Source organism: Ornithorhynchus anatinus, chromosome X1, assembly GCF_004115215.2.
Source record: "Ornithorhynchus anatinus isolate Pmale09 chromosome X1, mOrnAna1.pri.v4, whole genome shotgun sequence".
Classification (NCBI taxonomy): Eukaryota; Metazoa; Chordata; class Mammalia; order Monotremata; family Ornithorhynchidae; genus Ornithorhynchus; species Ornithorhynchus anatinus.
The window spans coordinates 112565109-112827298 of record NC_041749.1 but is presented as its reverse complement, the minus strand read 5'-3'; the positions used below and the strand labels follow the sequence as shown (position 1 = coordinate 112827298).

General features: G+C 44.8%; 2 protein-coding genes and 1 non-coding gene across 8 annotated transcripts in view; 1 reads left to right on the top strand and 2 right to left on the bottom strand.

Annotated features, from left to right (window-relative positions):
• Window positions 1–44472: 44472 nt before the first annotated feature.
• On the bottom strand, window positions 44473–221433 carry INSR (insulin receptor). 6 transcript variants are annotated; one of them, XM_029050237.2, is made up of 22 exons: window positions 220013–221433; window positions 195078–195629; window positions 107072–107393; window positions 102967–103112; window positions 102492–102636; window positions 96681–96895; window positions 94679–94805; window positions 89753–90003; window positions 89044–89211; window positions 83074–83275; window positions 80183–80218; window positions 78344–78618; window positions 77893–78035; window positions 69924–70113; window positions 64168–64270; window positions 63848–63915; window positions 59108–59337; window positions 58081–58191; window positions 57829–57988; window positions 55077–55206; window positions 54759–54893; window positions 44473–48529 (listed from the first exon to the last, which is right to left on the bottom strand). In XM_029050237.2, the coding sequence occupies exons 1-22, from the start codon at window positions 220101–220103 to the stop codon at window positions 48175–48177; spliced, it is 4155 nt and encodes a 1384-aa protein (XP_028906070.1). In that variant the 5' UTR covers window positions 220104–221433; the 3' UTR covers window positions 44473–48174. The 6 variants fall into 6 exon arrangements, with proteins under 6 accessions (XP_028906070.1, XP_028906071.1, XP_028906072.1 ...); XM_029050238.2 differs by having other exon boundaries at window positions 64168–64267; window positions 220013–221432; XM_029050239.2 differs by having other exon boundaries at window positions 69924–70083; window positions 220013–221075.
• On the top strand, window positions 158055–158192 carry LOC114807266. The gene has a single exon (XR_003755317.1). It is a non-coding gene; the product is annotated as a small nucleolar RNA SNORA7 (small nucleolar RNA).
• A 40711-nt stretch (window positions 221434–262144) lies between the features above and the next one.
• USE1 (unconventional SNARE in the ER 1) overlaps window positions 262145–262190 on the bottom strand; it is a 12274-nt gene continuing 12228 nt past the window's right edge. Inside the window, exon 8 of the mRNA XM_029051468.2 lies at window positions 262145–262190. This exon is cut by the window's right edge and continues 1153 nt beyond it. The gene's annotated coding sequence lies outside the window, so the exon portion shown is untranslated.

The following is a 262190-nucleotide window of genomic DNA, read 5'->3' as shown; positions in this document are numbered from 1 at the left end:
CACTTTCTCTGTCCACAATGAGCTTACATTCTAGAGGGGGAGACAAACTTTAATACAAGTAAATAAAGTATGACTATGTACGTAAGTGCTGTAGAGCTGGTGGAGGGTTCAGGGGTGAATTAAGGGAGCAAGTCAGGGCAACACAGAAGGGAGTGTGAAAAGAGGAAATGATGGCTTAGTCAGAGAGGCCTCTTAGAGGAGATGTGCCTTCAATAAGGCTTCGAACTCTGAGAGAGTAATTGTTGGATATGAAAAGGGAAGGCATTCCAGGCCAGAGGCAGGATGTGGGCGAGAGATCGGTGACGAGATAGATGATATCGAGGTACAGTGACTGAGTTGGCATTAGAGGAGTGAAGTGTGCATTCTGCGTTGTAGTAGGAGAGTAGCGAGGTGAGGTAGGATCGGGAAAGGTGTTTGAGTACTTTAAAGCCGATGGTAAGGAGTTTCTGTTTGATGCGGCAGTGGATGGGCAACCAGTGGAGGGTCTTGAGGAGTGGGGAAACATGGACTGAATGCTTTTGTAGAAAAATGATTGGGGCAGCAAAGTATGGGCTGGAGTGGGCGGAGACAGGAGGCAGGGAGATCAGCAGGGAGGGTGATACAGTAATCAAGGTGGGATAGGATAAGTGCTTGGATTAGCATGGTGCCAGTTTGGCTGGAAAGGAAAGGATGGTTTTTAGCAATGTTGTGAAGGTTGAACTGACAGGATTTAGTGATGGATTGAATATGTGGGTTGAATGAAAGAGAGGAGACAAGGATAATGCCGAGGTTATGAGCATGTGAGACAGGAAGGATGGTGGTGCTGTCTACAGTGATGGGAAAGTCAGGGGGAGGACAGGGCTTGGGTGGGAATATAAGGGGTTCTGTTTTGGACATATTAAGTTAGTATCCAAGTAGAGATGTCATGAAGGCAGGAGGAAATGAGAGATTGCAGAGAAGGAGAGAGAGAGATCAAGGCTGGATATGTAGGTTGGGGAATCATCCACTTAGAGCTGGTAATTGAAGCCATGGGAGTGAATGGGTTCTCCAAAGGAGTGGGTGTAGATGGAGAATAGAAGGGGGCCCAGAACTGAACCTTGAGGGACCCCCACAGTTAGGGGGTGGGAGGCAGAGGAGAAGCCCACAAAAGAGACTGAGAATGAGCAGCCAGACAGCTAGGAGGAGAACCAGGAGAAGACAGTGTCAGTGAAGCCGGTGTTGAATAGTGTTTCCAGGAGAAGGGTGTGGTCCACAGTGTCGAAAGCAGCTGAGATGTCGAGGAGGATTAGGATGGAGTAGAGGCTGATGGATTTGGCAAGAAGGAGATCATTTGTAACCTTTGAGAGGGTTGTTTCAGTGGAATGAAGGGGATGGAAGCCAGATTGGAGGCCATCAAGGAGAGAATCGGAGGAGAGGAACTATCACGATTGAAAGCGCCACCATCCCCCCGTCTCACAAGCCTACAACTTTCGTATTTTCCTTGACTCTTCTCTTTCCTTCAACCAGCATATTCAGTCAGGCACCAAATCCTGCTGGTTCTATATCCATTTTTTTATGGTATTTGTTAAGCCCTTAATTATGTAACAGGCACTGTACTAACCGCGGTAGATACAAGCTAATCAGGATGGACTCAGTCCCTGTCCCACATGGGGCTCACAGTCTTAATCTCCATTTTACCGATGAGGTAACTGAAGCACTGAGAAGTGAAGTGACTTTCCCAAGGTCACACATCAGACATGTGGAGGAGCCAGCATTAGAATCCAGGTCTTTCTGACTCCCACGTCCATGCTCTATCCACTAGAGTATGCTGCTTCTCTAATATCTCCCTAACGTCTCCAGAATCCACACTTTTCTCTCCATCCAAAACACCGCCACTCTGCTCCAAGCACTTGTCCTATCCTGTCTCAACTACTGGCATCAGCCTCCTCGCTCACTACCATGCCTCTAACATTTCCCCTCTCCAGTCCATTCTTCACTCTTGCTTGGATCATTTTTCTAAACAAAATCATTCTGCACATGTCTCTCCACTCCTCAGAAACTTCCAATGGCTGCCCATTCATCTCCGATTCAAACAAAAATTCCTTACCATTGGTTTTAAGCCTCCCTCCCCACTTTCTATCCTCAGTCATTTCCCATGGCAACCCAGCCCACACATTTAACTCTTCTTCTTCTTCTTAATTATAAATAGTCAGTATTAATATTTAGTATTTATTAATATTAATATCATTTCACTCTTACTATTATTGTTATCTTGTATCTATCCTAGCACTTAGAACAGTGCCTGACACATAGTAAGTGCTTAACAAATACCATTATAATAATAATAATAATAGTAACGGTATTTGTTGAGCCCTTACTATGTGACAGGCACTGTTCTAAGTGCTAGGATAGATACAAAATAATCGGGTTTGGACACAGTCCATTTCCAACATGAGGCTAATGGCCTTAATCCTCAATTTACAGATGAGGAAACTGAGGCCCAGAGAAATGAACTGATTTGCCCAAGGTCACACAGCCAAGTGGCAGAGTCGGGATTACAACCCATGACCTTCTGACTCCCAGGCCCATGCTCTATCCACTAGGCTAATCTGCTTCTCTAACAACATCAACTTTTACAACACCAACCTACTTCTGTGCCTCAAACTCATCTCTCACCATCAACTCATTGCTCATGACTCTCCTCCTGCTCAGCCCTGATAAAATAACATTTTCTCCAGGAAGCCTTCTCTGACTAATCTATTATCTCCCCATCCTACTTCCCTCCTTACTGGGTCACCCATGAACTTAAGTCCATACTCCCTAAGCCCTTAGGATCTCACCTCACCTCCTACCTGCATAAAATTTATACATATCTTTATACTCGGTTGCTTCCTCTTCCTGCTATTTTAATGTCATTCTCTTTGCTAGATGGTAAACTTGGGATCAGGTATCATGTTTACTCATCTACTGTGCTCTCCGAAGCACTTAGCTCAGTGTTCTGCACCCAGAAAGTGTTCAGTAAGTATAATTGATTGGTTGAGCAATTAACTGCTAAAAGTTCCTTAGCTACCTTGAACGGGGGTCTTCCCGTGGGATTGGCTGTGTGAAACAACTAGTGGGAAGTGTTCTCCAGGATTTCACTGAATGTTCACACGTTTTCACGGAGGCCCTAACACAGGGAAGTAGACTTCAACTAGGTTGTCTATGAGGAAGTGCTTTCTGAGAGTAAGACTAGAAGAACAGCATGAACCTCCTGCTAAGAGACAGACAGCGATCTAAGTGGATTGGTGAGCCGCCCTTAGCTCAGAGGCAGACAGATTAGATCCATAATAATAATTGTGCTATTTGTTAAGCGCTTACTATGTGCCAGGCACTGTACTAAGCACTGGGGTGGATACAAGGAAATTGGGCTGGACCCAATCCATGTCCCGCATGGGGGTTACTGTAAGCCCATCAAAGGGCAGGGACTGTCTCTATCTGTTGCCAATTTATACATTCCAAGCGCTTAGTACAGTGCTCTGCACATAGTAAGCGCTCAATAAATACTATTGAATGAATGAAGGGGGTTTGCAGTCTTAATCCCCATTTTACAGATGAGGTAACTGAGGCACAGAGAAGCGCCTCTAGACTGTAAGCTCATTGTGAGTAGGGAATGGGTCTGTTTACTGTTGTATTGTGCTCTCCCAAGCACTTAGTACAGTGCTCTGCACATGGTAAGTGCTCAATAAATGTGAATGAATGAATGAATGAATGAATAAAGTGAAGCGACTTGCCCAAGGTCACCCAGCAGACAAGTGGCAGAGCCTGGTTTAGAATGCATAACCTTCTGATTCCCAAGCCCATGCTTTATTCACTATACCATGATGCTTCCCTGTTATTTCCAAGTGTAGTACATGACCACACTGTCCAAGGAAAGGACTGACTTTCTCCATCTCTGGCTCTCCAAACCCTCGAAGGGCCTCATTCTAATCCCGGCTCCGCCACTTGCCAGCTCTGTGACCTTGGGCAAGTCATTTCACTTCTCTGGGCTTCAATTTCCTCAGCTGTAAAATGGGGATTAAGACTGTGAGCCCCATGTGGGACAGGGACTGAGTCCAACCTGATTTGCTTGTGTCTACCCCAGAGCTTAGTACAGTGCCTGGCACATAGCTTAACAGATACTACCACCACCACCACCACCACCACCAATTCTGAACATACTGACTCCCCGCTCTATGTGGGTTGTGGGGGCGGGAAGGAGGGCTGAGGGCCCGCTTCAATAATAATGTTGGCATTTGTTAAGTGCTTACTATGTGCAGAGCACTGTTCTAAGCGCTGGGGAAGATACAGAGTAATCAGGTTGTACCACATGAGGCTCACAGTTAATCCCCATTTTCCAGATGAGGGAACTGAGGCACAGAGAAGTAAAGTGACTTGCCCACAGTCATACAACTGACAAGTGGCAGATGTGGGATTCGAACCCATGACCTCTGACTCCCAAGCTCGGGCTCTTTCCACTGTGCTGATACCATTTTTAGGATTCTTAAAAAGGTGCCCCAATGGAATGGGTGTGAGTCAGTGGGATAGGGAAAGAGGGGACAACCCCCCTCCACTCCCAGAGGTGACTCTCTGGTATTTTAGCCCTCTCCACGAGTTCCTCAGGCTGAACTTTGCTGGCCTTAAGATTTAAGAGCCCGTGAAGGAGGAGAGGGCGGACTCAGGTTCCTAGAAATAACTAAAATCTATGGCCAAGAACAAATTGGGAAGCCAAAATTCTCCACGCTTCCCCCTGAGGTTCACCACTGGACCACAGGGTCCAGGGAGCCATCCTGCTTTTTAAAGATTTCAGGAGAATCAATCAATCGATTGGATTGAGTGCTCGTTATGTGCCGAGCACTGTACTAAGCATTTGGGAGTGTTCGATAGAATAATATAACAGACTCGGTAGACGTGTTCCCTGCCCATGGGGAGCTTAGATGCTGTCTTCTCTCCTTGGTATCCATCAGTTGGAGGAGAGACAAGGGGAAAGTCAGTGCTACTGACCCCACAGAGAGGGTTTATAAAATGTCTAATTGATACATGGGTGAAGCACAGCAAAAATGGGATAGCCCATGGATTAAGGAGGAGGGCGGTTGGATGTTAGGGAGGGGAAGGTCTACAGTTAAGGATCGGCACAGCCCTGTGCACTGGCTAAGCGTGTTTCTCCGTTTGGCCTGTCAGGAAACCAGTGAAGACAGTTGTTAATAATCTTTTACCAAAGAGGAAACTGAAATAGAGAAGTGGGGTTTTGACCGCTGTCACAGGACAAGGCAGGGGCGGAGGTTGGGGGAACACCCGCCGCCAACTAATTACAAACCTGGGGTTTAGCCTACTGAGTCAGTCACTGCCATCTGGAGATGCCTGAGAGGCCTGGCCACCGGGAAACCCCATTATTTCGAGAAGATTCGCCTCACTTGGGTCCAGCTGGTGGATGCTGGATGGAGGTCTCACCCTCTCTGCCCCAGAGAAACAGCCAGGCTCCATTTCAGGGCCATATCTGATTTCTCCTGGTGCCTCTACTGTAGATTCAAGCTCAATTTCACTTGTGCAAATCAGTATGTCTCTGTCACTTCTTACCAGAGCCAGAATCGGGATGGGATAATAATAATAATAACTGTGGTGGCTTAGTGGAAAGAGCACGGGCTTGGGAGTCAGAGGACATGGGTTCTAATCCTGCCTCTGCCACTTGTCTGCTGTGTGACCTTGGGCAAGCCACTTAACTTCTCTGTGCCTCAGTTACCTCACCTAGAAAATGGGGATTAAAACTGTAAGCCCCACGTGGGATAACCTGATTACCCTGTATCTACCTCAGTGCTTAGAACAGTGCTTGGCACATAGTAAGCTCTTAATAAATACCATAATAATAACAATAATAATAACAATAAAAAATAATAATTTTCTCCTGCATCCTTCTGATTTGCTCTCTCTAGGCACCCCTCCCTCGGCCCCACAGTACTTCTGTACATATCTGGAATTTATTCATTTATATTGTTTGTCTTTCCCACTAGGTTGTAAGCTTACTGTGGGAAGGGAATGTGTCATTATTGTGTTATATTGTACTCTCCCAAACACCTAGTACAGTGCTCTGCACACAGTAAGTGCTCGATAAATAGGATTGATTGGTATTTGTTGAGCTCTTTAAAAAAAAAATCTATTAAGCTCTTACTATGTGTTAAGCACTGTACTAAGCCCTGGGTAAATACAGGATAATCAGGACCCACATGGAGCTCCCATTCGGAGTAGGAGGGAGAACGGATACTAAATCCCCATTTTGAAGCTGAGGAAACTGAGGCACAGAGAAGCAAAGTGACTTGCCCAAGACCATGCAGCAGGTTCGTGGTGGAGCCGGGATTTTAACCCAAGTCCTCTGACTCCCAGGCCCATGCTCATTCCCCTAGGCCACACTGCTTTCCAATCGGATTCCAATTATTGAGATTTCAGGGAATGGTGGATCTGGCAAACTCCTCACAGCAGCAGCCTCCTTGTCTGGCTCTGGCCCAATTAGGTCTCCCAGTTTTCTACAGGTGCCAGACATTAGGCAGAGATGGGGAGCCCTCCAGGAATGGTAGTCATAGTAATTATTAAGCTCCCATTCTAGGCAAAGAACTGTACTAAACGGTAGGAGAAAGTACATGCAACTTGGCTCCCCAGGGACTCCCCAGGGGCTCCCAATCTAAGTGTTACAGTGGAGGTTGGCAACAGACATGTAAGGAAAGAAGGAAGCAAACAACATAAAAGACAAGAATAACTCGGGCTCCTGGCAGCTCAGAACCAACGGTCACAGAAGTTACAGCCGCAGCCACGGCCGCAGACTTTCCCAACGTCCTAAAGGTTGAGAGGGGCTCCTGCTGCCGCCATCGGTGTGCTTTCCGGGCTGGAGCAAGGACTGTTAGGAAGCCTGATGCTATGGGGTCTTTTGGAATTCCTTGCTCTACGGGAGTCCCAGTAGGTTGGGTGGAAGGCAGGGGGCAGGGACAGCTTCCCACTTCTGTACAGCCTGATGTAGGAGGGCTGTTTCTGAGTCAGAATGGATGACTTCTGGCAAAGGGAAGGAACTCGATAAGCAGGTGGGGGCTAGGGGCATTTTGAATCTAAAAACCCAAGGATTTCTTTAAACCCATGCTTTGAGTCTTCTGGATTGCACTCCTAGAACTCTGAAACAAATCAAGTCAATTTCTGAAAAGTGGAACTCCCCCTTAGGTTGGGGGATGGGGTCCTGGAAAGCCCAAGCAACTCTGAAGATGATGAGAAGGGAGTTTCCACTCCTCTTCTCCATCAGAAGGTCAGTGCGCCTTTATTCACACATTATAATAGTAATAATAATAATGATAATAATTTGGGTATTTACTTTCATGGTGGTATTTGTTAGGTTCTTAGTGTGCACCTAGATACAAGCTAATCAGGAAGACACAGTCCGTCCACATGGGGCTCCTAGTCTAAGAGGGAGGGAGAACAGGTATTGAATCTTCAAATTACAGATGAGGAAACTGAGGACAGAAAAGTTAGGTGGCTTACCCAAGGCCACACAGCAGTCAAGTGGTGAAGCTGGAATTTGAACTCAGAACCTCTGACTCCCGGGCCCGGGCTCTTTCCACTAGATCACAATGCTTCTTTCCCTCCTTCACAGATGTCTTCTCTTGGTGCTAGGGCCTCCTTGGCTCAAGAGGTCAGCCTTGCTGGAGATTAAACCACTTAAGAGCATTAAATCCTACCACTATCACTTTCATCCACACCAGTAGGTGCCTTGGCCTTACTGATTTTTCTGAGCTAAGAACTTCATACCCTTTGACCATCTTGGCTCTGATTTATTCTCCCAACCATCTCCAGGGAGGGCGGGAGGGTCACCACCCCCTCCATGTTGCAACTGGACAATCTGTGGTACCTGAACTATTTCACAAGCAGCAAAGAGAGTTCCAGGAAACCAGGAGCAGAGCCAGAAGAACCCATGAATCTGTCCTCAGCCCTAATCCCCAAAAGCAAAGAGACCTAGTGACAGTGATGGCCTAGCGGAAGGAGCATGGGCCTGAGAGTCAGAAGGACTGGGTTCTAATTTTGGCTCTGCCACCTGTCTGCTGTGTGACCTTGTGCAAGTCACTTCACCTTTCTGTGCCTCAGTTTCCTCATCTGTAAAATGAAGATTAAATCCCACTCCTTCCTACCTAGACAGTGAGCCCCATGCAGGACAGGGACCGTGTCCAAACTGATAACCTTGTATCTACCCCAGGGCTTAGAACTTGGTGCTTGGCACCTAGTAAATCTTAACAAATACCATAACTGTTATTTACGATTTCACTATTAAGGAGACCACAGCTTTCCACCAGGCTGTAATTCAGTCACCGCCCTGGGATCCTGAAATCTAACCCAGACTCTGCCCACATGTCCCCAGAGGATGGGCCTGGGAGTGAGAAGGACCTGGGTTCTAATCCCATCTCCACCACTCATCTGCTGTGTGACCGCTGGTAAGTCACTTCACTTCTCGGTGCCTCAGTTACCTCATCTGTAAAATGGGGATTAAGACTGTGTGCTCCATGAGGGACCATGTCCAACCTGATTAGTTTGTATCTACCCAAGTGCTCAGCACAGTGCCTGGCACAAAGTAAGCGTTTAACGAATACCACAATTATCATTATCATTATTGTTATTATTAAGACTACTATCGAGAGAAGCTTTTAAGCTCCCAGGAATTCTGCACAAGCCCGGTTACAAAGGAAGGAAGTTCTGAGAGTGATTTAGTACACAGCAGCAGTGAGGAACAGAGTGTCGGAAGCTCCACACTCCTTTGTGAGCTTGCTGCCTTTGTAGCAGTGTCCCTGGTCTTGGACGTTTTAGCTGGGGCCACAAACACTTCAATGTCCAGCCAGCTCTAGAGAATGAGTATTTTAATTCAACTTTGGCTGGGGCCCTGGAACATAAGAAAGAAAGGGACAGATTTCAGAAGTTCTTATAATGTACCAATTGAATTGAGCATCTTAGTCAGGGCTTATTAACCTGACGATGCTGTCCCTAAAGAAAACAGGAACATCAGTCCATGCTCAGGAACAACAGGATTTTTCATTCTTGCACTTGGATCTGGTCCCTTTCAGCACTTGATAGTCACCCCATCCTCAGCCCTACAGCACTTACATCCATATCCATAATTGATTTTAATGTCTGTTTCTCCCTTTAGACTGGAAGCTCCTTGTAGGCAGGGAACGTATCTACCAACTCTGTTGTACTCTCCAAAGTACTTAGTACAGTGCTCTGCACACAGTAAGCGCTCAATAAATTCCACTGGATCGACTGATGATTGTTCTCCCAGACACCCCTCTTCGTGGTTAAGAATGTATCATCTAGCATTCCTAACTTTGCCTCCAGTAGCTCACTTTGGGCTGCTCATCCATGAATTTATCTAAGTCCCTCTTGATTCTACTGATAGCTTTGGCTGGCGGTACAACTTCCTGTGGTAATGAATTCCATATGTTTACCACCCACTGTGTGAAGAAGTGTTTCCTTTTGTTTGTTTTCATTTTTCCATCCTTAAGCTTCACCCTGGGGTGAGAATAGTGCACAACAATTCCATGTTCTCCCTGTCTACACCCTTCACGATTTTGCCTACCTCAGTTATGTCCCTTCTCAGGCTGTATCTTTTCAGAAGCTTCTTTATCCTCTGATCATCTGGGTTGTCTTTCCCCTTCTCTAGACTGGAAACTCCTTGTGGGCAGGGAATGTGTCTACCAATTCTGTTGACTTGTCCTCTCCCAAGAGCTTAGTATAGTGTTCTACCCACAGTAAACGCTCAACACATACTGTCGATTGATTGATTCCCCACACTTTCTCTGGCTCTGTTTTGTCCTTCCTGAGATGCCGCAGAAAATATTTTGGCTGCCATTATGACTCACCCTAAAGGAACTTGGAGGGTGGACCCCAGAAAAACTGAGAAACACTTAAAAAAAGCAAAACAGTGATCTTACTATAAGAATTTCAGCTCTTTTTGTCTTTTAATTGAAGTTCAGGTCAAGAGTTCTGGAGTCTGAAGGCAGTGGCCTCCACTGTATCTTCAGGGATGTGAGTCATGAATCTGAGGTACCTGAACCTCATAAAGACATATTAGCAAAGAATCCTGGGTGGTTTCTGACCTCTCTGCTCTACTGAGACCACTCTCTCCACAGTCACCTTCTTGCCAAATCTAACGGATTCAACTCCATCCTGAACATTCATTCATTGAATCATATTTATTGAGCGCTTACTTTGTGCAGAGCACTATACTAAGCACTTGGGAGAGTAATCCTCCTAGACTTTTCTCCTGACTTTGAAACTGTGGACCACTCCTCCTGGAAACCATGGCTAACTGTGGTTTAACTGACACAGTCCTTTCCAAAATGTCTCTCGCCTTCTGGCCAACACTTCCCAGACTTTTCTGCTGGCCATTCCTCTGCTTCTGCCCCCCTTGCCCCCAACTGTGGTTGTCCCTCAAGAATCCGTTCCCTATCCTCTGACTTCACACTAACTCCCGTGTGGCTTTTTTTAATGGTATTTGTTAAGTACTTACTATGTGCCAGACACTGTTGGAAGTGCTGGGATAGATACAAGCTAATCAGGTTGGACACAGCCAATTTCACCATACGGGGCTCACAGTCTTAATCCCCATTTTCCAGATGAGGTAGCTGAAGCCCATAGAAGTGAAGTGACTTGCCCAAGGTCACGCAGCAGACCAGCGGCGGAGCTGGGATTAGAACCCAGTTCCTTCTGATTCCCAGGTCCGTGCTCTATCCACTAGGCCACAATGCTTCTCATGGGGTGTTCATCCACTCCCATAGCTTCAACTACCACCTGTAGGCCAATGACTACCAAGTCAACCTCTCTCCTTGTCTGCAATCTCACATTTCCTCCTGCCTCCAAAACATCACTCTATATGGATGTCCCTCCGGCACCTCAAGTTTAATAGGACCCAAACCGAACTCCTCATCTTCCCTCCCAAGTCTCTTCTCCACCTAACTTTCTCATCATGATTGACAACACCACCATCCTTCCCATCTCTCAAGCCCACAACCTTGGATTATCCTTGAGTCTTCCCCATCACTCAACTACCATAATTATTCTGTTGCCAAATTCAATTAGTTCTTCCTTCTTCAATAGTATTTATTGAGCTCTTACTATGTGCAGAGCACTGTACTAAGCGCTTGGAATGAACAAGTCGGCAACAGATAGAGACAGTCCCTGCTGTTTGACGGGCTTACAGTCTAATCGGGGGAGACGGACAGACGAGAACAATGGCAATCAATAGAGTCAAGGGGAAGAACATCTCGTAAAAACAATGGCAACTAAATAGAATCGAGGCGATGTACATTTCATTAACAAAATAAATAGGGTAATGGAAATATATACAGTTGAGCGGACGAGTACAGTTCTGAGGGGATGGGAAGGGAGAGGGGGAGGAGCAGAGGGAAAAGGGGAAAAGAGGGTTTAGCTGCGGAGAGGTGAAGGGGGGGTGGTAGAGGGAGTAGAGGGAGAAGAGGAGCTCAGTCTGGGAAGGCCTCTTGGAGGAGGTGATTTTTAAGTAGGGTTTTGAAGAGGGGAAGAGAATCAGTTTAGCGGAGGTGAGGAGGGAGGGCGTTCCAGGACCGCGGGAGGACGTGGCCCAGGGGTCGACGGCGGGTTAGGCGAGACCGAGGGACGGTGAGGAGGTGGGCGGCAGAGGAGCGGAGAAAGGGGTAGGCGGTAGAAAGAAAGAAGGGAGGAGAGGTAGGAAGGGGCAAGGTGATGGAGAGCCTTGAAGCCTAGAGTGAGGAGTTTTTGTTTGGAGTGGAGGTTGATAGGCAACCACTGGAGTTGTTTAAGAAGGGGAGTGACATGCCCAGATCGTTTCTGCAGGAAGATGAGCCGGGCAGTGGAGTGAAGAATAGACCGGAGCGGGGCGAGAGAGGAGGAAGGGAGGTCAGAGAGAAGGCTGACACGGTAGTCTAGCCGGGTTATAACGAGAGCCTGTAGCAGTAAGGTAGCCGTTTGGGTGGAGAGGAAAGGGCGGATCTTGGTGATATTGCTTCTTCTCCTTCCCAAAATGGCTACTGCACGGATCCGGGGGCTTGGCTTGTTATACCCGGGCTGGACAACCGTATTGGCGGAAGCTTGTTGTGGGCAGGGAATTAATCTATTGACTCTTTAACTCTGTTCTATTGTGCTCTCTTAAGTGCTTAGTACTGTGCTCTGCACACAGTAAAGAGATAAATAATACCACTGCTGATGATGATCTCCCTGTCTCCATTCTCTCTCCTCTCCACCCACCCTAAAAATCCCTGCCCCTGCTTTCTCCCCTGCACTCGCCGTGAAAAGTTGGCACTTATGGTTCATTCATTCATTCATTCATTCATTCGTATTTATTGAGTACTTACTGTGTGCAGAGCACTGTACTAAGAGCTTGGAAAGTAAAATTTGGCCCAGGCCCGTGCTCTTTCCACTAGGGCACGCTGCTTCAGCCTTTTAGTTGACTTCCCTGCCTGCTGTCTCTCCCCACTTCAGTCCACACGTCACTCTGCTGCCTGAATCACTGTTCTAATCCCATACGGAGCCAATAGGCCACCCTCTATAGGGCCTGGGGAAGGAGGAAACAATCAGTGTGTCTATGTGCATGTGTAGGGGAGGATAAAAGTTTCTAGACTATAAGCTCATTATGGGCAGGAAACGTGGCTGCCAATTCTGTTGTATTCTCCCAAGCGCTTAGTACAGTGCTTACACATAGTAAGCACTCAGCACTTGCACTTGAATTTGCACCCCTCCTTCAGCCCCTTGGCATTGATGTGCATATCCATAATTTAATTATTTCTGTCGGTGTCTGTCCCTCTAGACTGTGAGCTCATCATGAGCAAGGAACATGTCCACCAACTTTGTTGGCTTGGGAGTCAGAGGATGTGGGTTCTAATCCTGCCTCTGCCACTTGTCTGCTGTGTGACCTTGGGCAAGCCACTTAACTTCTCTGTGCCTGTTACCTCATCTGTAAATGCTGTATGCCCCACGTGGGACAACTCGATTACCTTGTATCTACCCCAGTGCTTAGAACAATGCTTGGCACATAGTTCGGGCTTAACAAGTACCATAATTGTTATTATAATTATTATTATCATATTGTCCTCTCCCAAGAGCTCAGTTCAGTGCTCTGCACACAGGAAGTGCTCAAAAAATGACTGATTGATCAATTGAATAAATACCATTGATTGATTCATAAAAGCAGGGAACTGGGGCTGTAGCTGCTGTGGGAACAACTCCTTCTGCCACTTCTGCTCCCCTAAATTGTCAGTATTTCCCCTGCCTCCACCTTGTCTTGAGGTGGGAGACAATTGCTGGCTCCTGGAGGGACGAGGTGTCCACTGTGGAACTCTCCTGCTGAAGGAAGTACATCTGGTAACATTCAGAAACGCCTACTTCATTTGGTCCCCTCCATAATTCAAATTCAGAGATTTCAACTGAAGGAAGAACTTTCTGATAGAAAAGAACCTTGATGTTCTGGATAGATTTGTTCTCTGATGGAATGCAGCTGGAGGTCATTCTTGTTGTAATTTAGTGTGACTCCAGAGAAGGCCGTGTTTGTGAGAGAAGAGTTATTGGTGGATAGTTTCGAAAGTCTCTGGGCTCCCATTTTTCATGAACAATATGGTCTTTGTTCTTTCCCAAGTAATCAGAAGGTCCTTATTTGCAAAGTATATTTTGTACTCTCATGCCAGAGACCTAGAGGTGTGCTGCTTCCACCTTTATGTTATTTCTATGTGAGCATTTTCCACGTTTCTTTTGGCCAAAGTTTCCCTTGGCGGAATGTGACTGACTGTGATTTCAGATAAGAAGAGAATCTTGAACTTATTGCATCTGATTGGACTCTATTTATCATCCTCTCTCCTTTGTCTTCTTTTAGAGGTCCAGGAGATTCCATTTGTCTTACCTTCCTTTGGGGGTTATTGATCTTTTTATTATTTAATTTGATTACTTGTATTTGTTGAGCATTTATTGTGCCAAGCACCATACTAGATGCTTAGAAATATAAAAAAAAAACAAATCCCAAAACACCAACCAAACAACATATACACTGAGGAAGTGAAAGATGTGTGGTCCCCACCCATAAAGACCTCACAATCTAGTGGGGAAGACGATTACATGCAAATCCAACTTTCAAATACCAAAAGGAATCCAAACACTTTCCTCTGCCATCCCCAATCCAGAAATAGCAAAGTCCCTAGGATTCTAAATGGAACTATACCCACTCCCCATTCCTGCAGGAGCCCAGAGCTAGTGTACCATGGCCCAAGGCCACAAGGCCCTGTGAACAGCCCAGTCCAATGGGCGGTTCCCTTCAAAATCCTTCCTCACTCAATCAATCATATTTATTGAGTGCTTACTGTGTGCAAGGCACGGTACTAAGTGCTTGGGAGAGCGCAACACAATATAACAGGCACATTTCCTGGCCACAAAGTGTTTACAGTCCAGAGTGGGAGGCAGAGATTAATATAAATAAATAACTCACAGATATGTACATAAATGCTGTGGGGCTGGGGGTAGGGGTGGTGAGTAAAGGGAGCAATTTCGGGTGATGCAGAAGGGACTGGGAAAAGAGGAAAGGAGGGCTTAGTCAGGGAAGACCTCTTGGGGGAGATTTGCCTTCAATAAGGCTCCAAAGGAGTGGAGAGTGATAACTGTCAGATATGAAGAGGGAGGGTGCTCCAGGCCAGAAGCAGGATATGGGCTAGAGGTTGGTGGTGAGGTAGACTATATTGAGGTACTTTGAACAGGCTGGCATTAGAGGAGTGAAGTGTGCGAGCTGGGTTGTAGTAGGAGAGTAGCAAGGTGAGGTAGGAGGGGGCAAAGTGAGTGCTTCAAAGTTGATGGTGAGGAGTTTCTGTTTGATGCAGAGGTGGACGGGAAACCACTGGAGGTTCTTGAATGGGGAAACATGAACTGCACGTTTTTGAAGAAAAATGACCCAGGCAGCAGAGTGAAGTATGTAAAAATCCTTCTTACTGTATTGATGATGGAGGTGACAATGGGTGCTCAGCTGCAAAACATGTTCTGGGAAGCCCAACCAAGCTGGGAGAGGGTCAAACTGGGGCCCAGGGGAGAAGAAGATGTCCCTGACACTATGATACGTGGTTTAAGTGTCAGTTCTACCTAATAACAATAATAACAACTATGGTACCTGTAAAGCACTTACTATGTGCCAAGCACTATTCTAAGCTCTGGGGTAGGTACAAGTTAATCAGGTTGGACACAGTTCCTGTCCCACATGGGGCTCACACTCTTAATCCCCATTTTAACGATGAGGTAACTGACGCCCAGAGAAGTGAAGTGACTTGCCCAAGATCACACAGCAATGTGTCTGATGGGGAATTAGAAACCAGATCCTTCTGATGCCCAGGCCCATGCTCTATCCACAAAGCCATGCTGCTTCTTTACATGGCTAAAATCCATCCTTTCCCCACCATCCAAACTTTTCCTCCTATCTCTCCCCACTCCAGTCTATTCTTCATTCCACTGCCCGGGTCATCTTCCTAAAGAAATGCTCTGGGCATGTCACTCCCCTCCTCAAAAACCTATCAACTTTTGCATGAAACAAAAACTCCTTACTTCTGGCTTCAGAGCTCTCCATCACCTTGCCCCCTCCTACCTCACCTCCCTTCTCTCATTCTACAGCCCACCCCGTACACTCCGCTCCTCTGCCGCTCAGCTCGTCACGGTCCCCCCTTCATGCTTATCTCGCCGTCAACCCCTCCCCCACGTCCTCCCGCTGTCCTGGAATGCCCTCCCTCCTCACATTTGCCAAACTAACTCTCTTCCCCTCTTCAAAGCCCTACTGAGAGCTCACCTCCAGGAGGCCTTCCCAGACTGAGCTCCCCCTTTCCCTCTGCTCCCCCTCCCCACCCTACCCTCTGCTCCTCCCCCTTTCCCTCCCCTCAGCACTGTGCTTATTTGTATATGTTATTTATTACTCTATTTCTTTTGTTAATAAAGTGTATATCTCCTTGATTCTATTTATCTTGATGATGTTGTCTTGTTTTTGTTTTGTTCTGTTTTGCTTTGCTGTCTGTCTCCCCCGTTTAGACTGTGAGCCCGTCACTGGGCAGGGATTGTCTCTCTCTGTTGCCGAACTGTACATTCCAAGCTCTTAGTACAGTGCTCTGCACATAGTAAGTGCTCAATAAATACTATTGAATGAATGAATGAATGAATGAATACCATGTTGATCCAAGCACTTATAATACTTAGTAGTAGTAACTGTGATATTTGTTAAGTACTTACTATGTGTCAAGCATCATACCCCTCCTCGATTGCCACATCAGCCTCCTCGCTGACCTCCCCGCCTCCTGTGTCTCCCCACTCCAGGCCATACTTCGCTTTGCTGCCCGGATCATTTTTCTACAAAAACATACAGTCTATGCCTCCCCATTTCTCAAGAATCTCCAGTGGTTGCCCACCCAACTCTGCATCAAACAGAAACTCCTTATTATTGGTTTTAAAGCACGCAATCACTTTACCTCCTCCTCTTTTACCTCACTGATTTCCTTCTACAACTCAGCATTCATTCATTCAATAGTATTTATTGAGCGCTTACTATGTGTGGAGCACTGTACTAAGCTCTTGGAATGTACAATTCGGCAACAGATAGAGACAACCTCTGCCCAATAACTGGCTCACAGCCTAAAAGGGGGAGACAGACAGCAAAGCAAAACAGGACAAAACAAAAGAAGATAACATCATCAAGATAAATAGAATCATGGAGATATACACCTCATTAACAAAATAAAGGGTAATAAATAATATATACAAAGGAGCACAGTGCTGAGGGGAGGGGAAGGGGGAAGAGCAGAGGGGGGGGGGGCCGGGGGGAAAGGGGAGGGGAGGAGGAGCAGAGGGAAAGGGGGGGCTCAGTCTGGGAAGGCCTCCTGGAGGAGGTGAGCTCTCAGTAGGGCTTTGAAGAGGGGAAGAGGGTTAGTTTGGCGGATGTGAGGAGGGAGGGCATTCCGGGACAGTGGGAGGATGTGGGCCAGGGTCGACGGCAGGACAGGCGCGAACGGGGGACAGTGAGGAGGTGAGCGGCAGAGGAGCGAAGTGTACGGGGTGGGCTGTAGAAGGAGAGAAGGGAGGTGAGGTAGGAGGGGACAAGGTGATGGAGAGCTCTGAAGCCAGGAATGAGGAGTTTTTGTTTCGTACGAAGGTTGATAGGCAACCACTGGAGGTTTTTGTGGAGGGGAGTGACATGCTCAGAGCGTTTCTGTAGGAAGATGATCCGGGCAGTGGAATGAAGAATAGACTGGAGTGGGGAGAGACAGGAGGAAGGGAGTTCTGAGAGGAGGCTGACACAATAATCCAGTCGGGATATTATGAGAGCTTGTACCAGCACGGTAGCAGTTTGGATGGAGAGGAAAGGGCGGATCTTGGAGATATTGTGAAGGTGAGACTGGCAGGTGTTGATGACGGATTGGATGTGTGGGGTGAATGAGAGAGCAGAGTCAAGGATGATACCAAGGTTGCAGGCCTGTGAGACAGGAAGGATGGTCATGCCGTCCACAGTGACAGGGAAGTCAGGGAGAGGACAGGGTTTGGGAGGGAAGATAAGGAGCTAAGTTTTAGAAATGTTGAGTTTTAGGTGGTGGGCAGACATCCAGGTGGAGACGTCCTGGAGGCAGGAGGAGATATGAGCCTGGAGGGAGGGGGAGAAAACAGGAGAGGACATGTAGATTTGGGTGTCATCTGCGTAGAGATGACAGTTGAAGCCGTGGGAGTGAATGAGTTCACCAAGGGAGTGAATATAGATGGAGAAGCAGCGTGGCTCAGTGGAAAGAGCATGGGCTTGGGAGTCAGAGGTCATGGGTTCGAATCCCGGCTCGGCCACTTGTCAGCTGTGTGACTTTGGGCAAGTCACTTCACTTCTCGGTGCCTCAGTTCCCTCATCTGTAAAATGGGGATTAAGACTGTGAGCCCCATGTGGGACAACCGCATTCCCCTGTGTCTACCCGAGCGCTTAGAACAGTGCTAGGCACATAGTAAGCGCTTAACAAATACCAACATTATAGAACAGAAGAGGGCCAAGAAGTGACCCTCCTTTGCTCTTACATCAACCTACTCACTATACCTCCATCTCATCTATCTCAACAATGACCCCTTGCCCATGTCCTGCCTCTGGTCTGAGACTCTCTCCCCCTTCACATCTGACAGATGATCACTCTCCCCACCTTCAAAGCCTTATTAAAATCACATCTCCTCCAAGAAGCCTTCCCCAACCAAGCCTCCATTTCCCCTACTTCCTCTCCCTTGCACTTGGATTTGCACCCTATATTCATCCTACCCTCAGCCCCACAGCCGTGTAGAGTGTAAGCTCGTTGTGGGCAGGGAACATGTCTACCAACTCTGTTATACTGTACCCTTCCAAGTGCTTAGTACAGTACCCTGAACACAGTAGCACTCAATGAATATGACTGCTTGATTGACTGATTGTGAAGGTGACTAAATTTATTTTAATATCTGTCTCCCCCTCTAGACTGTAAGCTCCTTGTAGGAAGGGAACTTGTCTACCAACTCTGCTATATTGTACTCTCCCAAGTGCTTAGTACAATGCTCTGGACACAGTAAGTGCTCAAGAAATACAATTAATTGACTGATTAAATGGAGGAAGCTCCTCAGCCGCAGGGCTCCAAGGCAGTGTGCCTAGTGGATGGAGCACAGGCCTGGGAGTCAGAAGAACCTGGGTTCTAATCCCTGTTCTGCCACTGGCCTGCTGTGTGACCTTGGGCAAGTCATTTAACCAGGATGGTATAGTGGATAGAGCACAGACCTTGGAGTCAGAAGGTCATGAATTCTAATCCCAGCTCTGCCGCTTGTCTTCTGTGTGACCTTGTGCAAGTCACTTAACTTCTCTGTGCCTCAGTAACCTCATATGTAAAATGGGGATTGAAAATGTGAGCCCCACATGGGATAGGGACTGTGTCCAACTTGATTTACTTGTATCCACTTCAGTGTATAATACAGTGTCTGGCACATCGTAAGCACTTAAGAAATACCATCATTATTATCCTCTGTGCCTCAGTTCCCTTATCTGTAAAATGGGAATTATGTGGGACAGAGACTGTGTCCAAACCAATTGTCTTGCATTTACCCCAGTGTTTAAAACAGTGCTTGGCACATAGTAAGCACTTAACAAATACCATTCTTCTTCTTATTATTATTAATAAGACCAGAAACCTGAAAGTGCGTCTACCAAAAGCAGTCAACGAACACCGTGGATAGGTGCCAGAAATCATTCGTTACCCAAAGAGCAGTCACCTATTCTCCTTGGAATTTCTCTGAGCTGATGCTTCTGGGGCAAAGTTCCTAGGAAACAGATTTCACTTCACAAAAAAGGTGAAAAAGTCAAAGATCTCTTCTCCTATCCCAGTTGGCCATCACCTGTTAATTATTAATTATGATGGTATTTATTATGTCCTTATTAGATGTCCAAGCACTGTGTTAAGGGCTGGGGTAGAAATAAGATAATCACATTGGACACTAACTCTGTCCCACATGAGGCTCACAATCTAAGAGGTAGTGAGAGCAGGTATAGATCCCTAATTTACAAAGAAACTGAGGCACAGAGAGGTTAAGTGACTTGGCCCAGGTCAGACAGCAGGTCAATGGCAGAGCTAGGGGTAGAATTAATCAATCAGTCAATCAGTGGTATTTATTGAGTGCTTACTTGGTGCAGAGCACTGTACTCAGTGTTTGGGAGAGAGAGAAGCAGCAAGGCTTACTGGAACAATAATAATAATAATAATAATGTTGGTATTTGTCAAGCGCTTACTATGTGCAGAGCACTGTTCTAAGCGCTGGGGTAGACACAGGGGAATCAGGTTGTCCCACGTGGGGCTCACAGTCTTAATCCCCATTTTACAGTTGAGGGAACTGAGGCACAGAGAAGTTAAGTGACTTGCCCACAGTCACACAGCTGACAAGTGGCAGAGCTGGGATTTGAACTCATGACCTCTGACTCCAAAGCCCATGCTCTTTCCGCTGAACCACGAGCAAGGGCTTGGGAGTCAGAGGTCATGGGTTCTAATCCCGGCTCTGCTACTTGTCTGCTGTGACATTGGGCAAGCCACTTAACTTCTCTGAGCCTCAGTTACCTCATCTGTGAAATGGGGATTAAGACGGTGAGGCCCACGTGGGACAACCTGATTACCTTGTAACTTCCCCAGTGCTTAGAACAGTGCTTGGCACATAGTGTTTAACAAATACCATAATTATTATTATCATTACTGTTATTCAATACAGTTTGTAGACATGATCACCGCCCTTATCCCTGCTTATCTTATTAAAACACCTCCCCCTTCCCTTCTTCCCTCCCCAAACACTATCTTCAACCATTCACTCTCCAATGGCTTCTGCCCCACTGCTTTTAAACATGCCCACATATTACCTAGCCCCCCCGCAAAAAAACCTCCCTTGACCCCAAGGCACCCTCCTATTATCAACCCATCTCCCTCCTATACTCCTCCCCAAATTCCGAGAGAGAGAGAGGTCTACATCCACTGCCTTCACTTTCTCTCCTCCAGTTCTCTCCTTGTCCCCCTCCAATCTGGCTTCTGCCCCTTTTCACTCCACAGCAACCACCCTCTTTAAGGTCACCAGCGAACTCCTTTTTGCCAAATCCAATGGCTTCTACTCCATCCTAATCGTCTTGGACTTCTCAGCTGTCTTTGACACTGTAGACCATCTCCTTCTCCTGAAAACGTGATCTAACATGATCTAACCCTGCCCATAGGGAGCTTAGTTTAGTGGGGGAGACAGAAATTAAAATAAATTATGGATGTAGATATAAGTGTTATGGGGCTGAGGGAGGGGTGAATAAAGGGTACAAATCCAAGTGCAAGGGCAATGGAGAAGGGAGTGGGAGAAGAGGAAATGAGAGCTTAGTGGGGAAAGTATCTACCAACTCTACTGTATCGTACTCTCCTAATTGCTTAGTACAGTGCTCTGTACAAAGTAAACTCAATAAATGTCATTGATTGATTGATGACAAAATTTCCATACACTTTTTAGTAGGAGGAAGCAGTCCACAGTATCAAAGATGTCCGAGAGGACAAAGAATATTAGCATAGAATAGAGCCCATGAGTTTTGGCACAGAGGAGGTCACTGATGCCTTTAGGGAGTGTGGTTGTAGCGGCATGAAGGGCAGTAGGCCGAAGCACCATTTGTACCAGATCAGAACAGCAGATGCCGTGTTTGAAGTCAAAACTCATCTTTGCCGAGGAAGATCGAATTCGAAAAACTTCGAGGTCAGTGTGGATGTCCCAGTATAACAAAGAAGTGTTTGCTGAGGAATTACATGCCCTCCGCTGGGGGAATAGAAGGGGATTATGGTGTATTCCTTTTGCACACAGCCCCAGCGGCAAATCAGAGCTGAACAAGAATAGCCCCACAAAGGAAATGAAGAGTTGAGGAGGAAATGTGGAGAATGATGGCCCAAAGGGTGCGTGGAAAAGCCAAAGGAAAACACAGCGAGTATTGCGGGGGGCTTGGCAAGGCCATTTGGAAGGTGGTGAAAAAGAACCAAAAGAACTTGAGTGGAGCAGCTAAAATGAAACAGAGCTTGATGAACCTCTTCTAACACTCAGAATTGATTTTTCTAAATGTCATTTGTTAAGCACTTACTATGTGCCAAGCATTGTACCGCCAAGCACTGAGGTAGATACAAGCTAATCAGGTTGGGTACAGTCCGAGTCCCACATGGGGCCTCACAGTCTTCATCCCCATTTTACAGGTGAGGGAACTGAGGCACAGAGAAGTGAAGTGACTTCTCCAAGGTCACACAGCAGACATGTGATGGAGCTGGGATTCAAATCCAGGTCCCCTGACTCCCAGGCCCGTGCTCTTTCCACAAGGCCACGCTGCTCCGGTTTCAGATCTAGCCCCTGTTTTTTGGTGGATGTTGGGAGAAAGAGTTCTCTGTTCCTATCTCTTTCCTCCTATCACAAAGGCCTTATTAAGGACTACCTCACAACTCGCCACTTGGAGCTCTTCAGGCATTATGTTATTAAACCCATGATTTTTATGGCCCCAAGAGCATTTGAAATGACAGACACTATAAGAGACTGGAATTTCTGAAAAGATAGGAAATGTATATAAGGTGTATACAGTGGCTCTATCATACCACACAGTTAGCTGGTTGGCCATTCATTCATTCATTCATTCATTCATTCATTCATTCATTCATTCATTCGTATTTATTGAGCACTTACTCTGTACAGAGCACTGTACTAAGCGCTTGGAAAGTACAATTCGGCAACAGATAGAGACAATCCCTACCCAACAATGGGTTCAGAGCCTAGAAGGGGGAGACAGACAACAAAACAAAACAAAGCAACAAGACAGGCATCAATAGTATCAATATGCAGATCCTCCGGAGTCTGACATGAGGGCCAAATCTTTTGCGAAGATGCAATCAATATTTTCACATACACTAGGTGGCATCGTTACAGCACGGAGAGCATGCTGCTCTTAGGGGACCGCCCCCCCTTCCCTCCCCCTACCCCGCCCCCTTCCAAGAGCTCTGTCTAAAGCAACAAAACGTGGAGATGGAATCTGGGTGAAGAAAGCTTTGTTACAATAGGACCACACCACTCTGACAAGAAACAACATTGACCTGAAAACTCCTTGTTAAAGTTGAATTGGGAAACATTCTGCCTCCTGAAATAGAAACTGCCACCAGAGACGCCCAGGTGCCTATCCTTGATCAGGGGACAGGGTTCATCATAACAGCGTCTTCTAGGAAATAAAAAAGGGACATTACAAAACAGCTTGCTGCCATATTGCGTGAGAACATGCTGTTAGCATTTGCAAACACTGCAAACCGGAATTGCTTTATTTTTGTCTTGCTGATCTGAGACACTGTGCACATTTCAGACATTAACCCTGCCCACACATATTTTAGCAGTAGTCTTCACTAGGGTTTTCCTCTCAGTCCCATCTCCCTTATCGCAGGGCCATAAGTGAGCTTTTTGCGTGTGATTCCGTAGGTGTGTAATCGATCGAGCAAATCAATTAATCCGCCAACCCTCCCTCTCCTGGGTAGATAATTATCAGGTAATTTTCAGTTAAAATTTGATGGTGGTTGCCCTTCAGTATTCTACTTTTTTATTTTTCTCTTCCTTGTTCCTTCTGACCCAACGCTATCATTGATTCAGATCCCCTGTCCCAAAAGGGAGCGGCAGAGAGAGAGAGAGAAGGTTGAGAGGGGAATTAGCAAGAGCCGCCCGAAAACTTTGCTGGGCCAATACATAGACCCCAGCTTCAGAGATACTGTACAACCCGCGACCCGTTCCCCCTCCAGCGTCCTCGCGCCCCTCCCCACCCGCGTCTCTCTTTTCTCTCTCTCTCTCTGTCTCCCCCCCTTCCTCACTCCCTTTCCCTCTCTCTCTTCCTCGGTCTCTCCTTCCCGCTGTCTCCCCTTTCCGCTCTCCCTCCATGTGACTCCCTCCCTCTCTCCCTCCCTGTCTCCCTCTCTGCCCACAGCAGTAACTAAAAAGCAGGGCAGAAACAGAAGCCCACGCTCATTCCCCGATTCCTGCAACTTCCGAGCTCACTTGATTCTGTATTCTGTTTCTACCAAGCTGGGCACCTCCTGGTCCCTGAGTCAGTCTTGGCCTATATGCCTTTTTCTTGAGAGTCTGTAAGCAGGGCTAGACCAAGAGTGAGATGCATTTTTGAAGTCTCCATGTGTAACTCTTACCTGCGTATTTTTTCCCGGTGTTTACTACAGAGCTCTGCACACAGTGTTTAATAAATGCTACTACTATGACCGGTACTATTACTGCTACTACTACAATCTCCCTGGAAGTTTCATTTCTTTTTGGACTCATTAGCCCTCTAGACTGGGAGGGAAGGGAACAGCCTGAATGGAACTCTCCTACTCCAAAGGCAGCTATGGGGAACACGGAACGTGGCCCTTTGATCTCCTGGGCTCCTCGATGTCCCCTGTGCACCTCGCTGAGGCTCAAGGTGCAACGAAAGTTTGGGAAGACAGGAGAGAAGGAAGAGGGAGAGGGTAAAGGATGGTGAGTTAAGTGACCAGAGAGAAGCAAGGTGGTTTTATGCTTCCCTAGCAATCTCCCTACAGCAGGGGCCTGGGAGTCAGAAGGTCATGGGTTCTAAACCGGGCTTCACCACTTGTCTGCTGTGTGACCTTGGACAAGTTACTTCACTTCTCCGTGCCTCAGTTACCTCATCTGTAAAATGGGGATTGAGACTGTGAGCCCAACGTGGGACAGGGACTGTGTTCACCCTGATTTGCTCGTATCCTCCCCGGTGCTTAGAACAGTGCCTGCCACATAGTAAGCACTTAAAAAATACCATCATTATTATAATTATTGTGCAACTAAGTGACAGGACAGATGGAATTTGAGGGATGGTATGAATCATTCAGTTCAGATGGCATGTCCCCAGAGTCCTTAATATTAGGAACACCCCACACCTTAAAGCAGCAAGGGAATGAAGGTCAGAAGTCAGAGAGTGTCTGCTGTGGCTAGGCCGTCAGTGCTGAAGATTTCCAACCGATGAACAACCTAGGGCATCTTGCGTGGTGGTCAGGCTTGGCAGGAACCCTGAAAATAGCTGGCTAACGTCAGCGGTGAAGACCGCAGCAGTGACTACCAAAGCAGCTGCCCTGGCAACCGCATGCTGCTCTATGACGCTCCAGGACAGGATTGGTGCCATGGTGTGGTCACTTTGGCTGCAAATGGAAAATTCTTGTATGCCCTTCACAACATGCTCCGCCGGTACCCGCCTGCCACTAATCATAATTTGGGGATTTTTCTTGAGTGCTTACTATGTGCCAAGCCCTGCACTAAGCTCTGGGATAGACATGAGATGATCGGGTAGGACCCAATCCCCGTCCCAAAGGGGGTTCCCAGTAGAAGAGGGAGGGAGAACAGGGATTTTACCTCCATTTTACTGATGAGGAAATTGAAGCACAGAGAAGTGAAGTGGCTCACCCAATGTCACACTTAACTCACCTACTTGACTACTAACTCATTGCACCTACGGCCCCAGGGGCAACATGACTAGGGTTGAGGAAATCGCTGGAATTAATTCCACTTTGCAGTTTCTCCATCCTGAAGTCTTGGTGCCCAGAATGAGGCTCATCCATCATTTCCAAGGGGAGATACTATCGTCATCATTATCATCATTATCATCATCGATAGGGAATGAAGAGCTAGGATAAACTCACTGTGGGCAAGGAATGTGTCTACCATAACTGTTGTATTGGACTCTCTCAAGTGCTTAGTACCCTGCTCTGCACACAGTAAGCACTAAATAAATACCACTGATTGATTAATACACCGATCCAAGAAAGGACCAGAAGGGAAGAGGTAGAGAATCATCTTTATTCCAAAGAATTGGCCCACCAGGTAGGGATGGATCTGTCAGTCATGTTTCCTCTTTCCACTAGCAGCATGACCTAGTGGAAAGAGCAAGGTCTGGGAGTCAGAGGACCTGATTTCTAAACCTGGCTCTGCTGCTTGTTTGCTGTGTGACCTTGGGTAAGTCACTTAACTTCTCTGTGCCTCTGTTAAATAGGGATTAGCTACGTTTTTATGGTATTTCAAGCGATCAATCATATTTATCGAATGCTTAGTGTGTGCAGAGCACTGTACTAAGTGCTTGGGAGAATACAATATAACATAGTCAGTGGACACATTCTCTGCCCACAAAGAGTTTACAGTCTAGAGGGGGCAACAGACATTAATATAAATAAATATATTATGGATATGTAGGTAAGTGCTGTGTGATATATGTTAAGCGCTTACTATGTGTCAGGCACTGTCTAAGCACAAGATAATCAGGATGGACACAGTCCCTGTCCCACATGGGGCTTACAGTCAATCCCCATTTTACAGATGAGCTCTTAATCCTCACTTTACAGATGAGGTAACAGGCACAGAGAAGTGAAGTGACTTGTCCCAAATCACACAGCAGACAAGAGGCAGCACCGGCATTAGAACCCAGGTCCTTCTGACCCCCAGCCCAATGCTCTATCCACTAGACAACGCTGCTTCTCTACGTGTTCCCTGCTTCTCTACATGTTCCCAGACTGTGTCCAACCTGATTATCTTGTACCTACCCCAAGCACTTAGAATGGTTTGACCCATAGGTAGCGCTTTAATAAATACCATAAAAAATATAACCCCAAGGAAATTGACCAACTCTCTCCCTGTGCCCTGCACAGATCTCAAGCTACCAAGGGATAACCTTAATAAACACTACATGATCCAGCCCCTCCTAACACAGCCCTGGAGTTGGCTGTGTGGGGCTGAAGGAAACAAGGGTAGAACAGAGCCAGTGCCCAGGTTGGTGTCTTAGTATACAGCAGGCTCCCACTGGGTTGATTTGGAGAAGTAGCTTAGCCTACTGGATAGAGCCCCAGTCCTGGGAGTCAGAAGGACCTGGCTTCTACTCCCGGCTCCTCCACATGTCTGCTGGGTAACCTTGAGCAAGTCACTTCCCTTCTCTGAGCCTCGATTCCTTCATCTGGAAAATGGGGATTAAGACTGTGAGTCCCATGTGTGACAGGGCCTGTGTCCAAACTGATTACCTTGTATCTACCCCAGCGCTTAGTACAGTGCCTGGAACATAGTAAGTGCTTAGCAAATACCACAGTTATTATTATTATTATGCTAAAGACCGTACCAATGCACCTCCTGACTTCCTGAAGCAGGTGCCTCATGGGGTGCCCATTTGAGTCCAAACCTGTTTTAGGAAGAGGATACTACTGAATTGTGCTCAGCGTGCCATCTGGCCTGCCAAAAGGACAAGCACCACATAGCCTTAGGAAGGTAGACGAGGTGAAACAGGCTTCCTGTAGCTCGGCCCGAAGAGTATGTACACAAAAGAGAACAGATGCAGCAAGGTTTTCCAGCTGTATACTTGCCTCCCATATGGTCGGCATCTTAAAAAGTGAGGTGAGGAGTGGGGGAGTGATAGAGTCGGGGGTGGGGGAGGGGGGTCAGAGGGCAGACCCGGGGAGAGAGGCTCGTCAACGTGATGGCCATGGCCCCCAATAGCCCATCTGTCTTTTCGACTTCTTGAGTCAGGGCTTTTCCTCGGGCAAGGGCCCACTAGGCAAAGGCACACACAGCTCTGGCCCTTCCTCTGTGGAAACAATAAGCCTCCCCGCCTGGGGTGTGAGGAAAGGGAGTGGAGAGGAAAGACGCCTCCCTGACCCGAAGTGACCAAAAAGGAAAGATTCAGTCAGACGGCCACACACTGGCTTACGTTCATCCTCTTCCTTCACCCCACGGCTAGGAGCCAGTGGCCCGGTCCCCCCGGGCTTCTGCCGCCCGGCTTCTCGGACGGCGCTGGGCCGAACCTGACTCAAGTTCTCACGATTGGGAGTGGAGAAGGAAGGGCGGACGGGACGACGCCCTCCCGGTTCGGAGAGGGTGAGGCCCCAGCCCGGCACCGTGACAATGGATCTGCCGGAAAAGAGGACTTGCTTAATCTTGGGCCTCCCGACTGACGGAGGGAGGATTTCCACTGGGCGGCAGCAGCGGCTTGGGTTAGTTAGAAAGGTCAGGGGAGACATCTGATCACCGTGCATCTTGCTGGGGAGAACCCGAGCGATAAGGCCGGTGACATTTATTGTTTTAGCCCTGTTCTGATATGTGAGGCTGAAACACACGAGGTGCAGGAGAGGTGCAGGGGCACTCAAATACAAGACGGGAGGACTGTGAGCTCGTTGTGGGCAGGGGACGTGACTACCGACTCCATTATATTGTACTCTCCCAAATGCTTAGTGTAGTGCTCTGCACATGGTAAGCGCTCAATAAATACCATTGATTGATTGATCGACTAGTTAAGGATGTAAGCCCGTTGTGGGCAGGGATCGTCTTTCTTTATTGCTGAATTGTACTTTCCAAGCGCTTAGTACAGTGCTCTATACACAATAAGCGCTCAATAAATACGATTGAATGAATGAACGAATGAAGGATGAATGTGAGAGAGAAAGGGCTGGAGAGTGTAGTGAATCCCAGGTGAAATGAGTTGCCACTCCGTGGCTGGCGTTAGAAAAGCCATCGTGATACTGGGATACAAACAGAAACAATGCATGAAGAAATGGAGAAGCAGCAAGGCCTAATGGAAAGAGCCCGGGCCTGGGAGTCAGTACTACTACTATTACAACTGATGATAATAATAATAATAATAGTACTTGTTAAGCACTTAAGTGCCAAGTAAACCCTCATTTCCTCTTCTCCAACTTCCTTCTGTGTCACCCTTGCAATTTGCACCCTTTATTCACTCCTCCTTCAGCCCCACAGCACTGATGTCTGTCTGTCTAATGTCATCGACTCGTTTCTGACCCATAGCGACTCCATGGACACGTCTCTCCCAGAATGCCCCACCTCCATCTGCAATCGTTCTGGTAGTGTACCAATAGAGTTTTCTTGGTAAAAATACAGAAGTGGTTTACCATTGCCTTCTTCCATGCGGTAAACTTGAGTCCCCGCCCTCGAATCTCTCCCATGCCGCTGCTGCCCTGCAGAGGTGAGTTTTGACTTGTAGCACTCCCACTCGCTAGCCGCTGGCCAAGCTAGGAATGACTCTGCTTGACTCTCCCTCCCAAAGCCGAGACAGGTAGAGTACTGGAAACTCTCCAGGTGCCATCCTGAGAGGGCAGCACTGATGTACGTATCTGTATTGATTCATTTACATTAATGTCTGTCTCTTCTTCTAGACTGTAAGCTCCTTGCGGGAAGGGAACGTATCTTCCGGTGTACTGTACTCTCCCAAGTGCTTAGTACGGTGCTTTGAACACGGTAAGTGCTCAATGAATATCACTGATTGATTGTCAACCATTGTACTAAGTGCTGCTATAAATACAAGATCATCAGTGGTAGCGCTGCCTCTCTGGGTTCTATCAGTTCAATTAAGAAGCAGGGAAGCACTATGGCTGGTGGAAAGCGCATGGGCCTTGGAGTCAGAAAAACTGGGTTTTAATCCCTGTTCTTCCACTTCTCTGCTGTGTGAACTTTGGGCAAATCACTTAACTTCTCTGTGCCTCACTCAGTTCCCTGATCTGCAAAATGGTGATTCAATGTCTATTCTCCCTCCTAGTTATACTGTGAACCCTATGTGGGACCTGATTATCGTGTATCTGCCCAATGCTTAGTGCAGTACTTAGCGCACAGTAAGTGCTTAAACAAATACCACAATTAGGCTCGGGGTTCTAATCCTGGCTCTGCCACTTGCCCGCTGTGTGAACCTTAGGTAAGTCACTTCACTTTTCTGAGCCTCAGTTTCTTCATCTGTAAAACAGAGTTTTCCCTCTCACTTGAACGTGAGCCCCATGTGGGACAATCAGTCGATCAATCATATTTATTGAGCACTTACTATAATAATAATAATTATGGTATTTGTTAAGCACTTACTATGTGCCAAGCACTATTCTAAGCACTGGGGTAGTTACAAGGTACTATGTGGAGAGCACTGTACTAAACTATTGGGAGAGTACAATAGAACAATATAACAGACATTCCCTGCCCACACTGAGCTTACACTCTAGGGGTGGGGAGACAGACATTAATGAAAATGAATAAATTATGGATATGTACTTAAGTGCTGAGGGAGTGATGAATAAAGGGAGCAAGTCAGAGCAATGCAGAAGGGAGTGGGAAAAGAGGAAGTAAGGGCTTAGTCAGGGAAGGCCTCTTGGAGGAGATGTGCCTTCAATAAGGCTTCGAAGGTGGGGAGAGTAATTGCCTGTCATATATGGAGAGGGTGTTCCAGGACAGAGGCAGGACGTGGGCAAGAGGTCAGCAGCGAGCTAGATGAGATCAAGGTACAGTTAGTAGCCTGGAATTAGAGGAGCAAAGTGTATGGGCTGGTTTGTAGTAGGAAAGTAGCAAGGGGGCAAGGGGATTTAGTGCTCTAAAGTGGATGGTAGGGAGTTTCTGTTTGATGCGGAGGTAGATGGGCAACCACTGGAGTGGGGAAACATGGTCTAAATGTTTTTGTAGAAAAACGATGCGGGCAGCAGAGTAAAGTACAGCCTGGAGTGGGGAGAGACAGGAGGCAGGGTGATCAGCAAGGAGGCTGATACACTAATCAAGATGGGGTAGGATAACAGTCCTTGGCACATAGTAAGCGCTTAACAAATACCATTATTATTATTAAGTGCTTGGATTGACTTGGTAGCAGTTTGGATGGAGAACAAAGAGTGGATTTTAGTGATATTGTGAAGGATGAACCAGCAGGATTTAGTGATAGATTGAATATGTGTGTTAAATGAGAGAGAGGAGTCAAGAATAACTCCAAGGTTATGGGCTGTGAGACAGGAAGGATGGCGGTGCCTTCAGTGCCTGTACAGTGCCTACAGTGATGGGAAAGTCAGGGGGAGGACAGGGTTTGGGTGGGAAGATGAGGAATTGTGTTTTGGACATGTTAGGTTTGAGGTGATGGCAGGACATCCAAGTAGAGCTGTCTTGAAGGCGGGAGAAAATGTGAGATTGCAGAGAGGCAGAGAGATAAAGGCTGGAGACGTAGATTTGGGAATCATTCACATAGAGGTGATAGTTGAAGCCATGGAAGCGAGTGAGTTCTCCAAAGGAGTGGGTGTAGATGGAGAATAGAAGGGGACCCAGAACTGAACCTTGAGGGACATCCGCAGTTAGGGGGTGGGAGGCAGAGGAGGAGCCTTTCCTCCCTTTGACCTTCCCAAACCTAAGTCCTCATTTCCTCTTTTCCCACTCCCTTCCAACTCGACCTGACTTGCTTCCTTTTTTCACCACCCCCGCCCCTCCAGATCCACATCTCTTATATATGTATCTGCAATTCATTTATTTATATTAATGTCTGTCTCCCCCTTAGATTATAAGGTCGTTGTGGACAGGGAACATGTCTGTTAGATTGTTTGTACTCTCCAGTGCAAGCACTTAATACAGTGCTCTGCGAGTAGTAAGCGCTCAATAAATATGATTGATTGATTTATAGAAAGATGGGCTTGAGGTGGATGAGATCAGGCTGATATCTAAATTTCCACCGGTAGCACTCTGTGGCTGGTGCACAGGAGCCAAGGAAGCAGAATGTATGTGGAGGTGATCCAGGGCTGTCAGTTAGTGGTATGAGATAGGAATAGGGGAGCGAGTGAGTTGAGTTCAGTAGAGAGGGTGGTGTCAAGGGAAGGTAGTCTGTATATGGAGGCAAAATGGGGCATGATGACTTGAGAAAATTGGATGGGCTCAACAGATCAGAGGTCTCTATGGGGGAACACGACAGATCTTATATTTACATATGGTAAGTATTCAGTAAGTACCAAATTATCTGTTAAATGGGGATTCAGTACTGTTCTCCCTCCCTCTAAGGCTGAGAGCCCCCAAGGACTGTGTCTAACCAGATTATCTTGTATCTCTACCCCAGTGCTTAGAATTGTGCTTGGCATATAACAAGTGCTTAACAAATACCATCATCATTATTATTATCATATCAAGTCCTCCATTAGACTCCTCACTGCTCAGGTCTGTCCAGTTGGAGATCTCAGAACTTGGATAAGTGGAGGACTCAGGGAGGGTTTAAGAGAGAACAAGGATGTTCTGGAAGGGAAGGGAAACCAGACCGGTGGCGGATAAAGATAATGGGGCTATTTTGTTAAGAGAGTTAAAGGCTACAAAGGAGAGACTTTACAGCCTCCATTTCCGCATTCATTCATTCATTCATTCATTCATTCAATCATATTTATTGAACACTTACTGTGTGCAGAGCACTGTACTAAGCGCTTGGAATGTACAATTCAGCAACAGAGACAATCCCTGTCCAACAACAGGCTCACAGTCTAAAAGGGGGAGACAGCAAAACAAAACAAGTAGGCAATAATGTGTGTCGAGGGAGGAGTGGCAACTCAACTCGAGAAGCAGCGGGGCCTAGTGGAAAGAGCACGGGTTTAGGAGTCAGTGGACCTGAGTTCTAATCCCAGCTCCTCCACATGTCTGCTGTGTGACCTTGGGCAAGTCACCTAGCTTCTCTGTGCCTCGGTTACCTCATCTGTAAAATGGGGATTAAGGGTGTGAACCCTATATGGGACAGGGACTGTGGTCCAAGTGTCCAACCTGATTATTTTGTATCTACCCCAGAGCTTAATACAGTGTTTGGCATGTAGTGAGCATTTAACAAAGACCTTTAAAACAAAAACTTCCCAAACTCGGGAAGTAGAAATATAAAAAGAAAATGGGCCTGTTGCAATAGGAGGGATTACAGTTAGACATTGGGATAAATTATCCTCTTGGGGCAATTGAAGGGTCAGCCAACCTGGGCACAGAGGGTGGGCCTAGATGACTCTTTGAGGCCCCTGCCAGGCTTATGTTTTAATTTTGAAAGGAAAGCTGAGGGAAAGCAGCGTGGCCTAGTGGATAGACCATGGGCCTGGGAGTCAGAAGGTCCTGGATTCTTATCCCAGCTCCAGAACTTGATTGCTATGTGACCTTGGGCAAGTCACTTCACTTCTCTGGGCCTCAGTTACCTCATCTGTAAATGGGGATTAAGACCGTGAATCTTATGTGGGACAAGGACTATGTCCAACCCAATAGTCTTGTTTCTACTCCAGCACTTAGTACATTGCCTGGCACATAATAAGCACTTAATGAATATCATTTTAAAAAAGAAAAAACTAAATAGGTTTGCTTGAGAGGAGTGAAGCTGGTGGACTGAGTTGTAGTAAGATATCAGTGAGGTTACGTAGGGGGGTGAAAGCTGATTGAGTGCCTTAAAGCGGTTCAATCAATCAATTGTATTTATTGAGCTCTTACTGTGTACAGAGCACTGTACTAAGTGGTTGGGAGAGTACAATATAACAATAAACAAACACATTCCCTGCCCACAATGATCTTACACTCCAAAGGAGAAGAGAAAGACATTAACATATATATAAATTAATAAATTGCTGATATGGACATAAGTACTGTGGGGCTGTGAGGGGGGATGAATAAAGGGAGCAAGTCAGGGTGATGCAGAAGGGAGTGGGAAAAGAGGAAAGGGGGGCTTAGTCAGTGAAGGCTTCTGGGAGGAAATGTGCCTTCATTAAGGCTTTGAAGGAGGGGAGAGTCATCGTCTGTCGGATTTGAGGAGAGAGGGTGTTCCAAGCCAGAGGCAGGATGTGGGCGAGGAGTCGGTGGTGAGATAGGAGACTGAGGTACAGCGGTTAGCATTAGAGGTTAGCCTTAGAGGAGCAAAGTGCGCGGGCTGGGAAAGGTGGGCTTTGAGCTTGATGCACTCACAGAAACAGGAGATGGGTAGTGGGAGGTTGGATTCCTGTCCAAAACTTCCAATCCCTAGGATGGTTGGAGATCCAACAGTCCTAAAAGCAGTGGTGATTTGGGTATCAGGTCAGCACGAATAACCTTAAAGGTGCTGTGCTCTAGACTGGAAGCTTGTTAAGGGCAAGGAACATGTCTGTATTGTACAGTGCTCTGCCAAGTGCTCAGTACAGTACTCTGCTCCCAGTAAGCGCTCAATAAATACCACTGATGCTGATGCTCACAGCATCCAGAAATGGATGAGAATGTCATAGTAGGTGTATGATAAATAACTAAATAATAAAAGGCACTTTGGTAATAAAAGCACCGCCTCGAAACACAGTTGAGAAGTAGCAGGGCAAAATGGAAAGAGCACAGGGCTTAGAGTCAGAGGATAATGGGTTCTAATCCCGGCTTCACCACTTGTCTGCTGGGTGACCTTGGGCAAGTCACTTGACATCTCTGGGCCTCAGTTACTGATCTGTAAAATGGGGATTGAGACTGTAAGCTTTGCTTTTATCCACCGCTGCGCTTAGTACAGTGTCTGGCACACAGTAAGAGCCTGACAGATACCACAATTATTATTAGTAGTAGTATTTTCTCCACTGAAGTGTTGGAAAATAATGTCTCATTGAATGCCTGGTTGGTTTGGTTGTCGTTTTCGTGTAATTTATGGATTTGAGTAGGACGTTGTTAATGAAATGCTTCACGTTCCTGTTCAAAAAGGCTTCAGGTCAGCAAATCTGCAGGATGCAGCAGAAAACTCTTTCCTGGCTAATAGGAACAGACTGTTGTAATGAACAGTGAACAGACACTAGCATATGGTAAATCTGGGAGAAAGATCATCATTTAAGGCAAGCCTGGCTCAACCGATTTTGGACAAACGAACATAACTGAATTTGATGGTCTCAAAAAAAGGTTTCCCACTCACAACATGATGTGAGTGCAGGCAACCCCAGAAAACCTTAAAAAAAACAACCCAGGCCCTCCTCCTCTATTGGGGCAGAATTCGGTTCATTATTATTATTGTTATTCTTAAGCCAAATGCCTTGGGTCCATTTCTAGCTTTCCCGGCCAAATTCTGTCTGCTGCTTGTATTGAAATTACAGGCCAAATTCTGTCGAGCTGCTACTGTGTAGTTCCCAAGCCAAATTTTCCAGTTCCCTGTCCTGAGGCCAAACCTATCGTTTTTCTGGGAGTTAATGGCCAACTGAACCCTCTTGCCTGCCACGGGAAGACTTTTCCAGCTGATTGCTTTGGTGGTCTCAGCGATGCTCCTTTCTCTTCCTCATCCTCATCCTCTTGTGAATAAGCACTGGAACCTAATCTCCTGTGACAGGCTTCCATTTTACATCGCTCAGTGAAGCTGTCGATTTTGATGCTCAATCTACTCGGAACTTTTAGTAAAGTGTCGGGAAAGAGATTACGTAACCAGCCTTGAGCTCCTCTCCTGCCCCTACTCTACTCCTCATGAGACACTTGGGAAGAAAGGTGCCTTAGACATCTAAAAAATCAATATATTCAACAGTAGGCCCAGGAATAATGTAATACTGCATGGGTCTTGCTATGTGTTTGACCTACCGTTTTTATTGCTTTCCTAAAAGAATGTTGGCATTTGTAAAGCGCTCACTATGTGCCGAGCACTGTTCTAAGCGCTGGGGGAGATACAGGGTGATCAGGTTGCCCCAAGTGGGGCTCACAGTTTTAATCCCCATTTTACAGATGAGGGAACTGAGGCACAGAGAAGTTAAGTGACTTGCCCACAGTCACACAGCTGACAAGTGGCAGAGCCGGGATTCGAACCCATGACCTCTGACTCCAAAGCCCATGTTCTTTCCACTGAGCCACGCTGCTCTCCGCTTTCAACTCCACCCTCTCTACTCATCTCGACTCTCTCGGCCCCCTTTCCCTCCACCGCTCTCGCTCCACTAACCCACAGCCCTGGATCACCTCCTCCGTCCGCCTCCTACGCTCCTATGCTCGAGCTGCTGAGCGCTGCTGGCGAAAGTCCAAGCACCAAGCCGACCTCACACACTTCAAATTTATCCTTTCCTGCCTTAACTCTGCCCTCTCCTCTGCCAGGCAAAGCTTCTTCTCCTCCCTCATCGACACCCATGCCCGTCACCCCCGCCGATTGTTCCGGACCTTTAACTCTCTCCTTAGGCCCCCTGTTCCTCCCCCTCCCCCATCTCTCACCCCCCAATGATTTGGCCACCTATTTCCTCACGAAAATCAACACGATCAGGTCTGAGCTCCCCAAAGTCACCCCTCCGCCTCTCCCCTCACCCCCACCAACCCCCTCCCCTACTTTCCCATCCTTCCCTGCAGTATCCTCAGAGGAGATCTCCTCCCTCCTCGCAAGTGCCACCCCCTCCACCTGCGCCTCGGACCCCATTCCCTCTCACCTTCTTAAAACCATCGCCCCTGCCCTCCTACCTTCATTAGCTTCTATTTTTAACCACTCAATCTCCAAGGGCTCCTTCCCCTCTGCCTTCAAACATGCCCACGTCTCCCCCATCCTAAAAAAACCCGCTCTTGACCCCACTTCCCCCTCCAGTTATCGTCCTATCTCCCTACTACCCTTCCTTTCCAAAATCCTAGAACGAGTCGTCTACAATCGATGCCTAGAATTCCTTAACTCCCATTCTCTCCTAGACCCCCTCCAATCTGGCTTCCGTCCCCTCCACTCTACCGAGACTGCTCTCTCTAAGGTCACCCGTGACCTCCTTCTTGCCAAATCCAATGGCTCCTACTCCATTCTAATCCTCCTTGACCTCTCTGCTGCCTTTGACATTGTCGACCATCCCCTCCTCCTCCATACCTTATCTCACCTTGGCTTCACGGACTCTGTCCTCTCCTGGTTCTCCTCTTACCTCTCTGGCCGGTCATTCTCGGTCTCCTTCGCTGGAGCCTCCTCCCCCTCCCATCCTTTAACTGTTGGAGTTCCTCAAGGGTCAGTTCTTGGCCCTCTTCTGTTCTCCATTTACACTCACTCCCTCGGTGAACTCATTCGCTCTCTCGGCTTTGACTACCATCTCTACGCAGATGACACGCAGATCTACATCTCCGCCCCTGTCCTCTCCCCCTCCCTTCAGGCTCGCATCTCCTCCTGCCTCCGGGACGTCTCCACCTGGATGTCGGCCCGCCACCTAAAACTCAACATGAGCAAGACTGAGCTCCTCATCTTCCCTCCCAAACCCGGTCCTCTCCCAGACTTCTCTATCACCGTGGATGGCACGACCTTCCTTCCCGTCTCTCAGGCCCGCAATCTCGGTGTCATCCTTGACTTGTCCCTCTCGTTCACCCCACACATCCTATCCATTACCAAGACCTGCCGGTTTCACCTCTACAATATCGCCAAGATCCGCCCTTTCCTCTCCACCCAAACGGCTACCTTACTATTACGGGCTCTCGTTATATCCTGGCTAGACTACTGTGTCAGCCTTCTCTCTGACCTCCCTTCCTCCTCTCTCGCCCCACTCCAGTCTATTCTTCACTCTGCTGCCCGGCTCATCTTCCTGCAGAAACGATCTGGGCATGTCACTCCCCTTCTTAAACAACTCCAGTGGTTGCCTATCGACCTCCGCTCCAAACAAAAACTCCTCACTCTAGGCTTCAAGGCTCTCCATCACCTTGCCCCTTCCTACCTCTCCTCCCTTCTCTCTTTCTACCGCCCACCCCGCACGCTCCGCTCCTCTGCCGCCCACCTCCTCACCGTCCCTCGGTCTCGCCTATCCCACCGTCGACCCCTGGGTCACGTCCTCCCGCGTTCCTGGAACGCCCTCCCTCCTCACCTCCGCCAAACTGATTCTCTTTCCCTCTTCAAAACCCTACTTAAAAATCACCTCCTCCAAGAGGCGTTCCCAGACTGAGCTCCTCTTCCCCCTCTACTCCCTCTGCCATCCCCCCTTTACCTCTCCGCAGCTAAAGCCTCATTTTCCCCTTTTCCCTCTGCTCCTCCACCTCTCCCTTCCCATCCCCACAGCACTGTACTCGTCCGCTCAACTGTATATATTTTCGTTACCCTATTTATTTTGTTAATGAATTGTACATCGCCTTGATTCTATTTAGTTGCCATTGTTTTTACGAGATGTTCTACCCCTTGACGCTGTTTATTGCCATTGTTCTTGTCTGTCCGTCTCCCCCGATTAGACTGTAAGCCCGTCAAACGGCAGGGACTGTCTCTATCTGTTGCCGACTTGTTCATCCCAAGCGCTTAGTACAGTGCTCTGCACATAGTAAGCGCTCAATAAATACTATTGAATGAATGAATGAATAAAAGAAAATAAAAATCTAAGGGAGGCATTGAATTTGCCACTCTGCTTCAACATGTAGGATATGCCCTTCTAAGTATACAAAGTTGGAACCCACATGTGATATTAAATAATAATAATAATAATTATGGTATTTGTTAAGCGCTTACTATGTGCCAAGCACTGTTCTAAGCATTGGGGTAGACACAAGGTAATCAGGTTGTACCACGTGGGGCTCACAGACTTAATCCCCATTTTACAGATAAGGTAACTGAGGCAAAGAGAAGTTAAGTGACTTGCCCAAAGTCACCCAGCTGACAAGCGGTGGAATGGAGATTAGAACCCAAACCTCTGACTCCCAAGCCCGTGCTCTTTCCACCACCAAGGGAGCCACTTTGTGGACTACCACTGGACTTACCCCTAGGGGAAGTAGGTGAACAGGGGAGAAAAAAAAAAAGAAGCATAAGGACTGGTGCGGATTCCATGGAGTTCATGGACTTGCATTGTTTTGGGTCTCCACAGTTTTTTTGGCCTGGATTCCTAGCCTTGTTCATCCCAGGACTCCAAGAATCAATCAATCAACAGTATTTACCGAGTACTTACTATAAATGCTGGGAGAATACACTAGAATGAGTAGACATGATCCCTGAGCTCAGGGAATTTATAATCTAGTGGGGGAGACAGATACTAAAATAAACTACAGGAATGGGGAAGCAATAGAATACACAGATATATGATAACACAGGCTGGAAGGAGGAAGGCAGGAATGCCCAAGGGCTTGGATGATGTGGAAGTGTGGAAGAGGCAGTTGGTGGGAAGATGAGAGATTAATCAGGCAAGGCCTCTTGGAGTAGATGTGATATCAGAAGGGCTTTGAAGATGGGGGGAGTAGTGGTGGTCTGTTGGATGTGAGAGGGGATGGAGTTCCAAACAGAGGGGTGGACATAATAATAATTGTGGTATTTGTTGAGTGCTTACTGTGTGTCAAGCACTGTACTAAGCACTGGGGTGGATACAAGCAACAGGAACAAGGAGTCAGCGGTGGGAGAGTTGGAAATGAGGCACGGTGGAAACAAAAACTCCTCACCATTGGCTTTAAAGCACTCCATCACTGTGCCCACTTCTCTCCTTCTACAACCCAGCCCGCACACTTGTCTCTTCTAGTGTTAACCTTCTCACCATGCCTTGATCTCACCTGTCTCACTGCTGACCGCTGGCCTACGTCCTGCCACTGGCCTGGAACGCCCTCCCTCCTCAAATTCGACTGACAATTACTCTCCCCCTCACCTTCAAAGCCTTACTGAAGTCACAGCTCCTCAAAGAGGCCTTCCTAGACTAAACCCCACTTTTCCTCATCTCCCACTTCCTTCTGCGTCACCCTGACTTGCTCCCTTTGCTCTCCCTCCCTCTTCCTACCAGCCCCATGGCACTTAAGTACATACCTGGCATTTTATTTATTTGTATCGATGTTTGTCTCCCCCACTCTAGACTGTAAGCTCATTGTGGGCAGGGAATGTTACTGTTTGTTGTTGAATTGTACTTTCCCAAGTGCTTAGTACAGTGCTCTGAACACAGTAAGCACTCAATAAATATGATTGATTGAATGAATGAATCAGTATGTGATCTGAGGTGTGGTGGGAGAGGAGTGTGGATAAGAAGATGGAAGAGAGCTGATTGTGTGTATCTTAAAGCAAGCGATGAGGAGTTTCTGCTTGATGTGTAGATCGATGGGCAACCACTGGGGATTTTGAGAAGTTGGGAGAGGTGCACAGAACCATCTTCTAGAAAATGCTTCGGAAAGATGACTTGGGCAGCAGAGTGTTTGTTTGTTTTATGGAACTTGTTAAGCGCTTACTATGTGTCAAACAATGTTCTAGGCACTGGGGTAGGTACAAGTCAATTAGGTGGGACATGGTCCCATATAGAAGATCCAAGAACCTCCAAGGCTGAAAAGAACCCAAATTGAGTCGTTTTTATGGCATTTGTTAAGTGTTTACTATAGGTCAAACACTGTTGTAAGCACTGGGGTAGATTCAAGTGAATTAGGTTAGACACAATCCCTGTCTCACGTGGGGCTCACAGTCTAAGTAGGAGGGAGAACTGAGGCACAGAGAAGTCTTGCCCAAGGTCACACAGCAAGCATTTGACAGAACTGGGATTAGAACCCAGGTCCCCTGGCTCCCAGGCCCAGGCTCTTTCTACTAGGCCACACTGCTCTCTGTTAGTCCTGCCAAGCCCACTGGTCACTCCCAAGCTCCATCTAACAGCCCAGTCTCCTTATCACTCCACACCCAAAATGAAAGTTGGAATCTATGACCAGAAGTTAGGATCATTCTATAGGGCAGGGATAAACCAGTACGAGAGAAAGTGCTCCATAAAATTTCAAACCACTACGCAGGCCCGGTTTCGCGTTGTTAATGAATCAAAATTTCACCTGTATAATGTGGGCAGGGAACGTGTCTACCAACTCTGTGGTATTGTCCTCTCCCAAACACTTAGTACAGTGCTCTGCACACAGTAAGAGCTCAATAAATATGATTGAATGAATGAATGCTCTGCACACAGTAAGTGCTCAATACATCTGATCAGTCGATTCCATTAAAGAAGAAATGCTTCCAGAATACCAGACCTTTGCTGCACCGAGACCTCTCGTTATTAACGGTAAGCTACAGGATGATTTTTCCTACCCAGACAAAAATTTGCAATTCACATAGAAAAGGTAGGGAGACTAGGTGGCTCAAGGTACTACTCATCTTGGGAAACCACAGTAGAACAAAAATGAATGAGGTGAAGAAAGTAAGAGTAACTGGTAATTTTCAGTGACAAAACCCAAGGGATCAGCACTACTGTATTAATGATGAACCAGAGATTCTCACTTCCCTAACGACCCAACATTCATTCTTAAGAAGGGAAAACGTGCTAAGGGCTCAGATTTGGAGGCATCAGCTCAGGAGGTACAGTATTTGGGGTATTGTTTCTTCCTTCCAAAACATAATAGCAATAATAACAATAATGTGTTAAGCACTTACTATGTATCAAGCACTGTCCTAAGCTCTGGGGTAGATCCAAGCTAATCAGGTTGGACCCAGTCCCTGTCCCACATGGTGCTCACAGTCTTCATCCCCATTTTAGAGATGAGGGAACAGTGGCACAGAGAAGTGAAGTGACTTGTCCGAGATCATGTGGCAGACCAGTGGCAGAGCCGGGATTAGAAGCCAGGTCCTTCTGACTCCCAGGCCCCATGCTATATCCACTAGACCACGCCACTTCACACGCTGCCAACTTTGGCCACGAGAGAAGGACTGATCTCGGGCCACACAAATCAGCAGTCTCTCCCCAGGGCTTCACTTCCAACATATTCTTATTAGTGACAGGTCAGGCATGAAGCAAACACTTGCCATGAACACCACAGAAACAGCTCAGAGAGTTAAAATTCCCCCTGAAATGACTTATTCCCCTTACAGAAGGGAGGTTTTAATCCCCTCCTGGCAGAAGGGAGGTCTTAGGCCAATATTTATCCACTGGCTGTGTTTGCTGCAGGAATGCTTTGCACTAAGGACAGAACTGAGATCACCAATAATTTATGCCCAGAAGAAAACAGGCCTCAAACCACGATCCCATAATTGGCAGGTCAATGTTTTTTTTCCTTAACACCATTCGTTCCTGTGCTTGAAAGTATTACTTCTTTCAAAAGGCGAGTCAAACTCCTCTACTGCAGGAGAGAAGTGTTCAGGGCCGCAGAGAGGAGACAAAAGTGACCAAAGGTATTCTTGGATAATTTATTCAGAATTTTAATATAAACAGTTAACTGTTCAATATTTTACACACAGCAAGATTTTAATATTCAAAGTTCTGTACATGTCACTGCTTGGCTCTTGTATGAAAACATTGAAAAAATAATCAAGCTTTTTTGTTGTTGGTTTTCTGAGTTTTTTGTTGTTTTTTTTGTCAACTTTTTTTTTTTAAACCATGGCACATTTGATCCTTTACTTATTTACTTCAAACAAGAGGTATCTGCAAGACTAACAGCATTCTGGGACCACCTATGTGCACAGAGAAAGAAGGAGCAGCAATTTTGAACACGAAGAATAAAGACGAAACAAAACTTCACCTAACATGTAAATGAACATGCCTTCATTTCATAAAGATACAAGCAGAACCACATTTAATTTTGGCTGCAATTCATAAAGCTGACCTCCGTTTGTCGAATCTGCATACGATCCTCACACACACAAATTTTCACATGTGAAGAAAGGTACCCTCTTAGTTCACCCTAAATAATGCGAAGTTCCACATTTCCTATTGAGCAGGTTTTAAAAATGCCATTTAAAATTCCACATTTGTGAAGGTGCAGGGTTTCAACACAATCTATTCCAATTGATTGGCCATTTTTTAATCCTATGACATTTTACAGATATACATGACCCATCTGTATGAAAATGCACTGGGGAAATTCTGGAGAGAAACAGAAGAGAGCAATCTGGCCTCAGACCCTTTAAGGAGTAGACAGATGATCAGTAGTGTGTGAAAGAGTCAGTAGATGAACCCTGAGCTAGAATGAAATTTCGGACTGGTTAAAAACAGTGAGGAAGAGAAAAACGCTCTAGAAAAAGGTCAGGTGACACGACAAAGAAATCTCTCAGCTGTTTCAGTCAGCATGGATTTCCCAGCATCCATCTCCTTTTTTTTTCTGCTGACAGTATAGAAAAAAATAAAAATCTAAAAATGGAATTGTTAAAGAGCAAAAATGGGGGATCAGACATACTGGCAGGGAGAACACTCCAGTAAAAGTGTTCTGATGACTTTCTGTTTTAATTTTTCTTTTAAGTTCTGCACCGACTTTGGCCAAAACAAAATCCCAACACTTCAAGATGATTCCTAAATTTATTATTACAATAGATCAACACCCCCCTCCCCACTTGCCATCTCACAGCTTGCTTTGTGACGCAGTTAATATGTTAAACTGCAAACTCTAAATGCTTCCTTTTAAAGGAAGAAGCGGTACTTGAAAAAAGTAATTTAGGAAACAGATTTCAATTCAAGTGAAAATGTTTCAAAAGCGATTTTCATATTTAAACTTTCCTATAGAAAGGATTCTCTGTGGGCTTCTTCTGTGTGACAACATTACTAGCAATGCAAAGCAAAAGAGAACAGGTAAAGAGAAACAATGATGTTCTCATATTCTACATCCACATTCAGTATCCAAGCAGAGTTAACAGAGAGAGCCAAGCAGGTACGAAGATGGCCACTTTGAGCTTAAATATATAGAAATCATAACTAATCTTACCATCTCCAAAGATTTTACTTATTTCTGATGTTAGTATTTCTTAATCTCAATGCATCTGAGAGGTGTAACTCTGAAAACAAGGAGGTCTTTTGAGAAAACAGCTCCACCTAATCTCCAAATCTCCAGCAGATGATAAGTTTAGTCAGGCAGGCAGAAGGAGGCAACAGAGGGAGAGCCAAAAGTTTTTCTGCCATTTCTGCCTCTTTTAATTATTCTTCCTTAGGTGTGACCGAACCTCCTGAAACCGTTGCTGTTGAAATTCAACGTAAAGACCTCCTCGCTAAATGTTTTTCTGACCCCCAAGCATTCGGCTATGCCACAGATCAGCGATGGGGGCAGGGAGGGGAATGGCTGGAAAACCATAGTTCTCCAAGGCCCCTATTGCAATCTCAGGAGAATGCAAGGAAACCTGACAACTAACCTCTACTTCTCCAGGCAAGAAAGCTGGGCCGTCAGTCACGTTTTCAATGTTACATTTGCCTACCTCTCTGCTGCCCTGCCCGTTTTCCATTTTCCTCCATCACATTCTGTGTAAAATGATATGGAAAGTTGTCTTTTCAGTTTTCAAAAGTGATGAACACATCACATTCAACACACTAAAATTAGGCAAAGTATCCCATTAGTACAATATAGTCGTGGGAGGAAAAGAGTACTCCTTAACAATACAACAGCTTCTGTTTACATAGTGACAGAGCTGTTTTACTTATTAATCAATATTACAATTACCTCGATGTTGCAGCTTGGCCTACTTCTTTGCATACATCTAACCTACCTGCTGCTAGCACAGATCTCATTTGAGTTAGCTTTTCTAGTCCACATATTGATAGAATATATACAAGCAGCCACAACCAACACAACTTCACACCTAATGAACACGTATCATAGCAGATAATTATCTGACGTGTGATGTGTTGGAAGAGTAGTTAGTATCACCAGCTTGGCAAAAGACATTCAGTAAATGGTAACTGAATTCAGCATGCAAACACTTCTGAAAAAAAAAATCTGTCAGTTTGCACATTTTAAGTTTCATTTACGCACAAAGTATTTACAGAAAAACAGCAATGCCCCGAGACTTGCCGTTTCCCCTTTCTACATTTTGACGGCTGTTTCACGACCTTCTAATGAATGGTTACATCCAAATGCCTTCTGAAACAACTGCAGTGTTCTCAGCTTTGTGAGTGGAATTCAACAATACTAAGGATCAAATTAACTGTCGGATAATTTCTCACTAGAATTCGGCACGATTCAAAATGGAATTCATTGGTCTAATGTACACAGCTCTTACCGGTTGAAATCATGGCCATTTCGTAACGGTCTGAAACTAAAAAGGTTTCCGGCAAAGCCAAATTGGGTAGCTGTTGTTAATCCTCCTATAAAATTTGGAAGAAAAATTTTGACCCTGACTTGCCGTGAGGACCCAGGATTTCATCGCGTGACTTAGTGGAAAGAGCATGGGCTTGGGAGTCAGAGGTCATGGGTTCTAATCCCAACTCCGCCACTTGTCAGCTGTGTGACTGTGGGCAAGTTCACTTAACTTCTCTGGGCCACAGTTACCTCATCTGTAAAATTGGGATGAAGACTGTGAGCCCCATGTGGGATAACCTGATGACCTTGTATCTACCCCAGCACTTAGAACAGTGCTTGGCACATAATAAGCACTTAACAAATACCAACATTTATTTTTTATTCTTTATCGGTAACCTCGACGTGACCGATTTTTGTCAGACCCTTGAATGTTCTTTCCATCATGGCAGAAAATAAGTGCAAATGATGCATTTTTTTGCAGTTAGAGAATTCTGCGATTTTTTTTTTCTGTTACAGATCTGGTTAAAATTTTGAACAGGGCCTTGCTAGACAAATCCAATACAGGAAGGGTGTTGAAGCAAGTCTGTTGTGCACAGCACCTGGTGAAAACACTTGCTAAATTGACTGCTTGGTGATCCATGCAAGTAGAGAAATCTTTAGCGTAAAGATGGGCTGCCTAGCCCATAAATGATCAAATTTCCTTTTTCCATGAAATGTGTGTCATGTGCTGAACGTAGGAAGCAGGCCAACCGATATCGGTTTATCATCTGCCAAACCCCAACACGAGGGTCCAAACTCCAATTTTGGTTTCTGTAAAATAACATCTCTACACCCCAGATTTTTCCCCAAAGAGATTTTCATTAGAAACGAGGACAATGGAAAATCTAAACAAACAATTCCTGTGTGCCCAAGAGTGAATGCGAATATACAGCGAAAATGCCAATCCCACAACCCACAGTGGCCTGAATGGCTTGTAACTTGTGTACATTAGCATTCATAAACTCACCTCCCAATCACGTGCACTTTTACAGCTCGGCTCACGTCGACACACCCTAAATGTCCAAACCAAACTACCAACTCTGACTCATAAAAGTTGAGGGCTATTTCCTCCACAACATGTAACTAGCACTACCACGTTCTTCCGGGAGCACAGAATCAATTTGAAGGAACGACAACAAAAGGACACCCATAATACTTCAAATGGCTACAACCTACTGCATTTCGGTGGGGGAAACCGGGAATCCAGTTGTTAAGAGAAGTGTTCTGGCCTCAAAGTTACTCGTGTTTTGCATTTTGTGTTTGAATAATTGGGGGCGTTTCTTCGATTACAAGAGGATGAAGAGAACCAATCTGAATCTGTTTAACCCACTGTGTGCACGGAGCCAAAATGATCTTTGGTCGCAACTCCATTTGGCCGAATGACTGCGCCTCTCTTTTTGGCTCTGCTTTCCCCCACCGAGCTGGTAATTGGTCCCTAGCATTGGAATCAGCTGATATTGATTTCCCCTGACTCAGAATGGGTCCAGACCAGATTGCTCCAAGTCTAGAGATGTACTTACTGTATTCAATATAGATCCTTACAACACACTGAGGTAGACTGCCAGAACAGGAAAAAAAAAATGATCACATCACATTCTCCTGCTTCATTTTCCTTGATAAAAATGTACATGCTCTGTCTTTCCAGAAAGCAATTTTATAATGATGTCTAGTAAAATAAGTACATTTTTTTCCTAAGAAAAACTTTCTGAATTAGAAAAATGTGAGACTATTTCTTCTTTCCTGCTAATGTAGTGTAGAGCTGCTATGTATGTACAACTATGAAAAGCACAAAAAACTAGACCTATACTCATTTGAAATTTAAGTGCACACCCGTCCATATTTACAACACAAATTTGGTGAGAACAATCTTTCTTGCCCCCTGCTACTTTTCATCCAATTAGGCTTCCCAGGAGCATTTTCAGTGCACCTCAAATCCCTATTCTGCCAACAACAGGAACAACAGATTTTCCTTCACCTACATTCTGGGTAAGAACTGAAGAGACTGGAGGGGACACAATTCCTTCTCACTTCCATCCTCGGGAATCAAACGTTTGGAAAAGGAGAAGCAGAGCTCTGACATCTGGCCTAACGGACTCCAAGATTACGCACGTAGGGATAAACGATGGTAACAGGAATTCAAAAAACCAGCTGCAGAACTAACTGGTCTGCTACAGGTATAATTTTAGCTGCCAAATTCTCTGCTTCCTCCCCTCCCCCCCCTCCACCGCCCCACCAAGAAGAAGCTGTGGATTCGTTCGGATTTATCTTCTTTTGAAAAACAACCTACGATACAAGAGTTTGAGAATCTTAGTTATCTGCTGTTCTCTAATGGACAGGGCAAATCAACTCCTCCATGCTTCTCCTCCTGTCCCTGCCAGCCTCATCGTTCATCAGACACACGAACAACGTGAAAACTCCTAGGCCTAATACCCTGGAGAATTCTTTCTTGAAAGCAGCAACACCAGCAAATCAAGGCACACTCCACAGGCCACGGTTACTGTCCAAAGAACTAAAGCTTCTCGCTTCTAACTTACCACCTGAGTAATGGAACAGTGTTATCTCAGGTGGGACACAGGTATGACTTCTGAAAGATCAGATAATAGGGTGCAATCAGTTTTGTTAAGATTATTCATATTTCTCCTCAGCACTTCCCTATTTATACTCTTTAGGGAGTCTTGTTTTACACTCTTCTGGATTTAGCTGTTTTTCTTTGTGGAAAATGCACACATAGGATTTTTTTTTTTAAAAGAAAAAATCTAAATGGGTGCAGTGAAAGAGCAGTGGAGGTAGATGCTTTGACTTCTGTCCCTAGCCACTGCCCAACTTAAAAATCACCACCACTTTATCTCAGAGCTTTAGATAGAGCTCTGCTGACTATATTATATAAATCATGATGCTATATTTTTAAAGCCTTGTCAAGTACAAACTCAACATGTGCTTCATAACTCCTAAGAGAGTAATCAGCTAAAATTAGTTTATTCTCAAATCAATGGACCACATGAAGACCAAACAAATGAGCCAAAAATAAAAAAAAAGAATCAAAAAAGTCAATAACTTATAGGAGGTTAATGTTTAAAACTTAAAAAAATTTAAATATGTTACAACAAGCAAAATATATACTCAGTAATGCTGTAGGGACAGAAAGTTTAATATCTCAGTTGATTTTTTTTTCCTGTTTTGTTTGGTCTTGAAAGGATCCACAGTCTCAGTCTGAATGCTACTCTTTTGGTGCCCAGCATATACTTTTCACCATATGTCAATAAGTAAAAGACTGCACATGGCAGAGTTTGTATTACAAAAATAATCTGTTTAGGGCACAGTCACCCCAGTAAATCGGGAAAAAAAAAGATGAATACACATGTTCAAGAATAGCAAAGTTTCTGTGAGAACGATACAAAAGTTCTTTACAAACATGTATATTTTGTATATATACACTAGATGTATATATACTACATATACACCAGAGTGAACACACGCGCACACACACACACACACAAACACACACACATGAGGGTTTTCTACCCATTCAAAAGTACGAAAGCAGCAGCTATTGGTCAATCTGAGGAACTGGTTTAACTGATCTGTGTTAAAATTCTTCAGCCTTAATGAAAGAAACATTTGCGAAGATCATTTTGAAAAGTTTGGAATTCTGCTGGAAAAGCTTTTTTTTCTTTGAAAAGTTTTGTTCCGCAAACACTTTTTTACTGTAGCTCAGATACCAGTGAATTTCATTGTTTGCAAATACAGATGCTTTCTTTTTGACCCCCTAGCAAGGTCACTTCCTGTTTTGAAACCATGGTTACAGAAGGGACAGCAGCCATGGAAACCATTTCCATTTATGTTCACAGTTAAGTCCACTGACAACCAGTCAACTTGGCAAAAAAATAAAATAAAATAAAAAGTCATAAGATGAATAAAAATGAATAGAAAGTGTTTGAATTGTGTATTACACTGTGGCAGCAATAACAATAGTCCTGAGATTTCTGGAGAGCCTTTAGACGAGAAGGAAAAGCAAAAAAACTGAACACCTGTCCACCACAGGAAATGTTAGGAAGGGCTCGACCTAGGCAGGGACAGAATGCGACCATTTTTCTTGCCACCATTCATGTGGGTGTAAGGTATGTGTTCTTCGTAGTTTCCCTTTAGAGCCAGAGATGGCCCATTGTCCCGCCCCAGGACTTCGTCCCTCTGGGAGTATGAAGATGGGTCGAGCGGAATGCTCTCCATGTTTTCAAAGTCCATCTCGAATTCCTCAGTTTCTGGAGGCTTGTTTTCTTCGCTGTAAAAAAATGACACGCTCTGAAAGCTGGGATGCAGGTCCTCCTTCAGCATCTCAATGATCTCGATGAAGGTGGGGCGCATTTTGGGGTTATACTGCCAGCACATCTGCATCAGGTGGTTTCTGAAATGAGAGAGAGAGCCCCTTCTGTTAGGTTCAAAAATCTCAAAGTCATGAGCTTTTTCAAGAGGTGAAATGTGAATCCAAAGAACTCTGCCCTTCTCTGGCCGATCTTGACCCAAAAATTATTCGATCAGCGCTGGAAAACTTTGAAAATCATAGGGATCGGCCAATCACTCCCAGAACTCTTATTCCATACCTGATGGAATATGGAATACCTGGGTGATGCAAATGAGCTTATGCCTCCAGCAAATATAGGGAGAGCCTGGTTTCATGACATTCAAGGAACCAAATATTATGGTGCTCTAATTAATAATAATAATTATTATTGTGGTATTTGTAAAGTGCTTACTGTATGCCAGGCACTGTATTAAGCTCTGGGGTGGACACAAGCAAACCAGGTTGGATACAGGCCCTGTCCCACATTGGGCTCACAGTCTCAATCCCCATTTTCCAGATGAGGTCACTGAGGCACAGAGAAGTGAAGTGACTTGCCCAAGGTCACACAGACAAGAGGCAGAGCCTGGATTAGAACCCACAACCTTCTAATAATCTTGGTATTTGTTAAGTGCTTACTATGTGCAGAGCACTGTTCTAAGCGCTGGGGTAGATACAGGGTAATCAGGTTGTCCCACGTGGGGCTCACAGTCATAATCCCCATTTTACAGATGAGGTAACTGAGGCACAGGGAAGTTAAGTGACTTGCCCATAGTCACACAGCTGACAAGTGGCAGAGCCAGGATTCGAACCCATGACCTCCGACTCCCAAGCCCGGGCTCTTTCCACTGAGCCAGATCCATGCTCTATCCACTACGCCGTGTTGCTTCTCTAGGTGAAATGTTGTACAAAGAGGGATAGTATCTGATCATTGGCTTTCTATAGGTAATCCTGGGAACAGGCTCTGAGGGTGCTAAAACGGGGCTGAAGTCCTAAGAAGGTATGTTGTAACCAGGTGTGATGCCATGGTGGTCACTCAAGCTAGCCCCCCGTTGAGGGGAAGTTAGGGGAGGAGAGAGAAACCAGAAATTCAACCAATTAATCGCTCAATAGTATTCACTGAGTGCCTGCTCTGTGCGAAGCACTGAACAGACTGCTTAAGAGAGCACAATAGAGTGGGTACACACAATCCTTGCCCTCAGAGAGTTTACAGACTAGTAGGGGAGACAGACACTAAACTAAATTCCACGTAGGGAGAAGCAACAGGGTTTAAAGATCTGCATACAATTGCTTCCGAGGAAAGGAGTGGGATGAGTACCCGGGTGCTCAGGTCATGTGGAAGTGCTGAAGTGGCAGAAGAGGGGAAAATAGGATAGGGTTAGAAGAGGGAAGCAGTATGGATGGCCTAATGGATAGGGCACGGGCCTGGGAGTCAGAAGGTCACGGGTTCTAATTCCGACTCTGTCACTTGTCTGCTGTCTGACCGTGGGCGAGTCACTTCGCTTCTCTGTGCCTCAGTTACCTCATCTGTAAAATGGGGATTGAGACTGTGAGACCCTGCCCCGGGACAGGGACTGTGTTCAACCCAATTTGCTTCTATCCACCCCAGTGCTTAGAACAGTGCCTGGCCCATGGAAAGTGCTTAACAAACACCACAAATATAATTATTATTAGACTGTGAGCCCCATGTGGGGCAGGGACTGTGTCCAACCTAAGGAACCTGTATCTACTTCGGTGTTTAGTGTTTGATATATAGTGGCCTAGTGGATAGGGCACCGGCCTGGGAGTCAGAAAGACCTGGGTTCTAATCCTGGCTCCACCACTTGCTTGCCGAATGTCCCTGGGCAAGTCACAATTCATCTGTGTCTCAGTTCCCTCATCTGTAAAATGGGAATTAAGACAGTGAGCCCAAATTGGGACATGGACTATGTCCAAACTGATTAGCTTCTATCTACCACAGCACTCAGTACAGTACCTGGAACATAGTAAGCACTTAACCAATACCACAATTATCATCATTATTATTAATGGTATTTGTTAAGTGCTTACCATGTGCCAGGCGCCGGGTAGATACAAGATAATTGGGTTGGACACAGTCCCTGTCCCACAGGGGGCTCACAGTCACAATCTCCATTTTCCAGATGAGGTCACTGAGGCCCAGAGAAGTGAAGTGACTTGCTCAAGGTCGCAGAACAGACAAGTGGCAGAGTAGGGATTAGAACCCATGACCTGCTGACTCCCAGGCCCATACTCTAGCCACTACACCATGGAAGGGGCATCAAAGTCACTCTGATGGGCAGCATCGGGGATGGAGGGGAGGGATGGGGAGGAGGGTTTGTTACTAGGGATTTTCCACCCTAATGCCAGATGGATGTTGCCAGGCTATGGATTGTTTTGCTCTGACTGCCCCAAGGCCAGGAACCTGAGAGTCTCCATTCTTCACACTAAAGACTTATCTGCCATCCTTTGGGGAGAGATGTCTATACACAGGTCTGAACCCTTCTGAACTTCTGGATTCAGTTCACTCATTCATTCAATCACATTTCCTGAACACTTACTGTGTGCTGAGCACTGTGCTAAGCACTTGGGAGAGTACACTACAACAGTAAACAGACACATGCCCTGCCCACCACGAGCTTTCAACCTAGAGGATTCAGGATTTGAAGTCTGTGCCAAAAGGAGGTTAAGAAGCTTCCAAAGCAGATGCTCTACGCCTCCATCTCCTCTTACTGTCATGTTCACCAAGGCAAGAGATGGGCAGGATTGGATCTGCTTATCTCTTTCACAGCAACAGAAGTAAATTTTCCCCTTAATTCTCCAATGCCATTTTCCATGTTGGCAAACTCTATTTATGGCTCTGACCCAATGAATCCAAAGGGACACTAAACAGCAAATAATTCATTTTCTGTGTTAAAGAGCAGAAAAGGGGAGAGTTAGTTGAACTGACTCCCAAACTTTTCCAGGCCACGATCACTCCAAGGGCCCTCATTATTCCTCCACAAAAAAAGCCTACAACAGTTGCCCCACACATTGCTCTGGAAAGGAAGGGGTCAGATCAACAATCAATCAATGGTACTTATTGAGCACTTACTGTGTGCAGAGCACTGTACTAAGCATTTGGGAGACTATGATATAACAGAATGGATAGACATGATCCCTGCCTAAAAGGAGTTTACAATCTAGTGAGGGGAGGCAGACGTTATAATAAATTACAGCTAGCCTTTATTCACCCCACCCTCAGCCCCTTAGCACTTCCGTACAAATCTGTAATTTCTTTAATGTCTGTCTGTCTCGCTAGACTGTGAACTCCTTGTAGGCAGGGGATGTGTCTACCAACTCTGTTATACTCTTCCAGGAGCTTAGTATAATAATGTTGGTATTTGTTAAGCGCTTACTATGTGCAGAGCACTGTTCTAAGCGCTGGGGTAGATACAGGGTAATCAGGTTGTCCCACACGAAGCTCACAGTTAATCCCCATTTTACAGATGAGGTAACTGAGGCACAGAGAAGTTAAGTGACTTGCCCACAGTCACACAGTAAGTGCTCAATAAATATGACTGATTGATTGACTGAAATAGGGGAAGCAACAGAGTATAAGGATATGCCGTGGAGGTGAGGTGAGTATTAGAGTGCTTAAGGAGAATGGAGGCAAGTCCTTAAGTGACATAGAAAGGAAGGAGCATAGGGTGGAGAGATGAGGGGTTTGTCAGGGAAGGTTGCCTGGAGGAGGTATGATTGTAGGAGGGTTTTGAAGATGGGGAGAGTGGTGGTCTGTCAACCATGAAGCAGGGGGCAGTTCCAGGCAGCAGGAGGGGCATGAGCAAGGGGTCTCTGGTGAGATAGATGCGATCAAGGCACGGTTAAGAGGTTGGTGTTAGAGGAACAAAGTTTGTGGGCTGGATTATAATAGGAGAAGTATGAAGTTAGGGAGGAGGGGGAGAGCTGATTGTTTTAAAAACAATGGTGAGGTGTTTCTTCTTGATGTGGAGATGGATGGACCACCATAGGAGGTGTCTGGGGAGTAGAGATGTGCGCAGAACAGTGATTTCAAAAAATGATCCAAGCAGCTGAGTGAAGTCAGGACTGGAGAGGGGAGAGGCTGGAGGCAGGGAGGTCAGCAAGGAGGTTAATGCATCACTTGAGGTGGGCTATGACGAGTGCTTGAACCAGAGTGGTGGCAGTTTGGAGTGAGAGGAAGGGGAGGATTTTAGCAATGATGCAAAGGGTTGGAAGGGTAGATATAGGAATCATCCCCGTACAGATGGTAAACCCCCACAGGAAGGGAATGGGAGGCAGAGGAGGAGCAGGAGGCTGGAAGGAGCAGACATCTCTGAATTCCAATTCTCTGTCTCCCACAACACAGGTTTCAGACATACTGTTTTAAACTCTTTTGATACTAACATCTTTTCCAAGGAGAACATGCTGTAGCTCTTTCTACATTATCCAAATCAGCAATTGTATCCAATGGAGATGGGAGCTTGTGGGGACCACAATTAAAAAACGAAACCCAAAACACACAAACCAGCATAACAGTAGAGAATCGATTACATTTAGCATCAATTGCCAAATACATCCCGTTCTCCTAAGACATTGACACCCTCACAAAACCTCAGGGTAATTGTAACTTGTGGGGAGGTAAGTCGTTTCTTCCGACACCAGGTATCCCAGATCCAAAGTGGTCTGCGTTGTCAGATGATCGTTCCTTAATTTCCTCACAGAGCTCTAGCCAGAGCACGTAGTGAAAAAACATGTTCTGGCAGAACTCAGTGTTTATTTTACTTTGCCAGGGTAGAAATGGCCTAAAAAAACAAACTGAACCACAGGTACCAAATTTCAACTAATCATTCAATCAAGGGTATTTACTGAGCACTTACTGAATGCAGAGTCCTGGACTAAGTGCTTGGGAGAATACTATATAAGCGAATTAGTAGACATGATCCCTGCTCACAAAGAGTTTACACCCTGACCCCCTCCATCTTTACCACAGAGAATCAATTATTTGCTGTTTAATGGATCTTTTGGATTCCTTTTGTATCAGGGCCAATAATATAGAGTGAGTCGCCTCACCCAGTACCATTCAATCGCTCAATATTAAGACTATAATATTTTGTCTGAAATTAAATTTCATACATTTACAATTTATTTTGTTTTTATTACTCACCCTCCTTACAGAGATTCCTGCAAATAAATCAGTCTAAAAGGCACCAGGATACTCACCAAATAGTTGTGGTTTAGCAGATTCTCTCTTGATTTCCACGTTTTCACTTCTGTATGTACAAATCTTTATCAAATGCATGAACACACCCAAGACAGTTTATCAATCAGCATGGCCTAGTGGATAATGCACGGGCCTGGGAGTCAGAAGAACCTGGGTTCTAATCCTGACTCTGCTACTTGCCTGCTGTGTATACTTGGGCACTTCACTTCTCTGGGCCTAAATTACCTCATCTGGAAAATGGGAATTAAGACTGTGAGCCCTATATAGAACAGGGATTGTGTCCAATCCGATTATCTTGTATCTACCCCAGTGCTTAGTAAGTGCCTGGCACATGGTAAGTGCTTAACAAATACTACAATTATTATCATTATTCTTAACAATAATAATAATGGCATTTATTGAGTGCTTCCTGTGTGCACAGCACTGTACTAAGCACTTGGGAAAGGACGCTGTAACAGAGTTAGTAGACAAGTTTCCTGCCCACAATGAGCTTAAAGTCTGGAATCTAGAGCTTATTAGCCTACAGTCTAGTTTATCTGGTAGATTAACTAGATTGTCCTACTTCAAAATTTTCACCAGCCCTTACTAAGGTTACCGAGATCATACTAATGATGAGCAATGATGTACCAGAAGCCTGAAATAGCACAACACTAATGCTGCAGGTCATTTTCAGTTTAATTCAAATTCTTAATTGTCCAGTCCAGTTTTCTCCAATTCTAGTCAACAGACCGTTGGAAATTTGTATCACTGGCCAAATAACCTAAAAGAAGCCATTTTACTCACCATCATGCCTCTGCACTATGAGAAGACATTCACCAGAGTTAATCTGAATGTATATGGAAGATTCCTATTGTTTTTGTTTTCTATTAGGTTATTCTTAAATGACTCTGTTTTGCTCCCCCTCCTTTTTTAAGCTTCTCTTTCAAGAAGCTTCAAATTATCTGAATGCTTGCATTTTTGGTATTATTACTAGGAGAGATATTTGGGTTTCTGAAAGGGAGCGTGAGTGACTGCTTTAAAAAAAAGACACAGTTAGTGCTCAATAGAATGGTGATTAAGCACGGTAGAATTACTTACACTCTTTCAGGACAGTTATCAGGTTGATCCAGGTATCCTCCATCCATTACAAATTTCAGCACCTGCTCATTAGACAGACCCTGGTAAGGCTGCTCGGCCAAGCTGCTGATCTCCCAAAGGACCACGCCAAAAGACCTGCAAAAAGCCAGGGTGTAAACTGAGCCAAGTAGCAGCTTCTTTTAACACAGAAAATTTACCAGATGCCACGTTTCCCTCAAAGAACACGGTCATCCTTACAACCGTAAATCCACGGTTGAATCCATTCCTCCCTCTTTTATGGCACACTGCATTTCATTTAGAATGCAGCCTGAAACGTACCACACATCAGAATATGCTGTAAAGACTCCATCCTTTAAGGACTCAGGGGCCATCCATCTTACAGGGAGCAGACCCTTCCCTCCTTTTCGGTAATAATCAGTTTCGTAGATGTCTCTGGTCATTCCAAAATCTGACAGAAAGAGTTGGCAAAGCATCAGACAACAGCCCTTTGGGTCAAATTCATTCAATAGTATTTATTGAGCGCTTACTATGTGCAGAGCACTGTACTAAGCACTTGGGATGAACAAGTCGGCAACAGATAGAGACAGTCCCTGCTGTTTGACAGGCTTACAGTATAATCGGGGGAGATGGACAGACAAGAACAATGGCAATAAATAGAGTCAAAATGGCAATAAATAGAGTCAAACCAACCATGGAATCATCTGTCCTCAAATACTGGGGTTTGCTACAAATTGTGACACTCAATGTTCTTTCTAGCACAGGACTATCATCATTATCATCAGTGGAATTCACTGGGTGCTTTTTGTGTGCAGAGCACTGTGCAACATGCTTAGGAGAGTGCAATGGAGTAAACAGACATGATCTCTGCCTTCAAGGAGCTTACCATCTAGTGTGGGGCAGGGGAGACAGACATTAAAATAAATTACACGTAAGGGGAGCAACCAAGTATAAGGGTATGTACATGAGTTCTGTAGAGGCAGGGGGAGTGCCCAAGGGTTTAGCGGGTACTGACTCACATGCACAGTTTACATAGGTTTGTTTTTTCCTGATGGTACTGTTAAGCGCTGTGTGTCAAGTATTTTTTTAAGGGCTGGTGTAGATACAACTTAATCAGGTCGGACACAGTCCCCCATCCTGTTCGAGGCTCACAGTCTAAGAGACTGAGAGGTGGGAGGGAAAACTAGATGGGGATATGACAGATCAATCAGGGAAGGCTTTATGGAGGAGTTTCTCCTCCAAGAAGCCTTCCCTGACTAAGCCCTCCTCTCCTCTTCTCCCACTCCCTTCTATGTCGCCCTGACTCTTTCCTATCATTCATCCTCCCTCCCACCCCACAGCACATATGTATATATCTGTTATTTATTTATTTATGTATGTATGTATGTATGTATGTATGTATATTAATATCTGTCTCTCCCTCTAGACTGTGAGCTCATTGTGGGCAGGGAATGTGTCTGTTTGTTGCTATATGTATTCTCCCAAGCACTTAGTACAGTGCTTTGTTCACAGTAAGCGCTCAATAAATACGATTGATTGAATGAATGAATGAATGAGGTATGATTTTAGTGGGTTTTTGAAGTTGGGGAGAATGGTGGCCTGTCAGATGTGATGGGGAAGGGAGACATAGGCAGGAGGGAAGACATGAGCAAGGAGATGGCAGTGAAAGGAACAAAACAAGGCACTGAGGAATGGTGTTGCTTAGTGTATAGAGCACAGGCCTGGGAGTCAGAAGGACCTGGGTTCTAATCTTGGATCTGCCATTTGTCTGCTATGTGACCTGGGGCAAGTCACTTCACTTCTCTGGGCCTCAGTTACCGCATCTAAAATGGGGATTAAGACTGTGAGTCCCATGTGAGACAGGGACTGTATTCTCTCCAACTGTCTTGTTTCTACTCCGAAACTTAGTACAGTGCCTGGCACAGAGTAAGCACTTAACAAATATCATTTAAAACAGAAAAAAAAGTAAATAGATTAAGTGAAGTGAGTGAAGGAGTGAAGGAGTGAAGCAGGTGGGCTGAGTTGTAGTAAGGGATCAGTGAGCTTACTTAGGAGGGAGAGAGCTGATTGAGTGCCTTAAAGCAGATCAATCAATCATATTGATGGAGGACTTACCTTGTGCAGAACACTGTACTAAGCACTTGGGAGAGGATAATATAACAGACACATTCCCTGCCCACAATGAGCTTACAATCTAGAGGGGGAGACAGACATTAATATCAATAAATAAATCACAGATCTGTACATCAGTACTGTGGGGCTGGGAGGGGGAGGATGAAAGAGGCAGCAAGTCAGGGTGACGCAGAAAGGAGTGGAAGAAAAGGAAAAGAGGGTTTAGTCAAGTGAGGCCTCTTTGGAGGAGATGTGCCTTCAATAAGGCTTGGAAGGCAGGCGGAGAGTAGTTGTCTGTCGGATACAAAGAGGGAGGGCGTTCCAGGCCAGAAGCAGGACGTGGGTGAGAGGTCGACGGCGAGATAGAGGTACAGTGTGTAGGTCAGCATTAAAGGAGCCAAGTGTGTGGGCAGGGTTGTAGTAGGAGAGTAGCGAGGAGAGGTAATAATAATGTTGGTATTTGTCAAGCGCTTACTATGTGCCAAGCACTGTTCTAAGCGCTGGGGGAGATACAGGGTAATCAGGTTGTCCCACGTGAGGCTCACAGTCTTCATCCCCATTTTTCAGATGAGGGAACTGAGGCCCAGAGAAGTGAAGTGACTCGCCCACAGTCACACAGCTGCCAAGTGGCGGAGCCGGGATTCGAACCCATGACCTCTGACTCCCAAGCCCAGGCTCGGGGGCAAGGTGATTGTGTGCTTTAATGGTGAGGAGTTTCTGTTTGATGCAGAGGTGGGCGGGTGAGCATTGGAGGTTTCAGAGAAATGGGGAGACTAGGACCATGGCTCAAAAGCCAAGCGGCAGTTGCAATGGACACTGAGGTCTTTAATGCTACAAATGCTCAGAATTCAATTTGGTGAATGTGTATGTACGTGTGTGTGTGTGTTGGGCAGTGGGAAGAGACAGACAGAAAGTCCCCTCCCAAAATGGATGCATTAACACTACAGTAAAGATGACCTACCTCCAATCTTTACAGTAAAGTCTTCCGCAACCATACAATTTCGGGCTGCTAAATCTCGGTGAACAAATTTCTTTGCATTCAAGTAGGCCATGCCATCTGCAATCTCGGCGGCCATCTGAATCATCTCTGGGAGTGTTGGCGGGGGGCGGCCAGGGTTATTCTAAAATGCAAACGGCAAATGGGCTTTAGAGACACCTGGAAAGCCCCGACAGGGAAAACGTTCCCCCTCCCCTTTCCTTTTCAGCTACTTACTTCAGCATCTGGACGCAAAGAACGGAGGTAACTTTTAAGATCTCCATGGGCCATCAGCTCCATCACTACTAATGTGGGCTGTCCTTTGGAGACCACCCCTAAGAGGCGGACCTGCGGAATGAATAGCAATTTCCTTCTTTAGAGAGTTTACGCATAATAGGGAAGATCAGATGGAGAGGCATTTACAGTTTTCTGAGGCAGCTGATTGTATTTCTCTGGCTGCACTTTATTCGAATATCCTCCTCCCAAAGGAGAGAGGGGGCTGTGATACAGCGATGGAGGATTGTTTTATGGCTTTTGGGGGGAAGAAGCCAAGGAGTCCGCCCCTTGTGAGGCTGGAAAACCTCATTTCCCCCTCACCTGCCAATATTTTTCAGGTTGTTCTTATAGGGTATTCTCCCAAGCATTTAGTACAGTGCTTTGCACACAGTAAGTGCTTGATAAGTACGACTGAACGAATGGCACATTTGCTGGCCACTCTGCACTTTTGCGGAGGGCTTTCCCTGCACACATATTTTATGCACGTAGGTGGCTGGGGTTGTGCTCCACAGGGAGCAGTTAAACCTTCTCGGGCTAGCTGGCAGGTGGATCCAGCTGGAGCCTGGCTGCAGTCGGAGAATGGGAGAAGAGGGAAGAGGGCGGAAGGAAGCTCTTCTCCTCTCTGCAGTCCCAGAGGGCACATTTCCGTGTGAGAACCGAGGACCGCAAGACCGGGACTGGAAGACAGGTCGGATAACACAGCGAGCCCGCTGCCCCCACATCCTGTGGCTAAGGCGGGGTCTCTCCTTCCCCGGCCTTTCTAAACTTCAGGGAAGGCCACATCGCTGGAAGCGGTGATGTAGCAGGTCTCCATCCTGCAATGGCTAATTGCCGGGGAACCGGGAAGATCTGTAACCAGCATGTTCCTCTGCTTTTAAGTTTTTTTATTCCTTCTGCTTAAGGGAAAGATGCGTCCCCTCTCATTTCAAACACAAAGAGGAAACTTCTCCATGAGCTTAAACAATTTAGATACAGAAACATCACCTACCACATGATGGCAGCTAAAACCTTTCATGACAGAGGCTTCATTTAAAAACTCAATGCGCTCCCGGAGACTTGCAGATTCATTAACGGTTTTCACCGCTACGTGCGTCTCTAGCTCTCCTTTTATGATATCCTTCGCGTTTCCTTCATACACCATCCCAAAGGAGCCCTGGCCCAATTCCCGTAGGAGGCTGATTTTGTCTCGTGGTACCTCCCACTCATCTGGGACATAAACTGTAAAAACGAAAAAAAAAAATTTCTCAATTACTCTCAATTATTTTGAGCCTATTAGGTTTTTTTGGCAAGGTCAAAGCAAGCAATGATGACAAATTCCCAGACTCCCCTGACTCCCTTAGACTGTGAGCCCCATGTGGGACAGGGACTGTGTCCGATCTGATTATCTTGTATCTACCCCAGTGCTTAGTACAGTGCTTGGTACATAGTAAGCGCTTACCAAATACTGTTATTATGAAGAAAGGCACCCACTGCCATATAGACTGTAAGCCCGGTGTGGGCAGGGAGTCTCTCTCTTTATTACTGAATTGTACTTTCCAGGTGCTTAGTACAGTGCTCTGCACACAGTAAGCACTCAATAATTCAATTGAATGAATGAATGAATCGCAACACCCAAGCTTCACCCCCTGCTGGAACAGAGGATGGAGAAAGAGGAATAGAACCTTTGTAAATATTTAGAAAGTGGGAGACTTTGCTGTTTCTGGAGATAGAGAGAGAGAAGGAATGAGAGAGTGTGAAAAGAGCTAGTGGGGGCTTTGAGATGCTGCTTTAGCAGGTTATCTCTGATGTTTCATTGTTAGATGTATCTGGGTTTATCTACCCCCAAACACAAAGGTTCACACTTTCAACCCTGCACTTCCAGTAAACTAATTCCCTCACTCCCTATCTCTCACTGCTAACTTTCAGCCCTGAATGAGCCCCACAGTTGGCTTCCTCTGTTCCTACTCACATAGCTAAGTGATCTTGGCCCAAATCCCCACACCATGTCAACTTATGTCACTCTAATTTTACCATCTCATGATTATAATTCTGCCCTTGCATCTGTTCAACACTATTAATCCGCCCTCACTGGCTCCCTCTCCCATAGCTCCCTGTGACTATTTCAATCATTTAATTCTCTCCTGAAGCCTCCAAGAGCCCCTTCCTTCTCTGTCCCCAGATGGCCTTCCCCAAGGGTCCCCTTTACCTCGATGTTCTCCTGCCCCACAGTCACAATTCCCCTCCTTTCCAGCTGTCTCCCACCCCAAGACGAGGTCTCCCGCCTATTCTTAAAATCTACACCCTCTACTTGCAACTTGGATTCCATCCTCTCTCACCTCTGAAAAATACTTGCTCTATCCCTCCTCCCCCATCATACCACTACCTTCAACATCTCTCCTCGGGTTCCTTCCCTTCTGCCTTCAAACAACCCCAAGTCTCCCTGCTATGGAAAAAGACATCCCTTGACCCCACCCCACCCACATAATAATAATCATGATGGTATTTGTTAAGCGCTTACTATGTGTCAAGAACTGTCTTAAGCACTGGGGTCGACACAAGCTAATCAGGTTGAATATAGTCCCTGTCCCACATTGGGCTCACAGTCTTAATCCCCATTTTACAGATGAGGCAATTGAGGTCCAGTGATATTAAGTGACTTGCCCAAGGTCACGCAGCACGCAAGTGACGGAGCCAGGATTACAACTCAGGTCCTTCTGAATGCCAGACCTGTGCTCTATCCACTAGGCCATGCTGCTTCCCTACTCTTGTTCCTATCCAAACTCCTTGAACAGGCTGTATACACCCACTGCCTATATTTCCTCTCCTCCAGGTCTCTTTTAGAGCTCCAATAATTTGGACTTTATCCCCTTTACTGAACTAACACTATGCTCCCACCCTGTCAGAGAGCAGGATGGCCTAGTGGAAAGGGCATGGGTTCGGGAGTCAGAAGAACTGGGTTTCAATCCTCGCTCTGCCACTTGCCTGCTGTGTGACCTTGGGCAAGTCACTTCTCTGGGCCTCAGTTTCCTCATTTGTAAAGTAGGAATTAAATATCTGCTTTAGTCAATGGTATTTGTTAAATGCTTACTATATGCTGGGCACTGTACTAAGTGCTAAAGTAGATGCAAGCTAATCAGGTTGGCCCGTCCTTGTTCTCCCTCTTAGACTATGAGCCCCATGAGGGACAGGGCCTGGGTCCAACCTGATTAACTTGCATCTACCTTAGCATTTAGAGTATTAATAATTGTGGCATTTGTTCAGTGCTCACTATGTGCCAAGCACTGTACTAAGCACCGGGGTAGATACAAGATAAGGAGGACAAATGAAGTCTCTGTCCTACATGGGGTTCACACTCTAAGCAGTCAGGAGGAAGCTCTTAGGAAAGCGTTGAAACTGAGGAGAAATGGGGTTTGGTGAATTAGACAGGTAAGAGAGTGTCATATAGGGGGAAAGGTGTGAGCGATGTATCAGATATGGGAAAGTCATGCTTTAGGAACTGTTGGTTAGAACACTGGCTCGGGAGGAGTGAACACTGGGAACTGGGAGAAGAGGGAGAAAAGAACAGCTAGATAAGGGGAAGATGAGTGATGGAGAGCCTTGAAGCCTGTGGTTACAATTTTTTTTTTTTAATGCGAGAGGAAATAGGTAGTCATTGGTGGTTTCTGAGGATAGGAATGATGCATTTCAAATGGCACTTTAAGGTGACATGAGCAGCTGATTGTAGGATAGCCACAAGTGGGGAGAGGCTGGAAACAGGGAGACCTGTAAGGAGGCTGTTAAAATAATCCAGGCCCACCTTGCACCCTCCAAATACCACCTCGGCCCTTCCACACAAACGTTTAAGTTACTAGAGCACCCGTGGCACTTATGTCCATATCTGATATACTCTATTACTCCCCCTATTTGTAATTTAATTACATGCCAGACTGTAAGCTCCCCGAGGGTGGATCATGTCTTCCAACCCTATTAATAATTGTGTATTTCTTAAGCACTTAGTATAATAATAATACTAATGTTGATATTTGTTAAGCGCTTACTATATGCAGAGCACTGTTCTAAGTGCTGGGGTAGATACAGGGTTATCAGGTTGTCCCATGTGAGGCTCCCAGTTAATCCCCATTTTACAGATGAGGTAACTAAGGCACAGAGAAGTTAAGTGACTTGCCCACAGTCACACAGCTGACAAGTGGCAGAGCCGGGAGTCGAACACATGACCTCTGACTCCGAAGCCCAGGCTTTTTCCACTGAGCCACGCTGCTTCACGCTGCTTGGCATAGTATATGCCAAGCACTGTGCCAGGAGCTGGGGCAGTTACAAACTAATCAGGGTGGACACAGTCCCTGTTCCACATGGAGCTCACAGTCTAAGTAGGAGGGAGAAAGGTACTAATCTCCATTTTGCAAATGAGGAAACAGAGGTCCAGAGAAATTAAGTGACTTGCCCAAGGTCACACAGAAGACAAGCCGCAGAGTTGGAATTAGAACCCAGGGTCTCCAACTCCTGGGCCCATGCTCTTTCCACTAGGCCACGCTGCTTCTCTGTAGTGTTCTGCACACCACAGGCACTCAATTAATACTATAGATGCTGCTGCTGTTGTGGTGAGGGTGGTTGTAAAGGTGGAGAAGAAAGGGTGATTTGTGAAATATAACAGAGGAATAACTGGCAAAAGGCAAAATTTAAAGACTGATTTAATGTGAAAGATAAAAGACAGAGGAGCAGACAAAGCTGGCACCAGAGTTCTGTGCTTCAGGTCCACTAAGAATAGTAGTATTTTCAACAGGGTTGGGTCTCGGGACTGTAAACTCGTCTCTAGACTGTAAGCTCATCTCTAATCTGTAACCTTGTTGTGAGCAGGGGACACGTCTGCTTATTGGTATACTATACTCTCCCTAGCGCTTAGTACGGTGCTTTGCACAGAGTAAGTGCCCAATAAATACAACTGAATGGATGAATAAGTTAGGAAGCAGAGAAAGTATTGGAGGGAAGATGAGACGTTCAATTTTGGACTTGTTGGATTGAAGATGTCCGGGGCCACTAAGATGGATGGGGTTCAGGAGGCAACAGGAGATATGAGATTGTGGTAGTTGACACCACGCGAACGGCCAACACTCCCCCAAGAGAATGAGTGTAAAGCGAGAAGAGAACAGAAGCCAGAACAGAGCCTTATAACAAACAGGGTGCAGGGCGGACAGATAGCCAGCAAAGGAAACGGAGACAGAATGGTCAAAGAGGTCAGAAATGAAGCAAAACAAAGCCATGCAATTATAATCACCAGACCTAATCATAATCATGTGTGGCATTTCGGGTATTTACGCTTCTATCTAACTGCATGATCGTATCACTGTGCTTGTCAGTCTCTCCTGTGATATTGTAAGTTATTCTTCTTTTATAATCTTCCCTGATGCCTAGAGAAGCAGCGTGGCTCAGTAGAAAGAGCACGGGCTTGGGAGTCAGAGGTCATGGGTTCAAATCCCAACTCAGCCACTTGTCAGCTGTGTGACTTTGGGCAAGTCATTTAACTTCTCTGGGCCTCAGCTACCCCATCTGTAAAATGGGGATTAAGACTGTGATCCCCATGTGGGACAACCTTATCACCTTGTATCCTCCCCAGCGCTTAGAACAGTGCTTTGCACATAGTAAGCGCTTAATAAATGCCATCATTATCATCATTATTGTTATTAGAAATGCATACTGAACAAAGAAGGTTGCTGATCACTGTGAAGAAGATAGTATGAAACAGAAACTTTACCGTCACTAGCACTGAGGTATTCTGGATTGGACGAGGCATAAAGTGGCCCGGTTGGTCCTTCCGTTTGCCTGGAATAAGGAAAAAAGCAAACATGCGGCCTAAAAATTCCTCATGGAAATTTGGGAGTCACAAATGAAATTGTGTTACTAAGAGAAAACAGCCTGCCCCGATACCCTCAGTCTGCCCACCTCCCCAGCACTGCAAATTTCTTGGTAGATAAAGTTTGTGTAAATCATGCCAGTTGGTCGTTTAACTCTATTTTTTCATTTCCTTTTAAGCAAAACACATTATTATTCTAGTAGCACCTTTAAGCCACTCACCTCTTTTTCACAAACACGTAAATAGCTCCAATCATTCCAACAACGAAAATGGCAAAAATGACTGGGCCAATGATAATTTTTGCAATATTAGACGGAACATCTACTAAATCAGAACAGAAATGAATAGGTTACATCACCAAAAACATTTGCATTATGATAACCATCATCCACAACCCCATCAAAAACAACTGTCATCTGCCTGAAATGAGCCTGGAACCCGTACATATTTTTACTTCTGATCTCTAGACTGTTAGCTCGCTGTGGGCAGGGAATGTGTCTACCAACTCTGTTAGATTGTACTCTCCCAAGTGCTTAGTAGAGTGCTCTGCATACAGTAAGTGCTCAATAAATATCATTGATGGATCAATTGATTCGTGGATGCCTTTGAGTAACTTCTAAATCCATTACTCTTCACTTGTCAGTTTACCATTTCAGTGTGTTTGTGTGCACTGTTTGGACTGTTCTGGGTTCCAAAAGTAAACACTACTAATAATAATGGTACTTGTTCATTCATTCACTCAATCAATCATATTTATTGAATGCTTACTGTGTGCAGAGCACTGTACTAAGTGCTTGGGAGAGTGCACTACAACAATATACAGACACATTCCCTGCCCACAATGAGCTTACACTTTAGAGTGTGCCAAGCACTGTTCTAAGTGCTGGGCTAGATACAAGTTAATCAAGTTGGACACGCTCCTCATCCCATATGGGGCTCACACTCAATCCCCATTTTACAGATGAAGTAACTGAGGCCCAGAGAAGTAAAGTGACTTTCCCAGGGTCACACGGTTTTAGAAATATATGCAGGGTGTAAAATTGCTAAAATTCCCTCTTAAATTGCCATAACTACTTGCCAAAGATGTCTGTCAGCAAGTGCTAAGAACTACTCAAATCATTTGTGTTACTATCTGCTTACATCCTGGGGAGAAGGCTAATATTCTAACACTGACATTGATAAACGCTGAGGTAAAATGAGCAAAATTCTTTGGAAGAGGTTATGTTCAGTATGATACATCTCTAGGCATATTTAAATATGTAATTCTTATTCATTGAAAAATGGTGGGTTGTGTTAATCTCCCTTGGATCATATAGGAAGAGATCTTTTCTAACTGATTAGATGAGACTCGTGAAACAGTCATATGATTTTTGCCTTATTTTTCCTTCACTCCTTTTTCCTTCTTGATTTCCTCCTTTTCTTTCCAGTTATTCCCTAGTCTTCCACTCTGTTCCCTACCTCTTACCTTAGAAGCTCTCCCCTACTTTTTTTCTCACTGGAGTCTTGGTAACTTGGGTGGGTTTCTGGGGGCCTGTTTTAGGGGGCCTCCCATCTCCCATTCTTTCTCCAGAACTACCTTTCAGTATCACTGTGCATGTGATGGGCCGGTTTCATTGTGGCGATAGGTAAGTTTCCTTGTGCATAACCGTAGACAGTGAGCTTGTCGTGGGCAGAGAACGTGTCCACTGACTCTATTATATTTTTCTCTCCCAAGTGCTTAGTACAGTGTTCTACAGACAGTAACTGTTTATTCGATCGTATTTATTGAGCACTTACTGCATGCACAGCACTGTACAAAGTACTTGGAAAGTACAATTCAGCAACAGACAATCCCTACCCAACAACGGGCTCACAGTCTAGAACTGATCAATAAATACTATTGATTGATTCCTATGTGCATCCATGTGGGGACTTAGCTGTGTATGGATATTTCCCTGAACGGAATAATCTACTGATGTGTGTGGGGATTTCAGCTTCCCCAGGCATCTGTGTGTTTCCCTGAATTTTTTTTTAAATGGTAATTGTTAAGCACTTACTGTGTGCCAGGCACTGTACTAAGCGCTGGGGTAGATATAAACTAATCAGGTTGGACACAGTCCATGTCACACATGGGGCTCGCAGTCTTAATCCCCATTTTACAGATGAGGGAACTGAGCCCCAGAGAAGTAGGCCCTTCAAAGCCTTATTGAAGGTATATCTCTGCCTAGAGGCCTTCCCTCACTAAACCCTCCTTTCCCCTTTGTCCACTCCCTTTCTGCATCACCCTGACTTGCTCTCTTTATTCATCCCCCCTCGCAGCCCCACAGCACTTATGTCTATGGCTTAGTGGAAAGTGCACAGGCTTGGGAGTCAGTGGTCATGGTTTCTAACCCTGGCTCCACCACTTGTCAGCTGTGTGACTTTGGGCATGTCACTTCACTTCTCTGTGCCTCAGTTACTTCATCTGTAAAATGGGGGTGAAGATTGTGTGCCCCACGTGGGACAACCTAATTCCCTTGTATCTACCCCAGTGGTTAGAACAGTGCTTGGCACATAGTAAGCATTTAACAAATACCAACATTATTATTCTTCTTCTCTGTGCCTCAGTTACCTCATCTGTAAAATGGGGATTAAGACTGTGAGCCCTGCATGGGACAACCTGATAATCTTGTATCTATCCCAATGTTTAGACCAGTGCTTGGCACATAATAAGCACTTAACAAATACCATCACCATTATTATTAATAATAAATTTATTTATTCATATTAATGTCTGCCTCCCCCTCTAGACTGTAACCTCGTGTGGGCAGGGACTGTGTTAATTGTTGTACTGTACTCTCCCAAGCATTTAGTACAGTGCTTTGCACACAGTAAGTGCTCAATAAATATGAGTGAATGAATGAATGAAAGTGAAGTGACTTGCCCAAGGCCACACAGCATACAGGTGGTGGAGCCAGAATTAGAACCCAGGTCCTTCTGACTCCCAGGCCCGGGCTTTATCCCCTACACCACGCTGCTTGAATGGCTCACTTTGCTTGCTTTTACCTGAGTTTCTATTTGAGAGGCTGCTTCAGAGGAACAGTGCTCTGCATGCAGTCAGCGCTTAGTAAATCTGATTGATTGACTGATTGATCGATAGGCACAGTGCTCCTCCTGCCTTCCGTCAGAGTCCAACTCTTCCTGAGACCTACCCTGATTCTGGCTGGGTTTTTGGACATCTAGATCTGGGCGGGGCCAGTGGCCAGAGCAACTCCTGAAGTCCCCTTCTGCTGTGTTCCAACCAATCGATCAATGGTGTTGGTTGAGTGCTCGCTGTGTGCAGAGCACTCTATAATCCGACAGAGTTGGGAGGCATGTTCCCCCAAGAGGCTTACAGTCAAGACCCACTGTCTGTGGGTGGGGGCTGGCTCTCCTGCTTCCTTGGCTTGGTCACCTGAAAGCAGCCCAGGGGGACCCTGGCCCGTAATAATAATAATTGTGGTATTTGTTAAGCGCTTACTATGTGCCAGGCACTGTGCTAAGCACTGGGGTAGATACAAGGTCATCAGATTGGATATAGTCCCTGTCCCAGATGGGGCACCCAGTCCTAATCCCCACCTTCCAGGTGAGGTAACAGGCCTGGAGAAGTGAAGTGACTTGCCCGAGGTCACACAGCAGACAAGTGGCAGAGCCGGGATTAGAATTTAGGTCTTCTGACTCCCAGGCCTGTATTTTCTACACTAGGCCATGCTGCTTCTCAACTAGCACCCCAGTAAGGCCTATGCCTGGTTCGTGGAGGTAGGTTTGACTGCAGCAACAGCAATAATAGCAGCAATAGTACTTAATAATAATGATTATAATTATCGTAATCGTTAAGCGCTTACTATTTGCCAAGCGCTGTGCTAAGCACTGGAGTAGATACAAGTGAATCAGGTCAGACACCATCCCTGCCCCCCATAGGGCTCACGCTCTTAATCCCCATTTTCCTGATGAGGTAACTGAGGCCCAGAGAAGTAAAGTGCCTGGCCCAAGGTCACACAGTAGACAGATGGCAGAGCCGGGATTAGAACCCAGGCCTTCTGATTCCCAGGACTGTGCTCTGCCCACTAAGCCACACTGCTTCCGCTGTGACCAGCCTGTAGCCTCCGAGAGGACCCACTCCCTGGGCTCCGTGACTGGCAGTGGGGTGGGCGGGGGCTGCTAGCAATTCCCCTTCCCCAGCTCACCTGTTCCCGCCTGGCCACGGGCCTCCCTGCCCTGGGAAAGGAGCACATGAAGGAGAGCGGATGTGTGGCTTGCACATGCTCCATCCCTTGTCTGTCTTACAGTTCGAGCCACGTCCGTGTCGATGCGGGCACTTAAGCCTGCTGGCACACAACCCAGGAGCTGGCAACCCCATAGGACCTACCTAGATCTTTATGGATCTTTCCAAGCGCTTAGTACAGTGCTCTGCACACGGTAAGCACTCAATAAATACAATTGAATGAATGAATGTATTGGTACTTCGTATGAGATTCTTCCTCCAGTCATGTGTCTCTTTCCCTTCCTCTTTGTTAACCATATGAGGGTTAAAGCTAATTTAGGAATTTTAGGCTTTCGGCAGTAACAATTTGGGGGCGTCTCCCTAGTAAAGACAATCAATCAATCGTATTTATTGAGCGCTTCCCATGTGTCGGTCAGTCAATCGTATTTATTCAGCACTTACTGCGTGCAGAGCACTGTACTAAGTGCTTGGGAGAGTACAATAGAACAATACAACAGACACGTTTCCTGCCTGGGCACTGTACTAGGCGCTTGGGAGAGGAATAATAATCATGATATTAATTGTGATATTTGTTAACCACTTACTATGTGCCAGGCACTGTACTAAGCACCGGGGTGAATACGAGCAAATAGGGTTGGACAAAGTCCCTGTCCCATGTGGAGCTCACAGTCTCCATCCCCATTTTCTAGATGAGGTATCTGAGGCCCAGAGAAGTGAAGTGACTTGCCCAAGGTCACACAGCAGACAGAAGCAGCATGGCTTAGTGGAAAGAGCCCAGGCTTGGGAGTCAGAGGTCATGGGTTCTAATCTCGGCTCCGCCACTTGTCAGCTGTGTCACTTTGGGCAAATCACTTAACTTCTCTGTGTCTCAGTTACCTCATCTGTAAAATGGGGATTAAGACTGAGCCCCACGTGTAACAACCTGGTTACCTTGTATCTACCCCAGCACTTAGAACAGTGCTTGGCACAGAGTAAGTGCTTAACAAATACCAATGTTATTATTATTATTATTACTATTATCATTATTATTAAGTGGCAGAGCCAGGGTTAGACCCATGACCTTCTGACTCCAGGCCCGTGCTCTATGCACTAGGTGATATAGCGGAGTTGACATATGTGTTCCCTGCCCACATCAAGCTTCCAGTCTAGAGACATCCATGTGTCTGAATTTTAGAAGCCCTCTGAGCATTACAGCAATATCATTTGATCAATGCTATTGCAAGATGAGTTGAGGCCGGGCTTGGGAGTCGGAGCTCACGAGTTCGAATCCCGACTCTGCCACTTGTCAGCTGTGTGACTGTGGGCAAGTCACTTAACTTCTCTGGGCCTCAGTTACCTCATCTGTCAAATGGGGATGAAGACTGTGAACCCCACGAGGGACAACCTGATTACCCTGTATCTACCCAGCGCTTAGAACAGTGCTCTGCACCTAGTAAGCACTTAACAAATACCAACATGATTATTATTATTAAAGGCCCAAGACAATTATGTCAATGGTGGATCTGACTTTGCTTGAGGTTGTCACCGTCTCTCTGTGAAACCGTGCCTTCCGAACCTTTACTCAGCTTTTGCAGTTCTGCACTTTCCACCCGCCTCCTTTTGACTCAGTTTAATCAAATTACTCTCTGAGCGGTATACCACACTTCTGGTCTCTTCTTTTTGCCACCCTTTAGTTCGCGCTAACGGCATTTTTTTCCCTCCGTCCCCAACACCCAGTCATACGTCAAGTGTGAAACATTCTTCGACTAAACTTACAATAATCTGCAACATAGAAATAGGTGGGTTCGGTCCAAGAGCCATTTCCTGCCAATGAGGTGGCTCGAATTCGAACAGTATAATTTCCAGGATGCAGACCACGGAGTTTACATCCACGTTCATTGGCAAAATGTTTCCGGGAAACACAATGATGCAGTTCCTGCAAAAAGGAGAAAGGAAGCATGTTTTCCTTAAAAAAAAAAAAAAAAAAAAAAAGAAAAAGAAAAAGAAAAAAGAATGCATTTTATATTCAGGACAGTATCTGCAGCAGGGTGATTGTGTTTTCAGGGTTCCGCTTTCTATTGGGTGGGGGGGTGGGGGGGTGGCAGGAGGGAATCCCACAGCTGTGATGGAAGTGGCACCAGCAACGCAGCTGGAAGGATTTAGAGTTAGAGAAGGAAGTTGCTGCAGCTGCAACTGCCCTTAGCGGGGCTGTGCTGGACTAGGAGTCTCCATGCTAGAGTCCTGCCTCTCCCCACTCCAGTCCCCACTTCACTCTGCTGCCTGGATGATTATTCTACAAAAACGTTCAGGACATGTCACCCCACTCCTCAAAAAACTCCAGTGGTAGCCCATCCGCCTCCGCATCAAACAAAAACTCCTCACCATGGGCTCTAAATCACTCCATCACCTTGGCCCCTGCTACCTCACCTTAGTTGGCTCCTTCTACAACCCAACCCACACACTTCACTCCTCTAGTGCTAACCTTCTGTGTCCCGCTCTCGCCTGTCTTGCCGCCGACCCCTTGTCCTTGTCCTGCCTCTGGCCTGGAATGCCCTCCCTCCTCAAATCTGACAATTAGACTCCCCCACTTCAAAGCCTTATTGAGGGCACATCTCCTCCAAGAGGGCTCCCCTGACTAAGCCCAACCTCCCTTCCTCTTCTCCCACTCCCCTCTGCATCGCTCTGACTTGCTCCCTTTGTTACTCCCCCATCCCAGCCCCACAGAATTTATGTGCATATCTGTCATTTATATTAATGCCTGTCTCCCCCACACTAGACTGTAAGCTTGTTGTGGGCAGGGCCTGTGTCTGCTTATTATTTTACTGTACTCTCCCAAGTGCTTAGTACAGTGCTCTGCACACAGTAAGCACTAAATAAATACTATTGAATGAATGAATGAGAGTCTCTAGTGAGCCAGGATTACACAGTTCTGGCAGCTCATGCAAGTCTCCAGGCAGGGTGGCTGTTGGGACCATTGCTACTTCATTCATTCATTCATTCATTCATTCATTCATTCATTCATTCATTCATTCATTCATTGCGCGTACTGTGTGCAAATCACTGTACCTACTGCTTGGGAGAGCACAACGATAAACAGACATTTTTATCTTGCCCACAGCGAGATTCTGCCTAGATAACAAATGCCTGGGTGCACCGGCCTGTTCTGGGCTAATAATGATAATAATAATAATAATTGTGGTATTTGTTAAGTGCTTACGATGTGCCAGGCACTATACGAAGCAATAGGGTAGATACAACCAAATCGTGTTGGAGCAGTCCCTGTCCTCACAGTCTCAATCCCCATTTTACAGAGGAGGGAACTGAGGCACAGAGAAGTAAAATGACTTGCCCAAGGTCATACAGCAGAGATGTGGCAGAATTAGAACCCATGACCTTCTGACTCCCAGGCCCATGCTCTATCTACTTTGCCATGCAGGGCTGTGTGGCCTCTGCTACTTCAACTGGTGGCAACACAGACCAGGTTGATCAGTTTACCCTTGCTATGGAAGGAGTGGCAGGTTCAGCAGCCCTGGTGAAATTAATAATGATAATAATAATGATAATGATAATTGTGGTATTTGTTAAGCACTTACTGTGTGCCAGGCACTGTATTAAGCACTGGGGTGGTTACAAGCAAATCGGGTTGGACATTGTCCCTGTCCCACTTGGGGCTCACAATCTCATTCCCCATTTTACAGATGAGGTAAACTGAGGCCCAGTGAAGTGAAGTGACTTGCCCAGTGTCACACAGCAGACAGGTGGTAGAGCCGGGATTAGAAGTCACAACCTTCTGACTCCCAGGCTTGTGCTCTATCCACTACACCATGCCGCTTCTCATGGTGTGAGAGCTGGATTGCTGTTAGGCAGAAGCGATCACTTGGGCAGATAAGCTTTTGCCATTCATTCATTCATTCATTCAATTGTATTTACTGAGCACTTACTGTGTGCAGAGCACTGTACTAAGCGCTTGGGAGAGTACAATACAGAATAAACAGATACATTCCCTGCCCACAACGAGCTCCCAGTCTCTTCCTCTCCCTCCAGCCCACCCACTTTCCCTTCTCTTCCCTCTGCCCATCTCCCTTCCAGGGGTGCCAGCTCCCATATGGTGGAGGAAGAGCAGCGCTCCCAGGTGTTTGGCACCAAAAGGGGAGAAAACATTCACTTTTGAGGCAGTCCTTGGGGGTGGAAAGGAGTCGGAAGATCCAAGGTATCGGCTCCACTCGTTGCCCCATTCAGGCAGATGGCAGTTCCCCAGCTTGGATCCTTGCAGGGGTTTCTTGACCCTGCCAAGCTCTGGAGTCCAGTAAGATGAAGTTGGGTGCCCACCTCACCGCTGGCCTGCCCAGACCCCCATGGGGATGGTTTGGGATGAGGTGGATACCCAGGCCTGGTTGGTGATGGCAAATGTGGCAGCGATCGGGGAGGAGAAGATGGCATGGCAGCAGAAACCTCTTCCTTTCTTCTCCCTTGCTTCCCTTTCCTTCTCTTCTTTATGCTTCTCCTCTTTCTCCTCTCAGGCCCCCTTTCTTAACCCTCCAACCTTTAGTCTTTTCCTTCCTTTTCCCTCCCCTTTACCCCACCCAGCGACATCCCTTCCCCTCAACTCCCAGCCCTAAGATCACCTTCATGTGTAGAAGAAAAAGATGTGGTACCCTACCCCTTTCTCCTTTCCCCTCACTCTTCCTTCAGCCCTGGGAGGGTCCCATGATCAGGAATCTAGTCATCTCAATCAGTATGTAGAATATTTCTTTCTTTTCTTAAATTATTTATTCTAAATTCATAATAATGATGATAACTGTAGTATTTGTTGAGGGCTTACTATGTGCCAGGCACTGTACTAAGTGCTGGGGTGGATATAAGCAAATTGGGTTTGACAAAGTCCCTGTCCCACATGGGGGTCACAGTCTCAATCACCATTTTCCAGATGAGGTAACTGAGGCCCAGAGAACTGAAGTGACTTGCCCAAGGTCACAGAGCAGACAAGTGGTGGAGCTGTAATTAGAACCCAGGACCTCCTCACTCCCAGCCCCAGGCTCTATCCACTATGCCATGCTGTTACTTCCTTTATTTACTGCCTCTCAGTTTACTTTTTGACCCAGTAAGCAGGTGTTCCTACAGTCATATTTAAGAGTCAAAACTGAAACTGCTTATTGCTCCAAGAGGCTAGCTAGAAATTTATAAACATTGAGAAGGATCCTGGTCACTGTCTTTATTATCAATCTCCTTTGATGCCTTCTTGAAAACTTCTGTTTGAACAGGAATCTGGTAACCCAGAGAAGTAGCATAGCTTAATGGATAGATCACAGGCCTGTAAGTCAGAAGGACCTGGGATCTAATCAGGGATGTGCCACTTGTCTGCTGTGTGATTCTGGGCAAATCACTTAACTTCCCTGTGCTACAGTTCGCTCATCTGTAAAATGGGGGTTAAGACTGTGAGGCTCATGTGGACAGGGACTGTGTCCAAACAGATTAACTTGTATCTACCCCAGCACTTAGTAGAGTGCCTGGAACATAGTCAGTGCTTAACAAATACCATTTTTTTTTTCTTTAAAAAGAGGGAGAATTTTATTTTGATGGCAAAGCCCCACTCTGAAAATATGCAAGAATGCCAGTATTAACATACACATTCCAATAGCCACCCAAAGTTGTAACCAATGTAGGAGAAAATTGGAAAGAGTGTGTCACATGCAGAGAACTGGAGTGGAAATTCTAAAAGAGAATAAAAAAAATCTAAAAAAAATTCTAAAAACCCCCACATGGAACATGTGACTTTACAGCAAGAAAACAAATGAGAAAAACAACTTAGTCCAAAGGTTAGACTCTTTTAAGTAGAATTAGTCACCCAGTAGAAAGCTAAGAATAAGCACAGTATAGCAACTCAGGGTAGTTATTCTGTGACAAAAAGAAAATCACTATTTTAACTGGTATAATTTATCATGGATATTAAAATGGATGATAAATATAAATGGAATTTATAAATTCCAGTGACAGAAAAAAATAAAATCTGTATAACAATTGGTTTTCAATCAGACCAGACAGCTAGAAAATGTGGATATCTTGAGCCGGGAAGACAGTCAAGACTCAGATTTTAAATGTTAGTGGGAAAGGGCCATCTGGTAATGAAAAGTTTAATAAGATCATTTTCTAGATGGTGAAATGAGTGGCAGCGTGGCCTAGTGGATAGAGCATGGCCTTGACCAAGGATGTGATCACATCTACCAACTGTTCCTGTACTCTCCCAAGCACCCATTTTAGTGCTCAGCACCCAGTAAGTGCTCCATAAATAATAACAATAATAATTATGGTATTTGTTAAGCACTTACTATGTGCCAAGCACTGTTCTAAGTGCTGGGGTAGATACAAGGTTGACCTATGTGGGGCTCACAGTCTTGATCCCCATTTTCCAGATGAGGTAACTGAGGCACAGAGAAGTTAAATGACTTGCCCAAGGTCACACGGCCGACAAGTGGCAGAGGCGGCAGGATTAGAACCCATGCCCTTCTGCCTCCCAGGCCTGTGCTCTAGCCACTGTGCCATGCTGCACTGATTGATTGATTACTACTACCAATAGTACTCTCTGTGAAAAAGGGTTGGGCTTTTTCGTTAAATGATACAACCCTTATCTGAAATCTTCCCGATAGGTATTTGGAATCTGTTCATTTTACAGAGCAGTGGCTTCTATTTCAGAAGCAGTAACACTGAATCTGAAGCTCAAATAACTTGACTTTAACAAATTACTGAGTCAATTCATCATAAGGCTTCATTTGATCTCTACTGAGCTACAGACTGTTGGGCTCTAAACAAGCCACTACATGCTTCAGGAGTAGCCTAAAAGCAGCCAGTCGTCTGCCAAAGTGTAAAACGAACCAAAGGATAACAGGGGAAAAGAAAGAAAAAACTGAAACGTAGAAACTCAGTGGAACAGGTTTCTTGAAAAATCACCTCACTGAAAAATGACTTAAAATGGAGACCAAACACCTGTTTATTGGACTAAAAGGCACACTTTTTTCTTTTCGGGAGCAGAAACTGTTCTAATAACCTCCCCGTGTGTTATAGCCTGATACTGCGGCACCATCTCCAAGGCAACAGCCAAACTAATTAGACTGCTGCCATCGGAGAGAGGGAAGGGGGTTAAATAGGGAGTGGGCAGGAGAGAGAAAAAGGTGTAAATAGGTAGAATCAGTTGTGTATAGGGCTGGAGAGAAAAAGAGATAGGGATAAAAGGAGAGAGAGAGGAAACAAATGCACCACAACACATCCAAGCTTTGAAAAGAGTGGAAATACATCTGTTTCCTAATTTTTTCCTTTCAAAGGGCTGTATGCTTCTTATGACACTTTCATCATCATCTCTCTCACTGACCCTTCATATATATATTAAAAGTATATATATATATGTATATATATCATATATATTATATAATAATAATCATGTTGGTATTTGTTAAGCGCTTACTATGTGCAGAGCACTCTTCTAAGCGCTGGGGTCGATACAGGGTAATCAGGTTGTCCCACGTGAGGCTCACAGTTAATCCCCATTTTACAGATGAGGTAACTGAGGCACAGAGAAGTTAAGTGACTTGCCCACAGCCACACAGCTGACAAGTGGCAGAGCCAGGATTCGTACCCATGACCTCTGACTCCCAAGCCTGGGCTCTTTCCACTGAGCCAATCTTTCTTATATCTATATATACATAAAAATCAGAGCAGGGTTGCGATACTCCTGGGTCTCCACCACTGCGTAGATACATAGAGCAGCTCATGCCTAAGGGTGGATGAAGAATGGAAAGGAGTGCATACACAGTGGCTCCTTTCGCTCTGCCTCTTGCTGAGGAACCCTTTTTTATTGTATTTGTCAAGCACTTACTATGTACCAGGTACTATAATTCAATTCAATCCAATCGTATTTATTGAGCACCTACTGGGTGCAGAGCACTGTACTAAGCGCTTGGGAAAGTACAATAAAACAATAAACAGTATCATTCCCTGCCCACAATGAGTTTATACCCTAGAGGGGAGGACACAGACATTAATACAAATAAAGTTAAAGATAGGTACATAACTGCTCTGGGACTGGGCTGGGGGAAGAGCGAAGGGAGCAAGTCAGGGCGACGCAGAAGGGAGTGGGAGATGAGGAAAAGAGGAGCTTAATTTTGGAAGGCCTCTTGGAGATGTGCTTTCAATAAGGCGTTGAAGAGGGGGAGAGTCATTGTTTGTTGGATTTGAGGAGGGAGGGCTTTCCAGGCCAGAGGCAGCATGTAGGCTAGGGGTCGGCAGCGAGACAGCTGAGATCGCGGTGAGGAGTTTTTGTTTAATACGGAGATGGATGGGCAACCACTGGAGTTTCTTGACGGGGGGGGGGGCTGGGGGAGGTGTGACATGTCCTAAACGTTTTTGTAGAAAAATGATCCAGGCAGCAGAGTGAAGTATGGACTGGAGTGGGGAGAGACAGGAGGCTGGGCGGTCAGCAAGGAGGCTGATGCAGTAATCCAGGCACCGGGGTAACTACAAGGGTGGACAGAGTCCATGTCCTATATGGGACTCACATTCTTAATCCCCATTTCCAGACAAGGGAACTGAGGCCCAGAGAAGTGAAGTGACTTGCCCAAGGTCACACAGCAGACAAGTGGCGGAGCCGGGATTAGAACCCAGGTGCTCTCTCCACTAGGCCATGCTGCTTCTCCCTGTGGGGGAACAAATACTGGGGAGCCCAGCAAGATGAACAGACACGGGTAAGACAAGAAGCTCCAGTTATCAATCAATCAATAGTATTTATTGAAGGCCCGCCCATTAGATCAGAAAATCCTAGAGGCCAAGGGATCATGTCCACCAACTCCACCGTACTCTCTCCCAAGAGCTCAGTCCGGCGCTCCTAACACCATTGGCACTTACTAAATACCACCGATCAATTACTGCGTGCCAAACACTGTACGGAGAATTTAGGAGAGTATTGTAGACTAAATGGACACGATCCCTATTCTCCAGAAGTTTACAGTCTGGTTATTGCTGCCGAGGACAAAAACTGGAAGCAGAGTGGCAGCTCTGGGGTGGCGGGAGAAGGGTGTCCTGGGACCCGTCTTTAGTCTTCAGCAACGGCAGTCAAAATGGCAGCAATGGCAGATTGTTTCCTTATGGGCCACTGCCACCCCTGGGCCTCTTCTTGCTGAATTCTTGCAGAGGTGCCAGTGGAACCTCAGCACAAAGGGCAGAACAAATAGAACCCGCTGCCATAATCATCCTGGCCTCCACCCCCACCATGTCCTGCTTCCTGGTTTATCAGTTTGGCCGAGTAACTGTCCTTTTACCTCCATGCCTGCTTTGGATACCCCAGGCAATTCTGATTGCAGTTTGATAAATACAATAAACGTCTTCTAAGATTTGGCTCTCTCGTTAGGTGACAGTTGCAGTGTGTGTATAATTCCCATTGCCAAATCCAACAGGCAAAATGCTAAATAGCATAATCCAATAATCATAATCATAAATAATTATGGTATTTGGTAAGCGCTTACTATGTGTCAAGCACTGTTCTAAGTGGTGGGGTAGCTACAAGGTAATCGGGTTGGACCCAGTCCCTGTCCTACATGGGGCTCAGTCTTTATCCCCATTTTACAGATGAGCTAACTGAGGCCCAGAGAAGTTAAGTGACTTGCCCAAGGTCACACAGCAGACAAATGGCAGAGCCGGGATTAGAACCCATGTCCTCTGACTCACAAGCCACAAGGCCAGGCTGCTTCTCGGAACTCACCTCATTTTCTCCAAGACGCCAATAGTTCACTTCATAGAGAACAATCAATCCATTGGGCTCCTTTGGCTCCTGCCACTTCAAGTGGACAATGTTATTGTCAGACACTTCATGAGTAACTGGCCCAACAATGTCATCTGCCTTTGCTACAACACAAGAATGTTTCAGGTTATAATTTCAAACAAACAACAATAATGACGACGACAAAAAAAACCCAGCACACCACCACCAAGCAAGAAACTGTCAGATGTAGTCCTACTTCCAACTTGGTATTTCCAAAACAATGATAATCATCATACGATACAATGCAAAAGAAATATGTTCATGGAGAGTATCAATGTGACTGCTTCAAAATAACAGCAGAACTCTTCAGAGAAATGGGCTCTTTTTCTACATCTAATTTGGAAATGACAGAAATCATGGAAGGAAACAAAGCCCATGAAGGATAACTTGCCTTCAGGCATGGTTCTTGCACTGACATATGCAGCCACGCTGCATCTGGATTCTTGGGCATCATGATTGCAGGCGTGGAGTTCAATGCGATAGCCAGTAAAATGCCGCAGACCAGAGATAACCAAGGATTCCTTAGATTCAACTTTCTCAAAGGGTTTCTGTTCCTCTCTACTTTCAGGGGCAGGTGTAGATGAGGTGTTTGACAAAGTTGGAATTGTGGGTGTCACCACAGTGGCATTTGTCCGGCTGCCAAGATCCCTTCGTTTGCGATTTGGCCTGCGAAACAAAATTTGAAAGAGTAGCCAATGGATTAAATGGATGAAATTATGTTTTGGAAGTGAAAGGGTTAAAATGGAGATTGTTTAAGGAGTTGGTTTTTTGGTTTGTTTTTTTAAACTCATCATGACACACAAGCTGAAACAGGCTAGCATCCCTAAATCAGCAGTGGCTTTAGAATCGTAAATTGTCTCTTTATTATTTATCAGCCAATCTAAATATAATTTCCCCCGCCCTCCCCACCACCACCACCACCACATTTTCCTCAATCCATTGCTTCTGTGTGGATGAAAAGGAGTGGAATAAATCTGTACTCCTGTTTTCCTGCCCCAGTGTTAAAAATAAGGCTTCAACATAAATTGTTCTAGCTTTTGTCGCTTTATTTAAAACCTGTTGATGTTGTTTTTTCCAAAGTCACATGCTTCTTGTCATTTAATTCATGTTCTAATCTGTGGATGAAATTTATGAAACCGGGTTGATGGATAACTAGACTTTAATTCATTGTCGAGAAGCCTCTTGCTGTGAATTCTATCACCGTGATACTGTATTAGCCCATTCGTTCCATATCAGGAGAAGTTTCTTGGAACTCCTTTTCATGTCTTTTGGGAGGAAAAACAAAAATATTCCACCACTAATCATACCCAAGACACATATATTAGTACTGCTCAGAGGATTTCTAAATAGGCATGGTGAAGCGATGATTTTGCAAAATTATCAAAGGACACAGTGTCTTCCTAGCAACCCCCGGTGATAGTTTGGGGAAGAACCATTTATTGCCTATCCCCGGGCAGCTCTGAAAAACTGCTTGGTTCTCGGGAATTGGCTGCCACTGGCATATTTGCCCAATTCATATGTGTGAAGAGGTCGGAGATCGTACTTGGGGGAGGCTCACTGCCCTCCGATTATGTGATCTCGAGTTTGGAAATGGGCTTCAGCTAAATCGTAAGTCAGCAGTGGCCAGTCCCGAGGGGGGTTGGGGGGGAGAGGAAGAAAGAGGTGAGATCCTCCCTCCACTTTCCATATGCAATTTTCACCAGTGGTGATTGCAAATCTATCACTTGACCATGCTTGTGTAGAAACACCCTCAGTGATTGTTAACCAAACATTTTCTTTCAAATGACAATCCATTAGTTAGCAAGCTTGCTTCAACCTCTTGACGTTCTGAGCTAACTCCTCTACAACAACTATTGGCTATTCATTAACTTTTCTTAAGAGCAGCCAGATAATTGAGGAGATGCTAAAGAAAACCATACACTTTTGTTTGGCCGAAATTCAGCATTATCCCCTACATCTGTGGTTTCCATTTTAAAGGCATGTTTGAGAAATTTCCAATGGGCATTTTGCAGTGATCCTCACCTAAGAAGCTCGAGGTAGCCCCTCGGAAGGAGAATGCCATCACATGCAATTCCACATTTGAACAATGCAACAAGCCACGGAAGCAACTTTGAGACACTAAACCAAATTGAACTTCCCATCGCCACCCTTAGGCCACAAAGCGAAAGATTGGCTAACTCATAGTGCAGCACATGATTATCTGTTCACTGTATGTCAGGCCAGGTCATACCTACTGTCCACAGATCCATTCCCTGATGATGTTTTTCTGTGAAAACAAAACCAACCACTTTGAAGGCAGATTTAATTTCTTCTTTCAGATTAAATATTATGATTCTCCACACCATTTTGAGGTCAAAACCCATCCGGGCCTCTGAGGATTTCTGACAGCTTAACTAGATGATCAGCAAAACACTTCGGTTTTTCAGCTTTTGTTTTCTCTTCCCTTAATTACTAATTAACTACCAACCACACAAACCATTTTTAGGGTTGTTATTATCTCTGCTTTACACGTTGCTCTGAACTGTGCCCTCCCCAACAATGAGGCAGAGTTCAAAGATGGAACTCTAGGGCAAAACTAGAAGAAAAAAACCCACAGAAACCCTTCAATAGAGGACTCCACGACCACATGGATTCTAAAACTTGGTTAGGCTTCAAAATTTGACTCAGCGGTTTCTTCAAGTCAGAAAGGATTTTGTTTTTGACAAGTCAAACAGTAACCTCCATCTCTTGAGTACTCTATCTCTCAGTACTCCTTGGATCCAGGATTATGAGTGGAAAAGTACAAGACAGAAAAATGTGTACCGAGAAGTCCACAAATGTGTAACAAATGATGGCTAAGAAATAGTCTACTAAAAATGTTTTATATGGGTGATACTTAAAGGAATAGTGGTTCACTTTATCATAATAAATGTCCTTTTTTTTCCTCAAAGTCCTCTGAACTAGTTGATTCTCAGCATCAGTACTTACTTAGGTGGCAGACCTGCTGATTTCCAGGATCCAACCTCTCTCTGAATGGGGGAGTGTAAAGAGTAATAAGGGAATTGGTCTCTCACATTACCTTCAGAGGGGGAGGGAAAAAAACCCATCCATAGCATATCATGGAGCATCTCTCTCTCTCTCTCTAGTCCAATTTTACTTTGCTTATTTTCCTTCAGATTTGGGGATGAAACCCTATTATTACAAAACTGCCAAACCATGTGGTCAAGAAGAAACAAAACACCAACTTCAGCCTGCCACTTTGCTCAGCTAAGAGGAAAAGCCTGACAGTGAATTCAGAGGATCAAAGTGGAACTTTGGCCAAAAAATAGTAGCTACTGTAGCCTTGAGGATAGCTTAGTCAGTATGGCCACTGGATTTGTCTCTGTTTTCTTAATTCCCCTTCAAATTACCCATGCTTGCTGGTGAAGCCTTTTCTGGAGAACCCCCAAGATTCTTAGAGGTTAAGATAAAGAAAAGAGAAGATTCGCTGCAAGCAACCATTCAGAATAGTTAAGCAGCCATGCACATATACTTCAAGATAATATATTCTTTCCATGTACTTCTGTAATGGAGAATATAAAAGAGAATACAGTTTTCTGTACTGGAGTTGGAAGAAGAAAAGAAGAAAAAAAATAGAACAAGGCTAAAAAGGAAGAATAAATGGAAGGAGAAAGTGCTAGAGGAATTAAAAGAAAAAAAACTCAATCCCCCCAAAGACCAAAGAATTTTCCACTTTTCATTCATTCACTCATTCATTCAGTCATATTTATTGAGCGCTTACTGTGTGAGGAGCACTGTACTTAGCGCGTGGGAAAGTACAATACAATAAACCTTCCCGGCCCACTTATTACCTTCCTTTCCCTTTCAATGTATTTCAGACTTTCTCTTCCTCTAGCAATTCACGAGACACCCCGCCACCCCTACTTTGGGAAGATCTGGCTGCTTTGAGCTGGTAGGTTCTTTGTCATTGGTCAGGGATCGTCAAGAGTGTCAGCAGAAGAGAGACTACTTAGGATTAATGCCTCTCTGCTTCCACTTACAGAGAGGAAAGCTCTTGAGTAGCAGCTCAGCAAGTAAGAATGAGACAGATTGCTACAAAACAGCCTTCAATACCATCAACCGATTCAATACAACTTTACAACAGGTGAAAATCACTCACTAGGGCATCTCAGTAAAACAACAGCCAACTGATACTCTAACTGGAAACAGAGGCTTTCCACGAGCAAATGCAACCTCCAAAATTTCTTCCTCAGGTGGCTAACAAGGTGGAGTGCCAGTGATTTGTTTCTTCTTAATATTCCAGTACATACCCTAGACATTGGCCTGAGAAGCATCCTGGGCTGGATGTGCAATAGAATTAAAAATAAAATTAAAAAAAATAATAACTCAGACTGTCAGAATCGTTGGCCTAAATTGGGAGGATGTTACTGCTACATGAGAATGGACCACAGTTCTTCAAACAGAGTTGTTCAGAGAACTCTGAAGCAAGTATTACCACAGTGGCCTTCCATAAAAACACAAAAAAGACGTTTTGAGAAAAGACAGGAAGCTGTTTGGGGGCTGGGGGAGCGGAAATCTGCCCGTTGTTTTGTCAGACAACTGCAAAGAAATATTTTCTGGTTAAAAGTTTCATAAAGATTCAACACATTATAAAAGGTGAGAACTGCTTATTATAAAACCTAATTTTCACTGCAAACATTCTCTGAAGCTCCCATTTGTGGGGACACAGTTCTTATATTAAAAACCCCACATTATCCCACTTAGATTAAATGACAATGTGAAACTCTAGATTCGGTACACTTTGAGAAACCTCAAGGTTTTGATAATGCTTTGGATTTCCTAGTAAACTGCCAATGAGGTTATCCCAGAGTAGAATTTGGAGAACGAATAGAAATATACAATTTTTCAGTCTCTAGATTTAAATCTAAAATGTCACTAGTGAGGACATTTTTTCGTGATCCTGCTTGAACATTTGTTTCTCATTTCAGAATTCACAAGACTCTTTGAGTTTGTGCAGTGGTCCAGCTAGACCAAAGAACCTCTACCACTTGGACATTCAGGTTTTTAATTCCAGGTGACAATCCCCAACCCCAAAGAACTTCTACCCCTTGCTCCTAACTTTAGTTTAATTACAGTTTTTACCTGGGCACAAAAACCTCATTATGGAGATAATTTTCAAATGTTTTCCTAAATGAAGACTCTTCAGCTTCTTTTTGTATTTGGGAATCAGTTTTTGGGCAAGAACAACACTCTCCACCATGATCCTCATTGTCGCTTCGATTCTGTTTCTGAGAATCTTCAGATTCGAAAGGAGGAGACCAGGTCCTTGAAGGCAACTTTAATCCTAAAGAGGAAGAATTTCATACCACGACATAAGCACATACCTCTGATCTTCTAACAGAACAAAGCAAGAGAGCATATTAATTCAGAGAAATCCTTCTGGCACATGAAAAGGCAGTTCGAATTACAGGTGACAATTCATGGAAGATGGGACTGAGAACCGTTCTAAGCAATCTAACAGTAAAAACAACATTTGCTCTATTAACACAGCCAGGATGTCTGAGATCAGAAATGCTCGCACATGCCTTAGGGTTTCTGATCGAAACCAGGTCCATAGCTCTTCTATCAGAGTAACTGAGGGTCAATGAAAAAGGTGATCCAAAGGCGTTTCGGGGTGGGGGGGGTGCAGGCCTTCCTGCTTCTCTTCCCCTAATAATAATAATGACATTTATTAAGCATTTACTCTGTGCTAAGAGTTGGGGTAAACATAAGGTTGTTTTTGTTTTTCTTCAAATGGCATTTGGTAAGTGCTTATGATGTGTGAAGCACTGCCCTAAGCGTCGGTGTAGATACGAGCTAATCAGGTCAGACACAGTCCCTGTGTCTTATAGTGGGGCTTATAGTCTAAGTACTGAATCCCCATTTTATATTTGAGGAAACTGAGGCACATAGAAGTTAAGTGAATTGCCCAAGGTCACATAGCAGGCAAGGGGAAGAGGTGGGATTACTCGTTAGGGACAGGGAATGTGTCTGCTAATTCTGTTGAAATGTACTCTCCCAAGTGCTTACTACAGTGCTCTGCGCAGAGTAAGTGATCAATAAATGTGATTGATTGATTAGAACCCAAGGACCTCCGACTCCTAGCTCTATCCTCTTTCATCCAGGCCACGCTGTTTCTCTATCAGAGAAGGTTATCAGATTGGACACAGTCCCTGGCCCACAAGGGGCTCATAGTCTATTTTATCTCCATTTTTCAGATGAGGATACTAATCCTGGCTCTGCTGTGTAAACTTGGGCATGTCACTTCACTTCTCTGGGCCTCAGTTACCTCATCTGTAAAATGGGGATGGAGACTGTGAGCCCCGCATGGGTCATAGACTGTGTCCAACCTGATTTGCTTGTATCCACCCCAGTGCACAGTACAGTGCCTGGCACAAAGTAAGTGTTTAACAAATACCACAGTTAATAATAATGTTGGTATTTGTTAAGCGCTTACTATGTGCAGAGCACTGTTCTAAGAGCTGGGGTAGATCCAGGGTAATCAGGTTGTCCCACGTGAGGCTCAAAGTCTTCATCCCCATTTTACAGATGAGGTAACTGAGGCACAGAGAAGTTAAGTGACTTGCCCACAGTCACACAGCTGATAAGTGGCAGAGCTGGGATTTGAACACATGACCTCTGACTCCCAAGCTGGGGCTCTTTCCACTGAGCCACGCTGCTTCCTCTATTATTATTATTATTACCGGGGCCCAAAGAGGCTACGTGATTTGCCAGCAGTTACCCAGGCCAGTGGCAGAGCCGGGACTAGTTCCCAGGGCTCCCAATTCCTGGTTGTGTGTTTCCCACTTGGCTGGTCCTCTCCAATCATGCTCTGTGTTACTGGGATTCCATTCCTTCCTTCCCAACTGCCACTCTCCCCATCAACTAATAGGGCCCTTAAACTGGTAGATGCAGTGTCCCTTCATTAAAACCTCAAGAAGACTAAAATACAGCAAGAGATCGTTTGGACCACACATTGCACTCGGAAGAATAAGGGAAGCAGCATGGCCTAGTGGAAGAAGCACAGGACTGGGAGTCAGAAGACCTGGGTTCTAATCCTGCTCCACCACTTGTCTGCTGAAGGACCTTGGGCAAATCACTTCTCTTCTCTGGGCCTCAGTTACCTCATCTGTAAAATGGGGATTAAGACTGTGAGCCCCATTTGGGACATGGACAGTGTCTAACCTGATTAGCTTCTATCTACCCCCAGCACTTAGTGCATGCTAGGCATGTACTAAGTGCTTAACAAATACCATTAAAAAAAGAAAGGAGGTACTGCCATCGGGGAAGGGGGCTTAGAATGGGCTTTTGAAAAGAGTAACATCACCATCTCTTCAAACCAAGGGACTGTCCCCTCACCAACCTTTCTCAGAATTTTATCTGCCCTTACTTTAAATGACTGATCATTATTTGCCATTTTGCTGTATGCACAGGCAAAATTTAGGAATTTAGGGGATGTTGAGGTAAAAATTAGGTATGTTAGAAAATATATCGGTAATCATCAGAATAGATGTCAGAGAAGGTAACAATCAAGTTGTTCCTCCAAGTATCCTAATAGAATACTAGGTTGGTTGAATCATTGGTCTGAGCCAATAAAGACATTATGTTCTTCTGTAATGCCAACTAACAGCACCGTACAAGTTGTCCCAACTTTCCATAATTTTCCTACGAGTTTATCTATAATTGTAACTACATTAAAAATGAACACATGAGGACTATCACCAGAAAACTCAGTTACCCAGACACTTAATAATAATAATAATGTTGGTATTTGTTAAGCGCTTACTATGTGCCGAGCACTGTTCTAAGCGCTGGGGTAGACACAGGGGAATCAGGTTGTCCCACGTGGGGCTCACAGTCTTAATCCCCATTTTACAGATGAGGTAACTGAGGCCCAGAGAAGTTAAGTGACTTGCCCAAAGTCACACAGCTGACAAGTGGCTGATCCGGGATTCGAACCCATGATCTCTGACTCCAAAGCCCGGGCTCTTTCCACTGAGCCACGCTGCTGAAATGACTGTGCCTATAAAGGTGATGCAGACCCTACAAACTATGATTTTAACCACATCTGTGCATGGAAACCAATCTACTCTATGGATGTGTCTGCAAGTCTCCCCCTCTAGACTGTAAACTGGTTGTAGGCAGGGAAATGTCTACTAACTCTACTGTCCTACCCCAAGAGTTTAGTACAGTGCTCTGCACATAGTGAGTGCTCAGTAAGTATCACTGATTGATTAATTGATGGAAAGAGCATTCATGATGTGAGTGGGTGGGGGAAGCAGGGAGAAGGAATATAGCTGTGACAACCCTTGTCTGAAACACAGCCCAAACAATATGTGATACATGCTACATTGTAAATGAAAACACAAAGCATGCTGTAGTCCTTACTAACTGGTACAACACAGAACTTATATAAAATGATATACAATGCACCCTCTCTGCTTGAAGCTGTCTGGGTACCTTTTTGGTTTTTAACTTTTATGTTATTTTATCATTTAAAGGTGATACAAAAACAGAATGGCTTAGTGGAAAGAGCATGGTCCTGGGATCCAGATGACCTGGATTCTAATCCCAACTTCACCACTTACCTGCTGTGGGAGCTTGGGCAAGTAGCTTAACTTCTCTGGGCCTCAGTTCCCTCATCTGCAATATGGGAATGCAATATCTGTGCTTCCTCCTACTGTGAGTCCCATGTGGGACTGGATTATCTTGTATCTACCCTAGAGTTTAGTTCAGTGCTTGACACATAGTAAGTGTTTAACAAATCCTATCATTATTATTAGTAGTATTAGTAATAATAATAATTATAACAAATGCAATCATATTTTGCTCAAAATTAAAATACAACCCAACTGTGAAAATCCAGCCTTGCCTCAGGTCCATGAATGTAAAATAATTGAGTTTTTACTCTATTTATAGACAGACACTAGCATTTTTAAACTTTCAACAAATATTACTTATTCCCACTAGGGAATATTTTAATATTGTTCGTATTTGTTAAGCGCTTACTATGTGCCAAGCACTGTTCTAAGCGCTGGGGTAGATACAAGGTAATCAGGTTGTCCCACTTAGGGCTCCCAGTCTTCATCCCCATTTTACAGATGAGGGAACTGGGGCACAGAGAAGTTAAGTGACTTGCCCAAGGTCACACAGCTGACAAGTGGCAGAGCCGGGATTAGAACCCACGACCTCTGACTCCCAAGCCCGTGCTCTTTCCACTGAGCCACGCTGCTTCTCTAATAGCAGCTTGTATTTGTAAAAGAGCTTTATAATTATTCCGATTCATTACACTTGTCACCAACAAGTTACTCTATGTTTGTCAGAGCATTAAAAGTGTCCAATAACACACATGATCCTGAACTCCTATCTGGGCCAGTAATCCTAGACTTCCCACCACCTTCTGGAGACTAAAGGATATAAGCATGGATACTTCTGGTTTAACTTCAGATACGGGGCTTACAATTTGTGATTTCTTCAATGAATAATGAAAGGAATATGTATATATATATATATATATACAGATACACACCCACACCCACACACACACATATATACATAATACATGTATATACCCCCCCATATATATATATATATATACATATACATATATAAAAAATAATAATGATGGCATTTGTTAAGCACTTACTATGTGCAAAGCACTGTTCCAAGCGCTGGGGGGGGGGAATACAAGGTCATCAGGTTGTCCCATGTGGGGCTCACAGTTTTAATCCCCATTTTACAGATAAGGTAACTGAGGCAAGTGAAGTGACTTGCCCAAAGTCACATAGCAGACAAGCGACGGAGCCGGGATTAGAACCCATGACCTCTGACTCTCAAGCCCCGACTCTTTCCACTGAGCCATGCTGCTTCTATATATAGCTTCACCTTCACTGTTTTCCCAAGAATATATACTGAAAAACTGCTTCAGAAGTTAAAACCTAAGTATGATTGTAGTCTTATTCATTAATGTTATAGAAAGCAAAAATTCAATTGTGATCGACAGGTGGAGTTTGCTCTTCAGTTGTTTACTGCACATCACAGAAATATATAATGTCTGCATGCCATATATTTGTGTTCTGACTGGACTTTCTCAGCTTCACTTCATCTCTTCTAAGCCACGAAAAGCAAGGCAGGCAAAACCTATACCTTCAAAATGTTTTATACCTCCTTGTGGGTAGAGAGCATGCCTTTTATCAGTATTGAACTCTTCTAAGAACCAAATACAGTGCCCTGCACACAAATGGCCCTCAAAAAATACTACTGATTGATTTCAGCAAAAAAATTGAATTGTCCAGTAATAATTATGGATTGCTAAAATGTTGGGGGGTGGGGAGAAGGAAATGGCTAAACATGTAGGTACTACAAGCCAATGAACACGTTTTCTTGAAAAAAACAGGGGGAAACAATTCTCACTAAATAGAATAGAGGAGCCCAGAGTAGAGACTACATTACTGTTCTCAGAAAAAGAACGTCATCAGGAGTCAAAGTTTTTCGTGAGATGTAGACTAGCTCCGTGAGACCCAAGCAGAAATGAATAGTCTTTCAGACCCTCTTCCCCTCCCCGGCCTCTTCTTCCCCAGTGATCATGTGGAAAAGGTTCTGCCCAGGGCGAAATGGTTTCATTTTTTGAATAGCTACTTTTTATTCTGAGTCCCATCTGTGGGTAATGGACTCCATGGCTTTTCGTAAGTCTTTGTCAAATACTTAGAATATAAGATCATGGAGTGGAGATTTTGGGTCAAGGGGTGGACGTTTGGAGGAAGGCGATGTGTGTGTGTGTGTCGGGGGGGAATAGGAGGTCAAGAGGTCGATCAGTGGGGATGGAGGGGGGAGGAAGGGGTGCAATTAGATTCCTGGTAAGAGCTGCAGCCTCAACACTGCTACTTTCTATGCTTCCAGGTTCAAGTTGGCACGACAACAATACATGGTCTCACACCCTAATCCCAGACTCCCGAGGTCCCCTCAGGAAGGGCTACATGATCTTACGTATCCACACCCACAGCCCCCCAAAAAATCATCTTTAATTTGGGAATTTTCAAGCAGGACAGCCAAGGGGGTGATGAAAATACTCACCCTTCAGGCAATAATCAAGTTCATAGAGTTCGCTATCCTCAGCCTGTTGCTCCCAGAACACTAAGTAGTGTGTGATATTACCATTTGGCTCTGAAGGTGGTTTCCACTTTAAAATGATCTGGGATGAGGAATTGGAAACTGATATTGGATCTAAGGGAACGGAAGGAACTGCGGATGGAAAGAAAACATATTTCGGTCATTGTTTTTACCCTGGCATGTTTTTTCCGAACAAAGTACCGTAATGAATTTGGCACAAGAATTCCTACACAGTACTTGATAGGGCTACTTTAGCTTCCTGTAAATCAGAACAACTCTAGGCAAAATGGCATAAACCTTCAGCTTAATCCTTATACTAGTAAAGAAGAAACAGAAAGCTGTGCGATTAGCAGGTTCAGAATACTGAATGCAAAAGAAATTGGCAGAAATCTGGCAAGAATACCCATTTTTTCCTTTTCATTAAATTCAAATACATTTATCAACCTAACAAATGCACCTTCCTCACTGCCTTACAGATTTAATACACATCGGTTGTTCAACTTGATCTCACCGAGCTTTCTACCTGGAAATAACAGTAAGAATTTTCCCATCCTTGTTTGAAAACAAGCGGCATGACTGCAAAATACCTTCACAAGCAAGTCCTGACTTTAGGATGTGAAAACGATAATTTTCTGGCATACTGTTAGACTGTGAATTAATCAGAAACTCTTACCTGTAGCATTGGTCTGGACATAAATGATTTCACTCTTTGCTCCGTATGTTCTTCGCTCATCAGAAAAGGTGACTAAGGTTTTGACAAAGACAGCATACTGGGTCCAAGGTTTCAACCCCCTCATTAGCCAGCCTGGAGAGCTCTGGGATTTGGGATCATTTGACCGCTGGGGAGGTTCTACATCAACCACCGTCCAACTGTTTGAACCACAAGCATCTTGACCATCAAATTCAGTCACATTTTGATATGGACTTTTACAAAGGAAAAAAAAAGGTGAGGGGGAGATGGTTACGATTGTGTCAAATCGGGACTACACGCAACCCATCAGGTTCCTGGTAGAAGCCCAGGATTCGCCCCCCTCGCCCCCCGACCAAAGCTTCAGATGACTCCAGAGGGGTTTTGTCCTTTCTCCCCTAACCAGGTAACCCAGCTCTATGGGGATGTCCCAAGATTGCCTTAGCACCTGAAATATCCTCCCAAACAGTATTCCCTTCCTCCCTTCCAACTTCTTAAACACTTGACCCCTTAACTACTATAGTGTGATAAATTAATAGAGAAGAAAAACTATGGCCAGGGTTCTACTTACTAATAATCAAAATCATAATAATAATTGGGATATTAAGCACTTACTATGTGCCAAGCGTGCCTTTTTATTGGTTTATTGTACTCTCTCGAGCGCTTAGTTCAGTGCTCTGCACACAGTAGGCTCTCAATAAATACGACTAAATGAATGAATGAATGAAAGGTGCTCGGGTGGACACAAGTAAATCGGGTTGGACCCAGTTCCTGTCCCACATGGGGCTCACAGTCTTAATCCCCATTTTAGAGATGAGGTAACTGAGGCACTGAGAAGTTATGTGACTTGCCCAAGGTCACACAGCAGACAAGGGAAAGCAGCATGGCTCAGTGGAAAGAGCCGGGGCTTCGGAGTCAGAGGTCATAGGTTCGACTCCCAGCTCTGCCACTTGTCAGCTGTGTGACTGTGGGCAAGTCACTTATCTTCTCTACCTGATTACCCTGTATCTATCCCAGCGCTTAGAACAGTGCTCTGCACATAGAAAGCGCTTAACAAATACTAACATTATTATTATTATTATTATTACAAGGGCTTCTGACTCCCAGGCCCCTGCTCTGTCCACTAGGTCACGCTTGGAGCTCAGTGATAAGTTGCTGAAAGCTGATAAAATGGTGTGAGCATGGTAATGAAGAAAAAAAAAACAATTTCACTGAACCCACTGCCATTCAATTCGGTTTTGTGCGATAAGAATGGTACACATCCAATCTGAAGACAAATAAGTACCAGAGAGACAAAACTTCAGGGAATTAGGTATACGACATTTAGAATTTGGGGAACCTTGCAGTAGTTTGGACCACCGATGGCCCCCCTGAAGTGGGGAGGAACCGGAGGGCTAGTTACTCCCAGAAGTGATGTTCTTGAATTGTTCTTGTTTTAATTGTGTTTTTTATGGTTTTTGCTAAGTGCTTACTATGTGCCAGGCTCTGTACTAAGCGCTGGAATAAATACAAGTTAATCACGTGGACAGAGTCCATGCTGCACATGGGGCTCACCGTCTTAATCCCCATTTTTCATCTGAGGGAAATGAGGCCCGGTGAAGACATGTAACATGCCCAAGTTCACACAGCATGTGAGTGGCAGAGCCAGGATTAGAAACCAAGTCCTCTGACTCCGAGGCCCGTGCTCTTTCCACTTAGCAATTCTGCTTCTCTATTTACCCTCTTATTCTTGGGTAGGGACTGTGTCTACTAACTTGGTTATATTGTTTTAGTGTAATAATAATAATTGTGGTATTTGTTAAGCGCTTTCTATGTGCCAGGCACTGTAATAAGCCCGGGGGTGAATACTAGCAAATCAGGTTGGACACAGTCCCTGTCCCGCGTGGAGCTTGCAGTCTTAATACTCTCCCAAGCACTTAGTACAGTACTCTGCACACAGTAAGCACTCAATAAATACGAATGGTTGATCCCCTTCCTCCCTTCCTGCAGTTCAGAGGCTTCGGTGATGAAACCCAAGGGTAAATGGTAGACATTAGGGATGTTCAATGATGTATCCCTAACCACTAAGGTATATATCAAGGGAAAGATAACAGGGACACTGGTGTCCGCAAGAAGTAGCCCTATCCAGATGGCAAGAGCTTGTCTTGCTTAGTTCTCCGGGACTGGAGGCAAATAGAAGTGGTTTCTTTTTTCACGTGTTCTGAGTGCTGCTTTCCACTCCACCAGAAGAATAGCTTGGCTCTAGTGATCATTTCTGTGTGCGAGTGGAGATATATGAAGGCAGACTGTAAGCTCATCATGGGCGGGGAACCTGATCAACTCTGTTGCACTGTAATCTCTCAAGCGCTTAAAAAAGTGTGGTAAGCACTCAATAAATACCATTGATGATGATGATTGCCGATATATGTGAGAGCAAGGACATCCAAGTATTTTCAATAGAAGGCCACATTACCAGAAATCCCTATGTGTGTGGGCCACAGACTTTTTTTTATTCATAACAATAGTGAAGTATATAGCCTGTTAGCTATTCAAAAATTTTGTTCTTTGCAGTAACAAAATGCTTTAACAAGTTTCATCAACTTTATGAGTACAAAACTGGACAGTTTCAAGCCTGGTGCTAGTCATTGTTCAATTTAGATTACATCAATGAGAACGGAGGACGGGCCTGGGAGTCAGAAGGTCCTGGGTTCTATCCCGGCTCCATCACTTGTCTGCTGTGACCTTGGGCAAGTCACTTCACTTCCCTGTGCCTCGGTTTCCTCACCTGGAAAATGGGAATTAACACGGTGAGCCCCATGTGGGACATGGATGGTGACCAACCTGATTATCTTGTATCTAACCGAGGAACTCAGTACTGTGCTTGGCTCATAATAAGCGCTTGACAAATGCCACAATTATTATTATTATTAGTAGTATTGTTATTAAAAGAGCCATAGTATGTGCTTAACAAATACCATTTTAAAAAACCACAACCTGGTATTTAACAGACTGAACTGTTCTCGAGAATGTGTGGCTTCTAGACTGTGAGCCCATTGTGGGAAGGGATTGTCTCTATTTGCTGCTGAATTGTACTTCCCAAGCACTTAGTACAGTGCTCTGCACACACAGTAAGTGCTCAATAAATATGATTGAATGAATGAATGTAGTCACTTAGTCAGAGCCCATCGCAATTCTGAGTAGGCCCTGCCGGCCCCGTAGTTCAGGTGTGCTAGCTGATGAGGTTAAAAAAGAAATTGGCACTCTGCGGTTAAGTGGGCCACATCTGGTCTGAGGGCTACATCTTGGATGCTCAAATGCTAGGGGGATAGGTGTGTAATGGGGAGATCAGAATAAGGAGGCTGGAGTATGTGATGGGAGAGCATGTGGGTTTTTTTCATTTTTTAATATTTGTTAGGTGCCAGGCACTGTACTAAGTACTGGGGCAGACACAAGCTAATCAGGTTGGACATGGTCCATATCCCACATGGGGCTCACAGTCTTAACCCCAATTTTACAGATGAGGTAACCGAGGCCCAAAGTCACACAGCAGACAAGTGGCAGAGCTGGGATTAGAACCCAGGTCCCATTAGCTGGGGGCAGAGGGTGTGGAAGAGAGAGGAGTGAGACCTGGAGATCACAGTTTCTACAAAACATCGACAACCTCTAGCTTATGGTCTACAAGTTTGTTTAATGGTTTTTGGTTTGGTTGACTAATGGTTAAGTTCAGCACTCAGTAGTTAAGCTGACACTCTCCTGAACTCTAAGTAGTCTGCAATTCTATGTAGTCGTAAATTCAAGAGTCAAAACTGAAAATCTTACTAATGATATAAACCTGTGCCCATGGGAAAGAAGGATAATTATTACTGACATGAATTCTTTCTCTCCGATTATCTTACTGTGGAATTCCTCCGGATTTAGTCTGGTGGATAAACAGTCAGTCAGGTTATTGTTCTGGGGGCGGAGGGGGGGAGAAAGGGCAACATAACCTTAAAGTCCCATTCTATTTTAAATACAATTTTGAGACACCTTTAAAGAAGTGAGGCAAATAATTATTTGCAGTTATCTTTGAAAAGACTCGGAGGCTTATTGCATTTTGAGAAGCCTCTTACTTATGCCTTTTATTTAAAGCACAGAGGATCAATTTGGCATTTTGCCTAAGGGCAACAATTTGATTTAGAACCTCTGATGCAGCTTGAAGGATGCAAAATAAAATGAAATGCTTCTACAGATTCTCAACTCACTTTTGAGCATATTAGTACTCAATCACATCATATGACTTCAAAAAAAGGACTAATCCATCCAAAGTGGGTTGACTGACGACTAGTTTGAAAACAACTATAGCCTCAGACAGATTGGAGTCTGCTTAGATAAAAACTATGCTCTTTGGCTTCCGAAAAGAAGAGAGATTCGGTTCAAGGATGGCACGGAAACCTGAAATGGACGTGGATCGCTGGGCTCTTATGAGGGGACAGCAAGGGAGTGGGAAGAGAACGTGGAAAGTTCCACTGTCTAGCCACTGTCTGGGTTGATCCCCTGCTTTCCGTGCTACTGTTCTGGCACCTTGGACCCTCACAATACCCTCGTCCTACAAACAGAAGCCTGGAGAGGTGGACAAAGGGAACCTGCTGGCACCCACCTCCGGAGGCTGGCATGATTTGTCATGCCACTCTCTGGCATGCGCGCCGGGGATTACCGGTGCTTCACTGAGGCAACCTCTGAATCCCAACCCTTCGATTGACTTTCGTTTCTACGTTCATCTTGAAATGAGAATTTGAGCTGAAATTCTATTTAGCATCAGCAGGAAGGTTAAGGTAAGTGGAAAAAATCACAGTCACTATCCAATGTTGATCTGATGCCTGCTTCAGGAGGAGAGGGAACATTGCGATGCTATACAGTTGTGTCTTTCTCAACTTCATGGAGTTCACTACTTACGCTTCTTTGTAGAAAAGCATAAATCCCAAGAGGTCTCGAAAATCAGGTGGCCAGTAAGGTTCCCATTTTAGTAAGATCTTGTCGAAAGATGTTCTGATTTGGGAAAATCTGAGTAGCTCATTTTCACCTAGTACAAGCACAGAAATTTGAGTTCAAAACAGCTGCGTGTTTCTTACAGCTCATGAGACTATGTTCCACAAAAGAGATTTTAAATGAAGAAAAACGTATTTTGAATGAAGACCTTCTGTAGTATGTAGTGACCATTTGACCTCTCTTTTTACTAATAAAATCCAATGTATTTATGTTGCTTGGTGGAATTGGGCATTCATATGATTGTATGCTCTTGGGACGAGGTATTACAATTTCCAAAATAAAATAAGAATTTGTCCTTTTTTGTTGAAAGCACATGGTTAAAGCCTCAAAACAGTACATAAGCATTGCACTGTAAACTCATAAGCACTGAGTTTACTTCATATCTCAAAGTAGCCAGAGATTCATTCAATAGTATTTATTGGGCGCTTACTATTCATTCAATAGTATTTATTGAGCGCTTACTATGTGCAGAGCACTGTACTAAGCGCTTGGGATGAACAAGTCGGCAACAGATAGAGACAGTCCCTGCCGTTTGACGGGCTTACAGTCTAATCGATCAACTTATAAATTTTTATGACTCCTTAGGCTCAGAAAAAATCCTTAATGGGCGAACCCTCATTTGACTGCCGTTCTCTCCTTCTACCTCTCCCTACTACACACAGGTTAACAAAACTCAAGTATTGAAATCTTACATATTCAAGAAGTCCCTCTCCAGCCCCAAATTTCACTGTAGGGCCAACAAAAAGGGACTCAAGAAGAAGGGAGAGGCAGACTGTGTGCATTCTGTTATTACTGTTATTGTTACTATTTTTTAAGATCCCTGGTCTGATTTTTCTTTTTCTTTAAGACCCTGGCTAGTGCCTGTTTTCATGGTTGGTACAGTGAACAATAGCCAAGGTGAACCCTTGGCCCGATTTTCCTCCTTCATTCTCTTAACTTTCCAGTCAGTCAAGCATGAAATATCCCATTTGAACCAATTCTACATTCCAATTATTAATAAGTGATTATTGTGCTTCACGGTTATCCTAAATAAAGAACATTCGAGGGAGTCTAGAAAAGGAAATTCAGCTCAATGTTGCATCATTCATCATTTCCCTGCTAGGGTAATATACCCAGAGAATACCTTTGAGACCAACTCAGCCCGTCTGCTTTTGGGAGGCTGGGATGATGAAGGGACGGAAACCCAATCCAATGAGTTATTAGCAGATACTCTTGAACCACCCCCAGGATGTGTGTGTTTTCTCTCGCTTGTCTTTTTCTGTCTCTTGGTTTGGCCACCACCCAACCTCTCCCGCTCTCCGTTTTCCCCATCGCTGGAATTCTCCTTCCTCCACTCTCCCTTTCCCCGTTCCCCATCCCTTCGGCCCCCCCGCCACATTCCTGCTCCCCCAGCCTTCCCCACACCCCGAGCAGTTTCTGCCGTTTATCCCCATCTCCAGGCCAAGCACCACCCTTTCCCTCGTTTGTCTCCCGCCAAGTGCGAGCATTTTGGAGACAGCCATCCCATCACGCGCTGGACTCTTTATATGGATTTCTAGGTATCTTACTGCTTTGCTACTCAGGCTCTCCGATTTTATGAGCAACATGACACAGTCATTTTCACCGCCGGAAACAGAGGGCAACCCTATGAGGAATAACTGCTTCTGAACATAGCTGGGCGAGATCAAGCCCCAGGCTTGATCTCCTACACTTCCTTTATTCTATCTGAAGAGGCATGGGTCCAGGCTCATCCACCGCCATGCCTACTTCGCAGTTTGGTAATTCTGTGGGGAGGCGACACCACTGTGGCCAAATCCGGGTTAGAGGGGAGAGTGTATGGGGGGGAAGGAATGCCTCACTTCCTTTGCTTGCTTGAAAATTGCATATTTCTACTCATCGGCTCTTTAGTTTTGCATACAGCCTTACGTACAGGATGCTTGGTCACCATTCGTCTTCAAGGCTATGTCATTTCTTTCTTGACGCCCCTTGGTTCCGGAGATTTCTTCCATTTTGTGAATCTCTGATAAGCAGAGTTTGGGGTTATAATGGAAGAACAATTTTCCTTGGGCAATGGTGAGATTGTGTTTACTCCAGTCCCATAGCTGTCTCAGGTTCTGATTATCCAGGGCATAGAAAGAATAATTCCTAAAGGAATAAACACATGAAAAGGAGAGTGGCTCCTTGCAAAATACATTTGTGAACTACCTATACTGCTTTGAAGAACATTTTTGAGTTATCAGACCCATGAGCAATATTATCTGGCGATGTGCCGGGCACCATACGTAACAAATCTGGGCTCCGCAGGATGTGAAGAATTGGCTGTGCTGGCTGAGAGGGCTCCCAGGATGGCCTGGTGAGATTCCTCAAGTCAACTGTCTTGGTAATGGAAGGGAAAAGCAAGGAAGAGAGGAACAAAGAACACCAGCTTTCCAGCCCCAAATGTGCAACTGGTGATAGGGACCAGAGCTAGTGGCAGAAACAGGGGCTTTCCACAGCATGGCAAGGTGTGGTGGTGGACAACTGGGAATTTTTGTTTTAAGCAAACCTCATCTTGCCCTTCCTTAGACCCCAGTCAGATGAATGAAAGCCAAAAATGCACCCCTCTCTCAAAGGAACCTCTCCAGAGATGCGCTCAATCATCTGTAGCCAAAGAAAAATTGACATGTCCCATTCTTTTGTTGGATCGATCAATAGTATGTTTAGGGCACCTTTTGTATGAAGAGCACTGTATTAAGTGCTTGAGTGAGTACAGTCGTTGTTATGTTTGCTCCCTGAGCTCAAGGAGCTTAGGGGGAAGACAGATGCTAAAATCAATTCCAGTTGGGGAGGGGGGAAATACAGAGTACATCAGATTGGTGTGGGGCGGTGGGGCGTGCGAGCGAGGGGGGAAGGGGAGATGAGTACCCAAACGCTTAGGTGACAAGGAAGCGCTGAAGAAGCAGTGTTGGGGGGAAATGAGGCGGGTAAACAAGAGATGATTCAGGGAAGTCTTCCTGAAGGAGATGTGGTTTGAGAAGGGCTCTGAAGATGGGAAGAGCAGTGGTCTGTTGGATGTTAAAGGGGAGGGAGTTCCAAGCAATAGGCAAGGCATGAGGAATAATTATAATAATAACTAGGGTATTTGTTACGTAAGCACTTACTATGTGCCAAACACCGTACTAGGCACTGGAGTAGGTTCAGGACAAGCAGGTGGGGCAGAGTGCCTGTCGCACATGAGGCTCATAGTCTAAGAGGGAGGGTGAAGAGGTATTGAATTCCTATTTTACCGATGAGGAAATTGAGGCATGGAAAAGTTAAGTGACTTGCTCAAGGTTACACTGCAGACAAATGGTGGAGCCGGGATCAGAACCCAGGTCCCCTGATTCCACTGGGCCATGCTGCTTCTTCTTCATCAAGAGGTTGGTGGCAAAACAGTATAGAGCCAGACAGGGTGAGGAGGTTGGCTTGAGAGGCGTCAATGTGGGTGCTGCTGAGGTGAGGCACGAGGATAAGTAGGGGCAGAGAGGTGATTGAATGCCTTGAAGCCAGGAGTTCCTTCTTGATGTGGAGAATTAGCAACCACTGGAGGTTTTTGAGGAGTAGGGAGAGGTGGGCAGATGTGTTTTATAGAAAAATGATCAAGATGGTAAACTGAAGTATGAATAATAATAATGGTATTTGTTAAGCGCTTACTATGTGCAGAGCACTGTTCTATGCGCTGGAGTAGATACAGGGTAATCAGATTGTCCCACTTGGGGCTCACATTTTTTTAATCCCCATTTTTACAGAGGAGGTAACTGAGGCACAGAGAAGTTAAGTGACTTGCCCAAGGTCACACAGCAGACAAGTGCCGGAGCCGGGAATAGAACCCAAGACCTCTGACTCCCATGCCCATGCTCTTTTTCACTGAGGGGAGAGACTGTGGGCTTGCAGGTCAGCGAGGAAGCTGATACAGTAATCGAGTCTGGCTGTGACAGACGCTTGGACCAGCCGGGTGGCAGTTTGGATGGAGAGGAAGGAACGGGTTGTTTTGGAGATGCTGTGAAGGAGGAACTGACAGGATTTGATGACAGACTGAATATGGGGGGTTGAAAGAGAGAGAGGAGCCAAGGATAATGCCAAGATCGAAGGCTTGAAAGATGGGGAGAATGTTGGTGTTGTCGACAGTGAAAATCAAGTGGGGGACAGGATTTGGGAGGGAAGATGAGGAGTTCAGATTTGGACAGGTTGAGCTAGAGGTGCTGGCGAGGCATCCATGTAGAGATGTCCTGGAGGCAGGAGGAGATGTGAGAACTCAGAGTCGAGAAGCTGAGTGAGGCTACCGAGGCAGATTTGGGAGTGATCGTGTAATAGTGGTGGTTGAAGCTGGGAAAGTGGATAAGCTCCCCAAGGGAGAGGGTCTAGACTGAGAATAGAAGGGGATCCAGAACTGAGCCTTGAGGGACTCCCACAGCTAGAAGGCAAGGCAGAGGGAGGGTCAGTGGAAGAAACTGAGCAGGAATGGTTAAAGAGGTATGAAGAGAGCACAGGGTCAGGGGAAACCCTGTGAAACAGTATTTTCAGGAGAAGGGAGTGGTCCACAGTGTCAAAGGCTGCTGAGAGATTGAGGATTAGGGCAGAGTAGAATCCGTTAGATTTGATGAGGAGGAGGTGATGGTTGGTGACCTTGGAGGTGAGGGTTTCAGTGGAGTGGAGGGGGCAGGAGCCTTATTGTAGAGGGTCAAGGAGGGAGCTGGAAGAGAGGAAGTGGAGGCAGCAGGTGTAAACTTATTAAAGGAGTTTAGATGGGAATGGAAAGGAGGGAGATGGGGTGATAGCTGGAAGGTGCAGTAAGGTCAAAGGAGAGGGGGGTTTTGATAGGAGACAAATGGGCGTGTTTCAAAGCAGAGGGGAAGGAGCCATCAGAGAGCGAGTGGTTGAAGATGGCAGTCAGGGAGAGAAGAAGAGTGGGTGCAAGTGCTTGGAAAGATCATGGGCTTGGGAGTCAGGACCTGGGATCTAATCCCAGCTCCACCACTTACCTTCTGGGCAACTTTGGGCAGAAAACTTCACTTTTCTGGGCCTCAGTTCCCTCATCTGCAAAATGGAGATTCAAACTTGTTCTCCCTCTTACTTTGACTGTGAGTCCCAAGTGGGACCTGATTATCTCGTATCTACCTCTGCACTTAGTACAGTGCGTGACACATAGTAAGCACTTAATAAATACCACAATTATCAAAATTATTATGGGGTCAGAGGTACAAGTAGAGGGGGTAGATTCCAAAAGCGGCCATGAGATTTCCTCTTGAGAGGTAGCCAGGAAGGATTAGAGTGGGTGGGGGGTGGGGGAGGGTGGAGGACCTGGAGAGGCTAGGAGAAGATTTGGGGGAGTTTCCACCCGATTGGTTAGTTTTTGTCAAGTTTTGTACTTGACAAGGTAATGGGGGATGAGAGAGTGGGGAGGTGGAAGTGTTTGGGGTTTAAGGAGAGAGTTAAAGACCCCTAAAAGGATCCATTGGTGAAAGGGCTCAAGATGATAAATTTAGCTCTACCAGTTTTTGGAGGGGAGGTGGGTGATACTGAAAGTTTGAGGAGGGAGTTAAAAGTCTGGACTATTTGGTGTGGGAACCCAGATTTCTCTCCTCCTCTGCAGCCTCACATTTCCTCCTGCCTTCATGACATCTCTTTTTGGATGTCCCGCCGACACCTCAAACTTAACATGTCAAAAACAGAACTCCTCGCCTTCCCATCCAAACCCTGTCCTCTCCTTGACTTTCCCATCACTGTAAACAGCTCCACCACCCTCTCTGTCTCACAGCCCATAACCTTGGCATTATCCTTGACTCATCTCTCTCATTCAACCCACACATTTAAACCCACGTGTTTAATCTATCACTAAATCCTGTCCATTCTACCTTCACAACATCTCCAGAATCTGCCCTTCCCTCTCCGTACAAACTGCTACCATGTTGATCCAAGCACTCATTTCCTGCCTCGACTACGGCATCAGCCTCCTCGCATTCTGTCTCTCCTACGTCCAGTCCATACTTCACTTTGATGCTGAATCATTTTTCTGCAAGACCGTTCAGTCCATATCTCCCTGCCCCTCAAAAATCTCCAGTGGTTGCCCATCCACCTCCGCATAAAACAAACTCCTTACCATTGGTTTTAAGGCACTCAATCAGCTCTCTCCCTCCTATCTTACCTTGCCGATCCCACTACAACCCAGCTCGCACACTCCACTCCTCTAAAACCAACCTACTCTATCTCAATCTCATCTATTCCACTGCCAAACCCTTGCCCACTTTCTCCCTTGGGTCTGGCACTCCCTCCCTTTTCATATCCACCATTCTCCCTATCTTCAAAACCCTCAACATCACATAGCCTCCAAGAGGCCTTTCCAGACTAAGCCCTTCAGTTCCCCTGTCCACTCTCCCCACTGCATCAACTACGAACTTGGCTCTGTACCCCCTAAGCACTGTGATACTTAGCCCAACCCCACAATACTTACGTAAATATTCTTATACGCTACTACGTCCCTTATCTCTAATCTATTTTAAATGTCCATCTCCCCCTGTAGACAGTAAGCTCTTTGTGGGCAGTGTTTGTGTCTACCAACTCTGTTATATTGTTCTTCCCCCAACGCTTAGTATAGTGCTCTGCACCCAGTAAGCGCTCCATAAATACCACTGATTGATTGACTGATTGACTGGGTAGGGGGAGTCAAGAAGTGCTGGTGGGCAGAGAAGCAGCATGGCTTAGTCGCAAGAGCCCGAGCTTGGGAGTCAAGAAGTGTTGGTGGGCAGAGAAGCAGAATGGCTTAGTTGCAAGAGCCCAGGCTTGGGAGTCAGAGGTACTGGGTTCTAATCCCTCCTCTGCCATTTGTCTGCTGTATGACCTTGGGCAAGCCACTTAACTTCTCTGTGCCTCAGTGACCTCATCTGGAAAATGGGAATGAAGACTGTGAGCCCCACATGGGATAACCTGATTACCTTCTATCTACCCCAGTGCTTTAGGACAGTGCTTGGCACATAGTAAGCGCTTAACAAATACCATCATCCTCGAAGGAGGAAGAGAGGGTAGAGCTACAGCTGGCGAGGATGAATTTGAGAGGTCAGCCTGACGTCTGGATTTCCACTAACAGGGCTCCAAGGCACAAGTGCACCGAGGGAGGTAATGTACTGTGGAGTTGATCCAGGGCTGGCGGCGGATGGTGCGAGACTGACTGAGCGACAGGAGCGCGAGGGATTTGAGTTCCGTAGCAAGGGTGGAGAGGAGGCCGTGGATTTGTGCATCCAGAGAGGGAAGGTTGGATAGGGAGTCCAAATGGGGCACGCTGACCTGGGATAAATGGAGTGGATCGGGAGATCGGAGGTCTCTGTGGTGGTGAGAGGACACTTTTGCTGGGAGGAGGTGTGTGAAAGGAAAAGCAGTTAAGGTGGGTTAAGGTGGGTGTGGCCAGAGAGTGGGAGGTTGTGGGTTAGAGAGTGCTGAACTCTTCTTCAATCAATCAATCAATCGATCAATCAATCAATCATCATGGTTCAAAGATCATAGGGCATGTACAACTTCCTCTTTCTTGCTTCCATCATGGCCCCAGGGCTCTGAGATTTTGTCAGGCATCAAAGGGGCTCTTTATCGAAAAATTAAGATCCCACCTCATTCAAAAAAATACATAAGCTTCCAAGACTCGCATTGTTTTAAGTGCGCAATATTCATATCCTACCCAAAGACATACATCGAAAGGACCTTTTCCAACAGAGCATTTTGAAGACAGACTTACCCAGCTTCAAGGGTCTCCCCTTTAATCAGTTGCAGTTTACGGAAGAAAGACAGAGACACTAAGGCATAGGAACGACGGATTTTCAGGTAACCCGAAATTTCTTCAATTAAGCCAAGGTTGGCTTCTAGTTCTGCCGCTAAATTATCTGGGGAGAAGGAAAAAAATCCCTCTTTTAGAAATCATGCATAAACACTTATTTCTGCAATTAGTTATGTAAAGAAGTCCACATATATGCTACAAATAGTTTCCAAGCTATTATTTTCTTAACGAAAGGCTTCTTTCAGCCTTACTGAAAATGCAATCAACAGTCCCTGAAAGAGTGAAAAGTGAGCAATTTTTGCTGAAAGCCATCTACATTTGGTTTACAATGCAATTCATTTTAGGGCTCTAGTTATACATTTCGGTTTATTCATATGTGCCCCCCACCTTCTGCCGGCACCCCCGACCCCAAACCACAAAACAGCACAATGCTTACTGCCTCCACGTATGTTTATGATCAAGCTTCCGTTTATGACAGTACACCCTTGAAGCTCCTGTGCAGATGTTACCGAATCAATGGTCTTCTCACCATACATATTACAAACCTTTGGACAGGGCCCTGAACAAGGAGAGCAATTCAGGCTAAAAGACAAAAAGCACAAAGAGAAAAAAAAATGAGCAGATTCTAATAAGTGGCACAACATCATCTAATGCAGATTTTGGTCAAAATAGCAGCACAAAAAAGAGACAAGGTCATGAGATACTCCAAGGATTACATCTACATGTTATACTGGGCTGATCTCATTTTCTCCACAACGTGTTGTCTACCTATCCATGGATTTTAACAATACCGATCCTTATGTTATTTAGGTGCTTATGCACTTTGGTGTTGCATAACCAGGACCCCCACCCCACCCCCCATAAACAGCTACTGCTTTTAAGGGATGAGATAGACTTTTACAGGTAAGATCTAACAATACTCCTTCGCTTTTATTCCTTCATGTAGGCACAGAAACATTTATGGGGGAGTGAGTTGTTGCCAGGCTTCTGTTTTTATCAAAATAGATTTACTGGACTAGGAATGAGGATGAAGAAAAAAGCAGTTCTGTTTTGTAATCATTCTGTTTTTCGTAATACCAAGAACAGAAAATAGCAAAAACCCTTTCCTATAACAAAATGAAAATTGCATAAGTGAAACTGAAATATAATGGCTCTCTGGCAAAACAAAACTGTACAAAGTAAAACACAGCAATCATTTGTTACTAATAACAGCTCTCAATTCATGTTCCCATCCTCTCAAAACCAGCCTCCTTGAGCATTTTAGGCCATCACAGCTTAATATGTGCCTGGCTGGAATAAAGGCTGATAATTTATTTCTTAAGTCTTGGTTATGCTGAAACTCAAGCTTCTTCTATTAAAGGCTAATTAATGTATTTTAGATGAGCGTTTCACTGGGAGAAATAGCCTCCCCCTCACCCCCACCTGATTCCAGAGGGGTAATAGATAGAAATGAATTACAAAGGGAAGGAAGGTAGACTTAGACCACAAATTTTCAGATAATAAAGAGGCAGGAAATAGGGCTATATTTAAAAGGTTAAGCTGATTTATATTGACATGTTTTGGATAAACAGGCCTATTTGATAATAGTTTTTCAAACTGCAATAAAACAAGACATGCCGTACTGTGGCGGAAATGTTAACATTGCCTGATCAGACCCATATGAAATGAAATGAAGCAAGAATCTCCCTCCCTTCAAAAATGAGGGAAAAAAAAATCGCTGGAAGTCTCCCACTTCAGTCAGCAAAAAGGCGAGTGACAGTGTGACTACTGGAGGAAGATTTTATTACAGGACCAACGCAGCTCCAAGGGGGCTCTGTGTATGTTTTGGTTTTTTGAATGTAAAAAACAAAAATCCAGAAATGGATTTTTAAATTCTCTTGGGGCTATGGAACATTAAAATTGCTAATCAAGGAGTGAACAAAGCCGCTCATGCTCACAGAAAATCCGACTCATCCCAATATAGATTTTTACTGAGAAAACCTTGTCATTTCTCACAGCAAATGGCAGAACCATGTAAACTGTTTGAGTGCAATGGCCTTTAAATGGCCAAAAAGCACTGGGAATAATCATCTTATTTCCTTTCTCTGTCAAATTACGCATTTCAGACCAAATCTTGTCACACTATTAATTTTGTAGCTGGCAAAACTTGAATAACCTCAGCAATCATAGTCTACCTGTAATGACAGAAACATAGTATTACTGAAGAAGGTCTAGTCTAGGCACATTATATTCTACTGGTACAAAGTACTTTTCGTTTTCTACAGTGATGCTTTTCTAACAGATTTGTTTATAAGGCTGTGTGTAAATGCTTCATAAAAGCACTGAGAAGCAGTATGGACTGCTTAGCACAGACCTTATACTTAGCATAGACCAAAGACTTAGCACAGAAAAAGCACAGACCTGAGAGTCAGAGGACCTGGGTTCTAATTCTGGCTCAGCCACTTCCCTGCTGTGTGACCTTGGGCAAGTCTCTGTGCTTCCAACTATAACATGGGGAGTCAATTCCTGGTCTCCCTCCTACTTAGACTGTGAGCTCCATGTGGGGAGGGACTGTGTCTGACCTGATTTACCTTGTATCTACCCCAGTGCTTAGAACAGTGCTTGACACACACCATATTTTTTTAAAAAAAGGTATTGGTCACATGGTCTCTCTGTGTACTGTATCAGATAGAGGCCCTTAATTCTGCTAAATGGCAAAAAACCCAATCAAAACAAAAGAAGCAAATTCTTCTCTCTCCCCTCCACACCCTAGCCCATAAAGCTTTCCCTCCCTGTTGCTTTAGAGATTGTTCTGTGCATAAAGGCAGTGGAAAGAAATCAGGGCAAAGCAAACCCAAAAGAACCAAAAAATAATAATAATAGTAATCTCTCCAACTGCTTTTTTCAGGGAAAAAGCTGTGTGAAATAGTCACTAATATAACCCAGCAGGTATCTCAGTCTAGTTTAGGCTGGTCATCTCTACCTACCTTTGGAAAGCCCTTTCTTCGGCACCTTGAAATTTACTACCCAGGAGACTGCAATCACAACTGGAGCTACCTCTCGGGCAGCCACTTCCAACTGCCACCACAGCATCTATATGGATTCCCCCAACCTTGCCTGAAGAGAACACTCCAAGGACCAGGCAGGGGCTTCTGAATGGCTTTCCCCCTGCTATATTCAGAAATTCAGAAAGACTTGCCGATCCTTAGGACGAACCGTCAACCTACGTACGTATGCCTCTGACAACGGATGTAATCAACTGATCAAAGTACGTGCCTGAGTGGTTCTGTCAAGTTGCCGAAGACTCAACTTTAGGTTTCAGGGAGCTTGGCCAAGTCACTGTGGGATATGCTCAGGATAACTGGGGGGAGGGGTGTGTGTGTGTGTGTGTGTGTGTGTGTATGTGTGTGTGTGTGGAGGGGTAGGAGGGGGTCTCAGGATAACTCAGCTGACCTTTGGACAAACTGATAGTGCATACATATGGTTCTCCTGAGCTGATACAGGCCTGGGCAAAGCCAAATCTTCTTGAGTTTCCCTCAGCCACAATTGATTCATCCCTCAGCCATGAGGAGCCCAGAGCCGTGAATAGGAAAGGGTCAAATAGGTGAAGGTTGGAGGGCGTGGGGGAGAATGAGAGAGAGAACCGACAAGAGGAGAACATCAATAACAACAAAAAAAATGCTTAGCAGAAAGGGAAAAATAAACTCGGCCTCAACAGTCAATAGTTTCTACCTTGAGCTTCCTTCTTTCTGTGTACCTCATTCAAGGAAGAGCTCTGCTCACGTGTAGCTTATTCCACTGGGCTGATTAATCAATCGATTGCATTTATTGAGCACTATGTGCAGGGCACTGTACTAAGTGTTTGGGAGAGCACGATACAACAATGTAACGGACACATTCCTGGCTCATAGCGAGCTTACAGTCTACAAGGAGTGCGCTTCTACACTCTGAGAAGCAGCGTGGCTTAGTAGAAAGAGCACGGCTTGGGAGTTAGAGGTCATGGGTTCTAATTCTGGCTCCGCCACTTGTCAACTGTGTGACTTTGGGCAAGTCACTTAGCTTCTCTGTGCCTCAGTGCCTCATTTCACCTCACAACATCCCTGCGAGCTAGATGGAAGCAGGTAACAGTATACCCATTTTACAGACTGATATATCACCTCCCCTTTTTCTGCTTTCAATTCTCCAAGATCCCACAGCCAATCAGTGGCTGGTCCAAGACTAAAATGCAAGTCCCACCAGTATTATTTCACTGAATGACTGAATCTTCTGAAGAGAATATTATCTTTCTCCTTCAACTTCCATATTACAAGGTGTTGTGAGGGTTAATGAAATACTGTCTACATAGGCCTCAGAGCTCCTTAAAGAAAAGTACTATAATTAGCCTACTCACTAATTAGAAAAGCTCATTTCCTAGAAGCCCCTCTCAAGAAATAAAAACAACCCATATTTTAATTGTGTATGCTTTTAAATGAAGACATGATGGTTACACACACACAAACACACACACACCACCCAAGAGCACGTGCGCGCGTGCACACACACACATTTCTTTCTATGCTTACTTGGTGGAATTCATAATGTATCCAGAGGGACACTCAGGAACACACTTGTTGTTGTGAATGACATACTGGTGACATCCAGATTGCCTGGAATTCTTGCAATTGTTGTGCAGACTCTGGCAGAAGCTGAAATTCACACAACGCCACTCCTGAAAGCGATAGTAATTCGGCGGGCAAGTTTCAACACACTTGCCATCGAGGTCGAAGTGCCGGCACGCAATGCATTTCTCGGGATCGTTCGGCTCTGAGCAGTTTCCCAGGCACTCGCTGTGACAGCATTGACCGTCTGAGGTGCAACCCTGCCACTTACAGGGGGCTGGGCAAACTGGAAAAGAAGAAGTAAAATGATTTGGTGACTACTTAAGCGTCATTAAAGAGGGTAGAAGGGGAAAACCTGGAAAAGTTGGTTTTACTGCTTCCAAAACCTTAATGGGCAGGGAGATTGAAAGAACTGGAATTTTAACCCAATGGTATATCTGTTATTTGGTTGCTTTGCTGTTCTTAAAACCATGCAATTATTTAAGAACTCATCGTCTCTCTCAAATCCTCTCTTTCGCCTAACATTCCCATCACTGTTTTTTTTTAAAACAATGACATTTGAGTGCTTATCGTGTCGACCTTAGGCGAGTCACTTCACTTCTCTGTGCCTCAGTTACTTCATCTGTAAAATGGGGATTAAAAGTGTGAGCCCCACATGGGACAGGGACTGTGTCCAACCCGATTTGCTTGTGTCCACCCTAGAGCATGGTACAGTGCCTGGCACATAGTAAGACCTTAACAAATACTATTGTTATTATTATTATTATTATTATTACAGAGCACTCTACTAAGCACTCAGGAGACCACAAAATGACAGAGCTGGTAGACACATTCCCTGCCCATGATGAGCTTTCAGCCTAGAGAGGGAGACAGACATTGATATAAATTACAGATATGCACATAGTGATTGATTTATTAATTTTAAAAAATTACTTTTCAAAACTGTAACCTCAACCCTGACACCTTTAGCACTGCAATGGAAAGGATTAGTGTAGGAAGAAAATGGCTCCAGCCTCCTTTTAACCTTCAGAATCAATCAATCAATCATATTTATTGAGAGCTTCCTGTAGGCCGAGAACCGTACTAAACACTTGAGAGAGTGGAAAGAGCAGGGGCTTTGGAGTCAGAGGTCATGGGTTCGAATCCCAGCTCGGCCACTTGTCAGCTGTGTGTGACTCTGGGCAAGTCAATTCACTTCTCGGTGCCTTAGTTACCTCATCTGTAAAATGGGGATTAAGACTGTGAGCCCCACGTGGGACAAGCTGATTCTCCTGTGTCTCCCTCAGCGCTTAGAACAGTGCTCGGCACATAGTAAGCGCTTAACAAATACCAACATTATTAACAGACACATCACAGTCCTCTAGACTGTGAGCTCATTGTGGGCAGGGATTGTCTCTGTATTGCTGTATTGTACTTTCCCAACCACTTAGTACAGTACTCTGCAAACAGTAAGCACTCAATAAATACGACTGAATGAATTAATCCCCTGCCCACAACAAGTTTACGGTCTAGAGGAGTTTACAAATGCCTTCCCTTCTGGGCTTCCCAACTCCCTTTCCCCCGACGAAGCAGCAGCAATGGTCCAAATTAGGCAATGAATGAGAGCTTTGAATGAATATTCATCATATGCTTCTAAATTTCAAATCATGCTGTGAGAGAGACAGAGACAAAGATAAAATAAGGGTTACCTTTGAAATAAAATGCTACACCATTTTCCCCAAAGGAGGAAAAGGAACTCTCTCCCTCTCCCTTCACCCTGAGTCACCCTCCTCCTTCTATCCCCTGAGGTATGTATTCTCTCATGAGTCAAGGTCAGATTTTTAAATTATTTGCCAATTAGCACATCATAATATTCTTAAAACGGATGGCTTAGTTTCAAGAGAGACCACACAGCAGTCGGGCCCTAAATGAAATGTGGTAAGTAGATTAGTGATGAACTGTGAGAAATTTCAGGGACAATTAAAAGTGTGGAAAAACAGTCAGGGCTACTTCCTTATTTGCTTAGGGACTGCACCCAGAGCCACCATTTCAATTAGATTGAGGGCAACTGAACTGCAGTTCTAACAATTTCAGTTAAAAGATGACAGGCAACTCTATAAAGAGACGAGTGCAAGGAGCCAAATATAAACAGTTCTGATCCAGCAGGGAGATTAAAATAGCAGAGACATGGTTCAAGGAAAAGGCCAATGCCCAGGTAGAGAGTAAATTTTAAGGGTAGAATGACAACTTCCACTGGACTATGAATGTATATTTCCCCCGCTATTAAAACATCAGGCTTTAGGCATGCTAATGGTTTTTTTTGGTAATAATAATAATGTTGGTATTTATTAAGCGCTTACTATGTGCCGAGCACTGTTCTAAGCGCTGGGGTAGATACGGGGTAATCAGGTTGTCCCACGTGAGGCTCACAGTTAATCCCCATTTTACAGATGAGGTAACTGAGGCCAGAGAAGTGAAGTGACTCGCCCACAGTCACATAGCTGACAAGTGGCAGAGCCGGGAGTCGAACTCGTGACCTCTGACTCCAAAGCCCAGGCTCTTTCCACCGAGCCACGCAAGGAGAAGTTCATGGTGGGAAAGAAGAATAATAGAAGGAGGTTCTATTAGAAGGAGGAGAGGAGTAGGCACTACCTGGAGAAAAACTGAAAAATGAAGGTGCAGTTAAATTAGGGAAGTCGGGGTAGGGAAGGAGCAAAACCTTCCTCATTTGACTCTGGGTAACTTGAGAGCAGGGGTCATATCTTCGACTTCTATTGTATTTTTCCCAAGACTTATGACAGTACTCTGCCCATGGTAAGTGCTCAATAAATATTATTGAATAAAGAGTTAAAGAATAAGCTGTAGTCAATTTTAAGCAAATTCAATGCAACTGGATGCTGATGTATAATATTTAAATGTACAACACTGGAGAAGCAGTGTGGTCTAGTGGATAGAGCACGGGCCTGGGAGTCAGAAGGACCTCGGTTCTAATCCCGGCTCTGCCATGCGTCTGCCGTGTGACCTTGGGCAGGTCACTTCACTTCTCTGTGCCTCAGCCCAGTGCTTAGAACAGTGCTTGGCACATAGTAAGTGCTTAACAAATACCAACATTATGATTATCTGTAAAATGGGGATTAAGACCATGAGCCCCATGTGGGACACAGGCTGTGTCCAACCTGATTAGCATCTACCCCAGCACTTAGTACAGTGCCTGGCACATACTGAGCACTTAACAAATACCATTAAAAAATAACAAGGGAGACTAGATAAGAAAATGCTCCTTGTCCTCAAAAGTCCTCATAGTCCATGCTACGGTGTCAAAACAGATCTAGGTAACCCCCAAAAATACATCATAGATGCTATGTTATTCTTTTGAATGTAGAAAAACATTAATCCTAGACCCAAAAAAGTGCTAAATACATTAATCACATAATTCTGAGAAAAAACAATGTGTTATATGTCTTCAAAACTCTGATAAGCATGCTTATAATTTGGCCTCTTATTTAGAACACTTGACTTCACTCTGCTGCCCAGATCATTTTTCTAAAAAAAAGTTCAGTCCATGTTTCTGTTCAGTCCATGTTCTGAACCTCCAGTGGCTGCCCATCCACCTCCACATCAAACAGAAGCTCCTCACCATAGGCTTTAAAACTCCACACTGGGTAAGGGTCATAGCGGCTTTTTCCCTACAGGGGAATTCTTTCTTTCCCTTCCCCTTTTAATGGCCTACTATAGCCATGTAACCGGAGAAAGGTAAAGCGGTCAATTCACTGAAGGCATGTCTTTCCACAGTAGAAAGTTAGAAAAAAAAATGTATTTAAAGCTACATGGATTAAAAATGTTGTTCTGTAATAGCACTCAAGACACATCAAGGGCAGTATGCAATTTAGAAAATAAAAGTCAAGAGAAGTCCATACCCTTCATTTGAAATTTGCCCACATTCCATAATGATCAAAATAATAATTAATAATTATGGTGTTTGTTAAGCATTTACTATGTGCCAGACACTGTCCTAAGCGCTGGGATGTATTCAAGCAAAATCTTCACTCAGTTTTAAAAACAACAATAAAAAACCCAAAGACCTCAAAAAGAAAATCCACACAGTCTCCTTTTGGGGCAAAATATATTTCCCCATTTTTTTTTCCTCACTTTATTCAAAAAGCTACCTTAAGCAACTGATTAGAATATACATTTTTCCAAATATCATTCCTCATATCTTACTCTTTACAGCTTCTCTCGTTGTCCTAATACTAATGGGAATGCTACTCATTCCGAATGAAGCTGCTATTACTTTCTTGAAACGTTTGCTCCGATACTAGAGAAGCAGCGTGGCTCAGTGGAAAGAGCACGGGCTTTGGAGTCAGAGTTCATGGGTTCGAATCCCGGCTCGGCCACTTGTCAGCTGTGTGACTTTGGGCAAGTTACTTAACTTCTCTGTGCCTCAGTTACCTCATCTGTAAAATGGGGATTAAGACTGTGAGCCCCATGTGGGACAACCTGATTCCCCTGTGTCTACCCCAGCGCTTAGAACAGTGCTCGGCACATAGTAAGCGCTTAACAAATACCAACATTATTACTATTATTATTTATGTATTTCAGTCACTGTCTGGCAGGAATTATCGCTTATGAAACTCTAAATACCTCAATTAAACAAGAGCTTCACTATAACCAAGCGTTTCAGCTAACCAAGTAAGTCACCTGCTTGTTGAAAATACTTGGAAATGGATATTGTCATGGCACATTGGTGTGGGGCTGGCTGGGAGCCTGGAAAGGAGTATCCTGCAGCAGAGGAATCAATCGATATTAACTGAGCGCTTATTGTGTGCAGAGCACTGTACTAAGCGCTCAAGCCATCAAGGAGCCCACCAAGGTGGGGGAATTCTCCCACAGAGGTGGCTTTCAAGTGGGACCTTCCCTGGGATTGAACCAGCTCTCCTAATGGTACAAATGGCAAGCAATCCTGGGACATTTCTTACTTTGAGTGGAAGCCCTGCCAGGCTGGGAAAAGGTTATTTCTCCAGTATTTTCTCCCTAAGTGGATTCCCCAGAAGATCTTTCCAACCCAGTGATGATTTTACCTTCACCTCCTGGGGATTTTGACCACAGAATCTCCTGCTCTATCTCCCATTACTCCCTTCTGGGTAAACCTGCCAGCGTTTTTCCCCCAGATAATTTCCCAGGGCTAAAATCCCAGTGACGAATGTGTAGAAGTGGCCTTTCTATATAAAGTCATTTGGACGGTCTCAAATCTCTCATTTCTCATTACCTGGTAAAGATCCAGAATAATTTCTATTTCTATAATTCCAAACACACAACTCTATAGGAAGAAGAAATAGAGAACAACAGGAGGAACAGAATTATGCTGATTCACTGCCCACTTTGGGTAAAACTCAATCAATCAATCATGTTTATTGAACACTTACTATGTGCAGAGCACATAAGTGCTTGGGAGAGTATGATACAACCATTTAACAGACATGTTCCCTGCCCACAGTGAGCTTACAATCTAGAGGGGGAGAAAGATATTAACATGTATACATAAATTATGGATATGTACATAAGTGCTGTGGGAGTGGGAGGAAGGCTGAATAAAGGGAGCAAGTCAGGGGGAAGCAGAAGGGAGTGGAAGAAAAGCCAGGACCCAATGGCCAAAGCCAATTAAATTTAACCAACCCCAAATGAAGGGGGGCTTCTTATGACTCGACAACTCCAGAGCAGGTAGAAAGAAGTATTTTGGGTCAGAGGAATTACTTGAAATATCAGGGTTGTAGAAATGTATTCCTTGTTTATTACCACATATATAACTTTGGGCGTCTGGAACGACTGGCATTGGGGAAGTCATGCGTATTCGAAAATCTGGATGGATGTGGTAGGTAGTTTGCTGATTTCCTACTACAGGCTAATTGCCACACACTGCTCCTCTACCATCAACCTACTCCCTGTACCTCGATCTTGTCTATCACTGTCAATCCCTTGCCTACCTGTAATTTATTTACTTATCTATATTACTGTCTGTCTCCCCCCTAGACTGTAAGCTCATTGTGGGCAGGAATGTGTCTGTATATTGTTGCATATTGTCCTCTCCCGAGTGCTCAGTACAGTGCTTTGTGCACAGTAAAGGCTCAATAAATATGATTGAATGAATGAATGAATGAATACATCCTGTCTCTGGCTTGGAACTCTCTTGCCTTTCATATCTGACAGGCCGCCCTTCCCTACACCTTCAAATCCATGCTAAAATCACGTCTCCTCCACAATTACTTTCCTGACGAAGCCCTCATTTCCCCTATTCGCCTTTCTTCTGCGTCACCTCTGCACTTGGATCTGTATCCCTTAAGCACTTGGTATTCACCCCAATCCCAGCCCCCAAGCCTTCAAGTACCTATCCTTATACTCTCCCATTTCTCCTTTAATTTATTTTTAGTTTGTCTTCCCCTCAAGTCTCTAAGCGCTTTGTGAGAGGGGAACGTGTCTACCAACTCTATTGTATTGTACTCTCCCAAGTGCTCTGCACACGCTAAGCGCTCAATAGATACCATTGTATGACTGATGGCTGCTACTTCTCTTCCCTTCCGCTCTCCCGGGTCTGGTTCTCTCTTCTCCTACTGTAGCAGCAGCTCCTGTTTCTTTTCCCCTCTGTTTCCTCAGGCCCCAACCCTCCTACCTGGGATTCTTCGGTCTCCAGTCGCTTTCAGCTGTCCTGCAAACACAATGCTGAATGAAATTGTTCTGGATATTGAACTAAAACCAGTTCTGCCATTCTGCAGATCCAAGAAAGCAGAAGCTGGATAAATAGGGGTGGACCATTTACTAAATGCTTATGGAATGCAGCTGTAATCTCAGTTTTTGCAGTGGACCACGGTTCTGGGTGCTAATCTTTCTCACTGGGTCACTCTGGGCAAATCGCTTAACTTCTCTGTACCCTAGTTTCTTCATCTGTTCGACGAGGACAATAGGGATCTGCCTCTCAGGACTTGGCAGGGAATGTGTCTGCCGACTCTGTTGTAGTGTCCTCTCCCAAGCGCTTAGTTCAGGGCTCTGCACATAGTAAGCACTCAATAAATGCTATTTGTTGTTTGAGTGACTGATGTGATAAATTGTCTACGGAAGTCACTGCCAGACATTTGAAAGATCTAGGTAAATGCTTTAATACAGACTTTTATTTTTAAAAATCCATTCAGCTCAAAACTGTATATTGTACCATTTCATCACCCTAAAAGGCTTATTACTTTAAAACCAGATTAAAGCTAGTGCCAGCTAGGAAGGACTTCAGATGAAATCTTCACCCTACTATCTTCCAATAGCTGAAATTACTATGGTCCCACTCTTTGCTGGTTTTAATATCAAATTAAATATTTCAAAACTAAAGGAGGGTTTTGAAAAAAGACAACTTCTGGCATTAAGGGCCCATTTATATTCATGCCAACGCCATGACGGTGTACCAAGTGGGGTGTGGGAAAAAGACATTTAATTACATGCATTTTCTAAAATCTGAATATTTTTTAAAACCTAAATGTTTGTGGTGCTGTTTGCAAATTAATACTTTGTTTTTCAGAAATTTCTAATTGGAATATTTTAATGCTCACAGCTCATGTCCCAAACACGTAAACACAGGAGACATTCTGCTCTGCTGCAGAGAGTACACTTTTGAAAAACACATGAATAAATATTTAACTAATGGACCAAAATGGCTCTAAAATTTTCCAAATAATGTGGTTTATAAAACTACCTAATTATGGATTTACCAGCTTTAAGCAATCCATTGGGTAAATTGTAAACAATTACTTTATGTTGCTTTAGAAATGTAAATGGTACGATGTTCTAGACTCTATGGCTAAAGGCATGAACTTTCAGACTCTTCTTAAATATTTTGTTTGGGGGGAAAAAATAAGTAAGTTAAAGGAACATGTGCTACGACCTAAAACATAGAAAACCAAAAATTAAGGTTACAGTCCCTTGTGCTTCAAAAAACCGAAAAGGGAACATTAAGGAAGACATTAAGCTTTGAGGAAACTCTTCCCCTCTGCACCTTTAAAATAATTTAGTCTTTTTGGTGGGATAGAGAAGAAGGGAAAGAGAGGGAGTTTAGATGGGCAGTGTAAATTTCAGATGGTTCAGTAAAGGCATAAAAAGGGGCAAATCCAATTTTCCCATCTAAGATTCACTCGATCAAACTGCTAACCATCGAACAAATACTAATATGCCAATTTTTTAAAAAGTTTTCTGAGAAAAGTGTCTAAAGAAAAAGTACACGACAAGATTAATCAGGTGCTTTTAGTTTGCAAGGTGGCTCAAATCTTCCTAAGATTCACTTTCCAAGGCCTTGTTAAGCGAATTACTTTTTTTTTTTTAATTTCCAAAGGCTGAAAAGCTGACAAATTAAGAGTTCACCAAATAGTTTATTGCTTCATTCCAACCAGCAAAAGTGTGTGTGTGTTGGGGGGGGGGTCATAGTAGTTTCAGCTATTGGGAAATATTGAGGTGCAAATTTCAATATAAAGTGCTTCATAGCTTGCTTTATCTTTAACCTGGTTTTAAAGAAATATATCTTTGCAGAGCCCAAACTAAGGCCTGAAAAGAGTTCAAAGCTGCTAATTTAATCAATAGAATCTTCTCTGTTCATCACAAAGACCTTCCTCATGTAATACTAGCTGAAGACACAAGCAATGAGGGTTTCTTCTGAGCTACCCAAGTTAGCTTTTCCCCTGCCTGAACAATACTGCTCAGACAATCACTCCAAAACGAAGCATGGAAGAAATATTGGGGGTCAGGAGAGCTGTGGGAAAGATAATTCACTTTTCTTTTCCTTTTTTTTTTTATACTATCTGGAAAGATCTTGAGGATTATGTGGATGTGTTCTGCCTATAAACAAAACAATTAAAAGAAATTAGATGCTCCAGTTCCTCAGAAGTCCAGGTCAGGAAATCACTCTGACAGGAGAACCGCCCTCACCCTTAGCCAATGCATTTGCTGCCTGGAGTAGGGAACCATTCAACGACTTTTTCGGCTTAGCACAGAGCAAACACACACTTAACCATTTGCGGGCAAGGGGGAGGAGAACGCGATTTTCTTTACGTTCAGGTTGGTGGGCATCATTTCAGAATCTAAGTAAACACTTTGGGGATGAGAAAACCCTTTGGACAAGGATTTCTTCGGTTAGTTTATCAGAAAAAACTAGAAAATGCATGAGAAATTTGAATAGGCAGTCCATCCCCAGCATCAAATGGTGTGTTGTGGCTTGGGTACGTGCACTATATGGAAAACTACATTCAATTAATCAATGATTTTTTTGAGCACTTCCTGTGGGCAGAGCACTGTACCAAGCGCTTGGGAGAGCACGATACAACAGAGTTGGGAGACCCGTCAAAGACACATTAAAGAAACATCCTGCTTACAACGTTTCACACACCTACGTGTGAGCCATTTTTTGTAATTCCCCCCAAGCTGTAACTAATATAATACACATGTGTACCATTTTTTAAAACTGTATTCCTTTATAGTGATAATTTTGGTGACAACGCTTGGATCTGTATTTGTAGTGGGGCCAAGCTATAGTTGCTTTGGGAATCACAACTCTGAATTTCTTGGCTGTTCTTGTCCAAAGACTCAGCCATAAGGTTACAGTGGGTGAATGCTCACTATTTTTCTTTATTTTAAGAACAGGGAAACTAAATGCAAAGTAAACTGATCAGGAAGTACCCGCACATGTGCCAGTTGGTAGAAAAAAAGCAATCTACCCACAGGTGCATTAATCTCAATATTTGGACATCTGGATAACTTGGTGGTGCTGACAAAAAAAAAAAGATGACAAAAGGAGATCTACATATACAGAAAACTGATGCCTATCATTTATAACCAGTCTCAAGCGACTTCAAAAGCACAATCAAGATGTAATAATTATTCAGACATTCATAAACACAAAAGCAATTCTTTTCTTTACTCTGATATTCGTTATTTAAAACAGGATAACTAAGACTTTGAACACCTTTTTGTTGTATTTTTGTATGGTTCATGTTGATGCCAAAGTGAGCCATTAAAATTTTCAGCCCAGTGGGTAAACTTTGCCTAGGGTAAATAAATATGCCCCATTGAGATTACAGCTCCACTAGATAAGGAGAAGGAGGTAAACTGGTTGAATTAAGAGCTGCAATTTATCCTCATTGAAAGCTACAGTGTGTTTTTTTTAACCAGCCTTAAGTAGGGATCTTTTTTTTTTGACATACATACGACCAACTCTTCACCTGGTTAACATGCTTAACCCACCTTCCTGTTTTCCTACTTTCTGATCTGCTGAAACAAATTTAAGGACAGTCATTCTGAGGGGTTAAAAATGAAGTCTACTGTAGTTCAGAAACTGTAACTGCTAATAAAGATAGTTTCATTATTTCTTAACTGACATAATTATAGTAGTAAAAAGCCATGAACTTACACATCAAGTCCAGGAAGTACAAACAGAAAGGTGAATGAGGTCACACTTATTTAAAGGTTCATATTGATAAGAGACAGGACTATTTCGATGTTTATTCTTGGTTTCATTCCTAAAGCCAGTTGGGCTTCTTTAACAACAAGTTTAGGAGACCGATGAAACCCGAAACACGTTATCAGTACTTGGGGAGCCAAGTCAATATTTTGTTAGCCTACAGATACTGTAGTATAACTTGACTTTTCCTGGAACATACATATTATATTTTAAATGTGGATGGCGTTCTATGAACCTTTTTGCATTTCTAACATATGGAAGATATGGTAGAATAACATAAACAAAATGGTAATATCTGTGAGCAGGGTTTTGGTTTTTTTTGTTTTGGGGAGTTTTTTTTACACATACCTCTAAAAGAGAAAAGGTGGGATTTCCTTATGACTCTACATATAGTGCAGAATCCTAGATCTCAATGCATTCACCAGAACTCTCTAGAAAGGGTTAATTTCTTATCTATAGGAAATTATTGGCTGAACCAATAAACAAAACATTTGAAACTTCCGTGATCCACCTATATTTACACGATAAGCTTCGGTGCAAATTTGAAAAGCAGAGCAAAGCAAGTGAGCACTCTTCATTTGACCGTAACTCAAATAGCATTTGGGAGAAGCTTCTAAAATGCAGAAAATGGATACAATGAAGCAAGGCGGGTAAATAAACTTTTCCCTAAAACATTCTGCGATAAAAGTTGGAGGGTATTCGCCAACCATGCAACTTTAGTTCTCAAAACTCTGCTCTCTTGCATCCCTAGTACTGGGGTCAATATTTATGTTTCGAGTTACTTTACTGTCAAACAGGGAGATGCTGCCCTGATGTACGTGAGGGAGATATACTTGGGCAAAATTCTTTAATAATCTCTTCTGCCTGTGCTGATAAGCCATAGAACCACTAACATTTTTTCCAAATGTAGACTAGCTAGAGGGCCATCAGCTAAACAAACATCTCACCCAGTGCTCAATGCTGCATGCATGTACCCAACAAGTTTTTTTTTGTTTTTTGAGTGTTTTTTATGGTCTTTGTTTAGCGCTCACTATGTGACAAGCACCGTTCTAAGCACTCGAGTAGATATGAGTTAATCAGGCCGGAGATGGTCCCTGTCCCACATGGAGTTCACAGTCTAAGCAGGAGGAAAAACAGTGAACCCCCATTTTGCAGTTGAGGAAACAGAGGCTCAGAGATGCGAAGCAACTTGCCTGAGCTCACACGCAGGCAAATAGTGGAGCCGGGATCAGAACCTGGGCCCTCTGATTCCCAAGCCCGTGCTTTATCCACTAGGCCATGCTGCTTTCCAACGCCACACGGTGCTGTATCCAGACAGATGCTCGTTGTCCAAAGAACGTTCCCTGATTCTGTCCGAAACATGGAGTGACGATCCGGATTCTGGAAGAGATGAGTGCCCATCCTTGCCCTCCCATCCTCACTTCTTTCCAAATGTGTTGATTGTCATTTTCTCGTGGTTACCAAGAGTCCTCTCTACCCTCTCCCCCTGGTTAGAGTTTTATTTTAAACTGATTTCTAGAGTTTCTTCCTTCTGAAGAATGGCAAAATATTAATGCTAAATGGCATTTCTGAGCTAAGCCTTGGCATGCCCGGTTCTCCAACTCCAGCATACAGGTGTTATAAGAACATTCCAATGTTGTCAAAATGCAGCTGTGGGATCTACACTCAAACAGCCATTTCTATCATACAGCTGGCAACTCTGAGAAGGGGTATTCAACTATTTGCTTTGAGGATTTTTTTTCCAATACTTTGAAATCTGCCTTCCAGCCAGCTATAAAGGAGATCAACCAAGGCTGGGACCAGACAGGTTGAGGAACTATCGAGAAGCTAGACTTGTTATTATTATCCGCTCTCTCATTCACCCCACAATATCCAATCCGTAATTAAAACCTTCCGGTCTCACCTTCACAACATTGCCAAGATCCACCCATTCCTTTCCATTCAAACCACTACCACGTTGGTACAATCACTCATCATATCCCAACTGGATAACTGCATCAGCATCCTTTCTGATCTTCCAACCTCCTGTCTCTCCCAACTTCAATCTATACTTCAGTCTATACTTCACTCTGCTGCCCAGATTATTTTTTCTCAAAAATGTTCTGGGCAAGTCGCCCCCTCCTCAAAAATCTCCAGTGGTTGCCTATCAACCTCTGTATTAAGGAAAAACTCTTCAGTATTGGCTTCGAAGTTCTCCATCACCTTGCCCTCCTACCTCACCCCCCTTCTCTCCTACATCCCGGCCCGCACACTCCACATATCTGGTGCTAACCTTCTCACCGTGCCTCCATCTCGCCTGTCTAGCTGCTGACCTCTGGCCCATGTCCTACCTCTAGCCTGGAATGCCCTCCCTCCTCAAATTCGCCAATCACTCTCCTCATCCCTTCAAAGCGCTACTGAAGGTTCACCTCCTCCTTGAAGCCTTCCCAGACTAAGCCCCCCTTTTCCTCTGCTCCCGCTCCCCTCCCCATTGCCCCGTCTCACTCCCTTTGCTCTACCTCCCCTCCTCGCCCCACAGCACTTGTGTATATATGTACAAATCTATAATTCAATTTATTTATATTAATGCGTTTTTACTTGTTTTGATGTGTATATATCTATAATTATATTTATTTATATTGATGCTATTGATGCCTGTTTACTTGTTTTGATGTCTGTCTCCCCCCTTCTAGACTGTGAACCCGTTGTGGGTAGGGATCGTCTCTTTGTTGCTGAATTGTACTTTCCAAGTGCTTAGTACAGTGCTCTGCACACAGTAAGCGCTCAATAAATGTGGCTGGATGAATGAATGATTATTTAGCATTTCCTCCACTCCCCCCCGCCCCGCCCACCCAAGTAGATTTACGATCCATTTAATTTATTTTTCTTCACAGGAACCCTAGGAGTAACTTCCTGAAGAGAGAGCTGAGTGTGAGCTATACCTGCACTTGCGTGGGCTGGATTAGAGGTTTTCTTGGAACCACCCCTGTGGTTCCTTCTAACCCCAAGATAGGTTATCAGCCTTGAAGAGGAGGGAAATAAAGTGATAAAGACGTAATGACTTACTGGAAGATGGTGTTTACCCCACATGAACATCTGTCTATCGTATCTAACTACCCATGGAAGTACTCTCTCCAGCGGAGGCCTCTCCTTCTCCCACTCCCCCAGACTCACCGGTAAGGGAGGAGGTGTTGGCTTCCTCCTCTCACCCCGTTGCCGCTTCCGCACTATCCCTCCTCCCCCCTCCCTCTCCTTCCCCTCCTTCGAAGCCCATATCATTAGCCTCTACCACCCCCTCCAGATACTTGTCGCTGTCATCTACCGCCCTCCTGGTCCCACCTCCGATTTCTTCAACCACCTAGACCCCTTTCTCACCTTCCTTCTCTCCTTCTCTCTGCCCACTCTGATCCTCGGAGACTTCAACATCCACATGGATGTACCCGATGACTCCTCTGCCGCCCGCCTGCTATCCCTCCTCGACTCTGCCGACCTCCTCCTCCACCATACCGCGCCCACTCACCGATTCGGTCACACCCTCGATCTCGTCATCTCCTACCGCTGCACTATCTCCTCCCTCACCAACTCTGAAATCCCTCTCCCTGACTATAACCTTCTCACCTGCCTCCTCTCTCACACTCCCTCCCCCTGCAAATCTTCACTACTGCCCCATAGAGACCTCCGCTCTCTTGATCCCATCCGTCTTTCCAAAAGCATCTCTCCTCACCTTGCCGCTCTGTCCTCACTTCCCACTCTCGATGATGAGGTCTCCGCTTTCAACTCCACCCTCTCTACTCATCTCGACTCTCTCGCCCCCATTTCCCTCCGCTGCTCTCTCTCCACTAACCCACAGCCCTGGATCACCTCCTCTGTCCACCTCCTACGCGCCTATGCTCGAGCTGCCGAGCGTTGCTGGCGAAAGTCCAAGCACCAAGCCGACCTCACACACTTCAAATTTATCCTTTCCTGCCTTAACTCTGCCCTCTCCTCCTCCAGGCAAAACTTCTTCTCCTCCCTCATTGACACCCATGCCCATCACCCCCGCCAATTGTTCCGGACCTTTAACTCTCTCCTTAGGCCCCCTGTTCCTCCCCCTCCCCCATCTCTCACCCCCAATGATCTGGCCACCTATTTCATCACAAAAATCAACACAATCAGGTCTGAGCTCCCCAAAGTCACCCCTCCACCTCTCTCCTCCCCCTCCCCAACCCTCTCCCCTACTTTTCCATCCTTCCCTGCAGTATCCTCAGAGGAGATCTCCTCCCTCCTCGCAAGTGCCACCCCCTCCACCTGCGCCTCGGACCCCATTCCCCTCACCTTATTAAAACCATCGCCCCTGCCCTCCTCCCTTCCTTAACTTCTATTTTTAACCACTCAATCTCCAATAGCTCCTTCCCCTCTGCCTTCAAACATGCCCACGTCTCCCCCATCCTAAAAAAACCCGCTCTTGAACCCCACGTCCCCCTCCAGTTATTGCCTTATCTCCCTACTACCCTTCCTTTCCAAAATCTGCTTCTCTGCTTCACACTCCAGACACACTGGAGAAGCAGTGTGGCTCAGTGGAAAGAGCACGGGCTTTGGAGTCAGGGCTCATGAGTTCGAATCCCAGCTCTGCCACTTGTCGGCTGTGTGACTGTGGGCAAGTCACTTAACTTCTCTGTGCCTCAGTTCCCTCATCTGTAAAATGGGGATTAAGATTGTGAGCCCCACGTGGGACAACCTGATTCCCCTCTGTCTACCCCAGCGCTTAGAACAGTGCTCGGCACATAGTAAGCGCTTAACAAATACCAACATTATTATTATTATTATTCCTTTCCAAAATCCTAGAACAAGTCGTCTACAATCGCTGCTTAGAATTCCTTAACTCCCATTCTCTCCTGGACCCCCTCCAATCTGGCTTCCGTCCCCTCCACTCTACCGAGACTGCTCTCTCTAAGGTCACCCATGACCTCCTTCTTGCCAAATCCAATGGCTCCTATTCCATTCTGATCCTCCTTGACCTCTCTACTGCCTTTGACACTGTCGACCATCCCCTCCTCCTCCATACCTTATCTCACCTTGGCTTCACGGACTCCGTCCTCTCCCGGTTCTCCTCTTATCTCTCTGGCCGGTCATTCTCGGTCTCCTTCGCTGGCGCCTCCTCCCCCTCCCATCCTTTAACTGTTGGAGTACCTCAAGGGTCAGTTCTTGGCCCTCTTCTGTTCTCCATTTACACTCACTCCCTCGGTGAACTCATTCGCTCTCACGGCTTTGACTACCATCTCTACGCAGATGACACGCAGATCTACATCTCCGCCCCTGTCCTCTCCCCATCCCTTCGGGCTCGCATCTCCTCCTGCCTCCAGGATGTCTCCACCTGGATGTCGGCCCGCCACCTAAAACTCAACATGAGCAAGACTGAGCTCCTCATCTTCCCTCCCAAATCTGGTCCTCTCCCAGACTTCCCTATCACCGTGGATGGCACGACCATCCTTCCCGTCTCTCGGGCCTGCGATCTCGGTGTCATCCTTGACTCGTCTCTCTCGTTCACCCCACACATCCTATCCGTTACCGAGACCTGCCGGTTTCACCTTTACAATATCGCCAAGATCCGCCCTTTCCTCTCCACCCAAATGGCTACCTTACTGCTAAGGGCTCTCGTTATATCCCAGCTAGACTACTGTGTCAGCCTTCTCTCTGATCTCCCTTCCTCCTCTCTCGCCCCGCTCCAGTCTATTCTTCACTCTGCTTCCCGGCTCATCTTCCTGCAGAAACGATCTGGGCATGTCACTCCCCTTCTTAAACACCTCCAGTGGTTGCCTATCAACCTCCGCTCCAAACAAAAACTCCTCACTCTAGGCTTCAAGGCTCTACTCATAATACATGGGCAGGAATTTCTCATTATTAATCCAACAAGGATTTAAGTTAGTTTAGATGACAGTAGAAATCCTGAACACCGGAAAGTTTAATTCTACACCAGTGCAATACAATCATTTGTATTGCTGTACATCAATACATACAGTCACCTTGCCCCTTCCTACCTCTCCTCCCTTCTCTCTTTCTACCGCCCACCCCGCACGCTCCGCTCCTCTGCCGCCCACCTCCTCACCGTCCCTTGGTCTCGCCTATCCCGCCGTCGACCCCTGGGCCATGTCCTCCTGCGGTCCTGGAACGCCCTCCCTCCTCACCTCCGCCAAACTGATTCTCTTCCCCTCTTCAAAACCCTACTTAAAACTCACCTCCTCCACGAGGCCTTTCCAGACTGAGCTCCCCTTCTCCCTCTACCACCCCCCCTTCACCTCTCCGCAGCTTAACCCTCTTTTCCCCCCATTTCCCTCTGCTCCTCCCCCCTCCCTTCCCATCCCCTCAGCACTGTACTCGTCTGCTCAACTATATATATTTTCATTACCCTATTTATTTTGTTAATGAAATGTACATCGCCTTGATTCTATTTAGTTGCCATTGTTTTTACGATATGTTCTTCCCCTCGACTCTACTTACTGCCATTGTTCTTGTCTGTCCGTCTCCCCCGATTAGACTGTAAGCCCGTCAAACGGCAGGGACTGTCTCTATCTGTTGCCGACTTGTTCATTCCAAGCGCTTAGTACAGTGCTCTGCACATAGTAAGCGCTCAATAAATACTATTGAATGAATGAATACTAGTTTCTTACATCCATTCAGACCAATGCCCCTGTTTAATTCATTCATTCATTCAATCGTATTTATTGAGCGCTTACTGTGTACAGAGCACTGTTCTAAGTGCTTGGAAAGTACAATTCAGCAACAAATAGAGACAATCCCTACCCAACGATGGGCTCACAGTCTAGAAGGGGGGAGACAGACATCAAAACAAGTAGACAGGCATCAACAGCATCAATATAAATAAATAGAATTATAGATATATACACATCATTAATAAAATTAATAGAATAATAAATATGTGCCTATATACACAAGTGCTGGAGGCCCAGGCAATGGAGTTGGGGGAATAGCAGAAGGCACAGTGGGGAATGGAGAGAACCGATCTAAGTGAGCTTAGAAAGAGTTTACTTGCTGGGGGCAGGAAATGTTTCTGTTTATTGTGCTACTGTCTTCTCCCAAATGCTTAATCCAGTACTCCGCACACAGTAAGCGCTCAATAAATACAATCAACTGACTGAGTTCTGTCAGGCTTCCTCCAGTTCCATATGGTAAAGGCTTCTCCTTACCCCTGCCCCTGGCCCACAGCAAGAAAGATTTGAATTCACAGAAACTCATAATACATGGGCAGGAATTTCTCATTATTAATCCAACAAGGATTTAAGTTAGTTTAGATGACAGTAGAAATCCTGAACACCGGAAAGTTTAATTCTACACCAGTGCAATACAATCATTTCTCATTCATTCAATCGTATTTATTGAGCACTTACTGTGTGCAAAGCACTGTACTAAGCGCTGGGGAGAGTACAATACAACAATAAACAGACACATTCCCTGACCATAATGAGCTTAATTACATCTACAAGTGATATTAATCAATCATCAATCGTATTTATTGAATGCTTACTGTGTGCAGAGCACTGTACCAAGCACTTGGTAGGGGAGTGTACAATATAACAGACACAATCCCTGCCCACAACGAGCTTACAGTCTAGAGGGGGAGACAGATATTAATATAAATAAATCTCTTCTGGATATGCACATAAGTGCTGTGGGGCTGAGCGGTGGGATGAATAAAGGGAGCATTTCAGGGCAACACAGAAGAGAGTGGGAGAAAAGGACATGAGGGCTTAGTCAGGGAAGGCCTCTTAGAAGAGATGGCTTTCAGTTAGGCTTTGAAGGTGGGGAGAGTGATCGTCTGTCGGATAAGAAGAGGGAGGGAGTTCCAGGCCAGAGGCAGGACTTGGGTGAGAGGTCGATGACGAGGTAGACGAGATCGAGGTACAGTGAGTAGGTCAGCACCAGAGGAGCCAAGTGTGAGGGCTAGGCTGTAGTAGGAGAGTAGCGAGGAGAGGTGGTGGGGTGAGAGACAAGGTGACTGATTGCTTTAAAGCCCATGGTAAGGAGTTTTTGTTTCATATGGAGGTGGATGGGCAACTATTAGAGGTTCTTGGGGTGTGGGGAAACACGGACTGAATGTTTTTGTAGAAAAATGATCCAGGCAAGAGAATGTAGTACAGACTACAGTGGGGAGAGACAGGAGGCAGGGAGGTCAGCAAGGAGGCTAATACAGTAATCAAGGCAGGACAGAATAAGTGCTTGGATTGATGTGGTAGCAGTTTGGATGGAGAGGCGAGGGTGGATTTTAGCGATGTTGTGAAGGTTGAACCGACAGGATTTAATGATAGATTGAATATGCAGGTTGAATGAAAGAGAGAGGTGTCAAAGATAATGACAAGGCTTGTGAGACAGGAGGGATGGTGGTTCTGTCTATAGTGATGGAAAAGTCAGTGGGAGGATAGGGTACAGAGCACTGTATTAAGTGCTTGGGAGTGAAGAACACAGCAGAGTTGGTAGACACATTCCCTGTCCACAACGACCTTACAGTCTAGAGGGGAAGATGAGTATTAATATAAATAATTTATAATATATAATTTATAGATATTTATATAAGAGCTGTGGGGAAAATATCAAATACCCGAAGATCACAGATCCAAAATGCAAAGTCACAATTTAGCCTAACATTCCCCATCTGCATTGCTCGTTAAGCATTTTGAAATTTTCAGATTCATGGTGATGAAGAGCTCTTAGAAACCTCTTCTACATATTAATCTCTAATAATAATAATAATAAGAGTATTTGTTAAGCGCTTACTATGCACCAAGCACTTTTCTAAGCACTGGGGTAGATACGAGGTAATCAGGTTGTTCCACATAGGGCTCACAGTCTGAATTCCCATTTTCCAGATGAGGTAACTGAGGCACAGAGAAGTTAAGCAGCTTGCCCAAGGTCACACAGCAGACAAGTGACGGAGACGGGATTAGAACCCACATCCTCTGACTCCTAAGACCATGCTCTTTCCATTAAAGCCATGCTGCTTCTCTAATGTAGTTGACCACTCCTTCAATCTAACTTCAATAATAATGATGACATTTGTTAAGCACTTACTTTGCCCCAAACACTATACTGAGCATTTGGGATAGGTTAGAGAGAGTCCGCCTTCTCTCTGCAATACACTCTTTTGCTCATTTTTTGCTAAATTTTCCATAAGATACAAAGATAAAATTTAATCCATTCTCCCCAATGACAAATAACCCTTGGAAATTAAAAAAAAAGCAGCAATCCCAAAGGAAATCACAGTCGAACACAAAACGAGCACCATAACCTTGATAGATTTAGCAAAACAATTCTGGTGGGGGGGATTTATGAATACAGAAGCCAAGAACTATTTTTTTTTTTAATTACGAAAAGTACAGGGCTACAGACCTAGCCAAATGTATCCTCACTGTGGTGTTCGGTTTATGCATCAAAGGAAGCTTCTCATCCAGCAGCAGTGCAGAAGAGCAGATGCTGAAAGTGCCTTCCAGTCGCCCTCATCTTTGGGTAGAAGCATGCCACCTGCTACCCATGCAGTTTAATGGCTCTGCACTTGGCATAGCTTCATGAATGATGAGAGAGTACTTTTCACCTTATGTTTAGCCCGAGAAGTGCAGAAGTTCCGAAGTGAAGTTCTCTTTCCTTTCTGATGTACTACGATCCTAAATTAAGCAAGCTGCTCTTCTTAACCTACTTTCATCTTGTGTTATGATCCCTGTATGGAGAAATACTGCTAAATTGGATGCTTTTCTTCATGACAGTAAATTTCATGAGAAATGAAAATACAAAAAAGGAATTCTGAAAATGATGGGCTCTTTTAGTGACTAGGAAAATAATTAGGAACAGGGAAGAGATTAATGTTGAAATCTTTCAAGCTGAAACCCAAATCCTCAAAGATACAGGTCACAAAATTGCCTTTCTCATTTTCTTTTATGCCTTTCCAGCATAAGAGTTGAATTGATCCAATGTTTCCATTCCTTCCTATACGTTTTCATTATTTTCCCCTCTCTGTTGCTCTTTCCTGCTCCATTCTTCCTTGGGAAGAGGGTTCCCAAGCATTTTAAATATTGCTGCTGTCAAGAAAGCAAGGTTATTCAAAATCTCTTTCTGGACTTCAGAATGCGTTTATGTATATTTCTTCAACTACTTATTGGTGCAGCTAGACTATGGTTAACGGTGGAACTCCACAACTACTTGGACATTTTCCCCAGCAAGCTATCTCTCAGTGATTTAAGCTGGCCAAGGTAATCAAAGTTACATAGAAGTGGTATGATCAGTTGAAACCCAAAGTCCTGGCGATTTGGTCAAAGGCAGGGATAAGAAGAAATGAAAAGAGGAGAAAAAGAAAACTCAACCTAGTAAATCCACGCTATTTTCAGAGATCCAGAGATAGCATTAAAGCCTGGAGATTTAATTGATAAACTCAACTGCGTAGGACTAGCTAACAAAGCTTCCAGATGGCACATATGTTACTATAGTTTATTCAGGACACCAAAGTCCAGAAAAACCTAGAAAGACAACAGGAAATGTTTTCTATAGAAACGCGTTTTACAAATTTTAGTTTCCTTGCTAGAGGACTAAAAACATGATGTAATTTGACATCTAATGGCTAACTGTAATTTCCAAAGCAATGCTGAATTCAGGCAATTATTAGAAATGCTTAGTGACCATTACGCTGTGCATTCAAATTGAAATCACTTGAAAACTCTCTTCCTTCCATTTGCAGTTCTTCCCTTAGAGAGGGTCTGAGCAATATGTGTGTCAATTTTTATAAATGCAGCTTTTTCAAGCAAAGCTTTCATTAAATGCAATTTACAAACAACTATAAAATAAAAGCGCATAATGCCATGACCTTTCTGAACTGAAATAGAAATGCTGAGAATCTTATTTACACAGGAGCAGATAAAATTAACATAGCAGGTGTTCTTTCCCACAAACAAAGCCTGGCAAAAACAACTTTGGGGGGGGGCGTTGGGGGGGGTGGTAGGAAATGCTGTCCATTAACACAGTTTAAAATATCATCACAATTTTCACTGGCACACCAAAAACAAGAATCTCCCAACACATTTTTGAAAGCAGTTTTGGATAACTTGTTTGTCTGGAATACACCATATGCCAGAAACTGCCTACTTTTCATTCATTCATTCAATCATATTTATTAAGTGCTTATTGTGTGCAGAGGACTGTACTAAGCGCTTGGAAAAGTACAATATAGTAATAAAGAGTGACAATCCCTGCCCTCAACAAGCTCACACTCTAGAGAGGGGGAGACAGACATCAATACAAATAAACAGACATCAACATGAATAAATAAAATTACAGATATATACATAAGTACTGTGGGGCTGGGAGAGAGGGGAAGAGCAAAGGGAGCAAGTCAGGGCAACGCAGAAGGGAGTGGGAGATGAGAAAAAGTTGGGCTTGCTAAATGATGAGCTAATGAACTCACTAAAGGAGTGTGGATTGAGTGAGAGTAGAAGAGAACCCAGAATTGAGTCGTGAGGGACACCCTCAGTTAGGCAGAGGAACAGGTAGTGAATGAGTCCAAGAAGGATCAGCCACAGAGTTAGGCAGAGAAATCAGGAGAGGACTGGGGCAGAAAAACCAAGGTGAAGTAATTTTTGCAGGGCAAAGGGAAGGGATTATGTCTACCAACTCCGTTCTATCATAGTTTCCTAAATGTCTAGTACAGTGCACTGCACACTGTTAGTGTTCAATAAATACCAAGGACTGACTGATAAGCAAAAGGATAAGGGAAGAACAGAAGGAACACTTTAGTCAGAGAAAGTGAAGACAACGGAATATTAGAACTGAAAGTTCCTGGCACTGATAATGACTCATTCTGGAACCCTGAACAAATCACTTAATATCTATGCATTCAGTTTTTCTCCATTCACTTATTGCTCAACACTTACAGAACAAAAAGTACATAGAACATGAATTTTGACCATGTAGGCAGTATGCCTAGTGGAAAGAGCCTGGGACAGGGAGTCAAAAGACTCAGGTTTTAATCCCAGTTCTGCCACCAGCCTGCCGTGTGACCCTGAGCAACTCACTTAGCTGCTCTGGGCCTCAGTTTCCTCATCTCTAAAATGGGGTTCCTTCCCCCTTAGCTTATGAGAGTTATGTGGGACAGGGACTGGGTCTGTCGAAAAGCAGTGTGACCTTGTGGATAGAGCACGGGCCTGGGAGTCAGAAGGATCTGGGTTCTGATCCCGGCTCTGCCACTTGTTTGCTGTGTGACCTTGGGCAAATGACTTCACTTCTCTGTGCCCCGATTGCCTCATCTGTAAAATGGGGATCACGACTGTGAGACCTGTGTGGGACGTGGACCACGTCCGACCTGATTAGCTTATATCTACCCTGCTTAGTACAGTGCCTGGCACGTAGTAAGTGCTTAACAAATACCACAATTATTATCATTATTATTATTATTATTATTAAAGGAGCCAGTTAGCACTTAACAAAGGCCCTCATTTTTAAAGTAAAATGTGGATACTACTGCTACTATTCAAGTAGCCTCTGAGGAGCTGGGTCAATCAATGTTCACAGAGTTCTTTGACATGCTTGCATGAAAAGAACTTCAGAAGACTTCATAATGATTAGTACTCATCCAATTCCCCTTTTCCTCTGCAACTAAAGGCAACTGAGGCAAATCCTTCCTCGACACACTTGAACATTATTATAATCTCAAATGATTGCCCATTCAAAATCACAGCAAATGCTTTCCTTTTGGATCTTGGAAGTTTTGTGATTCATAGTTCACTTGACTTGCTGTTAAAATTAACGGACAATGAACAGCAGTGTGTTATCACAGCATTCCAGAATCAATGTTAAAAAAAAATTGGCCAAATGCTTGGAGGAGGAAACCAGGAGAACAGAGGAGACTGGTCACAATAAATATTTCCCACTACACTATACATATTTTCTGGCAATTGTCACTCTGCATACGTTGCACACATTACAACACATTTTCCATATCGGAATGACTGCAGAGTACTGAAGCGATCATTAACCCCAGTACAAGATGGTAGGAATATTCCACAAATCAAGGTGGCAGACCAATGACCACAATGGTCATGTAACTAAACTGCATTTTTGTGGTTAATGATGTCAACAGCTTAATTAAACTCAGCCTGTTATCTTGTTCAAGGGCCATTTAATAATTACATAGGTCTTGTGTAGTTAGCATCAGTGTAATGTGTTACCAAGGATCAGGACCTAGGTAACCAAAGGGCATCTCCCACATTATCAGTTTTTGTGGGTGCTTCTTCCTCACAGAAATTTTTCACCCAACTCTAGGTTTACGTTTCAGTTCTTAAGAATTATCCATCACTATTTTTTAATGCCAAGCACAAAGCAGAGTACTAAGTACTAAGCACAGGGATAGATACAAGCTAATCAAGTTGGACACAGTCCATGTCCCACATGGGGCTCACAGTCTTATTCCCCATTTTACAGAGTGAAGTGACTTGCCCGAGATCAAACAGCAGACAAGTGGCGGAGCTAGATTTAGAACCTGGGTCCTTCTGACTCCCAGACCCGTGCCCGTGCTCTATCCACACTGCTTCCCTATTTCTAGTGAAGATTTAGAACAAATCCATTCGACTACAGGGCAATTTGTCCCATAGCTTACCAGCAATCATTCCCTTCAATCAAGAGCTGCTTGCCAGTAAGTTAAGGTATCAGAGCACATTTTATGTGTCTCCCTGCTCTTTTCCACATAACAGGAGTTCTAAAAGTAGATATAGCAATTTGAACTGATAGCAGATACTTTTTTATAGAAAAGAAAACCTAGTTTCTCCTCATACCTTGGGTGGAAACCCATATTCTAGGCCAGTACACCTCACCTTTTCCCTTTCATTATCAGTGGTCCCTGACCTGTTTCATGCCCTTTTTTCCTTATCTTCTCTGATCATCCTTGAATTAGGGGTGATTTGTCTTGGTCCTTATGCCTTATCTGAAGAGCCCACTGAACCTCTTTCCTCTTCTCACAGAACACTTGACCCATATAAGTCTAATGAGTAGAATTCTTTACGGCATGATCAGCCTATGTTCTTCTAAAGTCTGGTAGATTCTAAGACAAAAAGTGTTCAATTCATCTGGGTGTTTAATTACTTGAAAATTGGAAAGAAAAAATTTGGTTTAGTCCCATCAAATGACAAAGAAGGGTACCAAATGGGCAGAGGGGGAACCTCGAGGGGGGTAGCTGGAGAGATAGGTGACTTGGTGGTGGCAGGATGTTGTTTTCTTTTGTTTTGTTTTTAATGGTATTTGCTAAGCACTTACTATGCACCAGGCACTGGAGTAGATACAAGCTAACCAGGTAGGCACAGTCCATGTCCCACATGGGGCTCACGGACTTAATCCCCATTTTACAAATGAAGCTCCTGAGGCCCAGAGAAGTGAAGTGACTGCCCATGGTAACACTGCAGACAAGTGGCAGAGCCGGGATGAGAACCCAGGTCCTTCTGACTCCCAGGCCCGCGCTCTATCCACTAGCATTCTATCCACCAGGCCTCCCGGCTTCTCAGCATATATGCACTGAGTAGAGTATATACTGCTGGAGGGAGAGAGGGCTAGAGAGGGTGGGTGGGTGGAATCATGGAGGGAGCCAACAGGGCAACAGAGAGAGCCTAACCTACGGCGTTAAGAAGCAGTGTGGTCTAGGGGATAAAGCAAGGGAGATACATATGAGGTACTCTACAAAACATCTGTAAAAAACACATGGAAAAGTGCTAAAACCTTGCTCGAACCCTGGGGGTTGATTGACTTCTAGCTCTCATAACTCCAGGACACAGGGCTTGCAATAAGCAGCACTCCATTCTTCTTGTGCCTCTGGTAAACACAGGCAAAGAGCATCCATATTTACGATACCTAGCTTGCCAAAGGTCATTCAGTACGTGATCATTATTATTGATGATGATGATAATGTTCTTGTTCCCAGTTACTCATTTTATGGAGAATATGTGCTACTTTTGTGGGGGCGGGGGGGGTGAGGGGGAAAGACATAAATTAAGGTGTTCGGAACACAACTTGAAAGCAGGTACCAGGTTCTTTACAAGAATGCACCGTACACACAGGTATAATGAGCTTATTGCACAAGGCCAAAGCACACTTAATCCAGAGAAAGCACCAACAGGAAAAAAGAAAGGTGAAAGATCATTTTCTGGGCTCCTCTTTGTTGCACAATATGGGGGGAAAAAAGGAGCTAAAACGATCCCATTTCAAATGATAATCTGTTTCTCCCCATCAACCCAAATGTGTTTATATGAAACTGATTCCTACAGCAGTACAAAGCATACAGGGCAGCATCAAGATGATGCTTAGAGAATTTAATATGATTCTTGCTGTCTGGCTTTCTTTGTCAAGCAAAGAGATATACAAGATTAGGGAAGGGAGAGGGATGTTAGGAAAAACAACAACAGTAGCAGCAGAGAGAGCAGGCGGCCCTAAAAGGGGAAAGAGGAGACTGTGGGAGAGGAGGCTTTAAATGAATGAGTATCAGTTGGGGCACATCTTGTGATAAACTCTGTTTCTAATTCAGTGACTCATATTTGCTACATCTCACAGCAACTAATTCAGATTACAAGGGTCCCTAAGGAGCATTTCTTTCAAGACCCCTGTACCACAGCCATGAGGCAAAAACTCCATGATGAATCTTCAGCATGTTCCGCATAAAAAGAATAAAACCGATGCTAAAACAGAGGTTAAAAATCTTGTCGGATAGAAAATCCAAACCTGCTAATTCCGGTTTGATTGTGTTTCAATCAAATTAACTACCAGATTTGAGTGAGTTTGTAGTATATACACTTTAGGAGACTGCCTATTACAGGTGAGTGACCTGTGTTTACAACTTAGTTTTGTTCTAACCTGCGCTACTGGTACTCGAGCATGAAAGATTCAAAACATGGAGTTTGATTTCAAAACATTGCAGCTGGACGCTGTCGCTAACCTCAACTCCTAATAAATAGTTCGAGATTTGTTGCTCAAATTGCATCAAAAAAAACAAGGAAATATTGAAAATATCACTTAACCGCATTCCTTGTCTTTCTTACCATTCAGACCACAAATTAAAATAGATACCCCACAAATGGAAATCCTAACTTCAGAACTACTTTACCTAATATCATACCAAATGGGTCTCTTAAAATCCAAATTCCTATTATTGAGCTGACTGCTCCAAACTCAGAAAAACTTGGGTGGCCTATGCTTCCCAGACCAGAGGCCAATGGAAAAAAAAAAAAGCAGCTAGGATCCCTGAGGAAAACTTTTCGCAGCTCAGCAAATAAAGTGCAGAGAGCAGCACCAAGACCTCTATACTGTTTTGGTAAATCTTACAAAAGGTTTTGACAACAACAGACCTGGACGTTAGCAACCACTAAGCAGATTTGGCTGCTGTGAGGCGTTCAGCAAGACCTTAGACTGCTCCTCAATGAAACGGTCGATTGTGTCAGAGTTTAAGGTGCCCTGTCTGATAAGCTCCTTGTGGGCGGGGAATGCGTCACTCCTTAGCGTTGTACTTTTCCAAGCACAGAGTACAGTGTGGTGACGCAACTGTTGTTCAACCTATTCTAGAGGATGCAAAGAGGGGTCTGAAAGCTGGCATCAGAACATGCTGCCAATTCACTGAGAAACTTTTCTGACTCAACAGGCTAGGAGCGGTATCGAAAGACTTTGATATAGTCATCCAGGAACTGGAGTATGCTAATGATTGCTTTCTTGTTCCTCATCTATTTAGGCCTTTAGCTTTTATTTATGTTTTGTAAAATGTTTCTTGTCTGTAATTTATCTATCTTTTCTATATGTTTAATGCCTTGCTCCACATGCCAATCCAGACTGTGGGCCCCATGTGGGACACGGAACAGGTCATAACTGTGAATCTTCTAGATTCACCCCAGCATTTAGCCCAGTATCTGGCACTTAGTAAGCACTAAATGAATACCTTAACTAATGGATGGCTCCAAGATTCCCAAACGGCTGTTACATGGCTACCTGAAAAGGGACAGTCAAAAGCAGAGTGGGAAGAAATGAATATGTTAAGGATACCCAACCTTAAACAAGGTGACATTGCCCCACCAACACCTCTAACTGAACATGTCCAAAACAGGCCTCCTCATCTTCCCACCCAAACCCTGTCCTCCCCGTGTCTTTCCCAACACCGTAGACAACACCACTATCATCCATCTCACAAGTCCACAGCCTTGGCATTATCCTCGACTTGTCTCTCTCATTCCAGCTGTCATGAAATCCAACCTGTCATGAAATTCTACCTTCACAACATTTCTAGAATCCGCCCTTTCCTCTCCATCTAATCTGCTCATTGATTGATTCTGAAGGATGCCCAGAGCAACCTCCCCTAAAACAGGCACCCTCACTCCTAGAATATTCTATACTGGGAAATTTTGGTGTACGGAAACTGGCTTTTGAAAACACTGAATAAATCCTGCTTGCCCAGGTGATAATTGCGGGGGGCGGGGGGGCGGGGGTAAGTAGTGGTAGCAATGGAATTTAGTGTATTTTTATCTGGAATCCCAATTATATTCCCAATCAACTTGAAGCTTATGGTTGCAGGGGCAACAATAATAATAATAATAATAATGTTGGTATTTGTTAAGCGCTTACTATGTGCCGAGCACTGTTCTAAGCGCCGGGGTAGACAGAGGGGGATCGGGTTGTCCCACGTGGGGCTCACAGTCTTAATCCCCATTTTACAGATGAGGGAACTGAGGCACAGAGAAGTGAAGTGACTCGCCCACAGTCACACAGCCGACAAGTGGCAGAGCTGGGATTCGAACTCATGAGCCCTGACTCCAAAGCCCGTGCTCTTTCCATCATCAGCTTCCAATCAGTCAATCAATGATATTTATTGAGTGCTTACTGTGTGCAGAACACTGTACTACGTGCTTGGCAGAGTATGCTATAACATTATAACAGAGTTGCCAAACACGTTTCCTTTTGATTTTGGCCCATCTCCTGTGATGACGTTCAGGAAACAGGCCCTGCCCAAAGGACCCTGCTTAGCCCAAATGCCCTCCACCTCATGGGTCCTCATTAAGCAGCGTGGGGTCGTGGACAGAGCACAGGCTTGCAAGTCAGAAGGTAATGGGTTCTAATCCCTGCTCTGCCGCTTGTCTGCTGTGTGACCCCGGGCAAGTCACTTCACTTCTCTGTGCCTCAATTCCCTCATCTGTAAAATGGGGATTGAGACTGTGAACCCCACACGGGTCAGGGACTGTGCCCAATCTGATTTGCTTGTATCTACCCCAGCGCTTAGTACAGTGCCTGGCACATAGCGTTTAACAATTACCATAATAATAATAATTGAAGTCCTGCTCCTTGATAAACCTCTCTTTTCCCCAACTTATTCACTCTCCCTTCCCGCTTGCCTAGTCACTTGGATCCATACCCTTTAAGCACTTGATATTCACTCCTACTTCAGTCCCACAACAATCAATCAATAGTATTTGTTGAGCACTTATTGGTCATTCATTCAATTGTGTTTACTGAGCACTTACTGTGAGCAAAGCACTCTACTAAGCACTTAGGAAAGTACAATACAACAGACACATTCTCTGCCCACAACGAGCTCACAGTTTAGAGGGGGAGACAGACACCAATTTACATAAATAAATTACAGATATATACATATGTGCTTTAGGGATGGGAGGGAGGATGAATGAAGAGAGCAGGTCAGGGTGATGCAGAAGGAAGTGGGAGAAGAGGAGAAGAGGGCTTAGTCAGGGAAGGCTTCTTGGAGGAGATGTGCCTTCTATAAGACTTTGAAGTGGGGGAAAGCAATTATCTGTCTGATAAGATAAGGGAGGGAGTTCCAGTCCAGAGGCAGGACATGGGTTAAGGGTTGGCAGTGAGAAGGTTAGCATTACAGTGTGTGCAGAGCACTGTACGCTTACAGTGTGTAAGAGTACACACTTAGTGTGTGCAGAGCACTGTACAAAGCCCTTGGGAGAGTACAATATAACAGAATTGGTAGACTCATTTCCTGCCCCCAGTGAGCTTTTCCTGCCCCCAGTGAGCTTACAATCTAGAAGGGGGAGACAGACATTAATATAAATAAATCAATTATGGATATGTACATAAGCGGTTATGAGCTGAGGGAGGGGTGAATAAGGGTACAGATCCAAATGCAGGGGCCATAGAAGGGAGTGGGAGAAGAGGAAAGAAGCAATTAGTTGGAAAAGGCCTCTTGGAGGAGATGTACTTTTAATAAGGCTCTGAAAGAGGGGAGAGTGATCGGCTGTCAGATATGAAATGGGAAGGCATTCCACGCCAGAGACAGGACTTGGGCAAGAGGTCAGCGGCTAGATGGATGAGCTCGAGGTACAATGAGTAGGTGGGCATTGGAGGAGGGAAGTGAGTGAGTTGTCTACATCCACCGTTTCCACTTACTCTCCTTGACCCCCTCCAATCTGGCTTCCACCCCTTTCGCTAGGCAGAAACTAGCCCTCTCAAAGTTCACCATGGCTCTCCTTCTTGCCAAATCCAACGGCCTCTGCTCCATCCTAATCCACCTCAACCTCTCAGCAACCTTAGACACTGTGGACCACCCCCTTCTCCTGGAAACATTATCCAACCTTGGTTTCACTCACCCTGTCCTCTTCTGGTTCTCCTCCTAGCTCTCTAGCCGCTCATTCTCAGCCTCTTCCACGGGTCCTTCCTCAGCCTCCCACCGCCTAACTGTGGTAATCCCTCAAGGCTCAGTTCTTGGTCCCCTTCTATTTTCCATCTACATCCACTCCCTTGTAGAATTCATCCACTCCCATAGCTTCAACTACCATCTCTACGTGGATGATTCCCAAATCTACATCTCAAGCCCTGATGTCTCTCTTTCCCTGCGGTCTCACATTTACTCCTGACTTCAGGATAGCTCTACTTGAATGTCCTGCTGACACCTCAAAACTTAACCTGGGCAAAACAGAATTCCTTACTTCCCGCCGAAACCCTGTCCTCCCCCTGACTTTACCATTCCTGTAGACAGCATCACGAGCCTCTGTCTCACAAACCTGTAACCTCAGCGTTATCCTTAACTCATTTCTCTCATTTTTTTTAAATGATATTTGTTAAGTACATACTATGTGCCAGGAACTGTACTAAGTGCTGGGATTGGTACAAGTTAATCGGGTAGGACACAGTCCCTGTCCCTCATAGTATTCACATACTTAGCCCCCATTTTTACAGATGAGGTAACAGAGTCACAGGGAAATGAAGTGACTTGCCCAAGGTCACACAGCAGACAAGTAACGGAGCTGGGATTAGAACCCAGGTCCTCCTGACTCCCGGGCTGTGCTCAATCTATTAGGTCATGCTGCTTCTCAACATAGTCTGTCGACAAATCCTGTTGGTTCAACCTTCACATCTCTAAAATTCATCCTTTTCTCTTCATGCAAACTGCTATCATGTTAATCCAAGCATTTATCCATACTCACCTTGATTACTGCATGAGCCTCCTTGTTGACCTCCCTGCCTCTTGTCTCTCCCCACTCCAGTCCATACTTTACTCTGATGCCCGGACCATTTTCCAAAAAAACCATTCAGTCCATGTCTCCCCCTGCCCCAAGAACCTCTAATGGCTGCCCATCCACCTCCTCATCAAACAGAAACCCCTTACTGTCGTCTTTGAAGCACTCAATCACCTAGCCCCCTCTAACCTAACCTCCCTGCTTTCCTACTACAACTCAGCCCTCAAACTTTGCTCTTCTAATGCTAACCTACTCGCTGTACCTTGCACTCGCCCATCCCGCCCTAGGTCCATATCCGTAATTTATTTTCACTTCTGTCTCCCCCTCTAGATCGTAAGTTCTTTGTGGGCAGGGATCATGTTTACCAACTCTGTTGTATTGTACTCTCCCAAGCACTTAGTACAGTGATCTGCACACTGTAGGTGTTCAACAGCTAACTTTGATCGACTGACTGCTAGCCCCAGGCAGAAAAAAGGCACTGTGAGGTAAGCCTCATCCATCAGCGGCCTTCTCCTGCTTCTAAGCTAGGTCTAAGCCTACTTTTTCACAACCTGTTTATTTTTAACCTTCGGGGATTCAGGTGACACATTGAGCCATGGGCAAAGAGTGTTATTGTATGGCAGGTGATCTCCTGATGTCTCACATATAGCTCAGGTTGCAGGGAAGAAAGAGTTCAGTAGAGCAGAATCGGGGAACATCATGGAGCGCCAAGCAGCGCTTGGCTTCACAGGTCTCAGCTTCCATTCAGACTGTCAAAAAAGATTTGCATAAAGGTGAGAACGGGAGATCCTGAATTGCAGTCTGCTACGCTCCACCACCACAGACAGGAAATTTTTACAAGACTGAGGTTACAAGATTTTTCAAGTTCTGTCACTGAATAAGGAATGTAGACACACCTCACCTTAATGCCCAGTTTTATAGCAGAATTATTAGCATGACTTAGCAGACAGACATCATTCTTAAGCCTAGAACATTTTAGGGAAAGTTATAAAATGGTTTCTCCGGCACCATCAGAGGAGAAGCTGTTGTTTCAGCTACTGAGTGAACTGATTCTTTTTCTACTTCTAATACAGTAGCTTGCCTCTTGGAGGATCAAATACACAAAAAAATTACTTCTTGAATATTTTCTAATTACCTTTTTTATTCAGTGTTTAAGGTCGGCAAAATCTTCCCTGTCAAAATAAAGGAAAAATCCTTTCATGCAGAAGCTTCAATTAGAATGAAATACAAAGAGGACAAATCATAAACGGCCTCAGGAGCTGAAACCACACAGGAAAGGATGACTTTTAGCCATGTATAGGGTGAAAAAGACTGTCACTTGCATATCTGATTCTCAATCACAGCACACAAAGTTCACCATGCATACCATCATCTTCCAAACACAGAGCACCCACCCACATACAAAACCAGAGAAAAAGACAAGGTAAGTTAAAAAAAGAGGGGAAACATCTCAGAAAAGATCTAGGAGTTGAAGTATATTCAAAGACTTTATTCAAGAAGAGGTGGTAGAGGACACTGAGAAAACTCACACTGCTCAATAAGAATAATTGGGACATTTGTTAAGTCTTTACTATGTGCCAAGCATGGTATTAAGCGCTGGGGTCCATATCAATCAATCATTACTATTTGTTGAGCACTTACTGTGTGCAGAGCAGTGTAATAAGTGCTTGGGAGAGAACAATATAGTACAGTTGGTAGATCCATCCTCTAGACTGCATGCTCGTTGTGGGCAGGGATTGTCACTGTTTATTCTTGTACTGTACTTTCATTCACTAGTATTTATTGAGCGCTTACTATGTGCAGAGCACTGTACTAAGCGCTTGGAATGTACAAATCGGCAACAGATAGAGACAGTCCCTGCCCTTTGACGGGCTTACAGTCTAATTGGGGGAGACAGACAAGAACAATGGCAATAAATAGAGTCAAGGGGAAGAACATCTCATTAAAACAAATAGCAAATAAATAGAATAAATAGAATCAGGGTGATGTACATCTCATTAAACAAAAGAAATAGGGTGATGAAGGTATATATATGTACTGAGTACTTTCCCAAGCACTCAATACAGGGCTTTGCAAACAGTAAGCACTCAGTAAATACAATTGAATCAATGAATGAATGAATACAGCCCCTGGCTCACAAGGAGCTTACAGTCTAGAGGGGGAGACATAAATTACAGAGAGGGGAAATAAATTACAGAGAATATAAGAATATGTACAGAAGGGTTGTGGACCTGGGGGTGGATTGAATATCGAAGTGCTTAAGGACTACAGAACCAAGTGGATAAGCAATGCAGAAGGGAGGGAGAATAGGAAAGCAGAATGGTCTACTGGAAGAGCATAGTCTTGTGGCAAGAGCACGGGCCTGGGAGTCAGAGGACCTGGGTTCTAATCCTGGCTCTGCCACATGTCTGCTGTGTGACCTTGAGCAAGTCACTTTATTTCTCTGTACCTCAGTTCCCTCATCTGCAAAATGGGGATTAAGACTGTGAGCCCTATGTGGGACAGGGACTGGGTCCAACCTGATTACCTTGTATCCACCCCAGTGCTTAGAGCAGTGCTTGGCACAGAGTAAGGGCTTAACAAATACCACAATTATTATTACTATTACTATTAGGGAAAGTGAAGGCTTAGTCGGGAAATTTTAGGAGGGCTTTGAAAATGGGGGGAGTGGTGGTCTGTCAGATATGATGGGGGAGGAAATTAAAATCAATCAGTGGTATTTATTGAGTACTTACTATATGCAGAGCACTGTACTAAGCACTTGGGAGAGAGCTCATTGTGGCCAGAAAATGTCTGTCAACTCTGTTGTATTGTACTCTCCCAAATACTTAGTACAGTGCTCTGCACACAGTTTGCACTCAGTAAATATGATTGATTGATGCAACAGACTTGGCAGACACGTTCCCTGCCCTAAAGGAGCTTAAAGTCCAGAGTTCCAGGCCAGAGGGAGGATGGAGGCAAGGGGTCAACGTAGAGACAGACGAGATCGAGGTACAATGAGTAGGCTGCCATTACAGGAGTGAAGGGTGTGGTTTGGGTTTTAGGAGATCGGTAATCGGTTTGGACCCAGTATCTGTCTCACATGGGGCTTAAAGACTAAGGGGGAGAGAGAACAGGTATTTATTTAATCCCCATTTTAGGGATGAGGCAAGTGACACACAGAGAAGTTAAGTAACTTTCCCAGGGTCACACAGCAGGGAAGTGGCAGAGCTGGGATTCAAAACCAGGTCTCCTGACACCCAGGCCCTGGCTTTTCCCACTAGACCATGCTGCTTCCACTATTTACTGACCTGACAAAGTTGAACGACTTCAAAAATCTAGGAAGATACTCATATGTAAAAGGTGGGTATGCAATTTAACTATGGTGTTCAGTGTTAATAAACTACTTCTCCTAAAGTAAACTGCACAATGTTTTCTCTGTTACAGCAATCCAAGATTGACTGGTCGAGTTCTTCAGCTTAAAATCAATGGCATTTATTGAGTGCTTACTGTGTGGAGAGCACTATACTAAGCACTTGGGAGAGTACAATATAACAGAGTTGCTAAACATGTTCCCTGCCCACGAAAAAAGTATATTATTAATACTGATTTGAGTTTTGACACCTTAATTTCATAGTCAAATTTTATTCCAAAAAATCTAAATAGGCAATGGACCCAGCTAATAAATCACATTAAATAAAATGCCTAGGCCTAAAAAAAAAAAAATTAAAAAAGCTTCCAGGCATTGAAAACCATAAAGGGGATTTTTAGAAAAGATAAGAAATGGAAAACTGCTGCCTTTCTCCTCCAATCAGAATACTTACAAATCCCAGCTTCTTATTTTAGCCCCTACTGACTTTTTTCATCCGATTCCGGAAATTTTCTACATCATTTCCACCTTTACATAATCTGTTAATGATTTTTCTCTCCCCCAATTTGATGATTTCCTGGCTTAGTGAAAAACTTGGGAAGACCACTCATTTCGGTTCAACCTGCGCTCTAACGATCACCCGTCTCCGCAGTCTCCTCGGCCTAACTGCCCTGCCTCAAAAACTCAAACAGAAATCCCAAACCTAACTCGACAACTAACCTTTTAAAGTGATCCATATGTTTATGTAGTATTTGTACATCGCCATATGTCCTGCATGTCATCGTGCCAAGATCCACGTTTCACATTCTGAACGGGCCGGGAGGACTGTCGTCACGTGGCTCCGTGATGACTCCGAGCCATTGCAGCAGCCTGGGCTGCCATTGACACATCAGCAGTAATGAGAGAGTTCCTGGCTTTCTGGAACCAGTAGGAGTCTGATGTACTCAGACGTCCTGCCTGGCCCAGAATTGTCAACCTCTGTCCCACTACCCAAAACACAACCGGTGGGAACTGTCAAAGTCGTGCTTTTAGTCGAGGTGGCAGGAGTCGATCAGTTCGGTCGGATTTATTGAGTGCTTACTGTGTGCAGAGCACTGTACTGAGCACATGGGAGAGTATGACATCACAATATAACAGACATGTTCCTTGCCCACAGTGAGCTTCCAGTCTAGAGGGGCATCGCTACAGCAGTCGCGGAGGCAGGGAAGCCCAGTAGGAGGTGGGGGGCAGTAGGTCAACAGGGAGAAGAAAGAGGACACCTCTACCTTCCCCTCCTATTGCTGTCCTGGTCACCCTCGTTGCTTCTGTAGTTTGCTCCCCGATGGATTTCCAGCATGAGGGACTGAATCCAGGGCAGCTACACAGTGCCAGACTCCCAGACCTAACTCTCCCCTCAACCCCAGGGGCAATCCCCCACTCCCTCTCTCTTCTGTGTCACCCCAACCCTTACATTTATACCATATAAGCACTTTTGAAAAGCAGCATGGCATAGTGGATACAGCACTGGCCTGGGAATCAGAAGGTCTAATTCCGGGTTCTAATCCCGGCTCCACCACATTTCTGCTGTGTGGCCATGGGCAAGTCACTTCACCTCTCTGGGCCTCAGTTACCTCATTTGTAAAATGGGGATTGAGACTGTGAGCCCCACGTGGGACAGGGACTGTATCCAACCTGATTTGCGTGCATTCACCCCAGCACTTAGTACAGTGCCTGGCACTTAGTAAGTGCTCAACAAATACCATTATTATTATTATTATTATTATTATTTTACCCTCCCTCTTCATATCCGACAAACAACTACTCTCCCCACTCCCGACTCCCAGGCTCGTGCTCTTTCCACTACCTGGTTGAATTTATTTAGATATCTTCAGATACACTACCTGTGATTCATTTTAATGTCCATCTCCCCCTCTAGACTGCAAACTCCTTGAGGAGAGGGATCAGGTGTACTAACTCTATTGTCCTCTCCCAAACGTTCTGCTCAGACTAAGCATCACTCAGTAAATATGACTGATTGATTGAATATATTGCTATAGATGAGGGTGTGTTGCTGTTGCTCCTAAACCCTTCTCTTTTTCGCTCTCTTCCCTCCTGACTTCACCCTGCTTCCTAGATCATTTTTCGAAAAGCCCTTTCAGTCCATGTCTCCCCACTCCTCAGTAACCTCCAGGGGTTACCCATCCACCTGTGCATCAGAGGGAAACTCCAGACCGTCGGCTTTAAAGTACTCAATGGGCTCACCCCACCCTATCTCATCTCCCCGATTTCCTACTACAACCCAGCCCGCACATTGGCTCCTCTAACATCAGTCTCAGGAGGTTCAGGGTGGAAGAGAGGTCATCGGATATGGCAAGATGATCATTGGTCACCTGTGAAAAGGCAGTTTCAGTGGAGTGGAGGGGGCTGCAGCTGGTTTGGAGGGGGTCAAGGAGAGAATTGAAAGGAAAGAAATGGAGGCAGCGGGCATAGACGTCTCAGTCAAAGGGTTTGGAGAGACATGGCAGGAGGGAGATGGGGTGATAACTGCAGGGAGCTGTAGGGTCAAGGGAGAGGTTTTTTTTAGGATATGGGAGACCAAGAGCCTGCTTGAAAGCAGTGGGGAAGAAACCATTGGAGGGTGAAGAGTTGAAGATGGCAGTCAGGGAAGGGGCAAGTGTTTTGATAAGGGGTGAAGGAATGGGGTCAGAGGTACAGGTGGAGAGGGTAGATTTTTGAGAGGAGGGGGGAGATCTCCTCGTAGATACTACTGGGAAAGACGAAGAAAGGGCAGGAGGAGGGAGGGACTGGAGAGGAGCAGGGGAGATTTTAGGGAGGTCATGCCTGACGGTTTCAATTTTCTCAGTAATGTGACTGGGTTATTAGGGGTAAGGGATCAAGAGATTGCCGGCGGAGGGAGGGGCAGGGAGAGAGAAGCGGGGTGTTGAGCAGGGAGTTAAACAGCTGAAACACTGTATGCTCTGCACACACTAAGTGCTCAATAAATACCATTTATTGATTGACTGATTCCCTAATAATAATAATTATGGCATTTGTTATATGCTTACTATGTGCCAGGCACTGTACTAAACGCTGGGGTAGATACAAGCAAATCAGGTTTGACACAGTCTTTGTTCCACATAGGTCTCACAGTCTCAATCCTCATTGTACATATGAGGTAACTGAGGCACAGAGAAGTCAGGTGACTTGCCCAAGGTCACACAGCAGACAAGTGGCAGAGCCAGAATTAGAACCCAGATCCTTCTGACTCCCTCTCTGGGGGAGTCTCTCCCGGAGTTTAATGCATCTCTCCCTCTCTACCTTCCTTTTAGGTCCCACCCCTGTCCCGCTTCCCATTCTGGAAAAACTGATCGCCATATATCAATCAACAAATCAATGGCATTTATTGAGCGCTTACTGTGTGCAGAGCACTGTATTAAGCACTTAGGCGAGTACACTATGAGTTGGTAGACACGTTCCCTGCCCTCAACGAGCTTACAGCCTAGAGGATGCACTGACAGTCTGGAGGACTATATGGGTCAAAGATAGGACTCGGAATAGCCCACCTCACGGTTAAAGTGTAAGCTCTTTGTGGGCAAGGAATGTGCTTCTGTTATACTCTCCCAGGCACTTCCTAAAGTACACTACACCCAGAAGACACTCCGTAAATCCCATTACCACCTTTCACAGAAGGGGTAACAGATGCCCTGAGAAGTGAAGTGACCTGCCCAAGGTCCCAGAGCAGACACGTGGCAGAGCCGGAATAAGAACCCAGGTCCTCTGACTCCCAGGCCCGTGCTCCTTCCACTAGGCCATGCTGCTTCTCAATCTATGACTGATTCCCTGAAAATTAAAAACTCTGGCATATTCACATGTTATAACCACTCCCTTGATTACAACTACAATTTTCAACTTTCTTCAACATTCCTAATACCTCTGGGCAAGTTTGGTCGAATACAGTAAATACTTAATTTAAGCTGGGGAGTCTCCTCACTTTTTCCAAGCTTTTATCCCTGAGCTTTTACCCTTTCTCTTCCGTGCAATCTCCATTACTTTAATTGCCCTCTACAATCTCTCCAATTGCAAAACCTTGTAGAAAATCCGAATAAGAAGTCTTAAAATAGTTACAGTATACTGGATTCTTTGGCATCTTTGCCAACCTCAAACAACTTTTCCTCTTTCAGTCCTTTATCCTCACACTTTGCCCTCATCCTTGCCTATCCTAAAATACTCCAGTGCTAATAAGTCCAACTTTATGACTAATGCCTGGATTTTACTACCCTTTGGGTTAAAACAAGTTCATATCTTCTCTTCAAATATTTTCTTAAATAACTCCAATTCAGTGTTTAAATGTGCTTTGTGTTTAATGGTAGCTAATCCTTTTCTTTGGACAAATCAGCACAAACTAATAGAGTGTTAATGGGTTCTCAAAAGCCTAAAGAGCTTAGAGACTTGAGCATTTCTCTTTATTTTCCCTCCTCAAATGATTGTCCAAGAACCCAAAAAAGAACACTCCAGCCAGAAAATTAGAAAAATGGAAACGTTCTGCCTGACAAATACTACATCCAAACTGCAAGGGGGGTTGTGAGATTTCAACATAGGTGGGCAAGCTGACTGGTTAATAGCTCTGCCTGCCCTGGGAAAACTTAATGGCAAATTGAAAAATTTTAATGGATGCTGCCTATGTCTTAATGGGGCTAATGGTATCCAACTCTGAGAGATAAGTGCCCTGTGGATGTTCAGCTCACAACAGGAGAACCTGCTAATAGTGCTTTTTAATTAAGTAGAGGGGGCCTGAAAAACCTTGGATTGAGCTGGTGTGGGCAGGACATGATGCTGTGAGATTGAAACTGGTAAGCCTTGCTTGATTGGCAGCATTTTGCCTAAGAGTTCTAAAGCCCTCCCCCTTAACTTCACCTCACCCTACCGCCTGAATTCCAGAGACAGTCCAGAGAAGACCCAAGGTGTGAGAGAGGAAAAAGACCAACATAGAACATTTCAGGCTTTTCTACCTCAATCCATCAGAAGTGCTGATATCAGAATTACTGGGGCAGGCATTCTCATCATTATCTTATACAGTCTTCACTGTGTGCAGGGAACGTGTCTACCAACTCTGTCCTACTGTACTCTCCTAATCGCTTAGTACAGTGCTCTGCACACAGTAAGCATTCAATAAATACCATTGATTATGTGCAGAGCACTGCATTAAGCAACTGGAAAACACATAAAAGACAGTCTCTGTTCTTGAGACAGAAGACATTTATTTATGAATAAATGATACTTAGGGTGAGAGAAGAGTAAATTTTGTCTTCAAAGCACAATCCCTCCCACAGAAGGTTGGTTTTTTAAGGTATGCATCTTAAAAATTCTGACAAATTGACTTTTGATAGAAACATTTTTAAATACATTTGACCTTTACCAAAAAGGGGGAAAAAAAGAAAAAACTTTGTGATTTATCAATCACTCCATTCCTCTAAATGGTAGAGCAGAGCTGCTGTTTTCACGGATTCGTCTATAGCTGCAGATTTTATGGGCAAAAACATGAGGTCATGAGATAGTTTTAGAATTTTACAGACATTTGAAAGTGGTTAGAATTTCTCCATTTTCAGCCCCTAAGAGCTGCAAAATGAATATAATTGAGTGAGAGAGAGAAAGGGAGAGAGAGCGAGTGTGTCTGTGTTCGTGCACGCTTATGGAAGTTTCCTTGCCCCTTTCCTTTCCCAGAATGTTCGCTCCATGTATCTGGTGCTTTTCCAGTCTCTTCCTCACCTCAAACATTCCATCTGGGGCTTTTCTCTTCCCTCCAGTAACTTTCCTGCCCAGAAGACTCCCTTGGGTGGGGGCTTTCACATTCTCTCCACAGCCCAAGGCAGTCCCTCCAAAGGGTTTTGTGGGCTCACCTTTGGCTTTTGACTGATCTCTCCCTGCCCAGTGTATTGTTGCTGACTGGGACTAGAAGCCGCACTGTAACTTGAATACACTGTAGTGCCACTGTAGTGGCACAGAAGCAAAGGGGTAGGTGGGTGGGTGAGGGAGTGTATATGTGTGTGTGAAAGCAGCAGCGTGGCCTCGTGGAAAGAGCCCGGGCCTGGGAGTCAGAGAAACTGGGTTCTCATCCTGGCTCCTCCACTGGGATGCTGTGCATGACCTTGGACAAGTCACTGCACTTCTCTGTGCCTCAGTTACCTCATCGGCAAAACAGGGATTCGATACCTGTTCTCCCTCCTACCTAGACTGTGAGCCTCACGCGGGATAGGGGCTGTGTCCAACCTGCTAACCTTGTATCTACCCCGGCGTTTACAAGAGTGCTTGGCACGTAGTAAGTGCTTAACAAATACCACAATTAATTAATCTAATACAGTGAAAGCAAATCAGTATTAAGGTGCTGGGAGACATGCTGCCATCAAACCTGTACATCAGAAACTATAACAATCAGTCAGCAGTGAACAATTTAAGGATGTTAATCACCCAATAAATACTAAATAATGGCCTCACTTTGGTTTTTTGCTTAATTCTGAAAAACTGTGTTGTAGATCCCAAGTACCCAAATTCCATACAATTTAAAACTCATTTCAAAATTACTAATGGCTATTATTTTTCTTAAGCAGTTTTGCTAGTCTTTTTTTTCTTTTGATACCTTGAAAACTACACCTTGCAACCTCTCAAAATTATTTTAGGAACTATGATGCAGGGTTTCCTCTAGGATTTTAGGAAAGGGAGGGGTGAGTGTCACTGAGTACCAAAGGTGAACACGATAATCTAGAATGGTATGCAGAAATGGAATTCCCCATGACTACGAAAAACAAATGAACAAAACCCCTTCCTCTTTCTCCCCCTCAAAGAGTTTTTTTCAGTTTAACTTGCACCAGTGAAAATGGCATTTTACTGCCTGGTGATCTAGTAAACAAAAAACATATGGAAGAGAGACAGACTAACCAGCCACTTCTCGAGTATTTCCTCTGCTACCTTTCCAGCTGTTGTTTAGGGAGACTGTACTATCTGTAAGAGGAGCCAGGTGCAGAAGGCAACAAACAAGCATTACAAAGTCCCGCAATGTTCCATTAATAAATCAATGAGAATGGAGGATTTTCCTTCTGCAGAGCACAGATAACTGAAGGTCCAAAGACCCAGGTGTCTCCAGGTTGGCAACTGAGTACCATCAATAGACCGAGCAGCAAAGAGGTAGATAGAGCATAAAAATAATAATAATAATAATAATAACATTCATTAAGTGCTACTAGGTGCCAAGGTCTGTGCTCAATGCTGGGGGCCATACGAGATAATCAGGTCAGACACAGTCCTTGTCCCACTTGGGGTTCACGGACTAAGGAGGTGGGAGAACAGATCTTTAATCCTCCTTTTACAGATGAGGAAACTGAAGTACTTAGAAGTGAAATGACTTGCCTAAGATCACACAGTAGGCAAGTGGCAGAGCCAGATATAGAACCCAGGGCCACCAACTCCTAGGTCCCTGTTCCTTCCATTAGGCCACGTAGTACAATTTTGTATGGTCCAAAATTTTAAAACTGAACCCAGAAATTTGCAAAAGGGAAATGGAAGCTCTCTATTTCTAAGGGCTCGATTTAGAAACAGACCAAGGTTAATGGGGGAAAAACACGAACACAATCCCGGCTCTATCACTTGTCTGCTTTGTGACCTTGGGCAAGTCACTTCACTACTCTGGGCCTCAGTTACCCCATCTGCAAGATGGGGATTGAGACTGTGAGCCCCTCATGGGACAGGGATTGTGTCCAACCCAATTTGCTTGTATCCACCCCAGCGCTTGGTACAGTGCCTGACACATAGTAAGCGCTTAATAAATACCATAATTATTATTATTATAAAAGCTTTTTTTCCAGGAAAAGAATGACTAAGGCTGTGTCTACATTTCAGGTAAAATAAAAAAATAGTCATTCTGCAGTCATGGTGACAAAGGGTAAATATTTTGGAAATGGAGCTTCAAAGTCACATATTTTTCAAATGGTTGCAATGCTGAAAATTTTTAGATTGGTTCTGTAATTATGTGCATTGCTAATAACTACTCAAGCTAATACTTTAAAATTTTTGCTTTGAATTTCCATCACGATCAGAAGAAAAATCACCTAAATCCTAAAGGTGCAAAGCACTTACAATATTATGTTTTGACTGCCCATCAAAACATCGAAGACATGCAGGAAATCTTGGTCGAGTTTCATTTGAAACTGTGGGCAGGGAACATGTCTACAAAGTCCATCATAGTGCACTCTCCCAAGCGCTTAGTACAGTACTCTGCATGCAGTCAGCACTCAAAAAGTACGACCGGTTGAGATGAACGAACCGTGGATAAGTTTCAACTACATTTTCCCTTTCCAAGGGATCGTGTCGGGTAAGAACCAACTAGAAAAGGTAATAATGATAATATTAACTGTGGTATTTGTTAAGCGCTTACCATGTGCCAGAACCTCTACTAAGTGCGGGAGGGATACGAGCAAATCGGGTTGGCCACAGTTCGTGTCCCATGTGGGGCTCACAGTCTCAATTCCCATTTTCTAGATGAGGTATCTGAGGCCCAGAGAAGTGAAGTGATGGAGGCCATGGCGGAGGAAGGATTAGAACCCAGATCCTTTTGACTCCCCGGCCCATGCTCTACCCACTATACCACGCTGTTTCTCATGTCTTTGGTAGAGTAGTCCTTGAGAGAGTCAATCTCTTTATATGTACACAATTCTCACCACCTCCCTTGGTATCGCCATCTCTGTCTGTCTGTGTTGATTGGTGCAGCCCTAACGCAGAAATCAATCAAGGAAGGTGGCTAAGAGGTCGGCAAGTCCCTTCCCCATCAAGCTTCCCAAACCCACACAAGTGGCCTTCTCCCTCCCTTCCGACTTCCATCTCCCATGAGGAATCTTTTCCCTTGCACCCCGGAAACCATAGCAACGATGCCCCAGCCAATCTGCAAGGGGGAAAACAGGGGTTATTTACCGTAACCTGAGTTCTTCAAAGGATGACGTGCTCTCTCCCAGGATAGCAGTCAGCCGGACCAAAAGGAAGTTGAATCTGTCCTCCCGTAGACCTAGGCAGGCTGGCCCCTCTCCCGTCTAGTTTCCCAACAGAACTGGAGGGAGCCCAAGAGGGAAAAAAAAAAAAAAAAAACAAAAAAAAACACACCACCCTCTAGAGAGGGGTGGAGGGGAGATCAAGTTTACAAGAGGGCAACAAGGAGAGGCTACCAGAGTGACTAATGATAATAATAATTGTGGTATTTGGTAAACGCTTACTGTCAGGCACTGTGCTAAGCACTGGGGTGGATACAAGCACATCAGGTTGGACACTGTTCCTGTCCCACGTGGGGCTCACAGTGTTAATTCCCATTTTACAGATGAGAGAAGTGGGGTGTAGAGAAGTGAAGTGACTTGCCCAAAGCCCACATAGCAGACAGGCGGCAGAGCTGGTGTTAGAACCCATGACCTTCTGATTCCCAAGTCCAGGCTCTATTCACTACGCCATGCTGCTTCTCTACTGTGTCCCTCTCACAGCTCTGGAGAAGACAGTGAGTAGCGAGGTCCTGGTGCCTTACAAATCAATACTTACACAGAATAATAATAATAATAATAGTATTTATTAAGTGCTTACTATGTGCCACGCACTGTACTAAACGCTGGGGTGGATACAAGCAAATCAGGTTGGACACAGTCCCTGCCCCATGTGGGGCTCACAGTCTCAATCCCTATTTTCCAGATGAGGTAACTGAGGCCCAGAGAGGTGAAGTGACTTGCCCAAGGCCACACAGCAGACAAGTGGCAGAGCTGGGATTAGAACCCATGTCCACTATGCCAGGGAACCAAAAAGGGGTGGGGTAATGAGGTCAAAGAAAGGTTGCTGCCCTGTTTCCTTGAAGGAACCCAGCGGGACAGCTGAGGACGCTGCAGAAACGTGGCTGGGATCAGGAGCCGCTGAAGTTGGCTGGAGCCTGCTCACTGTGGGCAGCGAATGTGCCTACCAGCTCTGTGATAGTGTCCTCTCCTAAGCACTCAATAATAATAATAATAATGATGGTATTTGCTAAGCGCTTACTATGTGCCAGGCACAGTGCTCTGCACACAGGAAGTGCCCAATAAATACTATCGATGGATTGATTCTAACAATGTCTGCCTTCCTCTCCAGACTGTAAGCTCGTTGTGGTCAAGGAACGTGTCCACTGACTCTGTGATAGTGTCCTCTCTCACACACAGGAAGCGCTCAATAAATACCACTGATGAATTATATCGATGTCTGCCTCCCCCTAGAGCCTGTAAGCATGTTGTGGGTAGGGAACTTGTCTACCAACTCAGCAATGTTATACTCTCCCAGGTGCCTAGTCCAGTGCTCTGCACACAGTAAGCGCTCAATAAATACGATTGATTGATTGAATCTCCAACAGGGCTACCAGGCCACAATAGGGTCTTGCTTGACACGCAGTAAGCATTTAAATAATAATGGTAATAATAATAATGATAAAAAACAGACTGTCGCTTGTCCCCAGGCTCAAGAGAAGCAGTGTGGCCTAGGGGAGAGAGCACCGACCTGGGAGTCAGAAGGATCTATGTTCTAAACCCGGCTCTGCCAACTGCCTGCTGTGTGACCTTGGGCAAGTCACTTCACCTTTTCTGTGTCTTAGTTTCCTCAACTGTAAATTGGGGATCCCTGTTCTCCCTCCTACTTAGACTGTGAGCCCCATACCGGGCAAGGAGTATAACCCTGTGTCCATTGGAAGCAGCATGGTGTACTGGATACAGCATGGGCCTGGGAGTCAGAAGCTCATGAGTTCTGATCCTGGCTCCTGCCATTTGTCTGCTGTGAGACTTTGGGTAAGTCACTTTACTTCTCTATGCCTCAGTTACCTCATCTGTAAAATGGGGATTGAAATGGTGAACCCCAAGTGGGGCAGGGACTGTGTCCAACCCAATTTGGTTGTATCCACCCCAGCGCTTAGTACAGTGTCTGGCACAAAGTAAGCACTTAACAAATACCATAATTATTATGTCTGGCCTAATTAACCTATACCTACTCCCATACTTGGAACAGGGTTGACACATAGTAAGCGCTTAACAAATACCATAATTATTATTACTATGTCTGACCTAATTAACTTGTACCTACCCCAGGGCTTAGAGCAGGATTGACACATAGTAAGCGCTTAACAGAAAACATTATAAAAAATAATAATAGAATGGGCTTTCCGTTTCCTGACCAGCCCCAGCCTCACGGGAGGCTCCAGCTGGGAATGAGCTGCCTCTGCGGGCCCAACCTTTTCCTTTTATGTTCCCCTAGTCCCAGATTTGTCTGTGTTTCCCTTCCTCACTAGGTTTTGTCTGTGGCTCTCATATTATTCTCAGTCCCAAGCCCCCGGGACCCCCAAGCTCAAAATGAAGAATTGGCGCTTTTGGCTGTGACCATCTCCTGGATCTTCCCTCTAGACTGTAAATTGTAGGCAGGGAGGGTGTCTACCAACTCTGTCGTGTTGTACTCTCCCAAGTGCTAGTCCAGTGCTCCCGGCTCTGCCACTTGTTTGCTGTGTGACCTCGGGCAAGTCGCTTAACTTCTCTGTGCCTGTTACCTCATCTGTAAAATGGGAATTAAGACTGTGAGCCCCCTGTGGGACTGGGACTCTGTCCAACCCGATTTGCTTGCATCCACCCCAGCATTTAGTATAGTGCCCAGCACATAGGAAGTGCTAACAGATACCACAGTTATTATTATTGCTCCACACTTAGTAAGTGCTCAATAAATATGATTGATTGATTGATGCAGGGGACCCCTCTCCATCTCACCTCACTGTTCCTATTCCCTCCCTAAACATTTTGGAAGTTTCAAAACGGAGAACTGAAAAGCAATTTCTACACCTTTCCCCAATCATTCTTCACTAACTAAAAGGCTGCAGTGGAACTCGGGGGAAACTGCATGGAGCGGTTTGAGAGTCGAGGGGTTGCTATGAAGAGCCTAAAGCTGGGGAGAGACCCTGGTCTGAGCAGCCAGACCAGGGGAGCAGTGTGGCCTAGTGGAGAGAGCATGGGCCTGGAAATCAAAAGGGCCTGGGTTCTAATCCCAGATCCACCACTTGTCTGCTGTGTGATTTTGTGATTTCTCTGGGCCTCAGTTACCTCAACTGGAAAATGTGGATTGAGACTGTAAGCGCCATGTGGGACAAGGACTGTGTTCAACCTGATTAGCTTGTATCCACCCCAGTGCTTAGTATAGCATGGCTTAGTACAGCATGGTTTAGTACAGAGAAGTAGCATGGCTCTGTGGCAAAAGCCTGGGCTTTGGAGTCAGAGGTCATGGGTTTGAATCCTGACTCTGCCACTTGTCAGCTGTGTGACTGTGGGCAAATCACTTCACTTCTCTGTGCCTCAGTTACCTCATCTGTAAAATGGGGATTAAGACTGTGAGCCCACGTGGGACAACCTGATTCCCCTGTGTCTACCCCAGCACTTAGAACAGTGTTCTGCACATAGTAAGCGCTTAACAAATACCATCATAATTATTATTATTATTACAGTGCCTGGCACAGAGGAAGTGCTTAATAAATGCCATTATTATTATTATTTCTTATTAAGCCAATCTCCCAAGACTCCCCAAGGCCCAGGTTTTGCCCTGGCCTCCCTGCTCTCCTCTCTCAAGTTTTGACAGGTCGGCTCTCCTCCCTGGCCCTTGGGCAGAAGAGACATAATAGGTTGGTTTGGCAAACTAACACTTAGAGCCAGCGCTGCGTCCACTTACTCTACACATACTACATCTCCTCCAAGAGGCCTTCCCTAAGCCCTCATTTCCTCTTCTCCCACTCCCTTCTGAGTCACCCTTGCTCTGGGATTTGCTCCCTCTTCTCACCCCGTCCTCTGCCCCACAGCATTTAAGTCCATATCCATAATTCATTTATACTTCTATGAATGTCAGTCTCCCCCTCTAGAATGGAAGCTCGCTGTGGGCAGGGTACATGACTACCAACTCTGTTATATCGTACTCTCCCAAGCGCTTAGAACAGTGCTCTGCATACAGTAAGCGCTCGAGAAACATCTGATTGACTGATGCTCTATTTGACTCTCCCAAGCGCTTAGCACCCTCGCTCTGCACAGAGTAAGTGCTCGATAAATTCCACTGATTGCAAAATATTTCTGATGACCACCATCTGTGGTGCTGATTACATTAACGTCCATCAGACTCAGATACTAAGGCTGAAAAAAATCTTTCGTATGGGTCCGATAACCGTAAACCTTACTGGAACTGCTCGAAAACTGAGAAAATAATGCTGCAGAAAAGAGGAGCTGAAACATACAAAGCCCTGCTGATTGGCTTCAATAATAGCCTCTATGTCCAAACAACAGACACCCTGATAACATCTCCTAACATGATGCATTCCCCTCTTTACCAAGCTTGAACTCTTCCCTAGATATTACGCCTTATTACTGAAAATGTGTCCCAGGAGAGATTTACCATCCTAATTTCCTTTAGCGAACAGTTCACGTCTTACCTTTACGGCGACTCAAAAAGAACTGCGAATTGGCCTAAAGTGAGCTGCGTGAAATCAATTCCTATTTAGGAGTGGCATGAGCTATTGCATGACCTTTGCTCTTGTGGTTGAAAATGCTGTTGTTATCAGACCTCCTTGGTTTTCTCCAACCCAGAATTTTAAGTACTTTGACTGGACTTTGTTTTTTCAAACCAGGAACATCCTAAAATAGGAAACGATGCCCCAAGAACTTTCAATTAAAGAACGCGTCGAAGTTTCCGTCCCGTTTGAGTGGTTTTTACGTTTACAATTGATTTCAAACCAATGCTATGGTTTTAATCAATGCAAAACATCTAATCCTGTCGCGTCTTCCTTTTCCAACTCCCCTTTCACCAAGTGGGCCGGTAAACCATTATTGCACATTACCCTTTGAATTACACAAGAATTACTACATCAAGCAACACGGATTATAAAAGGGTAGAGAGGTCCAATTTGAAGAAAAAGGCACCGTCATTACAAATAATCCCAAATCCATTTATGCTGATGACAAAAATCAATTAGTCGAAAGTGTTCAGAATGCATCACAGCTAAGGTAGTCTATCACTGATAACACAATTCTACAGTCACATTTTGGCAGAGTTACCCACAAAAACCTATCCTGGGTTTCCTCAAAAAAAAAACTTACCAGATATTTCGAGCTGTTCCTGTGTAAATCAGGAGGCGATATCAGTGTGTCAGAGCAGTCTCTGGTGCTGCCTCTTAAATACTATGGATTGATTGAGGTAATTCAACTGAGCACCCACAGTGTGAAGAACAATCGACCAATCGATGATATTTAAGAGAAGCAGCTTGGCTCAGTGGAAAGAGCCCAGGCTTGGCAGTCAGAGGTCATGGGTTCTAATTCCAGCTTTGCCGCTTGCCAGCTGTGTGACTTTGGGCATGTCACTTAACTTCTCTGTGCCTCAGTAACCTCATCTGTAAAATGGGGATTAAAACTGTGAGCCCCACGTGGGACAAACTGATCACCTTGTATCCCCCCAGCGCTTAGAACAATGGTTTGCACATAGTAAGTGCTTAACAAATAACACCATTATTCTTATTATTATTACTGAGCGCTTATTGTGTGCACAGCACTGTTAATAATAATGTTGATATTTGTTAAGCGCTTACTATGTGCCGAGCACTGTTCTAAGCGCTGGGGTAGACATAGGGGAATCAGGTTGTCCCACGTGGGGCTCACAGTCTTCATCCCCATTTTACAGATGAGGGAACTGAGGCACAGAGAAGTTAAGTGACTTGCCCACAGTCACACAGCCGACAAGTGGCAGAGCTGGGATTCGAACTCATGAGCCCTGACTCCAAAGCCCGTGCTCTTTCCACTGAGCCACGCTGCTTCTCTAAGTGCTTGGGAGAGTCCAATCCAACAGAGTTAGTAGACGGGATTTCCACCCTCAAGCAGTTTAGAGTCTACAGGGGGAATGCCAAAATAATTGACAGATAAGAGGATGATGGAAAAGTGAATGCATAAATGAGTGGTCTATTATATAGGCAGATATTTTCCCCTGAAGCTTTAATTAAATCAACACTTTGGGCTTTCCCCCTCCCCTCCTCAATCCCCAATTAACTAGAGACAGCCAAATAGTCCCTTTTTTGTATACTGCTGGTAAAGTGCCTTCTCTAAAGTGCCTTCTCTGTGCCAGGCAGTGTACTAAGGACTTGGGGCCCTTAGTACAAAAGGCCACCTAGAGTGAAGCACTTGCTTTTAGGGAAAGCTGGGTGGCCTGGTGGAGAGGGCCTGGGAATCAGAAGGACCTGGGTTCTAATCCCGGCTCTGCCAATTTCTTGCTGTGTGACCTCGGGCAAATCACATTACTTCCCTGTGACTCAGTTTTCTCAACTACCAAATGGGGATATCTGTTCTCCCCCCTACTTAGACTGTGAGCTCCATGCGGGACACGGACTGTGACTGACCTAATTGGCTTGTACCTACCACAGCACTTTGAACAGTTTTTGACACATAGTAAGCACTTATTACCATTTTTTTTAAAAAAAAAGGTCTACAGGTAAACACAGCTGCTGCATAAATTAAATGCTTCAGCTGGATTGTAGAGGCAGTTTATTGGCAGCCACAATCTTCTGAAATTGCCTGGATATTCAGTCCCAACTTCCTTACGGACACGTGGTTTTGAAGGGTGTTTCGCATTTTTTGGGAGAGTCGGAGTTGGGCCAAACAGAAAGCCTGACCCGCCATCAAGAAATCATCCACTACAGACATGACAACGCAAGGTGGGCAGCGTGGCCTAGCTGGAAGAGCACGGGTTTATGAGTCAGAGGACTTGGGTTCTAATCCTGGCTCCGCTGCTTGCCAGCTGCATGGCCTCGGGCAACTCACTTTGCTTCTCTGGGCCTCAGTTCCCTCATCTGCAAAATGGGGATTCAATACCTGACCTCCCTCCTACTTAGACTGTGAACCCCTTGTGGGACCTGATGATCTTGCACCTTCCCCAAAGCTTAGTACAGTGCTTGGCACATAGTAAGTGCTTAACAAATACCACAGTAATTATTAACCCAAAGCTGTTACTTTCACTCTAGAGAATATGGGAGGATTTAGCTTCTCATGAGTGAAATGAAGGGGGATTAGTGGGAAGGTAATGGAGCAAGTGTTTGCCTTACACTTACATCCCTTCCTCCAAAGATATTTATACAAAGGCACAGGCAATTAAACAATGGTATATACTAAGCACTTACTGAGTGCCAAGCACTGTACTAGGTGCTTGGGGAAGGACAATACAAGAGAGTAGGTAGACACGATCTTTTGCCCACAAGGAGCTAACAGTCTAATGGGATCATTTCGTTATGACATCCCTTGTCTTTATTTACTGAGAAATACATAGCCCTGAGAAGTTCCGGCTTGGGCCAATCTCCCAAAGGGCAACTGCCAATAGAAGGAATCAAATTCATCAAGGAGGTGCAGAAAAGTAGTGTGGCCTACTGGAAAGAGGCCTGTCCTGGGAATCAGAGGACCTGGGTTCTAATCCCGGCTCCGCCACCTGTCTGCTGTGTGACTTTGGGCAAGCCACTTCATTTCTCTGTGCCTCAGTTACTTCATCTGTAAAATGGGGATGGAGACTATGAGCCCACGTGGGACAGGGACTGTGTCCAACCTGATTTGCTTGTATCCACCCCAGCACATAGTACAGTGCCTGGAACAAAGTAAGTGCTTTACAAATACCATTATTGTTATTACTCCCTTCTCAAGGTCACACCTGGAGAGTTCCCAGTACTCTATCAGTCACGACTACAGGAGGGAGAGTCAAGCAGAGGCATATCCAATCCATTCCTAGCTTGGGCAGTGGCTAGTGAGTGGAAGGCAATCTGCTACAAGCCAAAACTCACCTGTGCTGGGCAGCAGTGGCATTAGAGAGAGTGGAGGGCAGAGACTCGTTTACTGCACAGAAGGAGGCAATGGTAAACCACTTCCGGATTTTTATAAGAAAACTCTATGGATACATACTAGAACGACTGCAGATGGAAGTGGGGCATTCTGGGAGAGGTGTGTCTGTGGTGTCGTTATGGGTCGGGCACGACTCGACAGCATAAAACAAAAACACTATTATTATTACTACTATAATTATTATTAATCCCAGCTCCATCATTTGTCTGCTGTGTGACCTTGGGCAAGTCACTTCACTACTCTGTGCCTCAGTTACTTCATCTGTAAAATGGGGATTAAGACTGTGAGCCCCATGTGGGACATGGGTTGGTCCATCCTAAATAATTTATATCTACCCCAGCACTCAATACAGTGCCTGGCACATAGCACTTAACAAATATCATTTTAAAAAAGTCCAAAGAATGACACTAGTTTAGGGATGGCCTATGAAATGTTCCACTTCACCTCCTACTTTTTTGGTGCTCCTGTGGCTCACTAAACAGGATGCCCTCATTACGCGTGGCTCAGTGGAAAGAGCACAGGCTTTGGAGTCAGAGGTCATGGGTTTGAATCCCGGCTCGGCCACTTGTCAGCTGTGTGACTGTGGGCAAGTCATTTAACTTCTCTGTGCCTCAGTTACCTCATCTGTAAAATGGGGATTAAGACTGTGAGCCCCACGTGGGACAACCTGATTTCCCTGTGTCTACCCCAGCGCTTAGAACAGTGTTCTGCACATAGTAAGCGCTTAAAAAATACCAACATTACATTATTATACCAGACAAATTAATAATAATGGCTGCTGTTAAGCACTTATTATATGCCAAGCACTGTACTAATCACTGCAGTAGATACAACTTAATCACGGGGCTCCCAGTCTAGAGGAGAGGGAGAGAGAGACCAGGAAGTGAATCCCCATTTTACAGATGACGAAACTGGAGCACCAATAAGTGAAGTGACTTGCCCAAGATCACCCAGCAGGCAAGTGGCAAAACTGGGCTTAGAACCTAGATCCCCTGACTCCCAGGCCCAGGCTCTTTCCATTAGGCCAACCCACTTTAAATCTTAGCCACGGAACAAACATCTGTTACTTAAAAAATGATGTTTATTAAACTTCCCAAATTCGTTTCTTTTGACGTCTAAGGGACAAGGAGCACCCAAGTGGGTAGTTTCATTTCCAGACATTTAACTACCAAGAAATGGGAGCAGCCTGCAGTTCTCCACCCCTAAATTCCCAAGGAAAACCAGACCCATCTCTAGAAATAGCAAAGGGTCTAAAGACCTTGGGAATTATCTGTTCTTGAATAAAAATTATATAATTGATACTTTGCAGTTTCTAAACGTTTGTTAGGAAGTGGAGTAGGCCTGGCAAGTCTATGGACCAATCAATTATGCCCCACCGCTTTAAGAAAAGAAGCTCTTTTCTCGTAATCTGAGCTGGAACTAACCCATGAGACTCATCAGTAAAATGCCTTGAAAGTCTAGTGAGGTTCCATATCCAGTAACAGCAGTTCTACGAGAATTCCAAGCCCCCATCAACATTTCTAGTAGCAAGTTAGGAGAGAAAAATGGCATTTGACTCACAAGCTGAATCCTAAAAAACTCTCATTGTAATCATTTTCCCCCTCATCTTGTCTTGTCTTACGCTGTCGAGTCGTCTTCGACCCATAGAGATTCCACACGGACACATCTCTCCCAGAAGGCCCCACTTCTATCTGCAATCGTTCTGGTAGCATATCCACAGAGTTTTCTTGGTAAAAATACTGAAGTGGTTTACCATCGCCTTCTTCTGCACAGTAAACTTGAGTCTCCGCCCTTGACTCTCTCCCATGCAACTGCTTCCCGGCCAGGTGAGTTCTGACATAGCAGATTCCCTTCCATCCTCTAGTCACCGGCCAACCTGGGAATGGGATGGGTATGCATCCCTTTGCCTCTCCCTCCTGTAACCGAGACTGGAAGAGAACTGAAAACTGTCCGGGTGCCATCCTGAGAGGGGTTCCTTCATCTACTTCACCTAAAAACACCTCCTCACCTCCTTGCATCTCATTAGTAGTCGTAGAAGCTGCATGGCTTAGTGGATAGAGCATGGGCCTGGGAGTCAGAGGACCTGGGTTCTAATCCCAGCTCTGTCACTTGCCTGCTGGGTGACCTTGGGCAAGTCACTTCACTTCTCTGAGCCTCAGTTTCCTCATCTGCAAATGAGAATTAAATATCTGGCTTGATTTCCCTCTCCCTTAGGCGGTGTGCCCCTCTATAGGACAGGTACTGTGCCCAACCTGATGATTTTGTATCTAACCCAGCATTTAGTACAGTGCATACCTTTAGCAAATACCACAACTAATAGTGTTATTCATAAAAACCAACTTCAAGTAAAAGGCTCTAAAGCTCTTAAAGCATATCTAATACAATGTATTTATTCTTACACTAGTTTTGCAATATCATTTTCTTCCTGTCATGACTAGAATTGAAGACTAAATCCACTAGTGTCACCCTGTCTCCTGAGATCTAGATTAAGGATGTCTCCTTCCTTCCAGAAATTTTTTTTAAAAATCTAATCTGATGGAAAAATGAAGAATAGAACATTTCCTGGACAGATGTCATCATTACAACTAAGATAGCAAACTTCAGTGGTCAGACAGTAACTATTCAGTGATGCAAAAGGAAATGTGAAGGAAAAGGAAAAGCAGCCATATCCTGGATCTAATTTGAGCCATCAAAGTTCCTGAAGGAAAGAGAAGTTTGAGCTTCAAGGAGATTAATCTTCTAACCAGATCAATTACTCTGTCAGAGCAGACTTAGCCACAACCTTAGAAGGGAAGCAGCGTGGCCTAGTGGATAAAGCTCGGGCCTGGGAGACAGAGGACCTGGGTTCTAATCCCAGCTCCGCCACTTGCCTGCTGGGTGACTCAGCACATAGTACGTGCTTAATAAATTCTACAATCATTATTATTATTACTGATTGAAAGCCTATTGGGTGTGAAGCACTGCCCTGAGCACTTGGGAGAATATGACAGAAGCTAGAGTTGACAACCTGAGGGTGGAGAGAGATGGTCAGAAATAATTATGTGCCGGTAGTGGAAAGTAGCACAGCTATTACAAGAAGAAATGACTGAGGAAATAATTGAGTATACAAATAAAGAAACCTATATACCTAAGTGCTATGGGTAGGGGCTGAGCTGACATGACTAATATGATAATAATTATGGTTATTTGCTAAGCGTTTGCTATGTGCCAAGCACTGGTCTAAGCACTGGGGTAGATACAAGGTAATCAGGTTGGACCCAGTCCCTGTCCCACATGGGGCCCACAGTCTTATTCCACATTTTCCAGATGTGGAAACTGAAACTGAGGAAATTTTCCTCAGTGAGGTGACTTGCCCAAGATCACTCATCAGAGAAGGGGCAGAGCCGGGATTAGAACCCATGTCCTCTGACTGCCAAGCCCATGCTCTTGCCACTAGGCCACGCTGCTTCGTGTGTGATGCCAGCTACACACCCTCTGGAGACTGGGAAAACAGTGGGGCCTAATGGAAAAGCACGGGACTGAGTCTCTCGATTTGATCGACTGAATCAGAAGTCCTGGGTTCGACCTCCCAGCTCTGCCACGAGCTTGCTGTGTGACCCTAGGCAAATCATTTAACCTCTCCGGACCTCATTTCCTGATCTGTGAAATGGGAATAAAATAGACTGTGAACGACTGGTGGGGCAATCTCATAACCTTGTACCTACCCCAGTGCTTAGCACATAGTACACACTTATTAAATGCTATCATTAAATTTCAATTGATGGTATTTATTAAGTGCTTACTGTGTGCAGAGCACTGAACTTCGTGCTTGGATGTAAAATTAAACACCCACATCGCTCATTTCAAAACTGTAAACATCTTTCCACTGGCTTTAGCCCAATCATCAAAAATGTCTTAACTAACAAAAATGTCTGCAGCACTGAACACTGCCCACCCCCCCCACCCCAAATGTGAAGTTCATTCACATTTCTTCAATAGGAACCACCACACAGTAGGAGGATATAATTAGGAAATACGGTCAGTGAACTTTGAACCAGCTATTGTTATGATCTGAGAAGGATTTGTGTAGACTTTCCTTTGGGACATGGTCAATTTCCCTCAACTAAATTATGAAGTTTGCAAAGGTCCCCAAATAATAATACTAACGACTCTTTGAATTAACCGTGTTTTTCTTCCTGCAAGCTCAAAGCAAAGTCCTGAATTGTTAACACCCTTTTATATTGGCCATTACTTACATCATAAACTCTACATTGAAGAAGTTTATTTACAAAGTAGTCCTTGCCAAGAAATGTTCCTTCTAAAGGAAAACATTAAAAGTGTCACCTGAACAGACTTGGAACGAAATAAATTGCTAGCAATTTTCAAGGTAATCGACTCCATCTCAATGACAGATTATCCAAATTATTGTTTGACGCCTTTTGGAAAAAAAAAAGTCACAGGATGAAGTCTCTCAAAGAAAACAATGACCAAAAGAGAACAGAATAAAATTGGAGGAAGCCTTTTTTTAAAAAAAAAATATTAAAAATAAAAATGCTTTGAAAAAGGTTGAACTAGTACTTAAATCAGGACACTGCAAAAAGTTTTATTTTATTAATGCACTATGAATTGCCCACTGGGTGCATGACACTATATGAATTCAGAGTAGATTATAAATTATTTATTCATATTAATGTCTGTCTCCCCCCTAAGACTGTAGGCTCGTTATGGGCAGGTAACGTATCTGCTAATTCTGTGGTATTGCACTCTCCCTAGTGCTTAGTACAGTGTTCTGCTCATAGGAAGTGCCAATAAATACCACTGATTCATTGAGGCAGTTCTTGCCTTCTAGCAACACAATCTGGGAGTGAGGAGAAGGAACAGACAAGGAACACGTAGTCAACATAACAATATACGCATGATAAATATGTACATAGCAACATGCAGTGTGTACACAACAGTTGGCTGGGGGAAGAGGAGAAGAGATGCATGTTGATCATGTTACAGAGTATTTGTGCTCTTAACTGCAGTAATTCTGAACTTCTGCTTCACCGAGGGCATTAACAGTAGAGACGGTCCTTGACTTAGGGAGGAAGAATGATCTAGTGAAAAGAGCCCATCAATGGAAGTCAGGAGACACAGATTCTAGTCCCAGCTTTAACATGGGTCTGTTTTTTGTTTTATTTCATTTTTATGGTATTCATTAATGCTGTACTATGCGCTGGGGAGGTACCAGCAAATCGGGTTGGACACAGTCCCTGTCCCACATGGGGCTCACAGTCTTAATCACCCTTTTACAGATGAGGGAACTGAGGCCCAGAGAAGCAATTTGCCCAAGGTCACATGGCAGACAAGTGGTGGGGTCGTGATTAGAACCCAGGTCCTCTGACTCTCAGGCCCAGGCTTTCCCCGCTAGGCCATGCTGCTCCTTTATATCACCTCGGTTTGGACTTTGTGGCTTCAACTCTTGGGGTGCAGGCCAAGGGTGGAGGGAGTGGCAGGGAAATGGGGAAAGGATTTTCAAAGTTGTCATTGGGATGGGGGAAGTGGGGACAAGAAAGTCTGAGAGGGGACAGAGAGGGAAAAGACCAGGGGGGCAGGTAGGAGGGGGATAACCTGATTGACAGGCAAAGTCAGCTGGGCTGATGAACCCAGCCATTTGACTTCCGATGAAGAATCAGCTGCCCATAGAACCTATCGGACAACATTAAATCCATCAAGCAATCAATGGTACTTATTCATTCATTCATTCATTCAATAGTATTTATTGAGCGCTTACTATGTGCAGAGCACTGTACTAAGCACTTGGGATGAACAAGTTGGCAACAGATAGAGACAGTCCCTGCCGTTTGACGGGCTTACAGTCTAATCGGGGGAAAACGGACAGACAAGAACAATGGCACTAAACAGCGTCAAGGGGAAGAACATCTCGTAAAAACAATGGCAACTAAATAGAATCAAGGTGATGTACAATTCATTAACAAAATAAATAGGGTAACGAAAATATATACAGTTGAGCGGACAAGTACAGTGCTGTGGGGATGGGAAGGGAGAGGTGGAGGAGCAGAGGGAAAAGGGGAAAATGAGGCTTAAGCTGCGGAGAGGTAAAGGGGGGATGGCAGAGGGAGTAGAGGGAGAAGAGGAGCTCAGTCTGGGAACGCCTCTTGGAGGAGGTGATTTTTAAGTAAGGTTTTGAAGAGGGAAAGAGAATCAGTTTGGCGGAGGTGAGGAGGGAGGGCGTTCCAGGACCGCGGGAGGACGTGACCCAGGGGTCGACGGCGGGATAGGCGAGACCGAGGGACGGTGAGGAGGTGGGCGGCAGAGGAGCGGAGCGTGCGGGGTGGGCGGTAGAAAGAGAGAAGGGAGGAGAGGTAGGAAAGGGCAAGGTGATGGAGAGCCTTGAAGCCTAGAGTGAGGAGTTTTTTTTTGGAGCGGAGGTCGATAGGCAACCACTGGAGTTGTTTAAGAAGGGGAGTGACATGCCCAGATCATTTCTGCAGGAAGATGAGCCGGGCAGCGGAGTGAAGAATAGACCAGAGCGGGGCGAGAGAGGAGGAAGGGAGGTCAGAGAGAAGGCTGACACAGTAGTCTAGCCGGGATATAACTTATGGAGAGCTTATTATGAGCAGAGCACTTTAAGCGCTTGGGAGAGCACATTACCACAGAACTAGCAGATACATTCCCTGCCCACAACCAACTTGTAGTCTAGGGGTGAGATGGACATCTAGATGAATAAATAATTTATAAATACATAATTTAAGGGTATGTACTTGAGTGCTATGGGGCTGGGGGTGGGGGGAATATCAAATGTCTAAAGGTCACAGATCCTAGTGCACGGACGATGCCCAAGGGAAAGCAAGGCGGGGAAAAGAGGGCTTAATCGGGGAAGGCCTCTTGGAGGTGACGTGACCTTAATGAGGCTTTGAAGGTGGAGACAGTGGTGCTGTGTTATAAATGGAGGGGGAGGGAGTTCCAGGCTAGGGGGAGGATGTAGGAAAGAGGTCAGCGGCGAGACAGATGAGATCGGGGAACAGTGAGTTAGCCGGAGCCAGAGGAGCAAGGTGTGAGGACTGGGCTGAAGTAAGAGATCAGTGAGATGAGGTAGGATTAGGGCGAGCTGATTGAGTAAGTAGTTCTATTACTATCATTATTAAAATCATGGTATTCGTTAAGTACTGATTTTGCATCAAGCACTGTGCTATGTGCTGAGGTAGGTACTAGTTTATCAGATTGGACACAGTCCCTGTCCCATGTGGGGCTCCCATTCTTAGTAGGAGGGAGAACAGGTATCGAATTGACATTTTACAGTAGAGTAAACTGAGGCCCATGTAAACTGTAAACTGACTTGCCCATGGTCACACTGCACGGAATTGGCAGAGCCTGAATTAGAACTCAGGTCTTCTGATTCCCAAGCCCATGCTCCTTCCACTAGACCATGCTGCTTCAATCTATAATTGATCGAGTACACGATTCTGGATAATTTCAGTAAAAACAGGGCTTCTCACCTTGGTTCAGGAAACAATCCTCCATTTATAAGATTGATCCTAAGAGAAAACTGGTCTGGATTTGTAATGCCTCCTTGAACCTTAAGATGCAGCTTTCAGGAACTAACTAACTAACTCTGCCAAGTCCAAGGGCACTGGAATTCATTTAGCTCTTCCTTTTACTCTCACAACAATACTAAGAAATGGATCATTATCCATAGCATTCCTTGAGCATCTATGGTGTGCAGTGTACTGTACTAGGTGCTCGGGAACATAACAATAACAGTAAGACTGCTCCTACATGTGAGGAGTTTACTACTTGCAGAGCACTGTACTAGGCACTTGGGAAAGCAGCATGGCCTCGTGGATACCGCACAGGCCTGGGAGTCAGAAGGACCTGGGTTCTAATTCCGACTCTGCCACTTGTCTGCTGTGTGACCTTAGACAAGTCACTAAATATCTCTGAGCCTCAACTGCCTCATCTGTGAAACGGGGATTGAGACTGTGAGCCCCACGTGGGACAGGTACTGTGTCTAACACAATTTGACTGTATCTACCCCAGCGCTTAGTACAGTGCCTGGCACATAGTAAGTGCTTAACAAATGCCATTATTATTATTATTACAATCTAATGGGAGTGAAAAGATGGTATTACCCTCATCTGTTGTTCTTAAGTGTTTAATACAGTGCTCTACACACAGTAAGTGCTCAATAAATACCTTTGAGTACACAGAAAGAAGTTCTATGATTCCTTCCCTATGTGCCCGGCCCTGTTTTCATCACTAGGCTGTGAGCTCCTTATGGGGCAGGGAGTGTTTCTGAATTAATATCCCTGGAACATTTTCCAGTGCTTGCACACTGTGAGCACTTACTATATGTCAAAGCAAGTAAGAAAACATGAAGCAAAGAGAGAATAAGTGCCTTAACCACAATCACTTCTCTGAACACAGCTCGGAGTTCCCACCCAGCCAGTTGCTCTAGAAATTTAACCTTGGTCACTAACGTCTAAAGTTGTTTGGTTTGGGGATTTGTTTTTTAATGGTATTTGTCGAGCGCTTACTATATTCCAGGCACTGATCTGAGCACTGGGGTAGATACAAGCTAATCAGATTGGACACAGTCCCTGTCCCACATGAGGCTCACAGTCTTAATGCCAATTTTACAGATGAGATAACTGAGGCATAGAGAGGTTAAGTGACTTGCCTGAGGTTACACAGCAGGTAAGTGATGGTGGCAGGATTATTCATTCATTCATTCAATAGTATTTATTGAGCGCTTACTATGTGCAGAGCACTGTACTAAGCGCTTGGGATGAACAAGTCGGCAACAGATAGAGACAGTCCCTGCCGTTTGACGGGCTTACAGTCTAATCGGGGGAGACGGACAGACAAGAACAATGGCACTAAACAGCGTCAAGGTGAAGAACATCTCGTAAAAACAATGGCAACTAAATAGAATCAAGGCGATGTACAATTCATTAACAAAATAAATAGGGTAACGAAAATATATACAGTTGAGCTGTATATGTACATATACATATACATATATATGTATATGTAAATATGTACAGTTGAGTACAGTGCTGTGGGGATGGGAAGGGAGAGGTGGAGGAGCAGAGGGAAAAGGGGAAAATGAGGCTTTAGCTGCGGAGAGGTAAAGGGGGGATGGCAGAGGGAGTAGAGGGGGAAGAGGAGCTCAGTCTGGGAACGCCTCTTGGAGGAGGTGATTTTTAAGTAAGGTTTTGAAGAGGGAAAGAGAATCAGTTTGGCGGAGGTGAGGAGGGAGGGCGTTCCAGGACCGCGGGAGGACGTGACCCAGGGGTCGACGGCGGGATAGGCGAGACCGAGGGACGGTGAGGAGGTGGGCGGCAGAGGAGCGGAGCGTGCGGGGTGGGCGGTAGAAAGAGAGAAGGGAGGAGAGGTAGGAAGGGGCAAGGTGATGGAGAGCCTTGAAGCCTAGAGTGAGGAGTTTTTGTTTGGAGCGGAGGTCGATAGGCAACCACTGGAGTTGTTTAAGAAGGGGAGTGACATGCCCAGATCGTTTCTGCAGGAAGATGAGCCGGGCAGCGGAGTGAAGAATAGACCGGAGCGGGGCGAGAGAGGAGGAAGGGAGGTCAGAGAGAAGGCTGACACAGTAGTCTAGCCGGAATATAACGAGAGCCCGTAATAGTAAGGTAGCCGTTTGGGTGGAGAGGAAAGGGCGGATCTTGGCGATATTGTAGAGGTGAAACCGGCAGGTCTTGGTAACGGATAGGATGTGTGGGGTGAACGAGAGGGACGAGTCAAGGATGACACCGAGATTGCGGGCCTGCGGGACGGGAAGGATGGTCGTGCCATCCACGGTGATAGAGAAGTCTGGGAGCGCACCGGGTTTGGGAGGGAAGATGAGGAGCTCAGTCTTGCTCATGTTGAGTTTTAGATGGCGGGCCGACATCCAGGTGGAGACGTCCCGGAGGCAGGAGGAGATGCGAGCCTGAAGGGAGGGGGAGAGGACAGGGGCGGAGATGTAGATCTGCGTGTCATCTGCGTAGAGATGGTAGTCAAAGCGGTGAGAGCGGATGAGTTCACCGAGGGAGTGAGTGTAAATGGAGAACAGAAGAGGGCCAAGAACTGACCCTTGAGGAACTCCAACAGTTAAAGGATGGGAGGGGGAGGAGGCTCCAGCGTAGGAGACCGAGAATGATCGGCCAGAGAGGTAAGAGGAGAACCAGGAGAGGACAGAGTCCGTGAAGCCAAGGTGAGATAAGGTATGGAGGAGGAGGGGATGGTCGACAGTGTCAAAGGCAGCAGAGAGGTCAAGGAGGATCAGAATGGAGTAGGAGCCATTGGATTTGGCAAGAAGGAGGTCATGGGTGACCTTAGAGAGAGCAGTCTCGGTAGAGTGGAGGGGACGGAAGCCAGATTGGAGGGGGTCTAGGAGAGAATGGGAGTTAAGGAATTCTAGGCATCGATTGTAGATGACTCGTTCTAAGATTTTGGAAAGGAAGGGTAGTAGGGAGATAGGACGATAACTGGAGGGGGAAGTGGGGTCAAGAGCGGGTTTTTTTAGGATGGGGGAGACGTGGGCATGTTTGAAGGCAGAGGGGAAGGAGCCCTTGGAGATTGAGTGGTTAAAAATAGAAGTTAAGGAAGGGAGGAGGGCAGGGGCGATGGTTTTAAGAAGGTGAGAGGGAATGGGGTCCGAGGCGCAGGTGGAGGGGGTGGCACTTGCGAGGAGGGAGGATTAGAACCCATGACCTTCTGACTCCCACGCCCGTGCTCTATCCACTGCCAAGTACTGTTCTAAGTGCTGGGATAGATACAAGTTAATCAGGTTGGACATAGTCCCTGTCCCACATGGGGCTCACGGTCTCAACCCCCAGTTTACAGATGAGGTTACTGAGGCCCAGAAAACTGAAGTGACTTGCCCAAGGTCACACAGCAGACAAGTGGCAGAGCTGGGATGAGAAAGTTGCCTATGGACTGCCCCAGAACTGAGAAGGGGAATCTGGCACTGTCATGGGAAGTAGAGTGGCCTAGTAGATAGAGCCTGGACCTGGGAGTCAGAGGACCTGGGTTCTAACCCCAGCTCCAACACTTGTCTGCTGTGTGACCTAGGGCAAGTCACTTCACTTCTCTGTGCTTCAGTCACCTTGTCTGTAAAATGAAGATTAAGGCTGTGAGCCCCATGTGGGACAGGGACTGTGTCCAACCTGATTAGCTTGTACCTACCTCAGTGCTTAGAACAGGCCCTGGCACATAGTAAGTGGTTAATACAATTTAAAAAAAAAACCCAGAAGTATGTACTCCTGGTTTTCCTTCTCATTCCAACATGGTCCTGGGTCTTCACAGGTAGAGTGTCCAGCTCTTGAAGACCCAGTGAGTAGAAGTCAAATTGAAATTTGGGAGCCCCATGCAAATTATGAATCACCTTTTGACCTGTTTTACACTTGTCTGAAGTTCTTACACTCTGCCATTACAGCATGGCCTCCTGGATAGGGCATGGGCCTGGAAGTCAGAAGGTCATGGATTCTAATCCTGACTCTGCCGCCTGTTTGCTGTGTGATCTTGGGCAAGTCACTTCACTTCTCTGTGCCTCAGTTACCTCACCTGGAAAATGGGGATTGAGACTGTGAGCCCCACGTGGGACAGGGACTGTGTCCAACACAATTTGCTCATATCCTCCCCAGGCTTAATACAGTGCTTGGCACATAGTAAGAGCTTAACAAATACTATAGTAGTAGTAGTAGTAGTAGTAGTAGTAGTACAGCAGATCCTCAGATGAATGAAGATTCAATGTCATTTAAAATAAATGAGTGTTTTTCAAAGATCATGAGAAACAAAGTTTAAGAAGCAATAAAGCAGCAGCAAAGAATCCTACAGGTATTTTATTCACTGTAGCTGTACTCTATCAATTCACTCAGTCAAAAACAGAGTCTGGCATGGGCAGTAATATTCCACTGAATAATAAAGGGATAGCTCTTTAGCAAAATGGAGAATGGGAATAGACTCCAAGCAAAGTGAAGAAAATAAAACTATAGAAACCCGTAATTTAATGTGGAGCTATTCAAAATGCAAAGAAGCTCATCTGTAGGATTAAGAAATATTCCCAAATTAAATTCCAATGGACCAATCTTGTTCATACACAAGAAAGAATACGCAACAACTACAAGCTCCAGATGGCAGATTAAAACACTTATTAAATTTCAAATGAAAACTACTACTGTAGTGTTTCCACAGTGATACGACCACATCAAAATTAGTATGAATCAGTGTCCAAATGAAAGACAATGGTTTATTATCTTCTCACACAGAAACATTTAGCTAGTTGAAAACAAAAGCCAGAGCCCAGGCAAGTGCTAAAACACCAGGTCAAACCACTAATCAAGTTCAATCCTGGCACGGCCCAAACCTCACTCAGATTTACAGAACCACAAGTAAATGAAGCGGGGCGGGGGACACACACAGAAAGAGAATATATATATATATATTTTTTTTAAAGTGCAATCTTCTTTAGGAGCCACGTCACCCGGTATATCTGAATGTGCCACAACTCAGCTGCTTCAAAAATGACATTTTTCCAACATTCAAACCCTTACCATTACCTGCTAAATGCTAATATCTTGAAAGCTTTTCTTTAAAGTAATTACCATGCCATATCAAGGTTGATCTTTTGGTCCTTAAAGTAGTACCTCACTTGAGATGAAGGCGTTTAATGAGAATGGGGAAGTCAAATCTACTGCCTTTTTCTTAACTCTCTCCTTAACTCTCAAATCAAAGGCCCAAGAGTTAACCACACTGGGCCTGCCCGGAATTTAGAGACCTTGAGAAGCAGTGTGGCCTAGTGGATGAAGCAAGGGCCTGGGAGTCTGAAGGACCGGGGTCCTAATCTCAACTCCACCACTTGTCTGCTGTGTGACCTCAAGCAAGTCACTTCACTTCTCTGGCCTCAGTTCCCTCATCTATAAAATGGGGATTAAGACTGTGAGCCCCACGTGGAACATGGACTGTATTCAACCTGATTAGCTTGTATCTACCCCATGCTTAGTACAGTGCTTGGCACATAGTAAGCACTTAAGAAATATCATTAAAAAAAACAAAACAAAACAAAAAAACTCTTAGTATTCCTTTTAGAGGTAACTTTGTATATGTATTCATCAATATAATAATAATAATAATTGTGGTATTTAAGCACTTATTATGTGCAAGACACTGTTCTAAGTGCTGGAGTGGATACAAGCTAATCAGGTTGGACACAGTTCCTGTCCCACATAGGGCTCACAGTCTTAACGTGCTTTACAGATGAGGGAACTGAGGCACAGAGAAGTGAAGTGACTTGCCCAAGGCCACCCAGAATACAAGAGGTGGAGCCAAGATTAGAGCCCAGGTTCTTCTGACTCCCAGGCCCCTGCTCTATCCACTAGACCACACTAAGTATACATCTACATGTGGTATGTGAATGTATAAAGAGAGCTAGATATATAGTTCTATCTCCTGTATAAGAATTACCCAGTTTTGGTCTGACCCCCACAAAATGCACTCACAACTTCTGGCTTGTGCCTCTGCAAATCAAGAATACAAATGAGGAGAGATTGAAACAAAAATGGCGGGCAGCCAGGAAAGTTTCGGGAAAAGAGGAACCAGCTGACTGCCTCTTCCACTCCGATACTTTCCCAGCTGACAGGCTCCATTTAACCTCGGCCAGCTGCCCTGAAACCAGGTGACTTGGGCCTGGCTCACTCTCCCCACCTCACTGGGCCCTGATTTCTCAGCCTGCTTCGCTCTCTCTTCCGCCTGCTAATACCCCCTCCCACCCCTGCAATTCACCCTCAGATCCCCATCGATCGATGGTATTCATTGAGCGCTTACTATGTGCACAGCACTGTACTAACCGCTTGGGAGAGAATGATACAACAGAATTAGCAGGCAGGTTCCCCGCCCATAATGAGCTTACACCTATCCATCAGTCAATCATATTTGCTGAGCGCTTACTGCCTGCAGAGCTCCAGTACCCATCATGGCTCTGCCTCAAACAGCCTTACTTCTCTAGGACTAGATATTTTACCAGGAGTTATTCCCATTTCCCAGGTCTCAGTTACATTACATACTGTAATATAACATATTTTTATCCTTTTACAAATGAAGATAACACCACCCATTTGAAAAATTAGGCACCACAAACAAGGCCCATCACCCATCTTCTTCTAAAACTGATCATTTTCCCCCAGTGATCTGGCTAGCCTACTGACAGTACGATCTAACTTTGATCTGTTTTTTTTCTTTTTATTGCTAAACCCAGATTTAGAAAAGATGAGGGGCAGGGGCAAGTATGCCAAAAGACAGATCCAGAGAGACCCAGATCTATGTTCAAAAAGCAAAAGAGCTTATTGGAGAACATTTCACTATATAGCTATCTATTATCAAAAATGATACTCCTGACAGAGAGATACTATCCATGGGTACTAGTCTGGTTTAAAAGAAAAAAAATCGATGTGTTACTAGAGATGGAGAGCAAATGTTAATTTCTGGCCAGATGCAAGACATAGTTTGAAAAATGTGTTTCAAGTTTGAACAGCGATTTGCGCAATCTAGTAGATCCTTACAATGAAATGTCTTTTAAATGTCATTGATCATAATATATTAATAATACATTAATTAGTGATAATATAAATACATTTATTCATATTAACATCTGTCTCCCCATCTTGACTTCAAGCTCATTGTGGACAGGCAATGTGTCTACCAACTCTGTTGGATTGTACTCTCTCAAGAGCTTAGTACGTGCTCTGCACATAGTAAGAGCTCGATAAATACCACTGATTGATTAAAACCTATCTCATGGTATTCTTGTTGAATAAGTGAAATCCAAGAAAGACAGAGCAATCTGCTTCTGAAGCTTCATCATCAAATAGTAAGAATAGTACTCCCCAAAATTTAAAATTTTACTCAGGTGCTGGAATTTATAATAAATGTAGGCTATTGCCTGAACAATAACAATAATAGAAGATTTTGTTATTAATAATCATAATGGTATTTGTAAGCGCTTACTATATGTCAAGCACTGTTCTAAGCACTGGGGTGGTTACAAGCAAATCAGGTTGGACACAGTCCCTGTCCCACATGGGACTCACACTCTTAATCTCCATTTTACAGTTGAGCTAACTTCACTTCACAAAGAAGTGAAGTGACTTGCCCAAGGCCACACAGCACACCAGTGGCGGAGCCAGGATTAGAATAATAATAACTGAGGCATTTGTTAAGCATTTCCTATGTACCAGGCCCTGTACTAAGCGCTGAGTGGATATAAGCAAATGGGGTTGAACACAGTCCCTGACTCACAGTCTCGATCCCCATTTTACAGATGAGGTAACTGAGGCACAGAGAAGTGAAGTGACTTGCCCAAGGTCACACAGCTGACAAGTGGTGGAGCCAGAATTAGAATCCATGACCTTCTGTTTCCCAGGCCTGTGCTCTATCCACTATGCCATGATGCTTCTCAACACAGGTCCTTCTAACTCCCAGGCCCGTGCTCTATCCCCTAAGCCACGCTGCTTCTCAACACCACTTTAACAATAATAATAATAATGTTGGTATTTGTTAAGGGCTTACTATGTGCAGCGCAGTGTTGTAAGCGCTGGGGTAGATACAGGGTAATCAGGTTGTCCCACATGAGGCTCACAGTTAATCCCCATTTTACAGATGAGATAACCGAGGCCCAGAAAAGTGAAGTGACCTGCCCACAGTCACACAGCTGACAAGTGGCAGAGGCGGGATTCGAACCCATGACCTCTGACTCCCAAGCCCGGGCTCTTTCCACTGAGCCACGGTATTGAATTTTACCCATGGTTAGCAGTTGTCTTTATATGTATGCTTGACCGAACATTTGATTAAGTGAACAGTCAATCCTTTTCCATTTCCACTGCTTGTAAATCTTTTTAAGTCCATCGTTTACAGAGGGACAACCCTCAAAATTCCTGAAAGCTGGCCATCTAGCATCCCCATCCCCTCTTTTAATCTGAAATGGTTAGCTCTCCCCAAATTTGGTCACAAACATTTTAGGTATCAGAGACTTTTCTCTATTTGACTAACAGAAAATGTGGGTAGAGGAAAAAAGTGACACTTTTTTTAAAAAGCTGATCATTTTGGAGAAAACTGACTTTCATCCAAAATAAAGACTCCCATCGTGTCCTGTTGGTAGCAGTGGCATTCCCAATTTTAAGAACATTGGGAAAGCTGTGGTTGTTGGGGCTCTGGACAATCTTCTCAGAGCAGTGAGAAGCTAGAAGCTCTGTTCCACTAACCACAATGCTCTGTTGTTCTTTTTGGATTTCATGTTGTGCTTTCTTTTTTTTTTTTAATGATATTTGTTAAGTGCTGACTATATTTCAAACACTGTTCTATGCACTGGGGTAGATACATGTTAATTATGTTGGACACAGCCCTTTCCCATGTGGGGCTCACAGTCTAAGAAGGAAGGAGAACTTGGAAGTTGTCAATCAATCACATTTATTGAGTGCTTACTGTGTGCAGAGCACTGTACTGAGCACTTGGGAGAATACAATGTAACAATATAACAGAGTTGGTAGACACGTTCCCTGCCCACGATGAGCTTACAGTCTAGAGGGGGAGATGACTTGTTCAAGGTCATACAGCAAGCAATTGGCAGAGTGAGGATTAGAACCCAGGTCCTCTGCACCCACCCCACCCTCAGCCCAGCCCCATGCTCTTTCCATGAGGCCATGCTGCTTCTCATGCTGTTTGTCTTTTGGTATTGTTTTTCTGTATGTCCTGTTTCAATTGTTCCTAGCCTGCTTTAGCTCTGCCTTCTCTGCCTGGCAACATTTCTCCATCCTTCTTGACTCCCATGCCCATTGCCCTCACCAGTTACTTCAGATGTTTAACTTCGCCTCAAAACCCCTCTACCCCCACCCCGCCCATCTCTTGCCTCTAATGACCTAGCCATGTACTTTTATTGAGAAAATTGAAACCATCAGGTATAAACTCCTTCAAGGCTCTCCATTCTTTTCCAGTCATCTTCTTCAACTCTCCCACCTTTCCCAGCAGTATCTCAAGAGGAGATAACCTACCTCCTCTGAAAATCCACCTCCTCCACCTCTGCCTCTGATCCCATCCCTTCACACCTTTGCCCCATCCCATCCTGCCAGCTTAGTGGCAAGAGCCCGGTCTTGGGAGTCAGAGGTTGTGGGTTCTAATTCTGACTCTGACATCTGCTGTATGACCTCGGGCAAGTCACTTCACTTCTCTGGGCCTCAGTTACCTCATCTGTAAAATGGGGATTGAGACCATGAGCCCCATGTGGGACAGGGACTGTGTCCAACCTGATTACCTTGTATCTATCCTAGTGCTTAGAACAGTGCTTGGCATATAGTAAGCGATTAACAAATACCATAATTATCATCATCATTATTATTAATGTCTTTTTCCCCACTGCTTTCAAACATGCCCATGTCTCCCCTAGCCTAAAAAAAACACTCCATTGACCCCACGGCTCCCTCTAGTTATAGCCCCACCTCCCTCCTACCATTTCTCTCCAAACTCCTTGAGTGAGTTGTCTACACCCGCTTCCTTCACTTTCTCTCCTCGACCCCCTCTAATCTGGCTTCTGCCCCCTTAACTCCAACGAAACTGCTCTCTCAAAGGTCACCAATGAGTTCCTTCTTGCCAAATCCATGGCCTCTACTCCATCCCATCCTCCCCGAACTCTCATCTACCTTTAACACTTTCGACCACCCCCTTCTCCTAGACACATTATCCAATCTGAGCTTGATGGACACCGTCCTCTCCTGGTTCTCCTCCTATCTCTCTGGCCGCTCATTCTCAATCTCTTTCGTGGGCTCCTCCTCTGCCCCCCCCACCCCCTAACTGTGGGAGTCCCTCAAGGTTCAGTTCTGGGTCCCCTTTATTCTCCATCTACACCCACTCCCTTAGAGAACTCATTCAATCCCATGGCTTCATCTATCATCTCTAGGAGGATGATCCCCAAATCTACATCTCCAGCCCTGATCTCTCTCCTCCTCTGCTGTCTCGTATTTCCTTCTGCCTTCAGGACATCTCTACTTAGCTGCCCCGCTGTCTCAAACTTAACATGTCCAAAACAGAACTCCTATCTTCCCTCCCAAACCCTGTCCTCCTCCTGTCTTTCCAATCACTATAGACAATACCATTATCCTCCCTGTCTCACAAACCCATAACCTTGGTGTTGTCCTCAACTCAATTCTCTCATTCAATCTACATGTCTCTGTCACCAAATCTGTCGGTTTAGCCTTCACAACGTCCCTACAATCCACCCTTTCCTCTCCATCCAAACTACTACCACCTTAATCCAAGCATTTATCCTATCCTATCTATCCTATCCTATCCTATTTTGATTACTGCATCAGCCTCCTTGCTGACCTCCCTGCCTCCTGTCTCTCCCCACTTCAGTCCATATTTAACTCTACTGCCTGGATCCGTTTTCTACAAAACCATTAATTCCATGTTTTCCCATTGCTATCAATCACTTGTATTTATTGAGCGCTTAATGCATGCAGAGCACTATATTAAGTCCTTGGGAGAGTACAATATAACAGAGTCGGTAGACATGTTCTCTGCCCACGAAGAGTTCAAAAACCTCTGGTGGTTACCCGTGACCTCCGCATTAAATGGAAACACCTTACCATAGGCTTTAGGGCACTCAATCATCTTGCCCCCTCCTACCTTATCTCCCTGACTTCCTACTACAACCCAGCCTGCACCCTTTGCTCTTCTAATGCCAACCTACTTACTGTACCTTGATCTCATCTATCTCACCACCGACCCTTCACCCATATCTTGCCTCTGGCCTGGAACTCCCACCCTCTTCATATCCAACAGAGGTTCGCTCTCCCCACCTTCAAATCTTTATTAAAAACACACCACTTCCAAGAGGCCTTCCCCGACTGTTCCCCGACTGGAATGACTTGTTCATTCCAAGCGCTTAGTACAGTGCTCTGCACATAGTAAGCGCTCAATAAATACTATTGAATGAATGAATGAATGACTAAGCCCTCATTTTCTCTTCTCCCACTGTCTTCTGCATCTCCCTTGCACTAGAATTTGCACCCTTCATTCATCCCTCCCTCTGCCCCATAACACTTGTGCACAGGTCTGTAATTTCATTTATTTATCTCTATTGATGTCTGTGTCCCCCTCTAGACTGTAAGCTCGTTGTGGGCAGGGACCAATGTCTACCAACTCTGTTATATTGTATTCTCTCAAGTGCCTAGTACAGTGCTCTGCATACAGTAAACACTCAATAAATACAATTGATTGATTGATTCCTTACGTGTCTATCGCCCACTCTCGCTTCCTCTTCCTTATTCTTAGACTGTGAGCCCTTGGGGGTCTGGACTCTACATCTAATTCTCATCCTTGAAATTTTTTTTTCCCCAGTGCTTTCGAGGCCCTCAGTCATCATCAAATGCTGTCGAGTCATTTTTAATCCATAGCGACTCTATGGATGTATTTTCTCCAGAATGTTTTTCACTCATTCATACATTTATTTGTATTTATTGAGCGTCTACTCTGTGCAGAGCACTTTACTAAGCGCTTGGAAAGTATATCACCACTACCATCACCACCACCACCGTATTAGGGCTAAGGCAAAAATGATGAGACTGGAAACCTGGTTAAATTGACCAGATTTGGGGAGCTCAAAGTGGGCTAGGGAATGTAGCCCTAAAAGCAGGAAAGTGAGAAAGTGAGCAACAGAATTGGACAAGCACAGAGTGGGCAAACAGAGGGCTGGACATGGCTGAGAAACAGTGCAGTGGATAGAGAATGGGCCAGCACTTAGAACAGTGCTTGGCACATAGTAAGCACTTAAATACCATCATTAAGTCAGAAGGACTTGGGTTCTAATCCTGGCTCCGCCATTTGTCTGCTGGGTGACCTAGAGCAAGTCGCTTTACTTCTCTGGGCCTCAGTTCCCTCATCTGTAAAATGGGGATTAAGTCTGTGAGCCATATGTGGGACAGGGACTGTGTACAACCCGATTATCTTGTATCTAACCTAGCGCTTAGAACAGTGCGGACAGACGTAGGGGACAGAGAACTAAGCGGATGATCCGATTGTTTTTACAGATGAAAAGGGGTAAAGATTTCTTAGATGGGAAGGCTGAATAGGAGTAGGGAGGGAGGGGCAAAGGGACTAGGCAAAGAGGAAAGGTAAAGGGATGCAAGGGTATGGGGAAGACTGTAGGGAATGTGTCTTGTGTATTGTGATATTGTAAGAATAATAATAATAATAATGACATTCGCTAAGCGCTTACTTTGTGCCGAGCACTATTCTAAGTGCTGGGGTAGATACAAGGTAATCAGGTTGTCCCACGTGGGGCTCTCAGTCTTATTCCCCATTTTACAGATGAGGGAACTGAGGCATATCATAGAGAAGTCAAGTGACTTGCCCAAAGTCACGCATCTTATCAGTGGCGGAGCTGAGATTAGCGCCAACGACCTCTGACTCCCAAGCCCATGCTCTTTCCACTATGCCACACTGCTTCTCTAGTGCTTAGTACAGTGCTCTACGTACACTAAGCGCTCAATAAATATCACTGAATGAATGCATGACACGGAATGTATCTGTTATATTATTATACTGTCCTCTCCCAAGCGCTCAGTCCAGCTAGAGAGGCAGTGTGGCTTAAAAGATAGAGCACAGGCCTGGGAGTCAGAAGGACCTGGGTTCTAATCAGCGTGCAGCGTGGCTCAGTGGAAAGAGCCCAGGTTTGGGAGTCAGAGGTCATGGATTCTAATCCCAGCTCCACCAGTTGTCTGCTGTGTGACCTTAGGCAAGTGACAACTTCCCTGTGCCTCGATTCCCTCATCTGTAAAATGGTGATTAAGACTTTGAGCCCCATGTGGGACAACCTGATTATCTTGTATCTACCCCAGTGCTTAGAACAGTGCTTGGCACATAGTAAGTGCTTAACAAATATCATTATTATTATTATTATTATTATTATTATTATTATTATTATTAATCCTGGCTCTGCCACTTGTCATCTGTGTCACCTTGGGCAAGTCACTTCGCTTCTCTGGGTCTCAGTTACCTCATCTGTGAAATAGGGATTAAGAGTGTAAGCCCCATGTGGGACAGGGACTGTCTCCAACCTGGTTAACTTGTATCTACCCCAGTGATTAGAACAGTGCCTGGCCTGGCACATAGTAAGCACTTAATGAACACCGTAATTATTATTATGCTCTGCACACAGTAAGCGCTCAATAAATACGACTGACTGACATGGAAAGGAGAGGGGAGAGAAAGGGGGAGAGGGAAGAAGGGAGGGAGATCACAGGGAGCGAGGAGAGAGGAGGCAAAAGAATCCATAAATATAAGTACTCCCACACAAACAGGAAAGAATGGTTGATTATTTGCCATGTGAATAATGAAAAAAATCGGAGAACTTCATAACACCAGATTTCGCATCAGCGTCTGTTGGATGGGAAAACTGATTTAGAAGTAGATAATTTCCATGCCCGCTACATAACAGATGAACCTAAGGCTAAAATAAATAATTGAAGAGTGGCAAAGCAGTTGAACTCAATGACTTCTTTGGTCCCCTAACCAGGTTAAAAGGTAATGTGCCTTTCGAACAGATGTTGTCAACTTTTCCACTCCCCTTCAACACAGGATTGCATTCTTGACAAACTCCACAATAAAGAAAACAGGTAATAATAATTGTGGTGCTTGTAAAGCCCTTACTATTGCCAGACACTCTTCTAAGCACTGGGGTGGAGACAAGCAAATTGGATTGGACACAGTCCCTGTCCCACATGAGGTTCACAGTCTTAATCCCCATTTTCCAGATGAGGCAACTGAGGCCCAGAGAAATCCCACATGGGGCTCACAGTCTTAATCCCCACTTTCCAGAAGAGGTACGTGAGGCCCAGAGAAGTGAAGTGATTTGCCCAAGGTCCCACAGCAAACAAGTGGAGGAGCCGGGAAGCAGAACCCAGGTCCTTCTGACTTCCAAGCCCATGCTCTACCCACTAATAATAATGTTGGTATTTGTTAAGCGCTTACTGTGTGCCGAGCACTGTTCTAAGCGCTGGGGTGGACATAGGGGAATCAGGTTGTCCCACGTGGGGCTCACAGTCTTAATCCCCATTTTACAGATGAGGGAACTGAGGCGCAGAGAAGTGAAGTGACTTGCCCACAGTCACACAGCCGACAAGTGGCAGAGCTGGGATTCGAACTCATGAGCCCTGACTCCAAAGCCCGTGCTCTTTCCACTGAGCCACGCTTGGACCATTCTATTCTGACCAATGTCGCACTCACATGCTACCATCCCTTCCAATGTTCTGTCCTCTCAGAATACATGTTTTCGATGCCCTTTCTCTATAGAACACTGTTAGGGAATAAGGGGACATTCTGAATAAAAAGCGATGCGGAATTGGAATAAAGAGCTGGTTGCCCACCTGTGACTTGAATCAAGGTGTGCCTGCTACAGCACAACTTTTCCTCAACACAATACTCCCCAAGTCCAGAACCCCTGAATTCTTGGAGAACTGAGCATCCCTAAATTATGATGCCAAGCTTTGGTAATAGTTCTGTGGAAACTGAAGTAGGGAGGTTTGGAAAGGAGGAATTGCAGGTCACTAACCCTCTGATGCCATTGATGGGGGTGAATAATAATGATGTTATTTAACACTTACTATGTGTTACTTACACAGCACTTAGAACAGCACTTACTGTTCTAAGTGCTGGGATAGATACAAGATAATCATGTTGAACACAGTCCCTGTCCCACATGGGGCTCACAGTCTCAATCCTCATTTTACAGATGAGGTAACTGAGGCCTAGAGAAGTGAAGTACCTTGCCCAAGGTTCCACAGCAGACAAGTGGCGGAGCCGGGAATAGAACCCACGTCCTTCTGACTCCCAGGCCCATGCTCTATCCAGTAGGCCACGCTGCTGCTGCATGGGGCAAGAGGAGGAATGACACGGGAGGGTGAGCCACCTCGGTAACCACAACGAGGTCTTTGCAGACCACGTTAGCCAGCTATTGTCAGGATTTCTGCTTAGCCTTTCCACCCCGCGAGAAGGTCCTAGTGGTTCTTTGGACAGAAACCTACATTCTTGAGAACGTAGCCTCGGCAGGCATTCCCCGTTATGGACATTTCTGTAATTTATTTATGTATTTACATTAATGTTTGTCACCCCCTCTAGACTATAAGATCATTGTCAGCAGGGAATGTGTCTGTTCATTATTATATTTTACTTTCCCAAGCACTTAGTACAGTGCTTTGCACATAGTAAGCACTCAATAAATACAATTGAATGAATGAATTGAATTGAATGAATGAGGGGGTGTTTCAATCCTCCCACTCCACCCACTATGGTGAGATAATAAAGCAGCATGAGATAAGAGAAGCACTGTGGCTTGGTGGGAAGAGCATGGGCCTGGGAGTCAGAGGACATGGGTTCTAATCCCGGCTCTGCCACTTGTCTGCCGTGTGACCTTGGGCAAGTCACTTCACTTCTCTGTGCCTCAATTACCTCATCTGCAAAATTGGGATTAAGACTGTGAGCCCCACGTGGGACAACCTGATAACCTTGTATCTACCCCAGCGCTTGGCACATAATAAGCACTTAATAAATACCATCATTACCAGACACCATCATTACTATCATCATTATTATCATTATAACTCTGGGGTTCGGGCGGGGTGGGGGGAAGCATTTTTGGCATGATGCTGCTCCAAAGACAGGGCTACTGGCAAGAGATATATCTCCTGGGTTCCATTTCCGCCTGGACTCAAATGAAATTCTGATATTTACCCAGAAATCAACATGACCTAGTGGAGAGAGCATGAGCCTGGGGGTCAGAAGGACATGGGTTCTAATCTCGGATCTGCCAGTTGTCTGCTGTGTGACCTTAGGCATGTCATTTCACTTCTCTGGGCATCAGTTACCTCACCTGTAAAATATGGATTAAGGCTTTGGAGCCCCATGTAGGACAGGGACTGGGTTCAATCAGATTGGCTTGTATCCACCCCAGTGCTTAGTTCAGTGCCTGGCACATATTAGGCACTTAACAAATACAATTTAAAAACTGAGTTTGATCCATTTTTGTCTCTGTAACCCTGCTAAATTCCAGAGAAAAAATACAAATACAAAATTCTTTTGCTTTAAAACTATACTTTTAGATGAGATCACCAATCTTCTACAAGAAAAGAAATAAAATTACTTTAAAACTGCCAATGTTAATTTATTGTATGTTCTCAAGAAGCCTAATTCCACACATCTGAGTCACGGAATATTTTGTTCCCCTCCCTCACCTGAATCTCTCTTTCCAAAAGTTATCAAAAAAATTAATGTAGGTATATTTTTCATCAAGAAATTGCACTTGGCTGACAGGAGGGAAAAAAAGTCTGTTTCTGCTGATTTTACCTGAACAAGGGAAAAAACCTGTTTCTATAAAAAAGGGAGGGGCCAGGTGTTTATGCCAAGTTTGTGTAGAAAGATTTATCAGGTAAAAAACAACAAATATGCTTTATGGAAATCAAAACCATGAAGTAAAAAGGGAAGGAATAGGGTGGGGAGAGAAAGTATGGGATAATTTGAGAGCTTTTGAAAGGCTATAGCTACACATACTAAAGAGTGCCTTTTCTTCACAAATCTTTTTTAAAAAAATCCATATCAGAGAAAAATAATTTCCTTAAATAAAATTAAGTTTTCAAATATTTTCTGAATTACCAAATCTCTTCCAAACTGGAAATAAATGCATCATCCTAGAAAGACTCCATCAATGAATGAATAAACTAAACAGATACTTAGCACTGTCCAGCCATTTACTTGCATCACAGTATCTTCCACTGCAAGATCAGGGGCTCTGGATGTGCTCAAGAAAGCTGTCGCATAGCAAGACTTAGAACAGACACCCATTGGGATGATTGGGGGTCAACTCCCATCTGGCATTCATTGAAACTAAAAACAGAGACACAGAAGGGGAGGGAGAGAAACAGAGAGGGGATAGAAGGAGGGGGGAAAAGTAGTGAGAGGGAGAGAGAAAAGGAGGGGAGAAAAAAGGGAGGAGAGAGAAGAGGGATAGAGGAAAAGGGACAGAGAGAAAAAAGGGGGGGAGAAAAAAGGGAGGAGAGAAAAAGAAGGGAAAGAGAAAAAGAGGGGACAGAGAAAAAGAGGAGAGAGAGAAAAAAGGTAGGAGAGAAAAAAGGCGGGGAGAGAGAAAAAGGGAGAAGAGAAAAAAGCAGAAGAAAAAAAGGAGAGAGAAAGGGGAGAAGAAAAAAGGGGAAGAAAAATGGGGGAAAGAAAAAGGGGGGAGAGAAAAAAGGGGGGAGAGAGAGAAAAGGGGAAGAGAGAAAAGGGAAGAGAGGAAAAAAGGGGGGAAGAAAAAAGGGGGAAAGAGAAAAGGAGGGAGGGAGAAAGAGAAAAGGGGGTAGAGAGAAGGAAGGAGGTAGAGAGGGCAGAGGGAGACAGGGAAGAGGGAGACTGGGAAGGGGGAGACTGGGAAGGGGTGAGATGGGAGGGGAGAGAAAAAGAGGGAGGAGAGAAAAGGAGGGGGAAGGGGGGGAGAGGAGGAGACAGGTAGGGGGAGACAGAAATAAGGAGAGGGAGACAGTGTACTCCAGAGCACAATATTTATCACAACTCCAAATAAAAAGAGCACTTCCACTTCAAGAGTAAGGAACTGAAAATACTCTTTGCAATTTAAAAATTTTCAAATATCTTACCTCTAACATCTGGCAACTTCTTTGGTGACCACTTGAAGATTCTGTTTCCCACACAAAGGTGACCAAACAAGGCTTACAGTTATAGAAATTTCCAGATAAAAATGGCAGGAAACCCCGGATAAGTAATTTTCTACCTAAATAAACATCACAGAACAACATTTCCCACACACATTTGTGAATGGTATTTAAACCTTTACAATGTTAACTGTGGCAGCACTTGTGATATGCTATTCTTCAAGACAATTATGCTATCAACTTCATTTCATGGCCATTTTGTAAGATTGCTTCAGGATGTGTGATGAGTAATGTTTTTGTGGGTTTTCACTGCATGTCTTAAAACTGAAAACACAAGAAAGTTGCCCATTAAGCAACTCCTCATAGGCCATATCCCATGGAACACAAGTTTCTTAAAGACACTGCCACAAAACTACGGGTTAGGCTGGGAGCTGGTCAACACTGGAGGCAGGGTTGAGGTGAAGAGAAGAGCAGTGGATCTTGGATGAACAGGATAGAGTTTACTCTTCTAACTTTTGCTGTTACATATCTTCAAGTTAGTCTGCTTCTTGATATTACTTCTGTAAAACCCTCCCTAAAGACCTAAATGCTCACAATGTAAAGCTAGCTATGTCTTCTTCTCCTAACCCTCCCTTCCCCCCAACCCCCTTTCCATTACATAAGCTCTTCTCTCTACCAATCTTTCATTCCCTTTGTCCCCCTTTATCCCTTCTGGATGCAGTGAAAAACAGAACCGTATCACAGTCATAACAGTAAATTATGTCCAGAAAAAAACAACAGAGAAAGGGCAAAAATTTTAGACTGCCTCAGACTTTGGATGATGGAAATAATTATGTGAAAAATGCAACCATTTTTATTCGGATAGAGAGGCATTTGTCACACTTTTCCCCCCTAGTCAAACAAGAGCCATGTGGATTAACAAAGAGTGTGATCTAGAAAAACGTCCCCCCATTATGTCCTGCCAAATTTCTGTGGTCATGGGCCCTCTGCTTTCAGTTACTCTGTCTTCTCTGGGGCAAACACAAGATAGTTTGCTGGTCATTACAGTCAATTAAATTGTGGCATTTATTAAACACTTACTATGTGTCAAGCACCGTACTAAGCGCTGGGGTGGAGAAACGATAAATCAGGTCCCACATGGGGCTCACAGTCCAAGTAGGAGGGAGAAGAGCAAATGAATCCCCATTTTTCAGATGAGGGAACTGAGGCCCAGAGAAGTGCCCAAAGTTGCACAGCAGACATGTGGCAGAGCCGGGATTAGAACCCATGTCCTTCTGACTCCCAGACCTGTGTGGTATCCACGAGGATATTTCCGCTAAGCCACGCTGCTTCTCTTGAGTGCTTACTGTGTGTGGAGCACTGTACTGAGCTCCCTGCCTCAGAAACTGCTTGCCCAGGCCACATCCTTATGTGGTTGAAGAGTCCCGTACAAGCCAGGGTCTGGGTCTGCCCACATTGGATCTCCTCAAACCCGCTAAGATACTTTCAGGGTTCAGAACTTGCACATACCCAGAGACAGGAGTCTATATAGCATTAGCACCTCAATTCGGAGAGAAGCCAGCACAACAGATTCATGCATTCTATTGTATTTATTGAGCACTTACTGTGTGTGGAGCACTGTACTAAGCACTTGAGAGAGTTAAATTCAACAATAAACAGACACATTCCCTGCTGGGGCTGGGGGGAAGACAGATATCAATACACATAAATTACAGATATGTACATAAGTGCTGTGGGGCTAGAAAGGGGGAAGAACAAAGGGAACGAGTCAGGGCAAGGCAGAAGGGAATGGGAGAAGAGGAAAGGTGGGGGGCTTAGTCTGGGAAGGCCTCTTGGAGGAGATGTGCTTTCAATAAGGCTTTGAAGAGGGGGAGAGTCATTGTCGGATTTGAGGAGGGAGGGCGATCCAGGCCAGAGGCAGGATGTGGGCTAGGGGTCTAACTGTAGACTTAATAATAAAAATAATAATAATGGTATTTGTTAAGCACTTACTATGTGCCAGGCACTGTACTAAGCATTGGGGTACATACAAGCAAATAGGGTTGGACGCAGTCCCTGTCCCAAGTGGGGCTCACAGTCTCAATCCCCATTTTACAGATGAGGGAACTGGGGCCCAGAGAAGTAAAGTGACTTGCCCAAGGCGACATAGCAAACGAGCAGCAGAGCCGGGATTAGAATCCGTGACCTTCTGACTCCCAGACCCAAGCTCTATCCACTACAACATGCTGCTTGTCAGCACCTTGTGGGCAGGAAATCATGTCTACCAACTCAACTGTACTGTACTTTCTCAATCAATCAATTGTATTTATTGAGTGCTTATCGGGTGCAGAGCACTGGACCAAGCACTTGGGAGAGCTCCTTGGGGGTAGGGAATGTGTCTGTTTATTGTTAAATTGTACATTCCCAAGTACTTAGAACAGTGCTCTGCACACAGTAATCACTCAATAAATACCATTGAATGAATGAGTGAATGCAATATAGGCAGTGTGGCCTAGTGGTTAAAGCACAGGCCTGGGAGTCAGAAGAACCTGGGTTCTAATCCCGGTCCCTCCATTTGCCTGCTGTGTGACCTTGCATAAGTCACTTCACTTCTCTGGGCCTCAGTTAACTCATCTGGAAAATGGGGATTAAGACTGTGAGCCCCACATGGGACAGGGATTGGGTCCAACCACATTACCTTGTATCTACCCTAGCGCTTAGAACAGTGCCTGGCACACAGTAATGCTTAATTAAAACCATTTTAAAAAAGCATTTAGTGCAGTGCTCTGCACACAGTAAACCACTCAATTGATTGATAAATTATGATCAGAAGCTCAGGGTAGGCAGGCTTGGGTAATGCCAAAAGAAATTTTCAGCCCATTTAGAGTCCTGCTACAGAGCCCAGAATCCCTCAGATAGAGCTGCTCCAGAAAGAGAAAGAGGAGAGAACAGGAAAGCAGAAGATACTCATAATGACAATAGCAATTATAAAAATTGTGGGTTTTGTTAAGTCATTACTAAGTGCCAAGCACTGTGCTATGTGCTGGGGTAGATACAAGGTCATCGGATTGATTCTTCCCTTACTACATTTTCATCAGCCCGCTCACCTCGCTAGAGTGTCAGCTCCGTCAATACGATGCTGTAGAAATCAGCATCAAAATCCTTTCACAAAGCACACCCAGCTAAGCAGGGCGGGGTGGGGGGAGGGCGGAGACTTCTGCTCCCTCATGGCAACAAGCTCTTTCCCGATGGGGGTCTCAGGGTAACTGAAAGTGATGCCATTTCAATGTCTAGTATACTGTGAAGTGAAGCTACTCCAGGGCCTGAAAAATCATCCTCTAGACCGTTGGCTCATTGTGGGCAGGGAATGTGATTGTTTATTGTTTTTGTTTGTTTTTTGTTTTTAATGGTATTTAAGTGCTCACTATGTGCCAGGCACTGTTCTAAGTTTAAGCATTGGGGTAGAAACAAGATAATCAGGTTGGGCACAGTCCCTGTGTACTCTCCAAAGCGCATTAGTTCAGTGCTCTGCACACAGTAAGTGCTCAATAATGCGATTGACCGACAATGAGAGTATTCATTCATTCATTCAATAGTATTTATTGAGCGCTTACTATGTGCAGAGCACTGTACTAAGCGCTTGGGATGAACAAGTCGGCAACAGATAGAGACAGTCCCTGCCGTTTGACGGGCTTACAGTCTAATCGGGGGAGACGGACAGACAAGAACAATGGCACTAAACAGCGTCAAGGGGAAGAACATCTCGTAAAAACAATGGCAACTAAATAGAATCAAGGCGATGTACAATTCATTAACAAAATAAATAGGGTAACGAAATATATACAGTTGAGCGGACGGGTACAGTGCTGTGGGGATGGGAAGGGAGAGGTGGAGGAGCAGAGGGAAAAGGGGAAAATGAGGCTTTAGCTGCGGAGAGGTAAAGGGGGGATGGCAGAGGGAGTAGAGGGGGAAGAGGAGCTCAGTCTGGGAACGCCTCTTGGAGGAGGTGATTTTTAAGTAAGGTTTTGAAGAGGGAAAGAGAATCAGTTTGGCGGAGGTGAGGAGGGAGGGCGTTCCAGGACCGCGGGAGGACGTGACCCAGGGGTCGACGGCGGGATAGGCGAGACCGAGGGACGGCGAGGAGGTGGGCGGCAGAGGAGCGGAGCGTGCGGGGTGGGCGGTAGAAAGAGAGAAGGGAGGAGAGGTAGGAAGGGGCAAGGTGATGGAGAGCCTTGAAGCCTAGAGTGAGGAGTTTTTGTTTGGAGCGGAGGTCGATAGGCAACCACTGGAGTTGTTTAAGAAGGGGAGTGACATGCCCAGATCGTTTCTGCAGGAAGATGAGCCGGGCAGCGGAGTGAAGAATAGACCGGAGCGGGGCGAGAGAGGAGGAAGGGAGGTCAGAGAGAAGGCTGACACAGTAGTCTAGCCGGGATATAACGAGAGCCCGTAATAGTAAGGTAGCCGTTTGGGTGGAGAGGAAAGGGCGGATCTTGGCGATATTGTAGAGGTGAAACCGGCAGGTCTTGGTAACGGATAGGATGTGTGGGGTGAACGAGAGGGACGAGTCAAGGATGACACCGAGATTGCGGGCCTGCGGGACGGGAAGGATGGTCGTGCCATCCACGGTGATGGAGAAGTCTGGGAGCGGACCGGGCTTGGGAGGGAAGATGAGGAGCTCAGTCTTGCTCATGTTGAGTTTTAGGTGGCGGGCCGACATCCAGGTGGAGACGTCCCGGAGGCAGGAGGAGATGCGAGCCTGAAGGGAGGGGGAGAGGACAGGGGCGGAGATGTAGATCTGCGTGTCATCTGCGTAGAGATGGTAGTCAAAGCCGTGAGAGCGAATGAGTTCACCGAGGGAGTGAGTGTAAATGGAGAACAGAAGAGGGCCAAGAACTGACCCTTGAGGAACTCCAACAGTTAAAGGATGGGAGGGGGAGGAGGCTCCAGCGTAGGAGACCGAGAATGATCGGCCAGAGAGGTAAGAGGAGAACCAGGAGAGGACAGAGTCCGTGAAGCCAAGGTGAGATAAGGTACGGAGGAGGAGGGGATGGTCGACAGTGTGACAGAGTATCCCCCCCACCCCCGCCCCCGGCTCTTTTCTTTTGTTTTTTTCTTTTTTTACAGTATTGATTAAAAGCTTACTATTCATTCATTCAATAGTATTTATTGAGCGCTTACTATGTGCAGAGCACTGTACTAAGCACTTGGAATGTACAATTTGGCAACAGAGACAATCCCTGCCCAATAATGGGCTCACAGTCTAATCAGGGGAGAAAGACAGCAAAACAAAGCAGGACAAAACAAGACAACATCACCAAGATAAAGAGAATCATGGAGATATACACCTCATTAACCAAATAAATAGGGTAATGTTCCAGGCACCACAACTAAGCACTGGGGTAGATACAAAGTAATCAGGTTGGACAAAGTCCGTGTACCACATGGAGCTCACAATCTTAATCCCCATTTTCCAGATGAGGTAACTGAGGCACAGAGAAGTTAAGTGGCTTGCCCAAGATCACACAGCAGACAAGTGACAGAGCTGGGATTAGAAACCAGAGCCTTCTGATTCCTGGACCCAGGCTCTATCCATTAGGCCACACTGCTTTCCCTTCTGCCTTCCTGTAATTTTAAACCTCACTGCATTTCGCCCAGTTCAACCCTCAAACAGCTGAGTTTTGGGGGTTTGGGGTTTCTTTGGAGAAGACCTGGAGAGGTGGTTTAAGATCCAGCACCAACCAACAGAATTACCAGAAGAAAACAGAAAAAGACCATTCTTTTTGGCCACTTGGCGATGATGCAACCCAGAAGAAATACAGAAACTAAAGGAGAGGGGGAGAAGGGGAAAGTTACAGCAATATCACTCAGGGGGAATATTTATTAAAGGAAAAAACTCAGAGTCCAAAATAGTTGATGAAAACTTGGGATAATTTTCCTGTCACCAACTGAGCCTAGAAATGCCAAGTGTCAGACTACAAGATAATCATCAAGCATGAGGAGTTGTCTTTAGAACTCACTAAGGAAAGGAGAAATGAAAAGATCATTCGGGCAGACATGTTTTAGTCACCTAAGCACAGTAGTTATGCCCATGGAGTCCAATTCACCTCATATTCAGTTGAGAATTTCAAGCAGTTTCTTCAATCGCACCCTTTAAATCCTTTGCCAAAAGGTTAGAGTGAGCATTCAAATAGAACAGAAGAGTTGGGTTAAACGATGGCTCTCAAAACAGGTTCGGCTCAGACTGAACAGTTCTTCTCTAGCATCTGTTACCGGGAGACTGCTTTGCCTGGTTGTGAACGTTTCCACTATTTATGACAAATCAAAAGCAATCAAGATCAAAACTGAATCTGAGGAACACAAGCAGGTGTTAAAGTGAAATATGTAACTGCATGTTCTTCCATAACAAAAGCACTGACTGCAAAGACAAACAAGTCAAACGGTCGGCTGCAACCATGAGATAAGCAAATGCATGAGTGTCAGGAACATTTTTTGGTACTGCAGACCGATTCCAGATAGTGAATGTCAGAACATTTTAAATACCCTTAGAAGGAAAAAGTCTGTAGGAAAGACTTCGTGAAGTTATTTGTTGGGGCTGAGATATACGAATTAGTGGTACTTTTGAGTATGAGGAACACTTATCAAGAAATTCTAATGCCAACTTGAATGTGCCAACCCTCTCTCTGAGTTTGGACTTTTAGACCTTTGTGAAAGGTCTGTGTGATTTTCAAATCTACTCCATGCCTGGTGACCAATACAAGTTGAGATGTCAAGGAAATCAAGAATTTCACATTTTGAACAGAGGAAGTTGGCTCGACTCCCTTTTCTGTCCAAGAGGATGCGGGCAAGACATCACCCCAGATACAATCGGGAGAAAAACCACTGTGGCTCCCAGTGCTGGGAGCTTGTGTGTTAAGGGGAGTGTGAAGTCTATACTGAAAGCTTATTGTGGGCAGAAAATGCTTGTTTACTGTTATACTGTACTGTCCCCAGCATTTAGTACAGTGCTTGGCACACAGTAAGCACTCAGTAAATACGAATGAATGAACGAAAAAACAAACCATTTCCCTCAGAACCACTCCGAGATTCTTCTCCTTGAGCCAAGGTCCTCCCTGGCCACAGCAATGCCGTTTGCCTTCATGGCGAGAAATGGGCTGTGGAAAAACTCACTTGAGGTGCCTGAAGGTGGTAAACAATCCTATCTCGATGGCCCGAGGTCACATCCCTTTCTGAGGTGAGCTATTCCCAGCTGGGATGCCTCCATCCATATAAGAGAGCCATTCCATGTACTCAGATTCATATCTGCCCCCCACCCCCACCCCACCCTTTTTATGGTATTTGTTAAAGCGTTTACTATGTGTCAAACACTGTTGTAAGTGAATTAGGTTGGATGGACACAGTCCATGTTTCGCATGGGGCTCACAGACTAAGTAGGAGGGAGAACCGAGGCCCAGAGAAATGAAGTGACTTGCTCAAGGTCACCCAGCAAGCAATTGGCAGAGCCGGGATTAGAACCCGCTTCCTCTGACTTCCAGGTCCATGCTCTTTTCACGAGGCCATGCTTCTTCTCCTTTCCCTTCTTCCTTGAGTCCCTAAAAGTCTTTCAGTATCCATCTCCCCTGCTCAACTCTAAATACCTTGAGGGCAGGGACCATGTTCATTTACTCCCAAGTGAACTCTCTCAAGCATTTAGTTCAGTGCTCTGCACCCAATAGAAGCTCATGAAATACTCCTGAGTGATTGACTAGGGCCACTTTCTTCACCAATTTAGGGGATGGGAATTATTCTCTTCTCTTCCCTCCCATCCCCCCAGTAAATCTACACTGGTCCTGTCAGTACAAGTGATTGAATGACTCAAGAGTCTATAGTGGCTCTCTGCTGCCACACATATTAAATTACAATTGCCTAGTGGAAATAGCACAGGACCGGGAGTCAGGAGACCTGGGTTCTAATCCCGGCTCCCATCGGTTTGCCCTGCCATGCAACCTCATGCAAACCCCTTCACTTCTCTATGTCATAACCTGCTCATCTGGAAAATGAGTATTTTCTGGGTATTAAATACCTATTCTGCCTCCCCTTTTGTCTATAAGCTTCACATGAAGCAGGGGCTGTGTCCTAGTCTGCTGGGAAGCAGTGTGCTTAGCAGAGAGAGCACGGGCTTGGGAGTCAGAGGACGTGGGTTCTAATCCCACCGCCTCTGCCACTTGTCTGCTGTGTGACCTTGGGCAAGTCACTTCACTTCTCTGTGACTCAGTTACTTCATCTGTAAAATGGGGATTAAGACTGTGAGCCCCACGTGGGACAACCTGATAACCTTGTATCTATTTACCCCAGCACTTAGAACAGTGCTTGGCACATAGTAAGCACTTAACAAATACCATAATTATTATTATTATTACCCCAGCTCTTAGCACAGTGCCTGGCACATAGTACACCCTGAAATACCAAACTAATAAAAATCATGATTTTTGTTATTATTAAACTGCTTGACTCCATATTTCAAAGCTCTCCACCAACTACCCTTCCTTCGACTCACCATTGCCCTCTTCATCTAAAACACCCCAGTCCAAGCTCTCTGGTCTTAGGGTGGAGGTACATAAGTGAATAGGACTTTTCAGAATGAGAAAAACCCAACTCTTTTGCCCCTCAAGCCATTATACATGCGATTTCCCACACTTGGAACACCCTCCCCCATGCCAATCCACACCCCGTACCCAAACCACACCCCAGCCTTCAGGGCTCTATTGCGTGAAACTTTCCCAGATCAACCCTGCGAATTATGGTATGAATAGCTCCGCAAATCTCGCATATAGATTTCTCTTATTTGCACTCAAGTTCTTTGCCTCTGGCACTTGCACTTTTTATCTATTGCATGCTGGTGTTTTTTGTGTTCTGTCTTGATTCCCTATTAGTAGCACATTCCTCAAAGGTAGGGGCAATGTCTTATTTGTTTTTAATTCCCCTATAGCCTCTAGTGTAGTGCTCTGCAATAATAATAATAATGATGGCACTTGTAAAGCACTTACCGTGTGCCAAGCACTGTTCTAAGAGCTCGGGTAGATACAAGTTAATCAGGTTGGACATAGTCCCTGTCCCACTTGGGTCTCACACTCTTAATCCCCATTTTACAGATGAGGGAACCAGAGCCCAGAGAAGTGAAGTGACTTGCCCAAAATCACACAACAGACATGTGGCTGAGCCGAAATTAGAACCCAAGTTCCTCTGACTCCCAGGCCCAGGCTCTATCTACAAAGCCAAGCTGCAGGAGCTCAGAAAACACTGGGATGATGATGATGAGATTTACAAAAGACCAATCTCTACCCAACAACAATAATAATGATTGAGGTATTTGTTAAGCGCTTACTACATGCCAAGCATTGTAATAATAATAATAATGGTGGTATTTGTTAAGCGCTTACTATGTGCAAAGCACTCTTCTAAGTGCTGAGGGGATACAAGTTGATCAGGTTGTCCTACATGGGGCTCACAGCTTTAACCCCCATTTTACAGATGAGGTAACTGAGGCACAGAGAAGTTAAGTGACTTGCCCAAAGTCACACAGCTGGCAAGTGGCAGAGCCGGGATTAGAACCCACAACCTCTGACGCCCAAGCCCGGACTTTTTCCACTGAGCCACGCTGCTTCTCTGTACTAAGGGCTGGGGTAGGTATGATTATAAGGATATCGGACACAGTCTCCGTCTTATACAACAGAGGACAGAATCAGGTTTATTGAGATGCTCCATTCTTCCCCTTCTAGAAAGGGGACCCACCACTGTTAGGTGGGTTGGTGAAGTTTAGAGATTAAAATTTTGATGTAAGAGTCAAAGTTGTATGGAAACTCCATAGCCAACCAAAACGGGGGCCACAATCCTGATACAAAAGCTACTTCATGTTGAAACATGCAGTACATTTCAAAATGCAAAATCCCTAAGGCCCATCATTCTTGGTTTAAATGGATTTTGACAAAAATTCCCAGACTTTATCAAAAGTATCATTTAGATGTAGCCAATCTTTCCCCAAAGTTTGATTGAATCGAGTCTTTTCCAAAAATATTTCCCAATGTATTTTATTATGAAAATTCAACACAACAGGTAAATTCCAGCATCTGAAATGTTCAGAGGCAGAATCCATTTCAGATAACTAACAGGAGAGCTAGGGAGAGCAGAGTGCTATTTCCAACCAGGATCTGGGGGTTCGAGGAGGTTCTCAGGATTAGAAAGGGGACCCATTTTAGTATACAAACATATTCAATGTTGTGGTCAATTATTTACTTTGATTATTCTATTTGTAAATCCTGTCCAGATTGTTTCCTCAGTTAGAGGGTAGACTCCCTGTGGGCGAGGTACTTTCCCAAGCACTTACTACCATGCACTGTACCCAAAGGGTGCGAGAGCGGCGTGGCTTAGTGGATAGAGCCGGGGCCTGGAAGTAAGTCAGAGGACCTGGGTTCTAATCCAGGCTCCACCACTAGCCTGCTATGTGACCTTAAGCAAGTCACTTCACTTCTCTGGGCTTTGGTTCCCTCATCTGCAAAATGGGGATTAAGACTTTGAGCCCCATGTGGGACAGGGACTGTGTCCAACCTGATTAACTTGTATCTACCCCAGCACTTAGAACAGTGCTTGACACCTTAGTAAGTGCTTAAATACCATTAAAAAAACAAAATAGGGCACTCAATAAATATTATTACTCCTTCTCCTCCTCCTCAGTCCCTTCTCCAGCCAGCAGTTTCCCCTTTCTAAGTAGGGACAGGCAGAATAGTTCTCCCATACATCAAAATAAATACTGATGTTCGCCTTATGGCATCACACTCTTCCCCTGCTGTTTTCTGCCAGTTTTTCTTGTAGTAATAAACCCTGCTACATTCTCAGGATAAAATACAAACAGCTTAAGGTGAAGGATGCTAAAACTCCCAGGCTCTGTTGGTGCAGCTCTAAGGACACCATGCTGTTACTGTAGACTAGAAGGCCCATTCTCTAACTGTGATAAAAAATAAAGTGTAAAAAAATTAAAATCCTTTTAAGGAAAATGAGGAATTGCCAAAAGGGTGCAGAGTTTGATTTCAAACTGTCGGCAGCGCCTTTTTTTTTTTGTACATTCCTGAAGAACTGTAACTATAACGGGAAAGCCCCCGAGAGAAAAAAAAAAGTCCTACCTTTCTGACAGTGGTCATGGGTCCAACACCTTTCGATGAAAAGACCATTTATTACAGTAGCTGGGCAGTTGCTTTTTCCTTTCACAGTTCCAGGACAAACATCTCCGCATTCTTCTTTATCATCTTTGTTTTCAACGATGTAGTTATCTTCAACGGAATCTAAAATTCGAGACCAGTCAATAGTGGACAAGTAGCACAGCTCGTTATTCTTCTCAATCCGAACTGCTCCTCGGGTGATATTCATTAGATTATAAAGGCCAATTTCTTTCAAGTGAACCATCTCAAAGATGACCAGGGCATAGTTAAAAAAGAGACGGGTTCCACGGATAACAGTGAGATTGGGGAAGAGGTCCTTTAAACTCTCTAGGCCGTACACCCGGAAAAGTAATAAATAGTCTGTAATCATAGTAAGTTTGGGAAAACTAAGTCCTCGGAAATCTTCAGGCTTGGTTTTAAACATGAGCAGTATTTGCAAGTGGCCCTCGATCACAGAGCAGTTTTCTAGAGCATACAGCTGTGTCAAGTTATTTCGAATGTCCATGTTCGGGCAAACTAGAAGAGAAAAGAAAAAAACAAGTTCATTAAATCATGGTATTTTTTGATCTATCCATCAGTTGCTTGCATTTGTTAAACATCTACTCTGTGTCAAGCAGAGTACAAGCTAATCAGGTCAGACACACTCCCTGTCCCACATAGGGCTCACAATCTAAGGGGGAGGGTACTGAATCTCCATTTTAAAGATGAGGAAACTGAGGTACAGAGAAGTTAAGTGCCTTGCCCAAAGTCACAGGAAAGGCAAGTGGCGGATCCAGGATCAGACTCTTAGGCCTGTGCTTCTTCCACCAGGCCACACTGCTTCCCTGATTTTATTAACAGAAATTCATTTCAAACACAAATCTCTCGATTCTACAAATGAATTGCCTTTTATTAACATTTCTGAATCCAGTCACAATCTGGATAGTTGTTGACAACCCGGCATTTAGAAGAGAAAAAAAACCCACACATAATAGCCAGAGCCTATGGGCAATTTAAAAAAAAAATCAGATCAGATTATGCAGTTAATACAATTGGATTACAAGGAATTATTGGGCAATATGGTGTGTGAACGCTGATGTTAGGAGAAAGTTTTACTAAGTAATTAAAGGACATATCCGGTTTTGATTTGGCCGTTAGTAGAGGGATAAAAGATTGCCCCCCATAATAAATTATGTGGCACTCACACACCCTTCTTGTTCATTTAATCGCTAACTCATTCGGCGATGGCAGAGTTTTTCCAATAACTTTGAGCTAAAAAAAATGTAATCAGCCAAAAGGTTAATCCTCAGAGAAATCTCCTACCATGAATAGCTTGCTGAACAAAAGAGGCAATAAATTGGACGGAAAAAAACCAGTTGCACACAGTAAACAAAAACACATTTTTAAAATGGGCTCATATCACTTTCTGTACAGAACACATTAAACCGAGTCATCAGAGAGAAAAAAAAAACAGGAAGCCAGAAATGGTACTGGGATGAACACACACCACTGAACAATGGTAGCGATTCAGCAACGAGATCAATTGCACCTTGCTGGCACAGGTTTTAGCAAAATAGTGAAAATCACAAGCGAACAAATCTACTTGACAAAAGAAACTGTGAACCACCAGAGCAAATAAAAGTAAATCCACTAAAAAAAAAATAAAATTCTAAATTTAATAACCAGCAAAACCCAAAATTAAATCATCCTTGAAGTTACACATTGAATATGTTTCTCCAGTGGGGATAGGCCAGCAACGACTGGTTTAAACTGTGACTGGTACCAGAGTAAAAATCCAACAGTGGTATTTATTAAGCATGTACTAGGCGCAGAGCACTGTACTAAGTGCTATTGCTAAATACAATACGAGTTGACAGACACAATCCCTGCCCACACTGAGCTTTGAGCCCAGCTGCCTGATCATAAGTAGAAAGAGATTCATTCAATCATTTATTGAGGGCTTACTATGTGCAGAGTACTGTACTGAGCAGTTGGGAGAGCACAATACAACAATAAACAGACACTTTCCCTGCCCACAATGAGCTCACAGGAGAGAGAGACAGAGAGAGAGAATAAGCACAGAAAAATGCAAAGGCAGAAGGAAGGTGAGGGGAAAATGATTAGAGTGGAAGAACATTCAAACCAGAACATTTCTAAATAAGTACATTCATTACTGCCATTACAAGTGTTTTTAATACATCGTTTTGCCAGAGCATTGTTAGGAAATCAGGCAACATTCTTCTGACAATGCAAACCTGTTGGCTCCATTTGCCACTTTATAGAAAGAAACTGCTTAAGCACTTGCAAGCATGTGCACAACGCTGGAATTAGTTTAACTTAACGTGAGGTTTTGCAAAAATGCAACTCTTGCATAATAATAATGATGACGATGGTATTTGTTAAGCGTTTACTATGTGTCAAGCACTGTACTAAGCACTGGGGTGGATACAAGCAAAACGGGTTGGACAAAGTCATGCCAGGAGAACTTGGGATATTCCTAATAATAATAACAACTGTAGTATTTAAGCACCTATTATGTGCCAAGCACTGTTCTAAGTGCTGGGGTGGACACAAGTTGTCTCAGGTTGTCCCACGTGGGGGTCACAGTATTAATCCCCATTTTACAGATGAGGTTACTGAGGCACAGAGAAGTTAAGTGGCTTGCCCAAGGTCACAGAGCAGACAAGTGGCAGAGCCAGGATTATTCATTCATTCATTCAATAGTATTTATTGAGCGCTTACTATGTGCAGAGCACTGTACTAAGTGCTTGGAACGTACAAGTTGGCAACAGATAGAGACAGTCCCTGCCCTTTGCCGGGCTTACAGTCTAATCCGGGGAGACAGGCAGACAAGAACAATGGCAATAAACAGAGTCAAGGGGAAGAACATCTCATAAAAACAATGGCAACTAAATAGATTAAACAAACAAAACAAACAAAATAAATAGGGTGATAAAAGATATATACAGTCCAGCGGATGAGTACAGTGCTGAGGCGGTGGGACGGGAGAGGGGGAGGAGGAGAGGGAAAGGGGGGAGAAGAGGGTTTAGCTGCGGAGAGGTGAAGGGGGGGTAGAGGGAGCAGAGGGAAAAAGGGGGGAGCTCAGTCTGGGAAGGCCTCTTGGAGGAGGTGAGTTTTAAGTAGGGATTTGAAGAGGGGAAGAGAATAAGATTGTCTGAGGTGAGGAGGGAGGGCGTTCCAGGACCGCGGGAGGACGTGGCCCAGGGGTCGACGGCGGGATAGGCGAGACCGAGGGACGGTGAGGAGGTGGGCGGCAGAGGAGCGGAGCATGTGGGGTGGGCAGTAGAAAGAGAGAAGGGAGGAGAGGTGGGAAGGGGCAAGGTGATGGAGAGCCTTGAAGCCTAGAGTGAGGAGTTTTTGTTTAGGATTAGAACCCCCATCTTCTGACTCCCAAGCCCATGCTCAAGAAACACTACCATGTTTCCAGAAACAATTTTAAGACACAGTATGGGTCTGTCTCCCCCATTAGAATATAAGCTCCTTGTGTGTGGTGATCATGCACTCTCACAAGCACTTAGTACAGTTTACTACACACAGTAGATGTTTAATATATACTAATGATTGATTTTAGCTAGAGCTATAAAGCAGCTATATATAGCTTAAAGAAGCAGTATGGCCTAGAGGAAAGAGTCCAGGCCTGGGAGTCAAAGGGCCTGGGTTCTAATCCTATCTCTGTCACTTAATAATTATGGCACTTGTTAAGCACTTACTATGTACCAAGCTCTCTTCTAAGCACTTGTCTGTTGTGTGACCTTGGGAAAGTCACTTAACTTCTCTCTGCCTCAGTTACCTCATCTGTAAAATGGGGATTAAATCAAAGATATTTATTGAGCACTTACTATGGGCAGAGTGCTGTACTAAGTGCTTTGCTTGGGAGACTACAATAGGACAGAATTTGTGGCCATGTTCTCTGCCCACAATGAACTTACAGTCTAGAGGGGGAGAGAGACATTAATATAAATAATTTATATTGTGTAATTTAAAGATATGTACATAAGTGTTGTGGGGTGGGGTGGGGGGAGCGGCGGAGTGATTATCAAATGTCCAAAGGTCACAGAACCAAGTGCAAATCCTCTGCCCTCCGACTTAGACTGTGAGCCCCATGTAGGATGGGGACTGTATCCAACCTGATTATCTATCCCAACACTTAGAAGAGTGCTTGACACACAGTAAGCACTTAAAAAATAACAATAATGAGAAGCAGCTTGGCCTGGTGGAAAGAGCACAGGCTAGGGAATCAGAGGTCATGGGTTCTGTCCCTGGCTCCGCCACTTGTCAGCTGTGTGAATTTGGGCAAGTCAATTAACTTCTCTGTGCCTCAGTTACCTCATCTGTAAAATGGGGATTAAGACTGTAAGCCTCACATAGGACAACCTGACTACCTTGTATCTATCCCAGCGCTTAGAACAGTGCTTGGCACATAGAAAGTGCTTAGTAAATACCATCATTATTAAATACCATAAAAAAGCTACACAGCTCAAAAAAGAGAGTACTAAAAGTAATAGGAACCTATATCCTTCACCACCTGTGAAACTGGGGGGCGCACTCAATTGTGATAAGAATAAGAAAAATAATAGCATTTGTTAAGCACTTACTATGTGTCAAGCACTGTTCTAAGCACTGGGGTAGACACAAGCAAATCAGGTTGGACACAGTCCCTTCCAACATGGGGCTCACAGTTTTAATTCCCATTTTCCAGATAAGGAAACTGAGGCAGAGAAGTGAAGTGACTTGTCCAAGGCCACACAGCAGACAAGTGGAGGGAACGGGATTAGAACCCAGGTCCTTCTGACTCCCAGGCTCATGCTCTATCCATCAGGCCATGCTGCTTCTTTAGGGAGTTGGCAGCAAGGACTCGCAGCCATATCTCACAGGTCTTATGTCCTCAAGGCTGTAAACTCATTGTGAGCCCGAAACGAGTCTGCTAATTCTGTTGTACTCTCCCAAGTGCTTAGTACAATGCTCTGCACATAGTAAGCACTCAATAAATACCATTGATTGATTGATGTCTGGGCATGGGTAGCAGTGACTTACAGCTGCTTGCTTTTCCTCCTTCGGAAGGGGCTGGGGGTGAAGAAGGAAGATGGGAAGGGATCATGGCTGAGGACAAGGAAGAGTTAAACTCACCATTTTCTTTCCACTCCCTTTTTTCCATCTTGTCTGTTTTATGGAGGGTTTATTCATCCAGACTGGTATTAATAAATCTAAATCATAATTTACAATATTGGCAAAAGGCTATACCAAAATCCTATTCATGAACATTAGGTACTCTCTGTTTCTGGGTGGGAGAATGCAGCCCACACAGGATCATAGCATCACCAGAGACTCATTAGAGATCTTTTATTTCAGCCTTGGGGTCCACTTGCTTCCCCAGGCACAGTTTAGGGAAAAGAACTGACTGAACATTATAATTCTCAAGCAGAAAAGATAAATCACCAAAATCAACCAGTTGGGTAAACCCCACATGCAGTGATTACTGCTGTTGGAAAATGCTAGCGAACTGGGGGGGGATCTATCTTGGATAAAAGACACAAAAATGTATAATATGTGAGGCTTAAAGCCAGTGTGTTAAAGCTGGATTATTTTTTTCAGGGGGCAGAGGGAAAAATAACAGAAATATTCCTTCATATTCTCATTCTCTCCCCCTCTCTCTCTCTCTCCTTCCCTCCTCCTCCTCCTGCTAACTTGCCCAAGAGGAAGATGATTTGGGCTTTGGGGGAGGGGGGGGCGGGGGACGGATTGATGGTGTGCAGGGGAAAGAATGGGTATAAGAGGACTATGTTTGATGCTGTTGTTCTCTCTCTCTCTCTCTCTCTCTCTCTCTCTCTCTCTCTCTCTCTCCATCTCCTTTTCCTGCCTTTTCCTTATTTCCCCTCCACATTTCCCCCCCCCCCACCACCAACTCCACATAATCTTGGTCCAATCTCTCGCCTCCATGGAAACAGCGCCTGCAATTATGCATGTATTCAGCATTAATAAAGATAGTTCTATTCACTAATCACCTTCCCTATGTCCTATCTACTTACATCTTATCAACCCCAGCACTAAGTAGAGTGTTTGGTGCTTAACAGATATGACAATTATTATTATTATTTCGATTCCTTTTGTTCCATTTAATAATAATGCATAAGGTGGCTAATGCATTATTAATCTGCAGCTTTTTTTTCCTCAGCGTGGGCTGTGTTTGAATATATCACCATGGGAATGAGTTGGACATGCCTGTTTCTAGCCGGTGTTTGGGAGATGTTCCTTGGTGAGTTCTATCCTGAACTACAAGTACCACCTGTATTCCCATCCTCCCTCAAAAGTCATTTCTTAGGAATTCAGGTTTGTAATTTGAGTCTGAAGTATGAGTTATGGATCTCAACTTCACTAGCCAAGGCCTGTTTAGGTAAATGAATTACTTCCATGCAAGCATTTTTGTTGCCTCTTCCATGCTCAAGATACATGTATTTAAATGTTAGGTCAGCTCAGAGATCCATTTTCACAATTACGAGACAATTCAAGGTGGTTTCCAATTATGATAGAGGAAAAATTGGAAGATTCAGGCTTAACTACGCCCTTTACCCTCACACATAAACGAATAGCTTAGTCATTCAGCACATTAAGGTCATTAAATCCAACTGCTAGTCTAAGGGCCCTGACATATGTCCCCAGCTGGGGGTGGGGCTGCAGAAAAAAGTGTCAGTTGCGGGGGAGGGGCGGGCGGGTAGCCACAGTGGGAGAAGTGCCTATTGAAGTTGGACCCAAGGATCTTGGGAGAGGAAAGGAAAGATAATAATGATAGTGGCATTTGTCAAGCATTTATTGTGTCAAGTACTGTTCTAAGCGCTGGGGTAGATCCAAGCTAATCAGGTTGGACAAACTCCCTGTCTCACATGGGGCTCAAAGTCTTCATCCCCATTTTCCAGATGAGGTAACTGAGGCACAGAAGAGTTAATAGACTTGCCCAAGGTCACACAGCAGACAATGGCAGAGCCCGAATTAGAACCCAGCTCCTTCTGACTCCCAGGCCCGTGCTCTATCCACTGGACCACACTGCCGGTGAGCAACCCAGAAGGCCAGTGAGAGACCCAGCTCGGGGGGGCCCTGTCTCTAAGAGCTTCTCTCTGGCTCCACTGCTTGAGAGAAACCTGCAGAAACCAAGGAGAGACCAGGTTCCTTAAAGCCAATTTGCTCCCTGACAGCCCTCCCCAAGGCCCCCTCCCCGCCCCCAACAGGTAGTTTTTTCTTTCCTTCTGCCACTCCCCTGGGAAGCAAGAGAAAGAATGTTGATGGGTCAGAAACTCCCAGAGCATGCACAGAAATCACTGATGACTGACATCTTTGCTATTTTAATGCGGTAAACCATCAATCAGATTTATTGAGCATTTACTATGTGCAGAGCACTGTACTAAGCACTTGGGAGAGTACAAGAGAATTAGCAGACATGTTCCCTGCCCATAACACAACAGCTTCAAAATCCCTAGAGCTCAACACCTCTATTGCCAACCATCACATGCCTGTTTTGCTTCAAAACAGCAACACGTCTTTCACATATAAACTGTTTTTCACATCCTACCGCTTAATACCAAATGTCGGAATCTCTATTATAAATAATTTTCAATGGCAAATACATCCCTAAAGTGAAATTGCTTTAGAAGTATATTCTATACATGTCCATTGTATGTCAAATTGGTATTTTTACATGTCTGTTATAAATTGTCAAGGATCAGACAATCGTTGAAATGCTGAACCTGGAATTGTTAGTCATTCTATAACCACGCCATCCTATTTTGAAATTCTAAATTGAATGTTAGCCAACATCCAGCTTCATCTCTCTACTGACTAGAACATGTTCAGCCTGGAAGGTTTCTGGATTTCACTCGGTGAAGTTCTGCAAGCCCGTGTTGCAGTATGTCTCTAATTGAGATCAATGGCATTTTATCATTACCTAGACTTTCGATGTAAATGGAATAACATCTAAGTTAATTGCTACAATTGAACTCATTCGTTCCCATTTAGTTGAAAAATGAAAATTAGGGCCCATTTATGTGACAAGGTTTTATGCTTATATATTTATTCTGCATGTCCAACTTGATCATTTCTTTGGTTCATTCATTAATTCAATAGTATTTATTGAGCGCTTACTATGTGCAGAGCACTGTACTAAGCGCTTGGAATGAACAAGTGGTGTCCAACATGCTCAACTGGAATCTATCCAAGCACTTGAAACAGCCCTTGGCACATAGTAAGCACTTAATGAATACCTCAATTATTATTATTATTATTATTATTAGCATTATTTTTATGTGCCTAAGCCTTGAATCCCAACAGTCCTAGGAACTTAAGATTTACTCTACTTCTCGGCCCCTAGAACAGTAGTATCACTGCTAGGCCAAATCAACCAATCACCAATGCAATTTCACCAAAATTTCTGCTTAGATCACTGCAATGCACCTGCCTCTCCTATAACCCAAGGATCGTGTTCTTGAAGAACTTTGCATTACAGAAAACTCACACTCTAGTGGCATAGAGGCACACAACAGCGTGGTCTAATGAAAAGAGCTTGGGCCTGAGAGACAGAGGACCTGGGTTCTGATCCCGGGCCGGCCACTTGCCTGTTGTGTGACCTCGGGCAAGTCACTTCACTTCTCTGCGCCTCAGATTGTTCATCTGTAAAATGGGGATTCAATAACTGTGCTTCCTCCTACTTAGAATGTGAGCCTCATGTGGGATCTGATGAGCTTGTATCTACCCCAGCACTAAGTATATGCTTGGCACATGGTAAGCACTTAAATACCACAATTATTATTATTTTCCAACACCATATGGCACCGTATTCAGACGCATGTTTGTCAGAACATTTTCTAAATCTACCATCACATTCTCTCCAAAATGCATAGTGAAAACATGAGCTCTGGATGGACTTCAGCACACTGCATATTAGTAATTAGTAATTAGTAGTAAGGAACAGGAAGAGGTCAGTGTGGCTTAGTGGCATGAGCACAGGCTTGGGAGTCATAGGTCGTGGGTTCTAATTCTGGCTCCGCCACTTATCAGCTGTGTAACTTTGGGTAAGTCTATTAACTTCTCTGAGCCTCAGTTACCTCATCTGGAAAATGGGGACTAAGATTGTGAGATCCACGTGGGACAAACTGATTACCTTGTATCTACCCCAGTGCTTAGAACAGTGCTTGGCACATAGTAAGCGCTTAACAAATATCATTATTATTATTATAAAAGATCATTATTATTCAGGACAGTTCTTTAGACTTTAACAACTAGTAAATTTCAAATGTCCTACACGGTGTTTGCAAAACTTAATCAAAATCCTATTCCCAATAAATGATGAAAGGATTAAAAAGAAGGATTGCTAAGCAATCAGTGGTATTTACGGAGAAATTATTGTATGCAGAGCACTTTACTAACCAAGCCCTCATTTCGTCTTCTCCCACTCCCTTCAGTGTCAACTTTGCACTGGATTTATTCCCTTTCTTCACCCCACCTTCAGCCCCACAACACAACATACAGAGCCGTAATTCCTTTATTCATATTGTCTTCCCCCAACCAAACTGTGAGCTCCTTGTGGGCAGGGAACAGGTCTACCAACTCTGTTATACTGTCCTCTCCCAAGCGCCTAGTAACAGTGCTCTGCACACACTAAGCATTCAATAAATACAACTGAATGACTGATTGAGGAGCAGCATGGCATAGTGGGTAAAGCAGGGGCCTGGGAGTCAGAAGGTCATGGGTTCTAATGCTGACTCCGCCACATGTCTGCTGTTTGACCTCGAGCAAGTCACTTCACTTCTCTGGGCCTCAGTTATCTTATCCGTAAAATGAAGATTGAGACTGGGAGCCCCAAGTGGGACAGGGACTGCGTCCAACCTGAGTTGCTTCTATCCACCCCAGAGCTTAATATGGTGCCTGGCACACATTAAGCGCTTAACAAATACCACAATTAAAGAACTCTGGATATTTTCATATATATACCTGACATAAGATACCTAAACTATCAAAAGATGAATAATAAAATTTCATCTTTTCCTGTCATTAATGCCTGAGCTTGATTCATCCCTATTTCTGAAGGCTCTGTCCATTCATCTCTGTGACTTCCAGGGGGTAAAACTGTGGTACAAATAAACTCACCACTTTACTCTAGTTGAGGATACTTTTGCCCTGAACAGGCCCCTGAAGTATGAATGACCGATGAGCCCTTGGAATGGTTAGGGCTGCCATCCACTTCCACTGCAGTGACCCTGGCTCAGCTGGTTTGTCCTGCGCTAGACATTGTAGCCACAGCTAGATGGCTGGTGGTGGCCAGCAAGCAATCAATCCATGGTCTTTATTGAGCGCTTACTGTATGAAGAGCACCATACTAAGCACTTGGAAGTGTATGATACAACAGAGTTGATAGATACGTTCCCTGCCCACAACAAGCTTATGGTCTAGAGCAGCGAGACAAGCAGCAGATTAACTTGTATCTACCCCAGCGCTTAGAACAGTGCTGACTAAGCACTTAACAAATATCATCATAATAATATTCTCCCTTTTCAATCATCATCATCAATGATATTTATGGAGCACTTACTGTGTGCAGAGCACTGTACTAAGCGCCTGAGAAAGGACAATACAGAGTTGCAACTGGTCCCTTCCCCTTCTCTTTCTTTTCACCCCTTCTCTTTCTTGGTCTTCTCTTCCATTTACCTGTGCCCTTTCTCTGTGGTAATAATACCACACTGTGCCTTTCTTCCAAGGGGCCCATAGCACTTCACGAACCTGAAAACAGAGCTGGGTCAACGCACGAAGGCCGGCCTCGGTCGGTCAGTTTACACTGGGGTATTTCTCTCCCCCGTCCTCCGTGCGCTCTGGCAGAGTCGTGAAGTAGCGTTCCTAAATCAGGCCAGCCCCGGATGACACCCGACTCCCTCCATACAGGGGAGGTGACACACACTTAGATGGTGTAATGGCTTGGACGAAGGCCACCCTTGGAGACAGTCCTCCTGCAAGTGCAGCAATCGTCCCCCTGCCCCTCCCTCACCAGGGGCACACTGCTATAAGCACTCTGGGTCCAGCCTCCGGAACCTTGCTCCAGGCTGCAGGTGCCTCCAGGGTTAGCACGGTGCTTGGCACATAGTCAGCACTTCATAAATGCCATCCTGCCATGCCAAGTCGGGCCACTTCCCAGAAATGTTCCATATCATCCCAGGGCAGTGGCAGCCCTGGGCCAGCCCTGATTCCCTTGCAAGCCCAGGGTAATTGCATTCTGCCACAATTGTTTGGTGACTCCACAGGGAAGCAGCGGGACCTAGTGGAAAGCGCTCGGGCCTGGGACTCAGAGGACCTGGGTTCTCATCCCGGCTCTGCCACACATCTGCTGGGTGACCTTAGGCAAGTCACTGCACTTCTCTGGGCCTCAGTTACCCCATCTGTAAAATGGGGATGAAATCCTACTCCCTCCTACTTAGACTATGAGCCCCATGTGGGACAGGGACTGTGTTCAACCTGATTAACTTGTATCTATCCCAAGGCTTAGAAGAGTGCTTGGCACTTAGTAAGCGCTTACGAAGTGCCATTATATATATACATTTACAAGTACTAGGGAAAGCAGTGTCACCTAGTGGATAGAGCCCGGGCTTGGGAGTCAGAAGGACCTGGGTTCTAATCCCGCTCTGTCATTCGTTTGCTGTGTGACCTTGGGCAAGTCACTTCACTGGGCCTCAGTTACCTCATCCGTAAAAATGGGGATTAAAAAATGTGAGCCCCACGTGGGACAATCTGATTACCCTGTATCTACCCCAGCGCTTAGAACAGTGCTCTGCACATAGTAAGCGCTTAATACCATAATTATTATTATTATTATTAATAACATAAAAAGTACTACCTCCCACCAGGAAGACGCAGATAAAACAAAAGAGCCACTGGCTTCCAGTCTTAGTTCTATTCATAACCCACCTTACTTCTTAGAACCCTAAGTGTAGACTTTCACCCTTACCTTTTGGTCATGCTTTACAAGGCAGCTCGTATTAAACATGGTAAAAACAGAATTCCCACTCTTCCACCTAAGGAAACCTCCAACTGGCTCTAGAAAGTTTTCCACCTTAAAATTTAAAAGTTCTCATCTTACAGTGCTCCTCTGTCTCCCTGTCAATATTTCCTCTCTCATTTCCCCTCAACTCCCCCACTTGCTCCCTTCACTCATGTCAAACATGCTTCTCTGTGAGCCCTATGTGGGACAGGGACTGTGTCCAACCCGATTACTCATATCTACCCCAGCGCTTAGAACAGTGCCTGGCACATAGTAAGTGCTTAACAAATACCACTCTTATTATTATTCCCCCATTCCCATCCCCATACACGTTTCCTCACCCTCCACATGCCTGAATCGACGTTCCATTTTACACCCGACAAGCCTATTTTCTTTCCCTCCTTCAGGACTCATTTCTTCTAGATAGCCTATCCTAAGATTGCCTCATAGACAGTGGGGGTATGAAGGGCAGTATGAACCAGACAAAGCCCCAATGGATATATATATAATTTCATCATACTATCAATTTTTCTGCCTTGTCTTTTTGGCATAAGGCCTTAAGAACGGGAATTGCATCTTAATATTCTCCACACCACCTAACACACTGGGATGGTATGTGAGGGGTCACTGTATGAGTCACTGTGAATAGTCACTCTCAGTTTACAAGGAAGCCAAGACCTGAGGGAACAGGTTTAAACTGCAGCAATGGATCTTTAAATTGGACACTAGGAAGAACTTTCCTTGGTAAGTTGAATGGTTTGAAAGTTATAGTCTCTTTCCCTGGAGGTTTTAAAAGAAAGTATCAATAGCTATCTTCCTGGGGTGGTTTGCATATAATCTTGTTTGGGGGCACAGTGGTAGACTAGACAACCTTTTATGGTTCCTTCTGGCCTTCTTTTTCTCAGGAAAAAAAAATTCACAAGGGGTGACCAAATTGATGGATCCTCTGAGGGCATCTTCACAAATTTGAAAGTCACAAGACAAATGATAGGGAGTTAAAAACATGTATTTGACCAAGTTGTCTTTTGTAAACAGTCACTTAATTGGTGATAAATAAAAATACATGTATAAACATTTAACGAAAGGTCTCTGAAAATTAAACAACTGCCTATATAATGTCTAAGCAGTGCTCTTGGGTTGGACCCCTTCCCTTTGCACCTCCCTTCCAATCATTCAGTGGTATTTATTAAGTGCTTACTGTGTGCAGAGCACTGTACTCCATCCAAGTCACCTCCATGAAAACTCACAGCCTTTTTTACTAACATTCCACTTTACAAATGTTATGATCAGGGCTCAACCAATGTTGGCTTAGTTCACCAGTCAAACAAAATTACCACTTGTCAAATGTTCTCGGCTGGTGTTTGGCTTATCTGTTTGTTTGTTTGATGTAGTCTCTCAATACTTCTCTGCCTCCTGCTGTGTTTGCTAATTATACATAGGATTAAGGGGGCAGCCCATTCTTCAACCTTGATTTTTTTTTTTAACTCCTCTCTTACACAGGAAGAGTTTCATTTGTTGAGCCCTAGACATATTGATGGGTGGGGAAAATTTTCTTTCAGAGCGCTGAGGAGTGACCCAAAAAGGAAGGTCACTTGTGGTGGAGGGTGGGGGGCAAAACTTGATAGAGCTGAAACTCTCAAAGGGAATATGATCTCTTGGAGCAGCCCAGAAGCTACACTTTTGACTTCCAAAGAACCCCAAATTTTCAAGAACCCCCATCTGTCGGCCCCTGAACTAGCACCTGGCTAAGAAAAGCAAGAACAAGAGGCCTTTTAAGGGTAAAACAAAATGAAATACAACTAGTTAAATCAAAGGCTTTGAAGAGCAAAGGAAAAAAAAATCCAGTAAGCAGATTATAAGAAAACCTCTTTAATGAGCTGGTAGTCAACACTAGGAAACCACAGGAACAACCAATAGACAAGATTTGGTCACTGAAAACCAAGCAACACTTTAAAGGATTAACGGGTGTTGAGTGTACAGGTAAGGAAGAGCAGAGGTCAGTACAAGAGCAGGAGATTCCATGAAAAAAAATTTCCTTCACGTTTTATTTACACAGACCTAAAGAATAGAACCATATTATACTTGCACAATTACCCATTCTTCGACTAAGCTATAGCATTCTTCTACTCTCTCCTTATGTTTCCTTTAAAAAAAAAAACAAACAAAATTCCCCCTTCTCTCTCTTCCCCGGCCCCCCTCCGGAGCTGAGACTGGAAAAGATAATAGTCTGGGGAGACAGTGAAAGGTGGAGGGGATGAGAGGAACTGGGGATGAGGGTGAGAAAAGGGAGAGAGAGAGGCCTTTAAAGAAGAGGGATTTATCATGGACCCTTGCAGCTGCCTCCTTGCAGGTAAACTCTAGATCAGATAGTGTGGGCAGCTCCCATCCATGACCAAAAGGTTGAGAATGTGACACTGACCCTATCCTTTCACAAGGAGGGAACAAAAGGCCACTGCCACCATGGGAGAGGAAAACAGTGAAGGGCTCTCACGCGTTCTCTTTCCTCTCCTCTCGGGGGCCACCCTTGCATTACGTTCACACCGACATTTCCCTTTCGGGCTCTTAGGCCATGAACTCCCTGCGCTCCCTTCCGCGCAATCTCCATTGGCCCACTGGAAGCTCAAAGAAGGCACGGAACCGTCCGACAGCAACCTAGAGGCTGTTCCTAAAACACTAGGTATATAAGTTGCTGGCAGTTTTTAAATATACTAATTTGGAAAAAATAAAGGTCAATTCCAGCAATCTCACCCTTCAAAAGAATAATAATAATAATAATGGTGGTATTCGTTAAGCACTTACTATGTGCAAAGCACTGTTCTAAGTGCTGGGGGAATACAAGGTGAAAAGAAGAATTTGAGGAAAGAAAAACCATAAAAAAAACCCACTCAGGTCTACAACATCTCAGTCACTAATTGTTCTTTCCTCAAAAGACATGCCATTACGCCACAAAACTGGGTCCGTCAAAAACTCTGTTGTTGTTTATCTTCCTGGATACCAGATCTCCCATATTAAACCACTAGAAATTGAACGTGCTCGATTGCTAAAACTTTCAAAAGTGACCATTTCAATTTCTCCAAACAAATACCATGCCCGACTCTTGCGTCAAACTCCAGAGGTCGAAGGAGTCCACCCTCGGGAATCATAGAGGGGAAAGCAGGATGGGCCTACTACAGGCAAAGAATCACCACTTGCAGTTCGCTCTGCCTGTCCTTTCTGCTGGCTCTTTCCAACACCACTCCTTGCCACTCCTTACGCTACTCTGGGGAGCTGTTGTAGAGAAGAGGATCAACACGGCCCACGACCTTACTCCAGGCAGAGCCCTTAAATGGGGCCAAAAAAATGACGTACAGCATCCACCGGGCACAGAAAGGAGGCGGGGGGTACATTTTCTTTCCCATCTGCTCTCTGGTGAAGACCTTTTAGGCATATCTACACTGGAAGCTCACTGTGGGCAGGGAACATGTCTACCAACTCTGCTGTTATTGTACTCTACCAAGCACTTACTACAGTGCTCTGTACACAGTAAGCGCTCAATAAATACCATTGATGATGTGGACAGTGATGATCCCTTGTGGGCTTAGAACAGCCCATTCAGAGGAGAAACAGGCTTCTCCATGTTTTTAATCATGTGATGCATTTATTTAAGAACAAACAAACCTAGATTCGCCTTTTCAGGTAGATAGTTACACATCTGGTGATAAATAAAAACATGGGAATGAGCTTATTAATAGTTTGTAGCGCTCTGAAAACTGAAAATCCTAGATAATGACTAATGGATGCTTAGTCCATCCCTAATTCATCTACTGACCTATACTGAATCATTATGCTGCTATGTTTTGGGTTTTTTTAATGGTGTTTGTTAAGCACTATGTTCCAGGCACTGTTCTAAAGCACTGGGGTAGATACAGGCTAATCAATTTGGATGCAGTCCATGTCCCACATGGGGCTCACAGCCTTAATCCCCATTTCACAGATGAGGTAACTGAATCACAGAGAATTTAAGTGACTTGCCCACGGTCACACAGCAGGCAAGGGGTAGAGCCGGAATTAGAATCCAGGTCCTTCTGACTCCCAAGCTGGTGCTCTATCCGCTAGAACATGCTCCTTCCTAATTCAGTTTCAGCTTGTTGTGGGCAGGGAATGTGTCTACCAACACTGTTGTAGCACTTAGTACAGTGCTCAATAAATGTGACTGATCAATGTATTGTACTTTCCCAAGCACTTAGTAGAGTGCTCCGTGCACAGTAAGCACTCAATAAATAGCACTGATTGATCCGAATCTTCTTCAAGGGAATCAAGGTTATAGCCTTAAAAATACTGTTTCATAAGACTCAGCTGCAGAAAGAAAAATCAAATCTCTTCTAGAGGTATTATTCCTGGAACTAGACTTGCCAGCTTGATCTCTGTCTTTTGTATCTTCTCATAGCAAACTACTACATTCTTAGTTACTACAACAAAACGTAGTTTAAGCACGATGTTTTTTTACCACATTTTAAGTATGTTTCCTTCAAGAAAGCAGACTTTCAAGAAAGCATTCAACATGATAATAAATTAGTATGAAAATTGGAAAAATCTACTTTTAAAAAGCAGACTCAAGGTTGCAGGCATCAATTATTTGGGAACATTCTACTAAGAAAAGTATGATGCACAAACTAACTGGAGACAATAAGATCCTTGAAAGAACCTTAGGTCAAGATAGACATTCCAGATATGAAATCAAGGGTTCAGGATAACTCCATTTTGCAATCAGAGAAGCTGAGGGAGCAGCAAAAGCAGTTTTTTTTTCCTTCAAAGTTAAGGATCACTCTTTTTTTTCCAGAATAAGTTTATTCAACATAATTAAGTGAACAAATGTTTCAACCCTCCCAGAAAGGTGTGGGGGTGGAGGGTGGAGGCAAAAGAGACATATTACAAGGAACTGATGTTCTTGGATATAAACAGAGTCAGTCAGTGCCTCCTGTTCGAACTAGTTTAGTAGCAATCCCCTTAAGGTATTGAATGTAGAAGCCAGAGTTGATGGCAGATGTTGGTATTCAAAATATTGTCTTAAACTAGGAGAAATTTCTGGAACTTAAATGTGGTTTATAGTAAACATCAGAGGATAACTAATCTTAATGATTCAACAATATGAACTGGCAAGGCAATGCCTTGAACCTTTTCTCCTGGTTACTCTAAGTCCTACAGAGAACTAGAGTATATAATGATGGCATTTGTTAAGTGCTTACTATTGCCGGGTACTGTACTAAGCGCTGGGATGGATACAAGCAAATCGGGTCGGGCACGGTCCCTGTCCCATGTGGGGCTCACTGTCTCAATTTCCATTTTATAGATGAGGCAACTGAGGCCCAGCCAAGTGAAGTGACTTGCCCAAAATCACACAGAAGACAAGTGGTGGAGCCAGGATATGTGATCTTGCTCTTGGAAAACTGATGTGTGAGCTGCAGGAAGAAAATTATTTTTCAAGAAGACTCACTTTGAGTAAATAACTGTCCTATTGAAGGCAAACTGCCCCATCTTTGACCAGTGTGACTGGGTCACACTGGTGAGAAGCAATGTGGCCTAGTGGAAAAAAAACAGCACTACAGGAGACTGGGTCCTAATCCCGGCTCTGCCACTTGCCCACTGTGTGACCTTAGGCAAATCACCTAATTTCTCTGTGCTTCGGTTGCCGCTTCGTAAAATGGGGATTAAATTTCTGTTCTCCATTCCCCTTATACTGAGAGCCCCACGTGGCACAGGGACTCTGCCAGATCAGATTTCACTGTATCTACCCCAATACTTCCAACAATGCTTTCCCCTAGATTATAAGCTTCTTGTGGGTAGGGAACAAATCTACCATCTCTGTTGTACTGTACTCTCCCAACTGCTCAATACAGTGCTCCGCCCACAATCAGCGCTCAATAAATACCATTGACTGATTGGTACATAGGAAGCACTTAACAAATATCACAAACAATGATCGTTATTCTCCAAAAGTTCAGAGTCAATGAAGAGTTTGGGTCTGCTTGAATAATCAAGATGGCATCGGCTACATTTTTTAAATTACATTTTTATTTCTAAAGCCAGAGCTGAAATCATATATATCAAGTTGATATGTCCGGTCAACAATAAAGCCCCAAATACAGAGCCCAGTTCTTCCAGAGTAAGCTAGGCACCTTGGAAGTAGCATTCGGACTGCCAGAGGACCATTGGGTTGGTTTGCGTGGACCCTCAAGTACACTCAGTTCTGCTAGAAGACACGCTTCCACTCGGCGTCTCGTATAGAACGTGACAAAATAATTAGGAAATGTTCCCTCTACAATGTGCGCCATCTGGATTCAGCGGGATGCGGTGTCAGAAGAAATGGTTGTGCACCTGCAGGCTGCGTCAAACACAGGGGTAAATATTGCAAGCGCATGTCTTCAGGTGGAGTTCTGTAAGAATGCAAGCCCCAAGCTATACAAAAACTGGATGCAATAATGCATTAAGTGGTCTCCAAGTAGTCAGAGGTAACGCTCTTCCTAAAGTGTCTACCAAGGAGCAAAGTTGGGCACTGGGTTTCCATTTCTGTTGGGGTTTTTTGGGTTGGTTTTTTTTTTAAATCTCAGGGCCTCACTGCCCATTACATCCTTTCCATTCCAAACTTCACAACTGATAGACTCTTTTAGAATCTGATTCATCAAGCAACTCAGAGTACTGTATAGAGGTCCCATTTCAAAATATTGGCAAGAAGTAAATATTAAGCTGTTGTCAGGGCAAAAGCTAGTAGGAACATTGGAAACTGCTTTGGTTGAAAATTTTTCTCATTGGCTTTGAGGATAAAAAGAAATCCCCACTTGGAAACAGATGGAACAGATAAATTGAGATGGATGCTTTAAAATGCATCCTGCACTCATCTGATTAAATGCAATTTTAAGTTAAAAAATGATCAGTCCAGTTATCAAATATGTAAGTAAACTACTCACGATTAATTCTAAATAGGAATAAATTATGAAATTTTTTTTCAAAAGGAACGTTGAACGAAACAAAGCATTCTTTTTTTAAAAGCCAATTCAAAACTTAATCACAAAATGGAATTACCACAAACTAAATAAACCAACACAATGACTTTCGGGCAAGGAAAACATGGTTGAGAGCAGACTGGAAATGGTAAATTGAGGTGGTTGTTTTAAAATGTGTCCTGCACTCACCTGATTAAATGCAATTTTAATTGAAAAACGATCAGTCCGGTGATCAAATATGTAAGTGGACTACTCACAATTAATTCTAAATAGGAATAAATTATGAAAATTTTTTTCAAAAAAGACGTCAAATGGAAACAAAACACCCATTTTTTAAAAGTCAATTCAAAACTCATCTGTCCCATACTCATCTGATTAAATGCAATTTCAATTTTAAAATTATCAGTTCAGTTATCGAATAGGCAGCGAACTACTTGCAATTAATTCTAGAGAAATAAATCATGAAAATTTTTTCAAAAGGAACATTGAATGGAATCAAAACATGCTTTTTTTTAATAGGCAATTCAAAACTTCATTACGAAATGGAATTACCACAAACTAAATAAACCAACTCAACTTTCAAACAAGATAAATATGGTTGTGAACGGAATGGAAAAGGTAAAATTAGATGGTTTTTAAAAAATGTATCCTGCACTCATCCGATTAAATGCAATTTTAATTGAAAAATGATCAGTCCGGTTATCAAATAGTGAACTACTCGCACTTTTAAATAGGAATAAATTATAAAAAGGTACATTATAAATTATGGACAGAAATAAAATGTTTATTTTTTAAAAGCCAATTCAAAACTTAATTATGAAATGGAATTACCACATACTAAATACACCAACGCATCAACTTTTGTGCAAAGTAAATATGGTTGTGAGAGTAAAGAATCAAATAGCAATTCACAGTTAAGAAATATGTTCAACTATTTCCTCCCTGTGGAATAAATGCCTTGGTAGTGAGAGAAACACAAAACATAAGAACGACCTAGTCTAACAAAGTAGCTGCTAGATTTTCAAAGTAGGTTCTGGAGTAAAAATTTCCTTGGAAAGTTTTACTTAAAAAGACATGACTATACTAAGAATACATTTTAACACAGCTCTCTAACTGTTGAGCATTTTCCGCTGCCAAAAACATACCACTGGGGGAACTTCCAGGGTAATCTTAGGTGAGGTCTATTAACACTAAGTGGAGAGTTGACAATTCTTTGGTAAATTAGGCTGTGCAAACAGTCAAACTGGTTCATTCAGAGCAAAAAAAAAAAAAAGTTCAAATTATGCTGTGTAGATCTGGTTGCCACAGAAGTAGAAATTCTTTTTCATCAAAATTAGCTTGTCTTTACTTTTTTTCCCCAAAATGGGCAAATTATTAGTCCAAATTACAAATTAATGACCTATTAAATGTGGGGTTTTTTTTACATCTCTCTCATTCTTCAAGCAGTACTGAATCTAATTTACTCAAAATGGTAGTATTTTATTGAGGGTTGCCTAGCAATGGACCACTAGGGTCAAAAGGCCTGACTATAAGTCTTCCCGATCGTACTGCAATGATATGAAAGGTGCACCATTGGTACAGATCATGTATCCTGAGGCAGAACTTCACTATGGTTTATAGTTTTATTTATATATACATATATATATATATATGTGTATGCATAATTTTTAATGTCTGCCTCATCCTTTAGACTGTAAGCTTGTTATGCGCAGGGAACATATCTGCTAATTCTGTTGTACAGTACTCTCCCACACTCTTAGTATGGTGCTCTGCAAAATAGTAAGTGGTCAATAAATACCACTGATTAACTGATTATGGTTCACTTCCCTACTTCAGCAAGAATCAATCATAATGGTGTAGGCAATTGGCCATTCTAATCAAGCCACAGACAGCTCTAGGAGTTTGGTCAAAGCTCCATATTTAATGCATACTAAACTTCTGAACCACTGGCTTCAAGGGTCTTCAACAGCTCACTCTTTTCTATTTACCTTCCTTCCTCCAGGAAGCTTTCCTCAAGAAGTGGCCTGGTCTAGTAAAAAGCACCCAGCTTTGGGTGACAGAGCCCCTGGGTTTTAATCCCAGCTCTTGCAATTGCTTGCTGTGTGACCTGGGAAAGGTCACTTAACTTCTCTGGGCCTCCGTTTCATCATCTATAAAATGGGAGTTAAGTACCTGTTCTCTCTTCCCCTTACATTGTGAGCCCCATGTAGGGTAGGAGGACTGTGTCTAACCTCATAAACTTGTATCTACCCCAGCACTTAGGGTAGGGTTTGACAACAGAAATTACTAGTATTTTCTACTCTAATCACACACCACTCCCGTCACTGCGCGGACTTCTCCCAAATGAACCTGCTCACTGTCTCATGTTCTGGCCCCTTGCTTATGCCCTCCCCTCTCCCTGGAACTCCTTTCTACCTCTCCCCCTTCAAATCCTCCAGACCACAGCTCTCCCCATCTTCAAAGTCCTTCCTGAAATCTCCCTTCCTCCAGGAGGTTTTCCCGATTAATTTTTTCTTCCCCCAACTACCACCTCAGCACTTGCACTACGAGTGGCTGTGAGTGTATCTTTGTACATATTGACTTACAAACTCCATTTAAGCATTTATTTATTCACTCATCTATCTTTCCAGCATTTTTCCCTCCTGTTGGTAAATAACTGTGCATCTGTCTCCCCTGTTAGACCGTAAACTCTCCGACGGCAGAGATCGTGCCAGGGAGAGGGCAGCAGCATGGCCTGTTGGAAAGAGCACAGGACTGCTTTCTAGTCGGGAGATATGAGTTCTACTCCCTGATCCACCATTAGCCTGCTGGGTCACCTTGGGAACGTCACTTAATTTCTCAGTGCCTCAGTTTCCTCCTGTAAAAATGGAAATTAACAATTAATAATTTGGGGGGGGTGAGTTATGAAGAGCTTTCTAAGTGCCAAGCACTGTAGTAAGCACTGAGGTAAGAGCAAGATAATCAGTTTGGACACAGTCCCTGTTCCACATGGAACTCACGATCTGAGTGGGAGGGAGAATAAGTACTGAGTGTCCATGTTACAGATGAAGAAACTGAGGCCCGGGAGTTAAGGAACGTGCCCCAGGTCACGCAGCAGCCAAGTGGCAAAGCTGGGATTAGAACCCAGCCCTCTACTCCCAGGCCCAAGGTCTTTCCACTAGACCACACTGCTTAACTATCTTAACTCCTTCTTCTCCCAACCCCTTGGTCTGGGACCCCCATGTGGGATGGGGACTGTGCTCGATCTTATTATTCTGTATCTACACCAGCACTTGGCACATAAGTGCTTAATGAATACCACAATTATTATTATTTTTGCTTCTTTTGTACTCTTCCAAGCAGTTAACAGCCTCCCCCTCTGGGCTGTGAGCTCGTTGCGGGAGGGAGCGTGTCTTCCAACTCTATTGTACTGTTCTCTGCCAAGCGCTTAGTACAGTGCTCTGCAGAAAGTAAGCACTCAAATACCATTGACTGACTGACCAATTAATACTACTGATTGATTGCATTTAAGGTATACTAACTTCTGAAGCCAGAGGGCATGAAACAGCAGCCCATCACCTACTAGGGAAATGAAGCAAATAGACACAGGACTAGAAAGCGGGCAGGTAAGGCACTTTCCGTTCTAGGCATTTCACTCTACATTTTAGTAGAATTAGGGAACATTTTACCCTCAACACACATAACTAGATACAGCGTGACGCAGGGTCAGACGAAACAGCCGTGCGCAAGCAGTGTTGGACTGCTGAACACGGTGTGAGTGTCCCTTAATGGGAGATTCTGTAAGAACACACCCTGTGTTACAGGAGAACGGGCTGTACTTAAAAAAGGAGGGAGTTTTAACTCCCCATTTTATCCTGAAACTTAGGTTTCATCACCCTTAAAATTCCTTAAAAGAATAGATGAAATACAGGTCATACTGAAATAGATACTGGAAAAATCTTACAGATTTTCCTAAATGAAAAAATCTTATCTTTTAAAAAACTCCTCAGATAGTCCTTTGACAAGAAAAGCGGCATATTTGATGTCAACAATGTGGTTTTTTTTTCCTTCACTGCTTTGCTTTTATTGATGCAGCATATGTTTTTAGCTTTCAAGCCGCTTCTTTTAGTGACTTGGAAAGGGCACAGTTTTGATCCTGAAAAGTACCTGTAAGGTCCAGGGGTGCTACCCATCTAAAAGAGAGTGACCAAAGACAGGAGAAGAGAAAAATAAAACCAAGACATAATCCCGGGAGCATAGTGTTTTCCTACTAAATATTTCCACTTCTCCAGAACCACCAGTGCGACTATTGCACAAAAGGTCAGCCTTCTTTACACCTTTCAGGGAATTGGGTTGTTTTAGATGCCATATGGGAGTAACACTGTTCCTAGGCCTTGCGCCAGGCCATTTTAAAAGGAAGAAGTAAATAAACATTAAACGGGGTCAATTTTTTTTTAATGAAGTTTCACACATTGGGAAGGGGCGATAGAGCATTAGAGGAAAGAGAAACAGGAGGGTGTTAACTTTCGAGAAGGCTGTCCGAAAACCCTCCTTCGAGCTTCTATCGGCTCTCCCCTACTTCGGTATCAGTAGTTTGATCGGCTTCCCGGTTGCACATTTACTAACTACACGAGGGGCTCTACGAAAATCTACTTCCATTTCTCTGCACGAAAACATCTAACTCTCTTTAGGCATCTTTCAAGGCATCGGCTGCTAAATACTTCTTAACCGAGTAAACACTTCAGGAGGGAAATGGAAAATTATGGACATTTAGACAGGATATAAAAATGTAAAGACCGTATGGTAAAAGTTTGTCCGGGGGTAGGCGGAACCTCTTAAGAGAGTCCTAATGGTTAATTCGGGAGCATCTTGGCGTTTTCTGCAGCGAGGGGCTTTACAGTGGATAACAGGCAGTACTCTCCTGGAACCGGTTTTGCCCCCTTGTCGGTTCTGGGGAGTCTCCAACCCGGAGAAAGCCATTAGTTGAAGACAACTTGGTGTTCTTTAGGGGGAGGGAAACAGGGAAGCGGCGCTCGCAAGGAAGGATGCTCGAGGGGCAGAATTACGGAAGGGAGGCTGCCTCCGAACCGGCGAGAGGATAACTGTCCGGGGTAGGGCGGGAAGCGAAGATACTTTGGGGGACGGGAACAGGATCGGGGGGCGCAAAGCGAGATTAAGGAAATGCCTGGGGAGGGTGGTGGTCGTACGTGAAGAGAGGGGAAGGGGACGAGGGCGGAGAGGAATGGCTTGAGAGAAGGGGATGAGGGAGCGGCAGCCGCTTCGGGGAAGCCTGGTACCTCAGGAGGGTGAGCTGTTTCGGCCTTGGATGGGAGGGGGATGGAGGGGTGGGGGGATGAAGAACTGGAGGGATGGAGAGATGGGGGGATGGAGAGATGGGGGATGGAGAGATGGGGGGATGGGGGGATGGAGGGATGGGGGGATGGAGAGATGGGGGGATGGAGAGATGGGGGCATGGAGAGATGGGGGGATGGAGGGTTGGGGTCGTGAGGAGAGGACGACGACGCCGACCTCCCGAGGGGGTGTGTGACTACCACCAGGCGGGCAGTCAGAGGCTGGGAGGGAGTCCCTCGGGGAGCCGAGGGGGTCCAGCCCCGGGAGCGCGTCCCTCCCTCGCCTCCCACTCCTCCTTCGCCGGGGGCGCCCCCGTCCCTCTCCTCCCTCGGTGTCGACGCTCCCAGAGCCCCGCCGCGGGGGCCTCGGCGCAACCGGCCGCCTCCATTTTGGCTTCACCATCCCATCCTCCCGGGTCCGGGCGGCAGCGAGCAACCCCACCCCGGAGTCCCGGGAGCGCGGAGTAGGCCGCGCCGGGCACCTCCCCTCCCTCCCCCTCCTCCCCGCGCCGCACTCCTCCTCCCCGCGCCCTCCCCTTCCCGGCGGGAGGGACCCGGGGCGCGGGGCCCGATACTCACCCGGCCCCTCGTACTGGCTCCGTCCCGGGCTGCCCGAACCGCCCAGCACTAGCGCCAGGGCCATCACCAGCGCCGTCGCCTTCGGTCCCATGGTCCCCGACTCTGGAAGCCGCCGCCGCCGCCGGGCTCGGCGCTGTCCCACGGGTCGCGGATGAGCTGGGGGCGCAGATCAGAGGGCGCGCAGCGGGCGGCACGGAAAGCCAGGGGGCTCCATTCTGGGCACCGGCTCAACCACCTCCGGGGCAGAAAGGGCGGGCTCGAAACCGCCGCTGCCACCCCTCTCTTCTCTCCTGGGGTGGCTTGGCGATGGGTCCCAAACCCCCTGCTCGCTCTCCTCCGGAGCAGATGAGCTTCTGGCGCCGGCTCAGAGCCCTTTAAATGCTCCCGCCCAGCCCCGACTTCAGGAAAAACGAGGTGTCCGGGGGGAACGGAGGGAAAAAAAACCAAAACAAAAACAACTACTCCTAAAAATAAGCACCGAATCAAGCTGCAGGTTTCCTGCACGCCGGGGGGAGGGGTGGGAACAGCAGCAGCAGCAGCAATCGCCTCCTCCTTCCTACTCGGGGGGTCGGGGCTGGGGGCGGTGGAGGCGGAGGAGGGGAGGGGGGAGGTCTTTCTTCAGGGCTCCGCTTATCTCGGTACCTAAGTCGCATCCAGAATCCACCCCACGGGCAACACCTCGGTCCGCCGCCCCTTTAGCATGAGCCCGTTCCCCTAGCAGTCCCAGGGGCTCGACTCTTCACACTCCCCACTCCCCTATCTCGGAGTCCCCGCCGCCCTCGCCCGGGAGAACAGCTCCTCCGAGCCGGGTCCTCGTCGTCCACTGTCCCCTTCCTCCTGAGCTCCCAAATCATTCACCGGCCAGAAGCTGGGTCTTCGGGCCAACCTGCTTGTCGTCCTCGGGCACAGCCCGCTGCCCCAGCCCTGCAGAAGAGTCAGCCTAGGGACGCCCGAAGCAAGGGCAGGAACTTAGAGGCTGAACTCTCGCCCGTGCAAACACTTCTTTTTCTGTGGGGTTGGGGTTTTTTTTCTTTTCTTTTTTTTTTTTCTTTTTTTTTTTTTTTTTTTTTTTTTTTTTTTTTTTTTTACCACCACCTTCCTCCCTTTCTTCTTTCTCTCTCCCTCTCCGTCGGCCCCTCTTTACAGCCACCGATCTGCCCGGCTAATGTCTCTGGCCGGTAAACAAGAGCTGCCAGTCAGCTGGGGCTGGAGACACGGCAACCGGAAAAGGCGGCCCGGAGTTTGCACCTCGGAAGGGACTCCGCTCAAGGGAAGGGTGGGGATGGAGAAAGCGATCGGGAGGAGGCTTCTACTCCCTTAGGCGTTCGCGCCTTCGCCCCGCTTATCCCGGAGGCTTCTGCACCCCTCTCCCGCCGCTCCGTGCAACCGCCGGCCCGTTGGAAGAGCCCTCGGGCGGGAGAGGAAAGGGTCTGGATCCCAAAGAGAAGTGGATCGTCCTCCCAGGGCACATCGTTTAAATCACCCAGGGACCGGGGTGGGAGGGCTTTGAAAAAACGCGAAGGAGACTGTATCTGAAGGCTACGGCCCCGACGGGGCTAACGACTTTTTCTGCCACCGCCCCCGGGAGGACCGGTCTGTGGGCGCGAAAGCATCCAAGTGACAGCTCCGGTGCTTTCCTGCTGTTTATCACGTCCGTGAAGGGAAATCCTGCTGTTTGACCACAAGGCACAGTTGCACCGAAACTCCCCCCCACCTCCCCGCCGCCGTGCGTGTGCCCCCCAACTCTGCCGCCGAACCCCAGATCGATCTGCACGGCCCCTGGATTACCCATGACTTCCCCATGCAGTTTTTTTGTTGTTGTTGTTTCGTTTGGTTTGGGTTGCTTGCGTTTTTTTTCTCCTTAGAAAATCCCTCTCCACTCAAAGCGCTCCGTAAACCATCCTGCCCCACTTTGCAAACATCAGGCACATCCTCCACCTCCGAGGGGATTGAGGGATGAGATATAGTGCATTTTGGGGAGGGGGGCACGCCTGTCACGCAGGGGTGTTGGAAAAACCTCAGAAAGTAGAATGGAGGAAAAGATCGCCAGTTCTGTGCGGAGCTTCGCAAATAAAGACAATGAAATTCAGCTGTCTGCTTTAAAAAAAGATTATCCCTGACTCCCAAGCTAAAAAAAAACCAAACCCACCCCTTTTCCAAGATACCCGTATAAAGTCACTACAAGAAACAGTTCTATAACGTTCCGGGAACACATTATTTTAACTGACATTATCTCTGCATACGTTCAACATCTCCTAATGATAAAACATTAACGTTCAGTTTATCTACAGGACCTGCCTTTTGAAAACATCTTTCTCCGTCCTGTGGGTGAATGTGATGTGCATTGGGGAGTTTTAGAAAATACTCTTTTGCATTAAACACATGTTCACTAACTGAATTCAGAAAAGTTGCTGTATCAATAGCACCTTGGAAAAGATGTAAGAGAATACAAAGGAACTTAATTAGCATGGTATATAAAATGAGGATTTCCAGAGCACACATAGATAGCTTTCTTTCTGTGCCGTTTGTCAAAATGCCTTTCATATGAGGCTGCATGTCCATTTTTGCATCTGTGTGAGCTCTTTGAAATCACCATCATCTTTCTGTGTGTAATGCTCACTATGGCTGCTCGATATCATCTGATTATAATGCAAATTTACCCCAGCGCTTAGTACAGTGCCTGGCACATAGCAGGCGTTTAACACATACCATAGAAAAATGACAAATGATCTCAGAAAGTATTATAAGAAAAGTAATGGCATCATCTCCCTTAAAAATCAGTGCCTAATTGCCCTTCATAGATGAAATTTTCCATGTTTGGTCTCGAGTCAAAGGAAATCACTTCTACCATTTCTGAGTTATGACAGCATTTAAAAAAAGCATTTTTTCCATTATCATAGGCCAGCTGAAAAGCCTGTGAATTTCAAATTTGCTTATAAATAGACCTCTAAATTGTTGCTATTTAAAGGTGTTTGATTTTTGTTTTTCTTTAAATCACATTTGAAAATAGTATGTGTAGTAAAAAAAAATGATCAAACTCATGGAATGAGAAGCCAATGGTTTTGATCAGTGCGTTGGTGCAAGTAACTCTGGAACCCTTTTAAACGCTATAAGGTGAAGAGGCACTAAGCAGCCCTTCCTAGCAGCATTGCTGTAAATGCCCATGTACACATTCTGCATTTCAAAAAGGGAGCATTTCACGGAGGCATCAGTGAAATATTTTAAAAGACTGGCAGCGGCTCCTCTAGGAGGGGCCCGTTGAGTGTGAACAAGTGTAAAAGGCAGGTCACTAGGTATGGAAGCAAGTTGAAACACAAAATCCAGGAAATAGAAAAGTTAAGGCTCTGAGACTAGCATCACCTCATCTGTCTCTGGTATATGTAGTTTTTTGAAATTATATTTCAGGCTTGTATTTTAAACTCGGTACAGTACGCATAGGGATGGGCAGATCGACATTTCCACATGATCAAGAAGGGTAAAATTTCATGACTTGAAGATTTGAACGGGCAACCTTGCTAAAGGTTTTTGCTTTTAATTATATTCCAGTGTTTACTCCCATGATCATCTAAGAAAAGATCAACTTGTAGAAACATAATACTTTTTTGCCCTCCAGCTGCTTATTCCTGATTTTATTTGGTCTGGTCCTTTAGGCTTAATAGCTATTATTAGGGGATTATAATATCATAAAGAAAATACATAGCATTTTATGTAAAAACCAATGCAGCTGTGACTATCGCTAATTAGAGGTAATTAGTAATAAACTCATTTAATGAGTACAATTAACCGAAGGACTGAAATCAAGGTGACAAGTTTCTCGGTGAAGTAGATTGTGACCGTGTTATAGAAATTTTTCACAGGGCCAGATTAATTTGCTGAACAGCAGACGGCAGTTTTTGACAAATTCAGCTAAGCAACAGGGCTCCATGCATAGACACGATTGGGAGAGGAATCACATTAGATGAACATTAGAAAAAAGCACGAACAATTTTAAGTCAATCTCAATGGAGACGTTTCTAAAGTTATTTATACACTTATTTGGACAGCACACTTCCCAGCCCGGGGAACTGTGTTTAATGCAAACTAAAGAACAGCGAGAGCTGAATTTTAAAAACCCAACCCAATTTGATGGGGTTAACACAAAGTTCCAAACCCCCAACTTTTAGGGATGATATTCTAGCAGTCCCTTACTAAAGATCAGAATTGCAATAATAATAATAATGATCCCAGTCAATACAAGATGGACACACGCTCGAACCGTTTCTCAGGAATCCCTACTGATGGACTGGGTGGCCGAGGCAAGCATTTCGTTGGTATCCATGGAATCTGAGAAGAAGCACTCTAAGATCATTCCACAGAAGAGGGAGTCTAGCTGGATCGGCTATTGCTCCTCCTGAACCTACAGTAGAAGATGGAGCAAGAGAGATCCCTTGATCTCCTTTAAGTCCGGATCTATCTTTCAAGGGATTTCTCCCGCCAGGTCTGAAGCTTTAACAATCACTCTGAAAATCTGCTCCCTCGTCTTTTCGTTCTCCGATGACGTGTTTGCCTCACTAAATTGATTCCGCATGCATTGGTGTTCATCAAAGGCAACGCCCAGCCAAAAAGGCTTTGAGGCTTCTGGTCTGCTACAGCTCGGAGTTCTGGTCCCAGACTCTGCTAGTTCTTTCTGAGGTCAATCGGGGAGACGTGATCATGCCAGCTCCTGGCCGGGTTTGGGAACTGATCTGTCCACCAGAGAAGAGTGGTAATGCGGCTATAAACAGCACAGCGATTTAATGGGCAAGGACTGAGTCTTCCTCTTTGTTTCCCCCAGCGCGGGGCTGAGCACATTCTTGGTGCTCAGGAGTCCTGACAATGGTTCGAGTCTGGCAGAAAGAGGCCCTGTGTGGCTTCGTGACGTTGGGCAGGCTGCTTGGTCTCCTCTTTGCTGAAGTAGAGAGAATCATCCGGGCCTTTTCCTTTCCTCAGAGCAATGTGCTGAGTCTTCGACCAGAGGGATGTCGAAGGGGATGAACCGGGCCACGTGAGACGGAGGAAACTGCCCGTCATGGTTTTAAACCAACTTAAGCTTGGGGAAGGATCTCATTCCCTGCACAGCTGTGGGTAGGGACATACGTGCACACACTGACCCCCACCTCCGCCCACAGGCCCACATGTGCTACCACCAGTGTACGGTGTCATCTGGGGCCGTGCTTCTGCTGCCTGTGGAGCTTCGTCCCAGCGATAGGCCTTCTTGAGTCACTTAGGGGGGGTCATTCATTCATCCGATCTTATTTATTAAGCGCTTACTGTGTGCAGAGCACTGTTCCAAGCGCTTGGGAAAGACCATTATTGTCTACGGCTCCTGACAGATGGTACCCAACCATCCCCGGGGGAAGTACTGCAAACAAGGAAATGGCTCTTTTTTTTTTTGATGGTGTTTGCTAAGCGCGTACTGTGTACCGGGCATTGTTCTAAGTGCTGAAGTAGAGACAAGCTAATCAGAGTGGACACAGTGCATGTCCCATGTGGGGCTCACTGTCTTAATCCCCATTTTATAGATGAGGGAACCGAAGCACAGGGAAATGAAGTGAGCTGACCAAGGTCACACAGCAGACAAGCGGGGGAGCCAGGTTTTGAATCCAAGTCCTTCTGACTCTGACGCCCATGCTCTAACCACTAGGCCAAGCTGCTTCTTGCTCTTTGGCTCCAATCCCTCTGCAGTCTCCTGCCACTAGGATCAGACCTCCCTCAACATCACACTGGCCTTACCCAGGGCTGTTACTATGGCTGGGCTGGGGGAGGGCCTTCTGTCCTAGCAGCTCTAATAATAATATTAATCGTGTGATTTGTTAAATGGTAATTGTGGTATTTATTAAACGCTTATTATGTGCCGGGCACTGTACTAAGTATTGGGGTGGATACAAGCAAATCGGGTTGGACACAGTCCCTGTTCAAGGGGGTGCTCACGGTCTTAATCACCCTTTCACAGATGAGGTCACTGAGGCACAGAGAAGAAAAGTGACTTGCCCAAGGTCACACAGCAGACAAATGGCAGAGCCAGGATTAGACTCCATGAACTTCTGACTCCCAGGCCCATGCTCTATCCACTACACCATGCTGCTTCTACTCTTTGCCAAGCACGGTACTAAGCACTGGGGTAGACACAAGCTAATCTCCCTCTTGGGAGGGAGAGCAGGTATTGAATCCCCATTTTATAGATGAGGAGCCTGAGGCCCAGAGAAGTTAAGTGACTTGCCTGAGGTCACACAGCAGAAAAGTGCTCCTGACTGAGTGCCAAGGGGGCACAGAGCTCTTTGAGTCCAATCCTTCTGCAGAGTCTTGCCACTCTGTGCAACATTCCCCCCTCCCCGCCACACACACTCCCTTCATCTCCCCGCCCCTCCCAACCCCGCCACAGTATCACACTGGCCTTACCCAGGGCTCAGGTTCTATGGCTCGAGTGGCAGATGGCCCTCCTCCCCAGTTTCTCTCAACCGAGTGCCAACAGGGCAAAGAGCTCTTTGGCCCGCCGACAATCCCGTGGGCACGTGCTTTCACGGAAGAATCCGGGAGGGGGAGGGGCCTGCCCAGCTCTACAGGACTCCAAGGGTCTTCCTGGTTGAAGGAGAAAAGCAGCATGGCGTAGTGGATAGAGCACGAGCCTGGGAGTCAGAAGGACCTGGGTCCTAATCCCGGCTCTGCCACTTGTCTGCTGTGTGACCTTAGACAAGTGACTTCACTTCTCTGGGCCTCAGTTACCTCAACTATAAAATGGGGATTAAGAATGTGAGCCCCACGTGGGACAGGGTCTGTGTCCAACCTGATTAGCTTGAATCTACCCCAGTGCTTAGTACAGTTCCTGGCACATAGTAATCGCTTAACAAATACTGTAATTTTTTTTTTTAAAGTGCCCCGAGAATAGGGCTCGACATAGTCAATGCATTTTGAGCAAATTGACGGGATGTGTTACATGATCTCACTTTATCAGTACTATATCGATCAATCAATGGTATTCACTGAGTGCTTACTGTGTGCAGAGTACTGAACTAAGCACATGGGAGAGTTCAACGCAACAGAGTTGGTAGACACGTTACCTGCCTTCAAGGAGCTTACAGTCGAGAAGGAGAGACAGTAAAATACATTACAGATATGTCCATAAATGCTGCGGGGCTGAGAGTAGGGTGAATATCAAGTGCTTATGGGGTATGGATCCAATTATATGCCATATCACCAATATAGGTTGTAAATCCTAAAGGACAGGGGCAATGTTTGTTTTACTTGCTTGTATGGGACCCAGTTTGGTGTCTTATGTATGGAGGTTTTTAATAAATATGGTCCTGGAGAAATTCTCAGCAATGGTGCTATTTTGCAGGTCCAATCCAAGTCATTGATTCCTTGCCCATCACCCTGAAATCATGTGTTTGGCTCTATAAATCAAAGAAGTTAAATGCATTATACATGGACGTTATACATGAGAAACAGCATGGCCTAGTGGATAGAGCAGAGGCCTGGTTCTAATTCCAGTTCCTCCACTTGTCTGCTGTGTGACCTTGGGTAAGTCACTTCATTTCTCTGGGCCTCATTTCCTTCATCTGTAAAATAGGGATTAAGACTGTGAGCCACATATGGGGCAAGGACTGTACAAACTGATTAGCTTGCATCTATCCCAGAGCTTAGTACAGTGCCTGGCACATAGTAAGCACTTAACGAATACTGAAAAAAAAATAGCAAGTGTCCAGTTGCCAGGTTTGTCTTTTAGCATTTGTGAGAGCCACAGAAACAGCTTCAGCAGATAAACAGCGTGGCTTAGTGGAAAGAGCACGGGCTTGGGAGTCAGAGGTCGTGGGGTCTAATCCTGGCTCTGCCACTTATCAGCTGTGTGACTTTGAGCAAGTCACTTCACTTCTCTGGGCCTCAGTTACCTCGTCTGTAAAATGGGGATTAAGACTGTGAGCCCCACGTGGGACAACACGATTACCTTGTATCTACCCCAGTGCTTAGAACAGTACTTGGCACATAGTAAGCGCTTAACACATACCATCATCATTATTTGTGAGAAACACTTTGATAATACCACCAAAAAATGGTATTTTTTAAAATGAATCTCCAAGACTCATTGCTGTTGCTGGGGGTTTCCCTGCTGCCATCCAGCAGCTGCAACTTTCCTGTCACAGCTGTACTGCACAGTTAGCTGATTATTGCATGGATTAAGCCCGCACTATGTACCAAGCACTGTGCTAGTCACTAGGCTAGGTAGAAGATAATGTGATCAGACATGGCCTCTGTCCCACACAGGGACTAACCATATAAAAGGTGAGAAGTAGCTTGGCTTAGTGGGAAGAGCATGGGTTTGGGAGTCAGAGATCGTGGGTTCGAATGCCGCATGACCACTTGTCAGCTGTGACATTGGGCAAGTCCCTTCACTTCTCTGTACCTCAGTGACCTCATCTGTAAAATCGGGATTAAGACTGTGAGCCTCACATGGGACAACCTCATAACCTGGTATCTACCCCAGCGCTTAGAACAGTGCTTGGCACATAGTAAGTGCTTAACAAATGTCATCATTATTATTAAGCAGCAGTTTACCACTGTCTCATAGAAGCAGCCGCGAGGTCTAGTGGATAGACCCCGCGTTTAGGAAGTCAGGGGACCTGGATTCTAATGCTGGCTCCGCCACTTGTTTACTCTGCGACCCTGGGGAAGTCACTTCACTTCTTTGTAAAATGGGGAATAAGACCGTGATCCCCATGTGGGCCATGAACTGTGTCGGATCTCATTGGCTTGTATCTACTCTGACACTTAGTATAGCGCCTGGCACACGATAAGTGCTTAACGAATACCATAAAAAAAAGGAGAGCAGGAATCTTACCCCCCCCCTTTTACAGCTGAGAAAACTAAGGCACTGAGAGCTTACATGACTTGCCCAAGGTCGCACAGCAGATCAGTGGCAGAGCTGGGACTAGAACCCAGGTCTCCTGACTTCCAGTCCCATCCTCTTCCCAGTAGCCACTTACTATGTGCCAAACACTGTACTGGGCACTGAGGTACATACAAGATAATCAGGTCCCACATGGGGCTCACATTCATTCATTCAATAGTATTTATTGAGCGCTTACTTCTAAGTAGAAGGGAGCACAGGTATTGAATCTGCATTTGCAGATGAGAGAACTGAGGCACAGAGAATTTGTGACTTGCCTAAGGCCACGCAGAGCAGGAATTAGAACCAGATCCTCTGATGCCCTGGCCGTGCTCTTTCTAATAGGCTATGCTGCTTCTCTCTCCTCAGCTCTCTCAATCTCCCCACCTTCTCTCCTCAATCTCCCCACCTCTTCAGAACAGGCATTCACCCCTGCTCCTCCCCACGGCGATTTTGCCGATCAGGAAGCGAAAGAAGAGTGCTGTTTGGCATGAGCTCTCCACCCCTTGGCTAGCCCCACAACCTGCAGCTGAGAGGTGTTTGTTTTGGTTGGGCTGTGGGTTTCTGCCTCAGCTGAATAGGCTGGTCTGTCACAGAGCCAGGATCCCTGACCTTCCAGAGCCCCTTGCAGTCTGGAAGACTGTAGAAATTTTCTTTAAAAAGACTCGTTGGCGTGAAGAGGGCTAACGCTCTGCTTCTAAATGGTATCGGAAGTGAGGAACATCAGGGTTTAAGAAACAAGTCTTTTGAAGTTTAATTCATTCCTAATTGTTTTTTTCCTTTGGCTTTTAAGCAGCATTCTGTTGTCTCATATACTCCCAAGTGCTTAAAAAAGTGTTCTTCACGTAGTAAACATTCAATAAATACCATCGATTGACTGATGTCTCTCTTTTTTTTTCAAATGATATTTAAGTGCTTACAATGTACCAGGCACTGAGCTAAGCGCTGGGGTAAATAAAAGCAATCAGGTCAATCAGGTTGGACACAGTCCAGAAGCAGTGTGGCTCAGTGGAAAGAGCATGGGCTTGGGAGTCAGAGGTCATGAGTTCAAATCCCAGCTCAGCCATTTGTCAGCTGTGTGACTTTGGGCAAGTCACTTCACTTCTCTGTGCCTCAGTTACCTCATCTGTAAAATGGGGATTAAGACTGTGAGGCCCACGTGGGACAACCTGATCACCTTATATACTCTCCAGTGCTTAGAACAGTGCTTTGCACATAGTAAGCGCTTAACAAAAGCCATCATTATTATTATTATTACATCCCACATGCATCTTACTGTCTTAATCTCCATTTTACAGTTCAGGTAACTGAGGCACAGAGAAATGAAGTGACTCGCCTAAAGTCACACAGTAGACAAATGGCAGAGCCGGGATTAGAACCCAGGTCCTTCTGACTCCCAGGCTCATGCTCTCTTCACTAGATGACACTATTTCTTCCTAGAGAAATAGTAGGAAAGAGGCTAAAAGCTCCACTCACCTCTCTACACATTTCCAATCTGAGTTTAGTTTAACACTTTCATCATCAACATCATCATCAGTGGTATCTATCGAGCACTTATTGTGTGCAGAGCACTGTACTAAAGGCTTGAGAGAGTACAATACAACAGAGCTGGTAGACACATTCCCTGCCCACAGTGAGCATGTAATTTAAACCAAATATCCAGAAACAACAGAATTTACCATGTCCTAGATCACCTCACAGAAATATCCTTAGACTCTAGCTAATCTAATTCAGAGTAAGCGCTTAACAAATAACCACGATTATCCTTGTGGTTATTATTATTATCATTATGTGAGGATCTTTCCCACTTTCTAACCCACTCTATGCTCTCAAACTAAATTGCATCACAGATTCTTTCAGGAAATATACTTGATTTGACATTGAAACCCCACATCCCATTACCACAGATCACCCAAATGGATCCCCTCTGAAAGTTTGTAATTTTTCCTGGGGACAAGATTATTCCGTGCTATCAACTCATTTTTCCATGTCTGTTTCAATTTAAACTCACATGCTAATCTGAAAGAAATGGAACTAGAAAAAAGAACTGTTCTTTCCACTGGATTAAATTTCAAGATTGGAGATTAAACTCCTGCAATTTTGGCTTGCAGAAGAACATGAAAAATATGACTTTGGGAGTGTCATATTTTTACTTAATTCCCTCAAGTCTAAAAGAACTGCAACATTACTAATCTATGTTGGATTTTGTTATCCCAGTGTAGAAAACCCCCTGCTAAACATTTCCCTGTTTACTCCCTCCTACACACAAAAGGGCAAAAATCTGTGATGATTATACTTGTCTTATGTATTCAGGTGTTGCCTTTAGGGGAGCTTGTGTGTTTACATAAAAGCATTTGGTGTCAAGAGCATACATAAACCAAAAATATAACGTCAGGTAACTTGCTGAAATGAAGATCCTTCTTCATTCACTTATCCATTCAATCGTATTTATTGAGAGCTTAACTGTCTGCACAGCACTGTACTAAGCGTTTGGAAAGTACAATTCAGCACTAGAGACAATCCCTGCCCACACTAGCTTACAGTCTAGAAAGCTTGTTCCGACTAAGGTCTTTTGGAGGCATGTGTGTGAGATGAAATCTGGCCGTTAAAATTGTCATCAGGTAGGGCCTGCACGGACAGTTCAGGGAACCAGTGAGGCAATCAGGAGGACCAATTTTCTTGCTCTCCTGGACATGTTGAGATTTCCCAAATATTTGGTTAATATCAGGACTCTGGAGTTAGGCCTGATAGTATAGTCCTGCTGTGATGTAGTAGCAGTAGTAGCATCAGTAGTAGTCGTCGTAATAGTAGTAGGGAAGCAGTGTGGCCTAGCGGATAGAGCACAGGCCTGGGAGTCAGAAGGACCTGGGTTCTAATCCTGACTCCACCACTTGTCTGCTGTGTGGCATTGGGCAAGTCACTTCACTTTCCTAGTCCTCAGTTAGTTCATCTGTGAAATGGGGATTAAGATTGGGAGCCCTCTGTGGGACAGGGACTCTGTCCACCCTGAGCAACTGGCCTCTACCCCAGTGCTTAGTCCAGTGCCTGACACATAGTAAGTGCTTAACAAACACCATACTATAGTAGTAATAATGGCACTTATTGAGCACCCACCGGGTGCAATTCTATGTATTGAGCATTTGGGAAGTACAAAACAAAGTAAGTAAAATATTCCCTGCCCACAGGAAGCTTCCATTCTAACAAGGGAAACAAATGCAAAAGTATTTACAGAATAATCAGAATAAATAATTGAACATTCAATTGAATAAGCAGCATGATCCAGTGGAAAGAGCTCAGGCCCGGGAGCCAGGGAACCTGGGTTCTCAGCCCAGCTCTGCCACTTGTCTGTTGTGCGACCTTGGGCAAGTCACTTAACTTCTCTGTGCCTCAGTTATAAAATGAGGATAAAGACTGTGAGCCCCATATGGGACATGGGCTGCTTCCAACCTGATTATCTTGTACGTGCCCCAGTGCTTAGTACAGTGCTTAAAAAATACCATTTCTCCCCACTTCAGTCCATACTACACTCTGCCGCACAGATCATTTTTCTACAGAAACGTTCAGGCCATATTTCCCTACTCCTCAAGAACTCCCAGTGGGTGCCCATCCACCTCCGCATCAAACAAAAACTCTTCATCATTGACTTTAAAGCACTCAATCAACTTGCCCCTTCCTACCTACCTCACCTGGCTACTGTCCTTCTGCAACTCGGCCTGCACACTTCACTCCTCTAATGTCAACCTTCTCAGTGTACCTTGATCTCATCCATCTCGCCGCCGACCTCTCACCCACGTCCTACCTCTGGCCTAAAACGTCCTCCCTACTCACATCCAACAGACAATTACTCTCCCTACCTTCAAAGCCTTATTGAAGGCACATCTCCTCCAAGAGGCCTTCCCTGAATAAACCCTCCCTTCCTCTTTTCCCACTCCCTTTATTCATCTCCTCTCTGAGCCCCACAGCCCTTATGTCCATATCTCTAATTTTATTTATTTGTATTAATGTCTGTTTCCCCCTCTAGTCTGTAAGCTTATTGTGGGGAGGGATTGGGTCTATTTATTATTATATTGCACTCTCCCAGCAGCTTAGTACAGTGCTCTGCACACAGTAAGTGCTCAATAAATACAAATGAATGAATGAATGAACAAAGCACTTAGTACAGCGCTCTGCACACTGTAAGCACTCAATAAATACAACTGACTGAGGGAAATAAATGTGTATACAGAAGTGCCGAGGATGGGTATAAGGACTGGATACGGAAGGATCGATGAGATGGAGGGGTGACAGACTGCAAGTTAAACATCATTTACCCAGCAAAGCGAAATAGACTTTCTTTAACTATAATTGCCACATTTGATAATACGGGGTTGTGTTGTTCAAAGGAGAGAGATTAACTCTTGTATGACACCTTGTACAGTCATGCTACTCTGTAGCCATGTCTCTGGCCTTCCTAGTCATACTATTCTACTGCTCAATCCAAAGAATTCCCTGATTCCCCAACCTCACCTTCTCCGATTCCAAGTCATTTAAGTAGCAGAAACGGCCCCAGAGGGTTCGTATTTGCCAACACGTGGCACCGAGGAGGGGGTCCACCCTCCGCCTGGCTGCAGGTTTTGCGACTGAACTCAGCAGGACATGATTGAAGAATCCCAGCTGTACATGCGTGCGCCAGCCCAGATTGATGATTCACTTGAGCTGCCTTTGGTTCCAGGCCCAGGTTCGGCGGTTAGTTGCTGCACTGATGCTGATCGGCGTGTGTTTTGGCTCTTTAGAAAATAAACGAGGTTTGGTGAAGGGAGGGCTGGGGGTGGCGGCCCAGGCCTGCTGGATGGGTTGGCTTCCAGAAGGAGAATGGGAGAGATTCTATTTACTATTGAATGAATGAAAGAGATGGCTGGTGGGGTGGGGTGGGGAGAAGGAGGGATAGAGCAGCAGAAGTGATCTCCAGGGGAGGAGAGAGGGAAAGGGTGTGGGGATGACAAGGCCTGCATTGCCATGCTTTTGGGCCACAATATGTCCCTTCTGCTAAGTACAGTACAGTGCTAAGCTCTTATTACAGTGCTCCGCACACAGGAGGCGCTCGTCAGATACCATTGATGAACTATGATTGATTGAATGCAGTTTACTAATCCAGAAATTAAATTCATTCATTCATTCATTCAATAGTATTTATTGAGCGCTTACTATGTGCAGAGCACTGTACTAAGCGCTTGGGATGAACAAGTCGGCAACAGATAGAGACAGTCCCTGCCGTTTGACGGGCTTACAGTCTAATCGGGGGAGACGGACAGACAAGAACAATGGCACTAAACAGCGTCAAGGGGAAGAACATCTCATAAAAACAATGGCAACTAAATAGAATCGAGGTGATGTACAATTCATTAACAAAATAAATAGGGTAACGAAAATATATACAGTTGAGCGGACGGGTACAGTGCTGTGGGGATGGGAAGGGAGAGGTGGAGGAGCAGAGGGAAAAGGGGAAAATGAGGCTTTAGCTGCGGAGAGGTAAAGGGGGGATGGCAGAGGGAGTAGAGGGGGAAGAGGAGCTCAGTCTGGGAAGGCCTCTTGGAGGAGGTGATTTTTAAGTAAGGTTTTGAAGAGGGAAAGAGAATCAGTTTGGCGGAGGTGAGGAGGGAGGGCGTTCCAGGACCGTGGGAGGACGTGACCCAGGGGTCGACGGCGGGATAGGCGAGACCGAGGGACGGCGAGGAGGTGGGCGGCAGAGGAGCGGAGCGTGCGGGGTGGGCGGTAGAAAGAGAGAAGGGAGGAGAGGTAGGAAGGGGCAAGGTGATGGAGAGCCTTGAAGCCTAGAGTGAGGAGTTTTTGTTTGGAGCGGAGGTCGATAGGCAACCACTGGAGTTGTTTAAGAAGGGGAGTGACATGCCCAGATCGTTTCTGCAGGAAGATGAGCCGGGCAGCGGAGTGAAGAATAGACCGGAGCGGGGCGAGAGAGGAGGAAGGGAGGTCAGAGAGAAGGCTGACACAGTAGTCTAGCCGGGATATAACGAGAGCCCGTAATAGTAAGGTAGCCGTTTGGGTGGAGAGGAAAGGGCGGATCTTGGCGATATTGTAGAGGTGAAACCGGCAGGTCTTGGTAACGGAATATTGTAGAGGTGAAAATTAAATATGAATGGGCCCTCAGATTGAGAGAGAGTGTGTTTTGGGAAAGAGAGAGTGTTGGACAGAGCAGAGTAGAAGGGAACTACTCTTGAAGCAGCTGGACAGACTCGGCCACTTCTCTTCCTATCCACTCTCTTCACCCATTAAACCCCAGCTCACACTTCCAAGCTACTCACTGTACCTTGTTCTTGTCTCTCCCACTACTAACCTCTCTCATTTTCTCCCCACCCCCGGACTCCCTCCCCCTTAATAGCTGACAGTTCATAGCTCTCTCCATCCACAAAGCCCTTATCTCCTACAGGAGGTCTTCCCCAAAGAATTTCTAATCTCCCTAGTTTATCTCCTCCTCCTCTTTAGAAGTAAAATAACTATGGTAGTTGTCAAGTGCTTACTATGTGTCACGCACCGTTCTAAGTGGTGGGGTAGATTTGTAGAGAAGCAGCGTGGCTTAGTGGAAAGAGCATGGGCTTGGGAGTCAGAGGAAGTGGGTTCTAATCCCAGCTCTGCCACTTGTCTGCTGTGTGACCTTGTGTGACACTTCACTTATCTGTGCCTCAGTTATCTCATCTGTAAAAGGGGGATTAAGACTGAAAGTCCCACATGGTACAACCTGGGTACCTTGTATTTATCCCAGCGCTTACAACAGTGCCCAGCAGGTAGTAAGTGCTTAAAAAAACCATTATTATTATTATCATTATGTTAATCAGGTAGTAATAATAATAATGTTGGTATTTGTTAAGCACTTACTATGTGCCGAGCACTGCTCTAAGCGCTGGGGTAGATACAGGGGAATCAGGTTGTCCCACGTGGGGCTCACAGTCTTCATCCCCATTTTACAGATGGGGGAACTGAGGCACAGAGAAGTTAAGCGACTTGCCCACAGTCACACAGCTGACGAGTGACAGAGCTGGGATTCGAACCCCCGACTTCTGGCTCCCAAGCCCATGCTCTTTCCACCGAGCCATGCTGCTTCACAGTCCCTGTCCCACACGAGTAGGAGAGAGAACAGAAAGGAGGGAACAAAGGGAGAACAACTTTCACTGGCTCCTCCTCTGCCTCCCATCTAACTCTGTGGGGCACCCTCAAAACTCAATTCTGGCTCTCCTTCCATTCTTCATCTACACCTACTCCTTTGGAGAACTCACTCACTCCCATGGCTTCAGCTACTAGCTCTATGAGGACTCCTTCTCTGCAGTCTTGCATTTCCTCCTGCCTTCAGGACATCTCTACTTGGATGTTCCACCACCTCCTCAAACTTGACTTGTCTAAAACCAAACTCCTTATCTTCCCATCCAAACCCTGTCGACAACACCACCATCTTCTCTTTCTCACAAGTCGGTAACCTTGGCATTATCTTCAACTCAACTCTCTCGGTTCAACCCACACATTAAATCTGTAAAGAAATCCTTCACAACTCCTCTAGAATATGCCCTTTCCCCTCCAGCCAAACTGCTACCACCCTATCCAAGCACTTAATCAATCAATTAATTGTATGTATTGAGTGCCCATTGTGTACAATATAAGGAGAGTACAATATAGCAGAGTTCGTAGCCACATCATATCCGGCCTCCACCCTGACTTCCCTGCCTCCTCCCTCTCCCTTCTCCAGTTCGTACTTCAGTTGCCTGGATCATTTTTCTGAAAAACCATTCATCCATCCCTCCCCATTCCTTTTATTTTGTTCTTCCTGGTATTTGTTAAGCCCTTACTATGTGCCAGGCACTGTACTAAGCACTGGGGTAGATGCAAGCTAATCAGGTTGGACACAATCCCTGCCCCACATAGGGCTCACGGTCTTCATCCCATTTTACTGATGAGGTAACTGAGGTCCAGAGAAGTGAATGACTTGCCCGAGGTTACACAGCAGACAAGTGGTGGAGCTGGAATTAGAATCCAGGTCCTTCTGACTCCCAGGCCCGAGCTCTATCCACTAGGCCATGCGGTTTCTCCTCAAAAATTTTCAGTCATTACCCATCCACTTTGCTGCACAAACCAATACAAATTAGATTTGCGCTCTTTATCCACCCCTCCCTCCCAGCCCCACAGCACTTCAGTACATATCTGTAATTTATTTATTTATATCAATGTCTGTCCCCCTCTCCAGACTGTAAGCTCCCTGTGAGCAGGGAACAAGTTTAATAACTCTGTTATATTGTCTTCTCCCAAGTGCTTAACCACTCAGTAAAAAATAATAGTTATCAGTAAATAATAACACAATAATCACTCAGTAAGTACGACTGATGATATAGCTGTCATCTCTAGTGTCCTTGAGTGACTATTTTTTGTCTGCTTTCTCCTCATCCTCTTCTTCCAACACCTACAGTTGGACACACAGATCTAGTCGGCTCAAAAAACCGGGGAGCCTTGATACAGGAGGCTATTATTCTTCATGGCTCTGACAGCACCCAAAGGAGAGAGGAGAGTCTCTGTGTATGTCATGTGCTGTTTTTAGGTGTGTTCTACTGCATCTGTCAGAGTTCCTCGTTACCCAGGTGATAGGCACCATAGAAATAGAGATAGAAATGTTCTGTTGCCAGATCAAAAAGCTATTTTCCCCAGAGAACAAGCAATAATGCCATGTGTAGGGGTCAGGTGGCTTTTTCCTCATCTCCCAGCCGGCTTACTACAGAACCTGAAAATCCCTATGAGGTCCAAATTCCAAAGCCACACAAACCAATATAAACATCAGGACCCAAACTCAAAACAGTAAGGTAAGGCACACTGTCCTTAGTCGAAGTCACAGAATGATTCTGTAAAGTCCTGGGGTCTTTAATGAAAGAGATAACAGGAGTTCATGTGGCTTAGTGGAAAGAGCACAGGCTTGGAAGTCAGAGGTCATGGGGTTTAATCCCAGCTCCATCACTTGTCAAGTCACTTCACTTCTCTGGGCCTGTTACCTCATCTGGAAAATGGGGATTAAGACTGTGAGCTCCACATGGGACAAACTGGTAACCTTGTATCTACCCCAGTGCTTAGAACCGTGCTTGGCACATAGTAAGTGCTTAACAAATGTCATCATCATTATTATTATTATTATTCAAGTAAGCGACAACTCAAGGTTCCAGTCATGACTTCAGAAGTTGTGGAAAGAACCTGAGCTTGGGAGTCAGAGGACCTGGGTTGTAATCCCAGCTCCATCGCTTGCCTGCTGTAAAACCATGGATAAGTCACTTCACTTCTCTGGGCCTCAGTTTCCCATCTGTAAAATGGGGATACAATGCCCATTCTCCCTCCTAATTAGACCGTGAGCCCCATGTGTCCGACCTTATTAACTTATATCTGCCCCAGTGCTTAGAACAGTGTTTAGCACATAGAAAGTGCTGAACAAATATATTCATAATTATTATGTAATATATATTGTGTAATTATTATCATATAATAATGATGATGATAATATGGAAAGCCTAAAGGTGCTGACTCTGATCTCAGGATTTCCAGAGTCATGGAGGCAAGTCATGGCATAAAGCGATGAACTCTCCTTGCCCTATGGGGGCAGAAGTGTGTTCTTAAAAGAGGTTGTTATTTCTTGAATGAGCATTTTACCGGTTACACTTTCAATTGAAAATTTATGTAAATAAAAGTCAGTACAGAAAAGACAACGATTCGTTTTACTAAGTTAAGACTACCTAAGAATAAATTCAATGTAGAGTCACTACACAGTTCCTTGACACAAGAAGTTGATGAAAGAAGGTGAAAATGCTGATGACACTGTTAGTTGATATTTGTGGAAGATCACGTGGTATTGACTTAGAGCCTACCGAGTTGTCTTCTGTGTGACTTTGGGCAAGTCGCTTAGCTTCTCTGGGCCTCAGTTACCACAATCATTTTGATTCCCCTGCCTCGCCTCACCCCATCCCGGCTCTGTTCATGGGTGACTCCTCCTCTGCCACTGGTCTGCTGTGCAACCTTGGGCGAACCACTTAACCTCTCTGGGCCTCAGTTTCCTCATCTGTACAATGGGCACAAGCTACCCGCTCTTCTTCCCTCTGCAACTCTGATCCCTGAGTGGGACGGAGATTGTGTACGAACGGCTTATTTTTGGTATTCAAAAGGTAAATCGGTCAGGTGCAAAGTCGACGGTACCAAAACCAATTGTTTCAAGGATCTGCTGCACATGTCTTTAATATAAATTTCTATATCGAATTGTAGTCGAGCAAGGATTAGAAAAACGGATAAGCCTCTGATTTTACCACGGGATAAAAATTCTCTCTTCAGCAGAGACTGGGGCCACCACCCACCAACACGTTAACACAGAAACGTGAATTAGCAACAGCTGGCCAGCAGGTGGCTTGGATTTGACACTTCCGCACATTTCCGGTTCACCATGCAGCGCATTTCTAAAAAGGCCCAAGTAAACTAAGTTAACTTTAATTGAAACTGCAACAGGCTTGTCAAGTTTTCAACAACCTTATTACTAAAGAACAACAGCAGAAATAGCGTGATTCCCCCAAAAGGGAATCTGTAGCAATGACCCTTTTCAGCTTACTTTAAAATCGGTTTCTAAAGATCCCGTTACCTTTAAATATCTTTTAAAACACAGCACACCATTTCCCCCTGTCCCAGATAGCTTTTCTCTCACTCCACCACTGCCTTTTTCATTGCCCCTTCCCATCCTCCCTTCTCTCTCTAAACTCCGGATTGCTGATTGAACCCCACTAGTTATTTTCAATCCATCAGTCCATCAGCGGAATGTATTTATTAAGCACTCATTGTGTGCAGAGCCCTGCACTTAGCACTTAGGAGAACACAACGCAACTGAGTTGGTAGATTCGCTCCTTGCCCACGACGAGCTTACAGTGATTCCCCCTCCTTAAGACTGTGAGCCCGATGCTGAGCAGAGATTGTTGCTGTTTGTTGCTGGTGTACATTCCAAGTGCTTAGTAGAGTGCTCTGTACATAGTAAGTGCTCAATAAACACGATTGAATGAATTTCAGAGTTCCTGGTTTGAATGCCGTCGTCCAGACTGAGGAGCAAATGATTCAATTGAGGAATGAAGATAAATAAATAGGAGCCAGCAAGACTATGCTAAAACAATCCTTTCCGAAAGACATGACCTTTGAAACTAGGGAATGGATTGTGTTCCTGAGGGTTTTCTAAACCTAAGAGGTTTGGGGGCCACATCCTCCTGCCCACTCAGCAGGTGTAGTTAGCCAATACAAGCAAGAACAATATCTTCCCACACCCAGCCTGCCTTGGCCCCGACTGAAGGGCATTCCCTTCCAACGGTTAGGAAGAAGTTGTGAGCCTCTCAACTGACACTGGGATCAGACAACTGAGAGGCACTCGCGCTCCCAGAGACTCTGCTGAAATCCTCTCTTCCCATTAAGTCATCTCCCTCAGTAATAATAATAATAATAATTGTGGTATTTCTCAAGTGCTTACTTTGTGCTAGGCACTGTACTAAGTGCTGGGCTAGATACAAGCAAATCGGGTTGGACACAGTCCCTGTCCCACATGGGGTTCACAGTCTCAATCCCCATTTTACAGATGAGGTAACTGAGGCACAGAGAAGTGAAGTGACTTGCCCAAGATCACACAGCAGACAAGTGGCAGATCTGGGATTAGAACCCATGACCTTCTGACTCCCAGGCCCATGCTCTATCCACTACGCCATGCTGCTTCTCCAAAATAATTGTGGTATTTGTTATTACATGACAGGCAATGTATTAAGCGCTGGGGTAGGTATAAGGTAATGAGGTTGGATATGGTCCATGTTCCATGTGGGGCTCACAGTCTTTATTCCCATTTTAGAGATGAGGTAACTGAGACAGAGAAGTTAAGCAACTTGCCCAGGGCCACATAGCAAAGTGGTGGAGGTACAGTGCTTTGGACCCAGTAAGCGCTCAATAAATATGATTGAATGAATCTACTGATTCTGTTGTAGTCTGTTGTAGTCTCCCAAGCGCTTAGTCGGGTGCTCTGCATACAGTAAGCACTCAGTAAATACCACAGATGATGATGATGATGATGGTGGCGGAGACATCTTGCACTTCTGACTGTGATGAAGTAGTTTAGAAGAATGACGACAGGGCAGAGAGTTAAAAGAGAATTTCTTTTGCAAGCTTCAATCTTAACTTCATACTTGGGTTGCAAACTGCTTCTCAAACACTACTTTAAAAGAAGCAGCCTGGCTTAGTGGAAAGAGCGTGGGCTTGGAAGTCAGAGGATGTGGGTTCTAATTCTGGCTCCACCACTTGTCTGCTGTGTGACCTTGGGCAAGTCACTTCACTTCTCTGTGCCTCAGTTCCCTCACCTGTAAAATGGGAACTAAAAGTGTGAGCCCCACGTAAGACAACCTGATTACCCTGTATTTACCCCAGTGCTTAGAACAGTGCTTGGAATATAGTAAGCACTTAACAAATACCATTATTATTATTACGTAGGAAAACCGCCTTTTCTTGGGTAGTGTTTTCCTGCCCTGAATTGTCGGGCTACATAAAACCCCAAAGAAGAATTAGAATACATAGTTCAAGTAGAGCACACAAACCCAGATGCATACTCATCATCACTGGGCACATGCAGTAGTTATTGTTCTTGCACTCTTTGTTTCCCCATTCATTTGTGATTTTCCATTGCAGATGGAAGTCTTATAAGCCTTGTACATCTTTTTAGCATCAGCATCATTGATGAGAAGAAGCTTAGTGATACATCCTCTGTAGCCCCATGTGAAAAAGGCTTAACACCCTTAACAGGATTGGGCAGAAGTAGAGTGCAGGCTTTAAACTTCCCTTTTCAGCCATGTTCTGACCTGGATTCCAAGATGACAAGTGTTATCTTGCCCAAGGGACCTGTGGATTATTTCACATTTCAAGTCTTCTGGGCAGAGATTGTATCTAGTTCTATGTTGGGAGTAGCCCAATAGACAAAAATCATGCTAAATAAATGCACATTACTGGAAATAATAGTAACCAGTAGGAATAAATGAAGCCAAGAAAATGAGACCGAGGAAATGATTTCTACTTTAGTTGGTAGTTTGGGCTGAAGACAAGGAGGTGAGTTCCTCACTCCTTAAAGGTCACCCTTTCAGTCAATAATAATAATAGTGGTATTTGTTAAGCGCTTACTATGTGCCAAGCTCTGTACTTTGCACTTGGGTGAATACAAGCAAATCAGGTTGGATACAATCCCTGTCCCACATGGAGCTCACAGTTTCTTTCCCCATTTTACAGATGAGGTAACTGAAGCCCAGAGAGGTGAAGTCACTTACCCAAGGTCACACAGCGGACACATGGCAGAGCCGGGATTAGAACCCATGACCTACTGACTCCCAGGCCCATGCTCCAGCCACCACGCCTCGCTTAACAAATACCATAATCATTATTATTATTATGCTGCTTCTCATCAAACAATCAACCAATCCCTTTCCAGAGAGTACCTCTTCCAAACCACCCATGAGCTCCAGATCAAGAAGCAAGGGTTTTTTTTCCCACCGTGGACTAAGTATGCCTCCTCCAGCTTCAAACCAACTTAACAGTCCAACTAAAATCCTCCAGAAAAACAAGAGTCTCAGAAATGCACATCCCCTTATCAGCCAGTATTTCCAGCAGCAGATGTGGTTGGAAAAAAACGGTCCCACAAAAGTCCAGGGTGGGCAGGGATTGTCTCTCTTTATTGCTAAATTGTACTTTCCAAGCGCTTCGTGCACACAGTAAGCGCTCAATAAATACGATTGAATGAATGCCCTTCAAGGGTCTGAGATCACTGAGTTTTGTTTCTGTCTTCTTTTTTCTCCAACAAGCAATTCGGGCCAGGTGGCCTAGACCATCAGAGTCTCTGAGCTTCGAGAGCCACTCTGGTTCCTTCAAAAAATACCTACGGTACAAACGTTGCCAATGCATAAGAGATTCGAAAGGGAATTGAACTTCTGAGGACCTAAGGCTTTTGCTGCAGAATGACCCCTTGGGGGGCAATGGCAGGAACAGACAGGGGGCCACTGTAAACAAAGGTGCAGGAGGACAGTTTTTTCCCACCCTGAAAATTTTAACATTTTCAGTGCTTGAACAGTTTGGTCAACATTTGCAGAGTCGAAAATCCTGATGATGTTATACCAGTGAGTGGGATGGAGAGAAACAGGTTTCCCTAGACTTGGGGGCTTGGCCCGTGGCGGGTGCCAGAAATGCCGACATTTCTCGGGTTAGTCATTTGGGAATTTACCTTTCAAATCCCCGAGAATTCGCCAAATCCAGCTTCCACATTGCAAAAGTCTGGATGGGGCCCATGGATCTTATTCAGCTTTGTACAAAGTCGGGCTCAGCTCCCAGACATGTGTACGGCTCCCACGGAGGTCTAGCAGAGTCGAATGTGCACACTCTGCCCCTCTGTGTTTTGAACTCGGTAGATCCTTTTGTAACTTTTTTTTTGGAATATTTGAAGTGGCTCAGTAAATCATCAACAATCCTTTCTACTAAAAAAAAAAACCAACAAAAAAAAAAAACTTTGGCAGCAAGAGTAAGGAAAAAAAAATAAAGTAGACATAAACTGTGAATAAAACCGAACACCCTATGTTATCACTCAACGTGAGCTTGCTGTTACCTCATGTTTGTATTTTAATTATATAATACTTTGTACTTATGAGATTCTTGTCCACCAAGGAGCTCCAAGCACTTGGTTAATGAGGTAATTATGGGTTGATCACCACACAAACTCTGTGAGGTAGTTGGCAATGTTCGTTCCATTTTACAGACAAGATGACTGAGGTACGAAGGAGAAAGGAGAAGATTATGGAGAGTCACTGGTCTGAACAGTCACCAGCCTACATCAGTCCGTTGATCCATCGATGGTATTTACTGAGCACCTACTGCATTCAGGGCACCGTACCAGACACCCAGGAGAGTACGGCACAACAGAGTTCATAGACGCGTTCCCCACCCACAAGGAGTTTATAGTCTAGAGGGGGAGACAGACATTCAAGTAAATTACAGGTATGAACATTAGTGCTGGGGTGCTGGGGGGGGGGGAGGAGGGAGGGGCGGGCGGGGGAGATGGATATCACGCTGAGAAGCAGTGTGGCCTAAGAGAAGCAGCGTGGCTCAGTGGAAAGAGCACGGGCTTTGGAGTCAGAGGTCATGGGTTTGAATCCCGGCTCGGCCACTTGTCAGCTGTGTGACTTTGGGCAAGTCACAACTTCTCGGTGCCTCAGTTACCTCATCTGTAAAATGGGGATTAAGACTGTGAGCCTCACGTGGGATAACCTGATTCCCCTGTGTCTACCCCAGCGCTTAGAACAGTGCTCGGCACATAGTAAGCGCTTAACAAATACCAACATTATTAGTGGATACAGCACAGGCCTGGGACTCAGAAGGACCTGGGTTCTAATCCAGGCTCTGCCACTTGTCTGCTGTGTGATGTTGGGCAAGTCACTTCACTTCTCTGGGCCTGAGAGCCCAGTGGGAGACAGGGACTTGTCAACCTGATTAACTTGTATCTACCCTAGCGCTTAGTCCAGTGCCTGGCACGTAGTAAGCGCTTAACAAATACCACAAAAAAGTGCTTTAAGGGTACAGATCTAAGTGCTTAGGCAACACAGAAGAAAGAAGGAGTAGGGGAAATGAGAGCATAGTTGGGAAAGGCCTCTTTTTTATGGTATTTGTTAAGTGCTTGGTATGTGCCAAGCACTGTTCTAAGCCCTGGGATAGATACGAGATCATCAGATTGGACACAGTCCCCGTCCCACATGGGGCTCACGGTCTTAGTCAGAGGGAGGGGGATTGAATCCCCATTTTACAGATGAGGTAACTGAGACACAGAGAAACAAAGTGACTTGCTCAAGGTCACACAGCAGACAAATGGCAGAGCTGGGATTAGAACCAGGTTCTCCGACTCCCAGGCGTATAATGAGCCATGCTGCTTCTTGGAGGAGATGTGATTTTAATAAGACTTTGAAGGTGGGGAGAGAGGTGGTTTGTGTTATTTAAGTTGGTGGGAAGGGGTGGGGGGCGGCGGGATGACCCAGATACTAAGGCTACAAACTACACAATCACATGTCTGCTTGGGCCACATCCATCATGGAATGGAAACTCCCTCCAGCCCCCAGGAGAGTTAATCTTCTCAGCCCTAGGTTATAAAACCCCCGAGATTAGAAAGCAGGAACTAATACAAATCGCTTTTTTTCTGTGAACTCATTGAGGGCAGTGAGTGTGTGTTTTGCTTCTGTTCAACTTTCCCAAACGTTTAGTACGGTACTTTCTTTAAAAGTGTATTTTATTCTTATGGTATTTGTTAAGCACTTACTATGCGCCAGGGCCATTACTAAGCGCTGGGGTGGAACCAAGCTAATCAGATTGGACACAGTCCCTGTCCCCCATGGGGCTAACAGTCTTAATCCCCATTTTACCCATGAGGGAACTGAAGCACAGAGAAGTTAAGCAACTTGTCCAAGGTCACACAGCAGATGACTCAGTAGATGCTCAATAAATACCACCAATTAGTTAATAGTAAATTGTGGCAGTTGGGTGTTACAATTCCAAATAGAGCAGGTTAGAGTACTGACTATCCTCTCAGTGAAACTGGAAAGGGTACCTGCTTTAAAGACTAGTGCAAATTCCTTTAAACTACCTCATTAAAACAACAAGCATCAACTGTTATTGTATCCTCTACACGGCAAAGAAGTTTCTTGAAGGGGAGAAGATTCTGGGACATTGAGTTTATTGTTATCATAAGTCCAAGCTGTTTCACATTATATGCCTTTATGCATGACATATTTGGCATGGCTTTCTGCACTGAAGAGGAAGAACTTTCTGACATATATTAGGTCAGAAAAAAATCTCAGCCTGAGTTTGCCAAGTATTTTTTTCCATCCCATGTGTACTGTTGTATTGCAGCCCACAAGTGCTGAAGAATTTTTTTCTGGAGAGTTCAGCTGAAGTAGTTTTGTGTTCCAGGAAGATTTCCTGTTCTCTGTCACACTGGAAACTTAGAGTCATGTACAGAATGTCCTCCTCCTCTTCTAATCAATCAATCAATCAATCAATAAAATGTATTTATCAAGGGCTTGGAAGAGTACAATAGCACATTTTTTAGGGTGTTAAAACTGGCACTCCATCTATCACCCTGGGGGCTCTGGTTGGGGGTGAAAATAGAGTGTAGTTTTCATGAAAAAGTTTGGTGATTCCTCTCTCTCAGCCACCAAGCCAAAGTGGTGATTCCTGGCTGCTGGCGGGCAGTGGTGATTTGGTAATAATAATAATAATGATGGTATTTGTTAAGTGCTTACTATGTGCCAAGCACTGTTCTAAGCACTCAGGTAGATACAAGGTAATCAGGTTGTACCACGTAGGGCTCTCGGTCTTAATCCCCCTTTTACAGATGAGGTAACTGAACAACAGAGAAGTTAAGTGACTTGCCCAAGGTCACACAGTAGACAAGTGGCAGAGGCAGAATTAGAACCCACTTTCTCTGACTCCCAAGCCCGTGCTTTTCCCAGTAACCCATGCTGCTTCCCTATTAAACACAAGTTCATTCCTCCCAGACCCATCAGTAATTTGGCCTTTCCAACCCAGTCATACCCCCGATCAAAGTAAATCATCCATGGAGAAGAAGTCCAAATTCAAAATAGGGTTGAATAGGGGGTTTCTGGACTGGTTAAGGAGAAGGGATGAAATATATCAGCCCCGCTGGGTCCATGCAAATCAACTGGTGGCATTTATTGAGCACTTACTGGGTGCAAAGCGCCATACTAAGTACTGTACTTGGGAGAGTTCAATACAACAGAGATGGAAATATTAATTGTAGTATTTGTATTGTGGTAGACACGTTCCCTGCCCACAAGGAGCTTAGAGTCTAGAGAAGAACAATCACGTACTCCCAACCCGAACCTCTCTTTGTTAACTTGCTTTTTCCTGTTCACGTACAAATCTCTCTTGGCCAAGGGCCTAGCATGTAATATGCCATTGCTCCTACCTACAGTTCTGAAGAATCACGTTATTAGCAAAGGCCCCAAATACAAGTCTTTGAAAACTCAAACCAGGAAGCTTGACTGGTCAAAATAAATTCTAAACTCAATATGAGATTTAAATAGCTGCTTTTAGTTGCAAAGAAGTTGACAAACATGAACTATTCACTACAGTTCTGCTTTTGTGATCATTCACAAGTAGAAAAGAGAAATATCACCAAGCTTGTTTGGAAGAGCAATAATCAACCAGTCACATTTATTGAGTGCTTACTGTGCACTGTTCTAAATGCTTGGGAGAGCACAATATAACACTATAACAGACACGTTACCTGCCCACAAGCAGCTTACAGCCTAGAGGAGGAAACAGACATTATTATAAATAAATAAATTACAGATATGGAGATAAGTACTGTGGCAGAAGAGGAGCCCATGAAAGAAACTGAGCATGAGCCACTAGAGAGATAGGAGGAGAACCAGGAGAGGACAGTGTCAGTGAAGCTGAGAAGCAGTAGATTGAAAGGCCTCTTCTGGGCTACATTTGAAAGGTCTAGGCATATCTGTTGGTTTACTTAATAAAACCCAATCTGGAGTGGCTTCTTCCATATGAAACAAATATATTCCATGTGTTGAAGAAATGTATTGCTCACGTATTTGTGAAATGATAATATCCCAAAGCATTTAAATTATGACCCTTTGGCTAACTGTCACACGTAGTTTCAATTTGCTGCTCAAGAATGTTCAAAAGGGGATCAAACACATGGTCCCCAACATTCTGTCTGTAAGAGGAAGTTGCTCAAGACAAGACAGACAGAGAGTTCCTTCAGGAAAACTTACAGCTACTCTAACAATGATTAGGATAATAATATAAATAAGTTCAAAATATTTACCGATCCCCACAGATTTTTTTTAACCAAGGCCATTCACCCCCAAACGAGTTATCCTGGTAGTCTTCTTCACAACTCACCTGGAATAAATTGTTAAAATTGTTACTCTCCTTGCATGAGCAGGAGAGAACATGTACGTTATTGTTAAATGGATATTCTTTTATTTATTAGGAATACTGTTTTTGTAAATCATTTGTGGCTTTCTCCCCCATTAGGGTGTAATCCCCTTGTGGGTGGGGAGGGTGTCCTTTGTGCTTCTATACTTCCCCAAGTCCTTAGTGCAGTGCAGTGCATCCAGTGGGCATTCAATCAATAAATACCATTTCTACTGCCACTAATAATTATGATATTTGTTAAGCGCTAACTATGTCCCAGGGACCGTACTGAGCACTAGGGTAGATACAAGCAAATCGGGTTGGACACAATCTCTGTGCCACGTGGGGCTCACGGTCTCAATCTCCATTTTACAGATGAGAGAACTGAAGTTCAGAGTAGTGAAGTGACTAGCCCAAGGTCATGCAGCAGAGTGACGGAGCCAGGATTAGAACCCATGACTTTCTGGCTCCTAGGCCCATCTCTATTTTACTGCGATCACTACTACCACTGTTACTGTTACTTCTACTGCAACAAGTGAATTCCCAAAACTGAATTGAGTCCTCCTTCATTCTTTTTTCCTGCCTCTTCCTCCAAAGTCCACCTTCTTCTTTCCTCCTTCCCTTCCTTAACCCACCCCCGATCCCAACTCATGATCAGCATCAATTTCTGTACTGTATTTTTTAATCCCAATTAGGCCTCTGTGCTTTTTGAAGTGTGCCCATCACTGACTTGGACAACAGGTTGAACCTGTTTTCAGCTTCTTCCTCAACTCAGTCATAACATAGTTGTTCTGGGAAGATTAGATTTGGCTTTAGGGCATTAAATGCAGGTGGGGAGAAGGGTGTCAAATAGTAGGTTTAATTATATGTGTCTTCTGTGTGGTCAATGGCAATTCACAGAGGTGTTTTTAGAAGACAGTGAAGGGAAAGATTAAATCTTATATTTTGGAAAAGTTCCCCAAGGGAACACTTGCCAAAATGACTAGATGCATGGCTGTGTGGAGGATTAGCATAGGCAAACCCAGACTCCTATTTTTGGGGCAGGACACCTGAGTCCCTCTCTCCCTAGCTGGAAGGCCCCTGGAAAAATAATTAGCCAAGACAGACGAGGGTCTTCGGTAGTTCAACTTGATTCTGAACCAAGGTTACTACACAGCTCAGGAACCTAAGCTGTTGATTTCAAATCCTGATGTATCATTTCATTCTCCCTAATGGCAAAACCTTCTGGTTTAAATGGAGGGAGGAGCAACCCTATGTAAAGTTTGGCCTGAAAGCTGGGGTAAAAGGACCTGTCTCAACAGTCTACCGAAGTCAGGTGGAAGCCATTTCTCTCTCCAGCAGGCTTCAAGAGAAGCTACCCTGATTGCGGACTTTAAAAGGGAATTTAAGTACATGCCATTTGCCCCTCCACTCCCCAAAGCAGGAACAGTTGCTACCAATATGATTAGAGCTCATTAGTGAAAGACATTTTCTTTGCCCACTCAATTCCCTGCAGGCTGAATCGTAGTAACCCAAAAGCCACCTTGGGCACTTAGGTATTTATTTATATCTACTCTCGGTACGTGGCTATGTATTGAAAATTCAATTGAATATGTATTCAATTGACTGATATATATATGTTAAATTGAACATTCGATAGTGTTTTATGATTCCATTAGTTGTAAATGTGTTTATGTCTGTTTCCCCAGAGGGGTAAAGTCCTCGCTGTCGAGGAACACGTACTATCCTTGTGTTCTACTACTTCAAGCTCTTAGTACAGTGCTCTGCACCCAGTGAGTGCCCAATAAATACCATTATTACTACATGGCATCTCAAAGCGGCATGGCACAGTGGATAAAACATGGGCCTGGGAGTCAGATGGTCAGGGGTTCTAATCCTGACTCTGCCACTTGTCTGCTCTCTGACCATGGGCAAGTCACTTCACTGCCCTGTACCTCAGTTACCTCATCTGTAAAATGGGGATGAAGATTGTGAGCCCCATGTGGAACAGGGACTGTGTCCAACCTGATTTGCCCATGCCCACTCCAGCGCTTAGTCCACCCTGGCACAAAGTAAGCGCTTAACAAATACCATAGTTATTATTATGATTACTGTGATGATTACTAATGGATTCAAAATTATTTTCTTCATGGTGTGTTAGGTCACCTTTGAGAGGATTGTAATTGCAAGACAAGGTTATTAAAAGATGATTTCCTTCTTAACCTCCCAATTAATCAAGAGCATTGATTGCATGCCTACTATAGGTGGAGCACTATATTAAGTGCTTGGGAGAGTACGATAGAGTTGGTGGACACAATCCTTGCCCTCAAGGAGCTAACAATCTAGTGCCTGGAGAGATATTTAAATTAATTTCAGATTGAGAGGGGTGGTAGCAGCCAAATATACATGATATAATTGCTAAAGGGGTTGTCAGAAGTGAAGCGCCTTCACTCTATTCAACTTGGGTGCTCTCTGGAGGCAGAAAAGGGGGCATATAAAATTTGCTGGATACACAGAAGACAGAGTTGTAGGGTGATGTGAAGAAGGGGCTAATCTGATAGGATGCCATATTACTGCTCTCAAGTGGAAAACAACCAAAATAACTAATAATTGTAAACCAATAACTAATATGTCTAACTCACCAAGGGCAGAGTGGAAATACAGCAGAACCTCGCTTTGTCTCCTCAGACCTATCTTCACACCCCTGTTCTCCATTTCTTTGCCTTCCTGTAGAAACTCAGCCACTATCTGTTCTGCTTACATCCTCTAGACTGTAAGCTCACTGGGGGCAGAGGATGTATCTACCAACTCTGTAGTATTGTAGTCTCCCAAGAGCTTAGTACAGTGCTCTGCACACAGTAGGTGTTCAATAAATACCACTGATTGATTAATTAATGCTATCATTGTTTTCTGTTTTGGCCAAAGAGCACTATGATTTTCCAGGGCTCTGGACAATCAAACAATTAATCAATGGTATTTATTGAGTGCTTACTGTGTGCAGAGCACTGTACTAAGCACTTGGGAGAGTCCAGCATAATAGAGTTGATAGACACGTTAAAAGCCTATGTTAATAAGTTTCTGTTTGATGTGGAGGTGGATGGGCAAATCTCCAGAATCTGCCCCTTTCTCTCCACCCAACCTGCCACTATGCTGGTCCAAGCACTTGTCATAGCCTGTCTCCATTACCACATCAGTCCCCTCGCTGATGTCCTTGGCTCCAGCTTCTCCCCTCTCCAGTCCATACTTCACTCTGCTGCCTGGATCGTTTGTCTAGAAAATTGTTTGACGCTCATTTCTCCATTCCTCTCAAACCTCCAATGGTTGCCCATCTATCTGCACATCATCTCCGCACCATTAGATTTAAGAGACTCAATCAGTTCTCTCCCTGCTACTTATACTTGCTCGTATCCCCCAACAACCCTGCCCACACACTTCACTCCTCTACTACCAACCGACTCATTGTGCCTCGATCTTGCCTCTCGCTATCGACCCCTTGCTCACAATGTCCCTCCAGCCTGGAACTCCCTCTCCCTTCACACCTGACAGAACACCACTCTCTCCATCTTTCAAATGCTACTAAAGTTACATCTCTTCCAGGAAGTCTTTCCTGACTCATCTCTCATCTCCCCATCTGATTTTCTCTGCCTACAATGTTCCCTACGCACTTGAGTCTGTACCTCCTAAGCCCTTAGGGGCTTACCTCCCCTCCTATCCCTCAGCACTTATGTATATCTTTGTTTACTACCTGCAATTTATTTAAATGTCCATCCCCTCTACTAGACTGTAAGCTCCTTGAGGGCAGGGATGTGTCTATTTATTCTACTGTACTCTCCCAAGCGCTCACTAAGTGTTCTGCCCAAAGTGAGAACGCAATACATTCTCAATTTATTCTAATCCCGGCTCCACCACTCTTCTGCTGTGTGACCTTGGGCAAGTCACTTCACTTCTCGGGGCCTCAGTTACCTCATCTGTAAAATGGGGAATGAGACGGTGAGCCCCATGTGAGACAGAGATTGTGTCCAACCTGATTTGCTTGTATTCACCCTGCTGCTTTAGTAGAGAAGCAGCGTGGCTCAGTGGAAAGAGCATGGGCTTTGGAGTCAGAGGTCATGAGTTCGAGTCCCAGCTCTGCCACTTGTCAGCTGTGTGACTGTGGGCAAGTCACTTAACTTCTCGGTGTCTCAGTTCCCTCAACTGTAAAATGGGGATTAAGACTGTGAGCCCCACGTGGGACAACCTGATTCCCCTGTGTCTACCCCAGCACTTAGAACAGTGCTCTGCACATAGTAAGCGCTTAACAAATACCAACATTATTATTATTACAGTGCCTGTCATACAGTAAGCGCTCAACAAATACCATAGCTCAATGGAAAAAGCCCGGGCTTGGGAGTCAGAGGTCATGGGTTCAAATCCCAGCTCCGCCACTTGTCAGCTGTGTGACTTTGGGCAAGCCACTTAACTTCTCTGTGCTTCAGCTACCTCATCTGTAAAATGGGGATTAAGACTGTGAGCCCCCTGTGGGACAACCTGATTACCTTGTATCCTCCCCAGTGCTTAGTACAGTGCTTTGCACATAGTAAGCTTAACAAATGCCATCATTATTAAATACCACAATTAGGAGAAGCAGCGTGGCTCAGTGGAAAGAGCACGGGCTTGTGGCTCAGTGGAAAGAGCACGGGCTTTGGAGTCAGAGGTCATAGGTTCGAATCCCAGCTCGGCCACTTGTCAGCTGTGTGACTGTGGGCAAGTCACTTAACTTCTATGCGCCTCAGTTACCTCATCTGTAAAATGGGGATTAAGACTGTGAGCCCCACATGGGACAACCTGATTCCCCTGTGTCTACCCCAGCACTTGGAACAGTGCTCTGCACATAGTAAGCACTTAACAAATACCAACATTATTAACATTATTATTATTACTACATGTCACTGATTGATCGATTCATGAATCTAAGAACTCGAATTTCTACTTAGGTCCATTAACAATACCAGAGAGCCACTCTCTCCCGGATACATTTTACCAGAGCTCCATTTGCCTTTGAAAAATATTTTTGTCGAAGTAGCAGGGGATCAAAAGATAACACAACATTCCGCTCCACACAACTAGTGACTCAGTAACGTCCTGGGAGGAAAAGCGATCTCCTGGCTGGTAGGATGTGACAGCTGCGTGTCCATGAATGGCCTTATCCACCAGCATTTTCACTTCCCCCCTTTTGTTGTCTTTTCTTGCCCTTGGTTTCCTCAAACCCAAAGGAAAGACAAATCCTAGGTCATATATTTCCCATCAGTGTTTTGCATGCTAGTTGTTGGAGGACCTTTGTCTTATCCTATTCCAGAGGATGTTCCCATTGTATAATGTTCCACAGAGAAATGCCTCTGAGATTGGTTTGGAAACCAGGTTTTGTAACTGAAAGTATCTATGTGGATCTGGAAGGCCCAAGTTTTCCCTCTTCCCTGTGAGACTTGAGGCTGTCTGTTAATGATCCTAAATTCTTAAGGTTTCTGAACAAGAGTAACCTGAGAAATAGCTTGGCCTAGTGGATAGAGCAGGGGCCTGGGAGTCAGAAGGACCTGGGTTCTAATCCCGGCTGCTGTGTGACCTTGGACAAGTCACTTCATTTCTCTGGGGCTCAGTTCCCTCATCTGTAAAATGGGGATTAAGACTGAGTGCTCCATGTGGGACATGGACTGTATTCAACCTGATTAGTTTGTTCCTACCCCACTGCTTAGTTCAGTGCCTGGCACGTAGTAAGCATTTAACAAATATCAAAAAATAAACCCTAACCAAAGTCCAATTAATGATGTGTTTTCACTGCTCAAAGCCCAGTTTAAAATTTGGAAAAGAAAAAATCCAAGTCCTTTCATGAAACAAGAAAAAAAAATCTTTTGAACAATCCCTACTTTAGACATTCATTCAAAGTTTCCATTCTCTGAGGGGGATCCAAGTAGTATCTATTTTTGAAAATCCCATTGGAAATAAAGCTTATAAATTAATTTGGAATTTAAACTCAAAGAGAGCTTAATGAAAGGGCTGGGGGAAAAATTCTCAAAAGGGACTCGCTGAAAACGCCAATAAAAATTGTACTTCAATGATGCCATTTCCAAACCTCAAGTTTCTGGTCCCGCACAAATCCATTTAGTGCTGGATAGCTACTTGGAGGAGGAGGAAGAGGAAAAGGTCCAGGCATCTATGGCTGATCCAGAACCTGAAGGATATTGACCAAAGAATGTTGACTAGCTTTCCTCCATCCCCACTGAAGAGAGAACAAGAAGAAATAGGCTTCAACTGCAGGAGGCCAGATTTCAGTCTGATGAGATAAGGAGGATGGTCAGAGGCAGGAACGGATTATGGGGGAAGGCCATGGCGTCTCCTTCTGTGAGGATTGCTCCCCTTGGCATCGATTTTCATCCAACGGGGATAAGTTTAGGTACACTTTGGACCATTTTTCGCCCATTTGGCCACAGTGGAAGGAAGAGGAAGGTGGACGGCCCCCCTCCAATAGTGAGGGATGGGGGTGGAGTTGGGGGATGGGAAAGAGAAAGGAAAAACCCTTGAAGGTGGTGTGTTTTCCTGAGGGCATTGCATTTGGGGCAGCTACCCCTTTTTTCCCATTGGTTAGAGCCTATTGTCCTCTCCTAAGCACTTTGTACAGTGCTCTGTACACTCAGTAAGCTCTCAATAAATATGACTGATTGATAGATTAATTGGAGGCAGAGAGACGAATTAGATGAATTCTCAGGTCCCGTTCTTGGTCTAGGATTCTGTGAGCCTAAGTGCATGGTGCCAATTAATACAGAAAATCAGAGGTCAACCCCCAATCTTCTGAAGCTCAGGCCTAAGCTTCACTGATTGTTAAATTGAAACATTTAATAATGATAATATAATAATGATAATCATAATAATAATCATGGCACTTGTTAAGCACTTACTATGTGCCAGGCACCGTTCTAAGCACTAGGGTAGTTTCAAGCAAATCGGGTTGGACACAGTCCCTTGTCCCACGTGGGGCTCACAGTCTTAGTCCCCATTTTCCAGATGAGGGAACTGAGGCCCAGAGAAGTGAAGTGACTTGCCCAAGGTCACCCAGCAGACAAGTGGCAGAATCGGGATTAGAACCCAGGTCCTTCTGACTCTCAGTCCACGGCTGAAATCATTGCTCTGGGTTACCCCAGCTTACAAGCTTTCCAAAGCAGAGCCTTTCACCAACACAAACCGAACTGGAAGAGCTAGGAATAGGTGACATTTAGCAAAACAGGCTGGCCCTCTCAGTCAGGGCCTGGGTAATTATTTTGACGCTAGGAAAATACTTACTTTAGACCCAGACTCGTTAGTAACTGTCAATTTTGCTTAAGGGGTTGCCAAACTGGCTGCAAATCTAAAGTGGCAATAAGAGACCAACAGCATGCTGTTGACAGCAGAACGTGTATGTATTTTGGCTACAACCACCCCATACCTGCATAATCAGTCGTCTGGGAAGCTGGAGGAAACAAGCTCAACACTTCCAACAAGTGAGTACAAACATTTTTCAGAAAATCATATGCTAAATACCCAGGGAGAGGAGACCATCCTAGCCCTCCAACTTCACTGAGGTAATGAAATGGTTACAACAAGAGCGCGGACTCTGCATTCAAATCTCGTGGGGATGGAAGGCCGGTGGTTATCTGGGTATTGTTCACAATTGCTGAAAAATAATTTGCTTTGGCTCTATGGGGCCACAAAAAAGTGGGGTCAGAGGCTCTGAAGTGAATTATTGACCTTGCTCAGTGGTTACTTCGAGAAGCAAACTATTTGCTCCCTCCAACCAAACGAGAGATAAGAACAGGCTCATGCTTAGAAGAAATCATTTTCGGCATAACTGGACATGTGACCAAAACTCCTCCCTAGCCTCCCCCCCACACCTCTTTTGGGGGTTCAGCATTAAGCTGGTCTCACAGTTCAGCAGAACATTCTCTTGTGGCCCTTATTCTGGGGCCCCACGGCTCCAAAGTTGCTTTGGATGTGAGAGGGAAAAGCCCAGGGGGTTGCTATGGTGACACAGTAACATGCCAGAGAATCAGCCACGGTGAAGGAGAACAGGAAAATGTGGTAGCTGTTACCGACTGAATCTTTTTCCCCTCAGTCCTGGTGGGAGTCATGTATTCTCCGATAGGGAGAAGTGGGCCTTATTGCTACGACTTCACAGTTTGCCTTTTTATTTTCCCTGGGGTTTGGAAAAGAAAGCAGGGCCCTCTGGAATGAGAGCTCACCCAATACGCCTCATAAGTAGGTGAAAGGCCAGAGATGAAATGTCCGGGAAACCGAGAGGCTCGGGGAGCTCGCCATATTCAGGGCCCATTTTCCATCGCCTCCCAGAGGAGGAAGGTTCTGGTGAGGTAAACCTCTGCCAAAAACAAGATTTCTGGTAAGGTCAGCTCCTGCCAACCACAAGACAGCGGCCTCAGTATGGTGGCACTGATGGTGCTCAAGAATCTCTGCCTGCCTCTCCCCCCCCTCCACTGTACTGTGGCCTAGTGGAAAGAACATGGCCCTGGGAGTCAGAGGACCTGGGTTCTAATCCTGCCTCCTCTACTTGTCTGCTGTGTGACCTTGGGCAAGTCACTTCACTTCTCTGGGCCTCAGTTCCCTCATCTGCAAAATGGGGATTCAGTACCTATTCTCCCTGCTACTTAGACTGTGATCCCACTGTGGGACTCGATGAGCTCGTATTTACCCCAGCATTTAGTGCAGTGCTTGGCATGCAGTAAGTGCTTAACAAATACAAAAATTATTATTATTGTTTTACATTATTATCATCATCACAACAGGGGACAGACCCAGCTGTAAACGGGATGAATGTAATTCCTGACCTCAGGCTGGAGGCTACTAAGCCTCGACAAGTGGAACATAGTTTTACTTCATATTTTAGTGCAGCTTTGCATAGTTCAGAAGCAGCATGGCCTAGTGGTTAGAGCAAGGACCTGGGTTCTAATCCTGCTCCGTCACTTGTCTGCTGTGTGACCTTGGGCAAGTCACTTCACTTCTCTATGCCTCAGTTACCTCATCTGTAAAATGGGGATTAAAGCTGTCGATAATGTGGGGCACAGACTGTGTCCAACCTGATTAACTTGTATCTACCCTAGCACTTAGAACAGTGTCTGGCACTTAGTAAGCACTTAACAAATACCATTAAAAAAAAAAGCTTTGCCTCTTAGAGTATTACCCAGGCTTTGGGAACATTCGGACACCAGGAGTCTGATAACCCCCTGGCTGGCCTTAATTTTGAGCATCTGTCATAAACATCACCCCACCCCCCCCGCCCCATCCCCGCAACCCACCCTGTCACACACACACAAAATCCCCTGAAGAGAACAGTGAATTCCTAACATGGGGGTACACTCAACATACAGCTCACTCCCGTTACTGGTCTCATTGTGACACAACAGGGGACTCGATGTTCTGTACCTTTAGTGCTCTCTGAATCAAATGTTACACAGTGAAAAGCCTCTTTCCATTTTAAACATCCACCATTCCCTTTACCCGAGATATTTTCATCTTCCGAAAGCCAAGTTCCTTTTGAACTAAAAACTTCTTTGTGCCTCAGCAGATGGTTGCTTTCATGAAGTTAGAACTAAATGGCTTCAGCCATCATGCAGTTCAAGGCAAATGCAATTAGAGTATCCCATAGAGTGCCAGGGTCTTCATGTGCTGATTATCTGGATCACTGTGGCCTAAAATGACACACTAATCTAATAATAATAATAATAATGATAATAATTATGGTATTTGTTAAGCACTTAATATGTGCCAAGCACTGTTGTCTTGATATTCTGGATCCCATCTACTGAAAGTATCGGGATGATAAGAACCCTGTATAGTTTTGAGACCTGAATTAGCCTGATAATTTATGTGTGTAGACATGTCTGGCAATTTTGCACTGCATGGAACTCTTTAAAACTCTTAAAAACACCTGCACCTATGACCCCATCCCTTCACAACTTATCAAAACACTTGCCCTCTCCCTTCTTCCCTCCCTGACTGCCATCTTCAACTGTTCACTCTCCAGTGGCTTCTTCTCCACTGCTTTCAAACATGCGCATGTGTTCCCTAGCCTAAAACCCCCTCCCTTGAACCCACAGCTCCCTCCAATTATTGCCCCATCTCCCTCTTACCATTCCTCTCCAAATACCGTGAACAAATTGTCAACACTCAGTGCCTCCACTTCCTCTCCTCCAATTCTCTCCTTGACCCTCCCCTCTCCCCCGGCTCCAATCTGGCTTCCGCTTCCTTCACTCCGTGGAAACTGCCCTCTCTAAGATAAACAATGACCTCCTTCTTGCCAAATAGAATGGCTTCTACTCCATCCTATTCCTCCTCGACCTCTCAGTTGTCTTCAACCCCATGGGCCACCTGCTTCTCTTGGAAACATTATTCAACCATGACTTCACTAACACCGTCCTCTCCTGGTTCTCTTCCTATCGCTCTGGCTGTTCATTCTCAATTTCTTTGGTGGGCTCCTCATCTGCCTCCCACCCTCTAACTGTGGGAGTCCCTCAAGGCTCAGTTCTGGATCCCCCTCTATTCTCTATCTTCACCACTCCCCTGGAGAACTCATTTGTCTCCACGACTTCGACTACCATCTCTATGGGGATGATTCTCAAATCTACATCTTTCCCATCCCTGTAGACAGCGCCACCATCCTCCCTCTCTGACAAATCTGTTACCTTGGTATTATCGACTCATCTCTCTCATTCAAACCACACATTCAGTCACCAGATCCTGTCAGTTCTACCTTCATGACACTTAAAATCTGCCGCTTCCTCTCCACCCAAACTGCTATAATGCTGTTCCAAGCACTTATCCTATCCTGTCTTGAATGGCATCAGCCTCCTTACTGCTGGCCTTCCTGCTTCGTGTCTCTCCCCACTCCAGCCCATATTTCTGTCTGCTGTCTGGATCATTTTTCTCAAAAACAGTTCAGTTCATGTTTCCCCACTCAAGAGCCTCCAGTAGTTGATCACCCACCTCTGCATCAGACTCCTTATTGCCTTTAAAGCACTCAATCACCTCGCCCCCTCCTACTTTGTTTACCTCTCTGATTTCCTACTACAGCCCAGCATGCTCACTTCACTCCTCTAATGCCTGCCTTCTAGCTGTACCTCAACCTAGCCACCGACACCTCGGCCATGTCTTGCCTCTGGCCTGGATCTCCGTCCCCCCTCCTATTCAACAGGCCATCCCTCTTCTGACCTTCAAATCCTTATTAAAATCACACTTCCTCCAAAAAGATTTCCCTGACTAAGCCTTCATTTCCCCTACTCTGTCTCACGTCACCCCTGCACTTTGATCTGTACCCTTTAAGTACTGGATATTCACCCCACCCTCAGTCCCACCGCACTTATGTACTTATCTAGAATTTATTTTAATGTCTGCCTCTCCCTCTAGACTGTAAGTTCTTTGCGGACAGGGAACATGTCTACTAACTGTGTTAGACTGTCCTCTCCCAAGCATTTAATACGGTGCTGCGCACAGTAAGCACTCAATAAATCGATCGATTGATTTTAAAAAAAGGGACCTGAAACTCGAGTATAGGAAAAGCTCAGTTCTTCTGGAAGGTGGCTGTCTGTATTGTATTAGCTTATGGGAGCATGACGCTTGGGCTAAATGAAAAAACAAAAAACAAAACCACAGTTCAATGCACAAGTTTTTAAAGTTAAGTTTTGAGGATGACGCCGCTGAGCCTATGGTACAATGCTTTGCCTTTTTAATGTGGGGCCCAGCCTAGGGGAGGGTGAGAATTCACACACTGCAGTCTCTCACATGGGCTGAAATGTCTTTAGATCCAACCTCAGGGAAATTAAAATTCAAAAATAGGATATGAACAATGATATTTCCTGACTCTTTGTTTGGATTTGCAAAGTCAAATTTGACAATGAAAATTACCCTAAATGTGTGGGGTGTAAAATTTTTCTCATGTAAAATATGATGAATATATTCACCAAATGTATAAATCCTAAAATACAAAGAATGGGCAACATAAGCACATACAAGTAGCTAAAGCCTTCTTGGCTTGGTAGTACTCTTTCAGTTATAACTTTTATCAATCTTTGCATCAAATTGATTCAAAGGCATATGTGCCAAATTTTTTCTTCTTCATGGGAAGAATAATTAACACGGAAAATGAGAACTTGTAAAAGACACAAACTCTTGAGGGCAAGTGATTCCCCCCGCCTTCAAATTTCATGTATCTTTATAATAATAATAGTAGTATTGATGGTATTTGTTAAACACTTACTATGTGGCAAGCACTGTGCTAATCAGGTTGGACACAGTCCTTGTCCCTTGTGGAGCTCACAGTCTTAATCCCAATTTTACAGGTGAGGTCACTGAGGCCCAGAGAAGAGAAGGGACTTGCCTAAGGTCACGCAGCAGACAAGTGGCAGAGCTAGGATTAGAACCCAGGTCTTTCTGACTCCCAGGCCCAGGCTCTATCCACTACAATATTAGGTTTCCCCTTTGAAACAAAGCAGCTTTCATCATCATACAAAGCAGCTCTCTTCACTCCACTACTACCCAATTCTCCTTCTATTTGAACCTCCCTCTGAACTCTTCCCTTTTCTGACACATTGCTCCTGGCATTCCCTGTGCCTGGAACTACCTTCCTCTTCAAAGTTGCCAGACCACAGTTCTTCCCTCTTTTAAAGCCCTACTAAAATCCCACTTCTTCCAAGAAGCCTCTCCAATTAATTCCAAATACGTCAAGCTGAGTCAACCCCACAGCCTCCCTGATTTACGTCCATTCTCAGCACTTAATGTATATAGGATTATTTATTCAGTGATTTCATTTCTGGCCTATTTATGTTGGTATTTGTTAAGCGCTTACTATGTGCCGAGCACTGTTCTAAGCGCTGGGGTTGACATAGGGGAATCAGGTTGTCCCACGTGGGGCTCACAGTCTTAATCCCCATTTTACAGATGAGGGAACTGAGGCACGGAGAAGTTAAGTGACTTGCCCACAGTCACACAGCCGACAAGTGGCAGAGCTGGGATTCGAACTCATGAGCCCTGACTCCAAAGCCCGTGCTCTTTCCACTGAGCCACGTTGCTTCTCCTACTCATCTCCCCCCTTATCTCCTCATTCTTCCAGCTCCTGTATGCCTCTCCCCCATTAGACCGTAAACTCCTTGAGGGCAGGGTCGAGGGCTTTTGATTCTCCCAAGCAATTAGTACCATGCTCTGCATGCTTCCAAGCCTACAGCTGGGTAGGCTTCCCAACACCTTTACTTGATTTGATTGAAAGGACCAGGGAGAAATAGAGGTGCTAAGTTTTACCTTGTGCGAGGTAACATTGGAGCTCTTCTTTTTTTAAAGAAACAAAAACAAACTGGGCTTTAAAGTGACAGCTTTGAGCTGGTGTGGTATATGTGCACCACTGAAAGGCAGAGTATAAACCCAACCCTCTTCCAAGATACCCTCTCTACTTAATCTCTCATTTCCCCATCCCATTTCCTCCATAATTGGCAGTTCAGCATTTTCCCATCACCAAAGTACTTGAGTACTCACATCCGACCCTTAGCACTCATGCACAGCTCTTTACACTCGATTGCTTCTTCCTACCTTCAATTCACCTACTTGTCTCTCTCTCCCATTAGTTTATAAGCTCCTTGAGAGCGGGGATTGTCCATTAACTCTCTTCTATGTTCCCCCAGTGCTTAGAATGGTGCTCTACACGCAGAAAGGCACTCAAATACTTGAGAAGCAGAATGGCGTAGTGGAGAGAGCTTGGGCCTGGGAGCCACAATGTCACGGGATCTAATCCCAGCTCTGCCGCTTGTCTGCGGTGTGACCTTGGGCAAGTCACTTCACTTCTCTGGGCCTCAATTACCTCATCTGGAAAATGGGGATTAAGACTGTGAGCCCCGTGTGGGATAGGGACTATGTCCAACCTGATTATCTTGTATCTACTCCAGCGCTTAGAACAGTGCCTCGTCCATAGTAAGCGCTTAAATACCATCATTATTATTACTACTGAACTATCAATGCTGTTATTTGGTATTTGATACTTTCCCCACTCTCACCACTTAAAGTAGTTCAGCCAGTTCTATAGCTCGGAGGTTATATCCTTGACAAATCTGACTTAAGGAAAACTTGCATTACGACACTCATTCCTCAGTCGATATCATCCAACATGCAAACTGCCATTTCTTTCACCCTCATGTTACATTCTAACCTCATTATGTAACACTTCAGATCAGGGATTTGGATTACAAGGCACACAAACATGAGACGGTGTACTGTTTTTAATGGAAAGAGTGAATCAGGAAGGTTTAA

Bases quoted from the DNA above. Each gene is read 5' to 3' on its own strand.
- INSR (XM_029050237.2), bottom strand. From the start codon at position 220,103: ATGGGACCGAAGGCGACGGCGCTGGTGATGGCCCTGGCGCTAGTGCTG. The intron at 94,806-96,680 runs GTACGTAAGGCT...TGCTTGTACTAG, and splicing joins GAATGGTGACCAAGCATCCT to GTGAAAATGAGCTACTCAGA. The intron at 55,207-57,828 runs GTAGGTCATCTT...TCTTTCTGTCAG, and splicing joins CTTTACTGTAAAGATTGGAG to ATTTTGGAATGACCAGAGAC.